Source organism: Panthera leo, chromosome D4 (genome assembly GCF_018350215.1).
Source record: "Panthera leo isolate Ple1 chromosome D4, P.leo_Ple1_pat1.1, whole genome shotgun sequence".
NCBI lineage: Eukaryota > Metazoa > Chordata > Mammalia > Carnivora > Felidae > Panthera > Panthera leo.
Window position 1 is genome coordinate 60,532,599 of NC_056691.1, and position 247,402 is coordinate 60,780,000.

General features: G+C 47.4%; 1 protein-coding gene and 1 pseudogene across 1 annotated transcript; one reads left to right on the forward strand and one right to left on the reverse strand.

Moving 5' to 3' along the window:
* Positions 1-6,398: 6,398 nt before the first annotated feature.
* Positions 6,399-242,313, reverse strand: GABBR2 (gamma-aminobutyric acid type B receptor subunit 2). Its single transcript, XM_042912093.1, has 19 exons — positions 242,284-242,313; positions 242,049-242,186; positions 211,663-211,833; positions 178,524-178,625; positions 165,710-165,775; positions 158,839-159,039; positions 143,238-143,474; positions 104,074-104,134; positions 89,785-89,865; positions 86,206-86,356; positions 82,961-83,093; positions 69,316-69,423; positions 60,693-60,815; positions 22,868-22,978; positions 18,245-18,469; positions 15,907-16,089; positions 13,224-13,353; positions 9,337-9,454; positions 6,399-6,723 (listed from the first exon to the last, which is right to left on the reverse strand). Exons 1-19 carry the CDS (start codon positions 242,311-242,313, stop codon positions 6,558-6,560), a joined length of 2,535 nt encoding a protein of 844 aa, XP_042768027.1. The 3' UTR covers positions 6,399-6,557.
* LOC122204947 lies at positions 127,290-127,678 on the forward strand (annotated as a pseudogene).
* Positions 242,314-247,402: the final 5,089 nt, after the last annotated feature.

Consider the following 247,402-nt stretch of genomic DNA (forward strand, 5'->3'; position numbering starts at 1 on the left):
GCGGCCTTCTGCATGGATGCTGGGAAGAGGCTGGCCCGAAGGTGCTCTCCTCCCTGACTCTTGCCCACACAGTGGAAACTGAGTTTTTAGGAGTGTGCATGAGACTTCTTTTCTCTAGTTTCCAGAAATGGTCTAGGTAGAATTGTCATATGGCTTTCTCCCTACTGGGTAGGCTATTGTAGCAAGAAATTAGGAGGGAAGGAGTTAAATGCATGGCCTTCTGACTCTACCTTGATCCCAGAATCTTCCCCCGCCCCCCGTGCCTTCCCTCTCTCCCTTCTCTCCTTTTCTTCTCAGCCCATTGCCTCACCAATTGATCTATAAATCTACTTTGTCTCACAGAAACCTGGTTTTACTGTTTTTTTTTTTTTCTTGAGACTACAGATTGAATGAGATTTGACGTTCACTTCTGCTTCTTACAGGAAATCTTTTCCCAAAGCACGTTCAGGCTTAGCGTATTGTGTGCTGTTTGTCTTTTTTTTTTTTTTTTTTTTTTTTTTGAGAGAGAGAGAGAGAGAGAGAGAGAGAGAGAAAGAGAGAGAGAATCTTAAGCAGATTCCACTCTCAGCGTGGAGCCCAACGTGGGGCTCGATCCCACGACTCTGGGATCATGACCTGAGCTGAAATCAAGAGTCGGATGCTCAACTGAGCCATGCAGGCGCACCTGTGTGCTGTTTGTCTGTGTTTATGCTGTAGAATCTTCATAGGTTCTACATTGATTTTTTTTTTCCTGCCCAGGAAGAGGCATATTTTATTGAGGTATATACTTATGATGTGTGATTATAGACATTTGTGTGTGTGATTATATGCATATGTGTATATATGTGTAATCACACATCGTAAGTGTACAGATCAAAGAATTTTCATGAAGTGAACACAGGCCTGTAACCAGTGCTCAGACCAAGAACTTGAACATTACCAGCACCCATAGGTCCTCCTCATATCATCTTTCCCACTATCTATCCCCACCGAGGGTAACCACTATTCTCATGTCTAATAGATGAGCTTTGCTTGTTTTTGAACTTGATATTAATGGGATCTTACAGTACGTCCTCTTTCTGTCTGACTTCTTTCAGTCTGCATGTTTTTCAGATTCTTTCATATTATCACAGTAGTGGTAGTTTTTCCCGTTATTACTATATAATATTCCACTCTGAATATATTATATCACATTTTATTTTTGTTCTGTTGATAGTGTTTGATTATTTTCCAGTTTTTACCAGCATGATCATTAAAAACATTTTTTTTTAATGTTTACTTTTGAGAGAGAGAGACAGAGAGAGACAGAGCATGAGCGGGGGAGGGGCAGACAGCAAGGGAGACACAGAATCCGAAGCAGGCTCCAGGCTCTGAGCTGTCAGCACAGAGCCCGATGTGGGGCTTGAACCCACAAACCATGAGATCATGACCTAAGCTGAAGTTGGTTACTCAACCGACTGAGCCACCCTGGCACTTCCAGCCTGATCATTTTAAGCAGTGAATATCATATCCAAGGCCGGCATTTCTCCCCAAAGGAGTGAGCATCTGCTATCTTGCTTCCTCTGCCCTGGGCTGGGCAGAGTCTTGCCAGATCTGGGAGAACTGAGCTCCTGATTCAGTGATCAGGGACGGGGGATGGGGGGTCTGGCCAACGGGCCACTCGGGCAGAGTTCTGTCTCTGCTGTAGCTTCTTCCATGTTATTGGCTTGCCTGGGCTTCCGCATGGTGAGGGTTTCCCCTGCTCACATTGTCCAGGCCAGAGGCGCTCAGACTGGTGTTTCAGAGCCTCAGGCGATGCCATGGGTGAATCTCAGAGGTATGCAAATCCATAAAATTTAAAAAGATTGAATTTTTATTTCAAGAGAATCTAAAAACAAATTAAATAGGCATCTTCCAGGCCATTGGAATCCAGTTCCTCCCGACGAGGCAGTTTCAGGAAGTGGTAAAGAGGGTATGTTCTGGCATTGTCCCTGTTCAAATTCCCTCTCTACATCTCGGCTGCGAGACTCGGGACAGCACTCATCCTCTGTGCCTGAGTGCCTTTAGCTACAAAAGGGCCGCACTAATCATTCCTACTCTGGGGTCCCTGTGAGATCTAAATGAGATTATGCCCGCAAAGCACTTCGCCTGGTGTTCAGTGAACATCAGCGCTCAATCACCATCTGATTTGTGAGTATTGCCTGGGTGGCCCCGTCGCTGGCAATGGCTCATGAGAAAAACACAAAGGTGGATTTAACAGAGAAGTGATGTGTGAGAGCTGAGTGAAGGCCAAACGATATCACGGAGTGCTGAATGAATGAAGTGTTCACGGTGGTTTAAATAAAGAAACGCAGTGTGATGATTGAGTCATCGCACCCGGGCAGGCTGAACTCAAAGGTATGTGCCTGGGAGCAGTCGGTGCTGTGCTCGTGTTGCGAGCTGCGAGTTATTTTTCTGCAAAACCTCATCTATCCCATTAAACCAATGTTGTCAATATGATCTTTATTGGGTTAGTCATTTTATTTGCATTGAACTTATAAATTTGTTTTGCTTTTATGTGAAAGATAGAAGCATGAGCTTGTATTTGGTTGGAAACACATTTAGAGAACTTTCTTTATAAAAACAATTTAAAGTCGACGCTGTGTCTTAAAAGGTGTCCCTATGGTTTTCAGTTTCAGAAACACTGCTCTGGGGTTTTTGCATTGGCATTCAGATGGAGGGAAATCAAAGGCATTTCCTTTGGTTTGGCACAGAGCCCTAACTCACCATGCGTGGAAACTCTCCAGTTACAGATGTGACAAACCAGAGCTGAGACAGCAGCCAAGACGTCGAGAGCAAAGAGTGCCAAGCCAATAGCTCTTCACTACCACCAGAGCCTGCAGGCTGGGAGCCTGTCCAGTTTCACCCCACTCCAACGCTCCGTGCGTGGACTTTATTTCGTGATCCTGGTTGACTGTTGTGTCACTGGTATTGCCTTCTAAGATTTCCGCTTTTGCATTCAGGATCTTTGAGATTTATGGCTCTATGGGGTAAAATGTTGTCTGTTACTTAGGTAACCTAGATGTCGTGGAGCAGAGTTCTCTCCTGGCCAGGATTCAAGAGGCCTGCTCCTTGGCAGGCTCACCACTGAAGATCCAACACCAGAAAGCTCCAGCCTGGGACCAGTCTTCCAATGAAATCTGTGGGTCCAGTCCTCCCTTTTCTGGGGCCCGCACCCAATCACAAGGCCTTGGGTCTCCCTAGCCTGCTTTGGCCACCTTGCCTCTGCTCTGTCTTCCAGACCCATTCACCATACCTCAGCCCAAATGTCTAATTCTGCAAAAGTCTCATGGAAGATTGTTCTGAGCCAATGGGAGGGCCTGACGCTGGGTGGGACATCGAGGAAGCCAATGTGACTCCCGTCCTCGGGGAGCTCATGGTCTGGGGTTGGGAGGAGGGGCCAACATGAGCACGTAACCAGTGCCGTGAGAAGGGGAGAGCGCCCTGAACACAGAAAATAGGGAGAGGATCTCACATCGAGGGATCTAAGAGGGTGTTTTGGATGGGATGTTGAAGGATGGTGGGATCTGAGGTGGGGCTGTAGGCTGAGGGCCCAGCATAGTGCAGGAAGTGCATTAAGTGGGGAGGCAGGTGATGAGGATGGAAGGAGAATGGGTTCCAAAGCACAGGCTGTCAGGCCTGGAGGGGCAGTTATGGCTAGGGCAGCAGCAAGGCTTCTAGGTTATATAGGGACTTTTTGGTTGCAACAGATGAGAACAGAACTTGAACTTCGGCAAAAGGGTGTTTTGTTTGGAGAACTGAGAATCCTTCCTAGCGTGCTGCCAGCTTTCGGGAACAGCGGACCAGCTACTCAGACGCCATTGAGACCCATCTCTTGATCCTGTTTCTTTCCATGCTGGCTTCGTGTTTCTCTTTCATGGCTAAATCTCTCTACATGGAGATATCCAGGGGACTGGGCATACTGGCCCCGCTCAGGTCAGGTTCCCACCCTCGGATCCAGCAGCTGGGGGGCACACGGCGGCAGGGCTGTTCCGTTACTCTCTGCAGAAGGTGGCTGAGGAGGCAACCTGGAACTGTCCCCTGAGTTTGCCAGCAGAGGAATATGACCAGATCTGACCCCAATTTGGGGATGAGTAGACATTAAAGATGACAGTGGGTTTTTTTTCCCTTTTATTCATAAAAACAAATTTGCAACAATTTATTAAAAATTGATACCATGCAATAGGGGTACGAGAAATTCCTCATTTACATTTGATTCTGGCAGTTCCAGTCTAATTTAAAGCGTTTGTGCACTAACGTCATTGGAAAATGCCTTCAGGCTGAAGCCTCTTCAGAAATGTACGGTGTATTTGCTGCATATAAAAGAACAGAACTGTTAAATAGCTAGGGTCACTTCTGTGGGTCTTGTTATTTGCAGGGAAATTAAAAAAAATGGGTGAACCTACAGTATCATTAAGACAGAAAATGTACTTTGTGGGTTAACCTAGAAGACTGTGCACGTTCAGGGGTCACAACGGGTTACGGACGCACACACTCACCTCCGACTGTCCAATACTTTTGTTTCTTTTTTTTCCTGCTATGCTGGAATAATATTTCTACAGGTATATTTGTGTGTGTGTGTGTGTGTGTGTGTGTGTGTGTGTGTGTGTGTATACATTATGTACAATGAATTGTCTCCTTCCCTTTGAAAAATTAATGTGGTCCTTTAAATTAAATCTGGTTTTGGTGAAATCAAGAAAGCAAGTAAATACTGGTAATACACAGTGAGTGACAACACCGATTTTTAGTGCCTAAACAGACAATGACTTCAAATTGACCTGTGATGTGTTGACATTTTTTTTTTTTTCCCTAAAAGCTACAGTACCTCCATAACCTCTCTCTGGGGAAGGGGAGGGGAAAGCTATTATGCTACGTGAAAGAGGGTGTTTTGAAATGTTGGCGATGGTAGGATTCCTGTGGGCCCTTTTGTCAAAGTCTGGTGGTGACAGCAGTATATTCCTGACTTCAGTGGTCTGGGAAGAGATTATTGCCTGCCTGTTGAAGCTGCCATTAGGTTTCTTTAGGGAGTGAGCGACCGCTCAGTTGTGCAGATATCCTGGACGCTGTCATTCAGGTCTTTCTTTAGCAAAGAATGAACCTGTCTAGGAATGTCACAAAAGTCGTCGGGAGCCTCGCTCCACCAGGTTATCCCGGTAGAGGGGCTGTGCTGGGAGCTCCTCTGGGCCAAACCCCTGGTGGTCGTGAGGGCCAAAGGTCGTGGTCATCCTGATACCTCATGGGTCAGGGCTGCTTCACCATTTGGTACGAAGCTTTCCTGGAGGAAAGTTTTGATCCTCAGAGTGACCCTGTGAGGTAGGCAGGATGGGTGTTGTTATTTCAACCCCAATTTGTTGGGGAGGGGAAACTGAGGCTCAGAGAGACACTAGTGACTTTCCCAAGGTCATGGAGGGAGTCAGCCATGGAGTGAGGACTTGAGCCCAGGTTTGTCTGACTCCCAGGCCGGTGCCCTCTGGGGTTCGACTGAAAGGGAAGAATGATCTTATGAAGAGGACTAGTGTGCTGACAGGTCACCCCCAGGACTCCCAAGGGCGGAGCTCCTGGCCTGTCCAAATGCAAGGCCACCTTCGGGAAGCCAAGGGGAGCCCTCAGCTAGCAACTCTCTCCCTACGACTACAGGGATGTCTTCTAGCAGAATGCCCAATTCACTTTGGTCAGAAACAAAGTCAGTGGAAAAAAACCAACCCCAGGCAGCCCTTGGGCCCTGATGAGAGGTTAAAGTGCACAGTCTTTCTTTAGCGTGTTTGCTGGGAACAGACATTCCATGATTAGCTCGGGTAGTCCCCCTGATTACTGGAACACCTGATACAAACACAAGGACATGGCCAACGTGGTGGGTGCATGACCGACTGTCGCTGAATGGTGCAGAGCAGGTCTGCAGTGACGTGCCCTAAATCCCCACGGTCCCGGAACGGGTGTTATTGTGTTAATGTGTGGCATTTACCAGAGAGTAAGGTCCCACTGGGAGGCATATGGGTCAGCCTGCTCCCGTACCCCAGCCTTCGGGCCACCTGCGGACTCCCTGTTCCAGGAAGGCTGGGATTGGCTGGACTGGCAGCTGGGGACCCGGCTGCCCTGCCCACCTCCTTCCCCAGAGGGGGGAAGGGCTGGCCTGGGGGGCCACAGCCAGGGATGTGTGTGCAGAGGCAGAGATGGTTTCTCTGGAAGCCCCTCCTCGCCTCTTCTCAAGGCTGCTCAGGGACACTCGGTGACTTCTAGCTGGAGTTCAAGTGATTCTCTCCTTGTCTAGGATTTTTTTTTTTTTTGCAAAGTTTCAAATATCCCAGCTCCTCCTTCTTTGCAGACATCAAGGAAGAAGTCATTTCCATTCCTCTTCTTTGTGAAAGAATAAAAACTTCACAAATAAGGCGCGAGGTCAGGTGCCAAGTGCCCCCATCCCGTCCACCTGAGTGCCATCGAGCAGTCCCACAAGGCCAGCCGTGGCGCCCAGCTTCTCCGCAGCCAGAGCTGACAGTGTTCCTGTAGCCTCTGCTCTGTGTGGTTCTGTCATGGGGGAGGCCCCGGCCCCAGGCCTCCCACCCTTACAGGCCCGAGACCATAACTCGGAAGGAGGGTGGCACATGTCTGTGGCGGGGGCTGGCGGTGGGGCTGACGCAGGGGCTGACGCAGCTGGCGTCCACGCCTCCAATGGACGGGAGGTAGGCGTGGTGGAGGATGGGGAGCTGGAGGGACAGCCGGCGCTGGATGCTGTGGCAGGGAGAGGGAGGGAGGAAGAGAGAGAGAGAGAGAGAGAGGAGAAAGGAGAGAGAGAGAAGAAGGGAGAGAGGAGTTTCAGTGAAGGCTATCTGGCTGCTCACCAGAATGTTCCGTGGACTCACTTTGGCTAAGAAGCTGATGGTAGGAGAACAGTTCTCCTGAATCCAAGATCTGCCTGTCCCATTAGCTAACCATTCACCCATCTAGCAGGTATGTGGTGCAGGCCTACACCTGCCAATGACTGCCCTGGGAATAACCAGGGAGATAGTGAGCAAAGGGAGATGCAGCCTTCCTGAGTGTGCGGTGATTCCTAAGAACAAGGTTTGCTCATCTCACGGGCTTTGCTGCTGACACAGTTCTCACTCTCGCAAGCCTCCAAATGGACTGAAAGGCTTCTTGCTTCTCTGTCCTTCCTCATTGGCTCCTCTGCCCCTGCCTTGTTCAGGACAGCAGCCCTTCTTGCTGGGCTGATTCCGATAGGTTCCTTCCTGCTCTTTCAGCTTCTTTGGCGACTAGTGTCATCCTTCCAACCCGGGGGAGGACATTCAGGGCTGCCTAAGATCTGTCTCTTGCCTAATACTCCAGGTGAAACTTCTACCCTCTCTCCACCCAAACCCAACCCTCTGGCGTCTGCTTTCCCCTAAAACACTGCTTATGGCCACCCTTCCTTGCCTCTGCACATGCTCTTTCCCCAGCCTGGAATACTTTCTCCACCTCCTGCTGTGATGAACTGTTTTCCCTTCAATATCCAGTTTAAAGTCTTCTGAGCGAGCTCCTTCTTCCTTTGAGCTCCCAGAATTCTGGGTAAATTTCCAGAAGCACAGCCAGAAGATCCCTGGGAGCCAGGGGCGGTGTGTGACTGCTGGCAGCAGGGGAAAGGCGACAGCCTTCTGACTCCCTTCTCACTGCCACTCTCTCCTGGCCCGCTTCTCATCAGAGTCTCCCTCGGGCAGTAAGTCACCTTAACCGCGTCTTGTGCGGTTCCCCCTGGTACCTGGGAAGCTGAATTCTTGGTATCCTTAGGCCTCCTTGTGTCCTCAGTGCCTGACTGCTCAGGGTGAGAGCCTCCCACCCCCCAGATCTTCACAGAAACCCAGTAGGTAGAAGTATTGCTATTCTCATTATAACGACGAGGGAAGTGGACAGGGTTTCTGTAACTTGCTCGTGGAAACAAAGCCAGAACTGGGGAAGATGGGTCTCCTGCTTCTGGGAAACCACAGTGCTTTGTGAGGGAGGCAAATCAACTCATGTGGGGCCACCTCATCCCAACAGGTGTGCCCCTAGTGTGCATGTGTGGCACCAATGGGCTCCTGAGACGGATGGGGACAGAGGCAGTGCTGTCCCCATACTCCCAAAGGACTTGTTCATTGGAGGGCTCTACCAAGGACCCTTCACAGGTGCTCATGAGGCCAGTGTGTTGGAGATCTCCTTTTGAAATTCAAGTTGAACCTCTGTAACCTGAGCTATGATCTATTCCTTAAGGCAAGAGGGTGCTGACAAAGAGACCAGGAAAAGGGGAGCTGAGGAATCAACTGTGACGTGGGAAAATGGTGTCCTCTCCGGGCACCTGGGAAGGGCTGTCTGCCTGGGCAAGGTGGGCATCTGTCTGTGCCTCTCAGAGCCATCGCATTTTGCTATCTGGTGGGATCCTGTTTACACTGGCATTCACTCAACAGACACGTGCTGAAAACCTACTCAGTGCCAGAACCTGCATTCAGTCCAAGGGACATGGGAGGGACTCATACCTTATCCCCAAGGTGCTTACACTCTAGTGGAGGGAACTGAGAAGTAAACCACTGATGACTGCCATATAATCATCAGTAATTATTCTGGAGTGTTAGCCAGTCAGGCCTTGGAGCTAACTGGGTTGAGAGGCTATTGTCTCTAGAACGAAACGTCCTCAAGTTACACTACACTTGGTGATTTGGCTGTCTTTGCTGGTTGTCACTTCCCAGGGACCACATTTCAGTGCTGACATTTCTAATCTCTGCTTCCAAGCTGCTGTAAGCAAGGAAGAACTAACAATGGCCAGTGGGAAAAAAACTGATGGAAATGTCCAGGTAGGTCTTTGCTTACATGTCAGCTCACTGAATCTTCCCTGATGGCTCTCTGTAAGATTATGACCCCCAACCTCTTTCCCTACTTTATTTTCCTCCAAAGCACCTATGACTTTGCTTTTTAAATGAAGTTATTTTGTCACCAGATAGAACATAAATTCCACAAAGGAAGGGATTTTTGTCCGTTTTCTTCATTTCTATGTCTGACACACAGTAGATCTCGGTAAACACTTGTGGAGTCAGTGCATTTAGCAAGGTTAAGTTTTATACATAACAAAGGCAGTGTGCTACAGCAGGTTTGATGGTGGACAGACCCGGGTTCAAATCCTATCTCCTGCACTTAGAAACTGGGTGAGCTTTCACAAGTCACCTCCCCTTTCTGAATATGTTTTCTCATCTGTAAAATGAGCATTGTAATTTGACCTGCATCATGGGATTGCTGTGGAGTTCAAATAAAATGATGCATGAGAAAACGTGGTGCAGACTGAGATTGCTGTGCAGGAGTAATGTACTCTTCCACAATAGTTCTCAGGGAGAAAGTACTTACTGTTCTGGGGAGTTTATATCTTCTATAGGATCTTTGCATGTTCGCGAGGGCTCTGTTGTGTTCCACTGTAGCTGGGGATTTTGATCGAGGTGATTTTTTAAAATGGCCTTTCCCCCATCTGAATGTAAAACAACAATATCACAACACATTCTGTTAACTTCATTTTTTAAAAAATGCAATCTTTTGGGCGCCTAGGCGGCTCAGTCGATTAAGCTTTTGACTTCGGCTCAAGTCATGATCTCACGGTTTGTATGTTTGAGCCCCATGTTGGGCTCTGTGTCTGGAGCCTGCTTCAGATTCTGTGTCTCCCCCTCTTTCTGCCTCTTCCCTGCTCATGCACGCTCTCTCTCTCTCTCTCTCTCTCAAAAATAAATAAATGTTAAACAAATTTAAAAAAATGCAAGCTTTTTAGGATGGTGCCCAAGGAGAGAGAATAGCAAAGAGCCCATTATCCTTCCAGAGCTGTGGTTTCTGCAGTAGCTCTTCCAGGACCAGGGCAGTGAGCCTAGAAGCTTCCATCCAGGGATAGAAATGGTGTCTTGGGGGATTTCCTTTCTCCAAGAAAAAAGGGGGGAAATCAAGTCAACCAATGTAGGCAACCTAACTTGGAAATGAGAGTTTTTAATGTAAAGTCCTTTTTTACTGGTGCTTAGGGATATAATAACAAAGGAAAAAGCCCTCCAAGGGAAAATATATATCCATAAGATTGCCAAAGATTGGGAAGAGTAAACTGCTGGTGGGAGTGTAAATTGGCATAATCTTTCTGGGGGGCACTAAGCATCGAACACTAAAAATCGTGCATATCTTTTACTCAGAATTTTTACTTCTGGGAGTTATCCGAAGGAAATGATGAAGGTTATGTGTGCAGTTATACACAGGATGTTCAAGTCAGCATTGTTTATAATATAAAAAAGTTGGAACTAATCTGAATTTTTCCAGTTAAAATGGATTAGTTATATACTCATGTATGTATGGGGTCTCCATTCAAAGAAATACTGTGAAGCCACAAAATGTGATGATATGGATGCTTTCAGCCTTCTGCTTCAGAACGACCCAGGGAGATTTAAAGAAATACAAAACATAAAAACCTGGGTCCCCAACTTGAGGGATCTGGAGGAGCACTGGTTTTTGTTTTGTTTGTCTACAGTGAGCAAACTTAGTGAATGTCATTTTGCCCCACGTGAGTGCAGTGGATCCTCCTTATTCATGGATTCTGTATTTGCGAACTCGCCTACTCACTGAAAGTAATTTGTAACCCCAAACCAATACCTGTAATGCTTTTGCAGTCATTTGCTGACACACACTGTGTTGGAACATGAACCCCGACCTTATGGTCGACAGCACTAGAATGCATGCCTACACACAAGAAGGCTGTGATGTGTCTGATGGAGAAAATCCGCGGGTTAGATGATCTTCATTCAGACATGCGTTCTAGTGCTGCTTACCAGGAGGTCAATGTTAATGAATCAACAATATATATTAAATAAGAGGTCTTCAAACAGAAACACATATATAACAAAATTATGTACTGATTGGTTGGCCAAAATGCCAACCTGAGAGAGCCTTGCAGGAACCTAACCCTGGGGACCTATTTCCCCAGGGAGCAATGGTTCAGTGTTCACCAATTAATTCATGGTTCACAGCAGCTTTATCAAACATAATCCCCATGAATAATGACAGTCGACTGCACATTCTTAGGGTAAATTCCAAAAGTGGAACCACTGGATCAGATCACTTTCTATTTCGACCAGCCATGTTTGAGAATGCCCATTTCCTCGACTGTTTCCTCAGACTCTCTGCAACTTTTTAATCTCTTGTCTTTGCCAGTCTTACTGGTGAAAACGGTATCTCACTAAGGATGTCATTTGCATTCTTTTAATAAGGAGTGAGATTGAGAATCTTTTCATAAGCATATGAATCTCTTGCACTTCCTTCTGTGAGAACTGTCTTTGCCCATTTTGTTTTGTGTTGTTGGTCTTTTTCTTATTAATTTGCATATAATTATATATACTTTATATAAAGTATATAAAATTTCTCTTTATATATAAGACAATAAGCTCATTACTTGAGTTACAATATTTTTTGGCTTAGTTTGTTTGAATTTTTGGTTACTTATGTTTTTTGTGTTGTTAAAAAAAATTTTTTTTGTAGTTAAATTTATCAACTTTTTCTTTTGTGGTTTCTGGGTTTTGCCTCAAACTGAGAAAGGCCTTCCCCTATCTGAGATTATTAAAAAAATTTTTCCTATGGTTTCTTTTAGTTCTTTCATGGTTTCACTTTTTACATTTAAATCTTTTATATGTAAGGTGTGAGGTAGGGATTTAACTTTACTCCTTTCCAGATGGCTATCCACTTGTCCCAATTAAATTTATTGAATAATTCATTTCCTTTCATTAATTTGAAATGCCCACATTTCCAGATACAAAAATTACTATGAGTAATTTTTATTCTTTTAAAAAAACTTTTTTAACATTTATTTATTTTTGAGAGACAGAGAGAGGCAGAGCATGAGCAGGAGAGGGGGAGAGAGAGAGAAAGATACAGAATCTGAAGCAGGCTCCAGGCTCTGAGCTGTTTGTTAGCACAGAGCCCAACGCGGGGCTCAAACTCACGAACTGTGAGACCATGACCTGAGCTGAAGTCAGATGTGCAACCAACTGAGCCACCCAGGTGCCCCAGTAATTTTTATTCTTTCAATTTACTTGTTACTAATCTCAATTTAAACTTTTTTTGTAATCAACATCTTATGTAGTAAAAATTTTATAATTTGATTTTATAATAAGAATGCTATTACTTATGTAACAATAAAGGAAACTATAACAAAAACAAAAAAGAAAGTAAAGATTTTTCATTGATTTAAAAAGTAATTTTATAGCAAATTAGTGAATAAATGCTAATGACAAGATGCAAACAATAGAGAAGTATATTAAATGAAATGTAAGAAGAATCCTTTCTCACTATGCACATACTGTTCCCTTCACACAGGTGGAGCCTGTTAATTCAGTGTTTGTTCTCCCAAACCTTTTTAAAAATGCATTTAACACACGTGCATGTGTGTGTGCATTTATGTGTACCATAATGCTGGCCTTCATCTTGCTATTTTCACTTGGGGATCTCTCCATATTTGCACAAATAGATTCGCCCCACTTTCTAATAGTTGTATTATGTGCCTTGTTTAGTTGTACCATCACTAACGAAACCACCCTAAATGATAAACATTTAAGTTAATTCCAGTGTTTCTCACCTACAAATAATGTTGGGATGAACATCATGTGTATACATCTTTGCCCACGTGGGAGTACTTCCCAGGGGCAAGATCTTGCCAGTGGTCTTGTTAATCAGGAGGTTTAGCATCTAACATTTGGATGTGCCAGACTGACTTCCAAAACACTGCAGGAGAATGCCTATTTCCACACACTCTTCACAGCACTGGTGATCTTTGGAAATGTTGCTGAAATGTAGGTAAAGACTGCATTGTGTTATTTTGGCTTGCATTTCCCAAGTGGTTGGGGAGATTGAGTGTCAGGTCAGATCTTACTGACCATTCCTTTCCTATACATTGAGACGGCACATCCGAAACTGAAACGTCGCTGGGAGAAGTAAGGCAAACTATTCATTAGGAACAACGTGCCGCCAGTCAGAACACTGTGAATGCTGGCCATGTCATGTACGTGTGCCACTGGAACCCAAGAGACTGAGAAACAGAAGCCCCCGCTCTAGGCTGGACACTGAGCTGTGGGTTCCAGATGCTGCCACTCTGCCCGTGTGGCTTCACATCAGCCTCACCCCTTCTCTGAGCCTCAGTTTCTTCATCTGTTAAGTGGAAGGTGGACAGCTGGTGTCTGATACCCAGGTCCCCACATTCCAGGGGCCCCGTCTCCTCCTACCTGTGCTCTCAGTGAAGTTCCCAAGGTTGAGGATGTCGTTGAGTTCTTGGTAGTGGTTCTGTTTGATGTAGGTGGTCTTTTCTGGGGTGTCTTGCAGCTGCATCGTGACCTCTTCCAAGTCTTTATCCAGCTAGAAGACAAAGGTTCTAGCTGAGTCAGAGCCCCTGGCCCAGTCCCTTCCCCGGCTCACAGGGTCGTGGGACTGGGCCTCAGGCTGCCCTCAGGAGGGCACTGAGAGCCAGAGACGCGCCGCATGCTGGGGAAGAGATGCGGAGGGCCCCTGAGGGCTGTTGCTGCAGGTGAAACTGTGATGGGGAGGGAGGGGGAATGGGCTTTGCAACCATGTGTTCAGTGTAGGCTTGTGCCCATCATGATGGAGCAGCTGGGCAAGCCCAGGGACGCAGGGCAGGAGAGTGTCAGAGCACAGGCTCTGAAGGTGGACAGGCCTGGGGGCAAACTCAGAGCTGCCCTTTACTGCCTGTGTACTGGTTTGTGAGAACTGAGTCTCAGCTCCTTCATCTGTAGAATGGGGTAATAACAGTAGCTACCTCTTGTGGTTATTGCGGAGATTAAATCAGATGATGCATTTAAAGTTTAGCCCAGTCCTTAACACATAATAAGGGTAACGTGCTACTACAATGATATTACTATAATTATTGTTATTGGTACCTAGCAAGACCCCTGTAGGGGAGGGCAGATCTACGGGTTGGTTAGCTGTGGGTCTCACACTGACACAGAAGGTCAGGCCAGTAGGGGTTCCTCCAGAGGATGGACTGCAGGGGCTTTCAGGTTATAGGAAAATCAGATGCAAGCCCTGGGGCAGTTCAGCCCTTGAGAAGCCTGGTGTGTGTGTGTGTGTGTGTGTGTGTGTGTGTGTGTGTGTGTGTTGTGGGGTGGTAGCTGGGGAAGGCAGCAGGCATCTTACTATAGTATAAGGGAGAGAAAGCTATAAGCAGTAAAGTGTTGTCCTGATGTCAAGAGCACGGCCATTAATTTTTAAATACATTTTCCTGTGGAGAAGGAGAGAGATACCTTCTTCTGTGTGACTCAAACAGCAGGGCTAGGATCAAAGGAAGCCAGATTGTGATTCGATTCCAGGAAAAACAACCCAACATTTTAGGGCTTTTGACGGTGGCTTTGGTTTCATGTTTCCTGAAGTGGGTGAACTCTATTGCTGGAGTGTGCCAGTAAAAGTCAAATGTCAAGATATGGTAGTTCCAGGCACAGGGAGATCTGATAGTAACACAGAACCAGCAATGGGCTTTGAGGGGCAGAATCCTTTCCTACTTTGCTCTGGTGGCAAATGGGCTATCCCTTCTAAAGCAGTCACCTTTCGATGCACAGACAACTGTGTAATGGATCTTTGTGACAGACTAAGGTGAACCCCCCAAAAGGCTACTAGATCTAGCAAAGGCAAATACAGAATGCCCAGCCACATTTGATTTCCAGGTAACAATGAATCATTTTTTTTACTGTAAGTATATCCCAACTATTGTATGGGCCATCCTTATACTAAAAATACCATTGGTTGTCTGAAATTCAAATTTAACTGGGCATCCCATATTTCCTCGGACAACCCTATGTTTCCCTTCTTCTTCACGAATGTCCTGCTAGAGACTACATTTCCCAGCGTCCCTGTGTCTAAGTGTGATCATGTAAGTTCTTGCCAAGGCAACTGGAGCAGAACCAACATTGTACAAATTTTTGTATCACTTGCTTATCCCTTGTGTGGACTTCCTCTTCCCTTCCTGCGACTGAGGACAGGACCTGCCTTCCACTCGGTTTTAACTGTGCTGGTGAGGAATATGCCTTGGGGAATGGCGGACAGGAAGAGTGAACAAACCTCATCCAGCCAAGGCCATGGAGGCAGAGCTTCCTGCCAACCTGGGCCAATCTCCTCACGACCATTATGTGACAGAGAAGTATTTTCTTTGGGTCGCTTCATTTTGGGGTCTCTGTTATAGCAACTTAGCAAGTATCCTGACCAACACACTCGCCCTTATTTCTTCCCTGTTCCACTCATTGAATGAGAAGTTCTCTATGAAACACACAGCCCGCAGACCATGGGCCAGTCATACACATGGACCCAAAGAGACGTGTGCAGAAGGGGAAGGTAATTTGGTCTCCCCTCCCAGGTATAGAAAATCCAGAATTTGAGGTCTGGCTTGGGCACAAAGGATTCTAGTTGTGGCCTCTCTGGAATACTGAAGGACCAGTTAAGGACCCTCAGGACAACAGTGAGGTCTGCTACAGCAAACTCTCCTGTCTGAAAAATTTCTCTTCACCCCTTCCTGTCTCGTTGTACCTCATATAAATGAAGGTGGTTACTGGGTTTGGAGAGTGACAAATTAAGGGGGGTGGTCCCCACACACTTAGGAAGCTCCTATAATCTGGGAGCTCACAAATCTCTAAGAACTCCTTTCTTTCTGAGGATGCCTTGAATCGGGGCACTGCTGGACTCCATGAACCTGGGCCAGGGGATTCTGACAAACTGCCTATGTCTAGTTTATGTCCCCCCTGGTTCTGGTGGCCGTAACTCCAGCAACTGGGACTGCACAGCCTGATGCAAGAGGGTGTCCAGAGGGGGCGAGGTCAGGAGCGGCAACCCCGAGAGGCCCTACTCTGGGGCAGAGGGACAAGACCAGGAGGCTAGGGCCCTGGCTGCCGGTGCTGAGGGAGGTACCTCTGTGATCTTCATTCGCAGGCGATGGTTTTCAGACTGCAAGCCCTCTAGGCGGGATGTGCTTGCTTGGTTCACGCTGGTGACTGAGGTGGACGTTTTTGAATCTTCCTTCTTCTGATTCTGAGTGAACTGGAATCGCCTGTTCTGGGTTGCTGCATCTGGGTTTGTTCTCAGAGTGATGAGCTGGAAGGACAAGGGATGACTGAAAGGAAAACCCCGGGGTCCTCCTCCCCGGTGTCCCATCCCCTCCGCCACAGCAGGTCCTGCATTGGAGGCAGCACAGACACAGGCTGGGAGCCCGGAGCCCTGGGTTCAGGCTCATCTCTGCCACTTGCTGGTGTGTGACCTTGGGCAGCCCCACCCCCCTCCCTCGCCGAGTCTGTTTCTTTCCTTGTCAGCAGAAGTCTGGTCTCCTGACCGAGGCCACCTGCATCCAGAACCCCCTGCAGAGCCCACCCCTAGGCCTGATTCCAGCTGAGCCGTACTCTGCCTTAGGCTTCGTTCCACATGGAAAATAACCCTGAGGATGACGTTGGAAGACAATGGATGGAGGCAAATGAAGGCTTCTGCTTTTTAGAACCATTGATGAGTGTTGAGGACAGACAGGTGACTAGTTCTGTCATGGACAAAAGTGTTGTTATATAAGAAAAAAGGCCACTGCTTGATCCCGGTCTTACTCATTTATTCAAGAAACATTTCTGGCTTGAGTCTGGCTCTGGGCCTGCACCGGACAGCCAGGACTAAGGGAGGCATGGCCCCTGTCTGTCAGGACCCCATGGTCCAGAGGCTGGAAGTATCCAGGGCAGGCTGGGCTGTGGGTGCTGTGGGCCTGGGCTGGGCTCTGTGGAGGGCCTGAGGGATGGTGAGGAAAGGGAGTTCCAGGGGGAAGAAGAGGCATATGCAAATGCAGGGGGGGCCTGGGACTCAGGGTGCTTATGGAGAAGGACAGTTTGGATGGTGGACAGGGTTCTTAGGAGAAACTGGAGGAGACCCAAAGTTCCTGAAAGGCAGCCCATACTGGGGACTTGATTCTGGAGCCAGAGGGGCAATGAGGAGTTGTTGAGGGTAACAGAGGAGAGTGACATGGTCAGGGCTGGGCTTGGAGCCATCTGGCATCTTTAACTGGCATGAGAGGATGTCAGAGTGTAGGCAGAGAGATCTTAGCATTGGGCTGGAGCCTTGACAACCAGAGAAAGAAGGCATATACGGCATCAGTGTTCCAGGGAAAACACTGCTTGGGGACTGACTGGATGGAGGTGCCATGGGCAGTCTGTCTGGGGGACAATGGACCCTGAGTGATCTCTTTTCACCCCATTCTCCTTCCCCTACTCGGGCCAATAATTCCTTCTACCCTCTCTATTTCCCCTTCTTTTCTGATGCTGAGACCAGCCAACTGCAGGGGCTCCCAAGACACCAAGGCCTCTGGTTCACCTGCCTGCTGATGGGAAGGATAAGGTTTGAGAAACATCTCTCAGGCTGGTCTTCAAGATCAGTGCTTCTGATGAATGGAAAATGTAAGTGGCTGTTCAAAGTGGTTATTCCTTTTTACCCACTAACACTACTTCTGCGACTCTATCTGAAGGGAGTAGCCAGAAATGGGGATCATGTGTTATGTAGAAAAAAGTTAATTTATAATATAAAAAAAATCTGGAAATGACTGTAATGCTCATCAATGAGGGAATCAAGCAGATAAGAAGACACGGGGTATCCCCCGTCAATGGTGGTTATGCTGTGAGAAAATGCACAGGAGACGTTAACAGTGAAAAAGGCAAACTACAAAATGATATGTGAGCTCTCATCGCAGCCCTAATGGGAAAAGCATCACTGCCTAACCATTTAAAAAAGACTGGAAGGGGGGCACCTGGGTGGCTCAGTTGGTTAAGTGTCCGACTTCAGCTCAGCTCACGATTTCGTGGTTCCTGAGTTAGAGCCCCACATCGGGCTCTGTGCTGACAGCTCAGAGCCTGGAGCCTGCTTCGGATTCTGTGTGTGTCTCTCTCTCTCTGCCCCTCCCCCCGTCTCAAAAATAAATGAAACATTAAAAAAAAAAAAAAGAAACACTTATTAAAAAATACTGGGAGGAAATGCATAAAAACTATGTAGTTTTTAGTTAAAAAAACTAAAACAAAACATTAAACAGTGATTATTCTTGGGTGATGCGACTCTGTGAGATTTCTGGAAAATCTGGTTTTTACTTGTTTGCATTTTCCAAACTTTCCGTGATCATAACAAGTACAGAAAGCATAAAACTGCCAGAAGGCGGAGGAGGGCAGGTGTCCCCTCTGTGCAGGGTCCAAGACCAGAGGCCAGAGGGCAGGGTGCAGAGGGCGGGCCGTACCTTGGGCACAAACACCAGGCAGAGGGTGATGGTGCTGCAGAAGATGATGACCAAGGCGACGATGCAGAACTGCACGTTGGGCTGGTCTCGGGTCAGGAAGGAGACGGCGGCCCCGATGATACACATGATCCCCACGTTGTAGACACTCATCCCAATGTACTTGCTGTCGTTGAGGGCAGGGATGCTGACGTTACGTGTCTCCCAAGCCAGGAAGCAACCGAACAACTGAAATGGTGAGCAGAAAGGGGAAGTCATCATTATCACATGGTGGCACACACCTGCCACTCTGAGAAGGGGGGTCAGGGCCAGGCCTTCTGGATGTCACCCTCAGTCTCCACTGGTGGCCCCAGGTGGAGTCCTGCTGAGGAAATGCAGACTGGAGGTGTCGGAGCATCTGGTTCTCCTTCACCCCACCACAGTTCACATACAGGAGGCCATGGTGGGAAGGGTTTCCAGATGGGATCTCGACCGCCTCCCCTCACTCTAGAGCGAACACTGAGGCCCAGAGAGGAGGAAGAGGCTTGTCCAAGGCCACACAGTAAAACAGTGGCAAAAGTGGCCTATGTTTCTAGAAGTTCAGTCCTGTCTTTTTTTTTTACCGCTAAACAAGCCAGAGCACCTGTGTCTGGGACTTCTATTTACCTCCCGATGCACAAAGTCACTCAGAATGGAGATTACATTTCCTAACTGTCCTTGGAGCCAGGTGTGGTGTAGGATAGGTTCAGGGCAGCACCACGTAGGTGGAAGTGGTGTGTACAAGTTCTGGGAAGTGTCTATTAAGGGAAACGGTGTTCCTTTTCCTCCTTCCTAGTAGGAGTGGAGTATGATGGGTGGAGCTTGAGAAGCCATCTTAGACCACAACAGTCATCTTAGACCAAGACGTGGGAGTTGTATGATAAAGATGGGGGAGCCACAAGATCCAAGGAGCTGAGATTTTGGGAGCCCCCCACCAACCCTAGATTGCTTATCTGAAGAGGGAAGTTAACTATCTCTTAAGAAACTATCTTTTCTGTCACTTGCAGCTCTACTCCTAACCAGTATATTTCCCAACAGAAATGGACAAGGTAGAGGTTCAGTGTGATCTAAGCCTTAGCCTTCCTGGGTGGTCTAAGGGGAGGGAAGGTTGTGGAGGAAGTGCAGCCGGAATGCCCAGCAGAATGGTGGTGTGGGCGGGGGTTGGGGGGAGAGCTGACCAAGACTGCTGACTGTTCAGGGCCTTCAGCTGTAGTCCAGGCCCTTCCAAGAGGACTTTCCTCAAAGGCCCCTCTTTCCTCTGACCTCATCATCGCAGCTCAGGGCATCCAAAACTGCATGGCCACTTAATATCACCCCGAGGGCTTCTGTTTTCAGGTTTGACTTAATACGGCAGCAGCAAAATGCCATGCGGTGGAGGGCAGCTGGGCACAAGGCCGGAGGATCTGGAATCTGCTACCCTCCATTGGCTCTGTGATTTGGGGCAAGTCACTTCATCTCTCAGGGCCTCAGTTTCACTATCTGTGAAATGGGAATAATAATAATACCACCTCACAGGGTTTGTATCCAGATGAAATGAGAAGATGACTGTAGTGCTGCACAAAGCATTTTGTAAACCAAAGTGTCCTGTACAAGGGTAAGTTAAAAGTCATTTTGTAATTGGTATTATTTAAACAACCATGGCTGCTTTCCTCTCCTTTTCTCTAAATGTGTTATCTCACAGACCAATTTATTTATTTACTTACCTATCTACCTATAATTTTATTTATTTATTTATTTATTTATTTATTTATTTATTTGTTTGTTTGTTTATTTATTTATTCATTTATTCATTTATTCATTTATTTTTGAGTGATCTCTACACACACACTTGGGGCCCAAACCTATAAGAGCTGCATGCTCCATCAGGTGAGCCATCCAGGCACCCCCAGACCTATTTGTTTTTTAAAGATTCCTTTTAAAATGGGGGAGCGAGAAGCCCAGGAAGCAGATGCTGAGTGAGGGAAAGAATCCAACGCTGTTGAAAGTCTGCTTTGTGCTAGTTCCTTCGTGTGTGGGCCCTTCAGTCCCACAGTGCCTATGCTGGCTGGGCTCTGCGGTCCACTTCTTCCAGGGAAGAATCACAGGCCGGATGAGCCTCACTGACCTGTCTGGGGGCCCACTACACCATCACAAGAGTCTCTACCAGTCGTAAAATGTGGGCGAGTCTGGGGACCTGGTGGTTGGCTGCAAATCTCTGAAGACTGTCGGGAGGAAACAGTAACTTGTTCTTAGGCCTTCAAGGAGTAGAATGAGGGTTCATGGGCACAAGTTACATCAAGGCAGATTTTAGCTGAAGATAGGGAAGAACCTTCTAGAAAAATAACCCATCTATAGTGGGTTGAACAGTGGCCCTAAAAGACATGTCTATATCCTAATCCACAGAGACTGAATATTTGGAGAAGGGGTCCTTGCAGATATAATTAAGGGTCCTGAGATGAGATCATCCTGGATTATCTAGGTAGGCCATAAATCAAATGATAAGTGTCATTGTAAGAGACACACAGAGGAAAGACCTGGAAAAGAGAGAGGGCCATGTGAAGATGGAGGTGGAGATGGAGTGATGGAGCCCCAAGCCAAGGATGGAGCCATCAGCTGCTGGGGAGAGGCAAGGAAGCATTTTCCCTGGAGCCTCTGGAGGGGGCACAACTCAACCTTGGTTTTAGACTCCTGGCTTCCAGAACTGTGAGAGAATAATATGTGTTGTTTTAAGCCAGTCTGTGTTTACCCATTTGTGGTAGTTTGTTACTGCAGCCACAGGGCACTAATACATCATCCCTGGGTGGCACAGGCCACTTTGAAGTGGGTGAGGTCCCCATCACTAGAGGTGTGGAAGCAGTGAGTGAACAAAACTTGTTGGGGATGCGCACTAGGGGCCAGGAGTCCTGAAACATCTGACAGGAGAGTGGGCCTGCAGGGCTGGGCACACTCTTTCCAGCCTTGAAATTGCTGTGGTTTCAGAGCAGGAGGACCTGGGGGGTGGGTAGAATTTTAGTCACAGACCCTAAGGGCCAGGAGGGCTGTGGGTTATTCCGTGCATACACTGGAAACAGTAAAGCACGTGTGCTGCCAAATACAGGTTTTATTGACACGATCTGACTGAAGGTAATAGCTTCACTGGAAGAGATATAGTCATCTCTAGCCACTTTTGCAAGTAGGTGGGGAAGATAATGGATGGTCAAAACGTTACAGATAAATCCAGTTTAAAGAGTCAATCGGATTCAGCATAATCTAATTTCACAGTGTCTCAGGATCAGGGAACGTGGAGCCGGAGGCGTCCTGGAGAGTCTGGTTTCACTCTCTTTATTCAGCAAGTGCTAGGGGTCTCAAGTCATAGGTACCACCATGCTTCCTGTGACAGGGAGCACTTCCTTCCTAGGGGGCGCCACCACATCTGCAGACACTGCTCTGTTGGACAAAATCCTTCTTTACTGTGGACTCGAAAGCTGCCTTCTGGCAACTTTGCCCACTAATGATGGATCTGCCTTCCGGTCCATGCCACTGTCTCTGACAGCTCTAGTGACCATGTCTCCTGAGTGCCCTTCTCCAAGTGCAGGGCTGCTGGCCAGCCTCCAAGTCCCAGTTCCACTCCGGGCACCTCCTGGGGACACCTTCAGGGTCATTACCTTGTGGGGCCCAGATTGCAGCCCAGTGATCTTCAAAGAATCCCTATGGAAACTGGTCTCAACCAGTATGAAGTTGGGGACAATCTTTGCCTAGGGTTGCCTAGTATATGCTCCTCTGGTGTGGCCCCTCAGTAACAGTTCTCTGAAGCAGCAGGATACGTTCGAGCAATACAAGAAAACCTGGTTTACCTGACCTTTGGAGAGGGCTTCATTCTTGGCCTCTAAGTGGAAGCTATACAGAGGCGACTTATATACAGATGGTGACTATATGGATGGTGACCTAACTTTCCTGTACAAAGACCCAAGGAGGGTATGGTACCTGGTTTCCTGTCACTGGAGGGATTTCAGTGGAGGCATGGTTTGCACAGGATGTGGAGAGAAGAGTCAGGTGTCAAGCTGGGATAAGGTGGGGGTGTGGCTGTCCTTTTCAAATCGTTCCAGATGTGTCTGGTGGGCTTGGTATGTGACCTTTGACGCCAACAGTTGGGTGGAGTGGAAAGAGTACTGGGTTCGGAGGTTGGAGGTTACCAGGTACCCTTTAACCTCTGTGAGCCTGACTTTCCTCATATCTACATAAGATGAGGATGACTCCACTCACCTCTCACAGACTTTGAGAGAATCCAGTAAAATGTGGGATGTGAACGTGCGGTAGATGTTGACCGACCGTTGTTCTGGGAGTGGTATGGTGGCCGCCGTGAGGCACACTCACAAGTTTTGGGGTTACTCTGTGGTTAAGCTCTTGAATCTGCTACTTACTAGCTGAGCGACCTCGGGCAAACCAAGCTTCAGCCTTCTCAGCACTGTCTGCACCTATCTCAGAGGGTTGTTGTGGGAACTGAGGTAACACGTGGCAGACGCTGGGCCTGGCACAGTTAAGTGCTTAGTCCTGGGGGCTCTGTTTATTTTTATGTTCACAGAGGCACCTGGGAGAGAGAGCTCTGACAGAGAAGCATCCCCCAACCTCTGCCTTCTGCTCTGCACCTACCATGAGAAGCCCCTTGTAGGCATAGACGATGCCAAGCCAGATGGTCATATGGGTGTTCTCACAGTGCTCCAGGAGAGGGCGGATGGAGATGTCCCGTCCTGCTGGGTCCGGCTGTGCAAAGAGAAAACAGAAACCCAGGGATGGCACTGGGCACCCTTCCAGCAGCCAGGGCCCCATCTGATGGCCATTTTCCCTCCCATGAGCCATCGCCAATCCCTTGCCCAGGAGGCCTTTTGGGCCCCTCTTCTGTGTTCCCATGAGGCTGCCTTCTGTTTGTTGGTCATGATTCAGCCCTGCACTCTAGTCATCTGTTCTTCATGCCTTTCAAACTTGACTCAGATCTCCTGAAGGTAGGGAGTGGGTCACTTCCTGTGCCTCTAGTACTTAGCATAGGACCAGGCCCAGAGCATACATCTGTAATGTTTGTTGAAAGAGTGAGGGTGAGAATGAGGCACACAGTTATGTCAAGAGGCCTTCAGATGTCTTTGGGATTAACCCTAGTAACTACTGGCTAGGCCAGAAGAAGGAGACCTTTTTGCCCATCACCCTGAGTGAGGGAGCAGTGGTAGCAGCCATGTTATATACCACATGACCTATCCTGGGCCAAAGCTGATAGGTCAAAGTGTGGGTACCTGACCTACAGCTGCCAATCCGGAGTCTGGTCAAAGACTTACGAGGTTTCCTAGTACAAAGTGCTCTGCTTGAAAAGGGATGGTGGAGAGGATCTTACCCAAATGTGTTCTCTCTCTTAACAATTTTAGCTGGCAATCTCTGGGAAATAATCAGCCACATGGTGGAAAAAGGAGAAAAACACACCCAGAGAACGAAAAAAATATATATATTCTACGTATTTTTTTCTGAACCGTTCAAGAGTAAGTTATAGACATCCTGACCTAAATATATAGCAAGTATTTCCTAAGGATGAGGAGACTCTCTTACATAACCACATATACTTACCAAATTGAGGAAATTTAACACTGATACAGTATATTATCTAATATACTATCAGTTTTCAAATTTTGCCAATTGGCTCAATAATAATATCCTTTAAGACAATTGTGGCTTTTCCAAAGCAGGATCCAATCTGGGACTGGGTCCTGCATTTACTTGTCATGTCTTTAGTCTCCTTTAATCTTCAACAATTCCTCATCCTACTTTGGTCTTTTATGTCATTGGTATTTCTGAAGAATCCAGTTTAGCTATTTTGTAGAATGTCCTTCAGTTTGGGTTTGTCCGAATGTGTTTTCATGATCGGATTCGGGTTATGCATTCATGGCAGGAATCCTATGTAAAGTGATGTTTTTCCCTCTTTGGAGCTTCACATCAGTGGCACTTGATGGCACTTTGTCCCATTATTGGTGATGTTACTGTGATCATTTGATTCAGGTGATGTCTGCCAGATCTCTCCACTTCAAAGGTACCATTTCCCTCTTGTAATTAATAAATAATCTGTGGGAGATACTTTGAGACTGTGTGAGTATCCCGTTTCCCCATCATCAACCCAGTGGTTTCAGCATCCAGTGATGGTTTCTACCTGAGTCACGTTCCTCTGGTGGCTGCAAAATGGTGACTTTCTAACTCTTATCGTTTTATTTAAATACTTGGCATGCCACTGTAAACAAGATCTTACTTTTCCTTCCATTTATTTATGTAGGTCAGTATGCATTTAGGGGTTAATTTTTCATTCAGTGCTTTATAATCCTTACTATCATTCATTTTGATGCTCAAATTTTCTGAGATCTGGCCAGTGGGAAACTGGCTCCTTCATGCAGCCTCGTATGTTTTTTCAATACATCCCCATAATTTTTTGGAGCACTTTACCACTTCTCAGAACACCAAGGACTTGCACTTTTTTGTGCTTTCCTTTCCCCAGCCTAGAATCAGTCATTTCTCTGAGGAGTCTTGGTTCTTTTTAGTGGAGAATGATATTTAGAAACCAAGATCTGGCCACCAGATGTGCTCACTGTTCCTAGGGTATCATTACTTCCTTCCTCTATCTATCTATCTATCTATCTATCTATCTATCTATCTATCTAATCTACTTATCCATCCATCCATCCACCCATCCATCCTTCCATCCACCCATCCATCCATCCATCATCATTCTATGTATCTATCCCTATATCTCTACCATCTGTTTATAGATAGATAGAGATAAAATCCTACACCACGGGGCTCTTCTTCCCATTCCGTATTTGCATCTTTCTTTTCTTGCAGTGAGATCTCTGGTTTTCCGCACTATCACAATAGTCACTCATTTGCTCAATGCTAAATAGATACAAAATAGTTTTAGGATCTCTACATCCAAACAACAAATTTACTAAGTAAAGTTGAAGATGTATTTGTGAATCTATTTGCCTTTCGAACAGATACACACTGAGGGTATCTCATCAAAGAACTGTGTCCAGGATGAAGTTGTCCTGTTGAGGCCCGGAGTAAAGCCACATGCCTGAGAAGAAGAGGTAAGCATCCCCAGGGTCACTCACCAGGAAAATGGAGCACTTTGGTGGGATCCAGGGATGTGGAAAGCAGGCCTTAGGTAACCGGGAATGGGAAACTTATTTCTCTTGGCCCTGCTCTCTAGGCCTGGCCTTTGAGGCAGGCAATGGCCTGGACTCCTGTGATTTGGGAAATGATGGCACCCTAAGGCCATTTTGTAACCAGATCATCCAGCCGCATGCTCTCTTAAGCTTGATTTTCCTTTTGTTTTCTCAAGCCACAGAAAGCCTTAGCTCAGACTCTTTGGTTCCATGGTCATTGAGTCCACACATAGGCTGGAATGGATCCCTGAGGCCTCTGCAGTAGCAGCCATGGGTACTAGTGAGAGCCAACCCAGGAGGTGATCTCCAGGAACCACAGTCAGAGTTGCCAGGCTAGAAATGTCCCCTCTACCGCTACCCGCCCAGGAGCTGGGCTGGATTCTAGTAAGGGTAATGGGGGTTTCCTAATTTACTTTCACTGTTTAATTGAGGAGACTGAGAAAGGAGCTGGTCCCAAGGTCAACAGTGACTTATAACAGTGAAACTTGGGTTTCTCTAATGTCTGACAACCAAGCAGACATCAGAATGCAGTAGCACAGGCCCATTACGGTCATGCATGAATAGCAAACCCATTAATGATGATAGTATCTGTTGTTCTCCAATGAAAGGCAATAATTTATGACAGACTCTTAGATTCTTTGTGTATAAAGGACTGATGCTGTCATACACCATTGTTCAATGTTATGAAAACTCTATTCGTGGGAGGCCGAGAATGGTTGTCTGGCTCTTATATCCCCAGTGACAGAGAGCCCCCTCCCACTCTTGGTGAGTGGTTACACAGCTCATTTACTGAACCAGAACCTTCTCCTCCAGTACCTCCACCCATTGGTCCTTGCCTTTCCTCTGGGGTCCTCAGAGTAATCCCAAGCTCTCTTCTTGAGTCCGCACACCCTTCCTCAGGAGGAAAGAGCTGCCGTGAAGGTACACATCACCTCCTGCCACAAGTCGACCTGGTCCTTCAAACTGCTCAAGTTCACCATTGATCTATAGGCCTGTAATCGAGCTCAGCACTCCAGGTGGTGGTCCTGAGCGAGTCTGCCTATGCCCTTGCTCCACATATCCTTGGCTTTCTAAACGACTACCTTCCACTGGTGATTCATATGTCCCTTACGGTTGACTAAGACTCCATTAGGTAGTTCTCATCAAACTGCTGCTAGCTCTGTCTTCCTCCTTCTGCAGCTGACATTCTAGTCAGGTTACCTTTTAACTTGCCGGTAGCCTGCTCACTCCCACCCCCTCCATGCTCCCCATTCTGAAATCCTAATCCTTACATTTGGTCTTTTAGTCCCTTACCCATCTCAATAAACTTAAGCACAGCCACCAATGCAGAGGTGGGAGTGCGGCAAAAAAATCAAGGGCCAGTCAAGAGTTCAGAGAAGTCAGTGGTCCTGAGGGTGGGCTAGTGCAAAGGTGTTGATCCAGAAGTAAGCCACAAAAATCTCCTGGTCATTAACATCATTCTCACACAACCCCATGTCTGTTCACACTGTACATGGATAAGAGTGGCAGGGGTTGGGTGGTTTTAGGAGTGATGAGGTTCATGTACTCCTGGGGCCAGGGGGTGGGGAGTTTGAATAGTCAGTACCCCTGTACTGAATCTCAAAGCCAACTGTAAAAGCCATGCCTTTTCTTATCTGATCCATTCTAATCGTGCCTGGGACTTGAGTTCAGAGTGGTCTGAACAGTCACACACATGGGGAGAGACGCATTTGATGATGCAAAGGGTGGGATGTTGGGGGAGGAAGGATGGTGGGGGTGTGGAAAGGCGCCACCACCTGAGCCCTTACTTGGAGTTGTCATACACCAAAGTGCCACTAGAGGGCATCCAAGACCAGCGTGGAGGGTCTGGACCGGCGCCGTGGATCACCCTCTGCTGAGGACACAGAGCTACTTTTGTGGCTCAGTGGGGCCGCAAAGCCGGAAGCAGCATCCTGGGTTACTTAAGAAAGCACCCAGTGGTCTTACAGGAGGTCAGATTTCCAGGCACCTTGGAGGACCCCCCCCCCCCTCCCCCCCACCACTTCCCCGCAGTGGGAGTGCTGTGGGAGGGTAGGGGATATTGGGAAAGGTGGGGCTGGAGGACCCAGGCCTATCTGGCCCTATACTCATCCACACTCCCAGCGTGGGCCTGTCATGCAGTCCAGGGCCAGCGATCACAGGGCATTACCCCCTGTGGATGCCATGCTGCGATCTCGTGTAAGGGTCTAAGCCAGGATAGCAATCTTGCTTCTCCATACTTTTGGGCACTACAGCATTTCTACTGGTCTAAATCAATTTCCATGGCTGAATAGCCTACAAGAGCTTTCAAATTGCTTTTTTTCCTCTATTTTTCTTCCTTACTTGCCGTCCACCTGGGCAATTACCTAAGTAATCATCCATTCATTCAACACACAACTATAAAGCACTGCCACCTGCTAGGTACTGTTCTGGGCAGGGGGGAATACAGTAGTAACCAGGGCTGACAAAAGCCCTGTCCTCAGGGCTCTTCCATTCTAGTAAGATCAGGACGATTCCACGAGAAGCAGCCTCAGAGGGGGAGTGAGTTGACCTCACCCAGTAACAGGCACCCTAAGAACACCCAGTTCTCTTGTCACGGGTGACAGCAGCGTGCTAGGTACTAAGCTGTGAGGTCTCCATATGTTGTCTTGTTGAAGCCTCCAACAAAGTGTGGTATCTATTTTGCAGATGAGAAAACCGAGGCACAGAAAGATGAAAGAACTTGCCCCAAATTTCTAGCTAGTACCTGTTGGAGCTGGGTTCTACCCCAGGTCTGTCTGCCTCCCGAACCATTTTTCTTTCCTCCCTCACCAGATGCTCTTCCCAGCCTGCCCTGCCTCTCACAAGCACCACGTCACATTCCAAGGAGACAGTGGGTATGTATAATCCTATAACCCTGCTGTATAAACTGTGAGGTGCTGTTTGTGGGAGGAATGACTTAACCGCTGAACATTCAATAGCGGCCTCCTCTGAAGCCCCCGGAGCTCTGTGAAGGCTGTGCTTTGGCGCTGGGAGTGGAATGCAAGCTGATAAAATGCTCTTCCTGCCTGACAGGGTGCGGTGCCTAGCAGAGAGGCCACGCCTGTCCGTGAGGGCCAGAGGCTGGAAGGGCTCACACCTGACTCCTGGTCCGACCGCTGCTCGGCGGGAGGCCTGCAGAAGCTGCCGGGGGAAAGCCTCCCCCATCTGTGCAGCAAAAGGAGAGCAGCTGGCCCGAGAGTCCCTCTGCATAATGCAATTACTCACAATGTAGGTCAGTGGCCCCTGCAAACATCATGCTTTGTCAGGCCGCACAAACGGACAGGCAGGGAGTCGGGCAGGGGTGGAGGTGGTGAGTCCTGAAAGGCCAAAGGCTTTGGTCTTGCTCTACCATAGACTTGCTGGGTGAGCGTCTGGCACGTCCCACCCTTCTGGAGACCTCAGTTTCCCAGGTGCAAAGCGAGTCCAAGGGTTAACTTAGGGTGCAGTTCATGTGAGCCTGCGCACATTGAGGGATGACTACATTTGTCCTATATTTCATGGCTGTATTTGTCCTACACTCACTCATTCAGAATCAACTCAGTCTCGTGTGCCTGCTGTGTGCCATGGACTATGCTCCACGCCGGGTCCAGGTATAGACGCCGGCAGGGCGCTTGCCTTCTTGGAGTGGTCACTCTAGCGAGCGCAAACCACACAGTGCAGCTGCGAACAGAACGGTGATCAGCGCAGCCAAAGAAAAGTGCCAAGGGGGGCACCGACTGCAGGTCAGGCAGTCCGGGAAGGCTTTTCTGAAGTGGTGACATTTAGTCTGAGGGCCTGAAGGGTGAGAAAGAGCAGCCATGTGAGCACCTAGGGGGAGAACATTCCTGAGAGGGGGAACAACAGGTAGGAAAGATCTGAAATGTCAAAGACTTTGGCATGTTTTAGGGAGCAAGAGGAGGCCAGCGTGGCTGGCGGGTAGTAAGTGAGGGGCTGACACTGCTTTTTACTCGATGCTGTGCACACAAACCACCCAGGGAGCTTGTTAAAGTGCAGATGGGGGCGGGAGGTCTGGCTTCGGCTCAGGATGCTGCATTTCCAAGCAGCTCCCAGGTGACCCTGATGCTGCTGGTCCAGAGACTGCCTTCTGGGCAGCGAGGCCTTAAAGGATCTTAGACAACAGAGTGACGTTTGGTCTTCGGCTTAGCAGATCTTTGGTCAAAAATGCAGATTCTCTTGTCACTCACACACCCCTGACACTGAGTGATAGCTTAGTACCAGCACAGACCTGACACAGCTTGTCTGTATGTTCTGACCCTGGAACAGATCTCAACCACACTGGGCTTCTGTGTGTCCTGCGTGGGGACGGCCAGGGTTTCAAGTCTGGGCAAGGAGGTTGGGGTGGGGGTTCTGGATGGTGGGAGTGAAGGGAGCCATATGCTTCACCTGTGACCACGGGGCTCTTGGTCCCTTGGACCTTTTATGCCTGCCACTGCTGTGAGTGGCTCAGGTTCCCAAGCCCTACTCAGCCTGTGCTTCTTTGAAGGAGGGGTGCCTTCTACCTTCTGACCAGCTCCCAGAAGCTGGCTTTCAGAACTTTGTCACTGGGCCATTCCTGCTGCTGCTGCTTCCTCTCTGCCTCCTCCTCCTCCTCCTTTCCCTCCCCCCCCTTCTTCTCCCCCTCCTCTTCCTCTCCACCTCCTTCTCCTCCTCCTCCTTCTTCTTCCTCTTCTCCTTTTTTAATTTCAAAGTTGATTTTTGAAATACATAGTAAAATTGGTGTTTTTTTCTACTAGAGGAGAGTATATGTATGTATATCAATGTGAATTTGAATGTGTGTGGTGAGGGGAGGGGAGGGGAGGGTGTCTGGCCTTCATGGGCTGCATTTCAGAATCCTGAGATGCTTTCCTTTTCCTGGGAAGGCAGGTGAATGCCTCTTCTGGGGGAAATGGTGAGGGAGTCTCATCAAGGAAGTCTGGGCAAGGACGGGAAAGGGCCCTGGGCTCAGACCCCAGGTCCATCACTTGCCAGCTATGTGACTTTAAACACATCCCTAAGCCTTTCTGAGCCATGATTTGCTCATCTGCAACCTCCCAGGGTTGGCAAGACCATCAAAGGAGGTAAATGGTGTGTTTAGCAGGCCTTAGAGGCTGGAAAGCCCGCTCCTTATATGTAAACCATCATCATTATCTCCCACTGCAGAGTCACAGAGCGCTAGAGCGGGGAGGAACCTTCTGGATCCCTCTGGGGCTGGGCTGCTTATCTCAACAGCAGCAGCCCCACATCTCTGAGGCAGCAAAGCTAGGGCTGTCATTTCAAGGTAAGAATTTCTTTTTTAGAATGTTTGGTTATGAGTTTGGGTGAATTTTTTTCAGGATCCCAGATCTGGAAGGGACCTGTGAGATCACACACCGGGGTTTCTCAACAGGGATGCTCCCACATGTTTTTCTTTGGAGAGGGTACAATTCTTTGCTGTGAGGGACTGTCTTGTTCAGTGCAGGGCACTCAGAGCTCCTAGGCTGTGGGCCCTAAAAGCCAGGCGTGGTTTCTGGTCACTGGAACAGTGCAAATCTCCCTCCCCTGGCTGCCCATTTCCAAACACTAAATGCACTAGTCCAATTCCTCTTTTTACAGATGGAGAAACTGAGGCCCGGCAGAGCACTCATAGCAAGTGGGTGACTGAGTAGACACCCAGATGCAGGTGTCCTGAGCCCGGTCCTGTGCCCTGGGCACTGGCTCATGCTGCAGGCTGGCACAGGAGGGGCCAGCCTTGTGGGCTGCTCACCACAACATTTATGAGGAGTTGCCATTCATGGGTGCTAGGCACTGCCGTATCAGCCCCCCGGAGCTGGCTTTTGGGTGTATCCGATCCGTTGGTGCTATGCGCCCTTGCTCACATAGGGCTGGAACAACTTCCAGAACAATAAACATGGGGCCCAGAGCCGCTCACCTGATGCCCTCTGGCCACATTCTCATGGAGCCCTGCTTTGTGGAGGGGAGATGAGGTGGAGGAGGTGGCCAGGACCTCACCGAGGAGGGCAAGGAGCCCTGGTCAGCCTGAGGACACCGTTTGGACAGCAAGACCCCACCTGGTCCTGTTCAGACGGGCATTCTGCATTTGGAATCTTGTGGGAAATCTCATGGTTGTGAAAGGCTCACCACTGGGGTGAGGACTGTCTTGGGGGAAGTTAAGGGCTGACGAGTGCCGTAATAGGTCCTAATCTTTCTAGCCCTTTGGAGCCCATATGTGTTCGTACGAGAGTCCCTCTTTGATCTTGACCTCAGGGCAGTCTGGTGAAGGAGCCGGGAATTTGATACCCATGTTATACAGGTGAGGAAACGGAGCTCAGATGGGACAAGAGACTTGCTTAAGGTTACACAGCAAGCCAGAGGTGGAGGCAAGCACCATCTCCTTCTTGCAAAGCAGGGTTGGGGGTGGGGGGCAGCTCCACTTCCTGCGGCCTCTGTTCCCTTCCCTGGGGAGGTGGGCCTTCGAAGGCGCCCCTATTTTCCTTGGGCCTGTGTCTGAGGCCTCCGGGGCAAGCCTGGAGCAGGAAGAGCTCACGGATGTTGCCACCGAACCCAAAGCCAAGAGGCGCTCGATCGTGAGGGTGCTTTCACCAGGCGCCCGGTGAACGGGCAGTGGCCCCCCTGCTTCTCGGGTGTCAGTGTCATGGTCTGCAGCGGCCCCTGTCAGCACAAGCCTGCCTGTGCTGGGGAATGAGACCAGTGCCCAAACACACACCTCCCCAGATGAGTCGATGACCCAGTGGCACATCCTCAAGAGAGACAGTCACCAGGGGACGGCTGGGTGCCAGCGTGTGGGTCTTCCCTCAGTTCTAGGGCAGGGAGAAGCTCACAGCCTCTGGGTGGAGTGAGGGCCATTGAAAACTCAGGTGATTCACAAGAACACCCAGATTTTTGGCTTCTCCTGAATGAGATGCTAGGAAGCACAGGGCCTGGCCGCGTGAGCTGGGTCTGTCTGCCACCCACCCACGTCCATGCTGCTTGTCCAGCGCATCCCTAGTCCCTGGCTTCTCCATCTGGGGGGTTTGAGGCAGTTCTTCCCAGATCTCAGGGCCCATGAGACCTCAGCTGACACTGGGGTACGTGGAAATATGGGTTAACTGTTCATATGGTCACCTGAGTTTTCTAGAAGCAGCAAGTCTGCTGGCCCCTTACCCTGTGAGGTCCCCTCAAGTGCCAACATTCCGTGATTCCGCGGTGGCAGCACCAGATGGGACGCAGGGTCGTCTGCCTAGAGTCTGGCTTGCACCCACCTCAGCAGGACCAGGATGCCTCAACCCACAGGCAGAAAGCCGCAGGCTGGCATTTCCCAGCGTGCCTGTGGGAGCCACGGCTGGGTGTCCTGGGCAGGCAGAGGCCAGAGGGCCCCCTGGTGGCACCCCAGTGAGGAGGGGGTAGGCAGGGGATGAGCAGATCAAGGAAAAGAGCAGCGGGAGACAAGAGGGGCTGCAGAGAAGGGAGGCCTGTGACCTGCAGAGCCCTCAGGAAAGGTGAGATTGTGAGCTGTAAGGTAAATCCTAAGCATAAACAAAACCCAGAGCTTCATGAGGCAACAGTCACTTCATGTGTACCCAGCACCACCCGGACAGTGACTGAGGGAAGGAAAGCCTCTGGCATGCGGTGCTCCTGTCTCCCTGGGGAGTTACCCTCTGCCTCCACCCCAGCCCCCAGCCTCGTTCAAAACTCCTCCTTGGGCGATTTCTGTTTCTCGAGCTAGTTGCCTCTTCCTCTTGCCCTGCAGCCGAGCTTTCTGAAAAAGGCATCTGGAATGCCAGCTACGTTCTGTACCTGTCACCACTCTCCCCAGGCCACTGCGATGCTCCCATGGTCTCCACGACCCACCCTAGTGGCCAGAGATGAGGGACCCTATTTAGTCTCCTACCCTCAAAGGCCACTGTGGATGGGCTCTCTCCTGTCACCTCCAGGTCTTGCCCTCTTCCAGATCTATGCCTTTCTCTGCTGGGGCCCTCTTGCTCTCCTTCTTCCCCCGGAGGGGCATCTCTCTGTGGGGCACCCCTTTCCTCGATGTTCCTGGGCCTCCAACCTAACATTTTCCATCTGAACTTGTCACTCTCTCCCTTAAACCTGCCCTTCCTCTCGCGTTGTCTAGCTTAGAGAACCGCTCCACCCAGGTGAGACCAGAACCCAGGGTGTCCCTTCTTTTCTGATTCCACCCAGGCCTCCAACTCAGAGACCTTCAATGCTTTTCAGACCGCACGCAGGAAAGACGCACTGACTCGTGACTGCAGCATCGTGACCCTCTATGATGGGCCCCACGTATCTCTCCAGCCTTGACGCCCATCATCAGCCTCATCCATCCATGGCCAGGCCCATAAAGTCCCCTCCTGGTCCTAGGATAACCCCTCTTCACCGCCGTGTGAATGTTCCTCCACATGCCAGACTCTGGGCTAAGCGTGTCATATATACACCCCGTTGCATTCCTACAATCACTGCATGAGTGAGCTCTAGTGAGCCCCTTTTCAGGGGTGCTAAATGAGTAGAGGAGAGACTGAGTGCCGTGTTCAAGGTCACACAGGCACTAAATGCTGGAGCCGCGACTTGCTCCCTGGTCTGCCCAACTTCCCAAACCTTTGCTGTAAACCACAAATCCCAAACTACACCAAAGTGTGCCCTGGTCACTAGAGTGCCAGCAATGAGTTTCAAGTGTCCCGAGACGGTGCTCTCCTCCACCCCAGGGCACACGGTTGGCCAGGCACCTCCAGCCACGAGCTGCCTCCACGGTCACTCTGGTGCCCTGCCCTACTCGAGATTTCGTCCTGGCCCCGAGTTGGCCAAAGGCAGCCCCTCCTCCTGTACTTTCCAGTCAGACCTGGGCATGCCTGCTCAAGTGCCCACTCACCCACATCCTGCCTCTAGGCCAGAATCCCTCCGGCCTCTTTGTGGGGGTAACTGCCCCTGGTCTGGGGAGAGGTCTGTGGCCCCAGAAGTGAGTAGAGCTCCCAGAGGGCCCCGTTCAAGTTGCCCAGCCCTGGTCCTTGGCAGGACTGGCCGTCTCTCCTGCTCAGCTGACGCCTCAAGGCCGCCAGGCTGGCCCTACTCAGCCTGGCCATGCAGGTGCGCTGTTTCTCATCGCCCTCTCACGGGAGCCTGCCGCATGGCCTGGCTGCTGGTTCACAGTGACTGCCTGCTGTCAAGTCCACGCCCAGCCTGGTGAGAACAGGGAGGGGACAGAACTAGGGTGCGAGGATGCTCTAAATCAGGAAGCCGGAGCATGCGGGATCCTGGACAGAGCTACCGTATTTCACCACTGCTGGGCACGTGCACTCAATTTTACGGTTTTCAACGCCATTAGATCTGCCTAACAACCCTAAAAATTTAGTAGGGTCATCAGTCTTGTTCCCATTTTGCCCAGAGAACACCTAGTCTAGGAATAGGTTGCAACTCTACCCAGGGGCACACGCTTGATCCCCGCGTCCTGACTCCTAGCCCAGGGCCCTTTCTGTTGTTTGTGTTGCTCACTGGAACCCTGGCTCATCTGGAGTTCTGGGAGTCCCAGCTCATCAAGGAGAAAGGAAGGTGGCTGCGTGGGCGGGCGTCAAGTGCCCCCTCTCCTGTTCTCCGCTGCATCTCAGATTTTACCGTCTGCCCTTGGCTAAGCGGCAGTAGGGCGACAGCACCGTGCCCTGGGATGACGGACAGCCACAGGCCCTGCCTCTGGATGAGGGTTCTGGCCCCAAGCTCTTGCTCCTGCTGAGCCCCAGGTTCTCCTGGAGAAATGCCAGAGTCACCTGCTTTAAAGGGCTGCTCTGAGCACTGAGCAAGAGCCGGGTAAGACAAAAGACTACAAAGCCCAGAGACACACGTGCCCCAGGGTAATGCAAGTGAGAACAAAGCATCCCTTTCATTTTCCTGTTGTCATTCAGGGAGGCAGGCGGACTGGGAGCCCCCAAAGTGCAATGTTGCAAAGATTGTCCCAAAACAGGATGCTGTGATTGGTGCTGCTGCCCCCCTGCTGGCCACGCTGGGGATCCTCCAGCCCCCCCGCCCCACCGGGTGGGTGGGCATGCCCCCTTCTTCACCCCACAGCCTGCTCGCTTTTCTAGGCCCTCTTCTCTTCCTCCCCGCCCCCGCCCTTGGCTCCTTATATACACACATATAAAGTCTTCTGAGATCACACCGTTCCAGTTTGTGGATTCACACACCTTTTGGGCTTGAAGAGACTCAAACATTTTCTTTCGCTTCCACTCCTTAGTGTGTACTCTCTGCCAAGGGTTCGTCTTTGCACACCTCTGATGATGAGACACTCACTACCTCCTAAGGAAGCTCAGTTCATTTTTAGGACGAGTCAGATTAAAATGGGAATGTTCTTCCTCATCCTAAGCTGAGACCTGAATCCCCAGAACTTTGCCCAACGGTCATGGGCTCTGCCGTCCGGGCCCCTGCAAGCCATGGCTCCTTCCTAAGCTCCGGCAGTTGTGCTCCTCGGACACCTCTCTTTGCTGGGTTGACATCGACCCTTTCTATGTGGCACAGTTTTTAGCCCTTTCCCTTCCTCCTGTCCTCCTGTCACTCTCTGCATGGGGTCTGGGTCCCATCCGAGACACAAGTTTCCCAGGGGGTCTGAGTAGGGCAAGAGTGCTGTCCCCTCCCCGCACCTACAGTCCCCTGAGTTTGCACTGGTTATTTGGCAGTTGAAGCACACCATGGAGCTTGGCGGTCCACATTGTCATTGTCCATGTTTGAGGGAATACTGGTCACACACACACACCCCTGTCTGCTGCTCCTTAGGGATCTAAGCAACCATAGATCCTGTGATGCAGAACCCCTGAGAGCTCTCTCTGCTGTCCAGGAGAAATGTGCTGGTGGCCCCTTTGTCATCCCTCGTGACACTTCAAGGTCTCCCTTTCCATGTAGGATGTGCTGCCCTCCTGTGCCACTCCAAGAACCGGCCACCAAAGGCTACTGTGACCTAATGATCTCACTAAAAAAGAATTAAAAAGGCCCAAATGAGAGGGGGAAGCGAGCAATCTAGGGACAGAATGCGTCAGGGCAATAAGCATAGGAACGTAGATTTAAGGAGGGTTGAAGTGGTACATTTTTCCTATGGACCAGAGAAAGTGACATAGCTTTGGCATAGCAAAAAGTAAGCATACAATCACCTCTCACGTTAACTTAGCATTTTTCGCCAACATAATCACACATACCCCTATGACAATCCCACGCAAGGTAGGGCAGGAAGTATGAGCCCTATTTTGCAGATGAGGACACTGAGGCTCAGAGAGGTTAAGTGGGCTGACCGAAGGGAATGAAGGAGCGGCAGAGGCAGGGGCTCCCCCCACACCCCAGCTGCTTGTCCACAGTTCTCAGCCCCTTTACCAGTGGGGGGGGGGGGTCACATGGCCAATTCTGGCCAGTGTGCTGTGTGTGAAGCGCCATTCGCCCCTAATGGGCTGAGGCCCAGAGCTGTTGTTGTAAGGCCGGCCGGCTGCCTGGTGGTGGGGCCCGGATCGCTGAGCGGCCTTGTGGAAGACAGTTACCCTGGAGACCATGCGGATTCACAGGTGGACTTTGAGTGAGAAATAGGCTTTTGATGCGTTTGGCTGCTGAGATTTAGGGGTTCCCAGATTTAGAGGGTTACTGCAGCCCGGCGCAGCCTATCCCCACTAATACAGAAGGGCAATGACATCTGTTTTATGTTATCACATGCCAGGCACCACACTAAGGACTTTGCACATGTCACCGCACGCAGTCCTTAAAGCTGCCTGCGAGAAAAGGATTGTTCTTCCTCTTCACTGTATGGGAAAATGGAGACACAGAGAAGTGAGGCCACCTGCTGCGGGTCATAGGACCACTAAGGTGTGGACCCGGGACGTGAATCTGGGTCTATCTGATTGGAAAGCCTCGATGAACTCCAGTGATTTGCAGAAACAGATGGCCATTGTGTTCCAACACCCTGTTGGGCTAAATGCTTCCTTTGAAGATGGAAGATTGCACAGATTGCTTTTCTCATTCAGATTTTATGCCTGAGTAAAATCCTTGTGCTATGATTTATTATAGCAACACTGATTTTCCAATTTTAAGACAACAATGCGGCTTGAAATAAAAGAGAAAGAAAACATTGAAACATTTGAAACCTTTGGTTTCAATCCTTATTACATCTTGCTTGAACTGCTCAGGGCCTCTCTTTTCCCCTCCTGCCTCCAGTCTCCCCCATTACGACTGGCTGCCACAGCTACCTACCTTCCTTCCTTCCTTCCTTCCTTCCTTCCTAAATTCTTTCTTTTTAAATTCTTTTTTATTTTTTATATTATTTATTTTTTTATTAGTTTTGTTTATTTTTGAGAGGCAGAGAGAGACAGAGCATGTATGGGGGAGGAGCAGAGAGAGAGGGAGACACAGAATCGGAAGCAGGCTCCAGGCTCTGAACTGTCAGCACAGAGCCATATGCGCAGCCTGAACTCACGAACCGTGAGATCATGACCTGAGCCAAAGTTGGATGCTCAACCGACTGAGCCACCCAGGTGCCCCGACTTTTTAAATTCTTTTTAAAAAAATGTTTATTTATTTTTGAGAGAGAGAGAAAGAGAGAGAGACAGAGCACAAGTGGGGGAGGGGAAGACAGAGACACCCACACACAGAATCCAAAGCAGGCTCCAGGCTCTGAGCTGTCAGCACAGAGCCCAACATGGCATGGGGCTCGAACCCACAAACCATGAGATCATGACCTGAGCCAAAGTCATATGCTTAATGGACTGAGCCACCCAGGCGCCCTCAGAGCCACCTTTCTAAAACAGTCTAAGCATGCTCCCTTCTTGCTCAAAACCCATAAAGACTCCTCGTCCCCTCCTGCAGCACTTTCTAAATTATGTTCTTCAGAATAGGTAAATGTAAATATGCTCCATGAGAAAAGGGTTCCGTGGCCAAAGAAGTTTTGAAAATGCTAATTACATTTTTTATTATTAAATATTAAAATGTTTAATTAAAAAATTTTAAACTGCAGGACTTTTCAGAGCCTTTAACATGCTAAATTCAAGTCCATTGTACATTTCCAAGAGGCATATGTATAGTTTCTGGCATTTCTTAAGCTGTTGGACCATGAAATCCCCCATTCCCTTTTATTTTGGGACACCTAATGGGATTAGCATTCTGTATCATCTACTTTGGGAGGATGTTGGCTTTTAGGATGAAGTCTGAAGTTCTCAGCTTAACACTCAAGTCCTCCCAGAATCTGGTCCTGGATCACCCTCCAGGCTCATCTCACAAAGCCCTGTCTCCGACTACCCCAGGGTTCAATCTCTGGACATCTTACTGTTTGTCATATCACTCAGTGCTAGGTTGTGGGGTTCTCTGAGCTGTAACCTGGAGAGAAAACAAGGGTTGAGGAACAATGTCAGAAACCTGACACAATACAGCCTGTATTGGGGAAATGTTAAGAACACTCTATTAGTGACGTGGCTGAGATGAAAATGGGAATGAGGATTGCACGACTAATTGAAAGCCATATGTTTACCGAGGCTCAAAGAATCCCTTTTAGAAACAGGAACTGGGCCCCCCGCGTATGCCAATGAACAAGGCAAAATGGGTGCACGTTGGAAACAAAAAGCACCAAGATATGCTGGGCCGAACCAAAGATATCAACGTTAATAATAAAGTAATTAACATGCACGGGAAACGCAAAAGCTGCCAGGAGGCTGATAAGAGAGCGTTATTAAAAAAGAATGAGCAGTGTAGCTAGCAGAGAAGTGAAATTAAGTTTTGCATTTCTTATTTTATCATGGACCCCCCAAATACTCTATGAGTAATAAATAGGTCTTGACTTACTGCAAAAATACCAATGAGGCTGGGGCCAAAATTTGCTGTGGACCCTCCCTCTGGCAAAATAAACAGATCAATCATCAGTCAGCCAGCCAGTCACTGAGAACAGGAGGAGAGCATAGCAGACCCATGCCAGGTGGTGTGGTCGATGGCATGGTGGTTAAACGTGCCAGCTCTGGGGCCAGACTGCCTGAGTGCTAGTCCCAACTCTGTCACTTACAAATGACGGGACCTTGTAGCAGCTATTTAACCTTGTTGTTGCCATCTGTAAAATAGGCGTAAACACAGTGCCTACCTCATAGGTTTGAGGATTAAATGGACTGATGTGGAAAACCGCCAGATAAGTGCCTGGCCCCAGGGGAGGGCTCAGTCGGGGCCAACTGTTACTATCACTACACCTCCATCACCCCCTGCTGCAGTCTACCCTCCCCCCCCCCCCCCCCCCCCCCCCCGCAAAAGCTCCCTGATGAGATATAAGTTCAAAAAGCATTTCAAAGGACTCATTAAGAAAAGCAGATCAGGGGTGCCTGGGTGGCTCAGTCGGTTAAGCGTCTGACTTTGGCCTGGGTCATGATCTCGCTGTTCCCGAGTTCGAGCCTTGGGGGCGGGGGGGGGGGGGGGGGGGGGGCGGCTGTGCTGAAAGCTCAGCGCCTGGAGCCTGTTCCAGATTCTGTGTGTTCCTCTGTCTCTCTCTGCCCCTCCCCCACTCACGCTCTGTCTCTCTCTCACAAAAATAAATAAACATTAAAAAATAAAAAAAAAATAAAAAAAAAGAAAGGCAGACCAAACTCTTGTACCCTCATATCATGGCTCCTGTGTCTGGTTCCCCGGGGCATTCAGAGGAAGAGCAGGAACCTGGAAACAGGCATCTGAGGACTGGTTCAACCTGGCACATTATCCTCAGTCACCTATAGGGCTCTGAGGCTTTAAGTAAGCCTGTGCCTTGGTTTCCCCATGAGGGACATGAGGGGTCTGTTTAGGTGGTTTCGTAGATCATTTCAAGCTCTGAAATTCTGAGTCCACAACAGTCACACAGACAAACATCAATTATAAAGAGTGTAAAATGAGCCCTCCTTGAAAGTTCCTCCTCGGCCCTCTGTTCCTGGTACTGGTCCTCCTGGGCCCTCGGGCTGGAAGCTGCCCAGTTTTTGGCCTCCTGTGCCTTCCTCACCAGCATGTCACCCGCCCTGAGCACTGTGGCTTGAGTCTCTCTGCCCATCTCACCCTGAGGACACCACGCCCCGTCCCTCGGGGCTCATGCTCTCTCGCCCTCACTGTGTCACCTTCCCAGACTGTCCCTTCCTCAGGGAGGTCTGTCCCCCATCCCCACTTTGCTCCTTTGCTCTCATTCCTATGAAAACTTTTTTTCCCAAACATCCATTAGCTGATGGTACAAAGAACTCTTGTGTGCACTGTCCTCTAGGAGTCGATAACTGCTAATGTTTTGCCATATCTGCTCCCCTTCTCTCTTTCTGTCTTGCTTTCTCTCTCTCTCTCTATCACACACACACACACACACACACACACACGTACATTTCCACCCTCCCCCCCCCCCCCCCCCCCCGCCTCCAGACCATTTGGAAGTAAATTTCAGACTCCATGACACTTCAGCACAAATAACTACGTTGTCCTTCACAAGCACGTTATTATCTCTTATCACACCTACGACAAGTAGAAGCTGGTAACTAGAGTGAACCTTGATAAAGACCTCATCACGTTGCTCCACTGCTACAACTCCTTTAGTGGCTCCCAACTGCCTCTGAGGTTAAAATCCAAGCTCCTTCCAGCCCTGTACCTGCTTTCTACCAAAAAAGCAGCCAGATGCAACCGATTCTTGAACTCTTTCTTACACATACCCTACACTTGCCTGCTCAAGGATTTTCATCTACCGGGAATGCCATTATTCCTTGAGGCTCTGCCCGTTGTTTAAAAATGAGCTAAAATCCTATTTTGTCCAAAAAAAATTTTTTTAATGTTTATTTACTTTTGAGAAAGAGACACACAGAGAGAGAGAGACAGAGGCATGAGTGGGGGAGGGGCAGAGAGAGGGAGACACAGAACCCAAAGCAGGCTCCAGGCTCTGAGCTCTCAGCACAGAGCCCAACGTGGGGCTCGAACTCAAGGACCGTGAGATCATGACCTGAGCGGGAGTCAGACACTTAGCTGACTGAGCCACCCAGGCGCCCCTTATTTTGCCCCAAATTTATAAGGTCTTTCTAGATGAAATGCATCTTTCTTTTCATATCTCCATAGCATGTGGGAAGCTAGTGTGATGACCTATTTCACACACGGAGGAAGGCAGGGACGAAAGAATCACAGAGAAACGGAAGGGATCCCTGATTAAACCGTGTACCTGAAGAGTCCACGTTACCTCTGCACCTTTCCAGGATGTCAATACGTGGCCTCCACTGTGCACTCCAACTTAGTTACTTGCAACTGAAAAGATCCTAATGGCTACGGTAGGGATTAGGGCTGACAATCAGTCTTCTAAGGCTGTGAAGCAGCCGTAGAAAAATACAACGCATTATGCTCTAGTTGGATTGGAAAGTTGCTTCCCAAAGAACTTCCACCTCTTCCTACCCTTGCTTTGGAGCGTCCTTTGCCTGGGGTGCCTGTGTCTACCTTTACTTGTCTGTTTTTAAAAATTTGAGATAAAATTCACATCACCAAAAATGCATCATCTTAACCATTTTCCAGTGTACAATCACCGGTTTTTATTGTATTTATAATGTGGTGCTACCATCATTACAACCCCCCCCCCCACCCACCCAGGGAGTAGAACCCTACCCCCCATCCCCCTCTGTCAGCCCCTAATCTACTCTCTGCCTCTGTGGGTTTGCCTACGGACATTTCACATGGACAGAAATGTACCATACGGGGCCAGGTAGCGCCTGGATTTTCTCACCAAACATGATGCTGTTAAGGTGCACTGTGTATTCAAGCTTCATTCCTCTTTATGGCCGGATCATATTCTATCGTCTGGATACACCCATTTTGTGTACCTATTCACCAGCTGCTGGAGGTCTGTGTGGGCTTGACCTGTTGTTGCCATTATTAGTGCGCACATTGTCATCTCTCTCGAGTGCGGATCCAGGGGTGGAATCACTGGGTCCGATGGTGACTCTGTCTAATTTTTTGAGGACATGCTAGACTGTTTCACACAGCTCCTGTGGTCTTAAAACCACCCAAGTCCTTCTTGTTCTTTCAAGATGTGGGGAGAAAAAAGTCCCCTCTCTCCTTTTTTTGGTGAACTATTTCTCAAGGCAGGATGATTAGCCTGTGTGATTAGCCTCTGTGATCCTCTAGGGTTGGGGGCGGAGTACTGACATTGTCAGTGAACGCTTCTGTCTCCCTGGGACTGGTGGAGTCCTGAGAGCAGGGGCTGTGCCTCCCCCAGGGCTGTGGCCCCAGCATCTGGCACGTAGCAGAGCCTAGTAAATGAAGTTTGGGCAAACGAATGAATGGTTCCTGCCTCTCTAGCAGCCTCATGGTGCAGCTGAGCATCATGAAGGCTTCTCCAGAACAGAGGGTGGGTTGTGCTGAGAGCCTCCTGGATGTGGGAGTGAGAGCGAGTGGGAGGGCCACGGGGCGTAGATGTAGGAGAAGCCACGGGGCAGGGGGGGAGTGTGCATGCGTGGATAGGTTATACCCACAGGTGCTTATGCTCATAGACGCCCACGGAATGGGCCTTATGATACTGATCCAACTGGTTTATGCCTAGAAGGGGGAAGCGAGGACAGTAAATGTGGGCAAGATGGCAGTTAGGATGCCTGGTGACAGACAAATGCTGGAGGCAGTAACAGTAAAGGCTTCACCCGGGGGTGGAGCTCTGCTACTTATGAAGCAATTCCCCCTCCGTGGTCTCATGTGAGAGTCAGCGTTGAGCACGGAGGGAGCATGGCTTTGGGAATAGCAGGCCTAGCTTCATGCCTCGGGGCCCCACCCGCCACCTGTATGGTCCAGAGCCGGTCAGTTGACTCTGCAGACCTTCAGGTGCTCACCTGCAAAATGGGAACAGGACTCTCTCTGCTCACGGTGACTGTGTAAGGATTAAGTGAAGGGTAGAATGGTTCTTTTGGTAGAAGTGCATCGGAATGGATAAATCTACCTCACACGCAGCCCTGCCCCTCAGGACTTCCCTGGGAGGCTGGCAGGGTAGTTGGGTTAATTTCCTCATGGAGTCAGAAGGTTTGTGGAGTCAGGGGTGAGAACGAAAGTCACAATGATAGAACGCCTTTTATGGGTCAGGCTCAGTGCTAGGCACTTGAACATGTTATTCCAGTTAATGCTCCTAGTAAACCTGTGAGGGAGGCAGGAATCTTTCCTAATAGGCAATGCTCAGAGAGGGTGAATCACTCACCCCAGGTCACACAGCTAGGAGATGGTGGAATATGGATCAGAACCTTGGACTGTATAGTATCTACCTCATCATTCTTCCAAAGCTGCAGGAGCCTGGGTTGTGAATGCATTCCATTCCCTTGGCATGTGAATGCATTTCCAGAAGGCTGCCATATATTTTTAATAATTGGTATGAACATGCAATCTCTCGTCAGCTGGCTTCCCGTCTGCTGTAAGACACAGATAAGAAAGAAAGAGCCGAGCGGACACAGGAAAATCCTCCACACCCGTTGGCAGAAATCACTCCAGCCCAGAGTTACCTTTCTTGATTTAATTCTCTGAGCCTTCTGTGTCTGACTCATGTAGGAAAATGACTTCTTGGGTGAAATATTAAAACGCCATGTGCGGATGTTCACTGTCTCGCTCTGGCAGCTCTGGTGACGATGGTTCAGGGAAACAGGCTGTGCAGTCTGGGTCTGGGCATCAGATTTGATTCCTCTGAGGTTCCCGAGCCAGGAACGTACCGGTCTGGGCTCAGGGGACCCAGTGACAAGGAGTCAGACACAGGGAAATGGCAAGTTGAGGGACTAGTTCTCAGGGGGCTGAGGGGCAGGGTGGCCAGGGGCCAGATAATAAATAAGGCTCCATGTATAGCTAACCTTCATCAAGAGCCCTCAATGTCCTCTCCAGGGACTGGCTCTTCTAATCCTCCCAAAGCCCTCTGCAGTAGGAACTATTAATATCGAGACCCGTATTCTGGATGAAGAAACTGTGGCCCTCAGAAGTTGTCACTCACTGTATGTATCAATTTCCTACGGTTGCTGTAACACATTTCCACAAACTGGGTGTCTTAAAACAATAGACGTTTATTCTTGCACAGTTCTGGAATCCAGAAGTCTTAAAGCAAGGTATTGGCAGGGCTTGCCTCCTCGAAGGCTCTGGGGGAGAATCCTGTGCATCTTCTGGCTCCCGGTGGCTGCAGTTCCCTGGACTGTGGCCACATATAACTCCAGTCTCTGCTTCCCCCTTCCCACGGCCTTCTCTTTTCTGTGTATGTCTTCTTCTGTTTCATATAAGGATACTTGTCACTAGATTTAGGTCCAATCTTGGTAACCCAAGACGATTGCATCTTAAGATCTTCAATTACATCTGTAAGGACGCTTTGCCTCAATAAGGTTCTGTTCATAGATTCTGGGGGTAGGGATGTTGATATATCGTTTGGGGCCACAAGTCAACCCACTGTACTAACCTAATTTCACACAGTAAGTGGCTACGCTGGGATCTGAAGCTAAATCTAATTCCAGAGTCTATTTGCATAACCGTTACGGACCATCTACTACCTACCTATCTGCTGTGTGACTATGTGCATGTTGCTTAACCCCCCTGTGCCTCAGTTTCCTCATCTGTAGATAATGGTAAGAACTGCAGGGGGCTGTTGTGAAGATGAAATGAGCTGGCAATGTAAAGCATCTGCAACAGGGCCTAGCACATAGTATATGCACTCAACACACACTGCTACTGAGGACGGGCTGGACTGGGAGACAATGCTCTCGGATCTAAATTTGCTGGGTTTGAACATCTGCTCACAAGTGCTCCATGCTTATGAAACATCAACCAGATAATCACAGATGTAAAAGAGATTTAAACATTTATAAGAGAACACTACGCACAATGGATGCTAATAATTTTGAAAGCACCAGTGAAGAAAATGTCTCTTTAAAACAAAACAAGTAAAACGCAGGATTGATGCGGGGGGGGGGGGGGGGGGGGGGGGGGAGCCGGAAGTATCAAGAGACCAGCAGGCCCATTCTGGCAGAAGGGATCCCACGTCATCTGACACCACATGGACTGGGCTGGGGACAGTTTCAATGCGTAGCAAGGTCATCTCAGGCTGGTCAGTTTACCTCTCTAGCCTCAGTTTCCTCCTCTCTAAAATGGGGATGTCCAGGTGTTTTGTGAACTAGGCCATGCTGTGGAAATATGAGGCACTGTTGTTTTTATAGTATGCGTTTGCCAACTGTTCAGTGCCTGTGTCCATGTGGGAGAGACCGAAAGTCAGAGCCCCAGTCCATAGAAGGGCAGGAAAGCAGGTAGGCTGGGCACCAAGAACTGTGCAGGACCTGAGATTATGTTGCTATCCCCTGAGCACTTAGGAGGGGTCCACACTGTGTCAGTGTTCTCTGAACTGAGCTGAGCATCTTTGGGTTATGTTAAGTGTTCCATCCTATGTCAAGGTCAAAATGACTCAGTATTTGAAACTTAATCCACTGTTGTTTTAGGGAGAAACTTCAAGCCAAACAATGGCCAAAAATAACAAATATTCACTGAATAACAAATATTCAGTGGCCGATGGTCCCATTTCAGAGCCACTGCGGGTGCCAAGGTGCCGGGCCACTGTGGTGGCCCTTGCTTTCTTGTCGATTTCTGTGGTTGGTGGCTTCCTGCAACTGAAGGGCACAGGTTTATTTTGTTTTTTGCTTTTTGTTTTTTTGTTTTTTAACCTGCCTAATGTTTTGGTCTGGAACTTGCTTACCTGCCTCTCAACTGCAATTGAAAAATATGGCACAAACAGAAATCTTGTAGCTTTTCCTTTTTCCTATTCCTTGCTCTCTCTCTTCCATGGGGTAAACAATTGTTTAAATGAAGATGAAGGATTTTCAGAAAATCATGAGCCTGGAGGAACTCATTCAGCTCTGTAGGGTTCACACACGTGAGCCTTCCCAGGTGGCCCTCTCTCTGAGTCTGCTTGTCCTCTGTCACTATCACATCCTCTGACTGGAGGTCAGGGTGGGGGGTAGTAGGGGACCATCTGGACTTGAGGTCTTCTGGATTCAAGTTTTTCTTCTCTTACCTTTTTCCCCTTTAATGTATTATCATGAGTCTCTATCTAACTTTGGCATCCACAGTGCAGTCCTGGGCCCTTCCTAGAGAGGTGAGAGGCTAGTCCGGAAGGTTTCAACCCTGGCTATACACTAGAACCCAGGGCAACCTAAAAAAAAAAAATCCCAATGCTCAGGACCCCTTCCAATTCTGATTTTCTGGGGAGCGTGACCCAAACACAGTATTTTACAAAAGGTATTTTCTGGGTGATGCAGCCAGGATTGAGAACCACAAATGTAGCCTATCTTTAAAATCATTTAAGGGTGCCTGGGTGGCTCAGTCGGTTAAACATCCAACTTCAGCTCAGGTCATGATCATGCAGTCCGTGAGTTTGAGCCCCACGTCGGGCTCTGTGCTGACAGCTCAGAGCCTGGAGCCTGCTTCGGATTCTGTGTCTCCCTCCCTCTCTCTTCCCTTACTCTGCTCACCCCTCTGTCTCTCTTTCAAAAGTAAATAAACATTAAAAAAGATTAAAAAATCATTTAAAAATCTTCCTCTTTAAATATTACTTTAAAATGTTACTTATTTTTCTTTTCAGTATCAACATATTTACCCAATAATTTAAGCCAGCTGCTGAGCAACCACATCACCTGGTCAGAGGTTGCCAAAGCTGAAAAGAGTCATGCCAGGGAATCATGCCCATTCATTCATTCACTCATTCACTCATTTATACATGCATTCCTTTGCTCATCATTCACTTGCCCATTTTACCAACGTAAATTAAGCACCTCCTATATGCTTCCCAGGTGCTATGTAGGCTTTGGGAGTAGAGCACTAAGCAAGACTGGCAAGAGCCCTGTATCATGGAGCTCACATTCCAGTGGAGGAAAACAGAAAACAGAGGAGAGAGTGAAGGATAAACGATGTGATGGAAAAACAGGATGAGGTAAGACAGAATGTTGGGGGTCATTTATGGTTTGTTAATTAGCTAACATGTCAGTACTCCCCAAAATGATCTACTACAAGTTCAATGCAACCCCAATGAAAGACCCTAGTGGTCTTTTCTGCAAACATGGAAAAACTGATCCTGTGAGTCTAATGGAATCAAGGGACCCTGAATGGCCAAAACGGTCTTGAAAAAGAACAAAGTTGCAGGACTTATGCTTCCCAATTTCAAAGCTAACCATAAGTGATAATAATCAAGACAGCGTGGTGTTGGCAGAAGGACAGACATGTAGATTTATGGAATAAGATTGAGTGTCCAGAAATAAATCATACATCAATGGTCAACTGATTTTGCATAGGGGTTAGAAGACTATTCAATGGGGGAAAGAATATTTTTTTCAGCAAATTGTCCTTGGACAACTATGGTATCCACATGTAAAAGAAGTAATTTGTATCATTACCTCATCAAATGCCTAAATGTAAGACTAATACTATAACACTCCTAGAAGAAAACAGAAGTGTAATAAGTCTACATGACCCTGGACCAGGAAATGGTTTCTGAGTTATGTTATCTGAAGCACAAGTAACCAAAGAAAAAATAAATTGGGTTTCATTAAAATAAAAAATGTTTTTGCACATCACAGGATGCTACTGAGAAAGTGAAATGATGGCCCACAGAATGGGAGAAAATAGTCACAAATCATATATCTGGTAAGGATCTAGTAGTATCCAGAATACGTAAAGAGCTCTCACAAATCAACACCAAAAAGACAAATAATCAAAAATGGGCAAAGGACTTGAATAGATACTTTTCCAGAGAAGATATACATATGGGCAACATGCACTGGAAAAGATGCCCACCATCATTAGTTATTTGATAATAATTCTCATCAAAACCACAATGAGATACCACTTCACACCCAAAAGGATGACTGCAACCAAAACGACAGATAAGTACATTTTTTGGTGACAACGTGGAGACATTGAAACCCTCATACACTCCTGGTGGGAATGTAAAATGGTGCAGCTGCTGTGTTCCTAAAAATGTTAGAGTTACCATATGACCTAGCAATTCTACGTGTGTGTGTGTGTGTGTGTGTGTGTGTGTGTGTACCCAAGAGAATTGAAAACATATATTCACACAAATATTTAGACATGAATGCTCACAGCAACATTATTCATAATAGCCAAAAGGTGAGAAGAACCCAAATATCGATTAACTGGTGAATGGGCAAGCAAAATGTGGTATATCCATATAAGGAATATTATTCAGCCAGAAAAGGAATGAAATACTGACACAGGCTACCTTAAAAACATTATGCTCAGTGAAAGAATACAGAAACAAAAGGCCACATGCTGTATGATCCCATTGACATGAAATGTCCAGAGTAGGCAAATTCATGAAATATAAAGTAGATCATTTGTTGCCAGGGGCTGGAGAGAAGGGGAAATCTGGGGTGATGGATAAAAAGAAAGACTGTTTATTTGGGGATGATGAAATACTTCTGGAATTAGATAGTAGGGATGTTTGCACAATCTTATGAATGTATTAAAAACCCACCACAGCATACATTTGAAAGCTGAATTTTATGGCATCTGAATTGTACCTCAAAAAACTACTCCATCAAAAATGAATCTCTCTGCTGTGTGGAGAATGGCTTGGAAATGGCAATGAGTAGGAGTACGACGCCTGCTTAGAAATTTGTGATAACAACAACTCAGTGGCTTCAGCAGTAACGGTGCTTTACTTAATCACACCTCTTGTTCACTGTGTCAACTGTAGCTTTGCCTCGTAGCGTCCTCTTCTGGGATGCCAGATAATGAGCGTGATGGTGCTTTGGACCTTAGTGGTAGCAGTGGAGTAGAGTGGTGGATTAGCAAAGGATTTGGCAGTACAGTCTGTAGGATTATTACAAAACGTCTCAGACAATATCCCACTGATCTCCTAATATGATCGCTCTAAGGGTTCAATTATTCAGTTAATATTATTTATTGAGTGTGTACTATGTGCGGTGTACTTTTCCGGGTGCTGGGGATATAGCAGTGAATAAAAGACAACCCTCCCTCCCCACCCACGTCCTCACAGAGCTCACATTCTAGTGGATGGGGCAGTATTTGTGACAGCGATAAGAATTTGGATGGAATGTGCCAAACTCATTCATACAGAATATACCATAGTATATAGTCAATGCACTATATACAGAGAACCCTGTATATCAAAACCTGGTTGTCTCTCTCCTTTTGGAGAGTCCACACATTAGGACTGCTTTTTCCTGCCCCACTGAACTCAGGTGGGGACTGTTAACATGTTCTGGCCAGTAGAATATCTGTGGAAGTGACATGTGACGCTTTGGAGTGGAAGCTTTAAAAATCAGTGCATGCTTCACCATGTACTCTTTCCCTTTGTGGCACAAAGTGTCCCAGAAGATGCCCCACCAGCTGTGTCCTGAAGTTAGGACACTATGGGGGAAGCTGCCGTTGACTCCTGATGGACAGGTACTCTGATGAATAAAGAACCTTTATTATCGTAGTCTTGGGTAATTTATTTATTTATTTATTTGCTACTACAGCAAAACCTAGCACACCCTGACTAATACATGTTCTCTTTTACTTCTTCACTCTCTGAAAGGCATTAAATCCAAACTCAATCCTGTCTCATACTTTAGAAAAGTAAGCCCACTATCTCAGCACTGTAACTTAAACTTAAAAAATTTTTTTTTGCCCAACGCGGGCTCGAACTCACAAACTGTGAGATCATGACCTGAGCCGAAGTTGGACGCTCAACCTTCTGAGCCACCCAGGCACCCCTGTAACTTAAGCTTTAAACCAAGAATCTGGAGGCATGTGTCATAGAGAGGATGTAGTTGGTGACAATCCATTCTGTGTGTATCTCTGTGTGTGTGTGTGTGTGTGTGTGTGTCTACCTAATCTTGCCTACCAGCCTGTGCAGTCCTTGAGGGAGCCTGAGTATGGCAGACACAGGGGCACCCCATAACCATTGAAGAAGCACCCCAATGACACACAATTTACAAAGAGTAGGTTATTTGGAATTTTCTCCACTAAAAAGAGGGAAGGTCTCTGTGGGTGCAATGGCTTATGTTTCTGCTGACATGGATGTGTGGGGTGGGGAAAGATCACCCAAATTTAAGGCTTATTTTTTCCAGAATGGTTTTACCAAGGTACACAGTGGTCAGAAGATGCCAGGATTACAGACAATTTTCCAGCCATTCTGTTCCAGGCACTTGAGAATTTCTAGTAAATAGATCATCCCCTGGAGAGCACCTGGACAGGTAGGGACCAGAGAATTTCTAACCTCAGGGCTGTGCCCTCGTGTTGTGGCTCTGAGTGTTTTGTTTTGTGTCCTGAGGGACCTTCGGAGCCGGAGTGCCTCCTGAAAGCACAAGGGAATCCAACAAGGAAGATGAAATAAACTGTAATCTCTCACATATCTAAGATGCCTTCTGATGATACAAGATGTTCCAGAAATGTGGCTGTGGCCAGCAGAGCCCGTCTGTCCACACATGGGGCCCACGATGCTGACTGCAGCTGGTGCTGAGCCCGGACCCACGCCAGAAGGCGAGTATCTGTGGACATCCCTAAATGTCTCTCTGGCATATTATTCCTATTAAATCTTGCCCTGCATTCTCATTTTAATAACTTAATCTGGAATTTACACCTTGCCTCCTCTCCTGGAGGGCCTGAGGCAGCACACAATAAAAGCCCAAACACAAGAGGACTGTTAAAAATAAAGACAAATGATCAGAAAGCAAGATAATCCTCCAGGAACTTGAGATAAGATGGTTACTGCAACGAGAGTGTTGAATTCGGTTCCTACTTTCTGGCAGCCAAGGTTAAAAAGAAAGAGTGGCTTATTCAGTTACGATTGCCTGATCGAAGGAAGGAAGTAGATACAAGTTCATGGGGAGAGCACAATCCATTTCCTGAAGCTAAATTCCAAGAGGATCTATCCTGTGGATCTTCATCTTAGGGGCACTAAGTCACAAACTGAACAACAGTCCTTTATAGAAGATGCTGAATCATTCTTCAATTGGCAGCTTTAGCCCCATAAGTGGGCCCTTGATAAAAGGCGAGGGTGTAATATTAAATTAAATTGCAACTCGGCGAAGACATTTCTTGGAGAAGCCGGCTTAATGGGCCCAGACAGATGGGTTGAATTTGGACATATGGAGGCATGGGGAGAGAGTTCCAGGTGGAGGAAACAATTTATTCAATAAATATTTACCGAGCACTTACTCTGAGCCAGGCCCTGCCAGTGAGTGGGTACTGGGGACACACAGATGGCCTTGCCCTCCAAGGAGGTCACGGACTAGGGGTCCAAGTGCACAGACAGTCAATTACCGGTGTTGTGACTGGAATGAGGGGCAAACAGGGTAAGGAGCTTAGGCAGATATGCGTGTTCCAAAGGCTCCTGGAGAAGATGCTTCAGAGCTGCTTCTTGAAGGACAAATAGGAACTTTTTGCATGAAGATAGCACCTTGAGGTGGTGGGGAGGCTGTACTGGGTAGAGGGGACAGCACGCACAAAGGCGTGGAGGAAGAGAGAAAGTGGTATTTTGGAAGAACACAACTCACTCCGGGTAGCTGAGCACAAGGAGTGAGGAGGGGCTCAGAGATGGGGAGGCAAATAAAGCCAGAATGTCGAGGTCCTCTGGGCCTGCTAAGGAGTGTGAGCTTCATCCTCTCGCCAATGGGGAGGATTTTAACCAGGAGAGTGAACTGGCCAGAAGCTCAGATGATGTAGCCACCCGCGGGGAGGAGCTGGTGCCCTAGCAGACTCCACCAGAGGTCCTTGTGGGGTCCTGCCACCCTGCCTGGGAGTTGGTCTGCACCTGCTGGGGCCCCAGCCCAGCCATCCACGACCCCATAGATGACTTGGGATGATAAAGACCTGTCCCACTGTCCAGGGCTGGCAGTGATGACCCATTGCTTGGAATGTGACCCTTTGCATCAAAGTTTTGGGCCACCTGTGAACAGCCCACAGAGAAGAGTGGACCCTGATCCTTAGCACTACCCTCACCCTGGCCATTCTGATACCTCTTTATTTCAAAATGAATAGTGCGAGATGGAGCTTGGACAAGCTTTATGAGGATACCAGATGTTTCCAGAAAGTATCTGCTTTGTGATTGGATTTTTCTGCAGAGCAACTGTAGAGGGAGGTAGAAGATAAGAGTGAAAATTATTTAAAACTCTATGTATTCGCCTCTTCCAATATCTGTTTCCATAGAAACATACAGGAATAAGCCACCAGTTTCAAAGCCAAGTGTAGTCTATGACTTTGAAAGCCCTGGTTTGCTTCCTCATAAAGGACGGTAAAAGCATGGAATGTGGAGGGAAGTTTGAAATACCCCTCTATTCCAGACTGCCCTTAACGTGATGACTGCTTGAATGGCCAGAAAGCCACAGAACCCGGAGTGCTGGGAATTCTTGATGCAGAATGCTTGCAGCCTATGGAGACAGCCTTTCACCATTTCCATAAATAAACGCCACACACATGGCTCCCATGGGTGCCTGTATTGCACATGATTCCATCTCTTATTGCCACCTGCCTGGGAGCAGATGGGGGAATGTCTTCAGGGAGGGCAGGTGGTCTAAAGATGTTGCCCTGTGGCTCTGAGGGGTGTTCAACATTCAGTGACTTTTCGTGCTGTCCATCATTTTCTCTTCATTCAAAACCATTTCAGAGTGGAGGTGGAGGTGGTGGTCTGGTGTAAAAGGAAGGCTTGGGAAAAAAACCCAAACAACCCTTCCACCTAGATTCACAGGCTATCTTCACACCATGAGTATACACTGCTTTTACTTCCAGGGGAAATTATGTCAAATTATTTTCCTTAAAAGAAAAAAAAAATGCCATATGGGTGTGTGTGTATGAACACACATACCCAGTGTCGATTCTTGGTTTTCATCTTACTTGATCTAAAAGCAGCATTTGACACACGTGGTCAAAACTTCCCCCTTGAAACACTTTCTTCATTTGGTTTCCTAGACACCAGACTCATCTGGGTTCCTTCCTATCTTGGTGGCTTCTCCTTCTAGGTCCTTTGTGTTTCTTTCCTACCTTCCTGATATGGGAGTATCACTAGATACTCAAACACTGGAGTGATTGAGGGTCTGTGCTTGTTTCCCTCCCCCTGCAGGGCTCTCATGCAAGGTTTTCAATGCCATCAGTGTGTTGACCACATCCAAGTTCCCATCTCCCTTACATGTCTTACATGTCTCCCCGAACTCCAGACCTGTGTATGTAACACCTATTCACCATCACCACTGGTAGAGTAGTATCAAAACACAAGTGCTTTCCCTTTTTTCTCAAGAATACAAATCACAGTTAAAAACCCCCGTTTAGCCTGCTTGGCAGATCTGCCCACACCTGCTATATCTGAAATGCAGAAACGGCCCATCTTCCCGTCAGACTCTGTAAAGCAGAGGAAGAGAGGGATGAGATGATATGGGGGAGATACAAGCCTGGGGCCAAGTCGGGGTGGACCTGTCAGCCCTCGCCTTGGTCTGTGGTGTTTGTCTCAGGGAGCTCTCCCACCTTCGAATGCCCCCTGTGCATGGGCAGCTCTCTCTCCCATGGCCCAGCTTGTGGACAGCTCTCTCTCTTGGCTACTCCCTTCCTTCCTGACCACTGCTTCAAAATTCCCTTCCCAGGCTTCTTCTGTCCTCATCACTGCTTTGTGGTTCCTCGGGCTCCAGTCAGGACATCTTCACTCGTCACTGCACCCACTCCCCGGGTGACAGCACTCATGCCCACAGCCCCCCTTCTCCAATCTCTATCTATAGGACAAACTACTCCCTCATGCTCTAGGACCCTGTATCCAATATGAGCCACTCTGCCCAGAAGTGAGCTCCTCACATTCCCTCCCAAACCTGCTCCTTATTCTGCACCCTGCCTCAGTGAAGAGGTCTGCCATCCACCACCCAGAGATCTGGGCATTGCCCTTGCTGTCTCCCTGCCCCATCCCTTAGAGTCAATCAATCACCAAGTCTCATCACATCTGCTTCCTTAATCTCTCTCAAAGCCACCTGCTTCTCCCTGTTCCCGCTGCAACTGTCCTGCTCTAGGTCACCATCAGTTCCTGCCTGGATTATAGCAAAACCCATCTCTGAGCCATCTCTGGGCCTCCAGCCTCGCCCCTCCATCTGTTCTCACTCTGCAGCCAGGGCAAATCTGATCATGTCACTCCCCTGATTAAATGTCTTTAATTTTGAAGTTTAACCTCCTCTGTTTAGCACGTAATGTCCCTAACGACCAGCTCTGCCCACGTCTTCATTTGTCTTTCCTGTCACCTCCCCAAAGGCACCCTTGACTTTAGCCAGCAGAACTCTCCCTCTCCCTCTCCCTCTCTCTCTCTCTCTCTCTCTCTCTCTCTCTCTCTCTCTCTCTCACACACACACACACACACACACACACTTTAAGAAAAAAATAATACACTAATAATTAATATGGTGAGAAACTAGATGTTTTCCCTCTAAGATCGGGAATAAAGTTGGAATCCTCCCTTCTCACCATTCCTAGTCAACATTGCAACTTGGAGCCCTAGCTAATACAAATAGTAGACAAAAAAGGAAATAAAAGGTATACAGATTGGGAAGAAAGAAATAAAATTGTCTGTTTGCAGTTGACATGATTATCTATGTTGAAAGTTCCAAAGAGTCAACAAAAAAACCTCCTGGAATAATAAGCAATTATATAGCAAGGCTGTAGGATATAGGTTAGTATACAAAAGCCAATTTCTTTCCTATATGCCAGAAATGAGCAACTGGAATTTGAAATTAAAAACATAATACCATTTGCATTTTCACCAAAAGCAAAATAAAATACTTAGGTATAAATCTAGCAAAATATGTATAAGATCTATGTGAGGAAATCTACAAAGCTCTGACAAATGAGAGAAGAGCTAAATAAATGGGAGAGACATTCCATGTTCATGGATAGGAAGACTCAATATTGTAAGATATCAGTTCTTCTCAACTTGATCTATAGATTCAACACAATCCCAAACAAAATCCCAGTAAGTTACTTTGTGGGTATTAGCAAACTGATTCTAAAGTTTACATGGAGAAGCAAAAGACCAAGAATAGCCAATACCATATTGAAGAAGAATAAAGTTGGAGAGCAGGCACTATTTGACTTCCAGACTTACTATAAAACTATAGTAATCAGAACAATGTGGTATTGGCAAAAGAAGAGACAAATAGATGAATGGAACAGAATAGAGAGTCCAGAAATAGACCCTTACAAATATAGTCAACTGATCTGTGACAAAGACACAAAGGCAATAGAGAAAGGATAGTATTTTTGATAAATGGTGCTGGAACGACAAGACATTCACATGCATAAAAATGAATCTAGAAAATGACCTTGTATTTTTTCCCAAAAATTAACTCAAAATGGACCGTAGACCTGAGTGAAAAATGCAAAGCTATAAAACTTCTGAAAGATAACAGGAGAAAATCTAGGTGACCTTGGGGTTGGCAACGAGTTTTTAAATATGGCACTAAAAACTTGATCAATGAAATAAAAAAAAAAAGGATAGGCTGGACTCTATTAAAGTAAAAAATTTCTGTTTTGCAAAAGACAATATTAAGAGAATGAAAAACAAGATAGAGACTGAGAGAAAAGATTCGCAAAACAAATCTGATAAAGGGCTTGCATCCAAAATATACAAAGAAATTTTAAAACTCAACAATAAAAAAAAAAAGAGGTTAGAGTGGAAGAGAGCCAAAGCATAAGAGACTCTTAAAAACTGAGAACAAACTGCGGGTTGATGGGGGGTGGGAGGGAGGGGAGGGTGGGGGATGGGTATTGAGGAGGGCACCTTTTGGGATGAGCACTGGGTGTTGTATGGAAACCAATTTGACAATAAACTTCATATATTGAAAAAAAAATAAAACTCAACAATAAGAAGACAATCTAATTAAAAAGTGAGTAAAAGATCTAAACAGACAACTCACTAAAGAAGATACAAAGATGGCAGATAAGTACGTGAAAAGATGCTCTACATCACAGGTCATTAAAAAATTGCAAATTAAAACAGCAATGCGATATCACTTCATACCTATTTGAACAGCTAAAATCCAAAACACCGACAACACCAAATGCTGGTCAGGATGTACAGCAACAGAAATTCTCATTCACTGCTGATGGGAATGGAAAATGGTACAGACACCTTGCAAGACAGTTTGGTAGTTTCTTACAAAGCTAAACATAGACTTAGCATATGACCCAGTGATCATGCTTCTAGGTATTTACCCAAATGGGTTGAAAACTTATGTCCACACAAAACCCTACACAAAAATGCTTACAGCAGCTTTATGCATAATTGCCAAAACTTGGAAGCAACCAAGGTGTCCTTTGATGGGCAAATAGATACACAAACCGTGGTATATCCATACAATGGCATATTATTCAGTGATAAAAGGAGATGTGCTACCAAGTTGTGAAAAGACATGGAGGAAACTTAAAGTCTGAAAAGGCCACCCATCATGATTCCAACTATATGACATTCTGGAAAAGGCAACACTATCATGACAATAAAGAGATCAGTGGTTACCAGCGGTTGGTAAAGTGTTGAGGATATTTAGGACAGTGACACTGTCCTGTATGACGCTGTAATGGTGGACACATGACTTTTACATTCGGCAAAACCTATAGAATGTGCAACACAAAGAGTGAACCATACCTAATGATAAATTATGGACTTTAGTAAATAATAATGAATCGATATTGATTCATCAGTTGTTAATAAATATATCACACAATGCAAGATGTTAATAGAAGAAACTGTGGGGTGTATGCGGGAACTCCCTATACTTCGTTCATTTCTTTTTTTGTAAACCAAAAACTGCTCTAAGCAACAAAGTCTATTAAGTATCCAAATTTTTAAAATGATAGATATATCATACATTCTATGCTTAGAATACGATCTGGCACGTAACAAGTGCCATATAAATATTTATTGCATGGAAATGAATAAGGGTGTGGAGCTGGGACGTCTCCAGTAGGACTCCAGAATCAGATTTTCATTCTCCGGACACTTGCACATGCTCTCACTGGGAGAATCTCCCCCGCGGGGTTCTTCCCATTATTTGCCAACTCTTCATCCTGCTAATTTACTTCTAACTGCTATCAGAATCTAAATATGCTATGTGATCTAAAGTGATCGTGCTTCTTTCCGTGTTTGCTGTCTGCCCATCAACTAGCCTGTGGGGAGGCCATGAGATCAAGGGCCACGGCTACCGTGCGTGCTTACCTCTGTGTGCAGAGGTACTGGTTGGGCAGTGTGTGTGTGTGTGTGTGTGTGTGTGTGTGTGTGTGTGTCTCTGACCTGGCTCTGTCCTGGAGAAGCTGGCGGTCCAGCAGCGGTAGGGGCAGGGATGCACTCAGCAGAGACAAACAGCACACTAAGTGTCCCGACAGGGGAAATGTCAGGAAGCTAGGAACAGGAGTGGGGGAGGAGCAGGAGCTTAAATCTGGTAGACCCAGGAATCTCAGGGACACATCTCTGGAGAGATAACACACGGGCCTGGAACTGAAGTTCATTTACTTATCAGAGAAGGTTCTGGAAGCAGGACAGCACGGGCAAAGGCTTGAAAGTGTAACACAGAGCAAGGCCTATGACTGAAATCCTGAGGTGTTCAGAGTGTTCAGAACAACCGAAGTCATCCAAGAGAGATGAGGGGAGGTGGGGACAGACGACAAAGATCTTTGATCACTTCTCCCCCAAGCAGACTTTCTCTCTCACTGGGGGGATCCTGGGAAAAACAGCCCCTTGAAGGAGAATTTAGAACACCTCATCCCCCAGGCACACTGTTCAACCACCACGTTGTGTCCGACAGAGGAGGGTCTGAGAGAAATCAACCGACTGCTTGGTGCTGAAAACCGACAATAAGCCTACAGGGCTGTGGGTCGACAAATCAAAGGGTTCTGCTACCATGGCAACAGAATGACAGGGCAACCCTAAAATAAGAGGAGAAAAAGAGGAGCAGGCCAGAAAAGGTTCAGAGAGAAATCTCAGCAGATACCTGGAGGGAAACACAGAGACGGAATTTCTGGGCAGAGAGCCAGGGAGCTGGCTCTCCTCCAGGCTCCACCTTGGAAACTCTGGATGCCCCTGGGCAGGAACATCCCGTCCCCAGACTCAGTCTCCTCATCTACGCAGTGAGGCTTTTCCATGGCACCCCACAGCTCCTGCTTTTGAGACCCAATGCCCTGAAAGGTCGCAAATGGACCGCAATTCTCCGCACGAGCCATTGAGAGCCTCAGTACTTGTTTCAGAAAGGAAGGAAGAAAGGTAAGGTCAGTGATAGCAAACTGTCACTTAACACGGATCGGACTGCACAAGGTTGATCTCCTTTAAAGGGTCCAGGGGGACAGGCTTCCCGGATCTATTTTTGGAGTCTACTGACTCAGGCTGACGCCAGCCCTGCGGCCTCTCCCTGCCACGGCCAGAGCCTGGGGGACCCCTAGTGCGTACCTGGCCTCCACTTTAACCTCCAGTGGAGGTAGCAATGCCCCGCCTCCCCAGCCACCCACGGCTAGGCTTCAAGCCAGCAGGGTCTGGCGTCTGTCCACCCGCCCAGATCCAGGTCTTCCGGCTGGCTCTGCCTGACTTGCTTTCTCCCTCCCTGACATCCTGCCCCAGCCCCCCTCCCCACCCCCCCACCCCCGCCACCCCTCACTTTTCTGGACTACGCTCTAATCTGAGCCCTCATCTGCACGACCTGAAAATGCTCCCTTGCCCTGCCCACTTCACAGACCTGTGCTGATGGCCAAAGGTCTACGAGAGCCCCTAAACCCCACAGAGTGCCATCTGTGTGTTGAAAGGCAGGGTAGGGTATGCATGAGAGGGTAGTTCGTGGTGTTGCCGCTAACCTGCTAGGTAACCTGCGTAAATGAAATCTCTCTGGGTTTCTGTTTCCTCATCATTAAAATGCGGTTGAGGATATCACCTGTTCTATAATTATTGGGAGGATCTAGTGAGTTAACACGCAGAACTAGCCATCACCATCATTGCTGTTGCCATTATTGGCATTAGGGCTTGTGTTTAGCACCCAACCCGGTTCTCCCCAGCCGCGAGGCCCGCTTAGCCATGATGGTTCTTCCTCCTGTTGACATCCCGTCTGGATTTCCAGGTCCTGTCCTGGCAGTGGATGAGGAAGTCCCCGGGGTGAACTTTGCCAACTGTGCACCATGAGTGATGACCAGGTGCCACCTCCCCTCTGGAAACAGTCTGTCTGCCTCTGACCTCCTGCCCTTTTGGCTGTGGGTACGGTCCGCGTCCAGGTTATCCTCCTTGGCAGTCCTGGCTGTGCCTCTCTGGAGTCCTGCTTCCTTCCAAAGTGAGGCTGGAAGGCCGGGAGATGCAGGCCCAGCCCTAAAGCTCTCTCCTGCAACCCCGCTGGCACAGAATAGCATCCTCTAACACGGCTCCAGCTTCGTGACTTCTCCCTGGGCTGAGTAAACCCTCTATATATTCCCCTACAAATGAAGCTGGGCGTCTTATGTGCTAGAAAACCTTCTTGTCCAGAAGGGTAAAAACCTCTGTCCCCAATGCATAAAACGACTATTGCCATGTTAGTTTAAGAATCCGCACTACATTCCGCAAAAAGATTTCTCTAACGATGCAAACTCCAGGTCTCTCAACAGAATTTGCTACATTGTATGCAGATCACCATGCACGGCACAGCGTTCAAGCCATTCGAGCCCAGCTCTCTCCCACCAAGGCAAGTTTAACTGCTCTAACAGCAAGACAACAAAACCACCACTTCCAAAGGGTCTTGAACTTCCCTAATTTGGAGCACCCTGGGAAGACCAGTGTGAGTAAAGGGCAAGGCCGAACGCAAGACAATTACACTACACACTTAACAGTACTTTTATGTAAGGTTCTTTACGTTAACAGCACTTACCACCTGGAAAATCATATGGTAACTAGAAGGAGCTATCAGGATGTTTACTCCCTAGTGGCACTCCTTAGGGAACTTCCTATAAGGGAGGTTGGAACGCAGTCTCATTTCTGGACCAACGGATCATGCAAATGGGGGCTTCTGCAATGTGCAGAGAATATACTCATTTAAAGGGCCCAACATTTCTTATTTCTGCATGTATTAATATCACTAGACAATTCTTTCACTGTTGTTTTTTTTTTTTTTTCCACGGGAGTGAAGACTTTCTATTTGGCCTTTCTGAAATAGGTCTCAGATGGAAGGAAACAGAACTAAATGAGGAGTTTCTGACAGGGAACGTGGGCCCTTGTGCAGCTGTGAAGATTCCCCCATAACTACCTTGAGTTCTTGTTAAGCAGTGCACTTTGGGCAGCCAGGGAGCTGTGCCGCCTCCCTGTCCCAGCGCTTGTGGGAGCTCGCGAGCCTTCCAGCCTCCTTCTGGCTGGGGCCGGCGCTTACCTCCATGCTGTACCTCTCCACAGTCCTCCTCAAGGGATCGACAGCCTGCCAGCAAATCAGGATGCACAGGTCGATCAGCAGCATGCCCCCGACAATCACCAGCAGTTTCTGGTCCTTGATGATCTGCAGGCAGGGCAGGGGCAGAAGGGAGCAGACGTGAGGGAGGTTCCCGAATAGCAGCTGAGGCGCTGCCTCAGGGGAGTGACAGCATCGTGTCACCCTCAGTTTTAGAATCTCTCAGGACTCTCCATCACCTGCAGGATAAATCTAGCCAAACTCCTTTGCTTGGCACTCACGGCCTTTCATGAGCTTGGTCCGACCACTCCCCAGAACACACATGTGCACTTAGTTTGATGACACCTAGTTTCTGGACATGCTGTGATTTTCACCGCTTCCCCTCCCCCCCCCCCCCCCAACTCCCACCCCCAGGCCTTTGTAGGTGCCAGTTCTATTATCTGAAACATCCTATTCTTTCTGTCTGGCAAATTCCTAATAATCCCTAAAGACCCAGGTCCATTGTCACCTCCTCTGTGAAGTCCCCTGTAACTCCCACAGCAGAATTAATCACTCCCATAGCACTTTGTTCACATACTTATCAGAAGTAACAATAGTAACACCAAGGAGAAGAATAGCTAATATTTAATGAATACTTACTCTGTGCCTGCCTCTAGGTTGATTAATGGGTTACATACATGATCTCTTACAAAGGCAGATACTATTATCATTCCCATTTTATGGATGAAGAAACCAAGGCTTGTGAGGGGCTAGGTAACTCGCTCAGTGTAATATAGTTAGTAAGAGGTGAAGTCCAGATTTAAACCAAGCTCCTCCTTTCTCTACAGTCCACACCCTCAAACACTTATAGCACAAACCAGATGCTATAGTGACCAGATGCTATATTGTGTTACATGTTTGTCCTCCTCAGTAAACTGGGGAGACCCTAACAGAAGGGAAGCCAATTTTATTTTTTGTGCATCCTTGGTACCGAGCAGGGCCTGGCAAGCAGTAGACACTTAAAAGTTTGATAGATTGAATTGCGATGAAGGAATATAAAAAGAAGAAATATAATTTCCATCCCTCTTTGCAGCCTGGGATATCTTTATTACACTGCGAAATTCCCACCCCACTTTATGTCTGTTTGACAGGGACTGGCCCTGGGGACAAATGCGGCCAGCACCAAAGACAACCTGTATTTCACTCATTGCACCTTTATGTGCTTCCTCCCCCCAAAGCTCATGTGATGAAATCATTCGGGAAGAGGCTATAGAAAAACAAACAAAACTGAGGCAGAAGCTTAAGAAATATCACCAGGTCTGGCTTTTAATGATTAAAGCCATTTTAAAAGGAGAAATAGAAACTCAAGAGGTCTCTCTGTTGCCGAATTGTAAAAGAACAGAAATGTATTGCTGAGTGTCTGCCAAAGAGATCAAATCCACCCAAACCGCTTTACCTGGGGACTGGGCACTGGTAAAGCCCCCCTCTTTAAGATTTTCTGGAAGCATTCAGTGAACCACTGATGGTTTATAGAAATCCAGCTTAACCCTTGCTCTCTGGGGAACTAGGCAACTCCCTGCTAGCCCTGAGAAATTGGGGCATAAGGAAGACATGCCCAGGGAGCTGAGGACGTGGGGGACAGGCTGGAAGGCGCCTCCCTACTTAACGCTCACCCAGGGCTGTTGGAGCCCGCAGGCAGGTGCCCACGCTGTGCTGGACCCTGGCAGGTCCTTCTCCCACCTTCCTGCCACACCCTTCTCAGCACCGAGCCCGAGGTGCTTCTCAGTGAACCCAGGCACGCCCTGCACAGGGTGTATACTGCAGATGTGTTCCGGTCCGAGTGGGGGCAGGGACCAGCTTGTCTCCCCTCTGTGCCCCGGTGTCTGATACAGACACTGGCTCTCAGACCTTCTTGGGGAAAGTTTGGGGAAAGATTGAATGAGCTCTCAGAAAGAGGCCAGGAGGAAGTGGCACTGTAAGTTCAAGGTCACTGTCTCCTGCCCAGGGCCCAGGTTCTACTCCCTCCGGGGCATCTCCTGCTGCAGGTTCCCACCCCCCCACCTGACAGCCTCCAAACCCTTCAGGGAACGCACCTTCTTCTCCCTGTCCTTGCTAGAAGGCTTGGGGACATTTCACTGGAGTTTATGGCCACATTCCTCGTCTTCAGAGCCCCTACGACAGTTGCAACTTCACCTATGTATATGGGATCATTTGATTTGTATCCCTACTCCCTTGTAGACTGTGAACACTGTATGACTTGGTTTTGCTCATCACTGTATTCTTAGTGCCTGTCTGAGGCCTGGCATAGGAAAAGTGCTCAATAGGCACTGGTTGATGGATGATGGCCCAAGAAAATATGCCCTGAGCACCCATGCAGGGCCAGGCCCTGTGCTGGGCACTGGAGATGCAGAGATGGACAGACCCTGGTGCTGCCCTCCAGGGTTAGGAGGACAGACAGACTTGCCAGGGATGATTACAAGAGGGTACCGGGAGGAGAGGAGGTGGCTTCACAGAGGAGTTGCTGGGGGCCACTGGGGAGAAAGGAATGTCAGACAGAAGAAGTAGCTGGGAGAGCTGAGGGGCTGGTTCAGGGGTGTGAGTGCATCACATCGCCCCTGCTTCAGGATTCTTCTATCACCCCCCCCCCCCTCACCAGGGTGGGAAGGATAAATCCAGCCAAACTCCTTTGCTTGGCATTCAAAGCCTTTCCCGAGAGTGGCCTAACTATTCCCCCCTCCCACACACGGACTTGTTAATGCTTAACCACACCCTAGTCTCTGGCAGAGTTGTGATTTTTGCCCTCCACACCTTTGTAGGTGCTGGTTCTTTTGTTTGAAACACCCTAATCTTTCTGTGAGAGATTTTGTGTGAGTGGGGTGGGTGGGGGTGGCTAGAGAGGGGGCTAGTGAGGTGGAAAGCCTGCATGACAGGGGGCTGCCGGAGGCTGAAGCATCATTAAGCAGTAGAGTCATGGGGAGCTCTCTGCAGCCCGGAGGGGTAGACCTGAGGCAGGGAGCCTGCAGTAGGAGGCCAGTTAGGAGCTGAGACAGTTGTCCCGGTAAGCAGGGAGGAGGCTTGATTCAGAGACACCGTGATGGTCAGGAGGACGCTGGTGCCATAAATAGCAGGTAGGCGGAGTGGCTGGCTTCAGTCTCGAGTCCGCTCTCCCTCCCCAAAACTCCCCCACCAGCAAGCGCTAGCATGTCTCACAGGGTCTGTGAGACAAAAGGTCTACAACTCTTCCCACAGTCTACCTTCGAGGAGGCAGTGACCTTGAACGTGCGCAACACTTTTATGTCGGTGCACACTGATGCCATCACACTGAGTTCTCTCTCTGAAGCTAGGAGGCTACCAGTGCTCCATTGTCCCTGAGTGCAAAGGCATACAGTAATAATGACTGAGCACAGGTTCTGAAATCAGATCTGAGTGTGACTCTTACTAATTAACTGTGTGGCCTTGGGTAAGTTTCTTAACCCCTCTGAGCCAGGTTCCTCATCTACCAAATGGAAGCAGTAACCACACAAACGGCACTAGATTACCAAAGTCTGTCTGACTATAACTGCTCAACAGCGGTTGGCTGTTTTTATTAAATGTCACTTTCCATTGTTGTCTAGAGCAGGGGTCAGCAAACCGTGGATCTGGCCCACTGCTTGTTTTTGTAAATAAAGTTTTATTGGAACACAGCCATTCCCTCGGGCTGCTTTCATTCTCCACCATCAGAGTTTAGTGGTTGCGACGGCAGCTCTGTGGCCTGCAAAGTCTAACGTATTTACTATCTGGCTTTTTACAGAAATAGTTGTCTGGCTCCTGGTTTACAGAAAAGAGCATTTCTTTATTTCTTCAAGAGACTTCAGATCTTTTGACTGATTCGAATTGGCCTTCTGCTAGGACCAACTCATTGCCTAGTTCCAGGGATGCCATTCCAGGGGGAATACAAAATGAAAGGTGCCTCCTGGAGTTGTACACAGCATATCACTCAGGTAACTGGTACTCCCTGGTGAAGCTGCCAAAAACCGTCTCTCGGCATTTTGCCGAAGCTAAGTCCACAGGAAGATCTGAGGTGATGTGCCCATGTCATTGTCTGCAACAGAACCAAGTTATATTGGTAACGAGCTTCCTTTTTTTTTTTTTTTTAATTAAAAAGAAAGGTTTTTTAAGTACTCTCTATACCCATCGTGGGGCTCGAACTTACAACCCCAAGATTAAGAGTCTCATGCTCCACTGACTGAGCCAGCCAGGCGCCTCTGTAGTGAACTTTCTTTGTCTTTTTTTTTTTTTTAAGTTTTTTTTTTTTTTTTTTTTAACGTTAATTTATTTTTGGGACAGAGAGAGACACAGCATGAATGGGGGAGGGGCAGAGAGACAAGGAGACACAGAATCGGAAGCAGGCTCCAGGCTCTGAGCCATCAGCCCAGTGCCTGACGCGGGGCTCGAACTCACGGACCACGAGATCGTGACCTGAGCTGAAGTCGGACGCTTAACCGACTGAGCCACCCAGGCGCCCATGAACTTTCTTTGTCTTAAAAAAAAAAAAAAAATCATCTGCCCCGGAACAAAACATCTCATCTCTGACCTACTGCTCTTGTCTCAATGTTTCAATTTGGTCCTAGTAAGAGGCAGAATAAAAACTGCACTAAGTCTCCCAATTCAAGATTGTATGATTGAGTTTTAGAAAAAACTAGAACATGCTATAAAAATATCAGATTTGGAAGCAATAAGTCACTGCATGCCAGTATATCCTCTAATAAGCTCCTTTTCCTTTAGCGTCTTTAAAAAATGTGGCCATATGGGGTGAAGTTTGTGCTTGTGTGTCTGGGAGGGCACGCCACTGTGGATGCAGGGAGAGGAGGCGGGAGCCAGGGAGGGAAGAAAAGGACAAAAAGACTATGCAGAAAAGGGTATATTGCATTTACAAACTTCTGTAAATCTAGTATACGTGTCAGTAAAAAAGTTAAAGGGTCCATCTTACAAATAAGTCTAAACTGAAAAAAAAAAAACCCTAATAAAACAACAACAATAAAAACCAACCTTGGCTATATAAAAGGTCGGAATCATGGAGAATCCAATCCTAGTTTTGACCTGTAATTGCCACAACCCTTTTAAGACCACCTGGTTGCCGAACTTGAGCTTTTGATCCATATAAGGCATAACTTTCTCTTCTACCTCCTCTTATTTGTTGATAAGGGGATGCTTGGGGGCAGCACTGCAAACCTGTTCTGGAAAATGCCTAGAAAGCAAAACTAGAGGAAAAAGTTTCTCACCCTGGAACGGCGTGCTCATCTGGCTTTAGTCATTTTTGTACTGGACAAAACAGGTGACCAAACCTTGTACACAAAGCCTTCGGCGGTCTGTTGGATAAGCCCCTTCCTGGGGTGCCTGGCCCCCCAGCAGCCTGCGTTCTGTTTGCCCAGCCGCCGAGCCAGCGAGTCTCCCGGCTCTGGCAGTGCGTGCAGCAAGGTGTGGCTACATCCCAGCTCCTCCCTCTGTGTAGCTTTCAGACAACTAAATAAACTCTGAAGTCTTCCCTGACGTGTTTTGTCAATTGTTGCCACACAATTGGAGTGTTCTTGCTCAGCGATCACATGAGTAATGGAAAATAAAGGCTGGTTCTTGATTACAGATGACAATATGGATGAATCATATATTGACACAAAGGAATCAACATTGTGACTCTTCAAAACCAGGATGGAGTTGTCGTAAATGGCAGAGCGTCTCTAACCACAGCCACAGCGCAGGAGGGGCCCCAGAAGTCACTTGGTCACTTGGAGCCTTTTCAAACTTTGATTGCATCAGCATGGCTGGGAGGGCTGGCCTCCACCCCAGGATCCTGATTCTTAGGGCTGGAGTGGGGCTTAAGAATCTACATTTCTTTCTTTCTTTCTTCCTTTCTTTCTTTCTTCTTCCTTCCTTCCATGTTTATTTATGAGAGAGAGAAGGGGGGGTGGGGAACAAGTGGGGGAGGGGCAGAGGCAGAGGGAGACAGAATCTGAAGCAGGCTCCAGGCTCTGAGCTGTCAGCACAGAGCCTGATGAGGGGCCTCAACCCTTGAACTGTGAGATCATGACCTGAGCCGAAGTCAGACACTTAACCAACTGAGCCACCCAGGCTCCCTAAGAATCTGCATTTCTAGCAAACTCCCAGGTGATGCCTCTGCTGCTGGTCCAGCCCACACTCTGAGTGGCCCTGGCAGATAGAGATCTTCTACCCTGGCTGTATATCAGTATCACCTGGGAGAGTCTAAAAACTCCTGATGCTGAGTTCCAGCCACAGTGAGGTGGTTTCATTGGCCTGGGCTGTGTCGCTTCTTGGAGTTTAAAGCTCCCATTTGATTGAAATGCGTAGTTAGGTCTGAGAAGGACTGGGTGGCCAGGCTTCTCATTTTACAGATGGAAAGGAGTTGTCACAAATACTGCAGAGGCCCATGAGGGAGGGCCCTTCCAGTGAACATTGGCAGTGGGTGGCAGGGACAGATTCTTTCTTCCCTCTAAATGTAGCCTGCAGTTTCCCTAGGTGGTCCAGGTATGGGGCAGGGGGTAGAGGAGAGAGGACAGTCCTCCCTCATCTGGACAGCAGCTCCTCAAGCAGCCCTGGCAGGTGGAGGGGCTGATGGATGAATGGGGCCACTGGGTACCAGGCAGAATCACAGCTCAGGAGACAGGACCATTTCGATATGGCCCCATTTTTCAGATAAGGAAACAGAGGCCCAGAAAGATGAAGACATTTGCTGAGAGACCCATAGCAGGTCGGTGGTGGGAACAGAAGAGAAGAGAGGCTGCTTTCCTGCTTTGTCTGTTGGCCCCAGTGCCTTGTTGCCTGCTGCAGGTGCCAGGGCTCATAACCAGGCAACCAGATGACAAATGCAAGTTTGGAATGAAGACTCAGAACAACAGCGCCCTTTGTCAAATGGGATACGGGCACAATGCAGGATCTGCAGAGGAGAGGTCTGTAAATAGGTTATACCCACGTCAGGGGTTTAAAAAGTGTGTGTGTGTGTGTGTGTGTGTGTGTGTGTGTGTGTGTGTGTGTGCTGGGGTGGGGTGGGGTGGGGTTGAATCAAGAAGAGGCTTTTTGGAAAGAGGTGTCATGATGCTATGAGATCTCTCCCCACAGTGAGAGGATGGTTATGTTTCCTCCTTGACCTCACATGAAGAGGGAGGCTTTAAGGCGAACACTCAGACGGCTTGACTGATGGGCTCCCTACAGCTCAGGGGAGCCTGAGACACCTGAGAAACCTGAGGTGACCAGTTGGCCAGGTGCTCAGGGGGTGGGACAAGGGGACAGCCGTGCAGTGCGGTCAGCCAGCACTCCTCGAGTTTGGATGAGCGAAGGACGAGTGTGTGCTTTCCTGGGCACCAGATGTGGGCCAGGGAGGAGGGAGAGTTGGCCCTGCCCAAGACCTGCTAGAGGGGTGAGGTGAGCCCCTGAGTGCAGAAGCCTCCACACGCCTAGGGAAGAAGCCTCACATGGCCACCTGGGGGAGTATTTCGCCCATGTCATGGGCACCATAGGAAGGAAAGTCCCAGTCCCGGGGTGGGGGTGGGGGGTGGGAGCTTTGAAAAGCCCACAGACACACCCTATGACAGTCTAAAGCACCTGCTTAACCTCTTCCAGGCCCAGTAAGCCCAAGGGCAGCTCTTGGCAATGAACCTTCCACCCTTCCCCCACTCCAAGCTCCAGCTCCGGAGGGTTCAGAACCCTTGGGGATAGGACGTCAGGGAAAAAGCTCAGGCTGGCAAAGGAGAGAAACTGCCCGTCACACCCCTTCTCCCAGGGCAGGTGGCTGGCCCGCTGCAGGCCTGAGCTGGTGGAGGCAGAGGCTGTGCCTCGAATGCAGTTTGAAGTTCTGAATATTACGATGGACTCCATATATTAGCTGCTGACCAGAGGGCTTTCAAAGTCATGAGACTTGCCCGAATTTTTATCTAGGAGCAAGGGAAGAACAGTACCACTGGTTAAGTTAAAACGACAGTGATGGAGAAAATTTCTCCATGAGTTCCACCTAAGAGCCAAGCTGAGTCAGCATGCTGGTTAGACTCAGCCACGTGGATGGCAAATACTTTCCACCCACACGAAGGCAGGGCTCCTGTCCTCTAAGGGCCTCTTTGAAAATAGAAACATTAAATTTGGTCTGTGTCCTGTTTCACTCCCCTCTTTCAAGGGCTTCTCATTGCCCGGAAGTTCAAGTTCAGATTCTTTAATGTGGCTCCTCTGGCAGCCTGTCCCTGTAAACACCATGCCCTGGCCATAATGAGCCTCTGCCAGTTCTGTGAACACACCCGCCTCCGTGATCCCCAACCCAGGCCTCCGCGCACACGGTTCCCTTGATGGGCCTCTGCCCAGCTAACCCCCACTCCCCCTCCAGGTCTCCACATCAGTGTCACTTCTTGCATGAAGCCTTGTCTGAGTGCTCATACCCCTGTTGCCCCTATACATTCCCAGCCAGCCCTTATCATCATGTGTTGTAAATGCTTTGTTGCCCTACAAGGCTGAAGGTGTCAGGGGTGGACATCGTGTTTAGCTTGAATCCCCAGCAAATAGCCCAGTGCTAGGTACACCGTAGGTGCCTAATAATATTTGCTAAATAAACGCTAAGTGAACACTGCAAATATCGTGAAACAGGAGTGATTACCTTCTTCTTCATTTTCACATTTTTGAAGATGGCGTGGACCCTCCATGTCTTTGCAAACATTGCCCCAAAGGCCGTTGTGTAACCCACGGTGAGAATCCAGGTCCTGACCTAGAGGCCATGAGAAAACAGAGACATTAACATCTCCTAGGTGGACCGACTTCACCGTCTATTAGAGCGTCCCAACAGAGGGATTCTAGGTAATAGACACTCAGACACTCTATTCTACATAATGTGGCCTTTCACTAACCATCAAGACTCCTTCAATCACATCTCAATTTGATAGATATTTAGTTCCATCAGCCACATGCCAGACCCAGCCCTGGGCACAGGGGACTGTGAGATTCAAATTCTGCCTTCCATGGGTCCATAGTCCAGAGTGGCAGACAGAGGCACAGAGGCTCCCAGGACCACCAAGGGTCCACTGAGGGGTGACAGATCAGCCTTCTTGTCTTCCCTCCCTCCTTTCCTTCCTGCGAGCCCTCTATGTGAGGAGACAGACCTGCAGAGGTGAACAAATGGCTGATTGCTTGACTCCTCACCTCAGTCTATAGGAGACCAGATGGCTCTGGGAGCCTCTTCTACAGGACTCCCAGCTCCCGGGTTGTAGGCAGAGGGTAGGGGAGGACACTGAGCCGCAGGGGCTGAGACTGGGCAGGAGAAGCATCCTGCTGTGGCCCTTCTCCAGCATTCAGCAAATCCACCACTCTGGTGGAGCAGGGGAGGACTCAGCCAGAGCTGGATCCAGGGTAGCCATACCCAGGCCAGCTCCAGGCCACAGCAGGAGCCGTTTAGTTACGGAGGAAGGATAGAGAAGGACCTGCTATGGGCCTGTCTCCTTGGGCCTTTGGAGAAAGAGAGGAGCAAATGCCGCCTGGGTCCTACCCACCAGCCCCGTCTGCCACGGTCAGACTATGTGGTTCCTACTTCACTGTGGACCCCAGTGTCTGGATACTCAGCATCAGGCCAGCCTGGCCCCAGTGGCCATACTTGGACCTTGGGACTAAGGCCCTATCTGGTTCTCACCTGTTCTGCAGGACTAAATGTCTCCTGATCCCCAGCCCCGGCTGGTGAGTGACAGGAACTGTCAGCCCTGACTGCTGCCTATAGCCTGGAGCCCTGCAGGCTGGAATGGCCAGCCACCATCTGTTAGGTTGTGGGGGCCTCCTGGGTGTCTGTTCCCTGCCTGCACTGCCGTCACGGCCAGACCCCAGTGTCTCCAGACTCCACGCTCACCGGCTGGTCTGGACACCCTCCAAAACCTAGGACACTGGCCCAGCTCCAGGCCACACGCCACCGAGTTCTAGGGCTTCCTGCTCATTGGGGCGAGAAAGCTGTGTGTTCTGTGAGCTCCAGTTCTAGGCTTTGGTCTTTCTTCTGCTTTCCCTCAGCACTGCTGAACTGAGTTCCCTCTAAAAGATCCCCACTGGCCTCAGCTGAACACAGCAGGAAGGTGAATGTTAGTAGGACTCGGAGGGAGACAGCCAGGCTGGAGCGGACAGGCCAGATCCTCGGTGTGCAGAGGAATCAGACACAGCAGGTGTGCCCGGCTGCTATAGGCCCTTCCAGCCCAGGAGTGCCATCAGCACAGGTAAGTTCCCAGAAACACTCCCAGATGAGTTCCTTCATGGAGTACCTCTACTCTGCCTTTCTAGCAACTTGGCTCTCCAGACTCCAGTTTTACAGAGAAAGAACATTTCCCCTTCCCATTTTATTTGTTTTTTTTTTAAGTTTATTTATTTATTGAGAGAGAGAGAGAGAGAATGAGAATATGAGTAGGGGAGGGGCAGAGAGAGAGAATCCCAAGTAGGCTCCATGCTGTCAGCACAGAGCCTGACATGGAGCTCGATCTCATGAACCGTGAGATCATGACCTGAGCCGAAATCAAGAATCAGATGCCTGACCGACTGAGTCACTCAGGGACCCTTCCATTTTACTTGTAAAAGTAGGACGTGACTGGTGGATGGCAGAGCCGGCCCCCTAAGGAAGGACAAGAGCATCGCAGCAACTGTTCTAAAACACGGTCGTGTGAGGTGTGGATGCCGACAGTAGGATAGGGAAGGACTTCACTTTTTTTTTTTTTTTTTAATTTCAAAAACAAGGACAAATCAGATAGGCAAGAATGAATAACAGTACTTTAGAGAAGGCACAGGAGGGTCACATTATTACGCATATTACAATACAACGATGCAAGAAAAGTAAACAGAATGGGTATGGGAGGAATAATTCTCAATTACTGGGAGTTTCACCCTGAGCTTAATCAATGGCCAGATCACAAATCCCTGGTCTGTCAGAGTCGCATAGGACCTTACAGATCATTCATTCATTCACTCATTCATTCACTCATTCATCCGTTCATTCAATAAGGATTAGGTCAGAGGCTAAGTATATACTGATAAAAACAACAAGTAAAACAACAACAACAAAACACAGTGTTTTTTTTGAGCCACCAGTTGAGTTGGGAAAACAACTTTGCAGATGAATAAACTCAGACACTCAGGGCATTTAAGGTATTTCTCTCAACTGGGATGCCTGGGTGGCTTGGTGGGTTGAGCATCCAACTTCAGCATAGGTCATGATCTCATGGTTCATGGGTTGGAGGCCCGCGTCAGGCTCTGTGCTGACAGCTCAGAGCCTGGAGCCTGTTTCGGATTCTGTGTCTCTCTCGCTTTCTGTCCCTCTCCCCCCTCAAAAATAAATATTAAAAAAATATTTCTTTCAACCACTCCATACAGTTGCAGAGCTGAGCCTGGAACCCGGTGCCTTGCCCCTGCCCAGCCCTCTTTCCCCCATGTCATGCTCCTCCTGCCTTTCCTGACTCAAAGCTGGCTCATCCAAACCCAGAAGTCAGCTGTCAAAGGGACAGGACACATCTAGGGGTAGCTGCCAGCCCGAGAACACTCTCCTGGGAGATCTTTACACACTTTTCATACTGATGGGTTCGCAGGACCATTAAAACCAATGGCCTCCAAGTGTTTCGACCATGTTATCCTATCAGAAAAACAATCTGCAACATGAACATAAATGCAGTGTGGAAATTTACCAAAGGATGGTAGGAGATGAAATCATATCATTTGATTTTTATGTGGCTGACAAAGATCTCTTATTTTGGGTAGAAGTGTCACTCCAACGTGCTTTGCATTATTATAGTTGCTTTGACTTATGGGTTCTCTGAAGTAATCATTTTGGGGTGATTTTTCTGTTTTGGAAGACTCAGCTCATTAAGACCCAATAATACAATTTAGTTAAAACCTGATAATAACAGTCTAACCTGGCATCTGAAAATGGCAACATGTTGCCATAAGTGGGAAGTGAAGAATGGCTGAGGGGGCCTGGGCAGGAAAGGGTTAACAGAACAGGCCTGAGACCATCTTTAGAAAGTCCTGGTGGCAAGGTCGGCTCTCCACTGGCCTGTCTGGGACCTTGGATGTGGGGACGGTTCCCACCATCCCCTCAATGATAAGAGGTGACTCTTTGCCTGAGCTGTTTGTGCACACACCGTGGTTTCCTGCACACCTGCTTTCCTTCCAGGAGCCTGGAATTTTGGTATGTGCTAAGCTGGTGCCCACTAAAAATTCCAGGAACAGTCTCTAGTCAGCCTCCCCGGGAGATGGCTTTTCACATGTGTTGCCACCATCCATTGCTTGGGAATTAAGCGTGTCCCGTGTGATCCACTGGGAGAGGATCCTGGAAGCTTACACCTGGTTTCCCTCAGACTTTGCCCCATGTGTCTTTACCTTTTGCTGATTCTGCTCTATATTCTTTCTCTGTAATAAATCACTGCTGTGAGTACAACCATATGCTGACTCCTTCTAGTGAATCACTGAACTGGGGGTTGTCCTGGGGACCCTTGGCACAATGGCCCATTGCTGTCTGGCATAATGGATTGATCAACCACGCTGTTCTCTGGAGAGTTCCTTCATCAGATTCTCGGACACACCTGCCGCACTGGGACTCCAGGGCCAGTCCAAGTGTTAAACCTTAGGAAGGCTGAATTTCTTTTGTATTTTTCTGTATAAAAAACAAAGATAAATAAAAGCTGTACTCTTCTGCAAGACAATCCCAGTGGGTCACCTTGCACCCTGTGGTGTTCATATCTGATTTAAAGACAGCTCTTCAGACCATGATGAAATAACGCTGGAAGAAAGAGTCTGAAAGCAAGACAGTGGGACCCCCACCATCAGAGCTGCCCTTCCCAGGCTGGGAGAGGCCTCTGCAAAAGGGATGTGATTTCTCTCTCCATTCCTCCACCATCTCTTTAAGAGGGAAATGGACCCTTGGGTTCAGACCTGGACCCTCCTTGCCTCTAAGGTTCTCCCTGGGTTAGTATCTCCACTCTCAGGCTTCAACCACTTTTTCTGTGCTGACACGTCTCTTGTGTCTTCCCCAGCTTCTGAGCTCCAGACCTGCATAGGCCACTGTCACCGGAGACTTAGGTGACACCTAGCTGTGCATAAAACTTCACACTGCACAACCAGAGCTGAGTCCATCGGTTCCATTTCCTTCCAACTCCGGGAGTGATGCCACTATCCACACTATCCACTGTCACCCAGTTAGGGACCCCGAAGTCCCCCTGGGGAATCCTCCCCACCTTCACTCTCCTATTCAGACGCTAAGCCCAGCTTCTGTCTCACTTTCCTCCCAGACTTTCTACCCTCCTTGCCTCTTGCCCATCCATCCAACCCTGCACCCTCCCCTGCCCCCGGCCCTCAGTACTGTTCTCCAATGCAAATCTAAGCAAGTCTCCTAGGTTTAAACCCTTGCCGCCCCACTGAAGGTCAGGTCTTAGCAGGGTGTGACCCCACCACCCCACACCTTTCCAGCCCCCCCCCCCCCCGGGGCACTCTGCATGCAGGTAATTCCTCACTACTTGAACATTCCTCCCCCCACCCCGAAACTGCTCTGGCTCCTGCACCAGCTATGTCCTCTATCCAGAATGCCATTCCTCTCTCTGATCTCCTTCACAAATTCTTATTTTCTGTCCTCCGAAATCCAAACTCATGAGCCACCTTCTCTGAGAAGTTCTTCCAGACCTTGCAGGGAGATCACAGCTGCCTCCTCTTTGAGACTGGCGCCCTCACACACGTTTCTGCTGTGCTGGTCACACTGAAATGCGGTCTATCTGATTATCTGTCTGCCTCTCCGAACAGGATAGTGCTACTGGGGGAGACGGCCTACAATGCTCACCTTTAAATCTCTGGAGCTAGCGCTGGGTGGGGTGCAGGTGATCAGGCTGGATGTGCCAGCTTAGGAGGTAATGAGCTCTCTGTCACCAGAAATGTGCCTGAGCCAAGCACACAAAAGGAAGACCAGAGAGGGAACTGGAGCATTTGAAGGCAAAAAAGGCTGAGTTCATGGCATCCGTGGTCCCTTCTACCCCAAATATTCTGTGAGGTAGTGAGATCCCCCATCATTCCACATATTCAAGTAGAAATTGGCAGACCCCCAGCCAGAACACTGTAGGGTCATCTCCTGCACTGAGGCATTTCCTGCACTTCCTTGATGATGCTTCCAAGTATCTCCCTTCTGTGTGTCTCTATGATGCCAAATAAACCAGAAGGTTCTGAGGGGCTCTAAGGGTTCTGTTTCCAATATGTCACTTCTAATACAAGTCTCTACTGATTCATCCACACAAGACAAATAGCTACTTCACTTTTTCTCCCAAAGCCTTAAACATATTTACTTTTGTGCCATTAAGGTCTTTCTTTTCTCCCCTCAGCCATAAAGTACCCCCCGCCCTCCACCCACTCCCCTGCACACTGCCTTGAACACAGACGTCCATGAGGCAGGGAAAACTTGAGGCAGGTGATACCCGTATCAGTCTCAACTATGAAAAAGGGAAAAAACAATCAGCCACATCTCCAAATGGAAAGAAAAATCTCTGCCCAGAACAATTCTGCTCAGCTGCTTGTTCAATTGATTTCGGGAAGGCCCACCCGGCAGAGGAAGGGCTTTTGTCGCTCTTTGGGGGAACCAGCGTGCAAATGGACACACAGCCTCTCTTGCAGGTCTGTTCTGACACAGCACTGGGGCTGCTGTGCTCTAGGCCTCCTGTCACTACAGAGGCATGTGGGCTCCGGGCCGGGAAGTCACATAGAGGAGGAGCTCTGGTGTGGCTGGTTGGACGCTGAGGGGCAAGCCGCCTTCCTGTTTTCCAGAAACATTCCAAAAAAGGGCCTTTTGTTTCATTCTGATCGTTAACCCAGGCAACCAATAGTGAGATGGCAGGAAGAGAAGACTCAGACTGTCCAAAAGCAAGACCCAAGCCTCCGTTATGGACATCTTCCTGGGGCAAGGGGTGGTGGAGAGATTTGGTGTGTGTCCTGAGGCAATAAGCCTCTGAGGAGCATGCTCCAAAAATTATTCCAGAAGCCCCTGTCTTGCCCAGGGTCCTGTGAGCAAGATCGGAATAGGAATTGCCCTCTGGGATTTGGAATACAGCAAAGCCTTTTGGAGGGGGGTATGATTCTGGGGGCCATGGGAGATGGTGGGCGCAAACGGGGTACTCTGGGACCAGCGGAGGCATCTTAGGAGCCCTGGGGCAAATCAGAGAAAGGACTCCCTTTTGGGAGGAGGAATTTCTGAGAGGCACCCGCTCGGGGCCCTGTTTGAAAGAACTCCCTCCTGAAGGCCCTCCCAGCTAGAGAAGTGAGCAGATCACAGGATGAAATCCAGCTCCCACTGCCCCTGATGCCAATATCCTTGTAGAGTGCACAGAATGTACAGCTGCATTTGGAGGCCCTGGCTCAGGCAACAGAGCACAGAGTGAGGGAAGAGGCCTTCCTTCCCCTTCCCTCCAGGACCCCAGCAGGTGCCTCGGCTGCCAGAAGTTAGTGTATTTTCTGGATGTGCGATGTTTTCGAGATGGGTGGTGGCAGCATGGGGTGTGGGTGTGTGCCGGGTGGGGCCCCTCCTGCATCTCTAGGGGCTGAGGATGCAAATGAGTAGATGCTGGGCCAAGACAGGAAGGGAGAATAGATGCACCATAGTGATTGCAGCTGCTATGAAATTTGTAGGCAAGTAAGAGGCATCCTTTAGGACTTCCAAAAATTCTGAGGGCTCCCCTATCTAAAGTCTTCCCTGATTTGTCCCTTCGCTTTTGGACCTCACTCCCTCCTGTAGGCCTGTCTCCATCAGGGCATACAACATCCTGAATGGTAGTTGTTTGTTTACCTACATCTTCCCGTCTATGCTGTCAGCTCCCTAAGGGCAGTGGTCTATGCAGCCAGCCCTGTGCCTGCAGGCCCTGGCACAAGTAGGTGCCTGGGAAATGTTGTCATGTAAATGAATGACTTATAGGACAAGGTGTGTGGGATAGGAGCACAGCATCTGCCCATCATTTGCTGGAGAGTCTGGGGAGCCTCTGGTGCCCTTCTTAGCCACCTTTGCAAAGCCAGAGGGAGCCCTTCATAACTGAAGGCCTTGGATGGCCCAGGACAGAGCAGCTGGGGTGGGGAGGTCACTGCCCTAAGAGGGGAGCTGCAGCCTCTCCAAGACTCTGGGTGGCTCCAAAAGGCATTGTCAGCTCAGCTCCAGTCCCTGTGGCTGCCTCTCTCTGCCGACCTGAACCTGCCAGGCAAGGCCGCCATCAGACACTCTGGGCATCCCCTGGCCCGGCCGTCCGGCCGCCTTCTGAAATCACAAAGCACGCTACCATGGCCAGACACAAAAGCACAGGATCACAGGCTGAAACAGCCCCCAACCACATTATTACACTGGGTTATCTCTCAAATGCTTCAAAAAGAAATCCTCAGGGCACCTGGGTGGCTGAGTTGGTTAAATGACTGACTCTTCATTTCAGCTCAGGTCATAACCTTACGAGTTCGTGAGATTGAGCCCTGCACTGGGAGCCAGCTTCAGATTCTCTCTCTCCCTCTCTCTGCCCCTGCCCCTGCTCATGCCCTCTCTCTTCTCAAAATAAATAAATAAATAAACAAAAAAAAATCCTCAAGCGAAAGCTATCACTGATGTTTATGGCATCTTCACTGAAAACATCACTCATTCTTCCTAGACTTGAATTTACTGGGAGGCCAGGTGGATGTTCCTAGGTAGCCTTTGTCTTTTGAGTCAGAGTCAGAAAATCCTAGTATCCCAGGAGGGCTAGAAGATGACCCCTGAATCCAGTGCCTGGGCCCCAACCACCTCAACCCTTCCCAGCTGCTGCCCATCCTGAGATCATTCATACACCTCTCATGAGCAGGGTGTGGATGGCTAAGAGCACGTTTCAGGACCCAGAATCCAACCCTGCCTCCCCGTGATGGGGCTGCTCTGCTTCCAGGGATTCCAGCAGTGGCGGGGGGAACCCCTTTTCTCCCCTAACTGATGCTCAAGGTACAAGGTTTCTGGTGTTTCCATTTCTCTTCACACCTAGAGACAAACAAAAAAAATAAAGCAGGGTTCTAAACTTAACCTTTGTACTCTAGGTGTGGCCTGGGAGTTTGTTAGAGATGGGGCATTTCAGGTGCACCCCAGACCTACTGAGCCAGAATCTGCATTCACCGAGATCCCCAGGTGATTCATGCACATTATCTGTGCAGGTAGAAGACAGGCTGGTGGTTACCCTTGAGGGAGGTATGGACTGGAAGAGGATGCTAGAGATGGTCTGTTTCTTGATCAGGATGCTGGATGCACAGCTGAGTGTGGTTTGTGAAAATTCATTGAGCTACACACTTGTGCGTGTGTGTGTGTATGTGTGTGTATACTTTAATAAAAAGTTGGGAAAAAAAGGAATCAGGATTGTCAGCAAGTGGAGGGAGATCTACAGCTAAGCCATGCTCCTCTGAGCTGCCACGAGAGTGGCCCTGGGCTGAACCAGCTTCCCCTAGCTCTCGTGTCACATTCCAATGTCTGGGGACTCAGGGACTCATGTCGGAGAGCCCTGAGTCCCCACCTGCGTCATTCTTACCTTCCTTACCCATTCTTTGTTCTTCCCAGCCGGCCCCGCCCGAGGCCCCTTCCAGCACTCAGGGCGTCAGAAGTGCAGCAGCTTGGTTTTGACTTAGGTGGCAAGCCTGTCCCCGCTCCAGTTTTAGCAAAGCGAGGTCACGTAAGGCCAGAAGTTGTCACGGACGTAACCTACATCCAACTGACCAGCACCAACACCAGTTTTCCAGCCTCTTCTTCAACCCAAGTTCACCCAGCTTTATCAGTGTCTCTCTTAGCCATGTCCGTGGGGGAACACAATTATCCGGACATACTCCCATCATTCACTTACTGACTCATTCTTTAAAAAAAAATTTTTTTTAATGTTTATTTATTTTTGAGAGAGAGCTTGAGCAAGGGAAGGAGGGCAGAGAGAGAGAGGGAGACATAGAATTTGAAACAGGTTCCAGGCTCTGAGCTGTCTGCACACAGCCCAATGCGGGGCTCGAACTCACAAACTGTGAGATCTGAAGTCAGGCACTTAACCGACTGAGCCACCCAGGTGTCCCCCACTCACTCACTCACTCATTCTTAATGAAAACGGCTAACATATATTGAATCCTATTGTGAGGCAGGCACTAAATGCTTTGTAGACACTATGCCATCTAATCCTCACAACCCTATTATTATGCCCATTATACGGAGGAGGAGTAAACTAAAGTTCAGAGATATTAAGTAACTTAAGGTCCCACAGCTGGGAAATGGTGTAGCTGGGATTTGAACACAAGCAGTCTGTAATTCTCCTATATGCTAGGTACTCTGAAATACTTGGGGATGTATCAAAAATGAATGAATAGATCTACAAAAAACACTGAATTGTACACCTCAACAGGGTAAATTTTATGGTATGTGAAGGATATCCCAAGGTTTAAAAATCTGAATGGACAAATTTTGGGTTGGGATAAATGTTGACCACATCCCTAAGAATTTGATGGACCTGCTTCTCTGGTATGAACCAGCTAGCAACAAATATATATATATTTCTCAAAAAGATATATATTTTTTCTTTTATATATGTATATATATAATATATAAGTATATAAATAAATATATATTTATATTAAATAAATATATAAATTTATATATAAATATATAATTAAAATATATTTATAAATAAATAAATAAATATAAATATAAAAAAATATATATATATATATTTCTTAAAAAGAACAAAATGCCTCAGACATCTCTGTAGTCCAACAAAGCTAGTTCCAAACTTCAGTCCTGCCACCTAGCCAGGTACAGCAGACTTTCAGTTTTCTGTCTGGTTAGGCAGAGACAATGAACCTCACCTCGTCAGGAGGTTGAGGGGATATGAAGGGATGTCTGCAGGTGGCCGCAAGCTGGGCCTGGTGAATCACAGAGGATAGTACTGAGTTTCGTGAGGGCTCAGGCCTGGGGGGGGCTAACATGGCATTGCTGGCAATGCTTGAAAGCCCCAGAAACTGTTGAGACCTTTGTTGCATCTAAGCCCGCCTGGGCCTCATCCTCACTGCAGAGCCCCTTCTCACCCCTCCACGCTCATGTGGAGTTTCTGCCTAGGATTCCACAAGGAAGAAAAATGCCGTTTCTCTTCCCCACCCACCTTGCTCCCTCTCTGGGTTGCCAGGGGCTGGGATTCCTGAGCCAGGTCAGCGAGTTAAGTTTGGAGTCGGCCCTCCCACCCCCCCTGGCACCAGGGCTCTGGCCCAGGCCCAGCACTGTCCTCGTAGGCAGCTCCCTGCCCACAGGGGCCACGTTGCTATGGTGATTCCACTACCCACACAGTGTCCAGGGAGACTGCACAGTGTAGCTGGAGCTGTTTGTAAGACTTGCTGAAACCAGGCTGGGAAGATTCCCGAAAGGGTCAGAGGGAGCGGGGGATGGGAACTAAGTGTAGCTGTTTCCCTAGCAGTAGTTGTGTGTGTGTGTGTGTGTGTCCGCACGCACATGCAAGGAGTACATGCTCACACATGTAGCCACCTCCCTCCCTCCCATAATGGCCTTTCTGAGCAGAGGCACAGCCCCCAGAGAGGCAGAATCTCATGACTGTCATAGGTTTCTTCCTGAGGTGGTGTTCATGGTTTATCATTGTGTTCAGTTTCCATCTTGAAAACGGAAAGAAAAAAGGGTGGCATTCATACAGCAGCAGGACTGACCGAACTGTGACTTCAACTACTCCCCACCTGAAGCGGCTTCATGTTCTACCTTGTCGCTTGTCCTATAAAAACTTCCTGCAGAACACAGAGCAGGATACCGGGAAATGGTAACGGTGACGGGGAGAAAGCTGCCTACCTCCTGTCCCCCTCGTTCCAGGCGCCTCACCGGAACCATCGCATTTAGCCCACACTACCATCCCGCAGGGGGATTTGTTACTCTCATTTTACATGAAACTGAGGCTCAGAGAGGCTAAGTCACTGGCCTCAGCCAGGGGCCAGTAAGAGTAGGCGGTGGGACTCACACCCGGGCTGTTCAAGATCTGTGCTCACTGCACCAGACGGCCCTGATTCTACCTCCTTCCTGCTCGCTGTGGGTTTACCGGTGGGCAGGCTGTCAGGCCCAGAGAGAACAGAATCCGAGGCACCAAGTGAAATAAAGAGCCACAACCCCTCTGGAATAGCAGGTGGGGCACAACCCGAATTGCACTCACTGGGGACTGGTATTTAGGCTCTAAATTCAAGCTTTCAGTTCCCCTTCCTGAGTGATACTGGGAATTATTAAATAGATGACCCCAGTCCTAACCCATGTACACATTTGTTCTGACCCAATTCAGTCCAGAGTAGTTAATCTATGCCTCTTCCCCACAGTCATGAATGTGGGCTCCCCTCTGCAGAGCCTCTGAAACAGCCCTGACTGCAAATAAATGAATCCTCAGGGATGGTGAGAATGGGGGCCTAACATCTCCCGAGCCCTCGTGTTCGGAGCTAATGCTGATTTGTAAAGCGCTTTATGATTTATTCATACCGCCTCGCCAGGCTTCCCAGGACAGCCTTCCCCTCACACAAATGAGCGCGACTCCCAGAACAGAATGTCAGGCTTCATTAAAAGAAAAAAAAACCCGGTGTGGGGGATGTCCCTTTTTCTTCTTTTTTTTTTTTTGCTCCCAAGCTTGCGTCACCTGGTGTTTGTAGGATTCAGGTCAAATTCCAGAGAGCACCTGTGCAGTAACAGCCTTTGGCCCCTGACCAGGGAGGGTATAAGATGTCAGGAGCGTCTTTCTGGGAAGAAGGGGCTCTCTCTGCACAGGATGCAGTCTTGACAGTCCAGGGTGTGGGTGCTGGCCTGCAGCATGTGGAAGAGATCCCGCACCTGCTGCCGGTTTGCAATCCAGAACTGTGCAGGAGTGGACGATGCCGAGACCTTAGAGCCACAAGTCCCATCCAAAAGAGACTGCTGTGCAAAAAAGGGCCTACATTGCTCTTAACACCTTAACAGAAAACTGAAGAGTTGCTTTTCGATTAATCTGGCCAACACTGATCGTTTGGCCATCGCTTCTAGCTCTGGTCCTCCAGGCTGGGAATTGGATGAATTATTGCATTTGGGACAATACAGAGACCCAAATGGCTAACCCAGTTTCGAGAGATCACAGTAGTCAAAGTCCAGAAATAAATCCCAACTGCTCATTCTCATTTTACAAAATGAGCCAATGACATTTTCAACTGAGAGTTACTTCTACACAGTTGTTAGCTGCTAACGGGTAAACTCTTTTAGAAAAAAAAAAAAGACCAACAACAACAAAGAGGCAGTGAATATTTAAAACACGGTAATTAATTTTCAAAATAAGATTTCTAAAATTGACTAAATAAATTACCCTGTCTTGGGCTTCCTTAAGTATATGCATTCTCAGTGAGGGTGATATAGTTCCCAAGGGGCAACCATTGGTTCTTAAATGTGAAAATACTACTCTTTCATGCATGAACTATAGATATACATACAGTACATAAACAAACATACAGTATATCTTTGGTATTAAATTTTCATGAGGAGATAATTAGAAAAAAAGTTTAAAAAGGCTTCATAGGGGAGCAATAAGGGGAAAAAGGGATTGAGAAACACTGCTTAAATAGAGAATAATGGCTCTGGGGCACCTGCGTGGCTCGGTCGGTTAAGCGTCCGACTTCGGCTCAGGCCATGATCTTGCGGTTCACAAGTTCGAGCCCCGCGTCTGACTCTGTGCAGACAGCTCAGAGCCTGGAGCCTGCTTCAGGTTCTGTCTCCCCCTCTCCCTGCCCCTCCCCAACTCGTACTCTGTCTCTCTCTCTCTCAAAAATAAATAAAACATTTTTAAAAAATTAAAAAAAGAAAATAATGGCTCTTTTTCTATATGACTCAAAGTCATGCACATAGACAGACATACAGACATCTCTTCATATCTGTAATGGTTGAGATAGATGGGGAGATCTGTTCCTTCATAAGTGGCTCTAACCCTGACCCCAGGTATCGATCCTTTTCTGGTTGGTAGTTTTCCTCCCTCCCTTTTACAGGCTACCCAGCCATTCCTCGAGGGCTGTTTTCTAGCAGTGGCCTGTTAAGTCCATGATCTTAATGTTGCAGGCAATACTGATGTCCCTTCCAGTCTGAAAGCAACGACATACTGCCCTGTTGAACTACAGAAATGGCTGAATGAGTTGTCTTTTGCCTGTTCACGTATTTCCATTCATTTCTGGGTTTGGATCTGTGTTTTTTGAGGATGGAAAACCAAGAAAACCTTATATCCTGTACCATCAGAACACGCAGAATGACTTACAGTGCAAAGTGTTTCGAAGGTCTTTTCAGACACAAAGGATCCATCAAGGCCAAAGAGAAATATCGATGCATAGGAGAGCATCCCTCCGAGGATAATGAGGTTGTTCATATATGGACTCGACATCTTTATCAGCCTGCCAAGAGAGACAATACAGTTAACAGAACTGTTAATGTGGTTATTCCTCCAGCAAACACTTCCTGGATGCCTACTACGTGTATATTGCTGCCAAGGCTAAAGGACAGAGAAACGTAAGCCCAGGCTTCCTCCACGCCCCCCGCCCCCCAAGCCTGTGCCAGCTACTAAGGGCCGCTTTGCCCTCACTAAAGGACCCCGGAAGCTATCCGATTCTAGTCATGGAGTTTTCCTCGGTCAAGTTCACCTATCACTTCTCTAGGGTCAGCTTGTAGGTTTTTTTTAGGCTGGGGCTAGGAAGATAGGGTGCATCTAGAGAATTCTACATTCTAGTTCAGCAGCCTTAAGGGAGGAGGGAGATGAGGGTGAGAAGGCCACACTCCCCTCCCCCTTGCGGAGGGGGCCAGGCCTGGGAGGTCTACAGGTGAGTGTTCGGGGCTGCTCAGGAAGTGTGGTCACCAGGTGGTATACGAGTATTCACTTTGGCTGCCTGGAGCTCGCACAGTCTTGTGCACAAAGAGGGTCACACACATGGATGGGAACACCTCCTCTAGTCATCAGGTGATAAAAATGGACAGTGCATGGGGCTCCTGGGTGGCTCAGTCGGTTGAGCATCCAACTTCGGCTCAGGTCATGATCTCCCGGTTCGTGAGTTCAACCCATGTGTCGGGCTCTGTGCTGACAGCTCGGAGCCTGGAGTCTGCCTGCTTCAGATTCTGTGTCTCCTTCTCTCTCTGCCACTCTCCTGCGCACACTCTGTCAATCTCTCTCTCTCTCAAAAATCAATAAACATTAAAAAAAATTTTTTTAAATGGACAGTGGCGTCCCCATTCCCACCCCCACCCCTATCTTCACCAGGCTGCGGTTGGGGGCATTCTTTATATTCCCAAACTCTACATGCTTGTCTCTCACCTCTTTCAGGAATCCTGCTTTGGCTCCCAGCTGTCCAGCAAGCCAGGCCCGGGTTAGACCATCAGTTGGCTGGAATCCACCCTGAGTAGTGCCTGGCTAACCCTGCACAATCCACTCAGTATGTCCTGTGTTTTCAGGTGCCCCCATGGTCCAGGCACTCTTTTGCAGATTGGAATCATAGTCAGTTCCCTCAACAGTTTCTTTTGTACTCTGCCATTCTGTTAATGCTTTCACATTTTAAAAATGTGTGTCAAAGTGGGAGAGAGATAAAAAGCCTGGTGTGAATTATGGATCACACACGACTTCTGAGCTGGGATCACTGGGTGGGGCCATCCTACACTCGGCCTGCGGAGTCACCTCATGGGTAAGACGAGACCACAGATCTCACTGCCCAAGGCATGTATGTGTGAAGCTGACACGAGACTGGATTCCTAGAGGTCCTTTTGCAAACCACAAACTGCTAAGACCCCTTCCTCCTTAGTACCACAGGAAGTGGGGGAAGGGAGAGGCCAGGAGTTGGGCAGGTTCCCTGGAGGAAAAGGACCTTAGCAAATAGGCAGCATTTAGGAAGATAAAAGTGAGGGGAGCTTGGAACTACTGTGACATTTATTTTTATCTCTTTCAGATTTTTTAATCTGCAAAGCCAGTCAAAAAATTCACATAGACGCCAGCCTCCTGGAAAGAGTAATAGTAATTTTCCACAGGAGGCCAAAAGAATTGGTAAAGAATTAAAGGAGTTTAGTCTTATGATAGGGGCAGCTTGCTGTTAAGATGGGTATTTTGGAAACTTGTAGAAAGGGAATCTAATATTAACTAATTAATATTAACTAATATTAACTTAAACCTGATTATGTGCCCAGGCCTTGTGCCAAATGCTAATTCGTATGGTCATCAGTTAGGCGGAACTTTCTTCAATTTTTTGTGGTGGTATATGGGTTATTGGTGATATAGAAAATAAAACAACGGGTGGGTAAAAATCTTTTCATTCTTTAGGAAATAGATTTGACCCAATCGAACCCCAAAACAACAAAATCTAGAGCTTTCAAGCTCCTCCTTTGCAAGCAAGGAGGGAAAAAACAAAACAAAACAAAAAACAAAACCCCCTGTTCTCTGCAGAATCAGGCTTGTTCCTGGCAGCCCAGAACGTCACACAGTGTGGCTTCTGGGCTCCAGAGCATTGAAGCTGCCCCCCGGGGGATCCCTGCTCTGAGCCCCCGCCCAGTGACTTCCCAACAACACGGAGAGCTGGGTACAGGGATTTGCTATGGAAACCACAGAAGCTGGCTGTGCTTGGTAAACCACTTGGGTGCTGGCCTGTTCTACCCACGACTGACCAGAATAACTCAGACAGTGAGCTGCTCTCCTTCAGAAAGTGAAGAGCACGCGTGGTGGAAAAGAAATCAAAGGGGCGCCTGGGGGGCTCAGTCGGTTAAGCATCTGACTTTGGCTCAGGTCATGATCCTGTGGGTCTGAGCCCCGTGGTGGGCTCTGTGCTGACAGCTCAGAGCCTGAAGCCTGCTTCAGATTCTGTCTTCCTCTCTCTCTGCCCTGCCCCTGCTCATGCTCTGTCTCTGTCTCCCAAAATGAATAAACATTGAAAAAAAAATTAAAAAAAAAAGTAAAAGAAATCAAAGCCAGAAACCCAGGGGACAGGTTCTGCCACACACAGCAATGTGGCCTCAGACAACAACCCTCCCTCTGTCACTGGGCTTCTGTCCTCTCACCTGTAATCTGGGGAGTTATCTCAGGCTCAGGTGAGGATGATGGGAGGGAGGAGCTTCTCAGACTGTAAAGTGCTGTACTAACGGGTGGTGTCCCTTACTGAACTCAGTGATTCCCTCGGGCAATGCTTCCCCAAGACGCGAGGGGGTGGAGCAAAGACTTCGGGGGATTCCCTCTTCTGTGGTTTTCCTTCTGGACAGGAGCATAGCCAGCCTTTGATTTTATTTACCCCAGCCTTCCTGTGCAACCAGCAGCCCTGACTCTGTGTATATGCATGTGCGCGCGCTCGTGCACACATACATGCCCATGCACATGGAACATCTAATCACATCCCAGTGACTGAATGACCACTTTAGAAAACTGCCCCGGAAACTTCTTCTGTGCCCCTGGTGAATCTGTCACAGGATGCCCCTACACGTTATCCATGAGGTTTGTCAATCCAGAAAGCATCATCCAAGAGGAGGGTGTGAGTGGCTTACTTCTGATTCCGGTTCTTGATGTTGAAGAAGAGAAAAGCGCTGGCCATGATCATCCCCAGGATGGTGAGGGCAGAGAGGATGCTGTAGAGAGGTAGGGAGATCTTTCGGAGCTGCTCCAGGATGATGGTCTTGTCTTTTGGTGGTTCGGATCCTAGAAGGCCACGAACAGATATCAGCTGAGCCCAGTGTACGACCGGTCAGTCCTTGAGAACCTCTCTGCCCGCACGCTCTTGCCATCTGGCACCTGTGCACAACCTCTGTGCAGGACACGTCTACCGGGGGCAGGGCTCCAGCGCTTGGTCAGTCTACTCGGCAGGGAGCCTTCACTAGGACTTATTTCTTTCTAAATAGAATCCATAAGGAATTTGTGATGCATTTAATAGCCATTAAAAGACTAGAATTTGATTTGGTCTAATTACCCTGTTGAAAAACCACCCTCATTTGTCCCCACAGGTAACAGTGGCCCGGAAGGCACGGGGCCAGATGCTGTGAGTGGGTACCACCGGGTGCCACTGGGGGTGACGAATCCGGCTTGGGGTCTCACAGACTCTGCTCTGACACATGATAATGACCACCTTCAACAGGGCAGACACCTTGCCTATCAGTTCCATGGAGACAGCTATGTCTCTGGCCGCAGGTTTCCTGCCTCAAGGTCATTAGGTTATAAAAGCTCTTTCTGGTTTTCCCTTTTCATAAGACTCACTAACTGTGGGAGGCAGAAGCTACTGGAATGCCTCCCCATCCCTGCCGCACCAGGACTGGGCCCAAACTGTGGGATTCCATTCCTCTGTGTCACTGCAGAGCCGTCTCTGCTCATTCTCTGAGGGCACCAGGAAACTATGGGAGCCCTGAGGGCCTCAGAGAAAACTCATCTTTGTGGTCACTGGCAAAATTGTCCAGAGGCAGGCTGGCGTGGGAGGAGGGGTGCAGGGATCCTCCTCACTCTGCCCCACTTCTTACAAATCCCTTTTTTCTCAGCTGCTATTTCAAGCTGGGTTGCTGCTATGGAATTGTGAAATGCTGGGCCTTTTCTCTCCAGTGGGGAAACTGGAGCCCAGGGAGACCCATCAGAGATCATGATGACCCCACCATGGCTGTGCCATGGGCGCCCGCCTTGGTTATACCCCCGCTCCCAGGAGATAAGCAGAGGATGTGGGCAGGTGTGGCAGAAGGGTTTGAGATTTCCCCCCCAAACATCTGTGTTTAAAAAACTCCGCTAGCAAGTTCAAAAGTGTTTGGAAACATTCAGTGGATAAAAAGAATTTGAACCATCTAAGCAGTCTAGGGAAGTTGCCAGGTTCGAAAACAGCTAGGTAACTGCTGGCATGGTTCACATAAAGCTTTAAAGCAATTCCACGTAAAGTAACATTTTCAAGGCCTGAAAGTCAGGGCAAGAGCAGACGCAAGGTGGATAAAGCAACACCATTTCTTGCTTCCCAAAGTCAAAGCTCTACACCTGAAAGCGTCTTCCCCCGTTCTCCACTTTCCTCCCCGTGCTCCCAAGTGAACCTCTGGCTGCATCAGGCTGGCTCGGGTGTCTCCTGGTTCCCAAACACAAGCGCCATCTTGGGGGTGCCCATGAGCTCTTGGCTGGGCACAAATCCCTCTCTGGTCCCTGAGAAAGGGGCTGAGGTTTGGAGCAGCAGTTATATGATGATTATGACCACCAATTGCTCACGTAGAAACAATGTCAATTCTCCTCCCCTGTACTCCACTTTCCTTTCACCCAAAACGGCACCTCCACATAACTATGCATAACTATGCACCATAACTAAGACATTATGGAAGCCACGTGGTAACTAGCAGCAGCCTTGAGTTTTCTTTCTTGCTCTTCACCCAATCCATTCACTCGTTATTCATCTAGTCTTTACTATTCCTTCATCCCCCATTATACCTTCATTCACCATCATTAATCATGATCAATCATCATGAATAATCACTTTCTACCTGTCAGGCCCTGTGCTGGGTGCCAGCGACTTAGAGATAACCAAGAAACAGTCCCTGTCCTCAAGAAACTTCTATACTAGCCATGTGACAAGAAAAAGGCAATAATAAGCAATCGTATTTACTGAATGCTTACCATGGGCTAAGCACTTTACAGAGATTTTCTCATTTGATCCACCCAACAGCCTAACAGGTAGAGATTATTCCCATTTTACACAGAGGCAACGGTTTTCTAGATGTTAAGTGATTTTATAGCTACTAAGTGGCAAAACCAGCAGGATTTGAACCCAGATCTGCCTGAGTCCTGTGCTCTAACCATGATGAAAAACTGCTTCTAAAGACAGGGTCCAGGTAGTTGATAACATCAGACACGGAGAAGCCTGAGCACGAAAGTGTAGAAGAGTGTAGTTCTCCCTGATGGAGTCTGGAAAGGCTACAGAAGGGGGAGCTGATCCTCAGAAGATGAACAGCTGGCTGCCCACAAGGAAGACAATTAGGAAAAGGCATTCTGGGCAGAGGGCTCAGCAGGGGCAAACGCGTGGTGGTATCTTGGCATATTCGAGGAGCTGTAAGCAGTTTGGCTGGGGAGATCTGAAAGAAGAGGAGAAGTGGGAAGGGATCTCTGCAGGGGGGCTTTGAGGTGACACCATGGAGTGAGGTCCCTTGCTGAGCAGTAGGGACCATGCAGGGCTCTGAGCAAAGGTGGAGAATCTTCAGCATAGTGGCTGATGGCAAGAGTGCTTTGGCTGTTGAGGACAGAATGGACTTGAGGGAATTAAGAATGATTAAGCCCATCCACAGTCCACCCATCCACCCATGTATCCATCCATCCACTCACTCATCCTTTTATCTGTCCATTCACTCACTCACCCACTACTTTATTCACTCATATGCTCACCTGTTCATTCATTTATTCACCCACCCAGTCACCCACTCACTTGATCAATCATGTATTTATTTTTTCATCAAATGTGAATCTTCAACATGTGTCAGACCCTGCCTGGCATTAGGGGTTAAAAGTCAAGTGGAATCCATTCAGGGAGCTCATGGTCCAATAACCTAGAAATTTCCATGCAAGAGACAGTGACTATGGGAAAGGCAGAGACAAACACTGTGAAAGCCAAGAGAAGGGACCCATTAGCTCAGCTAATGGGGGTGGGGGGCAATCAGGGAAGGCTGTACAGAGGAGGTGTCCTTTGATCTCGTTCTAGAAGCTGAGGAAGAGTTCTCCAGCAGAAGAAGAGGGAATGGTCTTCCAGGAAGACCAGCAGGTGGACAGGCTTTATTACTAACCCAACCAAATGCTTTCTCAAAGAAGGATACAGAGCTAAATTTAGCTGGGCCACATTTAAATAGAATTACACCTGGCCATGAACTGGTTTAAATGTAGATACCCCAGTGAAAGCCAGCTCTCCATGCAAATTCCAGTGACCCCTCTCAGGAGCTGGAAATCCAGCTCCCATGTGAGTGATGGGGACACTATGCTAAGTGAGCGAGCATGTGTGATAAGAGGAAAGGAGGTTCCCTCTTCCCTTGGAAGCCAAGGACTCCGAGCTTGTCCCCAACCCTCAGACAATATCTGGGCCTGGGAGCAATTGAGCAGGCCCCCTTCTATGAGAAGCCCACCTGCCTTACCTTGGAACCTGATAGTGTCGTTGATTATCTCCAGTGTGTCGGCCACAGCGTTGTACTCTCCCACCTTCACCTCCCTGCTGTCTGCGGGAGCAAGAGACAGTGGTTGGTTAGATTGAGCCCTGTGCCCATGGCTGGTGTCCCATGGTCTGCTCCTGTCCCAGTTCTTGCTCCCCTGTGGGCCCTGGCTATATTGTCACAGGCTTTCCTTTTCCCCAGGGCCTCTTCCAGGTAGAATCGCAAAACCTCCAATCTGATCTGGGGTGGAACAGAAGCCCTCTTACCCCATCTCACCCACTGGTTACCCGCCCTTTGCTGTATGTCTCATGGATGGGGGCTCACTGCCCTCGTAATTGGACTTAGTTACCAAGTCCTTCCTGGTCATTGAGCTGAAGGGTCTCTCTATAACCTTCCTCTGGCATCTGGTTCTGTCATCTAAGACCACACAAACCACTTCTGCTCCTTTTGCTCCAGGACAGCTCTATAGACTTGGAGACAAAGACAGATCATCTCCCAGGTGCCAGACCCCAACCTCACCTTACAGAATATCATTTCCAATTCTCCCCTCTCCAGGTCCCTCCTTAGGCTACACCATACAATGTCACTGTGTCTGATAGAGTGTAGACTCAAGGACCAACCAATGTACTTCTTCAGGCATGATCTGGTCAACACAAGTACAGGGGACTGTCCCCTCCTTTATTGTGCACATCATATTCTTATTAATGCATCCTCAGGTGGAATTAGTATCTTTCAGAGGCCACATTGCTCTGCTGGGTCATATCGAGCACAATCTCCTTCATATATACTTGCTCAGGTGTATTTTCAGACCCAAGTGATTCATTTGAATTTACCTTCATCCTTGATACTATTCTGTTGGTGGGTTTAGGTCATTGTTTTGGTCATCTCCAGGAATAGCGATGATGAAAACTGGCCCAGGGCGGTGGCAAGAAGAATGAAGAATGGGGGTATCAGATTTGACAGAGGTTTCTTTTTTCCAAGTAAAATCTGGACAACTGTGTGATCAAATGTGTGGGGGATATGGGGAACAGGGGAGTGAAGCAAGTGCCTGGGGGGATCAGGTACTATTCCCTGAGTGGGGAACTCAGGAGAGGGTCAGAGAAGTGGGGAAGTTGCTACATTCCGGTTTGGGCACGCTAAGCCTGATGTGCTTATGGATCATGAGAGTGGCGATGTCCTTGGGTCTGGAGACAGGGGAGAGTTCTGGGCTAGGGAGCGAGTCAGGGCCATCAGCATGTAGGCTGGGAGCTGGAGCATGGGGGCAGGTAGGAGATCCCTAGGGACAGTGCCAAGGGGAGGAGAGGACCAAGGGCAGAATCCTGGGGAGCGCCAACCTCCTAGGGGCTTGGTAGAGCAAGGATGCTGCAAGGAACTGGGAACTACTGGCCAGGATGCTGGGAGCAGGATGGCGGAGAGAGTGGGCATCCCGGGAGCCAACGAAAGGGACAATGTCATATGTCACTGAGAGACCAGAACTAGGGCAGGGGGTCAGTAGATTTGGTGTGTGGGGTGCTGGTGACCAGAGATGAAGCAGGTTCAGGGGAAGAAGGGCCAAAGGCAAGGAGTGTGGAAGTAGAGTGAAGCCCCCAGGGCAGAACTGGCTTTGACAGGGTTGGGGAGTGGGCAGGGCAGGGTGGCCACGGAAGAGTCACCGAGCCCTGACAACGTGCCTGGATCTGTGCCAGGAACTTTAGGTGCCTTTTTTTGTTCAGTTCTCATGGCTGGAGTTGGTGGCTTCAGTCCCACCAAATAGATGAGGAAACTGAGGCTCAGGAGGTTGTAGCTTTGCTGCCCCTCCCTCATTCTAAGAGTAGAGCCCAGCCTCAAACCCGGGACGTTTCCCACCGCCTATGTTCTCATGGGGCTGCCTTGACGGGATCCCTGAGCAGTGACAGTTCTGTGCCAAGCTGCCACAGGCCACGTGGGCCTCCTGAGTGTAATAACTGCGGAGAGCTGTGCCCACATGCCCACCGTAGGGCAAGCGGGTCCCCTGAGCTGCAGATGCTGGGCATAAGAATGCCATAAGGTGGCGCGGGTACAGGAATTCCGAACATGTAACCGCAGGAACTGCCGGCTGGCTGGGGCTCTGGCTCTGAGTGAATTTTGTTGAAGAGATGCAGATGTGCTACTGGTCCCTTATAAACATTCGGGAAGCAGAACAGGGAATCCCATAGGCCACCCTTCGCTTGTGTGCCTTTGACTGTGGGGTGGAAAACAGGCCTGTAAAAGTCACTCCCTTCTCCCCACAATGGTCTCCCTGCCATTTGGGGGCTGTCACACTGTGCAGGTGGCTGTCGCTTGCCTGGGTCACAGCTCCTAAATGTCACATTAGCAGACTCTGCTGGGAGCTCCGGTATCCCTGCTCTGGCCTTTTGAAGTCCTCAGCCCCAATCAGCTCCTGCCGCTCGGAGGAGGAGGTCCTGATTTATTTATCTGGCGTGGGGAGGCAGCTCATGAAATATGCAGACTGATTGGAACAGATCACCAGGAGCTGGGAAGTGGTGTGGCTGGCACCCCACTGCGCCCCAGCCACACAGCCCGCCCCTCTGGTTCACACACCCTACTGTACTGTCCCTTAGCACCAAAGTAACACTCGGCTTCCCAAGAAAGCCATAATCACAGTAATCTCTCCCTGGGGTACCGCTTGGGGGATCACCGGTGCTTCTCATGTTCTTGGATTTAAGGCTCATGGCAAAACATGAGCTGGGCTTGACTCGCCCCAGTAAGTGAAGTGAACACTCAGAGCTATGTGCTGGGCAGCGACCAAGTGGCCTGAACTTGGCTCCCCTACTTCTGGATTCAGACAGGGCAGAGCTCATACTGGTCACTGAGCCCACATTTCCGGAGCGCATGCCAGCCCCAGGTTATTTCATGATTAAGAATCCCTCAAAAGCTTCAGTGTGGGTGGTGGAAGATAAGGTTCTGTCCTTACCCATGATCAAGGTGGCCTTGGACCTCTGGGTATGTGGGAGGCTTATGCTAAATCTCTTAATCACTCATTCATTCATTCAACAAACATTGATGGGGGGCGGAGGGGGGGTACTATTATGTGTCAGGCTCCAGGCTGGAGGCTGGAGACATAAAGATTCAAAAAAAAAATTCATAGTCTCTGACATTGTAGTTTAGGGATGATAGCCTCACCCAGTCCTACCAGGGAGGTAAAATTGTTCTCATTTGCAGATAGTATTTCCCTCCAGCCTGCACTTTGTTAGCAGGTTGTTGTAGCTGTAAAATGGGAACTCTCAAAGTGGCCATGAGGACTAAAGAGAATACTGGCAGTTTCTAGCTTGCAACCTAACTCACAGTAAGTGTTCGATACATCGTCGTTTGCCTCATGATAAAAGTAACCGAGCTATTTGCTAGATCCCCTAACACTCCCTATGTTTTCTTACTGCCATGGTTCCCCACAATGGTCCCTCTGCTTGGAAGGTGGCTTTCCCCTCCCTCTACTAAACCAACACGGCCCAAACCTACACCCACCTCTTCCAGGAAGCCTTCCATGAGTCCTGCTCCTCCCCCCTGAGCACCTCAGTTTCTGTGGGCTGAGGGCATGGGGGACAGACTGCCTCTGGTGTGGGAGCTGTGCCCGAGGTGTGCCCAGGCCTTATGATTCCTGCCGGCTGGTTAGTTCCTGAGCGGAACCTGAAGTCTTGCTTCTGGCATCCCCAGGTAACACAGAGTATTGCCCCCACCCCCCACCCTGTACCCAGGGCCCCTCTGGGGTCTGCAGGTGGAAGGCTGGTGCCCCCCGTGCTCTTCCATTCACCGGTGGCCCTGCTGATGGAGACCATGAGAGGCACGCAGCACTCTCAATTGTTAACTCTTGGCTTCCTTGGTAACTCCACCGTGCAAACAACATTAGCCACTCATTTGGTTATAGGCCGGGCCTTGCAGACTGTGGACCAGGGGATATGTGGACAGACTAGAAGGGTCCATCAGGGGGTGGGGGGTAGGGATGAAGGAACTGAGCAGAGGGCTGCAGTGTTGAGAGTGTCACTGGCTGGCCTCCCTGCCCCCACAACTCTGCCATGCTTGCCACTGACTCACTGTGTGACCCTGGACACACTGTCCCTTTCTCTGGGTCTCAGTTTCTCCATCTGCTAACTGCACTGCAGGGCTTCCTTCCAATGATTCTCAGCCCTGGCTGGGCATTAGTATCACCCGGGGAACCGCTAGAAAAAACATATGCCCTAGTCCTAATATGGGTCCATTATATTAGAACTTCTGGGGGGTTGAGGGGTGGGTTTTGGGTGGCAGTACTTTGGGTTTTTTTTTTTTTTTTTTGAGAGAGAGGGTACAAGTGCGCAAGGGGCAGAGAGAGAGAGGGAGAGAGACAAGCAGGGCTCACCCTAAAGCGATGCTTGTGCTCACCCAAAGCAGGGCTCGAGCTCACCCGATGTGGGAGTCAAACTCATGAACTGTGAGATCATGACCTGAGCCGAAGTCAGATACTTAACCGACTGAGCCACCCAGGCGCCCCAGGGTGGCAGGATTTTTTAAAAGTCTCCTAAGCTGATCCTAACACACAGCCAGAGTTGAGAACCACTACATTTGACTGAAGGCCTTTCAATGCCGACACTTTCTGTTCTAAGAAGCTAAAAATAGTGTGGAACAGAAAGCCCCTCTCCTGCAGAACAATGCTGCTTCCTTGTTGTGGGGCAAAAAGAAGGGTTTTCTTTAAAAAGCTCCTTCTTTATTTCAAATTTTATATTTGGATGATACGTAAAGAAAATAGGTCCTATTGGTGAAAATTGGGCTGCCAAAAAAAGTCCAGTCTGAAAATATTCGCTGGCTGTGGGCCTGGGAGCACGCACGAGACGGCCGGGAAACAGCTTCAATCAGAGCGATTCTGCCTCCTCCCTGGGACCGCAACCCCCAGGCGGGAGGACGAGTGATAGGGTCGCCAACATCCTGCTACGTGGGCTCTCCTCCCCTCCCCCCTCACCGTCCATTTGTCCTCAACTGGCTCTAGATCTGAATGGAAGGAGGTGTACGTGTTCTTTAAAGTTTGTCACAAACATACAGACTCAGTGTATGACTCTGAGGCAAAAAACAAAGGATGGATTTGACTCAACAAAAATAAAACATGAAAGCCTAACACAATCACTCCATTCATTCTAGGACCCCCTACCAAAATCCTAAACTCGGGGTAGGAAAGAACTCTGGCTGGTAGATAGGACCCTTGGAGTTAGTCTTGGCTCTCCTGTCGCCTCAGTGAGGAGCCCCCAGGAAGTCGTGGCCCCTTCATGGGTTTTGCTAAAGCCAGTAGGCTGGACGGGGAGATGTTCACGGCCTCCAACTCTTGTTTGGTGATTCTGCAATTGCTTTCAAGGGTCTTCCTCATTCCAAGCTGAAATCTGCCTCCTGAGACTTCCCTTCACGGGTCCTGGCTCTGCCTGGGTGGGGGGGGGGGGGGGGGGGGGCACACATCACATGGACCCCTGTTCCTGGTGGTTCTTCAGAGGTCAGAGCACGGTGATCACAGGCTTTGATTCTACTCTTCTCCAGGTGGCCAGCCATTCCTCAGGAAGTAATCCCTGGTCTGGTCACTGCCTGAGCGCAGGCCCTAGAGGGTCACCCTCCTGTCACCCAGTGAGGAGCAGAGCTGAGCCGCACCTCTCGGTAGCACTGAGCAGACAGACTCTGTGCTTCCTTGGTCCGAATCCTGCAAACATTCTTCTCTGTATTCACAAACAATATGCTGCTGCCACGTTTTTAACAAATTAATGTCAGTGACCTTTGGTTGGAAATTTTTAACAGGCCAGGTGGACACTGGTCAAATGGCCTGGGAATATAATAACCCTGCTAAGGGCAGATTTGTCTATGGACTTAGGTAAACTGGGCAGGACAAAAGCTAAGTAGCAGGGGATGCACAGGACACATACAAACACAACAGGTTATTTGCACCTAGAATATCTTTTTTCTTCTCTTCTTGGCTAGCTCCCACTGGCCCTTCAGAATTCATCTCAGGGGGCGCCTGGGTGGCGCAGTCGGTTAAGCGTCCGACTTCAGCCAGGTCACGATCTCGCGGTCCGTGAGTTCGAGCCCCGCGTCAGGCTCTGGGCTGATGGCTCGGAGCCTGGAGCCTGTTTCCGATTCTGTGTCTCCCTCTCTCTCTGCCCCTCCCCCGTTCATGCTCTGTCTCTCTCTGTCCCAAAAATAAATAAAAAAAAAAAAAAAAAAAAAAAAAAAAAAAAAAAAAGAATTCATCTCAGGTGCCACATCTCCCAGGTAGCCTTCCTGGAATCTGTCAGGTGGAGCCAATTGCCCCTCTTCTGAATGTCCTCACCACATGTCGTATGCACTTGAGGTTCTGTGTCTGTGCCCACTGGATCAGGAGCTCTCTGAGGGCATGGATGCATCTTACCCAGCTCGGCACCCCCCTAAATCCAGTCAGGACCTGGCATGAAGGTGCCAGGACATGATTTTTTAGAAACCTCAAAAGCCCAAACCATATGGGAGAAAAAGGAATTCATCCAAATCAAAATTAAGAACTTCTGTTCAACAAATACTTTATAGACAAGTGATTGAATTAGAGAAGATATCTACAAAGCCTAAAGGTAAAAGGAAACTGAGATTTAGAATATATAAGGATCTCTAGCAAGTTAATAAGGAAAAGACAGTTTTCTCAAAATAAAAGTGGTCATAATCAACAAATGGCCCATAAACACGGGAAGAAATGCCCAAACCTCATTAGTTAACAGAGAAATGATATTTAAAACCACAATATGATATTACTTTTTCCTTTAGATGGACAGAAAATGAGAGAGCCAGGGATTGGCAAGTACTTGTGGGAGGAGGGACACAGGAATCTCCATGCTGGTGGCAGTGGAGACGGGTGTGGGTATTGAAAGAGCCATTTGGCAGATCTTAGGCATGTTTAGTGTTCACCCACCTCCCCATCCAACAGTTCTGCTCCTGGACATTTGTCCTAAATAAATGCCCAGTTGGGTTCATAAGGGGATACTTGTTATTTATATAGGTAGGGAGCTGAAGGTGGCCTGGGTGTCTATCACTGGGAGAATGGATGGGTAAAGCATGAATGCACCCCATGGAATGATCAGTGAAAGTCATGGCTCAGATGTTCACATAGAAACATGGAAGCATCTCCAAAAAGAAAGTGCTGAGTGGGAGGAAAAAAAAAGAAAGAGAAAGAAACAGGAGAAGATATATAATCCAGTTGCATTGATATAAATCAAAATATATGCATTCAAGACATCAATCCACATTTTGTGAGGACATATCAACACAATATATGCATTAAAACACTCAGAGTGTTTGCCCTTTCCTGGGGGAGGCGGGAGTGCAGGATAAGAACAAATGCTAGAGATAAGGGCATAGACAAACAGAGAGGGGCTTTCCTGGACCAATGATAACAATGTCCCATGAAATGAGGAACATGAAATGTGTCCTAAGCGAGGAAGATCTTACTTTTCTCAAGAAATTCTGGGGGGGGGGGCAAATCTGGGGTTACAGTTGCCACGGACCTTCTCTGTGCCAGTCACCGAACTGTTCATAGCTTCACACCATCGAATTGTCACCATCACTCAAGGCAAAGAAAGTGATCTCCTTTAGTTTTACTATTTTAAACTGAATGCTGAAAATGATGGCTTAGAGAGATTAAGCCACAGCACCTAGCTAGTGATGAAGAGGCATAGACTTCGAACACTCATAGACTTTCTCCATATGAGGAGATGAGTTCCCCATCACCGGAGGCATTTAAGTAGAGGTAATGCTGCAAAAGAGAGTCAGGGCTCCCTTCAACATGGAGAGTCTATAGCTCAATGAAACACAAGGTCTGTTAATAATTCTGTCTTCCAGGCTACCTTTCTTGGGCTCTCTGAAAGGTAAGCCTGCATCACAAAGGCTGGGCAGTGTCAGAGTCAGGCTTCCAGCGTCAAGGAGCCCACATACACGTGTGTCTTTCCATTCCTGCTGACCCACAGCTCCGCACCGTATCCTGCAGGTTAGTGGACTATGTCTCCATCTTAATTATACCAAGGCGAGCGGCAGTCCAACCAACTGGCCTTTCCAGACCCACGGCTGGGTGGAGGGAGCTACGACACACTCCTTGATACTAAAAACCAGCCTCGAGCATCTCAAACAAGGGCCAGACTAGCTCTGAAAGTTTTCTAGTAGGTTCTGGGAAATCATCTTCCCACTTTTATCGTCCTGGCTCTCTGCCAGAGAAATCACGAAGCCCCTGGGAGGCAGGGACCGTACCTTATTCAACTTGGCTTCCCTCAGAGGACTTGGTAAAGCGCCTGGCAGGTGCTCAGGAAATGCGCACTGCATAGAACCATATCTCTTACCCCAAAGACCTAAAGGTAATTAATGGCTGCCAGCGGGGAGGACGAGCCCACATTTCACTAGGTACCTTCCAAATGACATTTATGCCATTGGCGTGATGCAAGACCCCAGCCCTTCAAATCAGGTGCCGAAACATAAAAGTCCAAAGTCTGAGCCCTTTATGTTGCACAGAAGCCGTGTGAAACTCGAGCACATCGTCATTTGCTGTGACTCTGACAAACAGGCCTAATGAAGGCAGGGCCGGCGAGTGGAGCACACAGATGCTCAGAGCTGCCGAAGAGCACAAACAAGGCTCTAATCATGGCTTCACTCGACTTCCTCCCCTGCTGCAAACTCCCAACCGTGTTTAGACTTCGGCAGGAACATGGATTCTTTCTTCTCTTGAGAGAAAAAAGAAGCCAATTCCCTGGCATTCATCCTCCTCTCCACGTGGTTTCATGAAAGTCAGCGACAGCGTGGGGGAGGGTGAGTGAATGTGGAACTGAAAGGAGTCCGGGCCTTGGCCCCCCACTCCACCCAAGGTGTGCGGCCAACAGGACGCTAACTCCTGCTCTGACCACAAGTGGCTCACTCAGGACAGCGCCCGAGGCAAGAGTAAGAGGGCATGGAATTTACTGGAGAGTGATCCTAGGGCAGCTTGAAGGGGTGTGGGGGAGATGAGACAGGGAAGGGAAAGGAGCCAGTAAAGGGGCATTAATGAGCAGGTTTCTGGGTGGGCAGCTGAGGCAAAATCCCACTGGCGACCCCCAGAGACAGAGCAGAACATACCTTGCAGTTTCCCCACCCAAGAGGGAAGGCTACTGAGAGGTTTATCCTCTGCTTCTCTCTCCTCCTTGGTGCAAGGCTGTCCCTGGAAGGGCTAACTCCCTGGACGTCTGGCCTTCTCCTTGCACAGGGTGAGGGGTTCAGGTGCCTTTAATGAGCTATTTCTTTGGAAATAATGGATGCTCAGGGAGTATGGATGTGTCACTGATGGCATCCACCATCTACACTCTACGATTGTCCTGTTGACAGTTAAAAGCTCTGGGAACCCTTGAAAACGAAGAAAATGGAGAGATCATTCGTAGGGATCTGAAGCCTCTCCTGGATTAAAAATGCCTCCGTCTCAAGGGAGGCCATGAATCTAACCCTGGCACGTTATTTTAGAACAGTTCTGTTTACCCAGCATTCCTAACTTTACAAAAGAGGTAGTTTCTCCAGGCTGATGCAACAATGGCCACCATCTTGAATTAGCTTTGGTTCCCTCTGCTGTCAAGGCTAACTGCTGTTTGTGAGACAAGTCGCTGCAAACCACAAGTAAATGAAGATGTTCTTAAATTTCCACAAGTCCTATCACCAGCTAATCCAGTGAGCATTACCAAGAGCTGGCCAGAAGCCAGGCACTGCGTCAGGAATGTGACTAGCTTCCCAGCTCTTGAGAATTTATAGAGCAAGATCTCATGTGGCCCTTTCCCCACTCCAACTGGGCAAGGGCTGGCATTAGTGCCATCCCATTTTCCAGAGGATTAAGTTAAGGCCTAGGGAGACGAAGTGACTTGCCCAGGGTTACACTGCTGCTAAGTTTCAGAGCCAGGACTTGAATCCAGGTCTTTTGCTCCCAGATTAATTCAATAAACTTGTACTGGAGGCCTACCAAATTCCAGGCATTTGTCCTACCAACTTTACAGCTTTGGAATCAGAAAGTGCAGGAGGACGGTTTATTGACTCCCCTTTTAGTCTTCTCTCCAAAGCTGCCTCCCATTTCCAACTCACTCGTGTTTTAGTTTTGCAAACACAGAGCCTCCTACAAAATGCTTCCTTTATGGTAGGTACAAGAGTCTGGAAGGCACCAGGAGCTCTGCACAAACAAGGAGCTGAAAGAGCATCTTGTGAGGTCTTCAGAGGAAGGGTGGGATGGGCCATCTTACAAGATCAGGTTAGTGGGCTTTGAGACAGCCTGAGTGTGAGTCTTGAAGCAGCCCCTGCAAAGAGAGGCCCCACTGCTGGGGCTGGCTGTCTGAGCCAAGCTCTGAAGTAAGCCCTGTTGTTCACTGTCCCCTCTAAATACAAGGCAGGAGTAAGGGAGAGAGAAGCAGACAGGGAGAGAGTCAGCGTGAAGGACACGGCAGAAAAAACATGGTGGTCCCATTTAGAAGCCTTTTTGAAAGGCCAGTGGAGATGTAAGAGTGGGTAATCCAGGATAAGGGGCAGGCCCATCCTATGGGCAAATCCTGGAAAGTCCTAGAAAACATTGTGTGGACCAGCCCAGGGAAGCATGGGGCCAGAGACTAGAAGGAATGACCTCACCATGGGATGGGTCTGCCCCAGCCAAGTCACTTCCCCTGTCCGGGCCTCAGTTTCCCAGATGATAACCAGGCACCCTTCAGGTGGTCAGCCTATTCAATAATGCAATGCCCCTCCATCCAGGCAGACAGTGCACCTCTGAGACCCTTTACATTTGGAAAATGAACTCTTGTGCTGACACGAACATGCCCCCAGCATTCTAGTGGCTCATTTCAGCCCCCAAATAACAGAATCCCTCTATCAACAGGATCTATGTTTTAAAAACATATAACAGGGGTGTTTGGGTGGCTCAGTCGGTTGAGCATCTGACTTTGGCTCAGGTCATGGTCTCGTGGTTCATGAGCTCGAGCCCCACATCAGGCTTGCTGCTGTCAGCCTGTCAGCGCAGAGTCCACTTCGGATCCTCTGTCACCCTTCTCTCTGCCTCTCCCCTGCTTGTGCTCTCCCAAAAATAAGTAAATACTTTTAAAAAACCCATACAGAATGCAAACTGGTGCAGCTGCTCTGGAAAACAGTGTGGAGGTTCCTTGAAAAATTAAAAATAGATCTACCCTATGACCCAGCAATAGCACTGCTAGGAATTTACCCAAGGGATGCAGGAGTACTGATGCATAGGGGCACTTGTACCCCAATGTTTATAGCAGTGCTTTCAACAATAGCCAAATTATGGAAAAAGCCTAAATGTCCATCAACTGATAAATGGATAAAGAAGATGTGGTTTATATATTCAACAGAATACTACTTGGCAATGAGAAAGAATGAAATCTGGCCATTTGCAGCAACGTGGATGGAACTGGGAGGTATTATGCTAAGTGAAATAAGTCAGTCAGAGAAGGACAGATATCATATGTTTTCACTCATATGTGGATCTTGAGAAACTTACCAGAAGACCATGGAGGAGGGGAAGGAGGAAAAGAATAGTTACAAACAGAGAGGGAGGCAAACCATAAGAGACTCTTAAATATAGAGAACAAACAGGGCTGTTGGGGGTGGGGGAGAGGGGAAAATGGGAGATGGGCATTGAGGAGGGCACTTGTTGGGATGAGCACTGGGTGTTGTATGGAAGCCAATTTGACAATAAATTATATGAGAAAAAACCTGTATAAACAGGAGTCTCTGCAGGCCCAGCTCTGATGTTCAATAAAAACTGGACACAGGGGCACCTGGGTGGCTCAGTCGGTTAAGCATCCAACTTTGGCTCAGGTCATGATCTCACAGTTTGTGGGTTCGAGCCCCACGTCGGGTTCTGTGTTGACAGCTCAGAGCCTGGAACCTCCTTCATATTTTGTGTCTCCCTCTCTCTCTTCCCCTCCTCTGCTCATGTTCTCTGTCTCTCAAAAATAAATAAAACATTAAACAAATTAAAAAAAAAAAACCGGACACAAATGTGAAGGGAAAACAGGCAGAGGTGTGCATGTGAGCACAAGGAGGGGGAGCTGAGGTCCACTCTCAGCTCTGCCACTAACTGGCTTGTGTCCCTGGGCAGAACAGCTCCCTCCCCTGAGCCTCAGTTTCCCATTTACACCATGAGGTAGTGGAGTGGGATCATCTCTAAGACCTTTCCCTGTCTGACATCCTACATATGGCTAAGTGTGGGGAAAAGCTATAAAGGGCAGGCAGATGGAAAGGCACCTGGGGGGGTTTCAACACACCAAGAAAATCTGGATTTGCCCCAGAAAAGTGTCATAATTTTTGACATAGTGCTAATCATAATTGCTACTACTTGCTGAGCAAGAAATACGTGCACATATTTCTATGTGTTATCTCATTGAGTTCTTCCCATATTCCAAGAAGGTAAATAGGATTATATTCCTATTTTACAGATGAGAACTCCACACAGGTGAAGTCACTTGCCTGATGTGCTATATGGACTTGAGCTAAGGTGGGTCAGACCCACCTCTGAACTTCTGTTTGCTCCTCTGCTTTCCTTACAAATGCCTAAAACTAGTCACTGGGGTTGGTGCCTTATCCTAACATATGAAAAAAAAAAAAAAGGCAATAAAATTGGCACGCACTTGTAGCTGTGATCAGCCAATCAATATTTTATAAAATATTCTCCCAGAATGATATAATTTGAGAACTGGAAATGTGACAAGAGAATTTAGTTACAATCACTCAAAAAAAGAAAAAAAAAGGAAGCATCTTTGCCAAGATGCTTACTTGGTTCAACCAATGAAGAAGCAAGACTAACAAATGGGAAAATAATTACATTTGCCGAAAATTACATCTTTTGTGCATGCCAGGGAGCTGACATGCGTTTCAATTACCTGCCATCAGAAGACGAATGGGTGAGTCTAGAAGATTGAATTACGGAGCCATAGTACCAAACACCTCTCCTCATTGATCTCAATCCGGTGGGATTTGTCTGAATGAACCTGAATAACTCGATTTCACTTTTTGCTTTCCCTTGGATGACTTTGGGATCTGACGCAGAAGGCACTGCTCTTGTTTCTGGATTTTCCAGAAACATCCAGATGCTAAAAAAAAACTGCGGTAAAGAACAGTGCATCTAGTGGTTTTGGCTAACAAACCTGCTGATGACTGACGGAGGTGTCTACCTGGAGGAAAGCCCAGTCCCACTCCCACAGATGCCCTGTACTCTCTGACAAGCCCCAACCCCTCTCGGGGCCTCCACTTCCACCTTACATGAGGAACGTGGTCTGGAAGGTTTCTGAACCCCTTCGAACACGGACAACAGAAAAATCCAAAAAATGACCTAGTTTCTTAAAAAAAATGACCTATAACAAGCACGTGGGGGATGATTATGGGTTAAAAGAGATATCAACCAGATGCAACGAGTGGACCTTGTGTGGATTCTCCCACACACTGTAAAGGCCTTTTGGAGAAAATCAGAGAATCCACATAGACTAGAAGTGTCTAAGATTCAACTAAGAATCATTGTCAGGGGTGCCTGGGTGACTCAGTCGGTTAAGTGTCTGATTCTTGATTTCAGCTCAGGTCATGATCTCACGGTTAGTGAGATCAAGCCGAGTCTGGCTGACAGTGTGGAACCTGTTTGGGATTCTCTCTCTTCTCTCTCTGCTCCTCCCCCTGCTCCTGTGCTCCCTCTCTTTCTCTCTCAAAATGGATAAACTTAAAAAAAAACTTTGTTACATGTTTTAGGTGGGCTAATAGTATCGTGGTTATGTTCTGAAAGGTCCTTATCTACTGGGAATGCATACTGCAGTATTTATAGATTGAAATGAGATAATGTCTGGGAGCTGTTTTAAACATTACAGAAAAAAAAAAGGGTGAGGTGGGTGAGTACAGATAAAGCAAGATTAGCAAAACGCAGATGATGGTTGAAGTCAGGTGATGGGTACACAGGGTTTATTATGCAATTCTCTCAAATTTAGGGTCTGTTTGAAAATTTCTATAATCAAAAAAACAATGCAAGCTTTCTCAGAATACTGGAGCGGGCTTGACCCCCACTCTCTATACTTTCACGAGCCTCTCAGAGTCATGTGGGAAGACTGAATAGCCTGAGAAGTCATGCAGTTGAGAAAAATATTCTAAATAAGTTGAAACTAATGTTTTCACAGAGAAGTGTTTTCTACTGACTCTACTCTCTCTTATCTGGAACATCATACTTTCATTTCTTTTGATGTATTTTATTGCAGAAACACAACATCCCCATATAAGAACTCATCAACTAGAAAGAATAAGCATCAAAAAGCCTACCTTGAAATTGAGTAAATTTAATGGTCCCCATCCTCTCCCCATTCCGGAACACAACTTGACCCTAAAAACAAAACAAACGAAAATAAAAGAGAAATGCCATATTAGCTCAGACACTATGGATCTCAGCTGAAATTCATAAATCGTACAATGTGACTATTAATATTGAAAAAAATAGGTTCCCGCTAGACTGCAGAGGCAAAATTAAACTAATTGTTTTAAAACCGGTTGTGACTTTATCTGGTTCATCTGAAGAGCACAAAATCAATAATGAAAACAACACACGTGAATTAAAGCTGAGATATGCATCATTGTTATTATCATGATTATCCATTAAACACCCATGTGTCCTGTTATCCTGGGACAAGGTCTTCCGGGGTGCTGGAAAGATGGAGGCGGAGATGAGGCCCTTGGAGCCTGGCCCCGACTCTGCGCCTGTGCCCTACCCATTAAGGCGACTCTGCTCAGACTGTTTGACGTGAGGACCAGAAGGGGGCTGGAGGTTGGTTCGTATTTCTTATTAAGGATAGAGAATGTTTTTGTAAGTTCTTCCTGAGGGGTGACATCAGCCCCAATTATAAATGGGCTATGGGGCAGCACAAAATTAAGCTTCTTGAGCCAGTGAGACCTGCCTTGTGTCACAGGCAGCTGAGCATCCCTCATTAGGGACCCCGGGGGCTACACACAGCATCATCTGCTGTATTTGCCTTGCTGGCTGATACCGGGCTTCCATATGCTGGGCTAAATAAATCGGGGACATGAAGAGCGGGTGGGGTCTCCCCTTGGCCAAGACCCATGACCCATCAAAATTCAGTAACCGTGCAGGAAATCGACACATTCTATCAATGAATCTTTTTGACAAGCTTGAGTGGAAAGGGGGATGATCCTCATTTTACAGACCAAGAAACTGAGACCAAGAGAGGTTATGCACTCTATATTAGGTTCACTGTAAGTGAGGCTGCTAGGAGTCAGATCCAAGTTTGATTTTAATGCCCATGCCATTTCACTACAGCATGTTGCTCCTATTCCAGAAATAAATTCTTTCCTATCTTTCCATTAACATGCAATTAGAAAAAGAAATTGTTTGAAAAATTTTTTTAATGTGTATTTATTTTTGACAGAGAGAGAGAGAGAGAGAGAGACAGAGCATGAGTGGGGGAGGGGCAGAGAGAGAGCGAGACACAGAATCCAAAGCAGGCTCCAGGCTCCGAGCTGTCAGCATAGAGCCTGACGCAGGGCTCAAACTCACAGACCTCGACATCATGACCTGAGCCGAAGTTGGACGCTCAACCGACTGAGCCACCCAGGCACCCCAGAAAAAGAAATTGTTTTAAAGAGACACTGCTTTACTCTCACTATGCTCTTGCTTCATCAAGTAATAGCACAGACAATACTTTGGTTTCCACTCAATTCTCGGGAGAAAGCACCAAAAAGGATCTTCCTTTGGTGGAAACCCAAAGTCTGAGGCCCTGCGGCTTTTGCAACAAAGAGAATCACTCAACCTGTTCTCAGAACGAGAAACACCTTCTAAGGCCACTTTGACACCTTTTTGAAATCCTGTAGACAGCTAAAAGTAGTATCATTTTGAAACTAATGCCAACTGAATTCCATATTCAGGTGATGGCAAGTAATTCCCTGAAGTGTGAAAACATTTCAGCGTAAGGTGAGACAGGAGCTGTGATTTTATTTCTAGGGATGATTGAAAAGCACAGAACATCTTCTGAAAGGATCACTTTTATGCAAATAGACCACTTTGCACAGCTGGAAAGATGCAGACCGTGTGGACAAGAGGACATTTCGTGTTTTGATAAAGGTGGAGATCTAACTTACCCATCTCCTGCCAAGCTTTGAAGAACTCCAAACACTTGTAGGTATAAAATGTGGACAAATTTTGCAGAATCTTTTTAAAAAAATTGTAGTTAAATTCTAGTTAGTTAACATACAGTGCAATATTGGTTTCAGGAGTAGAATTCAGTGATTCATCACTTACATACAACACTCAGTGCTCATCCCAACAAATGCCCTCCTTAATATCCATCCTCCATCTAGCCCATCCCCCACCCACCTCCCTCTATCAACCCGCTATCATTAAAAGTCTCTCATGGTTTCTCTCTCTCTCTTTTTCTTTTTCCCCCCTTCCCATATATTCAACTGTTTTGTTTCTTAAATTTCGGGGCGCCTGGGTGGCTTAGTCGGTTGAGTGTCCAACTTCTGCTCAGATCATGATCTCACATTTTGTGAGTTTGAGCCTGCATCGGGCTCTCTGCTGTCAGCACAGAGCCCACTTCGAATCCTCTGTCTCCCTCTCTCTGCCCTTCTTCCATTCGTGTGCTTGCTCTCTCTCTCAAAAATAAATAAACATAGGGGTGACTAGGTGGCTCAGTTGGTTAAGTGTCTGACTTCGGCTCAGGTCATGCTCTCACAGCTCGTGGGTTCGAGCTCCACGTCAGGCTCTGTGCTGACAGCTCAGAGCCTGGAGCCTGCTTCAGATTCTGTGTCTCCTCTGACCCTCCCCTGCTGGCGCTCTGTCTCTCTCTCTCTCTCAAAAATAAACAAATATTAAAAAAAATTTTAAAAATAAACAAAAAAAATTATTTAAAAATCCACATATGAGGGAAACCATAATGGTATTTGTCTTTTTCTGACAAATACCATGTCATATACACATATACATTTGTATATATACATGTATGCATACATACATACATACATACATACATACATATATATCTTCTTTATTCCTTTATCAGTCAATGGACATTGGGCTCTCTCCATAGTTTGGCTATTGTTGATAATGTTGCTATAAACATCAGGGTGCTTGTACCATTCAAATCTGTATTTCTGTATCCTTTGGGTAAATACCTAGTAGTGCCATTGCTGGATTGTATGGTAGCTCTATTTTTAACTTTTTGAGGAACCTGCATACTGTTCTCCAGAGTGGCTGCACCAGTTTGCATTCCCACCACCAGTGCAGGAGGGTTCCCCTTTCTCCATTCTCGCCAACTTGTTTTTCTTGTGTTGCTAATTTCAGCCATTCTGACAGGTGTGAGGTAGTATCTCATCATGGTTTTGATTTGTATTTCCCTGATGATGAGTGATGTTGAGCATCTTTTCATGTGTCTGTTAGCCATCTGGCTGTCTCTTTGGAAAAGTGTCTATTCATGTCTTCTGCTCATTTCTTAATGGATTATTTGTTTTTTGGGTGTTGAGTTTGATAAGTTCTTTATAGATTTTGGATACTAACCCTTTATCAGCTATGTCATTTGCTAGTATCTTCTCCCATTCCATTGGTTGTTTTTTAGTTTTGTTGATTGTTTCCTTCGCTGTGCAGAAGCTTTTTATCTTGATGAAGTCCCAATAGTTCATGTTCACTTTTGTTCTCTTTGCCTTCAGCCATGTGTCTAGTAAGAAGATGCTGTGGCTGAGATCAAAGAGGTTGCTGCCTGCTTTTTCCTCTAGGATTTTGATGGCTTCCTGTCTCACATTTAGGTCTTTCATCCATTTTGAATTTATTTTTGTGTATGGTGTAAGAAAGTGGTCCAGGTTCATTTTTCTGCATGTAGCCATTCAATTTTTCCAACACCATTTGTTGAAGAGACTGTCTTTTTTTCCATTGGATATTCTTTCTTGCTTTGTTGAAGACTAGTGGACCATATAGGAGTTGTGGGTCCATTTCTGGGTTTTCTATTCTGTTCCATTGATCCATGTGTCTGTTTTTGTGCCCGTACTATACTGTCTTGATGACTTACAGCTTTTAATATAGCTGCAGAATCTCTATTAGTTAAATGAAAAAGTATATACTGAAATGGTCTTCAAAACTTGGACAGAATGACACTCAATTGGAGTATGAGGTAGGGATGAGAACCTCCCTTTACTTTGTAAACAAAACTACTCCATCTTTGAAGTAAGAGCTGTCATATTTTAGTTTTTTTCACAACTATTTTTACTAACAGTAGCTCCTCCTTCTGTCTCAGGTAATGCAATGGAAGGAGGCCAGTGTCCAAGTATCACAAACCTGGACAGTGCCCCCTCGGGCAAATTCCTGAGCACGGAGCTATGGACCTAGCACAGCTCCTGACCTACAGCAGGTGCTCAGTAAATAGCAGTAGTAATTCTTATTGAAAGATGTTTAATAGCAGAGAGATTTAATAAAAAAGATTTAAAGTACCAGGAAGCTTTCCACCCCATAGGCAAGGATTTTCCATAGCATATGATTCCATCTGTCAAAGGGATAAACTGTTGGATCTGGGTCCAAGGTGTCCTCACCTCTCAGAAACATCAGCCCCCAAGTGACTGAGTCCTCCAACCACATGAGCCAATGGGTGTTGTAGAACACACAGATACATAACGGGCTATTTAGAGGGTCTGTGCAGAGAAGAAGCCAGGAAGCTCCATGAAGCCCCCTTCTGAGGAAGATGTGCCATCTGATTCTTTCCTGAAGGAGTTACCATGGCACATGTTGGGTCTGACCACTAAAGCCAGTTGTGTTACCCTGCCCATGGCTGACGGGGGCGGGGGGCACTATCCCAGCCAAGTCAATGTCAATAAGACACAAGGACACATGGACACAAGGAAGCCCACATACCAATCAGGTAATTTTCACGAAATTCTGCCCAATAGGTGTCTTTCCGCAAAAGTTTGCCTATTCTGGGCCAGGTTCTTAGCTTCTAGGTGCTGATTCCTATCCTTGGAGAGATTTATATTTGATTAGGAGAGACAAATAAAACAAGTTTGCCACTAAATGAACAAGATGACTTTAGTTAGTGAAGAGCGCCATGAAGAAAATAAGAGGGAGTGGCTGGGTGAGGGCAGAGGTCTATTGCACAATCAGGAAAGACCTCACTGAAGAGCTTCTAGAAGAGTTGAAGGCTGCAAGACAAGAGGGAGATGCTCCAGGGGAAGGGCAGAATCAGGGCGGGAACAGAAAGGGCCAGGGTGGGGGAGCACAGCGAGGGAGCGGGTAGGTAGGCAGGACCAGGTCACATCCGACCTGGAGGCCATGGGAGGCTCTGGAGGGGATTTTAAGCACAGGGAAGAGCCCCGGGTGTGGGGAGGCTGAGCAAAGCTGTACTGTGATCTGATGTAAGGGTTGAGCAGATCGATCTGGCAGCTGGATAGAGAATGGATGGTAGTATGGAAACAAGGACACAGAGAAACTTGGGCTCTGGCAGCCGGTCATCGCGGTGTGTGGTGACAGTGGCTCAGGCTAGCATGAGGACCCGATTCTCTCTCTTGCCAGCTCAGAGTGCACCACCAGGGTGGCTGGACACTGTGGCCTGAACACTAGTGGACTCCCACCTGCCTTCTGTCCGGGTCGACACTGTGGAGTACTGTCCTAGTGCCCCCTTGGGAAGAAGGCACTCATTTCCCCAGCTGTCAGGCATCTTGGCTGCTGCTGAGTTGCCCAGCACCCCAATGGAGCTGTGCCAATGGCAGTCATGCCCCCTCCCTGGGGGGCAGCCGACATCCAATGGTCAATGTGAAGGGACACAGTTCTACCCCCTTCATCAATTCTGGGCAACTGTGAAGGAGCATGGGATCCAGAAGCCCCCATGGGATGGCTGAGGTCATGGTTACAGCTGATCAATTTCAACTTGTCCCTTTGCCCAATCCTGCTTCACTTCCTCCCTCCCAGGTTTGGTTCCTGATCAACTTCTGTATGCAGATCTTTGTCTCAGAATCTGTTTCCTGGGCAACCCGACCTAAGACACCTGCCACCAAAGGTCATGGGGACTATGTCTTTCTTGCATCCTGAAGGAGCCTGCATGAGAAGACGGTGGGAACAGAGGCGATGGGTTCTGAGTAAAGCCCTTGCTTCAGCCTCACTGTGGCCTGGCATTTCAGCCAGGAGGCTGGGCTGGCTTTGCCTTTCTTAAAGCCCAGCTTGAGCAGGGATTTGTCTTGCTCTTCTCCCCACACACATATTCTTTATGTCTATATAAACGCCGTGACTCTCTTTAAGCTTTCGTCGTGTGTGATCCCAAGGCTATAACTGAGGATCATCACGTGCGCTTGAGACCAGTTCCTGTGACGTGCTGCATTCCAAAGCAACAGAATTGGGTAGCTCTGGCTGGCATGGTGGCCGAGTTCTGTCTGGTGGCTCACAGTCTATATCCTCCTCTGTGCTGCAGGGACCCAAAGTCCGAAACCACATTCCCCACCATCTCCTGCCAGCTGGTTTCCATTTAGGTTCTGCTAATGAGAGGCATTCACGAGAGATTAGAAAGTATGCATAAGGGAAAAGCTATATTTTTCCTGCTTTGGCTGTAGCAGCAGGAGTTCTGAGTGACTGCAGGTGTCTGTGGACCCCAGCATCCCTGAACTGGCAGCAGGGGGCAGGGGGGCTCTGAGCTGACTGCTCAGTGGCCAGTGGTGGGGTCCCCACAGTAGCAGAAACAGCAGCAGCAAGAGCCTCAGAGGCCAGTGTCCTTGGGTCCCCATTATTTTATTTGCATTCCTAATCTGCTCTGGGGTCATTCTTAAAACTCCTCAGAAGTTAGAATCCATTATCAATCAGCATGCAGTCTAGAAAATAGAAATCACTTTGTGCATTTCAGAGGCAGTGCTAATACCATATCCCTTCTGTTCCTGCAGCCCAAGGGGCTTAGTAGTTTCTGTAAATACTTATCTCCAGGGACAGCACCTTCCTGTTTTGCTCCTCCATCCTTTTCAACAAAGTTGTAACCGGTTCCCTGTATTAAATCTCCCTCTGAAATGCCTGAAGTGGTTTCTGTTTTCTTGACGGCATGCTGATTGATAATGGAGTCTAACTTCTGAGGAGTTCATAAAGAATGACCATAGAGCAGATTTGGAATGCAAATAAAATAATGGAAGTAAAGCCACCAAGTGGATCATTTACAAGGAATTTTTTTTTTCTTCCTGAAAGAGATGTTGCTAATGTCAAAGAAAACAGTCTGTTTCATAAAAGTCGATCCAAACAAACAGTTCAGGTTGAATCAGGAGCAATAAAGCTGCATTTCTTTGTTGGAGAAATCTTCAGAATGCACAGGATAACACATGGAAAAAACTTCCCTTTCAGCATTCACCAGACAAGAGCCAACACTGCCCCCAGTGTGACCCCGAAGAGTCACTGAGTGTTTCTGAGCATCAATTCTCCTATTTGAAAAATAGGAAGTGCGATACCTACTCGTCAGGATTGTTTGTGAGAATTAAGGAAGGTATTTATGAAAAAGGCATAACACAGGGCTGCTGCACATAAAGGGTAACTCATAATTCTTCCAGGGAATTGGAGTTAGCAGAATTTCACCTGGTGTCAGTTCAGAACCCCCAGGAAAATCAGTGGTGAATGAAATGTACACTAAGGATTCCAGTAGCCAGCAGGATTCGGCAGCTTCCTCTTAGAAAAATTGTTTCCATTGTTCACCTTTAATGTGTCACTACTAAGTGAGGGAGATTTACTCCAGGAGCGCCTGGGTGGCTCAGTTGGTTGAGCCTAACTCTTGAGTCTGGGCTCAGGTCATGATGCAAGGGTCATGGGATCGAGCCCTGCGTCCAGCTCCACACTGAGTACTTGAGATTCTCTCTCTCTCTCTCTCTCTCTCTCTCTCTCCCTCTGCCCCTCTCCCCCAATTGCATTCTCGCTTGCTCTCTTCTGCCAAAAAAAAAAAAAAATTTTTTTTTGTTCCAACAGCAGTTTATGAATTGTATGGGTCAAGTCCTACATTGGAACTCTTTTTACTTTCTTTCTTTCTTTCTTTCTTTCTTTCTTTCTTTCTTTCTTTTCTTTCTTTCTTTCTTCTTTTCTTTCTTTTTGGTTGCTTTCAATTTCACAGCAGGGGCTAGGGATGCCCAGCCCCAGACATGATCTGATGTCGGGCTGGAGCTGGAGGCTGGACAGAATGAAGACTTGCTCATCTCAGCCTAACCCCCTGGAGCCCTGGGCTCACTAAGGGGCATAGTTTCTGCAGGTCATGTGCATTTAGGGAAGAATTTCCATCTTTAATATGACCCTAACTACACTCTTGTCCCTGGCAGTTGATTGGTCTCTGGGAGGTGTGAATAAGCATGCTCATCTGACTGCTTCATTTGTGCTTTGAGGGAACAAGATGTGCCCTGACGTGTCACACAGGCAGCAGAATCTCTAAGGAGTTGGAAACCGAAGGGGGACAGGAGATCCTGGTCAGCGCACTGCTGTCTGCGTAGATGATCCAAGCCCACCTTGGACTGTTCTGCTGCCAGCCCTCCAACCAGGACAACGCTGGTTTCAAATGAACCATGAGGACTTGGAGAAAATACTGGGGCTTGAATGCTGGTCAGATTTTCCATCAAGGGTAGAGGTGCTGGGGCACCGGGGTGGCTCAATTAGTTAAGCGTCTGACTTCGGCTCAGGTCATGATCTCTCAGTTTGTGGATTCGAGTCCCGTGTCAGACTCTGTGCTGACAGCTCAGAGCCTGGAGCCTGCTTCGGATTCTGTGTCTGTCTCTCTCTTCCCCTCCTCCACTTACACTCTGTCTGTCTGTCTGTCTCTCTCTCTCTCAAAAATAAATAAACATTAAAACAATTTTTAAAAAGGCATAGAGTTGCTTGAAGAAGGTGCCTTCTGTTTTCCAAAGGACAGCCGATTAAAAGAGAAATATCAAACAATTGTGCATGTCTACCCACGTGCTCTACAAAGGTGAAAAATACTTTTTTTCTGCCTGTGCCTTAGACTAATACAAGTCATATTTTGCATTCTATTTGAACTACTTTTCTTACATGAAAATGCTTTTTATAGGTCCAAGCCTGGAGAAAAGTTTGATGAATCTATTGAGTTTTGGCAGTGGGTGTGCAGGGAATTAAGAGGAGGGGCAGGATGGGAGGTGTGGCCTGTCCCACAGCCACCCTTCTGAGGGACCGTGATCTGATGGTCCAAAGGGTTCCAATGGTGATCAGTCACAAAGCTAGCGAGCCTAAGGCAGGGCTGGGCGCAGGGGAGAGGAGAGAGATGAAGAGAAGATGGTTGGGTGGATGGGCCAAGAAAAGCAGGACCAAATCCTTTCCTTCCAGTTACAATGCAAGAGTCAGGCTTGTTTAGAATAGCAAAATATCAGAAATGAACAGAATGCCCACATAACAGAACAAGCACCAAGTAAACTGTGATGGACACGTTATGAGATATTATGATAACATGCATTCAATCAACTACCACCTAACACCTGTTGGGCACGTGCTAGACAGGCACCCGAGGAAGGGTGAGCAATGTCAACACCGTTCTAGATCGCGTGGATTTTGTAGTGTGGTGGGAAATGTAGACATTGAACAGTGAATGCCCTGATAAATATGTATTCACAAACTACACTAAGTGAGATGAAGGAAAAGAACAGGGTGCTATGAGAGAGAACTACAGCAAGAACCTAACTTAGACTGAGGGTCAAGGAGGGCTTTTCTGGAGAGGCAGCATTTGTGCCAAGATCTGAAGGAGTTAGCTAAGAGTGAGGGAGAGAGGGTCCTGGGAAGAGGGATTGCAAGTGCGAAGTTCCCAAGGAAGGAGACAGGATGAGAAACAAGAGTTGCTGAAGATCCCGGTGGAGCCGAAAGAGGCACCTGAGGAGGAGATGAGCAGGGAATGTGATTGGCAAGGCAGAGAGGTGCAAGGTCATGTGGAACCTTACAGGCTGTATCAGGGATGCTGAGCTCAATTCTGAATGCCAGGGGCGCCGATCTGAATTACACACACTTGAGCATTCTGTTACAGACGTTGCAAAAAAGTTATTTGCAAAGTGGAAAAAGTGATTTGTGATTGTGCCAGACAATGGCCAGTTGTTCACCAAATCCATTTCCTTTTCCTCTTGGGCACATGGTTAAATTGCACTTTCTAACCCCCTTTATAGTTAGGTGTGTGACCATGTGATAGTTCCAGCCAAGGGGATGTGGGTAGAAGTGGCATACGGTGTGCCAGATTTGGCTCGTAAAAACCTCCCATAATGTCCTTCATGCTCCTTCACTGCCCCCATCTGCCAACTGGATTCACTGAAAAGTGAACTCTGAGGCTTAAGGAATGGAGGGGACCCGAGATGGAAGAGCCTGGGTTCATGAATTGTCATATAGAAAGGCTTTTCACCAACCAGAAACATCCATTTTGGACTTTGCATATTAGAGAAATCAATTTTTACTGTGTCAATACACTAAGATTCTGAGATATCTTTGTTATAGCAGCTGGTGTTATTTATCCTAACTAATAACACAGTGTGAGTAAAAAAAGGGTAAAAATCATATTTATAGCATACTCACAACTATGTAAAAATCACTCCTACCAAATAAAAATGTTAAACGCTCATTGGTTTTAGGTTGTGTGATTATGGCTTTTTCTTCCTTTTACGTTTCAATATTTTCCACTATCCTATGATGCGTATGTATTATTCTCATAACAGGAAAACTTTACTGAAAAGTTTTTTTGAAAAGATGTTATAAGAAGGCACATTTTTTTTTTTGCAGGCAAAAATAGCAACATCATCACCAACAAAATAATACTCCCTCTTGGAATAGATTAATTTTTACTGACAGCTTTGAGTTTTTGTGAATAAGAGCCAGAGATCTATGCAAGCATAGCACATTTCCCCCTCAACTTGGAATAATGGAAAGAGCAACCAACAAGGGGTCTGAAGACACAGAAGCAGGCTGTGCTCTGCCATTTTCTAGGAAATGTACCTGGGACAAGTCCTTTCTCAGCTCTGTTCTCAGGTTTCCCTCTGCAGAACACGCAGAGATAACATTCTTTAAGTTATTTTTAGCTCCACTGAAACATTTGTGTATAATATCTGAGTTTTTTTTTTTTCTGGGGTTATTCCTCATTAATCAATTCTCAACAACAACCCAGTCGGATGCACTGTGTGTTATTATTATCTCTATTTTACAGATGAGGAAATGGAGGTGCTGAGAGGGTAAGAAATCTGCCTGGGGTCACGCGACTTGTAGGCAGGACTGGGATTCACTCTAGATTGGTCTGACTTTAAGCTTATGCTTCTAACTACATTCTACCCTGCCCCCTTGTGCAAGAACTGGTCACTGATTTGAAAATGAGCTCTTTGCAAGGGATCAGAGTGAGTCCCAAGCAGCCTTGGTTGAGGGGAGGGAGCAGGGGTAGCATAGGTGGTAGGTAGGGGGAAGGAAGATAGCTAGTCAGAGATGTGTTGATAAATGTTTAACAATGGGCTTTTGGGGGGAGGGTCCTGGTTTGTAGTGTTTGGGAATTTCTATGGTGTAAATACTCCCACCAAGGCAGATTTCCAGCTCTCAACCATTTAACAACTGGTCCATCAATTCTTGATAATTTAACAAATGGCTCTTGGCTCTCTTGGGAGACTGTAGGATCCGGCTCCAGCCCATTGGTGGCCAGGCCAGTCCTCTCAGGCTTCCACAGTAAAAATGTGAGGAGGAATGCAAAATGCTTAGGTTTTTGTTTTTGTTTTTTAAGTTTATTAATTTTGGGAGAGAGAGAGAGAGAGAGAGAGAGAGAGCGAGAGCGCATGAGCAAGGGGAGGGGTAGAGAGGGAGAGAGAATCCCAAGCAGCTTCCACACTGTTAGCACAGAGCCCAACACAGGGCTCAATCTCCCGAACCACGAGATCATGACCTGAGTCGAAACCAAGTGTCAGACACTTAACTGACAGAGCCACCCAGGCGCCCCCCAAATGCTTAGTCTTTACCTGCACAAGGGGTGGGTGAGAATCTGTTCTCAGAAATGGGGCAGGGGGCTTCAGAACAGAGCGGGAAGAGCTGGAGAGAAGGGACCTGTACTGCTTATCTGTCGTTTCAGCTCCCACACTGCGCAGCTCCGCTCAGCTCTGGACAGAGAGAGATGAGCAGCCCAAGCAGAGGTTGGGAGATCCAACCTATCACAGGTTGGGAGATCCAGATACCCCTGCAATCTGTTGGGTTGGGGGTCTGTGTTCCCTGGGCCGAATGACATTTGCTGAGACTGTTTCTGAACAATTAAGCCAGAAGGGGCTCTGGGCTCAGAGGGGGAGGTTCAGGGTTCTAGTTCTAGGGTTGTCACCAGCCGCTGCTTGCCCATAATTATGCTCCCTCCTCTCAGCCTCAGTTTCGTCACAGAAAATGAGGGAGGAGTTGCTATATGTTGTATCTGTTGAGAGCTTACTCTGGGACAGGGCATGCTTATGCTAGACCCTGGGGAAATGCAATGATTAAGCCACAAAGTCCTAGTCTTCTAGAAGCTCCCAGTCTAATGAAGGTGACAGGCAAAAAAGAGAGAGAGAGAGAGATACTTACAAGGCAGGAGAGGGTGGGTACAGAGGTATGAGCACAAAAGGAAGGGCACTCTCTCAAGGAAGGGCATGGAGGGGACAGAAAAGGATGAGTGTGAGTTAGCTGGGCAAAGAGGATGAGAGAGGAATGTTCTAGGCAGAGGGAAAAGCATATGCCGAGGCCTGGAAGCAAGAGAGAGCTTGGCTCTATGAAGGACCAGAAGGAAGGGCAAGGTGGCTGGCGGGTAGTATGCAAGGGGCAGGGAGGTTGGTGGAGGCAAGGATGGCAAGAGCCCACATCAGGCAGGGCTTTGGACCTCATGTTGCAAATGGGGGCCACAGAAAGGTTATTATAAACCAGGAAGTAACAAGTCCAACACCCTCTTTAACAAGAAGGAAATCCTCTGATTTGTGACCACATGGATGGACCTGGAGGATATCATGCTAAATGAAATAAGCAAGATCCAGAAACACAAATACTGTCTCGTATCACTTCTGTGTAGAATCTACAATAGTCAAACTTACAGAAACAGAGAGTAGAATGGTGATTGCAAGGGGCTGGAAGGAAGGAGAAATGGGGAGATGTTGGTCGAAGAGTACAAACTTTCAGTTATGCACAATGAGTAAGTTCTGGGGATCTAATGCACAACATGGTGACTGCACATAACAATATCATATTGTATATTTGAAAAATGCTAAGCGGGTAGATCTTACGTGTTCTTGTTGCAAGAAAGGGAGGCAAGGAGGGAGGGAGGGAGGGAGGAAGGGAGGAAGGGAGGAAGGAAGGAAGGAAGGAAGGAAGGAAGGAAGGAAGGAAAGAGAAAGAAAGAAAGAAAGAAAGAAAGAAAGAAAAAGAAAAGAAAAGAAAAAAAGAAAAGAAAAAGAAAAGAGCAAGGTGATGGGTATGTTAATTAGCTTGATTGTTGTGATCACTTGGCAATGTATTTGTATATCAAATCATCAAGGAGTAGTCCTCAAGTATATAAAAATCCTATTTATCAATTATGGCTCAATAAAGCTGGAGGAAAAAAAGCTACTTTGGTGTTGTGTGGAAAATGGACGGGCATGAGGTAGGGGACTGGATGCAAGGAAGCCTGTCGGAAGCTGTGTGTAATCCAGGTGAGAGATGAGGGTGACAGAGCTGTAGAAGAGTCCATAATTCAAAAGATGGGAAGGAGGTGGAATCCACAGGGCTTAGAGATGCCGCATTTGAGGGCTGGGGAAGGCAACGTGAAGAATGGCTTTCTGGTTTGGCAGACAGATGGTGGTGCACTCCTTCCTTACCTGCACAGTTGGCAGAAGGGAGCTGCCCCAGCCAGTGAGTGGGGTCTTTGCCCAGCTTCCGGGATGGCTAGCTGAGCCCTGTAGCTCTAAAGTCACACACCATGAGACCCTCCTCCAGGCTTTTTGCCCCCAGCCCCAACCTCTCTTCTTTCCTGGTCATTTGCAGATGCAAGCATCCCCATGATTAGAAATACTTAATTTTGCTTTACTGTATGTTCTATTTTTGTTAAATAGATTAGTCTCCACCAGGAAAACCAAACTGCTGACCAGCCGACCTGAAAGTCTGAGACATGCAATTTGCAATCTGTCAGAATCTTCACTTTCGGCCAGGGTGGGCTGCAGACTGGCCTAGAGGGGGTAGGGCAGGGCTCAGACAAGGCAGCTGGTGCAGCAGTGGTCCAGATGCAAGGGCAGCGGGCTCGAGCTGCAGGGTGGCCGGGCAGAGCGAGGAGTGCGCTGCAGAGTAAGGTTACGGGAAAAATGGGCAGGACTGTGGAGCTCATGGACAGGTAACTCAAAAAGGGCACTCTGCTGGGAGGCGGCCACCTGGGTTCTATCCCCTAATTACTTCGGTCTCCTAGTCTCCTAGGAGTAGTTTCCTAGTGTGTAAGGAGATAAAGTTCATATTATCTGAAAGCTGGGCCCAGAATTCCTCCTAGGAGGAAATGATCTTGGTTAGGAAGGAACCTTGATTAGCCTCCTGGGTAGAAAGGAAAAATGTCAGCGAGGGGAACAGAAGGAGCTATTTTCTCGGCAGAGAAGGAGGCCCAAGAGGGGTGGGAGGCCCGGAGAGACCACCACGAAGGAAATGGCCCCTAAGACGGGGAGGGTGGCGAGCAGGAACAAGGTCAGGAGTAAGTAAGGTCCAACTCAAAGTCATTCAAATTATATTCTCTGGTACAAACCCTCTCTGCTTGATCCCCAAACCTTCACTGGAACCCCTCACAAGTCCTTGTAAAGGGGATGGCTTTCAGGTCCGTTTGTTCTTGTTTTGTGTGGCTGTCATAACGGAGGAGGGGTCTGAATTTCCTGCATGGGTCAATGGGGCCCAGAGCTGAGGAAAACCTCAGGGATCATGGGCTGGTCCAAATCCTGAATGAATTCAGCACAAGCAGAACCATGAGAGCACAAGCCTGCAGGAATGTGAAGAAATCCTGAGGTTGGTCATCCCTGAACTGAGAGATGGAGCTTCCTGAGAACCTTTCCAAGATCCCAGTGGCTGACATCAGGTTACACACAGAGGCTGGAGTTGGGCAGGAGGCTCTCCAAATCTTGAATGTGTCTTGGTTTCTCCATCTGTGCAACAGTCTGTGTGTGTTTGCATTGCCAATGCATGTATATGTGCATGCGTGTACACACGTGAGGGCGTATGTATGTGGCAGTCTCCTAGGCTCCTCCCAGCCCTGGTGGCCCTCAGCTCAGTCCCGATGAGTCACCAGTCCCACCTCCCACCTTGGAAAGAGCGGGCTGGGCTGGCAGGAAGGCGCCTGATTGAGAACCCATTCTCCCTCTTGGCTCAGCTCCCCCATTAGAAACCCAGATGGCTCCATATGGGGTTTGGGGACTATTCACTTGGCTTCATGGGCTAAGCCTAAAAATCCTCCATCATTTAAAAAAGTCTTCCACCAATTCTCCTGGGAAGGAAAGAGGAGTCAGCAGGGGCAAAATCAGAAAGGGAGGGAAGGGCAGCTGTTGGTGGCACCACCTACTGAGGTGGACTCAGGCTTAGGGGGGTCAGGAAGCTTCTTCTAGCAGCAGAAACAGAATGATGGCTGTGGAATGCCAGGCGTGGATGAGGTGGGTGTCTGAAGCTGTTTTCAGAGCTGGAGTGGGGCCAGCTGAAGCTCCGAAAGATAAATGGAGGAATGTTTTTGCTTAAGATGGGTTCTCTCTTCCCTTCCACTTCTGGCCTGGGCTTGAGGGGCTCTTCTAAGACCCCTGTTCAACTTATGGGTCCAGCTGGTGAATTTGAGACATAATTCCTTATTATCAAGAGGATTTGCACCTGGTTTATAGCTGTCGAACATTTTGTAGTGGACATTTTTCTTGATCACCAACTGATCCCCATTTGAATGATAATAGTACCCTGATTTCAATTTAGAGATGACGTTTTCAGGGGCTGTGATAGCCACACTCTAAGATGGCTCCAATGATTCTCCCCTACTGGTATTCACACCCTGTACAGTCTCCTCCCACATTGAACAGGGCTGGTCTGTGTAACCAGTAGGATATTACAGAAATGGCAGAGTGTGGTTTCAAAACTAGATCATATAAAGACACTGCAGCCTTAGCCTTGCTTTCTCTTGGATTACTCATGCTGGTGGAAGCTGGCCACCATGTGATGAGGACACCCAAGCAGCCATATGGAGAGGTCCATGTGGTGAGGAACTAAGTCCACCAATAGCCACCATTAGTAAGCCAGCCATGGCAGGGAGCTGTCTTGGAAGCAAATCTCCACCCTCAGGAAGCCTGAAGATGACTTTAGTCCCATCCTGCCTGCAATTACATATATTAAAGACCCCAAGCCAGAACCTTCCAGCTAAATCACTCCTGAATTCCTGACCCACAGACACTATGTGAGATAATAAATCTTTATTGTTGCTTTAAGTTACTATGCTTTGGGATAATTTGTTATGAAGCAATAGATAACAAATACAGGGTCACAGGAAGTAAGAGAATTCACCCTGGATGGTTCCAAGGAAGATACTTTATTAAGGACTACTATAGAGTGAGGGAACAGATTAAGGGAACAGACACAAGACAGCATTGTGCCCATAGACTAACAATGGCAGGAGCTGTTATATGTCTTGGAACAGAGGAGCAAGGGAAGAAATAGTGTCCTCAGAACTTCACAAGAGTGGGAGGCAGAGAAGCCATAGCCTTGGAAGGAGGGCACAGCTATTTCAAGAGATACGAAAGCAAGGCTGGGGGCTGCCCCCTGACCTCTCTCTCTCCTCGGTGGCTTTCAATCTCCTGTCTGCACTCGCCACTGGCTAAATCCAGCCAGAAACCCCGAGGACAAGGGATCCCGGGTAACGCCGACCATGGCAACAGCTTCCCAGGGCACAGAGAAGGGCAGAGAATGGATCTGTTGGAGGAGAGACAGAGAAGAGACAAAAGCCACCCAGAGATCCACCTGGCCCCACTCTGACTTGTTGAAGTTTCATGAAACTTAACTCTATGCAGGGCTGAATCACATGACTTAGACTAAGCCAATCAGTGCAGCCTTCTAGTTACAGTGATTGGTTCAGGTATGGGCGCATGACCCAAGTCAGCCAATCAACGCACAGAGGACTCACTTCCAGGGATTTTGTTGGCATTACTGGGGAAACAGGTTCCCTGTCTTGCTGGACTTGGTGCTGTGATGTGGGATTCAGAAGCAACTGTGTGTGCAGAGGCTGAGAATGGCACTGGCAGACGAGAAAGCAGCCCCAGAGAGGAGAGATGGAGAAGCCTCATCCTGGACTTCACTGGTATCTTTGGGGAGGGACGGTTTTCTATTACTTGTTCCAGAAGAGTCCTGAGTGACACATTCTCATCCATAGCCTTGATGATCCTCATGGCATCTCTCTGGGGTAGGCTTGGCAGAGCTCATTAGTCCCATTTTGCACATGAAGAAAATGAGGTTCCGTTCTCTTTATCACTTGGCAGCCAGTTCACTTAAATTCATCATTAAGTTCACTATACCAGCCTAGGTTTTTGGAATATATTTCGCCCTCACATTGTATGATTTAAAATTTTTGACTTCTGTTTCAATGGCCTTGCTGTGTATATGCCTGTAATCGAAAGGTGCTTCAAACTCTCTTTAGAAGTAGGTGGCACTCAATTATTAATTTTAATCAAACAAGCAAACAGGTGATGGTGGTCAGGAAGATTTTCCAAGGTCACACATCTTTGAGGGGCTGGATCTGAGACTGGAAGGCGGGACTGAAGCAGGTCCCCAGGCCCTTTATTGTCCCCAATGGGAAATGTCCTTCTTTCAGTACTTCCTTTGTTTGCGTACTCTCCTCTGCTTCCTGCTTCTGCGTTGAACCCATACTCTGGGGAGTACAGTGTGAGGGCTGGTAGTGGGCAGGTGAGCGCTCAAGGCTACCTTGCAAGGGATAGGCCAATGGCTCCATGGTGCCCAGGGAGTCTGGAACAAAGCAGGGGCACTTTTCCCTCTGGTAGGGGAGGCAAGAAAGAAAACATCTTCTCCTGACTACTCAGTTAGCCAAGAGCTTCCTAGGACCCATAAAATATGGCCTCTGATTTCTCTGATGGTGTCTGTGCTTCTCCCCTCACTGACACCATTCCAGCTACAGTGGCCTCCCTGCATTTCCCACACACTCCAGCTTCTTTGACTGCTTGATAATTTTTTTATTAGACATCAGACCCCTCGTTGGGTGCTAGATATTTTTAAAATTCCTTTAAATGTTCTAAAGCTTTGTCTGGGACATCATTAAGTTACTTGAAATGAGCTTGACCTTTCTGAGGCTTGCTTCTGAGCTTTGTCAGCTGGGACCAGAGCCACCGTTAGTCTAGGGTTGATTTTACCCCAACTGCTGAGACAGTAACCTTCTGAGGATCTCCCCGTGCGCTATGAAGGTTTCCCACCCTGGCTGGGGTGAACATGGATGGTTCCTGGCCCTGCAAGAGCTCCGAGGATCCTTCTGCCTGTTCCTTTCTGCTCGTGCTTTCTCTAGTCTCAGGCGGTTCCCTCACTACATCAGCAGGTGCTGACAGTCCACAGCTGAAGACTTGAAGCAGCCCCTTGAAGCTCTACTGCCCTCCCCTCTCATGTGGCTCTCTCCCTTCCGCTACTCTGCCTGCAAATTCTATCCTCCTTGGTTTCTCTTAATTCAAATTTTCAACTCTGTCTCCATTCACATTGTCAACCTGGTGGACTGCGGGGCTCTGTGTGGGCCGTCCTTCCTGTGCTGCCGTCTGGAAACCCTCCAGGCAGTAAGCTGGGCAATCCGAAGGCTCACATCCTCTGTGTCCCTTCTCTCAGGAGTCACTCTCCTCTGCTGTCTGTAATCCAGTGTCAGAAAACTGTTGTCACACATGATTTCACCGGTTTGTTAGCTGCTTAAGGCAAGAGGGTAAATCCAGTTCCTGTTACTCCTCCATCTTGGCCAGAAGCTCCCCCTACCCCAGTGCTCTAGACATTGTCAACCTAGACTTTCACCCTGGTGGTCCACCTGTCTGGATCACTTTTACCCCAGACATGGCATGGCTCACTCTTGTACCTCCTTCAAGTCTTTTCTCACACACTACCTTCCCAGTGAGGCCTCCTCTGGCCATCCTGTTTAAAACTTCCTGGGGAGCCCGGGTGGCCCAGTCAGTTCAGCGTCCAATTATTGGTTTTGGCTCAGGTCATGATCTCACAGTTTGTGAGTTCAAGTCCCTCACTGGGCTCTGTGCTGACAGTGCGGAGCCTGCTTGGGATCATTTCTCTCCCTCTCTCTCTCTGCCCTTCACCCACTTACGCTGCCTCTCTCTCTCTCAAAATAAATAAATAAACTTAAAAAAAAAAGCACATTTAAACTTCTCCTTGCTCCCCCTCCATTGGTGCCATTTCTAATTCTCCTTCCCTTCCTGCATATTTCTTTCTTCTTCCTTCTTAAATAGCAACTGCTGCCTTCTAACATACTATATAATTTACTTATTCAATATGTCGATCATTGACTCTCTCCTTGTACTAGGTTATAAATTCTTTGAAGGAAGGGCTTTCTGTTTGTTTGATTCACTGCTGTGTTCCTGGATTCCAATACAGTGCTTGGCCCATAATAAGTTCTCAAAAATTAGTAGTTAAGTGGATAAAAGGTTGAGATGATAGAAAGCCCACTCCTGCCAAAAGTGCAGCTATGAAGGTTGAGAATCCGATGTGTGTGTGGAAGACTAGCTAATATCCCTTCTGTATGAAGAGCAGCAGGAGGAGAAATACCTGGAAACACAGGTTATGGCTGGAGGTAAAGCTCCTAAAATGCCAGGCTCTATCCTATAGGCAGTGCGGAGCCATGGAAAGTTTTTAATGAGGAATAACACGGTCAACAATTATTTAGGAAGAATAATCTGGTAGGTGTAAAAAGTGAGAGCCAGAATAAATGAGAAGCAGAGGAGAGAGAGAAGAGAGGTGGTAGTTGGGAGTTCACAGAGTCGGCAGAGCTCAGCAGGTGGAGGGAAGAGTCGAAATGATACCTGTATAGATTTTTCTGTAGAAACATGCGGGTGTGAGAGTGCGAATTAGGTTCCAAAGGATTCCACTGAGGGAGGCGGGGAAAGTAGACAAAGGTGTAAAAAAAAAAAAAAAAAAAAAAAAAGGGCATTTGAAGTGGCTGCCATCAGGCCCAAAACCTGGACTCTACTTCCCACCTTGTGAATGTGGGCAGGCTACCCAGTCTCTTGAACTGGGTTTCCTCATCTATAAAATGGTACCAAGCATATCTCCTTCACAGGCAGGACCTGCCCCTGGGAAACTCGGTACTTCAGGTGCTTAGTAAAGGTTGGTTTCCATCTTGAAAACCTTTTCTCCTTCACTACTTCGGAGTCCCACGAGGCCTTAGAGATCAGAGAGCCCTTTCTCTGACCATGTCAGGCAACATCCCCATGATCTCACAGATGAACTGAGGCCCAGAGCTCAGCCCCAGCTGACATCCACTGACTGTCCAGTGGAGGTGGGGGGGAGGTCATCTGATAAGTCCCACTGCCTGTTACGGTCACTGCTCATAAAAGTTGGGGTGAGGAGTGTGAGCCCAAGGAGAAGACACCAAGCCGGGCATCTTCTCCACGTCCTACTGCTGGGGGGAAATAGGACACGTTTCCATTATACTGAAGTTTAGAACCTCAGGATACTCTGTTCACAAGAGACTTTAATTCCCAAGACAGCTGTCTGGTGGCTAAGGTCATTAAATGTGGATTACTGAGGCAGCTCTTCATAAGCTAGTTGATAGAATTACTAGATTTGAGGATGAACAGAGAATTTTTTTGGTGCGTTTCGGAAAGTACCATAGAGCCTGTATATACTGCAGGGACCCTGCCAGATTACTAAAGGGGAATGATAGTGGTTATGTGGATTGAGTATCACTACTTATGGCCTACTAAGATCCCGTGTGCCTGAGGGAGAATCTAGGTCACTGTTTTATCACATATGGTGGCCCTGTAAAAATATATATGTACGTGTTTATGTATGTATATGACACATACATATGCATATATAAAATTCTGCATTCTTGATGTTATTACACCAAAAGTCTACTAGAGCCACAATCTAGAGCTGATCTATCACAACAGGCATTCATTGTATGTGCCCTAAGTTTCCAGCCTCAAGAGTTTTTCAAGCTGGCTTCTGGTCTATATTAGGCAAGACCCTACGTATTTGTTTCTACATACTCAAGATTAAATTACATGATATGCCCTCAGTTAACTGGAATCCAACTAGTGGGGATCCAACTCACTAGAGTTTGCCATTGAGGAGAAAGAAGTTCCTCCAGCCTCAGAAATTCGAGGCTCACACGAGAGCAGGACATGTTCAAGGCCTCTCTGATGTCTACCTCCCCCTTTTCTCCGCTCCCTGCTCCATTTATTTCTAAGTGAGAATCAGGGTCCATCTAAGATATATGGGACAGAAAGCAGAAGAGCATTAATAATGGCTGAGAGCCTACAGGTGCCAGGAACTGAACCAGGTAGCAATGTGTCATCTAGTCCTCATGACAACCCTAGGAGCTGAGTGTTCATAGATCCTATTGTACAGATGGGAAAAGTGAGTCCAAGGGCTTACTAGCTAAAGTCCCTTGACTAGTAAGGGCCAAGACTGGATTAAAGTCTAGGTCTTTTAAAGTTAATATTATTTTAATACTATTTTTAAGTCTTCCTTTTTTTTTAAGCGAGACCTAAAGTACTATATAATCACTGCAAAAAATTTGAAAATGAGAAATAAGCAAAGAGAAAGAGTTCCATCCAGAGACACTCACTGGATAACATTTTAGAGTACATTCTTCTAGTCTTTATGTATTTAAAAGTTGGTTATCAAAAGTGAGGATTAAAAAACGTTTTTTTTTTTTTAATTAAAAATACTGCTACCCTATGACTCAGCAATAGCACTAGTAGGAATTTACCCAAAGGATGCAGGAGTGCTGATGCATAGGGGCACTTGTACCCCAATGTTTATAGCAGCGCTTTCAACAACAGTCAAATTATGGAAAGAGCCTAAATGTCCATCAATGGATGACTGGATAAAGAAGATGTGGTTTATATATCCAATGGAATACTACTTGGCAATGAGAAAGAGTGAAATCTGGCCATTTGCAGCAACGTGGATGGAACTGGAGGGTATTATGCTAAGTGAAATAAGCCAGGCAGAGAAAGACAGATACCATATGTTTTCACTCATATGTGGATCTTGAGAAACTTAACAGAAGACCATGAGTGAGGGGAAGTGGAAAAAAAAAGTTACAGAGAGGGAGGGAGGCAAACCTTAAGAGACTCTTAAGGACTGAGAACAAACTAAGGGTAGATGGGGGGTGGGCAAGAGGGGAAAGTGGGTGATGGGCATTGAGGAGAGCACCTGTTGGGATGAGTACTGGGTGTTTTATGGAAATCAATTTGACAATAAATTACATTTTTAAAAAAAAGTTTTTTTTAAGTGAGGATCTACCATAAAAACCTTTGTTTTATATATTATATATGTAAACATTTATATATATAAATGTTTATATATATATGCTTATATATATAAATATATAAGTGGTACTAAGCACATCTCCTTCACAGGCAGGGCTTGCTCCCAGGAAACTCAATACTTTGGGCACTTAGTAAATGTTAGTTTATATATATATATATATATATATATATATATATATATATGTGTGTGTGTGTGTGTGTGTGTGTGTGTGTGTGTGTTTATTTTTGAGAGAGAGAGAGACAGAGTGCAAGTGGGGGAGGGGCAGAGAGAGAGACACACACAGAATCTGAAGCAGGCTTTAAACTCTGAGATGTCAGCACAGAGCCCAACGTGGGGCTCGAACTCGCAAACCATGAGATCATGACCTGAGCCAAAACCAAGAGTAGGATGCTTAACTGATTGAGCCACCCAGGCACCCCTACCATAAAAAACCTTTGTAACCTTCCCCCTTTACACTGACGAATATATTGTGAACAATCTTCTATGTCATTAGTGCTCTATAACAACTTCTTTTAACGGCTGCCCTTCCAACCCTCTAGCTGGCTCCTATTCATTCTTGAACCTCAGCTCAAAGTCATCTCCTTAGGAAAGTCTTTTCTGATCCCCAGCCTCTGTCAGGCCTCCATGCTATAAGTTCTCAACACACCCCATGGCTTTCTTTCAAAGCATTTTCCACAATGTATATTCAAATAGTTATTCACATGAGTATCTGTTTAGTGTCCATCTCTTCCCTGGTACAAGAAACAAATCTGCCTTGCTCAGTGCTGTATCTGTAGCATCCCCCTCCCCACATCCTTCCGCTGTAGGTGGTAGTAAATATTTATAGAAGAAGTGAATGAGCAAAGGGAAACAGTCACTTCCCAGCAGTTGTGCCAGGTATTTATTCTCTGGTTTCATCACTGGTAATAATTCCATGGCCCAGAAGTGTGTTTTATTAGTTCTTGGACATACAGTTAATCTTTCCCCTATAAATATCTGATTTCTCCTGTTGTTCAAGCCAAAACATACATACATACATACATACATACATACATACATACATAAAGTGATATATGCTGCCGCCATGATGGCGCCCATGAAAAAGCTTGTGGTGGAGGGGGTCGAAAAAGAAAGGAGCAAGTTCTGAGGTTTACCTTCGACTGCACCCACCCTGTACAAGAGGGGGTCATGGATGCTGCCAATTTTGAGCAGTTTCTTCAAGAGAGACTCCAAGTGAGTGGCCAAGCTGAGAGTCTCGATGGAGGGGTTGTAACCATTGAAAGGAGTAAGAGCAAGATGACTGTAACTTCTGAGGTGCCCTCTTCCAAAAGGTGTTTGCAACATCTCACCAAAAAATATCTGAAGAAGAATAATCTACATGATTGGTTGTGCAGAGTTGCTAATAGCAAAGAGAGTTACGAATTGCATCACTTCCAGATTAACCATGATGAGGAAGAGGAGAAAGATGAGGATTAAAATTCATTTATCCGGACATTTTGTATGAGTTCCTGAATAAGACTTGGGAACCAAAGATGAATAAATAAAATGATATTGATGAGTTATGGCTTTCTTCCTTCTTCTACTGGGGATCCCTCAATCATACACGGCCCTTTACAGTTTGTAGTGCACCTTCCTTAATTCATCTGCAGAGCCACCCAGCAAGGGGCTCTTGATCACTGGTCTCATTTTGCAGAAGAGAATGAAAAGATTAGAGACCTCCCCAAGGTCACCACTGCTAAGATGTAGGGGACAGCATGCGAACCTAGGTCTGCAGACCCCATGTCCAGTGCTATTTCTGCCACACTGGGCTGCCTATCCCAGGAAGGTAAACAGCCACCCAAATGAGACAGTGTCACTTCAGTTTTGCCCCTCATTTTCAACCAAAGCTTTCAGAGTCATTTTTGCAACTGGAACATTTCTTAAAGGAAGAAAACTAGTTCATCACAGTAATCAAGTCTGTCATAGAGGATGTGTGATGATGTTTGGAAATATAATCCTATGAACATCAGAACTGACAACTCTGAAACATCTCTAGGCTAAATCTGCTAATAACGGTCTTTAGCATTCAGGTTGGCACTCACATCAGTTGGTGTGATATATTTCACAGCAGAAATGCCCTAACAAGGAACTTCCTCAAAGAGGAACTGTGTAGAGGACAGTTTTTAATGAGGCCCAACCCCTGAAAGGGTGAAATGTGAGTGGAGAATAATGGCATGAAATGAAACATGTATTTCCATGAGTCAGATGACAAGATGGGGTCTCACATCAGAAAATGCAGCAAACACTTTCTAGAGGTCAGGACTTGTACAGAAAAGGAGTCAAGACATCAGGGCCATCACCTCTGTAGATCCTCCCAGAGAAAATGTGCTTTGATTAGAATGAAGCAGACACATATGAATTGCAATTACCTCTTCTAGGCCTGCTGTTCACCCACTCATTCCTTCTCACCCACCTATCTTCCCACCGACTCACCCATTCATTCATCTTTGTTTAACCACTGACCTGCCCATCTATCCATCTACCCAGCCTTCCATCCACCTACTCACACACATCCATCCATCCACTCACTCATCCATTCAACCTTCCAACTATCTACCCACCTGCCCTTCCCCCCACCCATTCACTCACCCATCCAACCAGCTAACTAGTCTTTCCTGGATATCTACTATGTATAAAGCCCTTAGGAGATATTGAAGAGGTGGGGGACAGGTGGTGACAAAAATATCTGATGTATTTGTTCATTGACCATCAGCTGAGACTCTAATATAGGTCAGACCGTGAGAACATTCATAGAGGTGAATCTTAGAAAGACCCCCCCCCCCCAAGGAGTGGGTAGAAGAAGCCTCCATCATAAAACTAACCAAGTACTTGGAGTCAAGATGATGGCACAGTGGGGGTGAGTGCAAGATTCGACACACCATGCTGCCTGGGGTCCAGTGAGGGAGACAGGTTTCAACAGCCACCACCAGCAGCTTACCCAAAGCAGCCAGGCTCTTGTCTGTTTAATGGACACCCATCCCCTAGCCAAACACCATTTTGTTTTATTACTAAAAGCACACAGAATGTGGTGAAGGGGCCTTAAACAGAAAGAACATTAATCCTATCACAGAAATCTCATGTGCAAAAGTATAGTACCGTTGGCTGGCTTTGGTAACCAGGCAGACTGCCCAAGGAAACCACTGTTCTGTTGGTTTCTCTCTCTTTCTCTGCCTTTCCCTCTCTTTCTCTCTCTCTCTTTCTTTCCCACTCATTTATGATTAATTTCTTCACCTTGGAAGAGGACGACCAACGTGCCTTTTAAGAGACAGAGAAAGCAAGAAGAAACAACCATGATGTGTGGATCACCTCCGTGGTTTCTGCAGGATCCATGTACCATCTGTGCTCTTCTTGACAGAATATCTGCCTCTTCGAACTAAAAAAGAAACCTTATCTTGCTACCTCAAGTGCTAGTTATATTTTTATCGTGCACATTAAAATCAAACACAGCTATTAAAATAAAGAGTGTGGGTCTGGGTCCCAGCTAAGACTGTCCCTACCCCACCTCTGGGGCGCTGTCACGGGACCTGCCACCTTGGCTGCTATCCTTGGGCCCTGCCTGGGGGCCCTGACTGGGGTGAGCCGACCTAAGGCCCCAGGCCAGCTGCCCCGTTCAAGGCTTTGCTTCATTTTTGTTACTGCAGAAATGTGCTTGCTTATTTTTTCATCAACAAGGAGGGTTAATGGAGGAGTCTTCCGAGGAACAAGTTTAAAAGAAAAAAAAAGTAATGTTAAATGTAATTTTAACATTTATGTAAATGTTAACTGAGGGACAATGATATTGAGCTTATATGTAAGATCTCTTTTGAAAAACAAGTTTGAAAACCAGTGGAATAGCTTGATAAAGCTAAACACATGATGACGATGAACACCCGTAAATCACATATTTAGGTGTGTGTGTGTGTGTGTGTGTGTGTGTGTGTGTGTGTGTGTATGCTTAATTGACTGAGCCACTCAGGTGCTACCGCCTGTGTGTGTGTGTATGAACATGTGAGTCCACCTGAGTGCGTTTGCTTGGGTGCATATGAATGTGAGAATGTGAATTCCCAAAGATGGTAAGAGCTGCAAGAAGGCTGCTGGAGCAGTGCCATTGGGACCCACCAACCCCTGTACCTCCTGCAAAGTTAATCACAGGTCTTGGAGGCAGCTGGTGTCCAAATGTACCCTTCCATAGCATCCTCGTGATAATTTAGCGCACATCGTGTCCAGCACCCTACACGCATAAACCTCTGTCATCCCCACAAGCCCCTACAGTAGGCCCTATTATTTCCTGTAGGGTAATCTGAGGGGGCTCTGCTCAGCGCTCCTCTTTATGGTTGAAGCACCGTCCTCCAGCTCCCAGGAATACTGGCGACTGAGGGTCCCAGCTGGGTCTCAGAGCCTATTTACAGGAAGCCCTACGTAAGACACTGTCCCCATTTTACAGACAAACTGAGGTGCAAAGAGATTAAGTTCTTGCCCAGGTTTACCAGACTAGCAAGTGAAACCAAGATGTGAACTTAGGAAGTCTGTTTCCAGAGTCCGTGATCCTAAGCATTTTACACTATTGCCTCTTAAGAAGGCAAAGGTGGGCATGCCCCCGACCCCCACCAATCCTGTCCCTCCCACACCCCCTTCCACAATTTACAGTGCCCTGACCAGATTCCAGGCCTAGCAACTGAGTAATTTGCCAATTACTATTTAAACAAGAGTTCTAGAAGGCTTCTATTCCATTGAGAAAGAAAAGGGGTGGGGAGGGTGTTGCAATTCCACGAGAAAATGGATCTTCCCAGCTGCCTCCGCCCCCTGACACAGGGCTAGCCTCACTCGGTGTCACATCCGAGTGTGTGTGAGTCTCCTCTGCTTCACGAGTGCACACAAGGGGAGCCGGCATCCATCAGTGTTTAAAGCTGTGTGTCTTGTCAGCTGAAGTTTATGTCAGCTGCCCTCTCCTGACGGCAGAAGGCTTCCCTCCTCCTTAGCAAGTGCACAGGCTAACATACCTTGACACACACTGAGGGGGTATTCTGGCCTCATGCGGTGAGAAAAGCACGTGGTACGTTACAGGGCTCTTCACATATGGTTTTCGCACAGGATCTGGGTCTATCTTTACCAGAGTATTTTCTCAACAGTGGGGATCGCTAATATTCAACTGTATTGTTTACTTTAAAAATGTTGTTTGCTATATTCTCAACATTTTAAAATGCACATTCTTTTTTTTAAAGGTCTATTTATTTATTTTGAGAGAAAGGGAGAGAGTGTATGCCCATGAGTAAGGGAGGGGCAGAGAGAGAGAGAGAGACTGAGAGAGAGAGAGAGAGAGAGAGAGAGAGAGAGAGAGAATACCAAGCAGGCTCCTTGCTATCAGTGCAGAGTCCAGCCAGATTCGGGGCTCGATCTCATGAACCATGAGATTATGATCTGAGCCAAAACCAAGAGTCAGATGCCTAACTGGCTAGCCACCCAGGCGCCCCTAAGACGTACATTCTTTTTCTTTTAATGTTTACTTATTTTTGAGAGAGAATGAGAGAGGCAGAGAGAGAGGGAGGCACAGAATCTGAAGCAGGTTCCAGGCTCTGAGCGGTCAGCACAGAACCCGACTTGGGCTCGAACCCCACTCAAACCGTGGGATCATGACCTGAGCCGAAGTCGGATGCTTAACTGACTGATCCACAACAGGTGCCCCTAAAATTGTACATTTTCAAGTTTCTGTGTGAAACTTTTGCTCAGCTAATTGCTATTTGGTTAGCAGTAGCTTGCCAATACCATATAAATTTCTCTCTAAACGTAGTTACCAAACTACTTATACAGTTTTTACAAACAATTTTCAATATAAATAATAAACAAATAAAATCAGCTTTATCATAATAGATAATAGCTTTAAAATGATGGCACCTAATGGGGAGTTAGTGTTCGATAGGTACAGAGCTGCAGTCCGGGAAGATGAGGAGTTCTAGAGACGGAAGGCAGTGACAGTTTGCACAATACTGTGCATATGGTTCATATCACAGAACACTGCACTTACGAATGGTTAAAATGGTAAATTTACGTATATTTTATCACCATAAAAAAAGAAAGATGGGGCTAAAATGACAGAGAACCGCTGCTGCAGAAAAAGCTTTATAACGTGAGGGACCAAAGCAAATAGTTGTAAAAGAATAAAAAAAAAAAAAAAGATCACAGCTGAGGGTGAAGTGTGGTGCTTGAGCTGGGCCTGTCTGAATGAAGTTACGGGTGACTTTGATTTTCTTTTTGGTGCTTGTCTGTACCATTTACATTTTCCTTCTGATCACATATTATTTTTGTAATCTGAAAAGGACACGTGTATGTTATTTTTAAATATGTGAATGAGAAGAAGGAGCACGGGGTGGTAAATACCCCCACTCCTCCAGTCAGGAAAGAAGTGAGTTAAATGTAAGGAGCTGCTTCCAGGACTGGCTGGCCAAACCAAGAGGCGCAGAACTTTCTCCCTGGGGGCGTGGGGGGTGGGGAGGGGTAGAAGCTGGGTGGGAGGGGCGCTGCCCCCTAGAGATGAGGAGCCAGGGTCCTGGCTTCAGCCTTGCATTTTACTAGGGCCCCTCATTCCTCACCTGAAGGAGTGGGTCGTGAGAAATGCTGGTCTCCCTGCTTCCTTTCATCTCTGTCCTTCTCTGGCTGGGACCCTTTTGCCCCCTAATGGAAGATAGCTTGTATGGGTGTAGAATAATGGTTAACTGTGAGTGTTGGCCTGTGTCCTGTGTCCCACCCCTGGTAAATCATTTAACCTCTGAGTTTTCTCACCTGCCAAACGCTGGTGTAACAGCAGTCTCCATCCTGTGGGGCTGCATTAGTTTGCTAGGACTGCCGTAACAAAATATCACAGACAGGGCAGCTTAAACAATCAAAATTTAACGGCTCACGGTTCTGGAGGCTAAAAGGCCAAGATCAAGGTAGCGGCAGGGCTGGTTCCTTCTGGGGGCTGTGGGGGAGAGTCAGTTCCATAACCTCTCTCTCCCACTTGCTGGCGTTTTGCTGGTGATCACTGGTGTCCTCAGCCTGTAGAAGCATCACCCGCTGTCTGCCTCCTTCTGCGTGTGGTGGTCTCCCTGTGTGCATGTCGGTCCCCCATTTTCCCCTTTTCATGAGGACACTAGTTGTATGGGATCATGCCACTCCAGTAGGACCGCATCTTAACTAATTACATCTAAATGACCCTATTTCCAAATAAGGTTGCATGCTGAGGTGCTCTGGGTGAGGAGTTCAAATACGGAGTTTTAGAGAGACACAATTCAAATGAGATAATGCATTTAAGAGCTTAGCATAGCACCCAGCATATAGGGAGCATTCAAAACTACAGCCATTCCTATTATCATGACATTTATCATTATAGTAATTGTCCCTGTGATCACCTTGTCACTGGCTCCTTCTTTCGTCTGTTTCTCACGGAGACCTGGACAGCGTCTGTGCACAGGGCTTCCGTTGAAGCTCTCGTAAGACGGTACACTCCCCCACACTGCTTTTTCATAAGGAAATAGCTATTTTTTCCCTGACTTGAGGAAGTCAAACCTGCAAGCTTTGGAAGGCTAGGCATCAATTGAAACAAATTGCTAAACCACATTATTTTGATCTTTCAAATTTATCTGACAGCAGAAGGAGTAGGTTTCTTCCCTGTGCTGTACGTTATCTGCAGTCATTTGTAATTGTGTTTAAAGAAACAGGGGGAGGGCAGCCAAGCGGTGCTTAGGAACACAAGATTTGGAGGCACCTGCATTTAGAATCAGAGGACCTAGGATGTGGTTCTGAGCTAGGCTCGCTGTGAACACTGTGGGAGCCCTGCAGAGCCTCTCTGCCGCACTGAGCTACAATTTCCTCATGCATTCAATCAACAAACACGTTTTAAGGACTAAGAGCCTGTACTATACAAGGCACCAGAAGTACAGAGAGAATTTTGGGCCCCAGTCCCAGGCAAGGGGCTCACAGGCTCCCTGTCCACTGGGAAGGGGCAGATGGACACATGAATAACCCAATGCAGGAGGGGAGCCCGTGACGTCCTCCACTGTTAACATGGGGAGAGTGGTTCCTGCTCCCCTCCCACGCACCTCACAAGGTTGTTAGGACGGTGAATTCCTTGGGAACAAACCTTCCATATTACTCCTCCTGCCCGGCCCAGCTCTGGCTTATAGGAGGTGCTGGGAATGCTGGGTGAATTAACGGAACACCTAAATGGTGAAGAACATGGGCTTCTGAGCCAGCCGTATTCGGCAGCTTTGAATAAACTCTTGTCACTTGCTACCTGTGGGACGCCAGGTACAGCATTTATCTTTGCTCAACCTGTTTTTAAAAAAATCTATGACATGGTCATTAATGATCTAAATCCTTCATTCATTAAACAATTATTTATCAGGCACCTACTATGTCCCAGGCACCCAGCTCTAAGTCTTAAAGGTGGCACGATCTGTGGGGGTTACCGTTGAGAGGCAGAATGAGGGGGTGGGAGCTGCGATTTTAAATAGGGTGTCGAGGAGGCGTCACTGACAAGGTGACACGTGGGCAGAGATGCGACATAGGTGAGAGAGCTGGATGCAGCTCACTGGGAGGAGACTTTGGGACACTTGCAGTTACCCATCCCCCACCCGGTGGCTCTTTTGAGCATCACATTCAATAACGTGGGTCCGGTACTTAGGATGCTGCCTGCAAAGCAGTAGGAGCTCATTAATTAATAGCTATTATTAGCATTATGTTAATAAATGTAATTGCACGGAGAAGCGAAGGAGATAGAGACTATGAATGTACTCTGTGCACAGGGCAGTCACACACTGGTTATTATTATTATTATTATTGTAGTTGTTTATTACTGAGCCATGCTCCTGACCATCAGCGACCTGCCCTCCCGCCTCAGGCCCTAGGACTCGAGCTCCAGAGAGATGCCGATGGGAGAGGCTGGGGAGGGGGGTAGAGGGTGGGTTTCTCTCCTGCCTCAGGAAGGACGCCGTAGGGGCCCCCAGCCCAGCCCAACAATACATGCCGGGGAGATTTCTCTGACGTGTGTGCAACGGTGATGCCAGCCATCACAGCAAGAATTCAGGGCTCACTATTAGCAGATACAACAACTATAGATTCTGTTAATACTTCGCTTGTCAGTTCTGATTATTTATTGGGCCGAAAAAGCCTTTTTAGTTTGCAGAAGCCCGGAAGGCAGCAGAGTGGGAGAGTGTGACTCAATTTCTCAATCATGTGTGGATTCCACCCAACAAAGTGAACTCAAGTTTAGCATCTACCAGGTGTAAAGTGTTAGGTGCAGAGTGTGGCACCCGCGGCATGAAAAGCTGTGCTCCCTGCAAATATGGGAGCTGCTAATTCCTCCCAGGAGCCAAGTACGGCTCTTCCACAGGCTGCAACAGGCAGGGGCAGGAGCCAAAAAATAAGGGAGAAGAGTCCAGAACCCTCTACCGGGTGTGAGGGAGGCGACGGGGGAGGGTGGCTGCTAAACTTAATGCCGAGATGACAATTAGGTTACAGTAAAAATTCCATGTTGAAAATGCTTCAATTTCCCATAAGGATACATGGGTGTCTTCATCTGCTCCAGAAGCAGAGCCCGGGACAGGGAATCGTGTGCAAGTGGGTTTTTAAAGACATGTGCTCAGGAGGAACTTGTGAGGGAGACAGGAGGCAGAATAGGCCAAGCTGGGTGGTTTCAGGTGAGGGCCAGCCTCAGCCTAATCCTGCAGGGAATTATGGAGTGTGAATGGCACTAGTGTGGTTCCACCACACTGGCCAGTCGTGGCTGCAGGCCGCTGGGCTAGGGTGTAAGTCCCAGGCACCTCCAGGCTGGGAGGCTCCAATCGCCCGAGGCGTGAACCATCAGCAGGGACACCTGCACAGCTGGGGGCTGGGCAGACCTGGCCACAGCCCCAAAAGAGATCCCAGGAGATCTGGCTGGAACACCAACAGCATTTGCTGTAGTTTTCGTGTGTAATGCTGAGTGGTAGTTCCTGGGGTCATGGGAGTTTGAGCCAGACTAAAGGGAGGAACAGAAAGGCAGAGGGGTCTGTGAGCAAAAGCTTTCTGCCTTTAAGGTGTCAAATCCCCTGAGTGAATGGCAGCAGGTAGAAAGCTTGAAAGTGTTTTTGCTGACAGAGTTTACTCTACTCTGCTTTGATATTAAACCACTACAACCTTAATACAAGTTAATTGGTTTGTTTATTATTGAGATAATTAAGTGAGATAGTATAGGTGAAACAGACTGGCACTGAGTAGGTACAGAATGATTGTTTTGCTGGACTTGATTCTGAATATTGCTTGAATAGAGCCACATAAACTTTGTTCTTTGAAAAGTCACCATCGTGATATCAATAGTAATAATAACAGTAATAATGATGATGCAGTTTGGGGGAACTAAACACCATCATTACTTATCATATCAACTCTATGAAGTAGGTTCTATTTCCCTCCACAGATGAGGAAACTGAAGTATAGAGAGGTAACTAATTTCCCTGAGGTCACACAGTTCTAAGTTATGGACTGTGATCTTTGTCTGACTTTACAAGTTTGCATTTCCTGTTGTAGTTCATCACTGCCATGCCCCAGGCAATGATTCATTTTATCTGAGTTTAAGGGGTGGGTCTGTTAAGTTTATGTATAGTGTAATTCTCCCAGAACTCCCAGACTCTGGGGTGGGGTGGAGACAGGTGGGGTGCAGAGGAAGTTCTGGGAGGGTTGGCTGTTGCTCCTGGAAACAACCAAGAAAGGCTCATGAAAGGGAGGCCTTAAATAGGAAAGCCTGAGTGGCCTTGGGAGCAAGCATGCTGAGGTCACTGGGACAAGCCCCATTTTTTAGGACGCGCAGCAGACACGTCACAGTTGGACTGCTGCAGAGCTTCTGACAAGCTCCTACTGATAGCCTCGAGTACAAAATCGAGAAACAGGCAGAATCATGATAGTCCAGGGGATGGAGTCATGACTGGTGGAATGACCAGTCCCAGAAGAGGGCAAATCCTGGATTGGTAGAGTTTTCTCTACTTCTGGATGGGATTCCTAGTGCTCTGTTTCTTAACTCATTCAAATTCAACAACCTTAAATGATGATACCACATTTAAATCACAAATGGGTGGCTGGTGCAAAGCCTCTAGGTTAACTTGTCTTAGAGAGTAAAACCAGGAGTCCAAAAGATCAGACGGCAGGAGAGATGGGCCAATTCTAGCATGATGATGTTTAACTAATTTGTGTGTGTGTGTGTGTGTGTGTGTGTGTGTGTGTGTGTGGTATGAAGTTTCCTATCCCGGTGAAAAATTGACTGCACAACTTCAGCACCACAGTAGGGCGAGGCAGCAGTGTGTGTGACAGAAAGAGCCCACACTCCCCCAGGACGAGGATCTCACTGATTTCCCCTCACTACCTGTTCCAAGTACCTGCAGTCACTGAATTCCAACCAATCCGAGTGTACTCTATAATGCCCTCTTTTCAGGTAGTTGGCAGGGGGAGCACAGGGGCAGTATTTGAGTCTTAGTGGAGATAATTTTATTTCACAAGTCTTGCATAAAGACTTGAAGTTTAAGGGACACACCAGCAAAGGCTGGATTCCTGTTCACCAGCAACAAAAGCAAATCGATCAATAAACTCTGCAAATCGCCATCTGCTGCTCTTCAGCACCTCCTTGGTGAGATCAATTAGAGATAATAGCCATTAGAGGTGACATGCCCGAACCTGAGGCTGCCCATCTCTTCCCAACAGATGTTATGCCCAGACCTGCAGCTGGTTGAGAGAGGCTGAGCAGAGGATGAAGAATGGGGCCATTATTGGAGGAACTTTGGATTGTTTCTACATTAGGGCCTTCCACGGGGAGTGAGGAGGCAATCACAGGAAATTGTTTAGAAAGAATGGGCCCTCTTCTCAAAATCAAAGACATTTCCCCCCAGGAGCTTCTTTCAATTTCTCTATGTCCAAATGCTCTTGGAAGCCTCGTAGTCCCCATGCAAACCTGGGGTGTATACCCTCAGTAACTTTCCAGGAAAAGTTGTACATGTACTGTATTTTCATAATAGGGTATAATGAAGTTACATTAATTTAGCCTCCATCCTAGGCACTACAGAGTAAATACAGTGTCATTTTAAGAGACAAATCAGAAAAACATTTACTACAGGGGGTCTACTGCTCTCATTAGAGCCATCATATCTTACTGTGATGTGCCCAAAGGATTTGTCCATTTGAGATCTGGTATGTCATCCTTGTTTTAAAAGACTGGAAACTGTAAAGAATTCAAAAGTGATCACCCAAAGAAAATTAAGCCTTTGGTTATTACCTGAATACTTAGCACATGTTACCAAGCATGGTGTTTTCTTTTTTAAAGTTTATTTGTTTATTTTGAGAGAGAGAAAGTGCAAGTGGGGAAGGGAAGAGAGAGAGAGGGAGAGAGAGAGAATTCCAAACAGGCTCCACTCCACATTGCCAATGCAGAGCCCGATTCAGGGTTGAACCCACAAACCATGAGATCATGACCTAAGCTGAAGTCGGATGCTTAACTGACTGAGCCACCCAGGCCCTCCCCCAAGCATGTTTTGAAGGGTTATGGATATGAGCTGGTTAATGAATTTAGTGCATCTTTGGTAGAAAAACCTAATTAGAGGAGTTGTTAAGTCACAACATATCACCATCAGAGCTGGGTATAGAGGAGCCTGGCATTGTATCCTCACTACCCAACACATGGCACAGGGTGAGAGCGCATGGCATGGGTGCCTTGCAATTATCCGCACGTGGAATTTCACTTACTGAACTGCAGGAAGACCGAGGACAGCTTCCTGGTCTTTACTGCCGTAAGCAGAATGGAATCCTCCCTCCAAGGGCCTTGGGCAGACCTTGGATAGTGACCAGCAATTTATTCATTTACTTGTCTATATCCCCCACTGGGCAGGGAGTTTTTGAGGGACAGACCACACATTATTCCTTTCTATGCTTCCAGCTCCCAGCCCAGGGGCTACTAAAGGAATGAGTAAATGTAGGAACAAATACATCTCTGACAGATTTAAAATACCCTAGGCAATTCTCAGCGTTACTATTTGACAATCACTGGGACTTCTTGTTAATAATGTGAACTCCTTGGCCCTACCACAAAGCCATTGGATCAGAAGTTGTGGGTGGGGCTGGGAAATCTGAATTTTTAACGAAGCTCCATGGGGGACTGTCATACATACAGAAGTTTAGGAATGTTGCCCTGGACCAAACCTGCTGAGCTGGGATTCTCAGAATGCTCTGGGCTTTTGATACCTTGAACGGCCAAGGCTAGCCTGAATTTCTGTCCAGGCAGAAGAGGGGTTTCCATGTGGGGAAGCATTCTGAGATCTGCAGGCCATAGAAAGGTAAGAGGCAATAACAGGGCCAAAAATCGGATCAGTGCCCTCGGAATCAGAGGCAGGCAGGACCTCCACCAGGCTATCAGTGTGCAGGTGGGGACACGGAATCCTATTTTCCAGGGTTCCCCAAGAAGGGTGGTGGGGAGGAGAGCTCCTGAGAAGACGAAACAAAGCTGGACCCCAAGCTAAAGCCAGAGTCCTGATCTAGGATTCATGGAAGAAGTCTGTGCTTTAACACACCAACGGGGAACCACAGGCCTGGCTCCCAGACGAGAGTGTGCACACTGCATCAATTGAAATTGAGTCACGGATATAATTAATTTAATGTGTTTAAACGATTTTCCGTACAGTAAACATGCTGAATGAGGGTGACCCAGAATAAAGTGCTTGCCTGAGAGTGGAAAAATGGACACCATGTGTGCTCTATAATGAAAACTCTTGAGCAAATAGAAAATGCTTCAATTTATTTCCACCTCCCATTCCTTTCCTTTCTAACTCTTTGTTTATGGCTGAACTTGGCCTTCTGTGGTCTCCTTGGACCGCAGAGACACTTTTTCTTTTGTCAGAAGGTATCCTTTCTTCTCTGATCAGAAGACAATTTTAATGAAACCTGTCTACAGCCCAGTGAGAAGCACATACTAATATGTGACAAAAGGGATTGGGAGGAAGGGAGAAAAAAAAGGGCAGAACCATTTCACGACTCAATCCCTTTCTCTCAAGTAAAGGGGGACGTGCATGATGACAAGGGAGGTGCCACCAGGTGTGGCTGGGACAACGCCATCTGAGCAGCCATCCTGGCTCTGCCAAGCTATCCCTCCATGTGACTTTGAAAGCTCCCTCTCTGGAATTCAAATACTCATCTACAACATGAGGGGGTTGAATTTGAGGATTTTAAAGAGCGCTGTCAGTCCAAGGGGCACCTGAGTGGCTCAGTCCGTTGAGCACCCAACTCTCGATTTCGGCTCAGGTCATGATCTCACGGTTTGTGAGATTGAGCCCCGCATCAGGCTCCACGCTATGTGTGGAGCCTGCTTGGGATTCTCTCTTTCTCTCTTTGCCCCTGCCCTCTCTAAAATTAAGAGAGAAAAAAAAAAAGATAAAATAAGAATGCTTTCAGTCCTGATATCCACTGAGTTATGAATCACAAACCGGAGCAGGCATAAATATGTGTCGAGGAATTTCTCATTAAAAAGAACCTCATTTTCAAACCGTGTCAAGTGTTCAGATAGTCTTACCGAATTGCTCATTAAGCAGGGATTATGTATTATTTGGCTCCGATGAAAGGGAGCACTTGGAAATAGTTATAAATGATCTCCCACTAAGATACATCACGCATCTGGTCAAAACACCAAGTTCCAGGATGAGGAGGGACGCAGAATGCTTCCTAGATCCTGTAGCTCTCTCCAGCCGGTTCGGCTAGAGAGACTATGGATTCCCTCTATTACATAAGAAACAAACGGTGGCAGGATGATCTGAAGCAGTGGGCCCACATTTTGTGACAGCTCTGCCACCGTGGTGGGAACAGGTGAGTCCCACCCTCTCTAAGGCTCAGTCTGCGTTTCCACCAGCAGACGGAGGACCTCTGGGGTGGGGCCATTCTGTGGGGGTGGGGATGGCTCAGGGGCTTCGAGAAGGGAGGCTGAACAGGCAGGGCCCTGGGATCCTTCTCCTTTCAACTGAGGTGCTTCTCTTCAATCTGTATTACATACCAGCACCACGTAAGACTGATTGTACAAGAGGTTCTGAGGATAAAAACATTTTTTTTTGAAACCAAATCTTTGAAAGCTGTTCAAGCTTAACGTCTGAATCCAGGATGCACTATAAACACAGGCGCTGCCCATAGTTATTCAGAGCCCTTACTCTGAACTGTGGGAGCAGAGGCCAAGGGCTGTTAGGTCAAGGGTGGCTCTACTCCGGAATCCTCCTCTTCAGCAAGTCTCAGCAGCTGCCCACCGCCCAGAGCAGTGGCGCTCAAACTCCAGTGCCGTTAGCATCACTGTGGGGTCTGTTAAACCGAATCGGCTGGGCCCCTACCCGAGACTCTGGTTCAGCGGGTCCAGGGTTGGGCTCAAGAAGGTGCATTTCCAACCAGCTCCCAGGGGACACCAGTGCTACTGGTCAAGATGCACTTTGAGAATCACTGGCGTATAAGATAAAGGCCAGCGTCCTTAGTTTGTTCCTTCAGAAGTGCCCCAACTTACCTTCCCAGCCTCGTCCTCCTCCTTTCCAATTATCCCAACAAAGTGATTGTCCCTGCACACACTCACACATATCTCCCTCGCTCATACGCTCCATCTGGCCAGACTGTCAGACCCCTCTCTCTGCATGTCTAAGGCGTGGCACCAAAGCTACCTCCTCCAAAATGTTCCCTGAAGTTTTCATCGACGGTCACAGAAACCCCTCTGGGTTCATATAGTTTGTCCCGTGATGCTGAGCCCTTTTAATTCATATCATCATCTGTGTCCAGCTCTCACCCCTGCATTTGGACCGCGGGCTCCAGGACAGAGAGCCCATCTTATTTACCTCAGCATTCACACCATCGTCTACACCCTCAGCACCTGCACAGCCCCTGCCTACCAGACCAACAGGCAGCAAGCCCGAGAACACACACAAAGGAATATGAACATTTAAGAAATATACCAATCAACTCATCTTGTCCACTCTTCTTAATATCCCAAGATAGAGACAGATTCTCTAAATGGCTCTTTAAATTAGAACACAAGATAGGATTTTAGCCATTTCAATCTATTCTTTAGGCAAATTTTCCTTCTTTTCTGAAAGCAGAGTCAGTGACACATACATTATCATGAGGCATTAACTAAGTGCCGCTTACGGCCATTACCAGAAGGTAGCGTAATGCAGCAGTTAAGAGCTAGACCTAGGTTCAAATCCCAGCTCTACCTCTGATTAGCTGTAGAGCTTAAGTGCTCTGAGCTCCAGCCTCCTCACCTTTAATCGGGATAACAACAGCATCTACCTCCTCTGGATGGAATATAGATGCAACGGGCTCATTATTAACACTAACAATTCTAGCATTTACTGAGAGCCTACCATGTGCCTAGCATTAGGCATACATTTATTATTGCATCTAACCTACACGAAGTGCTTAGCAAAGTAGTACATAATAAGCATTAAAGAAATGTTAGCAATTATTATCATTGCTTATTTTCACAACTTCTATGCAAGACATAAATTATTATCCCCATCTTCCAGATGAGAAACTTGAGGCTCAGAGCAAGTAGCCTGCTTAACAAATACTAGCAGATTTTACTTTGTAATGGTTCATCTTTTTACCTACCTCTTGAGGTAAGTACTATTTCTATTTTGGAAATGAAAGCGCTATGGTTTGGAGCAGGTAACTTGAAAGACCCAGGATTTGAACCTGACTTTGGGTCTGGAGCTCTTGCGGTCCCCAGCCCCCACCTGGTGAATTGCAACTGCTCTGCTTGCAGTCAACTCACTATGCCCCTTGTAATCCACGAATTACAGAGAAGCATTTTCCCAGCATGTCAGAGAGCGTCACCAAACCTGTCCCTCATTTTAGCAGCCCTGCAATCCTACGACCCACAAGAAGTTGTTTATGTGATCAGAGAAAATGGACCTCCTATCCAAGGGCATGCGACGCAGCAGCCCCGCTCGCCTCGTACATCTCCAAGGGGCACCAAGGAAAGCAGAGTCTGGAGTGTGGGACTGACCGTGACCCCGAAGAAGTTGGTCTCATTCATGGCGTTGAGGATGATCCTGCCCAGTGTGTGGTCTGTGTAGTTGAAATCCTGGATCCGCTGGTGCCGGCTGCTGGCATGCAGCGTCTCCATGGCCCTCTGCAGCGTCTTGGCGATGACCCAGATGCCGTCGTAGGCGTACCCGTGGAACTTGCTGGGCCCCACGCCTGACCGCTTGTTGTTGTACTCTCTCTCATATTGCTGTGGAGTCTGTAAAAAACAGGGGGGCAGGGGGGATGCCAGGTTACAGCCGGCAGGGACATTAGACACGTGGTGTCGAGAACTGACACTCTCCAATGCTCACTGTGAGCCAGGCGCGGAGCCAGGCTCTTTATGTGCATTATCTCATGAAATCCCCACAATGACCTCATACAGCATGTGAGTTATGGGAAGTGGACTTGTCCAGGACCACACGGCTAGTGAGTGGCAAGGCTGAGACTTGAACCCTGGCTGTCTGGCAAGGCTAGGGTGAAGGAATAGCACACCCACACCAGACCTCCCTGTGATGTTTGTAGGGCCGAGCGTTAGTACCGGTGCAGGACCACATTCCATATGTCTAAATATTTAAGTTACAGATGAGCAAATAAACTGTCCAATAAAATAGTTTCTATCTCCCCATAATAAATATACCTTCCTAATGATATGGAGGGCCAAGTTTGAATTCAGAATTCTGGGGCTCCTCAGAGCTTCAGGCTGGATACAGAGGCAGGCAGAGGGGGAGCTGGCTTTGCTCTGGGGCCCATCCCTATAGCCAAGCCCAGCTTGGTCCATACCTTCTCCCCTTCAGGCATCAGAGCCTCCTGACCACCCTGGAGATGCAACCCAACCTCAAGAGGGCTGACCTGGGCCAGAGGCTTCCTGGCCCTGGAAGGGGCTCCAGCTGTTTGGGCAGGGAATTCAGAGCCGAGGAGGTGGTGTCAGAGGAAGGGGGTGTAGGTCTGTGGCAGGGAAGGTGTGTCCCAGTGGCCTTGTGGATTCTGAGCCCCATGGTACCCAAGTGAGTCCCCACCCTGAGCTGGTCCCAGGTGTTCTGATGTAAGGGCTGCTCTGACCCTATATTATGCTGCTCTTTCCTCTTCTGCAATACAGCAAGGCCTGTGAATAATTCAGCATTTTTTAAAAATTAAAAAAATTTTTTAAACTGAACTGAATTTCATAAAAGAATTTCATTGGTGATATTAACGTTCTGATTGTGGCCACAAAGTAATGAGAACCTTTTTACTTCAGTTCCTGAGGCTCACACGTCCAAATGGATGCCACCCCAGGGGAACACATCACCCTCAGCCTTTCCATGGGCTTCTCAAGTCACTTCTGAACTCCTCTGCCAGAAAGGTCAACGGAGCCAATGGCTTAGCCTTTGGAGAAACCCTCTTTGGGGACAAACCACACACAGAAACCACTGACTCGTTGTCAGTTTATACTGGGAAGGGCTCTTGGAGATGGTCACACATGCTCCCTCCACCTGTGGCCTGAGGCACAGAGAGGTCCAGAGGCTTGCCCAAGGTCACACAGCTTGTGTGTGTGTGTGTGTGTGTGTGTGTGTGTGTGTGTGTGAGGGGGTGGGTGCGTAGCTGGAATGATCCCATTCCATCTCTACTACTTCTTTCATTTTTAACTTTTGAGGACATTATTGCTTTTTGAAAACTACCGCAAGTTGTTTGGGGCCAGGTCCAGTGCCGAATGAGGGTGGTGACTGAGGGCTACATCTCATGGCTGGAGCCCGAGTGAGTCTCTTGCCCTTGGCTCAAGGCGTTAGCAGAACAGGGTCGCACACATTTGCCTGGGGACAGCCAAGTGTCTCCGATCATGGACCCCGTGGGCGAGGAATTCTGCCTGACCAAACGGGAATGCTGGTGTCCCGGCAATGACTCCCCCTCCTTCTTTTTCGCTTCCATTGGGTGATGCAGGTCTTATCCCTGTTTACAGTTCTCCTTGGAAATGCATCATGTCCAGCCATCACATTTGTTCACCACTCAAAACACAGGGCAGAAACTCCTCAAATCCGAGGGTTCTTCAAGGAGGCAGCACCGTCGCTGTCCAGCTTAGGGCCCTGAGCCCCTCCTCACTGCCCCTCACACCCTCCACCCTCACGCACTCCGTGGAGCTGGCTTTGGCATTTCACTCCTGCTGGGGGAGCATGCGGGGCTGTTACGAGGTGCACACTCTCCTAGACCTCCTGGGTCCTCGGATCACATCAAGTCTGTTCGCACCTCAGGCTTTTGCAGTAGCTGTTTCCTCTGCTAGAAAGTCTCCCTAGCTCTTTGCATGATATTCTCTGCATTCAAATGTCAACGCTCCTCACTTCTCAGGGATGGCTTCCCTGACCCACCCTTCTTAAAGCTTCCTCACTCCAGGCATTCTCTAGCCACTGGTTTTTCTTCTTTACTGCACTTTTCACGTCCTGCAATGTTCCTACTTCTGTGTTTATTTGCATGTTATCTGTTGTTCCAGCTCTCCCTCCTCCTCCTCCTCCCGCCCCCACAACTAGAATTAAGCTCCATGGGGTCAGGATGTTATCTGTCTTGATCACTGAGGTATCCCCAGAACCCAAAGCAATACCTACAGAGATCTTTTCCAAGCCTCAATTTTTCCATCTGAGAAATGAAGAGGTTGGATCAGATGATCTAGAAGTTTCCTCTTGGCAACATAGGTAAAAGCCTGGCACAGTGGTAATGACAGAGGATTTGGAAGTAGGCAGGCCTACCCTCCAGCCCTGGCTCTGTGGTTTGCTAACTGTGACTTGTGGTGTGGTCCTATCTCCTCCAGGTCTCTGTGTCCTCTCTTGCTGGTTGGCCATGAGGGTTCAGTGACATGAAGCACGCAAAGGGCCCAGCCCAGTGTTCAGGACATGGAAGGTGCCCCACAAATGCCACCCACTGTTACTAATAGTAAAGGAGTCTTGCCCAACCTGGCCTCCCAGTGTGCCTGGCGCAGCTGCTAACTCAGGATGCCCTAAGGAGCCAAGGATCTGCCCACATCTGTGCTGATAGGGGTCAACAGTCCTCCAGAATGTGCACGTGCTACCTTACTTCCTTTTTTAAAATTTAAATACAAGTTAGTTAACATAGAGTGTAATAATGATTTCAGGAGTAGCATTTAATGATCCATCACTTACATATAACACCCAGTGCTCATTCCAACAAGTGCTCCCATTTAATACCCATCACCCATCTAGCCCATTCCCCTCCCCCACCTCCCTCCATCATCCCTCAGTTTATTCTCTGTATTTCAGCATCTCTTATGGTTTGTCTCCCTCTGTTTTCATCTTATTTTTGTTTCCTTTCCCTTATGTTCATCTGTTTTGTTTCTTAAATTCCACATATGCGTGAAATCATATTATTTGTCTTTCTCTGACTGACTTATTTCACTTAGCATAATACACTCTAGTTCCATTCACTTTGTTGCAAATGGCAAGATTTCATTCTTTTTGATCACTGAGTAGTATTCCATTGTATGTATATACCACATCTTCTTTATCCATTCGTCAGTTCATGGACATCTGGGCTTCTTTCCATAATTTGCCTTTTGTCGATAGTGCTGCTATAAACATTGGGGTGCATGTGCCCCTTCGAATCAGCATTTTTGTATCCTTTGGATAAATACCTAGTAGTGCAATTGCTGGGTTATAGGGTAATTCTGTTTTTAACTTTTTGAGCAACTTTCATACTATTTTCCAGAGTGGCTGCACCAGTCTGCATTCCCACCAGCAGGGCAAAAGGGTTCCCCTTTCTCCGCATCCTTGCCAACATCTATTGTTTCCTGAGTTGTTAATTCTAGCCATTCTGACACTACCTTACTTCCTTAACCAATTTCCAATTATTGGGCATTTACGCTATTTTGAATTTGTCCCAATTACAGGACTGCAGAAAGCATCCTTGTGTCTAAATTTTCTGAACACATACTGGTAGTTATTGTTTCAGAATAAATCCCCAGAGGCATAATTGCTGAGGCAAAGTATATAACATACCTAAACATGATTCTCCCATATTTGGGCCAAATTATTCTCTCCAAATACGAGAAATTAAAATCCCACTGTGTATGAAAGTACCCACTTCTCTGCATCCTTGACAACAATAGGTATTTCGATTTTAAAAATCATCATCAGTTTGTTAGGTTCAGAAAAAAAAGTATGTCTCCTTTTAATTTTAATTTGGGTTTCTCTGATTAATAATTAGAGCGAGCTCCTTTCAAATACTGATAGGCAATTTTTTATTTCTTAGGTGCACTTCTTTATGCCATATTGCTATGGTGAGATAGTCACAGCTTTTAATGTTTTGTTTTAATGCATCCTTGCTATTTTTCCACTTTTTACTATTTAGCTATATTTTCTTTGATTTTTCAATATGATTTGGGTCTGTTTCTGGTTATTGACTTCGTTATCAGCTATGTTAAAAGTATCACACATTACTTGAATTTGCATTTCTCTAAATGCTTTAAGCATCAAAGGAATGACGCCCCTTGACTTCTGTCTTGGACTTTGCTCCTATGAGCTTTCTCCAATGCACACAAAAGCATCGAGGGCTGGTGGTGTCTGTATTTGAGTCCCCTTCATTCAATCTAATGATTATATTCAGATGATATTTCCAGACCTCTTCCCTACCCAGAACATGCTACTGGGTCATTCTTCCAGGTTTCTATGACCCTTTTGAAGTCAGGGGTCCAGATCTGAAGCAAACATTCTCAGTGTGGTCTCACCAGGGAATAAATGAGTATAATTTTTTAACCTCTTTGACATACTTTAGCAGGGTTATTTCTTTGTGGGGACAGTAGGAGGACCAAAATCACATCATTTATTTAAACTTTGGGGGCCCTATGTATACTTATTACATGCATACTTGTAAATCCACATCTTTTCTCTTGCATAGCACTGTTCTTCATCCAGGGGGTGAGGGGTAGGACGTGGGGGGAGAACATTGGAAATATGGCCGTTGACCTCATTTCTGTGGGAAGAGTCCTTGGAATGGAACAGGTGTAGCCAAGCCCGGAAAGGTGACCTCATTCTTACTGTCTTTGCAAGCACAGAGTTGAAGCCATTGCCACCACATTATGTCCCAGGCCATTCATCACTTTCCAGGTGAAGCCAGCACCAAACTCCCTTGGGCAAAACAATGACAGTAGGAAGAAACACTCTCACAATTGTCTGAGAAAAAGCTAGTAGTTGTTCTTCAAGCAGGCCTCTGATTATTCAGGGCAGAATTTCTCCCATTGTAGAGCTGACACTGAAGGCTGATTAATTACTCATTCTCTGAGGTCAGGTTTATCATGAGATGCTAAAAGTTTCTGAGAAAATAACTTTATATAGATAGTCCCAATTACTGACAGGTTGTGCTCCAGCATATTTTTGAAAGGCAGTTGTTGGAACTTGGAACATATTTCCCCACAGAAACCATGTTATAAATAGTGGTGAGGCTCCCAGGCTAGCCCACACAAGCTTGCTAACCCACAATGTGACTAAACCTTATGGGCCTGTCATTCCAACAGAACCAAGCAGAGTCCTGCTTTCTGGGAGAGGGGAGCCTCATGGACAGAAGACAGGAGAAGGCGAAGAAGCCATCCCTTTCCACATCTCGAGCCACCACCCCCGGAGTGACAAAGCTGGCAGAGTTTCTCTCTAGCATCTGGGATTTGGGGATCACAAAGTCTCATTTGGAAGGTCCACTGGGGGGTATTTAGTCTCCTTGCTCCTGTATTCCAGTTTGTAGATCATCTGAGGACCTTGTTAAATGCAGATGCCAGGGCCCTACATTTTGATTCAGTATGTCTATGAGATAATTTAAGAATCTGTATTTCTAAAAACCTTGCAAGATCTCAAGAATACACAAATCGGTTACCACTGATTAAGCCCCTCCTACAATCTGATTACTGGATCTTCTCAATAGCAACTTCCAGATGTTTGCTGAGCTCCATCTTTTAGACTCGTCTGGCACTGAGAAGCTGTCTCTCCAGGAAGAGCCTTCCACTTAAGGCATGCTTGCCCTCTATGAAACTAATGCAGCATCTGCAGCAAGCCCATAACCTGTATTCCACAAGCAACGTCCTCCTCGCGAAGCTGTTCCCTCTTATGCACAACAGCCTCTCAAAGGGCTGAAGACAGTGGCATGCTATCCTGTCCCCAGGGTGCTGTCCTCTACCTTTTAGGCAAAATAGTCTCTGTTCGGATTTCCACCCTGACTGTGATGAAATGGCTTATATCAGACCAGAGCTCCCATGAAGAAACATTCAGAGAAGTAGAATAAAATATAAAAATAGCTGTTCAAAGGCATAACAAAGCAACCAGGACATCTAGGACTTGAGGGGCAAGATGCTGGAGAGAAGAGAATGCTTTGAGCAGTGTCTGGCTTTCTTGGCTATTTCCTTGCTGATTTGTAAAGTAGGAAGGCTAGCTGCAGGGAAACCACGCTCTGGGTCAGAGTTTTCAGCAGTCCCACAGGGAGAGGAAGACAAAAAACAGTAGTTCCGGGTTATCAGGATTGCAAGGCTTGTAGGCCCAAGGTCTTGGAGGAAAGGAAGTACAGAAAAGTGAGCCCAGTTTTCAGACTAGCATTTGCACTTGAAATATTTCATGGTAATTAAGCTGCATAAAGCAAGAGGCTGAGAAACCAAGAAGTGGCTACTGAGGGGTTTAGAAATTAAGCAGAAGTATTTGGAGTCTCACAGGATCAGGAAGACAAAAGTTGAAGCCCAGGGCCAGTAAAGATTTCAGCTAAGAACACTAAAGAACAAATACCAGGAATAAGGGCAAACCAAAATAGACAAGGCCTTATAAAAACCAAAACCAAGCCTGGAATCCACTCAATTATTGATTGATTGGATTAAGGTGATCTTCCCCTAGTCTAACAGCCTTCTTAAAGAGAAATAAATCTCTGAAGAAAGATAACACATTCTGTAGCTGCTATATTTTTTTATCTCTAATTAAATTAATTAAATCTAAAAGATACACCAGGAAATAGGACCAAATAATGGAAAAAGAAAAGGAAGGAAGGAAGGAAGGAAGGAAGGGAGGAAGGAAGGAAGGAATGAAGGAAGGATGAACAGATGGGAGGAAAGGAGGCAAAAAGAGAGGAAGGGAATAAAGAAGAAAAGAATAAAGGAAATAAGAAAAATAGACAATAGTAACAGACACACAGGTGATCCAAATCTTGATGTTATTAGACATGACTTTAAAATAGTAACATTTATGTGTTCAGGAAAATAGATTAAAAGATACAGAACATTATCAGAGAACTGGAGGCTATGAAAGAAAAAAAGAATAAAACAAAAAGTCTAAAAATGAAAGATATGACAACTGAAATTAAGAACTCAATAGATGGCGGAAGCAGTATATTATCAGAGCAGAAAGTAGGTTAGTGAACTGGAAGAAATGTTAGTAGTAGTAAACAGTAATAAATATTCAGACTGAAACACAGAGAGGGAAAAGGGGTCGAGAATAAGAAAGGAACATAAGAGATACAGGGAATATTTTGAAAATGTCTAGCATGTGTATAATTGTCGTCTTGGAATATGAGGAAAGAGAGAATATTTAAAGGGATATTATGCTAGAATCTCTCCAAACACACATCAATTCACAGATTCATGAACTTGTATTAACTTTGTGAACTACAATCAAGATAAACCCAAAGCAAACCTCATTTCAGTACAGCATAGTAAAACTGAAGACCAAGGCACAAAATCTTAAAAGCAGCTAGGGAAAAAAGATGCATTACCTTCAAAAGAGCAACAACACAACAGATGAACACAGGGGAAGGGAAGGCAAAATAGGATAAAAATAGAGAGGGAGGCAACAGACTCAAATACAGAGAATAAACTGAGGGTTGCTGTAGGGGAGGTGGGTGGGTGGGGGGGATGAGTTAAATGGGTGATGGGCATTAGGGAGGGCATTTTGGGGGATGAGCACTGGGTGTCATATATAAGATATGAATCACTGGGTTCTACTCTTGAAGCCAAGATTACACTGTATGTAACTAACTTGAATTTAATAAAAAAGAAGAACTTCATAATGGAAAAAAAAAAGAAGAGCAACAAAAAGTCAAGCAGCTGAGTTAATAGAAACAATGGAAGCCTGAAAACAAAGAAATCATCTTATAGTGGTGAGAGAAATCATGGACAATCTAGAATTCTACACCTTAAAATTAAAGGTGCGAGAAAGAAAATTTCAGACACCCAGAAACAGAGAGAATTTGTCTATGGCCAACCCACAGTAAAAGAAAGACCAAGAGCTCTTCAGGTAGAAAGAAAATGATCATAAAAAGAACAGAACTGCAGGAAGGAATGAAAAGTAATAAAAAGTGCAAATATGTGAGTAGATTTAAACAAAAAATGACATCAGGGCCAAGAACATCCAGGAAAATCTTAAAGAAGAAGAAAAAAGATGAAAGATTACACTACTGGGTATCAGGTCTTATTATAAAGTTTCAGTTATTAAGACAGTGGTATTGGTTAAAGGATATGCAAATGGACCAATGGTGAGAATGGAAAATCCAGGAACAGATCCATGATGCACACTACATATATGACAGAGTTGACACTCTAGCATGGCGGTGCTGGTGGTGAGGATGATGGACTTTTCAATAAATGGTCCTGAATCAACGGGTTATTAATATCAACAAAAAATGAATCTTGATCTTACCTCAGACCATGCATAAAACCAATTTCATGTGGATTCTACATCTAAACGTGAAAGGGAAAACAAAATTTCTAAAAGATAAGATAGGAAAATGTTTTCATGAGTGTGGGTGGGCAAAGACACTTAAACAGAACACAGACATACTAATAGTAGAGAAGACTAATAAACTAGACTACATTAAAATTAAAATAATAGAGAAGACTAATAAACTAGACTACATTAAAATTAAGACTACAATAAACTAGACTACTACCAATATACATCATTAAGAGAGAAAAGGTAAGTTCAAGAATGGGAGAAGATATAAATAGTACATATAACCACCCAAGGATTCATGTGCAGAATATAAAAACAACTTCTATAAATCAGTAAGAAACAGATGGAGAATCCAAGTAGAAAAATGGGCAAAAGACTTGAACAGGAAATTTGTAAAAGAGGGTATCAAAATGACCAGTAAAGATATGGAAAGATACTCGACTTCATTAGTCATCAGAGAAATGTAAATTAAAACTCGAATGAGATACCTCTACACACCCACTAGATTGGCTAAAATTAAAAAGCCGACAATACCAAATGTTGGTGAGCATGTGAACCAACTGGAACTCTCAATCACTGCTGGTGGGTGTGTAAACTGGTACAACCACTTTAGAAATCTGTTTGGCACGGTCTACTAAAGCTGAACATATGCATACCCTGTGACTCAGAAATTCCACCCTACATATGCACCCAATAGTAATTTGCACATAGATTCAACAAAATACATCAAATACCTAGAAATAAATCAAACACAGTATGTGCAAGAATTCTATACAGAAAATTACAAAGCATTTCTGAGAGAAATTAAAGACATCCCAGGTAAAAACAAGAATATACAAAATTCATGGATTGGAAGACTATTATTAAGTCAATTTTTCCTAAATCAATCTACAAATTCAGTAAAATCCCAATCACAAGCCAGAGCAGATTTGTATGTAGGTGTGTGTAAACTGACTCACTACTCCTTTCTCTGGCCCTGAGGCTGCTGTGCTAAAGGAGGAAGAGAACCACAATTTTCTGAACACCTATTGTGTGTTTGGGACTCTGCAAGATACTTTTCTTTGCTTTACTTTATCTAATTCTTATATTTTATAAAGGAGATATTGTTATCCCAATGTTGTAGATGAGAAACAATTTCAGAAAGGTCAAATGACTGGCTCAATGTCACTGTATCACTAGTGATCACTATCACTATGTCATTTGATTCAGCTGTATATAAAAGAAAAAAAATTATCAGTGACTTGGGCATAGTTTTTTTTTTCCTCATGTAAAAAAAATGTCCATGGGTAGGCAGTGCATGGTTGCTAGGGCAGCTCCACAGTGTAATCAGGGAGCCAGCTCCTATCTGTAGGCAACACCACCCGTGCTCGCTTTGGCAGCACATATACTAAAATTGTAGGCAACACCACCCTAGAATGAAGTTTCCTTCTCACAGTCACTTCTTGACCCAATGTGGCTGCTAGGTCTCTAGCCATCCCATCCATATCCAGCCAACACGCAGGAGAAGGGAAGCACTCCCGTTAAAGGAGACTTTCAGAAGTCCCACGTAACACTTCTACTTATATTCCATTGGCCAGACTTAGAATCCTGGCCATATCTAGCTACACGGGAAGCTGGGGAATGTCCCTTTTCAGCTAGGTGGCAACATTCCTACTTAAAAACCAGAGTTGTGTTAGTGAGGTGGACGGGGGTTGTGGATGTTGGTATGGACAACTAACCATCTTTCAGAGTCTCCCAGTTGGGAAGTGGTGGCACCAAAATTCAAATCTAGCCAGTGCCCTATTCCTTAAGACCCTCCATAGGTTACTACACCCTTCCCCCCACAGCCTGTGTTCCTCTGCTACACTACCTGTCCCCCATCGAAGTGAATTCCTAGGGAAGTAAAAGGGAAGAGGAGTTTCTTGGGGAAGGTGGGAAGCAGAGGCAGCAGCACTGTGAAGGATCACCTCCCTAGGGAGCATGCCTACTTTTCCACGGCCCCTTTCCTTCCTCCTCTCTAGAACCTAGAGTTTGCCTAAAAGTTCCACGTTCTTTGTCAGGAGCTCACACGGCAGTGATAATGAGATGGGTGAAGCTTTTTCTGGGTCACCAGCTCCAGTTGAGCACCCACTTGATTTGTGTTTCCTCCAGTTCTGCCATGTTGCATCGACAGTCATGGGTGGTTGCAGAAGGTTCTTGCCAGAAAACATTACAAAACTCTTCCAAAGAATGAGCCTGTGCATTTGATGGGGGATTGGGGCCACCTCTGAGGTCCCCAGGGATTCCAGGGCTCTGGGAACATTTCCATCTGGTGCTTTGGTCCAGCTCTGTGTCTCAGCAGGAGGACGGGAAACATGTCCAGAGAGGTTGAGCCATCACCAGAGAAACCTAACTAGAGTTTTAAATGCTCACACTGGAAACAAACCTAACGGGACTTTGAAAAGTGAAAGCTGACAATGGAAATCATTGATGTCAAAGAGTCTTTAAGGGGGAGCAGAGTGGTAATGGGGAATCTCAGTGAGGAGAATAGGCCAGACAGTGGAGCCAAAGCAAGTGCCCAGAGACTGTCCTCACAAGGTTCTAGGAGACTGAGCTCTGGATGTGCTCAGGGAAGCACAAACGTCTGCACTTGTCCCATCATTGGAAATTCCAGTAGGAGGAGAGTGATGAACGTGCTCTGGAGGCCCATGACCTTGTTTTTCTTCCTTCCAGAACTCTCCTGGTTGCCAGTGAAAGAGCTGGGGATGTCCTGACACTGGCAACAGGTGTATGGAAGAGGGAACCTCAAAGAACATGTTCCAAGAGGGGCCACTGTTCTGCCTGATTCTGCAACTTTCTCTACTAGGAGTCACTTGGGGATTCCAAGATTTAACATTACAACCTGTCACACAGCTCACTGTAAGAACCCAGTACCATATTTACACAGAGCCAGAGAACTTAGCTGTGGAAGGACCCCTGCAGCTATTGGGTTCAAATCTCTCATTCTCAGTTGAGGAAACTGAGACTGGGGTGGGGGTGGGGTGACTAGCTATGGAGGCCGATTCATTGGTGAGAATGCCAGGATTGGTGCTAGATCTCCTGACCACCAGACCCACACTCTCCTGTTATGCCATCTATGAGAGGTGCCCCACTGAGACAGAGAGGGCTGATTTGGGTGCATTCTGTTCGAAGCCCGTTGCAAGTCTAGGCAGAGCATGGCAGAAGGGAAGGAGCCCTGGGTAGGGAATGAGCAGTCCTGGCTTCAGGTCCCGGGGCTGTCCCTGACCTGCTGGGTGACTGTACCAATTTCCTGGGGCTGCCATAACAAATTTCCACCAACAGGGTGGCTTGAAACAACAGAAGTTGTTTCTCTTCCAGTTCTGGAGGCCAGGAGTCTGAAACTAAGGGCTGGTTCCCTCCAGAGGCTCTGCAGGAGAAAACGTTCCATGCATCTCTCCCAGATCCTGGCGGCTCCCAGCAATCCTTGGCACTCCTTTTCTTAAAGATGTGTCATTCCAATCTCTGCCTGCACTGTCCCATGACCTTCTCCATGTGGCAAATCTCCCTCTGCCTTTCTCTTCTCAGGACATTCACCACTGGATTTAGGGTTTACCTGAATAGTCCAAGATGATCTCAAGATCCTTAAATCAATTACATCTGCAAAGACGTTTTTTCAAGTTAAGGTCACATTCACAGCTTCCAAGGGTTAGGACATGGACATACCTTTTTAGGGGCCACTATTCAACCGACTACGAGGATCTTGGGTATGTCTCCTTAGCCTTTTCTGCCCCTTAGCTTCCCTAGTGAGAATGTCAAGAGCTCATTCACTTGGTTCTGCAAGTGTCTGCTTGTCTTCATGGACACTGATGGACCCCAATATCGGCATCAGCTCAGCAGCCTGTGTCAGGCTGACCACAGTCCCCAGCACTCACGTATAACACAAATCCAAATTCAGGAACCATTTCCCACCTCTCTAGACTTTCCTTTGACCGTAGACTCTTGGAGGTTAGTTGGGGAACTTGGCGGTGGTCAGACCACAAATAAGAATGTTTTATTCAACCATGGGCCCCACACCCCAAGGAGAGACGGTTCGACAAGAGCAAGCCCGGAGGATGGGCTAAGCACGGAAGGGGCTGGATCAACACAACCTGTTCAGGGCCGGGACCGGGGGAAGCGAGCGAGGCGTAACACTGAAGAGGGAGCCAAACACCTCAATAATCAAGACCAATGACATTTGAAGGCAGTATTTTTAAAAATCAAAACAAACACACACACACACACACAAAAATCCACGAGGAACATCAGAATTTTAAATACAGACAAGATCCAGTGTTGCCATTGTGTGACCTAAATCACTTAGCTCACCCTAATCCCAGTCCTGGGAATCTTATCTTCATTTAAAATATTGATATTTTGTTCATCATGGATTTGTGTGTGTGTTAACTTTGAATTTTAAAAACTATTGCATTTTGATGAAAATACTTTTCATCTTGATTACTGAGGATTCAAGCATGGCTTTAAATTTTGCCCTTAGGTTCTGCGCTAGGCATATGAATTCCAACTGGAGGGATTGGGGCTGTTTAGTTTGGGCAAGGGACATCTCTGGGGATATGGTCACCACAAGCTGGACCTGTGGGGGTCCTAGGAGACCAGTGGAGGAAATTAAAGGAGAAGTAGCAATTCTTTGGCTACTGGAAGGATCTGAGAATCTGACAGGAGGCTGGTCTAGATGATCTATAGGGGAGGCCTCAACCTCTGCTTTCAAGAGGCAGATGCCCCAGGTTTTCCCGAATAATTTCAATCATCTTGTAACCTCAGGATAATGTAAGAAATGCTGTCTTAATTTTTTTTTTAATTTATTTAGTTTGAGAGAGAGAGAGAGAGAGAGAGAGCGCGCATGCCAGGGAAGGGCAGAGAGAGAGAGAGGCAGAGAGAGAATCCCAAGAAGGCTCCATGTTGTCAGCACAGAGCCTAACTCAGGGCTTGAACCCATGAACCATGAGATCATGACCTGAGCCAAAACCGAGAGTTGTACGCTTAACCGACTGAGCCACCCCAGCACCTCAGAAATGCTGTCTCTTGCTTCAAACCTTAGAGACAGGGACTGGGTGTCCTGGAATTTTGGAAGCTCCCCATGCCAGGAGGCTGGCTCTGTTTTAATGGCACTAACTCCCTTCTGGGAGGCCTGTCAGTGAGTAACCCATACCGAGGGGTAAAGTGAACAGCCCCAGGAATAACCACAAAGTATTCCATTCCCAGGCACAGAGTTATGGGGGTGAGGTCAGCCTCCTCACTAGCTCCAAATAAAAATATTAAAATGAAAAAAATTAAAGTCAGTGACCTGGAAGATGCTGTTTTACAGTCAGAGCATTCCCCCCAAGACACCACAAAAAATGATCTTCCCAAAATGCATTCCTGTGTACTGCTCACATTCGTGCATGGCTCACCCATCCTGCCACATCCATGCTGCTTAGAACGACATTCGAGGCCTTCTCATGGTGTCTTATGAACCTTAAGCGCCCCGGCTTCACAGCCCTCGTGTGTAACCATTTCTGTCTTTGGTCTCCTAAGTCCTCAGTTCAGTTATTGTGCTGCCTGCTTTCATGGAATCCTTTGCTTAGTCTTTGTATTTTCCTAATCTTATGTTATTTTGAGGTTGAGTCTAGAGTGTCCCTGGACTCAAGTCTCTGCTGATAAGCTACGAACTTTGACACCTTTAAAAATAACACTTGAAATAAAATGAGTTGTTTCTGTGCATTATTCAGCATCTTAAAGAACTTTCTATATGCTCATTGATTTTTGTATGAAAATATTTCTTCCAGCATTTTCTAGCTAGAGTGTTTTTCCAGCTTCCCTCAGGTGCCAGCATGATCTAAAGAGTTGTTTACAAAATGTGTCCTAATGATTTGCCATTTTTTTGAGAAATCAATAAATCATTCTTATAGAGTTGGCTCTGATTGAGATTAAATAATGGATAAAAAATTTATATATAAATGATTTTATATACATGTGTATATATATAACTTTGCCATGAAGTTTAATTCCTTCAGTGGAGCTGTGGTTGGGTGGAAAAATTAACAACCTGAGCTCAGAGAAGGCAGAAGAGAATTACACCCACTGTTGTTGTCAATTCTGGCTGGTGGTTAGAACTAAGAGACAGATGTTACTATAGTCATTCACCAGGGCCGCCATCACCTGATTCTTGATAACACCCTGATAGGTAATCACGGGGGAACTTCTGAAATACTCAGGAATGCCACATTACTGGCTCTCTCACAGCCCTCCAAGATAAACAGGGAGGGGTTAGTAATGCCTGTGGGAACATGTGGAGACCCTGTCCAAGGTCCTGCTCCCAGTTATGACAGCAATGAAGGGCCAGGCACTGTGTCGGCCACCGTACCATGTGCCATCAGAGGACAGTATTTTTACTGCTACTCTACAGATGAGGAAACAGTGGCTTGGAGAACCCAAGCTCAAGGTCACACAGCTAGTAAGTGGCAAAACTGGGGCTCAAGCCAGTCTGGCCGGTCTATGGCACATGTTTCCCAAAGTCTACTTGAGGGGGTCTGTCCTCCCCTCGAGGCTGACAGGAGCATCAGTGAGCCTGAGAAATGACATTGCAGGTCAGAGGTACATGGAGTGAAACTCTGGCAGAGGGTGAAAGGCAGACTGCCTGTAGTTGGTGCTATAAAAATCACAACTCTATCGCTTACATAAACACTGTGTTTTGTGCTTGCAAAGCACCCATACCTTATCTGATCCTCACAGTTCCTTAGAGGGGCATGCAGTGGATGGCTGGCTATCCCCATTTAACAGGCTCGGAGAGGCCAAGTGATTTGCTCAGAGTCCCACAGCAAAGGCTAGAATAAGAACTGGGTACTTTGTGCCACCATCATCAGACAAGATGATCAAAAGAGATGGGCCTGAGGACTGAAATGGGCAGACCGCGGCACTGACCTTTCCTGAGATGGTCTTGATCTGCTTGGAGCTCAGGGGCTCGAAGTCCACGCCGATGTAGCCCTCCATGGCGGCAAGCAGATTCTTCCGGAGACAACGGGATGAGTTGGCTTCTGTGTGCACCTGCTCCCACCAGGAAGGCTCATACCAGCCTGGGATGATCCATTGGTATTTGCTACCATACATGTTCTCCTCATATGCCTGCAACAGATGGGTTGACCATGAAGGTACCAAGAGTCAAACATTTGTTCAAGGCTTTGTGCCCTGTGAGACAGGTGGAGAGGGCTCAGGCCTCCTCTTACCAGAGAATTTATTAATTTTTCTCCTTGTTATCTCTCAAGAGATCCAAGGTAGTTTACTGGAAACATATATAATAAAATAATAAACACTGAATAAAAATTTAAATATGAGGGCCTGGCCAAAGCCAGATGAGGACACTATAAGAAAACTATAGACTGATATCCCTGATGAATATAGTTCCAAAAATTCTCAACAAAATATTAGTAAACTGAATTTGAGAACACATTAAAAAGATTATACACTATGACCAAGTGGCATTTATCCCTGGGATCCAAGGATTGTTCAGCATTCACAAATCAATAAATGTAATATGTCACTTTATTGGAACTAAAGATAAAAATTATATGATCATTGCAATAGATACTCTTTGTGCACTGTGATGAGCTGTGCACACTTTATTTACTTATTTATTTTTGTAAGAAAGAGAGAGAGAGAGGGAGGGAGCACAAGTTGGGGAGGGCCAGAGAGGGAGTGAATCCCACGCAGGCTCCATATTACCAGTGCAAAGCCCGACATGGGGCTTGAACTCATGGACTGTGAGACCATGACCTGAGCTGAAGTTGGAGGCTTAACCGACTGAGCCACCCAGGCACCCCTGACCTGTGCACACTTTAAAACATGAACCTTAAATAATCCTGCAGTTCATTCCTGGAGAGCCATGAACACGTTGGGAAACAATTGATGTCACACCCCTCTGTGTCTCTTGGCCTACAGCAGAGGCCAGGAGAATGTGACAAGAAGAGACTGATTGCTTTGGACTCCAGGAAGGTTCTGGTTGCCCTTCATTAGGGTCTCGATGCCAAGCCAGGGTCTGCCCACGGCAAGTGGGTCAGAGCCCCTAAGAGCATCTGTACATTGGAGAAAAGTTACTGTCAAGTCTGAGAGTTAGAGGAGTGCTCCTCCATTCCTCCATCTGGGGAGGCAACTCTTTTGAACTCTCTTAACGCCTAAGAAAGCCCGTCCTGCAGTTCGGAGCCTCTCATTGGGGTACACGTGAATTAGAATGTTTGTTCCTTAACTTAAACTCAGATCTCATCTCCACAGCCTCTGTTCATTGGTACAGTGAAGGCTCTGGAGAGTAAACCGAAATCACTTAATGAAAAAGCCTTTCAACTCCCTCAAAGCAGTGATCACATTGCCTTTTCTCTAGACTTCTCTGATGATATGGGACTTTCGCCTCCCCAATTCTAGATGATATACTTCTCATAATGAATCCTCAGATCATAGTCATTTCTCCAGCAGCTACATTATAAATGTTGCCCCCATCACAATTGTAGAAAACATAGGCAGCCCTCATATCTCAATTATGTAATAAAATCCTGGCTCAATAAAGGCAGGCAATCTCCTGGGTTTCCCTCTGATGAATGGGGTTTAGTCCCGAGAAACTTTCTTTTAAAGAAAAGATAATCCCAGATTCTGTCTGGAGGCTAGACTTTTGAACAAAAGGCTCCTCATATTGATCCCAGGTCACTGTATTAATGGCAGAGTCTGTGAGACTTTACAACTCTCATCTTTTACTGAAAGGGAGGAACTCGCATATCTTGAGCCCCTGTTACATGCTTGGCCAATTACACACATGATCTTATTTTATTTTCAAAACAACCTATGAGGTGGTATTATTATTTCTATCATACAGATGAAGAAATTCAGGCTCAGAGGTTGAAGAATTTGCCCAAACACATACAGCTAAGTCAAGGGGACAAGATTCAAAGTCCACTTTTGGAAATTCCCCTCTTTTCTTAGCAAAATAAAGAAAACTTTTTGGGAGCTTTCTCAACCTTAAAAGGTGGAGGCAAAAAGACAGCCGCTCTTATTAGGAAGGTTAAAGAGGTTAAAGAGGTTAAAGGTTAAAGAGGAGTCAACAGATGCAGAGCGAGGACGAGGGGAGCTCTACTCAGACACAGGCAGGTCTGCCTTCCTCTCTGAGGACAAAGACCTCGTGATAATTTAGAGGCAGCACAGAACAGGAAGTCAGAAGCCTCCCAGGGACCTGCTGTGACAGCTCTCTGACCTACCCTTGTCTCATTAGGAGCTGTTCCTTGCGAATGAATTTTCCAGAAAATAGAAGCTTAGTCCATCTGAAGGACGACACATCTTGTTTAGAACATGAGTCAGTCTGGATGAAGATAAACATTTTTCTACTGACCTTCTGTAACAAACAAAAAGGGAGACCACAGTCCAGCAACACTAGATTCTCTGCCACACACCAGCTGGGTAACTCTGGTGCACGACTCCTTGGGTCTCGGTTTTCCTATCTATAGCCTGTGGAAGGCAAAGCCTATCTCATTGGGTTGGTGTAAGAACTACATGAGATAATATGTGTACCGTGTCCGGCCAGCACTACATTCAGGAACATTTTAGGAACTCTTTCTTGTTCCCTTCTCCTTTCTGTAACGCATAGCTTTATTTTGTACACCAGTCACTGTTGTGGGCTGGGCACAGTAATGCTGCTGGGTCTAGGGTGTCACTCTTCATGGCCATCCAGTCCCTGTCCTCTCTGAACTTGCTGGTTTTAAACTGCTATGGCTTGGAACGAGGGGCACCTGGGCTGTTAAACATATGTGCAGAACAAAAGTAAATAGGCTTTGAGTGAGGGTCTAAGAGGGTTTCCTGCAAGGTAGGTGGACTGGTTTAAATACACCATCCACCATTGAAAGCAACTGAGGGGAAGGCTCCAGTCCTCCATTCTGACATTTCTGTCTTCAGAAGGGCTGCGGTTGTTATGCTCGTGAGCTGGGAGTAGCTGCTGGTGTGCTAGTCTGTCTCCTTTGTCAAAGGGACAGTTTTTGTAGGGTGGGGTCCGCTCTTCCCTGGGTTCCCCACTGCTCAGCACAGTGGCTGGTGTGCACAGGGCACCCGATAGGTGGTTGTGAGGTCACTAAAGGAACACCTTTCTGGTTTACACAGTCACCTCAGTTTTCACTTTCTCTGCCTTCGGTGGGAATGTGATCTCAAGACCTGTGGGCCACCAAAGAGCCCTGCCACGTGGCAACAAGCAGTCCTGAGCTCACCTTCTTCCGTCTCATGGACCGCTTTGGTTCTTACTGGCTGCAGACAGGTAACCACGATGTGAATTATTTTAAAAAATCCAATTTCCCCTTCTTATAATGTTTCCTTTTGCCTCCTCCCCTCCCCATGCAAGAAGGACATTTCCCTTTTCATATTACAGTTCACAACAATGACAGTAATAAACCCTCACATTGGGAAGGCAGTTAACAGTTGGGATGATGGTCTCCCTTCCATGGCCTTATTTAGGCCTCTTGACAATCCTGTGAGACAGATGGGGCAGGGACTGCTCCTTCCATTTTAGAGGGGAGGCAGCTGGGGACCAGAGGTGTAAAGTGACCTGCCTGAGGTCACACAGCTGGTGGGGCTAAAACCAGAACCCAGGCGTGAGTGTTAGAGAATTTAGAATAGACCCCCGAGGGGGGAGGGAGAAGACAAAAGTGACAAGACCTGCTCAAGCTGTGCTAAGCCCAAATGAACACTTTGCCACAGGGCTATAAATAGCTTTGCCGGAGTCTGCTCTTCCCCTGGTGGCAGTTCCAGGCTCAAGAACACAGCAACATGCTGCAAAGTTTGCAAAGCGGCATTTGGATGGCAGAGATACGGTTGTATCCATCTGATCTGCACTCTGACCCCGACACAGGCAGGAAGGCTTTTTTGGGGTGAGGAGTGGGGTGGGGAGTCTCTGCTCTGAGCAGCCCCTCCCTCTGTCACCCACCCATAAGAAGACACTGAGCAGACTCTCTTCGGGATCTTCCAGACCTGCCAGAAGAATTGCTTCCTAACCAGATAAGGCTCCAAGCCCTGGAGGGCGGGTTCCATCTGAGGGTCTGACACGGAATAAACAGCCAACAAAAAAGCTCTACAGAATTCCTCAACAAAGCCACCTGCAGACCCTAAGATAAAGCCCATCTCAAAATACCCACCGTCCAATAAGAGGAAAGAGGAAAGTGGGACAAGAAGGTGGATGGTGTCCCATGCCATGTGGAAGGCAGGCAGCCTGGGGCTTTGGGTCAAGAGGCAGACAGCCACTCGGTCTGTTCTGGAGCGGAAACAATGGCTGGAAATGCCACTCAGGAAAGAATCCCAGTGCATGGCACGGAGAGAAATCACAGCCACACCTCCACTTGGGTTTGGCTCAAAGCAGAACATGAGGTCTGTCTGCAGTTTTTGGAGAAGGGAGATGGCCAGCGACCACTGTGGTGTCTTCATGGATCATTTTTTATTAATTTATTTCTCCCGGAGTTATTACCCACCATGTGCCAGCTGTCTGAAAGGCCCTGGGGATACGGAGAAGGGTGGCGGGGATAAAATCCAGTTTCCTCCCCCAAAAGAGATTACATTCTCCAATACAGAGCATTATTTTCCTTTTCAAAATGGGCCATTTCTGGACCTCAGATGGTAATGCACAGGGTTTTATGAGTAAAGGTTTATGAGTAAAACTTGACAAGCAAGGTTTTGAAGTAAAAGGCATTAAATTAATTTGCTCCATTTTTTCACTTTTTCTCATTGTTCTTCCTTAGATTTTCATATGGAAAGACCCCTTGTTACCTTTACCTGGAACACAGAATGCTTAATACAATCTTGTAGAGACCATCTGAGAGTAAACTCACCAGCCCAACAATGGTCTATTCCATTCTCAGATGCCTGAGACTTTACATAGACAAACAAAAGAAGACTGCAGACATTTACTGAGGGCTCATCAGGCCCTGTGCCAAGTGTTTTTGCTCATCTAATCTTCACAATGATCCTATGAGACAGGTGCTTTATTATCCCCACTTTACAGATGAGAAAACTGAGGCTCCCAGAGTGTCAACACAAGTCCAAATTCAGCACCCAAGCAGAAGACCGACTCCTGAGCTCTAAACTCTGTCCAGGGTCTCCAGAAATGTCAGCCTCGTGGCCTTTCCCTCCTCCCTGGTAAATCGGGAGATGATCAGGCAGGTTCTCATTTTGTTCTTGAGCCTTCAGGGTAAAATAGCTGTGTGACCGTGGCTTCAGGTCACTGCTCTCTCCTCACTCCTGGTGTGTTTTCAGTTCCTGCCTCTCTCCTGAAAGGTGCACCAGGAGCTGAGTAGGATACCCCAGGCAGTGTCTCTCTAGCAGACAGCTGAGGGGCCACCTTCCCTGAGTGTGGACATAGCGCCTGAGGTCCCCTTGGCTCCTGGCAGCTATGCTTACACTGGGGACTCACAGCAGCCTTGAGGTCAACCAAGACCCCAAAGTCTCTTTTGTTCTAAATGCACAGTACTTACCTCAGCTATGCCTCTACACCACCATGGACATAGGCAGCTTGATTTGTGCTAATGTCACCTTCTAGTAGGACTATTAGATCTAATCTTCTTAGATTTAATCAAACATTCCATCCAGCCTGTTAGGGTTCTTTGCACCTTGGATCTGTCATCCAACATATTTCACAACTTCCAAAATTCCTACAAAGTCTGCTTTTTATAATCTCATTCAAGTTACTGACAAAAGATCAAAGAGAACAGAGGCCTAAGGCCCATCACAAGAGACTATACCTGGAATAGGCTCAGTCTAAGAGGAAGAGCTTATTGGGGAAATAACGACTCACAGGACTGGGCTCCCATTCTGTTGCTTCTTCTCTGACCTGGGGCAGGGGACGGGAGCCAGGGTATCAAAACCCAAAGATTTAGTTTCTGTGCTAGAATTCGTGCAAGTACTTAGGTTAAAACATCATACGGAAAAAAAGATGATTAGATTGGGAATCAGGTGGGGTGCCTGAGTGGCTCAGTTGGTTGAGCGTCCGACTTCATGATCTCATAGTCCATGAGTTCAAGCCCTGCATCGGGCTCTGTGCTGACAGCTCAGAGCCTGGAACCTGCTTCGGATTCTGTCTCTGTCTCTGTCTCTCTCTCTCTGCCCCTCCCCTGCTTGTGCACTCTCTCTCAAATATAAATAAACATTAAAAAAAAAAAGACTTTTAGATTGGGGATCAGGTGAAGGGGATGGAGCCTTGGCTCTGCCACAAACTGGGCCTCTATTCCCTCATCTGTAAAGTGGAATAATGATAGTTGTTTCACATGGTTATTGAGAAGATTAAATGAGGTAAGGCATTTAATAAAACTACTTTGTGTAGCCTATCACACACCAGACAATTGTAAAGAATTCAGGGGTAGGTACTGAACAGTTGAGAGATTATTCTAAACTTAGGCTCTGAGCCCTGTTCCAGGGCTGGGAGGGGGTCCGAGGCACCTCACCCTTGAGGTCTGGCCTCTCGGCGGGAGAGGCTGTGCCGTAGAGCAGGCCTCCATCAAATGTGGGTGAGTAGATGGGCAGAGAATTAGCCGACAGGGCTTAGACCAGGAATTAGCCAGTAGGTTTGTTCAACCGAGGTCCCTAGTTCCTCCCAGGACTGTACTGTTCTGAGCCCCGGAGGCTTAGCTCCCCGCAAAGAGGAAAGCGCAGTGAAAATAACACTTCTGCTTCCAACAACCGCTTCCAGTCCTATATTCCGCTCAGACCAGGCAGTCAGAACGAGTCTGAGAAAAAGCTTCGTGAAACCCCCCCAAAGACACAGTGCCGTGACCAAAGTTTTACTTACACAACAGAACACTTTTGCTGCCATATTCTGGTCAAACTGGCCGAGGATGATCCTCACGTCATTGCCCTGCGGACAGAAGGACATGTAAGTGAAGCAGAGTGGATGACAGGCACACCAGGGGGCTTGAGGCCTCGGGCATGGAACATTCTTGCACCCCCGGCTCTGCGGCCAAGAACTCTGCCCTCTCGTCCCACCCCAGCCTGGATACTCTGGTCCTCTCTGGGGCTAGCTTCCCCTTGGCTCTTGGTGCCGCCCTCCCTGGCCTCAGGGACATGCCCTGAGACAAGTCTGCACAGGCTGGTGGCTCTGAGGGGTCTTGGCAGCATCCCTGATCTCCTTCCCCAAGGGCAGGCAAACCCTGCAGGGCACAGAGACAGCGTCTATTCTCCTTCCTCATACACGGAATATGACATCCAGGAAAACTGAAGCCAGAGGAGAGAAAGGAGCTTCAAGGTCCCCGGGGGAGTTGATGGCAGAAATAGGGCTGCAGCACCCCCCACCCTCACTCCAGTATTTTAGACTTTTCTATACCTTCCTGGAACCCACGAAGCTTCCCAATTAAGAAGTGCCAGAGTCTCTTTGAGTTCTGAGCTTTGTTCAAATCTCAGCTCCACCAACAAGCTTCAGGGTATCTCAGGCCACTCCTTTTTCCATCTTAGTCTTAATTTCCTCACCTGTAAAATGGGGATAATGCCAGGGCCTAATTCCAGGGTTGCTGGGAGAATTAAATGAGATGATCCTCAAACTGCTTCACACAGTTCCTGGCACATAGTGAGTGCCCAGTAAGTGCTAGCTAGTGTTAGGATTTTATAACCTCCTCCCAACCCGTCTTTAACTCCAAGAAAAACTTATATTTGAAAACTCTGTAAATGGGATTGCACTTATTATCTCTGTGTGTATTGAACAGCAGCTCCTGTAACTCATTTATTCATTCAACAAACAGTTACTGGGCGTTTGCCTGAGGCTCCGTCCTGGGTTAGGGTTGCCGTGTGGGACAGGGATCCAGGCAGGGCCCTGCTCTGTAGAGAACAGGTTAAAGGTGGATGTGGCAGGCAGCATCCAGCCCAGCCCTGGCCCTCCGGCCTGCACCCCACCCCAGTCACTCCCTGCCCTCCACCCTGAGGCTCAGCCTTGCAGGTGGTGCTGCCTTCCCGCCTTGCATCCCATCCTCTCCAGCAGGCCTCAAGGCCCTTTGATGCATAAAGAAGAGAAACATGCCTTTAAAGATCAGTTTTTAGCATCTTTCAAAATTGGAAAGTGCTGACTGGGAGGCCATTTTACTCATCATGTACTTTAGCAAAATAAAAAAGGCTTGGATTCTAAAATCATCCTTCGTTTGCAAGCAAGAATGGAAAGAAGAGGGGGGAAAAAAAAAACCCTGCTCTGAAAGGACTTTAAAAGATCGTTAACAGAGCAGTTGAAGGAAGGCAAGCCTTTGTCATCACCATGTCTGCAAGGCTATAAAAAGTCCTAAGCTGCTTCCGTTCTATGGACATGCTCCCAGGCACACTGCAGGGTTTTTCTGCTTGTTTGTTGAAATCTTTTAGCCTTTTTTGCTGCTAATAGTATTCAGCCAGCCAGCCAGCAAACACTTATTGAGCATCTACTTTGTGCCAAGCTCTGTGTTGCTAAACATGGTATAGAAGAAATAGTTTATTGGATTTTAGAGGTAGAGAGACCTTAGTTCAAATCCCAGCTCCACCACTGACCAGCTGCGTGACCCTGAGTCTAAATCCCCTAGAGCCTCAATTCTCTCATTTTCAAAAGAGGGCTAATCCTACCTACGTTGCCGGGTGGCCGGAGGATGCATGCTAATGAAACCCACTCATTAGCTTCCATGATGCTTCCTCCTGGCTCATTCCTACCTCCTGGTCCTTCCTTCTCAGACTCTGAATCAGCTCATCATCTTTCTGCCAGTCCCTGACTGCTGGTGTTCCACACAGTTGTGCCCTTAGCTCCGTGCCCTCAGTACTCTCCTTGGGCAGCCTCATTCACGGCCCCAGCCGCAACTGCCCACTGTGTGCTGTGGAGGCCCGACCACTCTCCCCAGCCCTGACCTTTCTCCAGCTGCCCGCTGGAGCCCTCCACTCGGATTCTCCCAAGTACCTCAAGTTCAGCACATCCCAAGCTGAACGCATCATCTTTCCCAATGAGCCCTTTCCCCGTCCGGTGTTGTCCATCTTTGAGAACCGTGTCACCACCCTCTCACCCACCAGGTTCACTCGCCTCTATCTAACCAGGACCCGCTGGCTACCTGCTCACCAGTGCCACGTCAGCCCCGTCCCTGCAGCCCCACCCCGCTGGGTTGGCCACCGTCATTCTCAACTCATTGAACTACAACTGCCTCCTGGTTGGGTCCCCACCCTTAGTCCTGCTCCATCTACCCCGGTCTCCATAAAGCAAACAAAGGAATCATTCCAAAATTCAAATGTGATCACATAAAACCTTTCCATGGCTCCCTGAGCTTTACAGGTCAGCTCTGAGCTCCGTAATAGAACATTCGAGATGATTTACCAGCCGATTACTGCTCACGTCTTGTCTCAAATCACACTGTTCTCCCCACTCTTCCAGGGTATCAGAACGAGCTGCCTGCGGTTGTCTACAACAGCTCTGCCATTCATGCGTTCATTCATTCGTCCATTTCCCCACCCCAGCCCCTTTCTTTCTGCAAGCTCATCCGTCTCAAATGCCCTTCCCCCTCCCCCCACTCCTTTGCCTGGAAAGCTGCTGCTCACCCTTCATGCTTTAGCTCAGGCACCTCTACTCCAAGAAGCCATCTTTGTCCCATTAGGCTTGGTGGTCATTTGCTCCTCTGTGGGCCCAGAGCACTCTGTGCGGCCCTCTGTCATGGCACAAGTCCACTTGCTTGTCTGTCTTCCCCACTGGACTGAGGGTAACTTGATTCATCTCTGGGTCCCCAGCTGAGGGGGATGGGGCACGCCACATATATCAATAAAAATAGGTGTTGGATGCATGATTAAGTGGGTGAATGCTATCTGAGCTACCAAGCACACTGGCTGGCCTGCATTCCCTTATTCAGTGACTGCTATGGTCACCACCGAACTAATATCCTGCTAGCCTAGGGCCTCAGCATGATCGGGGTCACCACATCTTCATGGTTGACCACCTGACCACCTACCTGCCGATAGATAAATAACCAGCTCTACCACTTATGGACCATTTAGTGTCTCTGTTGCCATGACAACCAAGTTGCATGGACCAGTTGGTTCTGTGCTCCTGGACTGTTAGTACTGGATGGAACCAAGGGATCACTGATCTAGTGAGCCCCTTCCTAGAGAGACAAAAGGCTTCCCCCAAGACTGCACGGCACCCCGCACCCACTGCTCTCACCTTGGTCGCCCTCCGATGGTCAGAGAAAGATCCTAGACAGAACCAGGTGGTGCCTGCTGCAGGGAGCTATTCACACCCACTCTGATCCTAGCCAGTAAGAGGTGGCAAGATCCTGTAGTGCCTGGGAGGGATGAGCCAGCACCCAGTGCAGCTGAAGCCTGGAATCCCGGGGTGGGCAGTGGACAAAGGGAGATGCAAGTGGCCAGGGGTCCTTAGCAGGAGCCTTGAAAACAGTCGAAAGAGGTTGAAGGGCTTCTCAAAATGGGATATGTGTACTCCCGGAGCATGAGGACTTTTCTTGAGAATATGAAAAGCACGGGTATACCTGGTTTTCCTTTCCAGAGTAGCAATTAATTGGAAGATGCAGGGCTGAGGGGAAATGTTTCAGCGTTCAGGAGTCTTAAAAATTTTTAACACATGCCTGCTCTCACAAAAGTTCTAGAATCACGCTGTTCGGTGTTACATAACTTGTATCTCTTCCTGAGAATCCGGAAAGTAGAAAGACAAATTTTGCCTTGGCAGTGGTCCCTGCATCTGGCCACGCCTCCCACCTCCCTGCCAGGGGTGGAAGCACACTCTCCTTTGTGGTGGGAAGGACTTTGGGGCAGAATGAGGAGTACCAGGGGGGTACAGGAGGAGAGCTGTGAATGCCCCTGGTCATCAGAGGGACAGAACAGAGTTGTGACGGTGCAGAGAACCCAGAATGTGACAGAGGGCAGGGTCCAAAAATCCTGTGCCTTCCCACACACTCTTGATTCTGCAGGGGACCACCAGGGGTGAAAGGTGACATGAGGTGGGACAAAGGACAACTTGTGCTCAAACGGTTAGATCTAAGGTTGGAGACCATATGGAGGCCTATGTTCACACAAGAGGCCTCGCCTACGGGGAAGGGGCAAAAATGGAAGGAAACAGCGACAGGGTGGGAGGTCTGGGGAGGGGTACTCAGCCCAAACCTTGGATGGATTTCCTTTCCTCCTTCCTGGGTCCTTCTCATCTGTTGTCTAGAGTCTCTTTGTCTCTGGGACCCTTAAAGCAAGCTAAAATCACACACACACACACACACACACACACACACACACACCCCACATAAGAAGGAAATCCCAATTCAAAGACCTTGTGTATGACAATAAATTCTATATATATATAAAAAGAAGGCAAATAAAGGGGGAGTTTTAATAAAAGATTTTTTAAATGAGAAGAAAAAAAGAAACTAATATAACCTTGTATGTCAACTGTACTTCAATAAAAAAGGAAATTTATGTACAGAGAATAACAAAACAAAGAGCTTGTATATAACCTCCAGTTTGCAGGGGATTCTAGCAAAATAAAAATCAAGGACAATTCCTAAGTGCTTTTCTAACCATGGTACTAAGCAGTCATCAGCCCCACCCAAGGAGAGAGCCGTTATTATTATGTCCACTCCAGAAAGTTTCATGAGTGAGCCGAAACTTTTCTGAGGGTGGCAGACACTGCTGGCCCTCCTGGATACTCCCTCCCCACTTCCCCCCAGCCCCCCCCCACCCCCCCCACCCCCCCCACCCCCCCTGCAGCCAACCAGGACTGTTGCATCCATCCCGTGCAGGGTGGGCGGCTTACAGCTTACAGCTCACTTTCACTGGCTTCTCTGGAGAACTGCCCCCAGCTACAGAGAACTTCCTGGCCCTAAAGGCCACGCTGGGTGCCACATTCTGCAGCACCCAGTGACCCGACTGAGGTCTCGGAAAGGTGGGACCAGCTGTGTGGTCCAGACACCCCGGGGGGGGCCAGGCTAACATGGTCTCCAGCCAAGACAGCATTCTGGCCCAGCTCCCCTCTTGCCTTACCCTGCCTCCCTCCCTTCTCCTGAGCGTGCTCTCATAAAGCTCTTTCACCAGAACCTCGGGCTCTGTTTCTAGGGAGTTCAACCTAAGGCACCAGGTCACACAGGTAGGCAGTGGTGGTGCCGGCCTCCACCCCGGCTGGGCCCAGCCCCAGAGCCTGAGCACTTGACCACTGCCCCTATATATATTCTCCCAGGCTGAGCAAACATCCAGTCTGCAGCAACAACTCACAGAGGAAAGTCCCGCAGACTTCCGTGTGGAGGCACTGGAACAGCAGATGTGATCCTGAGGCGTTAAAATAGCTGGTGTACATTTAAAACAGCAGGAAAGCAGAAGGCCACCCCATCCTGCCTTCCCCGTGGCAGGGGTGTGGGGTCCCGCTGGAAAGGCAAGGTCAACCCGGACACTGGGTTGTCTGGCATCTCCTGCCGCCTGTGCACCTGTCTTGGCCCACATGTGATCACTTCCTGGTTTCTCAGGTGCCCAGCCCCACAGACCCACTGGGCTGCCGAAAAATCAGATGAAACTGTGTACAAAAGTTGTGGAAAGGGAGGAGGTATGACAAGCCCCAGGGCGGTCAAACTTTTAGAGGCTGGCCGTGGTGGGGCTGGGAGGTGGCTTGACTGGGGCCAGTGGGCACTGAGGAAGGGGCCAGGGACTCAGGCCACTCTCGCCCCTTGACTCTGGCTGTGAGACCTGGGATGAGTCCAGCAGGGTTAGCCTAGATGCTTCCCAAAGTCCCTCCTGGCCCTGACACACTGATTCCATACCTGGAATGAGTACTTTTATTTAGCTCAAGTTAAGTTTTTCTTAGACCCTTTTTTTCCCTCACCAGAGAAATGTCCTTAAAGGCAGAGAAGCAAGAGATATATATTCTTGTTGTTGTTACAACAATCTTTTTATTCTGATTAGCCCTCCTGTTTATTTTTCATTTTTATCTATCTATCTACCTAGGTGATTATGGTTGACACACAATGTTATATTAGTTTCAGGTGTACAACACAGTGATTCAACAAGGCTGTACCTTAGGGAGACATATACTCTTAAAGAAGAGAGCAAAGAGGGAATAGCCCATAGCAGCCCACTGGGAAAGCATGCCATTTCTGGAAAGTTTATTATTTTGAAAATTCACATACATTTAGCATTCCAATAACATACCTATGTTTATCTCAAGATAAAAATAATGCGTTTCTCCCCATGTTTCTGAGCAAAACTGGCCTGCTGGAATGTACCACGTTTATTCTGTAGCTCTGCATCCCCTCGGGGTGCCTATATGAACTCTACTTTCCGGGAGCCAAGCAGCATTCTGGCCTATAGGGTGTGGGGAGGGGGGACTTCCCACTAGGCCTCTCTCATGGAGCACGGGGGGCAGCAGTCCACCCGAAAGTCTGTTTTTGTGGTCCTCCTATGATAGGCAGACAAATGGTCCCCCCAAAGTGTCCATTTCCTAATCTCCAGAACCTACAGGTATGGTCTGTGACGTGCAAGGGGGAGTTAATGTTGCAGATGGCATTAAGGTTGCTAATCGGCTGGTTTATAAATTAGGGAGATTTTCCTGGAATCAGAACCCTGAATGATAGGCTAGAGGCTACTCCGGGGAAGGTAGAGAAAGCAAACAAAATGAACAGAGCAGGACAGTGGAAGCCTGGCGCTCTCCCCCTCACAGCCCGACGCTTCAGAGCCAGCACCATGGAAATACCCAGGGGCAGACTCCGGGCCCCCGCCCAGTCCTGCCTGGCAACAGTTAACTTTAAAGCCCCATGTTCGGAACAGGCCTGGAAGGAGCTTAAAGGCCTCGGGACTCCATCACACAGAGATGGTTTTTCTTGACTTTCTTTAGGCGAACTTTGGTACATATCTGCTAAATCAGCCTGATTAATTTCATTATTTGGTTCCTCTGTGTTCTTGCTTATTTTTGCCTGGGTGATCTGTCCAAGACTGAGAGAAATGTTATGGCTCCCAATGCTATTGTGTTTCTGTCAATTCTCCTTTGTATTTTAACAGGCTTTTCTTTATATATTTCAGTGAGATGTAATTTAGAGCAATAATGGTCCATGATTGTGTTATTCTCATGGTGAATTGTACCCCTATCTATAGAGAATGACTCTCCTTAATCCTGTTTAATGCCTGTACCTTGAATTCCCTTTGGGTCTCAAATGAACACTGGGGTTCTTGCTTCGGTTGGGTTTGCCTGACCTATCTTTGGCTGGTCTTTTACCTTTGACCTTTCTGTGTCACTTTCTCTGTTGTCAACAGCTATAGTTAGTCCTTCAAAAATACAGTTCTCTGTCTTTGCCTTTTGATAGGGAGTTTGACCTCTTTGAATTTACGGTCAGAAGGACTGTATTTGGTCTACAATTATATGTTATGCTTTCTGGTTTTCACATTTTCTTTCTGTTTTTCAGTATGTGGACTAGGTTTTCCCTGCTTCCCTTTTCTGTGCTTCAGAAGCTTTGGGTTCTATTTGCATTATAGTATATTTACCATCAAGTTATTCAAAGCCTTCTTTAGCTTGTATGTTTCTCCTTAGGAAACTCATGAACAAAATGGTCTCTATTGAGTCCCTCTGCTACTTAAGACCAGGAGGTTACCACCCATATTTTTTACTTGCCCACTTCTTTGGTTACGTTAATGGAATATGGATTTTAACATCTCAATTATTATTACCAGATGTATTTTTGCACTCTATGTATATGTACGTTTGCTTTCAAAATGAACTTTTGCATCTATATACCATTTAAAATTTTTTTTAATGTTTATTTATTCTTGAGAGAGAGGGAGAGACAGAGAGTGAATGGGGAGGGGCAGAGAGAGAGGGAGACACAGAATCCGAAGCAGGCTCCAGGCTCTGAGCCGTCAGCACAGCACCCAATGCAGGACTCGAACTCACAAACCGCGAGATCATGACCTGAGCCGAAGTCGGACACTCAGCCGACTGAGCCACCCAGGCGTCCCAGCATCTGTATACCATTTTAGAACAATTATTTAGACTCAGCTCTCTGTCTATGGGTTCTGGTGGCCCCTGATCAGCAGTTTCTGCCATGACCTCAGCTATGAAGTTTGCCATTGTTCTTGGCTGGCTGACGTAGGACTTCAAGGATTAACTTCGAGAAAGGCACCTGGCTGGTATGCCACATGAGCTACACACATGGGAGAATGTCTCCCAGCTGCTCCATTGTCTCTGGGATTGAACGCTGCAGAGGAGCTGAGGTGGCCTGGTTTTTGCACCTTTGTGGGAAATTCGTTTTCTTCTGGCCTAGATACTTGTAGATTTCCCCCTTTATATTTGTACTTCAAAGCTTTTGCTAAAATGTGTGTTGGTATGACTCTCTTTTCACCAATTCTGCTAGAATGTGGGAAGGCCAGCTAGACGCACATACAGTGTGCACATTGTACATTTCCTCATGAAATTGTCGATATGGTACTTCAAAAATGGTTGACTATTAGCAATTTTGTCAATCCAATCTAGTAGGACCCTCCTGAGCCCCCTTAAATTTGTCTTCTGTTTAGAAAACAAACTTCTTATTTGAGAATAGTTTTAGAAAGATAACAAAGAGAGAAGGTTCTCATATGTTCCTCACCCAGGTTCCCCTATTATTAATATTTTATGTTCGTGGGGCACATTGTTATAATTAATAAACCAATATTGATTATTATTAGCTAAAGCCCATACTTTAATCAGATTTCCTTAGTTGTTTTTTTTTTTGTTTTTTTTTTTTTTTTCTCTAATGTCCTTGCTCTATCCCTGGATTGCATCCAGGGTAACACATTATATTTAGTTGTCATGTCTCCATAGGCTCCTTTTGGCTCAGACATTCCTTATTTCTGAAGACCTAGACAGTTTTGAGGAGTGTTTTGGGAAATGGCTTCCACTAGAATTTGCCTGATGTTTTTCTCATGGTTAGGCTTAGGGCATGGGTTTGGGGAAGGAAGACCCACTGAGGTAAATTGCCCTTCTCATTTCCTCATATCAAGGGTGTAGCCTATCACCGTGACTTACTGCTATTGATGTTGACCTCGGTCACCCAGCTGAGGTCGTGTTTATTAGATTTTTCCATCATCAAGCCACTCTTCTCCCTGGTTTCTACAGTGGACTCTTTGGAAAGAAATCACTTAAGAAGCGGGTCATTCTGCTCTACCTCCATGGACCTGAAATATCTACGTAAATTATTTGGAATTCTTCTGTATAGGATATTTGCCTGATCTTTCCCATTTATTTATTCAATCATTCACAGCAGTATGGACACATGGATATTTATTTTATACTTTGGGTTTTAATCCAATACTGTTTTATTTTATTGCTGAAATTGTCCCAGCGTTGGCCACTGGGAGCCCTTGCACTCAGCCGCACTCCTTTACTTTCTGGCACTAGAAGATGTTCCAGGATCATCGTGCATATTTCCTGCCCCAGTCCTAGAATCAGCCATTTTCCCAAGGAGTCCTGGTTCCTTTTCCTATAGAACGGTATTAGAAACCAAGTCCGAGTGCTAGGTGCACTCACTGCTAGTGTGGAGCCTGTTTTGTTTTGATTTTTGTTCTGTTTCATCTGTCCTGGTTTTCCCTTAGGATCTCCCTTTCCAGTGTCCATAACTATTCTCCCTTCCCTCATTAGATTGATTGCTCTCACCATTTCCTCTGAATTCTGGGAAATATCTCAAGTTTGTCCTTCATACTATTGATCTTTATTTTTCTTGGCATGAACTCTGCTCTCTAATACCTCCAATGCAGATTTTAATTCTGCTATTTGGTATTTAGTTTTCTCCCTTGTCCTCTGAACATCCTTCTCTATCTTATCCCAGAGTAAACCAGAGATTTGCTTTTTCTCCGAGCTTTCCAGAAGTTACTTTACTCTATTCCTGAGTATTCCTTTACTCAGTACTCTATTCCTTTACTCTATTCTATCCTTGTGTTCTCTGTTGGCTTTGTCTGTCCAGACTTGGTATTTTATTTACACACACTCAAATTAATTTGATTCTGGGTGATGGGGAACAAAACAGTGAGCACAACAGACAGAAACTGTTGCCTCCTAGAGCTTATGTTCCAGCGGGAGGAGACAGATGATAAAACGACTAGGCAAAATGAATGGTAGGTCAGATGTTGTGATGGGTTGAATTGTGGCCCCCAAAGATATGTTGAATCCCCAATACCTTGGAACGTGACCTTCTCTGCAGATGTAATTAGTTAAGATGAGGTCATGTTGGAGTAGGGTAGACTAGTGTAATCCAACACGACTAACGTCCTAATAAGAAGACGATGTGAAAGGAAAGGGGAACATGCCATATGAAGCAGGGACTACAGTTAACGCAGCTGCAGGACAGGGGACACCAAGGCTTGCTGGCAATACCAGAAGCGAAGAGAAAGGCACGGGATGGCCCCACGACCTTCTAGACAGCATGGCCTTGCCGACACCTTGACCTTGAACTTCCAGCCTCCGGAATGTGGGAGAATACATTTCTGTTTGCTTTAAGCCACCTAGTTTGTGGTACTTTGTTACAGCAGCCCTTGGAAATGAATACAGGCGTCTGTCAGTGAAATGGAGAAAATCAGCAGAAAGTAGACAAGGATTTAACTTCTAAATGAAGCATGCAGGGAAGGCCTCTGGAAAAAGCGAACAACTGGGCAAAGACGAGAAGAAGGCTGGAGAAGGAGTCATGCAGGTCTGTGGGGGAAGAGCGCTTCCCCCAGAAGGACTCCTTTGCCAACAGACAGACTGGGCTCTGCACCCCTCCCTCCCCCAGCTTATGTGATGTTGTCATCCTTTCTGGCAGCAGCTGTGCGGGGCGGTGGAGAGACCTGGGCCGCCTAGTCGTCCAGACCCAGGCTTCAATCCAACCCACCGCTTTCCAGCTGGGCGACTCGGAGCGATCCTTAACCTCTTTGAGCCTCGTGTTCCTCATCTGAGATACCGGGATGCAAAAACTCTCTGTCCGAGGGCTCTGGGGAGGGCCGAATGAGCCAGCGGAGGTCAAGGGCTCTGCATTGGCACCTGGCTCTCCGCCAGGGCCCCGGACAGGTGGGCTGCTATTTCCATCATCGGTAATGTCACTCCTACCTCTGGCGGAGCTGGTTGGTCAACGAGCAGAGCACCCAGTTCCTTCCCTAATTTCTCTGCAGGCTTTCAACTAGTGCCTCTGCTCTACACACAAAGACTCTTTAAACTTTAAAGCCCAAAGAACTCTGCTGGGCCTCTGAGGCACAGGAAGCTATTTCAAGTGCCCACCCTGGGGAGACGCTGCCCTGTGTGGCAGAACATCATCACAGCATCAGGCCCACCCGGCTGTTCCCTGCCGAGCAGGCACTGTACCACTCTGGGTCCTTCAGACCCCACAACCCGACTGGACCCTCAGACCACACAGCCTGTGGGCGAACAGCGTGGGCAGATCCCGCCCCAGCCACCCGGCTGCCAACAGGCCCTCCCAAGCTACTGTTTCCTCATCTGAAGCAGCTTGAAGGGCTGCAATGTCACACACAGGCATAGTGTCTGCTTCCCTCGTTCCCTGTCTCTGGGCCTCAGTCTTCCCATCTGTGAACTGGGGGCTTTGGAAGACAAGAGCTTGAAACTTCCATCTGCTCTGACTGGTGTAACCTGGGACCTGCCCAAGATGGAAGGGGACATGTTAGCAGTTGGCATCTGCGGTCTCCAAGCCAGCAGCCCTAAATGTGGGCATGAGGGAGTGGAAGAGAGGGAAAGAGGAAGGTGACAGCTCTAACTCTGTGTGCACCTGCTTATAAACCCCCAGCACCCTCGTTGCCCCCTGGATAAAAGACCAAACTCCTCAGCTCAGCATTCAAGTCTTGCGGAACCTGGCTCCCACCGCCTTCCAGCCCCAATACTCCAGTCTCTGTGGAATCCCTGCTGATCCTTGCTGAGTGGTGAGCATGGTCGCTGTGCCCTCTGATCTTCACTCCTCCTTCCCTGCTGGGCTCCTGCAGGTCCCCATCCCATTCATCCATTTGCAAGGTGCAGACGCTGTCCCTTCTCTGGAGCCTTGTCTGAACCCTCTCCCCAGGCGGGATGAGTCACTTCCTCCCTCTGTTCCCAGGCCCCTCTGTTCCTGTTCCCCAGAGAGGTAACTGGCTTCCTCCCCAGCTGTGAGCAACCTGAGGCCTGATGGTGTCTGTGAGACCCGGAGGGGGTCTGGCACAAACCAGGTATTTGAGAGAGCTTGCGGGATGAGGAGACAAATGGCAGACAGAGACCCCTGACAGCCGGGCAAACTTCTAGTCGGCCCTCTCTGTTCCTGGAGTGAGTGTCGCGAGAGGGGTCAAAAACCTAGGCGTTCAGTCTGAACAAACTGTACTTCCTTGCTGTGGCTTCGGGCAAGACACTCCCTCTCTCTCAGCCTCTCTGCAATGAAGAAGGTAATAACTCACGCCCTGCTTACCTCTTAGGCTCGATTGAGAGACACAAAATCACCCAGTAAGCTCTCCAGGACTATGTACCTAGCAATCAGACCTTTGGCCACTGCTAGACAAGCATGGGGGCAGCCAAGGGGAGCCAGCTCCTGGGGCCTCTCCCCATGTGTGAAATGCCAGGATGAAATGAAACAGCCAGAACTCAAGACACTTTCATAGTCAGGGATGTGGGGAAGCCTGGAGCAAGGCATCGGTCTGTCCCCCCGGCCGTGGCCAGCTGCACTCACCTTAAGCTTTTTGACACTGGTGCAGGGATCATTGGAGAAGCTCTCGGTGTCCGAAATCTCAATGTCCTCACCATACAGAACCCCAGTTAGGTCATTCCTCACCTGTTAGCAAAGAGAAAGCAGAGGGTGGGTGTGCTGGCAGCCACAGGAAGAGTCTGTTCGGAGGCGTCGTCCTGGGGAAGCAGCTTAACTGGGCTGGTTTTCTCCACCAACAATGCAAAAGGAGTTATTTTTTTCCCTTCATTATAAACTAGAGGGCCCTGTGAGACCTTGGGGATCCAGCCTGCAAGGGACACACTGGCACAAGGATGCTAGACTGGGAAGGGGCTAGCTAAGGTGGTGCAGAGATTTCCTGGGAGAGAGTCAAGACGAGCGTCCGAATCTCTGGGCTTTCCTGCTGGTGTTTCTCTGTCTCATCACACTGTCACCAAATCAGACTATTCACATATATCTCTATTTATATTCTGCATTATTTACTTGCAATATCATTTCACTTCTAGGGTGAAGAAACAGCAAGACACTCAGTGCAGAATAAAGAGCAAGGGGGTATGGAACCAGCCTGTGCTGTTACATATAACTACCTATCTGTTGACACAGGATGGTCAACATGGATATGCTTAGAAAGCAGAGATCTGCAAACTCCAGGATTCACTGGGTCCAGCCAGTGTGTGAAGCAGTATGTATGGAAGGATATTAGGGAGTGGTGGGGACAGTGGCAAACTGGAGACCGGGATGTCCCATCTAAGATGGCAGTTGCTCCCATCATGCTGTGCCCCAGAATGCCAGACCGAGTCACTAGACTTTCTGCTTTCAGAGGGAGAATTCAGAAATCTAGACTTTTTAAAATATAAGATCCTTCCATATTTTAAAACGTTGATACAATTTTGAAATATTAAAAAACAAAAACAAAGTGAGGACTGAACCACAGAAATCTGAAGTTTGTATCTGGCCCGTGGCCACGGCTGAGCACCCTCTGACATAAAGAGTGGAAACAGGACTGTGTGTTTCAGTAAAAACTACCAAGTGCGGGTTGGGGGATCCAGGTTCTAGGTCTGTCACTGATGTGCTTGTGACCGCCGCATCTCTGTGTGACCCTCCCTGTCTCAGGGCTTCAGTTTCCTCTTCCTTAAGAGAAGATGATCCTTACAAGCACTTCTTGTTCACACCCATTAGGATGGCTATTAGCAAAACACAGGAGACAGCGAGCATTGGCGAAAATGAAGAGACACGGAGTGCCTAAAATGGTACAGCCACTGTGGAAAACGGTATGGCAGTCCCTCAAAAAGCAAACACAGATGACTACACGATCCAGCATTCGACTTCTGGGTACATTCTCAAAAGAACTGAAAACAGAGTCTTAAAGATACATCTGTACATCAGCATTCTTCACAAAAGCCAAGCGATGAAAGAAACCCAAGTGTCCATCAATGGATGAAGGGATAAACAAAGGGATAAAGATGTGGTGTATACATGTAGTGGAACATCACCCAGCCTTAGAAAGGAATGAAGAGCTGGGGGGCTCCTGGGGGGCTCAGCTGGTTAAGGGTCTGACTTCGGCTCAGGTCATGACCTCGCGGTTTATGAGTTTGAGTCCCACGTCGGGCTCTGTGCTGGCAGCTCAGAGCCTGGAGCCTGCTTGGGATTCTGTGTCTCCCCCTCTCTCTGCCCCTCCCCTGCTCGCATTCTCTCTCTCTCTCTCTCTCTCTCAAAAATAAGCAAACATTAAAAAAAAAAAAAAAAAGATGAATGATCATGTCCAGGCTTTTAAGGCAAGGCATCGAGGCAGCCAGTGGCTTGGGGTATCTATCTGTGAATAAGAATGTGCATGAAAGCTGTATTTAATTATGGCCAATCAACTATGTTTTAGGCAGTCAGAACTCAAAACAAACAAAACGAAAACACCCTAGAGGTCATCTCATTCTGCCCCTAATTTCACAAATGAGGAAACTGAAGTGTCGCTCCCAGCCCTGTGCTCTCCACATGCTCCCAGGCTGGCTCTTCTGGAGCCTGCCAGCTGTGGACAGTTCTGGAAGCCTGATGAGCCAGAACAGGTCAGAACAGATGGTGGTGCGATCAGCCACCATAATTTTAGCACCAAGAAGTCTGAGCTCAGCTCAAGTATTTATTCTAATGGACCCTTTTAGAGAAAGCAAATGGAGGAAATCAGTAATAAATGGTATTTTTTAAGTAACCAAAGCATGGAAACGAAATAATATCATTGATGTAACTCATAAGGAAAAAAGATCCACACCCTCATGTGTGGGTAGGAGGACCATTCAGTTCACTGGTCAAAGATGTACTACATAAATTTGTAAACGCTTATTTTTCCTTCTGGAACTGCAGGTATCTCTTGTTTAATGGGGCCAATGTCTTTTTGCAGCTTGCTATAAACTGCATTTCTACACAGTGGGTCCTATTTTTCATTCACCTCCATTATAAAAGCAGAAAATACGTTCTTCTGGGAAAAGAATAGCTCTTAATTTCCAAGAAAATAACACACACACACACACACACACACACACACACACACACAGTCCAGTATAGTTGGGGTCCCACTGGGGGCCTCATTTGCATGGATGGGTATGGATAGGACAGAGAGGAAGGCTGTCCCATTACCTGGAAGGAAGGGCCAGGACTGCCAGGGGCATGAGCAGGGCCATGAGAAGAACAATCAGGAGGGGTCGAGTCTAAGCTGGAGCCTTGGGGCCAGCCCACAGGGCAGAGGTCACCTAAAGGGAGAACTCTCTCTGCTTCTGGAGCAGTGGATATGAGCTCAGGCTACCAAAGGAGTTCCAAGGACACACAGGAAAACCAGTGGGTCAGAGCCCCAGGACTAAAAAGTCTAAGCTAGGCGTGGAGGCAACAGCTGCTGATTTCCCTCCCCAGCCTCAAGAACTGGTACAGACTGTGAATATGAAGTTGTGCCAGAAAGCATATCCCTAAAGCAGTGGTTCTCAAAATGTGGCCCCTGGACAGTAACACCAGCATCACCTGGGAATGTGTTAGAAATGCAAATTCTCAGGCCCCACCCCAGACCTACTGGATCAGAAGCTGTGTCCAGCAATCTGTGTTTACCCAGCCCTCCAGGCAATTCTGATGAATGCTCAAATTTGAAAACCACTGTCCTAAAGGAAGCAGGGTAAGTTTTACAATACTCATTGATCATAGTGAGAGAAACGTTTCCAATGGCTTAGATATTTCCCTCTTGATTAGAAGACCAGAATGTGTTAACTGAGGAAGGCAACTGCCAAGAGAGTGAGCGGGACTGGGAGCCACATTTAGAAGGCCGTCATGTCTAGAATGAAGGACGTGGCAGTTGCCCTCTGTTCTGTCCCTCTGTCCATGTCAGTCCACACCTCAAATGCTGGGCTCAGTTCTGGTCGCCTTTATGAGGGATAAGGACAAAGTGGTTCAGGCTCAATGGAGAGGGGCATGGCTAGGAACCTTCAGGGAGGCCATAGACCCAGGGGGCTGGGGAAGGTACAGGTTACAAGGTATGACAACAATGTCTCCTAAGGGATCCCATGCAGCTTCGGGAATCCAAGATCCAAATCCAAGAATTTTAACATTTAAACTCAGACTTTAAGCTCTAGGATAGTCCATCTTGAAAGAAGTCAAGAGGTAGGCAGAATCAGTGGCTCTGGGGAAAAGCCCAGAGCCGTGGGGACAGTCCCGCTCAGGGTGTGTATGGAGAAAACCCCGTCAGGTCAGATCAGCCGTCTGAACAGCAGGCCCAGTAGGTATACACGCAGTCCCCCTCCCAGCTGGGTCATGGGGCCGTGGGGGAAGGGGTGATAGGGACTCGTCCCTCCAATAAAGCCATCGCAGTGGCCTCGCTCCTCCAACTGACTTGAGGTCTTGAGCCTAAGCACAGTGAGAAGCCGTTACAAGGTTTCGAGGATGGGTGACATGACCAGAACCGTGATTTAGGCTGCCGTGGGGCCAGTGAGGGGCAGAGGCAGTTGGGGAAGAGGAAGGTCAGTGAGACAGCTCCAGTAACCATCCAGGTGAGAGATTCTGGAAGGCTGGAGGTAGAGACACCGGTGGAGGTGAAGTGACCCACTTAGGGGTACACCCGGGGCAACTAATCATCTGTATCAGTCATCTATTGCTGTGTAACAAATTATCCCAAAGCTCAGTGGTTTCAAACAAGACACATTTATTATCTCACACAGTTGCCATGGGCCAGGAATGCAGGAGCACCTTAGCTGGGTGGTTCTGGCTCAGGGTCTTCCATGAGGCTGTAGTCAAGGTATTGGGGCTGCAGTCACCTGAAGACTCTGGACTGCGTATTAGAACTACCTGGGGAGTCTTTAAAAATACTGGTACCCTGGCTACATCCTAAACCAGTTAGAATCTCTGGACTAGCACCCAGGCATCAGCATTTTTAGATGCCTCCAGGCGGTTCCAACATGCAGCTAAAGATGGAAACTGCACACTTTAGGGGGAAAAGCAACAGAACTGTCAGGCTCACAGCTGAGTTGCCCGCCTGCCTGAAAGCCCCCCATGTCACTGTCCCCACTTTCTCCAGGTCCAGGGCACCATCTTCCTTTACAGTTTCCCACACCCCTCTCCTGCCCTCCCCTGCCCCGTCCCATAGTTATGTCTCATTTTACACCCCCAGATCCTTCTATTCCTGGTCCCCAGCGCCACGAGCAGGTCCTGACCATGTCAGAAGCAAGAACGGAAAGAAGGAAAGGGGGGACAAGGCATAAGAGAGAAACAGTAAGTAAAGGCAGAAGAGGAAAGCATCGTATTGTTATAACTGTAAGTTACCACATTCTGACCACATGTCCCAGGCAGTGAAGACTTTGATGGAGGATGTGAAATGCAAAGTGGACGCCATGGAGAGCATCAGAGACTCTAGGACACTTGGCTTCTGTGGCCAGTAGTACCCTGGCTGCCTTCCCTAACGAGGCTGCTGCACCAGCTGAGGAATCATCTAGAAAGGCAGAGATCCAGGTAAAGATGGGGAGAACCAGATCTGCGCCACAGGCACTTTACAACTCTTTGAATATTCTAATTAGGTTACAAAATGAACTTGAGAGCAAAGCGAGTTCCCAGCTCTCCTATGGAACTGGAGGTAACCTACTTTGTCATTCAAATGCACTCGCTATATATAGCCCTGGATTGTGCCAAAATGTCACTCCTCTTACCTGACTAAAGCGTATAATTATAGATTTACTTCTATTCATTCATGAAATGTGTCTTCATTTGATTAAACAGTTCATTCAAGTAAAATCCATTAAAATATGGAACATGTTAAAATGTGGCTCGTTAGAGGCAGAGGGCACCGCTGTAGTTAAGATGCTAATTAGGATAAACAGGCATTTGAAACACTCAAATCTTTGAATAATTCAGGTCACTTTTACTGGGCCTGGAGCTCCCCAGAAACCGCCATTAATTTAAGCTAATTAAAAAATTAGCCCAGAGACTAGAAGACGAAGGCAGGAAGTGATGGCTGGGTTCAAACTCTGAAGGGCTGTCGTGTGGAAGAGAGGGAGCCTGGTTCTGGGCACCCCCACGGCAGAGGAGGGGACCAACAGGTAAGTGGTTCAAGAAAGCAAACTTTAGCCCAAGGCCAAAAAAACTTCCTAATAATGGAGAAGGCTGCTTTGGTAGATAGTGAGCTCCCCATCATCAGAGGTGTGCAAGGAGAAACTGGTTGGGAAACCAGAGAAGGGAGTTTTCTCTCACCACCAATGCATGTGGTTCTAAGAAAACAAGTGTTTCAAAACTCCACCTGCCCCTACCCTGACTTTTTAAATTTTACAGTTGCCGAAGTAGCCCTCTGCAGCTCTGAAGTTTCTCAAAGACTTGGGGCATACACTTAAGTTCCCATAGAAATTCATACATGTGGTTGTATTTCCACTTTTCCAAACTTGTGAACATTCATTGAGGAAAGTGTTCCTTTTAAATTATTTTTTTAAGTTTATTTATTTGTTTTTGACAGAGAGAGAGAGAGAGAGAGAGAGAGAGAGAGAGAGAATCCCAAGCAGACTCTGTGCTATCAGCAACTTGGGGCTCAATCTCATGAACCATGATATTATGACCTGAGGCAAAATCAAGAGTTGGATGCCTAACCAACTGAGCCACCCAGGCACCCCGAAAGAGTTCCTTTTAAAAATTTTTAAAAAATTTTTAAAATGTTTTTATTTATTTTTGAGACAGAGAGACAGAGCAGGAGCAGGGGAGGGGCAGAGAGAGAGGGAGTCACAGAATCTGAAGCAGGCTCCAGGCTCTGAGCTGTCAGCACAGAGTCCGAGGCAGGGCTCGAACCCACGGACTGTGAGATCATGACCTGAGCTGAAGTCAGATGCTTAACCGACTGAACCACCCAGGCGCCCCCCGAAAGAGTTCCTTTTAAAAAAACACAGCCATCTAGCTTTCAGATTTCTAGAAATATAAACTCTTAATAAGCTATAACCAGAGTTGAATACAAGTGAAATTTTTTTCACAAGGGCAAGTACACAAGTAAACATGTATTAGCTCTACTGCACACATGTGGCACTTGCACAGGGTAATACCTGGGGGTATATGCACAGCTGTGTCCATGTGAAAACCACATGTGTGTGGGACACCTGCATGTTCACACTGCAGAGCCAGTGTGACCCCCAAATAGGTATGCCCAAGTCCTAAACAGCAGAATCTGTGAATGTGACCTTATTTGGAAAAAGCATCTTTGCAGATGTAATTAACTTAAGCATCTTGAGATGAGATCATCCTGGACTACCTGGGCGGGCCCTGAATCCCGTGGTAAGTGTCCTTCTAACAGAAAGGCGGAGGAAGATTCGGGACACACAGATATGAGGGAGAAGGCATCTGAAGGCAGAGGCAGATGCTGGAATGATTTGGCCACAGGCTGAGGAACACCTGGAGCCGCCAGAGGCTGGAAAAGGCCAGGAAGGACCCTCCCAGGGAGCATTTAGCGGGAGCAGGGCCCTGGTGACACCTTGATTTTAGACCCTTGGCTCCAGAACTATAAGAGAAGGAATTTCTGTTGCTTTAAGCCACCCTGTTTCTGATGATTTGTTGTGGCAGCCACAGAAACAAATACACCTGGGGCCTCTTAGGACCCGGCCTTTGCGGTCCAAACCATGATCCCACGCAGCCGCTGGGCTCCCTGTCCTGCCTACACCTCACATCACAGGTAAGGTTTCCCTCTACTCAACAGCCACTTGTCTGTCCCCAGGAAATAAGTCTTTCTCACTTTCTCAGAGTTACCAAGAGCAGGAAAACAAGAGAAGGACCAGAAGCTGCCGTGTCATGAGATGCGGAGGCCCAGGTGAGGCCATCCGCCCCATGGGCCCCAGTGGAAGGCTCAGCAGTCCAGGCTGCTGACTTTGAGCTGGCTCGCAGAGAGCTGACCATGAGAACTGGGGCTGTCACGTCCGCCTCCTCAACTAACAGGGCAGCCCCATGAGGGAAGGGCTTTGTTTTCTTTTCCAGGGTCCAGTGTGGTGCCCGCATGCAGAAACCGAGGCAGACGAGAGGATGAAGGGGTGCACACAGGAGGCACTGTGTCTGTCCAGCCTTAGAGGCAGAGGGTCAGCACTCTGAGCTCCTTTGAACTTTTATTGTAGAGTTCATTCTGAGAACATTTGAGACGGTCTTACAGGGATGAGCCAAATGCCCAGTGGTTGGCCTGGATGCCTCAGCCTGAAAACAGGAACTGGCCCCAGGACAGTGCTGTGATGCCCTCAGGCCACACTTTGGTGGCCTGAGGGCAGGTAGAGTTCCCTGGGGGCAAGTTCTCTGCTTTCCTCACTATGGCTCAGGGTGTGGGGACCTGTGACCTGAACCTGCCTAACCACTCACATCCAAACCTGCTGGGTGACGTCTGGTCAGCCCACATGGCGGCTGGGAACAGGGACTCCAGCTGGCACGGCTGACCAGTGACAGGCTCCCGGGCCCAAGATGCGCCCAGGACATCTCCTTCCTGCCTTGGAGACACCACCACCATCACTCTGTCACAGCAGTCCTTCAGAGGGAGGGGGAAGAGCCTGCAGGCCATTGTCCTCTGCCCGGTGCCCCACGAGCTCCCCAGGGGCCCACCTTCCAGAACCACACCTTGTAGGGCAGGGGGCACACCCTAGACCAACCTGCACAGGGGTAGGACAGCTGATGCAAGGGAACTAGGATCCTCCGGCTCTCAAGTCCCCATCCAGCCTTCCACAGTTTTAGAAATTCCAAAGAAGCTTAAGTGATACACAGAATAAGAGCCCCTCCCAAAAGATGCACACATCCTCATTCCTGGAATCCTTTACTTTACATGGCAAAGGGCACTTTGCAGATGGGATTAAGTGACGGGTCTTGAAATGGGGAGATCACTTAAGATTATCTAGGTGGGTCCAGGGTAATCACAGGGGTCTTTATAAGGGAAAGTAGGCAGTTACAGAAGGAGACATGGCAACAGAAGCAGGGGTCTGAGAGATGGTCTGATGAAACCGCACTGCTGGCTTTGAAGGTGGAGGATGGGGCCACAAGCCAAGGAGTGAAAGTGGCCTCTAGCAGCTGGAAAAGGCAAGGGAGCGGACCCTCCCCCAGAGCCTCCAGAAGCAACCAGTCCGGCTCACACCTTGATTTTGAACTTCTGAGATTTTTTTTTTTTTTTTTTTTTTTAGTTTATTTATTTTTGAGAGAGAGACAGGGAGAGTGAGCAGGGGAGGTGAAGAGAGAGAGAGGGGAAAGAGAGAGAATCCCAAGCAGGCTCTGCACTGTCAGCACAGAGCCTGATGCGGCGCTCAAACTCACAAACCATGAGATGGTGACATGAGACGAAACCAATAGTCGGATGCTTAACCGACTGAGCCACCCAGGCGCCCCTGAACTTCTGAGCTTTGTTACCATAACATAACAAATTGTGGTGATTTGTTACAGTAGAACAGGAAACTCATACGATCAGCTCTGAATTTAAAATTCCACACATCCTCAAACACCTCCTCCTACGGGATGCCTTCCCTCATTCCCAAGCTAGTGGTGACCCCTCCTCTAAACTGCATGGTGCTGTGCAGACCACTCTCTCTAGCTAACCAGAAACTGCCCCGAGAGTCCACACACCCTCCATCTGGGTCCCTCGGGGCCCAGCTCCAGGCTGCCTGAGGATGTGGGACCAGGCCCAAGTCCCCCTCTTGGATCTGCACAAACCCCAGGGCCAGCTGTCTTCCCTTGGACTGCTGCTTCTGCTGCAATGCTAGCCCCGAGAAGTCAGGCTACGCTGAGCTATGGGGGGAATGAAATCAGCCGTCAGAGCCTGGCAGCCTTCCTGTGACAAAGCACCCACTGCTTTAACTGCAGCAGGCTTGTGGGACCAGGCCACTAGTTAGAGAATTACTTGGATATTACTAAAACAGGGATATCCCAGTTAAGACGGGGGATATTAGAGAAACCGTACCTGAGAGCACTGGGGGAAGCAGAAGGCAGAGTCGCTCCCTGGCGTTCAGAGCCCCTCCCCTGCTCCTTGGCACCCCAGGAACCGAAGAGGGGACAGGAGGGGGTTTGCAGGGACAGAAAGTCCCGCCTGCACATCCTGAGAAGCTGTCACTGAGACTAGGGGGCCAGCGTGGCACCTGGGCCCCAGGGGAATGGCCAGGGCCAGTGCAGGAAGCCACCAGGAAGTGGCTTTCGGCTCCCTCAGAGGAGAACTTTCTAACAAGGATAGAAGGAACTTCCGCAGCGGGAGAGTGAGCTCCCCCTTGCTGCTGGTATGCAAGCAGAGGTGGGGTTGCTATAGGAGATAGTCAGGCCTCAGATGGAGGGGTGGGAGGGAGGGCTAGAACCCTGAGGAATGTCTCAGATTCTTGAGCCTCTACTCCAGTTACAAGGACCGTGTTGGGGCCTCTCCAGGTATCCATGAGGGACACAAAGCAAGCAATCAAGACGTTTGGGAGAGAGGAGAAGTCAGAGCTGGGCACATCCAAGGGGTGGGACATCGAGATCAGAAGGTGACAACAAGGAGGACGTGGCACACGTCTGAGATGTACTTCACCTTCTGGCCCCAAGGTCACTGCAAAGGGAGCCTCTGTCCAGCAGGCAGAGCTGGCCCGTCACCCTCAAGCCCACTCCCCACAACTCTCACACATTAACCCAGCAGTCCTCACTGGACAGCAGGGAAAACTAAGGTCTGGAGAGGGGTAGGGGCTTGCCTATCACACGGCCATCTAGGGACAGAGTTGGATTCAGACCCAATTTCCTGCCTTCCAGATAGATGCTGCCCAAAGCCGTGTCTTTAACAGCAGCAACAGAACAGTAACCCCACAGAGAGCCACCAGCTGCCGCCCTTCCAGGTCCCTTTCCCCTGCGAGACGACAGCTGCTTGAGGGCAGTGCCCAGCCGAGTTCCTTGAGTTCCAGCCCGTAGCATGGGGCTCAGCCCAGAGCAGCTGCCAGAACTAGAAATCTCCCTGACCTGACATCAACCACAGTCGGGTCTGGAGTTTTTAAAAGCAGTGGCTCCAAGCCTGCTTGTGCACGGCACCTCTCTTCGGCAGCTTTGTAGAAATACAGATTCCCGGGCCCTGCCCAAGAGATTCTAACTCTGGTGTGAGAGGAGGGGAGGGAGACAGGAATGTGCTTGTATAAAGCACCCTGGGGTCTTCATTACACATTTGGGGACTACTGGCCAAGGGATGCCCTTTCAGCTGTCCTCGTCTTACCGGCCTGCTAGTCTAGACTCCTTCGTTCCCAAGGGTCCTATAACTATGTGCTGCCAGAACCTTCCATTCTCTCGGCTGCTGGGAGGGTTGGCTACTGACAGCTCACAGCTATGTGTCTCTCGGGGATCGGCCTGTGACTAAAAGGGGCAGCCTTGTCCAAGATCACACCCCTGCCCAGGGCAGCCCACACCAGTGACCGGCCCGCCTTCATGCCTGATTGGGGACATCTCTGAAGGGCCATCTTAGCTGCAGAGCTCTCCCTGGGCTCCACCCAGGCCTCTGTTACAATGGCATTTTGTGTCAACTTCACTGTCCACCGCTCTCCTTCCTGTGGGTGCTCCCCGGGAAACCTCCTGAAGGTCTTGAGTCCCTTTCCTGGGGAACCTGACCCTGGCTGGGCTCACCCAAACCAGCGCTTTGTCCCCAGTCCTTGGACGACCAGCCTGTGCCGAGAGCTCACGGCAGCTGGAGAAATGCAGTTCTCCATTTCTTTGGGGTTCTCCTGCGGTAGGACCCTCGTGCTGGCTCCGACCGCTTATGACCTTTGGATTCACATGGCAAAGTGACTTCTACACTCCACTGGAAGTCTGACAAAAGGAGGGGAGTGACACAACTACGCATATTCCCAACACACTGATCCCACTAGTGTAGCTGCTCGAGTTGGCTGCCTGCACCCACCCCCTCAAGCCGGTCTCTGCTACTCTGTTTCTGGAATCTGACTTCTGTGGATATGTCACTTAAGCCCCCATGTCCTCTGACTTCCAGATGGGCTCAGCCAATGGGAGGCCCCAGCGGAAGTGGGAGGGGGGATGAGAGAACTCGAGGTATCTCTCCCCACCGGCCCCCGGGAAGCGGCCCCTTCTCCTGCCCCCTCTCCTTTGTCCTCCGGGGCACATGGGGGTCATGAGGCTCTGGTGCTGTGTTAGCACTGGTTACTTCCTCTAAAGGAAACTTTCTTCACCTCAACCCTCTGATTATGCCATCTGTTTCCTGCTAGGCCCTTCACCGATACAACAGGTCTTTTACGTAGAAGTCTAGAAGTCGTTGGTATCGACAATTTTGTATCCTGATTTTTTTCACCTCACATTTTATCATATACCCTTATAATTCATTTTTACCACCAAGCACATGCACTAATCACTTTAAGTTCTTGCCCTCTGCCGTCTTCTGTCAAAGGCCTGCTTGCAGTTTAAGCCGCACTGCAAATGGCCCTTCCTCCACGAAGTCCTTCTGGGTTTTCCAACGAGCTGCTCCAGAATGTTCCTCCCTCCCAGGTCCATGCGTTCCTGCGCTACTCTGGAAGAACTGGAAATTCTTTGGGTCATCCACACCCCCACAACAGCACACAGCACGAGGTCTCCTTTGACCTAGTGGAGGTGGCCAGGGGAGAAGGTCAGCCTCACGGGCCGATGGAAAGGAGCTAGGATCAACAGCTCCTCCAAGGTCAGGAAAGACAGTCTGCCCTTGCCCTGGCCCGGAGCCCGGGGAGCCAGCCCCAGCCTGTAGAGGTGCTGAGTGTGTGTCCTGGGAGGGAGCTGGCGGGTCAGGTGAGCCGACTGTGTCCTGGGATGGACGCTGCATTAAAGTGCTGAGCAGGCCAACAGCCTGGGAGTGGGGCCTGAAGCTGTGCTAAGCTAAGCGGTTTTATAATGTGTCTTCCTAGAAGCAGTATCCAGAGATTCCGGGGAAAGGTATTCACTCTGCACTGTGCAAGGGGAATTTTCCAAAGGGGACCAGAATCCGGAGGCACTGTGGTTATAGCTATTGTCATGGCCTATTATCCTGTCCATCTGCCCCTGGGCTGAGAGCTCCGAGAGAGCCTGAGGCCCTGAGTGCCTGTCAGGTCCCAGCACAATGGCCTGGCTCAGTCAACACTGGCTGAATGAGACCAACAGTGTCCTGTCCCCATTTATCTACCAGAGGTGAGCGTCACTTTCGCCTGCTTCCTGGCGTTCCGAGGAGGGGAAACATCTGTGTTTCATATGTATCAGAAGGTATCAGAAAAGATGAAGCGTTCTTAGACAAAAATGCCAGAATGTTCCAGAAAGGAAGCCACAGAGAAAAAGTGGAGACTGCTGAACATCTGGGTTAGTGAGAAAGGTAACAGTGATAGCTCACGTTTACTGAGCGTCCCAACTATGCAGGGCTCCCAACACATGTCACCTTACTCCTCTTGACCACTGGGTATAAGCTCAGAAGGTATAATTCTGACCAGTTTATGGGTAAGTAAAATGAGATTCAGAGATGTTGAGTCACTTGCCCAAGGTCACACACCTAGGAAGTAGCGAACCAGGTATTTAACTTTTCAGGTCTCTTTCCACAGCCCATGTTGTAAACCGGGGCTGGGGAAACTTGATCTGTAAAAGGCCAGACAATAAGTACTGTAGGTTCTGCGGGCCACAAAGTCTCTGTCACAACTGCCCGACTCTGTTTTTACATTGCAAAAGCGACCCCGGACAATGTGCAAACGAATGGCTATGGCTGTGTTCCAATAAAACTTTATTTAGAAAAACAGAGAGCTGGATTTGTGGCCCATGGGCCCACAGGTGCAGACCCGCTGCTCTAAACCTACAAGAAGCCCGTGGTTCTATTTTCCCCTTTAGGGAGGAGGTTGGGAGAGAGGCAGGAGCACATGCGGTGTCAGGTGGCTCCAGACTGGAACGCGGGCTACGCCCCCACTGGGAGCAAGGAGACTCTCGGCGAGCTTCTCTTATCTGTGAGAGGGGCATAACCACAACTATCTGGACACCGTTAGGAAGGTCAAGAGAAGCTAATGAGTGCTCAGGTCCACCACGGCTGAGGTTCAGTGAATGGCTGTCCTTATTATTAGAGGCAACAGAGTCAAGAAAGGGAGGCTGGAGCAAACATGAGGGGAGGCTGGAGAAGGGCAGAAAGGGCCGCTGGTGCCGCTGAGACTAACCTCCATGGGTGTGTATCCTCGTGAAGGCTGGCTTCGGGCTTTCTGCAGGAGATGTTATTCTGTGCCCCATGGAACCCCAAAGGGAATTCACAGGCACCGCGGTAGGAGGAATCTTCTTGCCATCCCCGGAAGGAGCAGATGTGTGGTGCTTGGTGACTTCCCATGAAGGGTAGGGAGGCAGCTGTTCACAGACTTGATATGGCAAATTGTGTGATGTGCTGTCTTCCTGGGGCGGGCAGCCAAGCAGTGATGGGTGGGGGGGCTCTGCAACCCCTTCCCTCCCCGCCACCGGCTTCCCACGGCTGCTGATTCACGCGGGAGGGCCTGGGCGTGCCAGAAGGAGTCTGAAATGGCTCTCTAGTGAAACGCAAGGCTTTGGAAGGAGCCGGTGGACTTGGGGGCAGAGGGACGGTTTCTTCTCTGTTTCCACTTGAAGGTCATAACTTTGGCAGAGAAAGGAGGATGTGGGGAAATTCCATCAATACTGCTGAAAGCCAGGATGTGGCTTATGATGCCAGATGCCGAGCCCCTGGCAAGGAGCGGCGCTCACAGCCCCGAGACTGGCAGTACCACGTTTGACAGAATCCCTCATCTGATTGAAAGGATGCTCCCAACACCTGAGAGGCAGAGGAACAGTGCCCAGGAGAAACGACGGAGCCAGATGTGATGGGGCCCGGTATGTTTGAGATGCTTAGAGGGGACCACAGAAAATGAAATGCTCAGGAGTTGCCAGATATCTCTACGCCCAAGGACAAAGTATGGGTAACAATGTTAACTATGAAACTTTTGGGGAAGATGGTAGGGCTGAGCACAGATGTCCAACTCCCACCTAAGCTACCTCCTTCTGAAAGTGACAGAAAGGACCAAGGGAGTCTAAAAATAGGGGGGAATCTGCTTCAGCATTGGAGAATAGGAAAGAGTGCCATCAATATGCCACCAGCTTTGAGGAATTTCTGCTAGGTACAGTGCCAGTGGAACCAGATTGAAGGTTGACTCATAGCTTTCCTTCCTGAGAAAGGGAGGGTGGCCGCGCTCACAGGACCATCCTCATAGCCTCTGAGGATGAGTGAATGAGAGCGGAGGAGAGGCTGGGTCACAGGAGGGGTGCAGAGCCCACGCCGGGGAGCCCATCTCTCATGGCAGCCCTAGGGCCTTCTGGAGTGGCTGGGCCATTAGCTCCAAGAACCAACAAGCGAAGCCCATTCAAGCCCAGCTTCCCAATGATAGATAGGCCTGGGTATCTCCCACACATGGCAGGCAGGGGAACAAGGGACAGGCCAGGAGGAACAGCACACATCTGGAGCGGCAGTGCCAACAAACTAAAAAAGCAACGCCCACAGCACAGAATGTACCCCCCCCCCGCCGCCCCCCACCGCCTCATCTCCAACCTCCACCCTCGGGCTGCTGGTCCCTGGCTGGTAATGTGAAATTTCATCCAGTCTTCCAGATTAATACCCGAGATAAGGAATCTGATAGCATCTACGTCAGACGATTAGGGGGCCCCAGGATAACTAACCCAGCTATAAGAAAATACCAGGTCCAGGGAAGACCTAAAATACATGTGGAGCCTATGAACACTTCCTGAAACAGAAAGGGAGCAAACAAAGAATGCTCACACAGGAAGAACATTGCCTCTAAAAGGATTTGCTCTGGGAACTAGAAGTAAATTGTGGCTGTCTTGTACTTCAAGGAGATCATTAAAACCTGGTCTCTCAGATGTAAGAAGTGGAATATGCAATAAAAAACAGATTAAAACTAAAAGAAAGCTGGCAGAGTTAAGAGAATAATGATGGGAAGTGAATAAGGTTATGAGAATTTTAAGAAACATTGGAAGCAGGAAAGAGCAGAACCTCACTGCAGAAAACCGATGGGTGCTGTTGGGGGGACAAAGGTGAGGTGTCCTCTCAGAACACAGAGAATAGGGACTGAGATAAAAATGACCAGAGAGAACAGAATAATATGGTAAACAAATGACAGAGACTCACTTGGGAATTACTAGTTTCTCTAAAAGTGATATCAGAACAAAACAGCAATAATTAAAGATATAATAGAAGAAAACTGCCATCTGAACACTCAATTCTTCAAATAAAAATGGTAATCGCATTTTAGACAAGACAAATCGCATTTTAGACAAGACAACACTCGACATGTGCTGTATTTTCTTTTTTGATTCCAAGGATTGGGAAAGAATCCTACAAGCATCCAGCATGTTTGGGGGGGGGGGGTTGGAAGAAAAATTAAGACTTGTCTACAAAAGAATCAAATCAGATTGCATTCAGACTTCATCACAACATTGATGTAATGCCTAGAGAGGTTTGAGGAAGAAGATTATGATCATAAAAATCTACATCTCATAGAAGAAGCAACAGAGAGAAACTGATCTGTGGAAAAGCATGGTGGGTACAAAGCCCACACAGTCTTCCAGAAGAAGATGACTCATGCCATGGAAGACACACCAGAATACCCAACTTGTGAAAGATCCATCAACAGAGACTGAAGCCTTATAAATATGGATCTGAATCTTAAAATCATAGCTACTATAATATAGTTTTAAAATTAAATTGGTATCTTGGGGCGCCTGGGTGGCTCAGTGGGTTAAGCATCCGACTTCGACTCAGGTCATGATCTCATGGTTTGTGAGTTCGGGCCCCACGTTGAGCTCTGTGTGTTGACAGCTCAGAGCCTGGAGCCTGCTTCAGATTCTGTGTCTCCCTCTCTCTCTGCCCCTCCCCCAACTCATGCTCTGTCACTCTTCTCTCTCTCTCTCAAAAGTGAATAAATATTAAAAATTTTTTAAAAATAAAATAAAATTTATATCTCAAATAACAACTGAAAAAGAATATCTGCAATGTAAAGAATAAAGTCAAGTAAAAACTCAGATTATAATAATACAAAATTAGAGGTGATGAAGGATGGGCCACAAACAAAAGTGCTAATATTTCTGTAGCATCTTTATGTTATATTGCATCTTTATGTTTTAGATTATCTTTTATGTACTTAGATAAATAGAAACCTAATATTTTAAACTGAAAATGCAATTATAGAGCAGTCTCCTTAGAACGAGGATGGCATACTATTTAGCTAAATGTATAGGATTTGGTCAAAGCTGTAACCAAAGACAAATACATTAGCTTAAATACATTTGACAGCAACTAAAAAAGAATAAAAAATAAATGTGCAAATCAGAAAGTTAAAAAGGACGGCAGAGGCGCCTGGGTGGCTCAGTCGGTTAAGCATCTGACTTTGGCTCAGGTCATGATCTCACCATTCATGAGTTCTGCCAGCTCGGAGCCTGGAGCCTGGAGCCTGCTTCAGATTCTGTGTCTCCCTCTCTCTCTCTGCCCCTCCCCTGCTCACGCTCTGTCTCTCTCCCTGTCTCTCCCTCAAAAATAAATAAACGTTAAAATAATAAAAGGATGGCAAAATAAGTGAACTTAAAGTAGGAAGGTATTCATAAAGATAAAAGCAGAAACAAATAAATTAGTAGTTAAATAAAAGTGGAGCCAATGAAAATCCAGGTGATGGTTCTTTGGATTAAAAACAAGACAATGGGATCTTTCACTAAAGATTTAACTTGTGAGGTTTTTGTTTGTTTGTTTGTTTGTTTGTTTGTTTTGTTTTCTTTTGCTGTATGTTCTTTAGTGAGAGAACTATCTGGAGAATTTGTTTATCTCTGGTAGGAGGAATAATCTTTAAAGGAGGAGGGGCAAATGGATCCCCCAGAAGCAACCAAGGTGTCTGCTTCAAGGAGGTCTCTACTCTGCTGCAAAAGAGAACAGGACCATTTAGGGGCAAGTTGCTAAAAGAAACCCTCTCTGACTCTTGGTGATGTAGCTATCTGAGAAGAAAAAGCCAAGAGAGGTTCTGGATCGATGGGAGGAAAATGAGCAAATCACTCCTGACGAAGTGTTCTTGCATCCTGGGAGGGGCTCCACATGGAAGTGAAAAAGCCGTTGGTGGAAAGTTGCAACCTGGGAACCTAGTGAGGAGCGAAAGGATGCCCAGAAGTTTGTCCAGGGACCTGGACCAATGGCGGTAACCAGTCTGACCAGTGTCAACAGCAAATGGCAGCAGGAAGCAAGGGCTGCAGAATGCAGGATTTCCCGGCTTGGTGATGGAAAGACCACCGGGGTTATTGGCCACACCGGAAGAGGACGAAGCTTTAAACGTGAGACGCTAACCCAGGCAAATCTGGTGACAGATGGTATACTTGATCCAGGTTTAGTATAATTTGGAAAAATAAGAAACATGACCATTTTTTGCATGCTGAATTTAAGATGTTAATATCAGTTAAATCAATAAAAAAGCAAAGTAGCTAGTTCAATCAGCGGAAAAGTGGGGAAACATCTGTAATGAGAAAGAGCATATGAAAAAAGACACAAATTAAAAATAATGGTACTCAAATATATGCTCATAAATTTGAAAATCTCAAAAAAAATGGACTGTTTTCTGTAAAATGCGAGTTACTAAAATTCACACAAGAAGTATAAACCTGATCAAGAAGGACGGCAGAAGCCACAAAGACAACTTGTAGGAAGGATGAGGTGGGGGGCATAGAATCCTGGATGGTTTCGTAGATTCATCTTTTGATTTTCAAGGAGCAGCTAATTTGTATATTTTATAAACTATTCCAGGGCATCTAAAAAGACTAAAATCTTTCTACTACTTACTGTAAAACTAGAATAACTCTGTCAACTAAACTTGGTTAAAGATGACACCATCAGAGTAAAAGATAAACTATTCCACACGTACTTACAGAAAAAAAAAACCTAAGAAATTAAATTGGTTAAAAGAATAATGCAGCATAACAAAGGCAGGTTTATTTCAGGAATGCTAACATGGTTTAATGTAACTGTGAATTCTAGATCCATTTATCCAGCTACCTAGTCAACCTCTCCATCTGGATATCCAACAGGCATTAAATTTAACTGTTGAGTTTCTCTCTAAAACTTGCTCCTTTGCATTCTTCCTCAAGTTAATAAATAACTCATTCCTTCCAGTTGCTTGTATTGAATACTTGGAACCATCCTCGATGCCTCACTCTTTTCACACCACACATACATTCCATCAAGAAATCTACTTTATCAGCTCTACCGCCAAAAACGATGCAGAATTTGATTGGTTTTCATTATCTAGTCCAAGTCACCACCTTCTGCTCAGCAGCCCTGGTGATACTTTTAAAGTGAAAGAGATCAAATCTTTCTTTTTAACAACTCTCCAGTAGTCCAGAAATAAATCCCATACTACTACGACCAACTGATTTGCAGGAAGGGTGGCAAGACCACTTAATGGAGAAACATTAGTCTTTTCAACAAAGAGTGCAAAGACAACTGGATAGCTTCATTATAAACGATGAAGTCGGACCCTTACCTCACACCACATACAAAAATTAACTCAAAATGTCCAAAAGACCTGAATGTAAAAGCTAAAACTATAACACTCATAGAAGGAAACATAGGTTTGGGGCACCTGGGTGGCTCAGTCGATTAAGCGTCTGACTTCAACTCAGGTCATAATCTCACGGTTCGTGAGTTTGAGCTCCACATCGGGCTCTGTGCTGACAGCTCAGGGCCTGGAGCCTGCTTCAGATTCTGTGTCTCCCTCTCTCTCTGCCCCTCCCCTACTCGCACTCTGTCTCTCTCTCTCAAAAATAAATAATAAACATCAAAAAAAATTTAAGAAGCAAACAGAGGTTTAAATCTTCATGATGTTGGAGTAGACAATGGTTTCTTGAATACAGCACCAAAACACAAGAAACAAAAGAAAAAAACTCCCCAATAAATTGGACTTCACCAAAATTGAAAACTTGTGCAAAGAACCCATTAAGAAAGTGCAAAGACAACCCACAAAATAAGAGAAAACGTTTGCAAATCATATCTGACAGGGGTTTAGTATCCAGAATATATAAAGAACTCCTAACTCAACAGCAAAAAGACAAACAACACAATTGAAAACTGGACAAAAGATTTAATAGGCATCCCTCCAAAGATGACGTGCAAATAAGTCAGACACAAAATGCCACATATTTTATAATTTATTTTTTCTAGTTTTATTGATATACAATTGGCTTATTGACTTATACAAATGACAATGTATAAGTTTAACGTGTACAACATATGATCGGACATATGCATATTGCAAAATGATCACCACCACAAGTTTGCCTCACATAGTAGTCATTTTTTCCTTGTGATGAGAACTTCAAAGACTTACTCTCTTTAGCAACTTTCAACTACACAGTACAGTGTTATTAACTATAGTCACCATGTTGTACATTAGATCCCAAGAATACATTTACCTTAAAACTGTAAGTGTGTACCTTTCACCCACTTCCCCTATCTCCCACCCCTGTGATCCCATTTATATGAAATGTCTATCATAGGCCAATCCAAAGATACAAAAAGTAGATTTGTGGTTGTCAGGCTGCGCCGGGGTGGGGAAGTGAGTGACTGTTAATGGACATGAGATTTGTTTTGGGGGTGATAAAAATGCCCTGGAATTAGAGAGTAGTTATGGCTCACATCATTGTGTACATATCAAAAGCCATTGAATTGTAGACATTAAAATGGTGAAAATGGTAGATTTCATGTTACATGAAATTTTTCTCAATAATAATAAAAAACGCTCAGTCAGTTGAGTGTTGGATTCTGGGTTTGGGCTCAGGTCATGATCTCACAGTTGGTGGGATCGAGCCCCACGTTGGGCTCCATGCTGACAGTGTGGAGCCTGCTTGGGATTCTCTCCCTCCCTCTCTCTCTCTGCCCCTTCCCCACTTGTACTCTTTTTCTCTCTCTCTAAATAGATAAATAAACATTTAGAAAAACAAAAAAAATACCCAGTAGATTCTCAACTGACTCAAACTATAAGCCAAAATCCTCACAAACATCTTGTAGGGGCTGGAAGTCCCCTCGGCCCCAAAGAGCTCTACTCCCCTCTCACCCACTCTGTTCTAGCCATAATGGTCTCTGTGATGTGGCTCCAGTACCACCAGCATCAGGACCTTTGTACATGCTATTCTCTATATCTGGAACCCTCTTCTCACAGATATCCTATGACTTGCCTCTCACTGCCTTCAGGTGTTTGCTCAAAAAGTCACCATATGGTTGAAGCTCTCCTTGACCTCACCCCACCCCACGTGGCATATCCTATTCCCCTTACCCTACTTCACTTTTCTCACTAGCACTTATTATTACCTGACATATTATACATTTATTTTCTCATTGTTTTCATCATCTGTTTCCCCATACTAGAATACAAGTTCCTAGAGGGCAGGGACTTTGTTTCGTTTACCAATGTGTCACAGTGCCTAGAACAGTGCCCAACATATGCCAGGCATTCCACAAATATATGTTGAATGAATGCATTATAGAATGAACAAAGGAAATCGATGACTATAATTTGTCACACTAATAAAACAAAGAAAAACAGGCATAGCTATTGATATAGATTCTAAAAAGATATCTGATTTCTTAAGCATGCATACCGGGTTCAAACACTGAATAAATAAAACTAAAAGGTCCCTTAACATGATGAGGAATATCTGTTCTTCTAACAGACCTCATACCTTACAAATAGCATTCTCATTAAAGCCAAGAATAAGACAAGAATATCCACTATTATCACTATTTTTAAATATAACTCTAGGATGTTATGTGAATAAGGCAATAATAATAACAATAATAATAGCTAATATATATCGGGTGCCTTTTTGGTCGCTGCTCTAAGTCCTAAGTACCTTATATGTATTCATTATTTTAACAGTCACAAAAGCCGAGGTACTATGTCTCCATTATGGCAGACAAGGAAAAGTTAAATAATTTGCCCAAGGTCACAGGGGTGGAAAGTAGCTGAGCTAGAATCAGAACCCAGGCAGTCATTCTGTTCTAACCACCATCTAGTGCCACCTCAATGAAAAACCATGAAGATAAAGATGCTGTAACACTGGAAAACAGAAAGCAAATTGATTCTTCCTCAAGATGGTATTGTTGCCCATCCAGAAGACCCAAGGGAATGAAGTGAGAAAAAACTACCAGAAGTAATAAGAATTCAGTATGGCCAGTCACAATATGTACATACACTGATCGACAGCTTTCCTCTATTCCAGTGATAAATAACAACTTAACATCAAGGAAAATAGATCCCATTTCCGTAAAGCAGTAATAAATGTGGAATACTTGAAAATAAGCCTAGCATGAAATGAAAGGGACGTACAGGAAGAAAATGACAAAAGTTCATTGAAGACCTAATTAGAAACTTTGAATGGAGTGATGTTCTATGTTCCTGAATGGATAGATTCAGCATTATAAAGATGTCAAATGTCTCCCAATTTAATTTTGGAATTACTAAAATTAAAATAAAAACACCTATTGCATTTTTAGAACCTTCTAAAAATTAAATCGGTGAATATAAAGACATTGTGAAAAAGGAAGGAAGGATTGCCCATGAAGTTGTATTATACATGAATAATATTTAAAACACAGAGATGCCAATTCCAGAGTAGATAGATTAATGGAACAGAATGAAATGAAAACCCAAGAACAGTCTTAAGCTACAGCATCCAATATGGTGGCCACTAGCCACGTGTGATTACTGAGAATTCGACATGGCTAGTGTCACATGTTGAAATGATAATGTTTTGGATACACTGCATTCAATAAAATATATTATTAAAATTAATTTTACCTGTATCTTTTTACTTTTTAAAATATGGCTACGTAGAAAATTTAAAATCGGCTTGCATTGTGTTTTTATAGAACTGATCTAAAGTATAAAAAACATGTAGTACATTATTTTCTAAAGATACAACTTAGCACAGGCATTTTAAATGAGTTGGGGAAAATATATTAATGAAATGCTGGAAGAATTATTGACTGACTATGGGGGCAGGAGAAATAAAGGTTTGATATTCCAGGCTATATGCTAAAATTTCAGATACATTGAAAAATAAAGTAATAAAAGTACTAGAAGAAAAAGAAAATGTAGGTGAATATTTACAGAAATTGGGGGATAAGAAGGACATGCCAAATACAAAATGAAAAATGAAAAAAAAATGGTCTTGATAAATTTGACTATATAAAATAGTAAAATTTTTAATAGCATCAAATAACATAAAAAACAAAATTGAATGTCACATGAAACACAGGGAGGTATCTGCGACCAATGTGATGAAGGGCGGACACGCCTCACTTATGAAAAGCTCTTACAAATCCGTAAGAATAAGAACACTCCAATAGGAAAATGTGCCAATAACATGAACAGCCAATTTACAAAAGGAGAAACAGAAATGAGACAGATTCCTAGTAAAAAAGAAATTCAACCTTAGAAGTAATCAAAGAAATGCAAATTAAAACAGCAATTGCCAAGGATCAAAAAAGAATAATATATAATGTTGGCAATGAGTGCTGTCATATACTGCTATGCAACTCTAAATTGGTATGATCTTTCTGGAGGACAATTTGGCAACATGTACAAAAGGTTCCAAAATGTGCTTACACTATTTCTAGGAATTTATCCTCAGAAACTAATCAGAGATGTTCACACAAAAATACAAGTATGAGTTTCCTGCATTGTTGTTCGTAATCAGGAAAGATTGGCAACCATCTCCATGTTCAATAGTGGGAGCTTGTCTTGAGTGATTACAGCATAGCCATAGAGTAGAATTTTTTTCAATAGCTATTTGCAAAAAACAGCAACAGAGAATATACATCTACTTCCTGTCCCATCTCAAATTCCTCAAAACGGCAAAGATTTTTTAAAAATTTTTTAAATGTTTATTTATTTTTGAGAGAGCGAGCGAGAGAGAGAGAGAGAAAGCAGGGGAGGGGCAGAGACAGAGGGAGACACAGCATCCAAAGCAGGCTCCAGGCTCTGAGATGCCAGCACAGAGCCTGACGTGGGGCTCAAACTCGGGAACGGCAAGATCGTGACCTGAACCAAAGTCCGACGCTTAACCGAATGAGCCACCCAGGAGCCCCAAATGACAAAGATTTTTTTAAGAAAAATATCTGTAACAGCTCTGGAAAGCAGTGAAGAAGCCCGTCAATGGACAGAATATTTGCAGAACTCTTGGAATATAGGAAGAAAGGGAACAGGCCACGGGATGAATAGGACTGGAGGGAAACTGCCCAAAACACACCAGAGAGGGTTGTGGCAAAGGTGGGGTAGCTTCATGGTGTCACCAGGCTCAGTGGACAGGCTATTATGAGTCACAGTGGGAACAGTACCCGCTGGCCTGGAATTGCTAAATTCCCCTGGATTGCTGCCCCTAGATTGCTAAATTAAAGAAGCTGTTTCTATAGTAAAAACATGTATTTGTTTATACATACTCACTCATACACATTGAAAAAACTATGAAGACATATGCTATTGATGTTAACGATGACCTTTCAGTGGCTAGCTTATGGCTGATTTTTAATTTTCCTTTTTGCTCTTCTATGTTTTCCAAGTTTTCGGCATTGAGTACATATTAATATTAGGGTTAGAAAGTAATGTATTAGTATGTTTAAATAAAGAAGCAAAAAAAATGAAAGCAAAGAGAACTTGACATTTTTATGTGAGAAAATAACTACAATCTTATTAGTTTTCTTTTGAGTCACTGCAGTAACCTCCTGGCTGGTTTCCCAGATTGCTACCGTCTCTCACTCCCCGCTTAAAAGCCTTCCATGGCTCCCTACTGCTGCTGTTCAAGCCCAAACATAGAGTCATGCAGGGCAGGGCCTTCGCCATTCTTCCTTCCTCCCAGCCCATTCTTCGCTTCTCACGTTACACACTGACTATTTGCCTTTTCCTGAAGGTTCCACACACCTTCCAACTCCAGTCCTTTGCTCCTACTGTCCTGGCACTATCCAACCCTGGCAGCTGGGTCTTGGGGGAAAAAAAACCTCAGCCAGAATATACCAGAATAGCTTTAGAGACCTGCACACTATGAGATGCACTGCCCTGTCAACCAAGAGACCCAGCTGAAACAAAGCATCAAGGGATACTTCAGTAGGAGCCAGCGTAGAAAGATAGAGCTGGGCTCTGAGATTCAGAATCTGGGAAAATAATGAAAATTAAACGTGGAATCTTATGATGAAAATTGCAGGGGACCTCAAGGAGCTCTCCTTGTATCATGAATTGATTGGTCTATATATCCAGCTCTTTGCTTCTGTGGTAGGGTTTTGGGGTGGGGATACTGGCCCTGGCTGGTGGTCTCCTCTCCACAAGGGTGGGCACGAACCTGGGTTTACACCTACACCTGCCACCTCGTGGCTGTGAGACCTTGGCAAAGGGACTTAATCCTTCTTGAGTCTATTCTACAAAACAGAGGTAGCCTCGTGCTGGGTGACTGAATGTCATCACCTGCACACAGTACCCTCACACCCCCTAAAAGGCAATAGATGATGTTATACTTACATTTTCCCACACCAAAGGTTCTGCTTCATGGGGCTAGAGTCATGCTCTGGGAACCAGAGCCCAGGGGCTGTGGGGGATGCCCTAGAAGTGTTGTTGGTGAGGGCTCTGAGGCTGGCGTGGATGGCAGGAACCCTCCCCCCAGACATCTCCAGGATCTCCTTCTGGATCCTCACCCCTGTGCTCTGGGATCCACGTGGCCTGGGCGGAAGGTGTATTTATCTGATATCACAGCCCTGGTGAGCTGAAAGGCTGGCACTCACCCAGGCTCTGGATGAGCCCTGGTGGTTGGCACCACATTCCCACAGCCAAGCTTCCTGCCCTCCTGAAGCAGGGTCCGGGGCAACTCCTTTCCTTTCAGAGTAGGGCTGTGTGTGTTGGAAGGATGCTCAGCTCTGGGCACCTGGCGTGGAATGCTAGGGAGGAAGCATCCTGCAGGCCCCGGGGTCTTCCTTTCACACCACGGATGGGGCAGCCATCTCCTTCCTGTTCTGAAGTGGAGCGGGGAAAGTTTCTCCCGAGGGCAGAGCCTCTGAGCCAGACCAAGGGCATGCAGGTTGGAGGTCTGCCTTTTCTTCAGAAGTCGTAGTCACCACATCCACCACTGGGCAAGACCCCTGAATGGCCTCCCAGGTGTGTGCACACCACCACAGAACACTGCCACCAGCATGGCGGGAGCACTGGAAACCACACACGTGACTGTGGATGGTTCTCACCCACATAGGGGTCTTCCCACTGTGGGGGGATGGGCACGGCAGATCACCTGCTAGTGGGTTGCACTTTCCTCTGGGGCCACGCGCATGAAGGAACAAGTGTCGTTTGAACCCTAGAGTCTGCCCCATGGAGCTTCAGCCTCAGAAGGCTGAAGGTTTTCAGGTCCAGTCCTTGACCTTGACTTTGAATTTCTGCCACTGAATATCTGCACGGCCCAGGGCTTCAAAGAAAAGCCTATTACTTCCAGTACTACCCTCCACTCCTCACCCACTGCCATGTGTTAAATGAACAGGCAGCCGAATGGGCTTCATCCATCCCAGTGTTTCCCAAACCTCAGTCCCTCCTGTACCCCTTTAGAGGCAATTTCACCACCTAAGTGCACCACCTCTGTGCTTACTGGCTTCGTTTTTTTCCTTTGAACAGCCTCACTTTTTAAATGAGGTTTCCATTCCCAACAATAACCTCACTGAAGTGCGGTTTTGATGAGCTAGCTATCTTTTCCTCCCTGGTATATAATAGCAAAAACACACAGCTGTTAAAACTGTACAAAAATCCTATCACATATACATACACCCTGGGAAATAATGGACCCCCCCGTCCCCTCAAATGCCAAAGAGGCTGCTACGAACAGCTGTTTTGGTGTGGGCAGGACAGATAGGGAGCAGTCCCTGCTGGCTGGTCCGCAGGCCAGGTCTCTCCTAGGGCTGAAGGTAAGAGCCCAGAGAAGGAGAGGACATTTCTTGCCTAGGGGCAGACAGTCATCGCCTAAAAGCATTGGCAAGTTTTCAGATGAAAGTTGGGCACAGGCTGGGGCACTAGGACCACTCGGATAAGAATCTGGTCTGTCAGCAGTCCCCTCCTGCCTCCTAAAGATGGAAGATCTGAGGATGTGTGGGCTGCCCAGGTGATCCTGCAGCCTGGAGGGAAGCCAAGGACAGAGAGGAGAGGTGCCTTGGTTCTTGCAGCAGGCCTGTCCCTTTTCTCAGATAAAGTAGACCTCGGAGCACAGTGACCTCAGCTGAAGGCTGCCCTTTCCTCCAGCATAGGGGTTCGAAAACCCCAGCATACTGGGCCCCACCCCAAAGGGTCTGTTTCAGGGTGACCGGGTGGAGCCCTCAAATTTGTTTTTCTAACAAGTTCCCAGGTGACAATGACGCTAATGCCTCTGGTCCAGGACTGTACTTTGAGAACCATTGGGATTACCTGAAGTGTTGCCCACTCAGAATGAACATCCCAGGATGACACAGCCGACAAAAAGAAGTCAGACACGAACTACAACGTATACATTTCCAGTGCCTGACATCGTTGTCACCCAGAAGCATGATGCAGATCCTGGCCACTGCTGTTTCCAGCGGCTGGCCCAGAACTTCCCAGTGAGATCTCTAGAAGAATCTCCACCAAGAAACAACGTCCCATCCAAAAACAAGACCCAGGTGAGAAACGACAGAACGGCCTGCCTGAGGTCTGTGGGACTGTAACTTGCTGCCTGTGCAGCCCCTCCCTTCTTCTCTCTGGCCCCGGTGACTCAGGCTAGGAGCAGGGATCTCTCTGCACCCCTCCCTCCCCACCTCACCATCCTAGGTGCAGGCAGACTGAGGGCAACAGAGGGGAAATTACTGCATTTGTCCCCAAGAATCTGGCCCGATGGATAGAGAGACATTTACTGAAATCCTTGCTGAAGACATGTGTCAGGCGGCATGCAGGGTGAAGGGACAGAAAGGTCGGGGTGGCTCTTGTCCACAGAGGCTCCCCCGCCAGTGGCGGTGGGTGATGGGTGAAGAAGCAGATGGCGTACCACACTGCATTGTGCAAGGAGCTGGGGCAGAGAGAAGCCTGGGGTGGGGGGAGGTGCGGGGAGCACAGAGGCAGCACACGCACGTCATCCAGCCTGGGGAGGAAGGATGGCCAGGTGTGGGGGAGGACGTTCCTGCAGAGAGAACGTGGAACGTGGAGGTACGGCTGCACCAAAGGGGGAACAGACTGGAGTTGAGAGGAGGCCTCGGGGGACCATGAAGGGTCTCTCCAGCATGTCAAGTTCATTCCTGCTTAGGGCAGCCGAGAAGGGCTGATGACTCTAACAAGGCTGGCTCCCGGATTAGATGCAAGCAGGAGGCCCCTGTCATCCACTGCTCTGTTATAAAAAGCAGTAACTTTAGAGGAAGTGACCAGAGACCCCTCTAGTGGGGCAGATGGTAACTCGGCAAGCCGGAAAGGCCTCAAGGGGCCAGGCGGGGCTGTGGAGGGCTGAAAGGGCTGTTGCTTTCAGGAGGAACTCTACAGATGGTGCCCTTTCGGAGCTGGACAGATCAAGGGCCTCAAGGATCCCACCACTTGGGGGAGGTCTCTGGGATGGAAAGGTCAGCCCCAGAAATCCTGAGATCACTTGACGACCAGCAACTGAGCTGGGAGCCTCAGAGCCTGCTTGGAGGGCAGGGAGGAAGGGGAGCCATGCAGCCACACAGCTGGGCTCCTGCGTGGGGGCAGTCACAGGCTAAGGAGCCAGATTCGAGATGATAATAAAAATAACAGCCACCTCTTGCATGGTGCTTCTTATGAGCCAGGCACTTCAATTAGCACCTTAAGTTTCTAAACACAGTTAATCCTCACCATCCCTAAGACTTAGGTACTGTTGTTACCATCGTCATTTTCAAGGCAAAGAAATTGAGGCACAAAGCGGTGAAGTAATTCTCACGGCCACACCCCCAGTGTGGCAGGATCAGGGTCAAAGACCAGATCTCCCTAGGCCCTCATCACAAATTCTTTGAGTTAGGAGAGATCGTAGAAGTCAACTGGCCCCACTGCTTTATCTTACAGAAGGGGAAACTGAGGCTGCTCAGCTGGCTAGTTGGGTCACAGAATTGGGAACCTAAATTGGTAGACCACAGGACCTGGAACTTGGAAGGGGGCGAGGCCCAGATATACCTGCGGCTGTCTGCTGGTTCCCCAGGCAGCCCTGCTCACTGCCTCTGACTCCACCCTAAGCCCTGCCTCCATCCTGTTCCTGCCATGCCCACGTGGATGTCACTCAGCACTCTGGTCTCCCCCCTCCTTGCCCCCAATTCCAGTGACATCCACCTCCACTCCACTTCAGCTGTTCACACAGAGCCAGGGCCTGGCCCCTCCGTCCTTCTTCCAGTTCTGACCGCCCCTCCCATCCTTCTGGCTCCCTCACCCCACACTGCCAAGCTTCCCAGAGACTTCCAGAGCTCCACTTCCTCCAAGCCCACGGGCCATCTGTCTGCTCATCCCTCTCCATCCCCAGCCCCGTGGAGCACCCACTCAGCAGCACCCTCAATCTTCATCACCCGCCCCCACCTTTGTCTTCCACCTGGCAGAGCCCCACCCTCCACCTTCTCCACCCTGCTTCGCAGTCACCCAGTCACCGGCCCAGTGGAGGCCTGACATGCTGCTGGAAGACCAAGGCCACTCTGAGAGCAATGGCCCCCACCACAAGAGGGCGCCGTTTCCCACCCTGGCTTCCTGAGGGATCCAACTGGGAAACGTATATTAACATGGACAGCACATTGAAATCACCGGGAGATTGAACAGATTCTAACACGAGGGTTATCTGGATTTTAAAAGCTCCCCAGAGGATTCTGAAATGTGCCCTAGCCACACAGGGGAATACTACTCAGCTGTATGAAGAAACAAACCACTGATAACATGCTACGTGGATGAACCTTAAAAACATTATGCTAGATACAAGAAGCGAGACACAAAAAAAGTGCATGTTATATAATTCTACTTATAGGAAATTTCCAGAACAGGCAAAACTATCGAGCAAGCAAATAACCCTGGGACTGGGGGTGGGCCCGACTACAAACGGGTACAAAGGAAACTTGTGAGGTGATCGGTGTGTTCTAACACTGAATTGTGGTAAGGGCTGCATAACCACAGAAATTTGCTACAAATGATTGGACTATACACTAACAATGGATAAAGTTTACGGTATGTAAATTATATCCTAGTAAAGCCGTTAAAAGTTGTGGTGATGGCGGCGGGTAGGGGAACCCGACTTAAAAAAAAAAACCAATTCCCGGGTGATTCCAATAAGCAGCCAGAGTCGAGAACCCAGTGAAGGAGGCCTGACCCCTACTGACCCTGAGGCCGTGTCCATTACTCCCTGGCCCTCCACAGCACAGGGTCTGTGCACATCACAGACCCTGGCACACAGTAGGCCATTTATTATTTTTTTGAGTGAATGGATACGCATTCCTAGAGTTTGTCCCAGGAATTAGTAGAGTAGAGGATGTCCATTTAATGAGCATTTACTACGCAGAGATCTTTGATATTCTTGTCCTGACTCTGTCATCTCTGAGTCCCTGTGGGATTGGGATAAATATCCCCATTTTACACAAAGGAAACTGGATCTTGCTGAGATGAAGTGAACAGCCTGTGGCCCCACAGCCCTTGCCTGGCAAAGCGGGGTCTGGAGACCTGCCCATCTGATCCCAGTCCCGGGCCACCTCTGGGCACCACGTACTAGCAGGGGCCCACAGGAGCAGCTGGTCCCTAGGTGGGATGGCCCGCAGCCCTGCACCCCTTTCAGCCCTTCTGGGATTAAGCTTCCCCCTCCTCTGCTCCTCCTCCAACTTCACGACTGCTTTCGTCTGACCATCCGTCCAGTGCACCGCTTGGGAACAGAACCGCTTGACGCTGCTGATCGACCAATTTCATAAAAGGAATCCAGCTTCCCTCGCACTCACGAAAAGCTGTTAGCCCCTGGCGAGCCTCCATGCCTGCACTCCGGCGATGCAGCCCAGACATCGGGAGAGGGATGCCAAAACCCTTGGGCACACAGAGGAGTCAGCTGGCCTGAGAGATTTAAATCGAGAGGGGTCCTTGCCAGCAATACCACGAAGCAACATCTTGTCCTCAGAAAAGAGGTTTCCCACTGAGATGTCCTGAAACCTCAGCTGAGCGCCCTAACTCAGCTGTGTAGGGATGGAGATGTGGTCCCAAACTGTCAATACTCGACCCCAGCGAGGACAGGGACAGTGTAATAAGGAAAGCAATGGCTGACAGTTGGAGGGGCAGGGCGGCAGCATTCTCTTTATTAGCGTGTGCCCTGGAGGAAGAAGCTAAATGCCCTCTGTAAGCCTCAGTTTCCTCGTTTGGAAAATGGGAACATAACCCCTGTCCCCCCATCATCCACCCCCATCTCTCACCGGGCTGCTGCTGTGAGAGTGTTTGGGAATCTATAAAGCACTCAACCGAGTGGAGACTAAGAATTTCTTTTCTTTAAACCAAGGCTTTGGGGTATTTCCAACCTCCAGAGTTACAAGCAGTTCTCACGTGACAACAGGAAGCTATGGATGGAAAGGAGCAATGGGAAGTGTGACTCTGGGAGTCAGGATCCCAGGATTCAGTCCTGCCTTTTCTGTGAACAATCTTCTGTGACTTCTGAGGTGCTCTGAAAACCTGAATGTTGTCCCTTCCCCTTTCTGGGTCTCGGTTTTCATTTCTATATGATGAGGAGTTGGGGGAGGTGTCCCTAAAGGTCCCTCACGCCGTGACAGCCAGACCTGCGACAGCCGAAGACTCCAATGGGAACAAGCAGATGTCTCCAAATCGCTGCAGAGTCTGGTGTCAATGGGGTCACAGGACTGGGCATCTCCACCCTTGCCATCAACCTGTTTGACACTCATTTTAGAGCACTGGTCACTGCCTTATAAAAGGCATAAAAGGCGTTCTTGCAGCCAAAGCTTTTGCAGCCTTTGGCAATGAGTCACTCCCGCAGGGGGTCAAGTTTCCTTTATGCCTCTCCCTAGGAACTGAGAAACAGCGAGGTGGGAAGATGAGGACTAGCTTTGCCTGGGAAAAGTCTGCCTTGTTTGGATAACCACAGACCGTGGGGCCAAACACTTCTGCTTTTCAAGCACCTCTGAAAACACCCCTCTCAGTGTGGGAACTTTACAGTTTCCAAAGCTCTTTTGAATCTATGACTGATGTCGGCAAGAACCTGAAGGGAAGGCTACGGTCCCCATGTTTATAGGGGAGGAAACCCCAGCTCAGAGAAGTGAGGGGACTTCTCCAAGGTCACACAGCCAATGCATGGAGGGAGCTCTCCTTCCCCCCCACCCCCCCACCCCACCCCCCCCCCACCCCCACCCCCCCGGAGAGGTAGGGCAGAGCCTCAGAAAGTACAAAGCTGCAGTGGAAACAGGTCTGGTGATTCCCACTGCTCTGCACCCACCTTCCCGGACACACACCCAGGGGTGAGTCCTCCCTGACTCCTGCCGTGGAGGTCCACCAACCCACACCCTTCCTCCCTAGGCAGTTCAGTTTTTTTTCTCTCAGGCCGCTAAGCACATATAGAATAGCTTGTTTTGCTGGGACGCTCCGGGTGTCCAGAGCACATGCAGGAGAGAAGAGGAAAGGAGGAGCTACAGGGAGAATGGGAAAGAAGGCAAGAGATCCTTTTGCACACATCTGAGTAGGGAAAACTTTTTAAACACTTGCTAATATCCGCCGTTAGTTAAGAAGCGTGGAAATGGGCATTTTCACACGCTGCTGGTGGGACTAGAAATCAGAACAGCCTCCCTGGAGGTCAGTTTGTCACAATATTTTAAATGATCCAATAATTCCACTGCTATAAATCTGTTATGGAGATGCCCACCCGGGCGGGAAGGTGCTGGCTGTGGTATCAGAAAGCTGCACACATTCAGTAAATTACCGTCTATCCATCTGACAGAACAGCATGGCCCATTAATAGGAATGAGGTCAATCAAGCTCTCTAAGATCCGTAGTGAAGTGAAAAAAGCAAAATATATAGTATGGAGTCATTTGGGTTTAAACAGTATATTGAAAAAGTTCTGGGCAGATGAGCAGTAAACTCAAAGCAGGAGTTCCCTTGGGAGAGAAAGTAGGATTTACAGGGATTGGGCAAAGCAATGCTTTTACTTTTTTTTTTTTTTACTATATATATTCAACTTTTTTTTTCTTTTGCAACAAAACAAAACAAAACCCTAAAACACCACATATGATGTGTGTGTGTAAGCCATTAACATAAACAACCAAATAAAACCCCAAACAAACCCACCAATCCACAGTGGCACTGGAGCCTTCCTTCCAAGCCAGCCCCTCCCCAAACTCCCCTTACAGTAGAAACGCTCTTGGGGGCACAGCATGATTTTAGATGGTCACCCGGCATCAGTAACAAGGACAGCAAACCTACAAGAGCAGTAAGGGAATGCATCACACGATTTAGCCCAAAGGCACGACAAAAGGGAAGGTTGGGCTCCTGAGCTGTCTCGATGTAGGTTTTCACCTCTGCCGTGCACCAATTGCTCAGCCACCAGCTCTATTTTGTCGGTGGTAAAACAGCTCTGATCCTGCTAATGCAAGCGTGCTTACAAGCCCTGTGATATCACCCATCCCTGATTGAGCCATATTGCACCTTGGCGGGAGAAGACAACAGCTAACAGGTAGGTGAGAACGCGCCCTCTCCGCAAACCTACCTCGGAGAACCTCTGCACGTCTTGGGTCAGCGTGCCCACTCGCTTCCACTGGTAATGCTTTAGCAGCTTCAGGATGGCTGGATTCACCGCGTTATCCGATGGGACAGTCCGAAAGAAATAAGGGTATTTTTTCTTATCAGCTAGAACAGGCGTGGTCGCAGCAAAGGAAAGCTGGAAAACACAAAAGAGGCAACACCTTTACTGGTGGGTTTCACGGCTGTGAGCCAGCCCAGGATCTTTCCGAATGGCATAGAGCCCAGACCCTAAGCCTGATGTGGGGCACAAACACATGGGGCAAGACATTTTTTAAGCCCTTTTGTTGTGAAAGTAACACATTATAATTGAAGAGAAGGTTTCAAAAATGCAAAATAAGAAGAAAAAAAAATGCACCAATAATTTATCCCTCATCAGCGAACCACCATTACCGTCATTTTTATCTCCTTCCGGTCCTTTTTCCATGCACAGTGATTTTTTAAAAAAGAGATTCTTGAGATCATTCTACATACACAATTGAACTCCTCCCCACTCCTTAACATTATCCTACAAGCATCGAAACCATCCTGTTTAAAAAACAAAACAAAACCTCCTTGCAAACATTTTAATGGCTGCATAATATTCCAGCATATGAACACATTATGATTTACTGAATACTCTCTAATTTTGGGGGCATTTAGACCATTCGTAATTTGTCATTATTGTCATATTAGTCTACAAGCATCTTTGTGCAGAGCATCTTTTCTCCACATTTTAGGCTATTTCTATTGCATAGAGTCTGTGATATAAAATTTCCCAGATAAAAGATATGAGCTTTTAAAGATTTAATACTTATCCCCCTCCCCCCGCCCCATTGTATCAATTTACACACCCACTAGCCAGGTATAATTAGAGGGCCTAGTTCACCACAGTCATCGCAACAGAGAGAAATAAAACATTCCTCTATATAATCTTATAATGATCTATCACTAAAAAAAAATGAATCATATTGCATTCATGGGTTATGCATAATGTTGAGACCATTTCCATGGGATCGTTAACCAGTAGTATGATCTATTTTAGGAGTGACTTTGTCATATCCTTTGCTTATTTTTGAGTGGTATTCTAATGCTTTTCTTACTGAATTTAATGAAGACTTTTTTTATATGTACAGCATCCAAACTCAGACTATTGCAGTGGCTACAAATATCCCGGTTTGTTTGCTTTTCATTGTGTGTGTGTGTGTGTGTGTGTGTGTGTGTGTGTGTGTGTTTTAACTTACACTCAGTAGTCAAATCTATCTTCCCCTTTATTATTCCTTCTCTTTCTTTTAAGTGCCAGTAAGTTGCTAAATTGGATTTTAATTATCTGTCCTCCAAGGCCCAGCTTAAATGTCACCTCCTCCATAGCATTTCCTCTGATCTCTGTTCTCCCTTTCCTCCTGGCTTCACCCACAGAAGGCACTTATCACACTTTTTGATCTTTGCTGTGTGAAGGTGGAAACATGGTTTCTTCTTGCTCGTCTAATTTGCATTTACCTTATTAGAGGCGAGGTTGAGTACCTTTTCCTATGCTCAAGAGCAATCTGCAGTTTGTTTCTGGAAACCATTCACATCCTTTACCTGTTTTCCAATTTGATTTCTAGTCTTTTTCTTATCAGTTGGCATAAGTGACCTTTTACATTAATGAAACTAGCCCTTTGCAACAGAAGTTGCTAATGTCCCCCTAGTTTGAACTTTTTCTTTTTATGTTTCTTACAGTGTCTTCTGACATAGAGACTTTTTTTAAAAAATGTGGTTGAATTTATCAATTTTTTCTCTTTAATGTCCTCAGGTTTTGTGTCATATTTAGAAAGGCCTTTCCCTCACCGAGATTATTAAATAATTCTTCCATGGTTTCTTTTAGTCTGTCGTTCACCACACCACACCACACCCCCATTCCCTCTGTTCCTCTCTTCCTTCCTACCAGCCTCCTTCCCTTCCTTCTTCTTCCTTCTTTCGTCTCATGTAAATCCTTTGCCCAGAGAAGGCATAACCAAGGCAAGCTCACCTGCCACCACCTGCTTTCTCCCTGAGCCCTTGCCATCCTCGCAGCAGCTCTAGACCTAATCCATCCCAGAGTCAATTTCAGCATCCAGAGAAATAACATCCGGTACCCTCAGGCCCCAGCTGAAGGTGCTTTTATTGTCTCTCCTGTTACCTGAGGAAGCACTCCTTCTCCCCTCCCTGCCAGACTTTTGCAGAGTGGTGCAGGGGAGACTTTGTCCTTTCCTGGTCTGGCTCAGAGGGTAGACAGCCACTACCTAGGACTCCTGCATCTCTTGCGTCCAGCCAGCAACCTCAACACATCCCATCTGTTGGAGATGAACATAAAATATCCCATCATCTGTCCCCTAGAGCTAGAGGGTACGTGTAGGAATGAAATATCCCATCATCTGTCCCCTAGAGCTAGAGGGTACGTGTAGGGACATCATCCCAAGACTGGTAAAAGTCAAGTGTAGAATGACAGTTTAAAAAAGTTCTGGGTAGAATAAGAACAAATAAGGAGAACATACAGAGGGGAAGATCTCCACTGGACACACTGAGGAAGGCTTCCATTCAGAGTTGCCCAGCAATGGAAGAAATGAGATCCCTGTGTCCGGAGGTATGCACACGGGGGCTGGACTATGACCTAATGAGAATACAGAGGGGTTCCAAGGCGTCTGTGAGCTCCCCAAAAACTCTATGAAAAGGCTCGTGTGGTCATTTGTGCATTACTGACATGCACGTTTTTCCTCACGGAAAAGAGGATCCATGGCTGCTATCAGATTCACAGAGAGGATCCCACAACCCAAACAAGGGCAGCACCCCTGCCTGCTGGTGACATTTGGGTCCCGGGGTGAGCACCAGAAATAGATGTTCTCTATCGTCTCCTCAAACACAGGGTCTGTGATTTTTCTCTCAACATTAAAACAACACTTCAAGCCTCCTACAGTCACCAGTGTAAGAAGGAGCTATCAGAAAAATCCGGGAGTAACTCTTTCAGGACCTGGGGTGGTATATGTGCCATCACCTCCCCCAAAATGCTTATCTAACACAATTTGGGAAATATTGGTTTTCTGATGTGATTTCTGAATCACACTCTGGTTGATACTTTATCACTATTGTCCCATCAATTCCAGGTCCACAATTAATTGTTGCTTGAACAACCTCGTATGTTTGCCCTGTAGGTAATTACAGTGGTTACTGTTCAGTGAATAAATGGCCCATTGTGTTTACAATGGGCTTGGAATACAATAGATGCCCCCGGACTAAATCATGTTGGGTGCAAAATATTAACTGGCACTGGCATTTTCTGCCCCATTTGAGATAATGCACACTTTGATTGGATTGCTCTGCATCACCGTTCCTCTGGCTTTAGCCCCCTAAAACTTTCTTCTATGGGCAAAGTCTGCACATGCCTAGTAGCGCTGCTGAATTTCAGAATTGCAGGAACCTGAGAAGTCATCTAGCTCTGGGGTTCTCAATATATTTTTATTGTGTTATTGGAATTGTGTTATGGGCTGTACATTGGAATCGCTTAGGGGGATTAAAAAAAAATATGATGCCTTGGTCCCATGGCAAACCAGATGCATCAGAATCTCTGGACCTAGAGCCTAGGCATCAATATTATTAAAATTCTTCACAGGTGATTATGATGCCCAGGGAGGGTTGAGAACCATGAACATAGCTCAACATCCCTAGTGTTGAATAAGTAGGCTAAAACCTAAAAAAATGGGGAGATGTTGACATACTCACCATAGCCAGGAAGAGGTAGGAGCAGGACTCCAATCCAGATCTACAGGACTCCAATACCAGCCCTCTTTCTCCCCTTGCATCCTATGTACTTGCTAGGCTAGGCCTTCCTTCCAGGCATAGTCACTCTTATGGTCCTAACTGGAATGCCAAACCTTTCTGGGCTCTCCTGCCTTATTTCTCACAGCCAAGTTCATTTCATTTCATTTCTTTCTTTTTTTTTTTTTTTTTAGTTTATTTATTTATTTTGAGGGGGGGAAGGGCAGAGAGAGAGGAAGAGAGAGAGAGAATCCCAAACAGGCTCTGTGCCACCCAACTCGGGGCTCCATCTCATGAACCATGAGATCATGACTTGAGCTGAAACCGAGAGTCAGAGGCTTAACTGACTGAGCCACCCAGGCACCCCACAACCAAGTTCATTTCTAAACAGACTGTGATGATTGAGGCTCTGAGCTAATCCCTAACCAAGGATTTATTTTGGAGAGTACTTTCAAATTGATTTTATAGTTTTGTTCTCATTTATAGTTTTGTTGCATTGTTTTGAGAATCCGGCATATTTAGTGTCTGCTTTTGGAATTTATTGAGATTTTCTTTGTGGCCTATTCTACAATCAATTTTTCTAAAAGTTCCATGGTGGCTGGAAAAGAGAATGCAGTCTCAATTTGTAAGCTATAAAAGTCTTTGTCAGACTTCTTATGCATAACAGATATAATCAACAAAAGTATCTTATTATCACATGCTTTGTATTTCTGTTTACTCGATCTGTCAAAGATTAGAAGACTTACTACATTTTTCTCTATCGTCTCTGACAATTTCCCTATGTATTTCAACAGTTTTTGCTTTATATACTTTGATTTTATGTTGTTCTCAGCATAAAAGTTTATTACAATTATATCTTTATTTTTCAGCAATGTATATCCTTGTCTAGTCCAAACACAGGCACTTAATCATCATTACATGAACTAAGAATTAAAATATTTGTCTAGGTAAAACAAACCTTTCTGTCACTTTATTACTTTTTGACTTATATCATATCATGCATAATATTAATATTGAAACCCTTACTTAATTTCTGCTTGCATTTGCCTGCCACAGATCTGATCCTCCTTTTATTTGCATTCTGTTAAGATTATTTGAAAGTATATTTCTCAAAAAGAGCACATGGATTTAAAAACATATATGCTTATTGCTGTAATAAGTTCTTGACCTTGCACTTACCATCCTGTTGGCAGTCTTACTCTTTTTTTGTATGCTTCCTATTTGTTTCCTCATGTTCTCTTTGGTATTTAGACTACATGTCTACTCTTCTCCATTCTGGATATGTTAATCTTGCTTCTTGTCTCAACCTGTTGGAGTATCTTTTAATATTATGAAGAAGGGCAAGTAGTTGAAAACTTGCTGAGGATGACCCTCAGTTGCCTTGACACACACATGGTAGAATTTAGCTGGGTATAAAATTCTTGGGCTACACTTCTCCCCCTTGAAACTACAAAGTGATACAGATGAGAAATCTGGGGCTAGTTTGACTCTTGTTCCTTTGTAGCCATCTGGTATCCTCTGCCTGGATCCCTGAAGAATGTTTGTTCTTTATTCCTAGAATTCAAAATATTTGCCAAGATTGATCTTGGTGTGGGCACTCTTGATTTTATCTGAAACACAGGGAATCCTTCAATCTATACACTCAGGTCTTTCAACTCAGAAAAAAAAATCTACATATACTCTAAATGTAGTTTATACAATAAGTATATAATCTCCTGGTCCTTGTCTTCTGTATCTCACAAGAGCATCTTATTGCTTTCCTACAATCTTTCCTTGCTAATCTTTCTGGGATATGGTGGCACATCATTATTATTTGACTCTGCAGACCTTTGACTACAATGTGGTACATAAACAATTCAGCCATTCAGCTTCTTTGTTCTCCAAGTTTGTTGATATGCTTTTCAACAGCCTCACTTTTAAGCTTTACTGTCTCTAATATATTTTTATTTTGTTACTGAGAGCTTCCATTTTCCAAGAATTTTGTATGATCACACCCCGACATCTTATCTCAGGCTAATTCATGGAGACCATGTTTTTTCTGCATATGATTGAGGATGCCAAGTATGTTTTGGAAGTTTTCTTCTTTATCCTACAATAGAACATTTTCAGAGATGGACTCTTCCTCTGCTTTTTCTGGGTATTATGCAACTTTGATTATTTTTGCAATATTTTTTCAAAGGCTGGATGTTAGGTGTTTCTAGTGTCTCATTGTCAAAAGCAAGGCAGGTCTTTTCAGACATGGCTTATCAAATAACATAATATGTGGATTGCCCTTGGCCCTGTTTTCTGTCTTTTTACATTATAATTGAATATTTTACCCAGAAAACTGAAAAAGGAGTATTCGAGCACAGTCTTAGGTGTCCAAGAGGCTCTCACTTTTTGCTGTTCTACATTAATGAGGTGACAGCTTTGCCCTCAGTGCCTAATTTTCAGATACTCTGGATCAACACAGTACATTAAATTTCCATCATGCACAGTTGCCAGGGTTTTTCTGTCTTGCCCATAAAACTGTACTTGGGAGGTTTCTGCTTCCCAGTATGCAGTGCATTCCTAATGCCCTCCTGTCTTCTCCTTATCCAGCTTTTCCTAGCAATTTATAGCTTTGTTTGAATTTACAAAGATAGATAAAAATGAAGAGAAGAAAGCATCTTGGCTGCTTCAAAGATCAGCAACTGTGAGTAGAGGTGTAGCTGTCCAATTTTCTGACTGGCAAAGCCCTGGGTCTCTAACACAGATTGTGGGAGAGAGAGGGAAAAGTCCATTATTTTTCAGAACAATTGTTATTTTACGAGGTAGTGTCCGGAGTGCTGGGAGGCAAAGCTTAGTGGGATTTTATTAATCTAGCTCCATCTATTTTAGAATCATCGAGGCTGCCAAACATCTAGGATGTCAGTTAGTCTTACAGCCCCTTGGTTCTTTGAGGTAGGAATCACCATCCATCTTACAGCCGGAGAAACCAAGGAAAGAGAAAGGTGATACAGTTGTGCAAGGTCAATACAGGAACTGTGAAGCTGGTCTTTTAAGTTCACGTCTGGTTCTCTTTCTTCAACCGGCTCTGAACTTCCAGTTCCAGGTGAGATGAGGCAATGGTCCAAACCTGAAGGCTTGCTCCTTCTTCTGAGACCCAGTAGCAGAGGGGGCAAGGTTTCCAGTCTCTCACACATAGAAAGTTGCTGTTCTGGGGGCACACCTTACCCAGCAGAGTAGGAAGGGGAGAGAGTCCTCAGCATCTCTCTCCTGGCACGCAGTATTTTGCGAGTTTAGGGTGTGCACATTGAACCACAAGTCACTTCAACATTAAGCTGAGGCCACTACAAGGCCACTTTAGGGACCTGGGAAAACCAGGCTCAACCCTGTCTCTAGGACTGTGAGAACAAGGGCATCATTTCTTCTAGGTGTCTGTTTTCCTCACCTCTGAAAATGATGGACAAAGGATTTCAAAGGTTCCTTGCGACCACACAATTCTGCTTTTCTCCCCAAGAATTCCCTCCAATTGAGGAAAATGATGAAAAAGTTTGTTCACTTCATGCGGGTATGCATTTCATTTGATCTGATTTATTCAGATAATTGCCTTTGCGTCTCACTTCTCTGCAGATGTAAGCCCAGATGAAAAATGTAAACATACCTCCCAACTTCAGGATCTTTATTAAATTCCGAGCCACTGATGGATTCTTGCCTAAATGCAATTCATTCTTTCCCTGGTTTGGGGTCTCTGACTTTAACTTTCCTGCAGAGATTCGGCACTTTTCAGGTGGAGAGTACATCTAAGAGCGGCCCTCCTTGCTAAATCCTAGGTGAGAAACTGGGGCCAGAAGCAAGGGGGGCAGAATAGGATGGAGGCTTGCTCTTTTCTCTGCTTGGTTTAATCTCTTTCCATGGGTTTGCTGACTGTTTCTGTAATTAAATGAGGGAAGTATTTGTCATCTCGGGTCCCTTTCAGCAGAGATGAATGGAATGCAACTTTCTCAGGAAGCTTCTGACAAAACCCTGTTTGTGGCCAGTGCCAGGATGTATACAAAGGCACTGGGCTGGGTGCGTTGGGAACTCCGGCCTGCTTTAGGTCTGCGCCAGGTCGCCGCTGCACCCCAAGCCCTGGCGAAAGACTGGACACAAAGTGCCTCTCCACAGATGCCCGTGAGATTAATGTGATGCGGAGTGGTTGCAAAGCATTTCCCAAGTTAACGAGGGGAAAGGAATGCCTGGCATCGGGGTGGGTTTGTGAAGCCCCAGTCCCCCAGAAGGCTTGCTGGGGTGTCGTGCGGAGACCTGCCCTAAGGTTGGAGGCCTCTTTAGGCAGACATCCCGGGCCGGAACCACTTGGGGAACGATCATCTCTCCTTTTGTTGATGAGTGCTAGTTTCTAATCACTCAGAGGTGCACAGCAGCCTGGCTCTCACCACTCACTTCCATGCCATATTCTTGGCGGGGAGGGGCTCAAAACAATTCGTGAGGGAGGTAGAGGAGGCATCATTGTCTTCATTCTTCATGGAGCAACTGAGGCTCAGGGAGGTACAGTGACATGCCTGAGACCACATAAGGGGCAAAGCTGGGATTCCAGCTCAGGTATTTTGACTCCTTGAAGTTGTATGTTGAGCACCTGCTATGGGGCAAACATCACACTCAGGGCTCAGCATTCACTGTCTCATTTAATGGGCAAAATAATACTATGAGGGAGACACTATTGTGATCTGCATTTTTCAGATGAGGAGACTGAGGCTCAGAGAGGTTAAGTCACTGGCACTTGGTCACCCAGCAAGCAACAGGCAGAGCAGGGAGACTGACGAGTCTTTGCTCATTCCGCAGACTGCTATGCTTCTATAATTAACAATTTCCAAAACACATTTACTTCTTTAGTTTAATTTTCATCTTCACAAAACCCCACCACATTGGTAGAGTAGACAGTATTACTCTCGTTTTATAAATAAGGAAACCGGACCTCAGAGAGGTTGAGTGAGTGGCTTGAATTCACACGTTAGCAAGTGGCAAGGCTAAGGCTTGAACTTGGGACTTTCCTTTTTGGCAGCTCTCTCTTCCAATATTCAAGGCTGCTTCCTAGGGAGGCACCCGGTACAAGGGGAGAAAACAACTAGGGCAATTTAAAAGAAAGGAGAAGAAACAATAAGATTTGCTTAAAAAAAACAACAATAATACCGAATCACTGGCTTATAATGCTTTTGATTTCCCTAAGGTGGCCCAATTCAATTATGTGAAACAGAACTCATACATATATTTGGCTTTTTATTTAACAGAAAATTCTTCATATTTTTCTTTTTAAACGTTTATCATGAAATATAAACTACATATAACTGTATAAGTGTATGAAATATACATGTTCGGCTTAAGGAGTAATAACAAAACCAATATCCAACTGCCCATCACCCAGTTTAAGAAATAGCTTTTATTTATTTGTAAATATTAAATTACAAAGTAATTTACTTTTTCGCTTTTGTTATGCGGTCCAGTAATTTTTACTCCTTCATTCCCCACCTCAGCATTTCTAGCATTATTTGATGCAAAGAAGATAGGAAAACAAATATTACTTCCTCAAATCCTTCTTTCTTTCTTTTTTAAGTCAGACGTGGGAGTAAAACAGAGAAAAGGCAAAACCAAGCCAGTGCGGAGAAAGTAGTATGGTCCGTAAAGGTAGGAATTCAGGGTTTCAGTTTCGATGGGTTGGGTCCAAGCTCCAGGTCTGCTACTCACTGTTCAATTTTGGGAGCACTCCTTCACCTTGTGGGATCTGTCTCCTTCTCTGTAATCCAGGGTGACATACCCCATCCCACTCCCGTCTCAGGATCAGAGTAGTATAGGCACCCAGTGAATGATGGCTAATGTCAGGTCACAACTTCCAGACTTAGACATTACGAGGGTTATATGCTGTGTCTTATCCTTATGAAAGGCCTTTTAACTTACAAAGCTTCTCCCTCAGTGATACCTCAACCCCGAGGAAGGCAGCAGGGAGAGGGGTATACCCATTTGACAGATGAGATGCCTCGGTGAATGAATGGGTTCACTCGCCATGATGTGGCTGCTACCAGACAGAGACATAATTCTAAATCAGGCCTTCTAAATCCTAATCTAGTGAATGTAAAATGGCTTGTTAATTTAAAAAAATAATAATGATTATATTGCTTGTCTAATTGTGTACAATTAGGATGTATGTCTTTAATTTTCTCTTAAACTTCTGGTAAAATGTTCCATTTTCCCTTTGCAGCTGTACAGGTGACAAATGTAGGAAATTAGCAAATTACATTAGAATCCTCTTCGGCTTCCTCAGCTCCTTTGCACTTTGCTTTCAGTTGATGTCTTTATGGGTAAGAAGTGCTCTCGTGTGATCACAGCTGTGAAGCCAACTGCCTTTTAATTACCACACTGCAAAAATCATGTCTCCTCATGTCAATTTAGCACCTCTAATTAGTCGATAGGTTGACATCATATCTATAGGGGGAGAAAGGTGTGCTGGGGCCCACCTCAATGCTTGCAGTGAAAGAGCATGCAGTATTTCTGTCTGCTGGATCCTCCCATCTCTTCAGGGACAGCTCCTAATCATCTGTCCAGGCCTACTCATAGCCACCTCCTCCAGGGAGCCTTCCCTGTTATCCCTCAGTTCTCCCAGCACTGGTTTTTCCTCTTGCTGTGGGAAGGCTGGATCTCAGGGACATCAGGCCTCCAAAAGAAGGGGTCATCTTTGGTTCAGTTCGCCCTTGTAAGCCAATGCCTCCTCCCATAACCAAGGAAGGGAGTGGCAGAATTCTGGACTCCAGACCTCTGAGATTCGCTTCATGGTCAGTCCGGGGAAAATTAATTAAATCGAATCAAGATAAAATATTCAAAGGTGCTTTCCAAGAATGTGGAGTCTTCCTCGAAAGGGTAGAGGAAGTCATTCTGGACCAGCGGGGCTGGAGCTGGGACACAGGAAATGAGCACAGACACACGGCCATGGGACATAAAGACCCAGCTTCTCCATATACCAGCTGCAAGTCTACCAGCAACGTTAGGTCTCAGTTTTCTTACCTGTGAAATGGAGAGACTAAGTCCTGTCCTGACTAACTCTCCAAAGGCTCGTAAAAAATAAATGAGAACTTGGACGTGAAAATGTTTTATAGGAAATAAATCCCTGTGCTGATGGAAGGCAAGGGTTACAAAACCTACCTGGTCTGGTCACCCTTCACCTTTTCTACTGTTTCAGCCTCCTTTCTCTCCCTCTCACACCAGCCCTCTACTTCCCAAATCATATCAGGCCTCTCTCACTCCCCTATGAAAAAGCTTTCCCACATACACACACAGATGCTTCCAGGCTAGGCCAGCTGGACCTCCTCCACCCTACCCCCATCAGACCTTATCACACTATATTGTAAGTACATCCTTACTTCCCCAATGCTACTGTAAGATAATAGCCACTCAAGTTGTTGGATAAGAAGCATTCAAATATTTGCTGAATAAATGAATGTATGAATGAAAGCAAAGGGAGCAAGCTTCGTGTGTGGCGTCCCAGAGAGAAAATGAGGATCAATAGATGACTGTTTCAGGGAGGCTGATATGGATCAATATTTAAGAAGAAACATTTAATAATGAGATATTCAAGAATGAATCGAAATCTTGCAAAGTACTGAGTTCTCCATCGCTGGAGGTATTCAAGGAGATGCTCAAGAATCACATATCTATCAAGGTCATGGAGGTGATTCCCAAACCAGCAGGGGGATTGCACGGGTCAGTGTTGTGGCCTATGTATACTGCTGGTGGGAGACCCAACAATTTTGGTTGAGCCCCAGATTAATATTTTATATCTCACTAAGTATGTTTTCTCTTTTTTACTTTTACACCAACTTCTTAGAAAGTGATACTTATTTTCCCATTCATGGTCTGTAAATAAAAAGACGAGTGTATTTAAGGGAAAATACGAAATAAGTTAACAATCCAAGTGGTATACCCAAGGGTCTATGAGATCGGGGAAACACTGGATTGTAGGTTCATTAAGGAGTCCTACAAAAATATATAGTCCTCAGAAATTAAAATCTCCTCCTCAAATCTCCACACCACTTTCCATTACATTAAGTCATAATATGAATTTAAACAATACAGAATGAGTTAGACTCTTATTTGGGCACTGGAGAATATGCACTACCAGAAGTACCACAGGGAGGGTAGATAGATGTCTCGACTGAAAGAAATTAATTACATTTAAAAGAGAGAATTAACTGTACAAGTAGAAATGGCCTAAGTAAGAGGGCTGCCATATTTAGCAATACTGGGGACACACTTGTACTAAAGCTTATTCTTTTTTTGTCTGAAATTTAAATTTAACTGGGCACCTGTATTCTTTCTGGTAATCCTACGTAACCATCCAAGCCAGAGACGGTAAATAGGCGGGACCCTATGTGACATCATGAGCTGGCTGACAGTGGCTGCAAAAGAAGTGGGTCAAGTCAGTGAAGAGTGTGCAGTGATCAATTAGTCATGCCTGCAGTTAGCACAGGACCGGGAAGTAATGGCACCAACGATATTCATTTATCTGCCATCCTGAACTTGTCTAACTCCTCATTTTACACACCGAGGACCAGAGAAGACAAGGGACTTGCCCCGCTCACAGCCCGAGCCCATGGCTGGGCTGGGCTAAACTCATTTGCCGCTCCATGCTGCCTGCTCAGAATCAAAACAGAATGCCACCAACGCCATGATTATGTAATTTCAGACTATCCTCAGCAAACATGACCACCCACATCATCGGCCAGAACGCACACAGCCAGTCAAAGCCTCCACCTGATCCGATTTATCATCATGACTGCATTTGAATGCTCTAGAAGAACACAAAAGATGTGAAACAAAATCCATTTACACCGAGACAGCTCTGTTGAAGGTGATGTCACTATGACAGAAAGCGCTCAGGGGTCTGAACCGCTGTGCTCTTTATGGACTATCTCTTGGTAGTAGAATTTTACATTTGGCTCCTGGTAGAATATGCAAACAAGTGTGCTTTATAACAAAGCAGATATTTCACGTGCTGTTTACTGAAGTAGGTGGAACTGAACTAAATTTGGGCTTTCTTCTCCACCTTTCCGTTGGTCCCCTCCTCTTTCTGGGCCTGGGGTTCCTCGCTGTTAAAATAAGGAGATGACGCTGGCTGGCTTTTTATTTCAGCTCCACCATTTCACGAGCTTGCAGTTCTGTGTTTAATTGACAAACCAAGGGGGGATTCTTTCTTTAGGCGACAGAATGAAAACTGCAGCACTCCAAGACTTCGTCAGAGGGGTTTCAAACCAGCCTCTCTCAAGGCAGTTATTCAGTCTAATCGTCTTAAGTCTCCATTTGGATATTAGCCTTTTACTTTCTGCTCCTTCTTAATCAAGTTCATTCATTCGTTTTCTCATTCATTCAGCAAATACTTATTTTCTAGAAAAATTACAGATGCATTCTCTTGGCCCACAAATCCCACTTCTAGAAATTCATTCCCCAATTGTAGCTGTAAAAAATCAGAAATGTCTTTATGTACTGATAAAACAGTGAGCTCTGGGAAAATTAAGGGGAAAAAAGTAAGGTGCAGAATAGCATATCTAGTATGCTCCCTTTGGCGTAAGAAAGAGGAAGAGGAGGGTCGCCTGGGTGGCTCAGTTGGTTGAGCATCTGACTTTGGCTCAGGTCACGATTTCCCAGTTCGTGAGTTCAAGCCCCGTGTCGGGCTCTGTGTCGACAGCTCAGAGCCCGGAGCCTGCTTTGGATTCTGTGTCCCACTCTCTCTCTGCCCTTCCCCTGCTTGACTCTGTCTCTGTCTTTGTCCCTCTCTCTCTCTCTCTCTCTCAAAAATAAATAATAAACATTAAAAAAATTTTTTAAAGAGGAAGAGGAATGAAAACACACACTTACGTATATTTGGAATGAGAAACACTAAATAAAAAACTAATAAAAATGGCTATCTACAGGAATGGCAGGGACCAGAACAGAGGGAAGCTGTATTGGGTCCAGAAATTCTCTATTTGTTGCATATTATTTTTAATTTATTTAATGTTTATTTATTTTTGAGAGAGAGAGAGAGGCAGATTGTGAGTAGGGAAGGGGCAGAGACAGACGGAGACATAGAACTTGAAGTGGTCTCCAGGCTCTGAGCTGTCGGCACAGAGCCCAACATGGGGCTCAAACTCATGGATCTCGAGATCATGACCTGAGCCGAAGTCGGATGCTTAACTGACTGAGCCACCCAGGCGCCCCTTGCATATTTTTGACTATACAATCATCTAAAAGTTATATATGTTTTAAAAAGAAATCAACAGAAAGAAAAAAAATAAATCCCTAAGGCCTGAAAACAAAGGTACTTAAGAGTATAAGAGTTGCTAATACAATCACACAAGGAAAAATCTGTAAAGAAACTTCTAGATGCATCTTCACTGTCCAACTAGGAGAAATATAATCTCCCCCCCCAAAGTACCCCCACACACATTCCCAACTTTTCATTATTAAAATATTCAGACCTACAAAAAGGTTGAAAGAACATACAGTGAACCCCATATACCCTTCACCATTTGGCATTTTCCACATCTGCTTTCCTCTCTATATACACATACACATGCATATGTACATACACACACACACACATATACACACGTATACACACACACACACACACACACACAGACACACACACACACACGTTTTTGGTTTTGATGCATCTGAAATCAACTTATAAGCACTTTGACACTTGACTCCTATCAGTCCAGAATGCACCACCTGAGAACATTCCCCAGTAGCATTACTGGGTCATTATCACACTTCCGAGAATAAAGGGCAATTCAGTACCATCCCATGGTCAGTCCACACTGATTCTTCAATTTCCCCCAAATGCCCTTTACGTTGCTAAAAATCAGGATCCAATCAGCATTCGTGCCTCTCATTTGGCTGCGATATTTGTATCATCTCTCTTCATCTGAGAACACTCCCCTGCCTTTCTGTTGTTGTTCTTATTGTTTTCCACAACATTAAATTTTCTGAAGAATCCAGGCCAGGTGACTTGCAAAATGTCCTATATTTGTGTGATTATCTCCTTTTAGCCATATTAAGGTTTAAACACTTTTTTTTAACGTTTATTTATTTATCTTGAGAGAGAAAGTGTGTGAAAGCAAGTGGTGGAGGGGCAGAGAGAGATGGAGAGAGAGAGAATCCCAAGCAGGCCCCATGCTGTCAGTGCAGAGCCTGATGCGGGGCTGTAACCCATGAACTGTGAGATCATGACCTGAACTGAAATCAAGAGTCAGATGCTTCCGATTTCTGCTCAGGTCATGATCTCGTGGTTCATGAGTTCGAGCCCTGCGTCGAGCTCTGTGCTGACAGCTCAGAGTGTGGAGCCTGCTTCAGATTCTGTGTCTCCCCCCTCTCTGTTCCTCCCCTGCTCGTGCTCTGTCTCTTTCTCTGTCTCTCTCTCAAAAATAAACATTAAAAAAAATAAAAATAAAAAAGGCAGACACTTAGCCGACTGAGCCACCCAGATGCCCCTTAAATGCTTTTGATTAAAACATCTTAAGAATTATATTTTCTAGTTCAGTCCACTGGAAAAAACCTAGAAGCAGTGAAGCCCAGTAGCAATGAGCAGAGCTAGCATCCAGATCATGGTTCCTAAATATGATTCCCCAGCAGGAAGAATCAGGAATGCTTAGAGAAAGGGCTGATTCCAAATCTAAAGCAGGTAAATATTAAGTGTCCAAACTAATGGAGGAGGAGGCAGGAAGGGAGAGAAGGAGGAGGGGGGGCAGAGGGGAGGGAGGGGAAGAAAGCCTCAAAAAAGGGAATACTCTTCTGCAGAGGAGAATGCCAGCATTAGTGTAGAAGGGGGGGGGGGTGGGAGTTGAATCAGGAAAGGACCATTCTGCAGCCCCAATATAACAGTGGCTCCCCAAGGACCATCATCAGGTAAGATTGTGGGCCTCCAAGACTTGCCCCACATCTTACCTAATAATTACTAAGGGGAGAAGATATCTTTACAATAAATCTAGCAGATGCTATCTTAACCAAGTGATCAAATTTAGTGTCATCAAGAATAGTCCAGAGGTGGACCTCTTGACTCAAAGCACTGGGAAGAACATGTTTGGATTCTTGCCAAAATTGTTTAACCTGAATCAAGCTGCGAAGAAACGATCAAACAAATCCAGATTTGGGATTTGGGGAACATTTTATAAAACAACTAGCTTGGGCCTTTTAGGAAGGTCAACGTCCTGAAAGCAACAACAACAACAATAAAAATAAGTAGGAGATTAGAAGTAGCAAATTCAAGGGGGCTAAGTACATGACAGGGTTTACACAGCATGCTATCCCCAAATAAATGGCAATAAGGACATTCTGGGGATAATTGGGGAAATTTGAACATGGGCCACATATAGGTAATATCATATTGCTATTAATTTTTAGGTGTGATAATTATACTATGATGATGTAAGAGAATACAATTGTTCTTAGGAGAAGAAGAGCCTCGTACTGACATATTTAGTGGTGAAGTGTCATTATGTCTGCAAACTATTGTCAAGGCCTTCAACAAAAAAATGGGTGTAGGGGTGAGATGGACAGGGGAAGGAGGGGGAGAGGAAGACCAACATGGCAACACACAAACAACTCGTGTACCTACGCAAAGGATATATGACGTTCATTGCGCTTTCTCTTAATTTTTGCAGGCTTTGAAAATTTTCCAAAAAAACTGGACGAAAATGTGGAGGAAAGGTAGAAACACAAGTAGAGCCGCCAAAACACTGACTGCATTAAAAAATAATGTCTGCAACTGATTGGAATACAGTCCATTTAATATATATTTTAAAGATCCATGAATTCATAATGCTACTTGCACAAAAAGGAGAGACTGAGAAAGAGAGAACCCCCAAACCAAACAAAAACAAAAGATTCCTGGAGGTTCTCCTAGCTTCCAGGCCATATGCTGGGTTCTGGGGTTCCAACTAGTGACAAGGGAGGTACGGCCCCACCCCTCCCCACCCGCACTGCCCCCCGATGACTGAGGGGACTGACAACCACCAGGCAAGCTCCACACTGAACAGGAAACTGAACCTTGCACGACAGTGCAGTGTGGGGAGAGGCAGTTGTTACGGATGTGTGTCTACTGGAGGCAGGGATCTGGGTGGAAAGCCTCCTCAGAGAAGAGAAGAGAAGAAGTCTCAACCTGAGAACTGAGGAAAGATCCCTTCTTGCTCGTGGGGGCTGCTGGGGTGGGCCAGAGCTGCTTTGCTGCGCCGAGGGTCCACGTCCCCACTATTCCAGCAACAGGCCTGGAGTCTCAGAAGACACCCAGGATGAGAGGGGGGGTCATTCCCACAAAGCCACCATGCCATCTCACAAGTAACGAGGACAGTGCTAGATCACAGCTTGTGTGGGAATCTGGGGCCAATCTGAGAAAACCATGCTTCTGTCTGCATCTGGGCATAACATCTAAATAATTGTCTAACCCAGGATCCTTTGTCTCAGGTTGAGTGCTTCCCACTTTATAAGGCTTCAGCTCTGTATCATGGAAATAATAAATTATTTAATTTCCTTGGTACACAGAACCAAAGCAAAAGTCTTCTGTATAATTCAACGCTAATGTAGGCTAGGCTCTATTAAAAAACAAAACAAAACAAAACAAAACAAAACAAAACAAAACAAAACAAAACAAAACAAAACCAACGCATTCATTATAAAACCACCCAGAATAGAGCTCGTAAGTACTATCTGCTTGAAATACTTAGGATAGTTACTGATTTTCACCAACAACCAGTCATCTCCTTTTTGAGTTCAAAGGAACCATTTATTTTTTTACACAACAAGTGAGGAACAGGTTTAAAAGTGGTGTGTGTGTGTAGGGGCACCTGAGTGGCTCAGTCAGTTAAGAGTCGGACTTCGGCTCAGGTCACGATCTCACAGTTCGTGGGTTCAAGCCCTGAGTCGGGCTCTGTGCTGACAGCTCAGAGCCTGGAGCCTGCTTCGGATTCTGTGTCTCCCTCTCTCTCTCTCGTCTCTCACTCTCTCAAGAATAAACAAACATTAAAAAAAAAACAAAAACAGTCATGTGTGTGTATGTTTGTGTGTGTGCACAAGCACACGTGCTGAGCGATTTACAGGGAGAACACAGGCCAGCACTGAGGGGCTCAAGCCAGCCTGGGTGGTCATCTGCAGACAGGCAGGAAGCTCATCACCGGGGAAGGCTGGGAGGGATCCCAGGGGCCTGGAGGGAGCCTCTGGACACCCCACTCCCACACCCTGAGGCCTCAGCAGGAAGAGGGGAAAGTCTCTTTGACCTTAGCATCTTGTTTTCGTCATTCTGAAAACAGCCTAACTAGGAAGCTTCCTCCCCTGCTCTTCCTTCCCCACAGTGTTGCCCGAGGGTTAAATGCGATTCGCTGACAGGCATTATATCTCGTGGTTGCCAGCATAGATGCTGGAGCCACTTAGTCTGGGCAATTTCTTGGCAAGACACTCAACCTTTCTGTGCCTCAGTTTCCTCACCTGTGAAATGAGGAGAATAATCGCATCGTAGGGTTGGTGGGTTGGTGTGTGGAGTAAATGCACTAATCTATGCGCAGGGTTAGAACCGTGCCTGGCCCATAGCAAAGGCCAGAGAATGTAGGCCAGGAGTATTATAAATTGGTTTGTAATAGGTCATCTGGGTGTGCCCATTCTTGATTGAGGACTACCTACTCCGTGCCAGGTCTTGTGTGAGGCCCTTGAGGTGCAGCCATGACTCAGACAGGCAAGGACTGTCTTGGGGGAGTTCACAGTGGGTAACACTGAGACCTCATCAGGGAACTGTAAGCTACTGAAGAAAGGGCAAAGATGAAATGAATGAAGAAAACACAAAGCTGGGGAGCAGGGTTGGGGGAGACTAGGGAGGCTTCCTGGAGGGGGTAACGCTTAAACTAAATCTCAGGAAATACACAGGGCTCAGCCAGGGGAGGAGAGAACCAGAAAGGCACCTAACAGTGGGAACAGCATGGGCAAAGGCCTCAGAGCTGCAGAGAGCTGGCTCTATCCCCAAGCAGGAGGGGAATGGGTGACAGGGGGACCTACCAGCAACTCTGGCCCTGCACCTTGGCCTCTGCTCATGGTGTGGCCTGACACAGGCTGCTTGACCTCTCTGGGCCTACCTCCTTCACCTGTAGAATGGGTTCTCTACCTGGAACACTCTGGTGGAGAATGCATGTCTGAGTGGCTTAGGAATGGAGGGAGAACCAGGCCCAACCCAGGAACCACTACAAGAGGGAGTCACATGCAGGAAACAAGAGGGAAGACAACAGATTTAAGGCACACGGTGATAGCTTTGAGCTACAGGATTACAGGGAATAATGACATGACTTAATCATCTGGCCCCACCCTTTCTCTTTGCAGCAGGAGGCCCAGAGAACACAGTGGATGCATAGAGGCCACACAGCTAGTCCCAGAGAGCTGACCCCATGTCCCAGGGCCCTACCTCTTCCTGGAAGGTAGACCAGAAGGCCACCTTAGTCTTGGGAAGGAAGAAGAATAGAAGGCACAGTGCCTGGAACTCTGAGGGTCTTATCTAATCTCACAACCAGCCCAGGGCCTGCCACCCCACTGCATGTCAGAGATGAGGCACTGAGACTGGGAGAGGCTAAGTGACCTGCCCAGAGTCACAACTAGTAAGTGCCAGGGCCTGGATGTGAGCCCCAGCCCATGTGACTCCAAGCCCAAGAAATGTACCAGGTATTGTCATTATTACAAGTTGACTGAGCACATTAGCCCCTCTGGGCCTCTGTTTCCTCATCTGTACAAATGGGCACAAGACTACCTTATCAAACAGGATAAACACAGAGCAGTCAGGGCCGGGCCTGACACCAACCCCGTGCTCTTGTCCTAGAGCACCTGCCCAGCAGCCGCACAGCGTCCCAGGGCCCACGCAAGTGTCACTACAGTCCTTGGAGGAAAGCAGAACGGTTATGGATGAGCGTGTTCAGGCTCCACTGAGGGCAAGTGGTTTGTGTAAGGCCGCCCAGCTGGGAGACGGCAGGGCCAGGATGGGAAGCCAGGTATCATGCGAACCCGGTGTCCTTCCCACTGCTTCTTACTGGGAGCCACAGGTCCCCCGTGTGTGCTCCTGGCCACTAGGGGGTCAAGGGCCTTGTGAGCTGAAAGGACTCCCAGGCTGGCGTGTCAGACCAAGGCTCAAGCAAGACATGCTCCCTCTGCACCATAGTTTGACAAGAGTCCTTGTGGTCCATGATGCTGAGATGCAGGGAAGTCCAAAGATGGTGACACCTGACATTCTGCAGGTAGGTTCGGGGGCTGAATACGTATTTCCCTTAAGTCCCTTCCAGGGTCTGAACACCTACCCTTGAAACCCTTCCCCCTCAGCTGACACATCTGCCTTCAGAGACTCCAGGCATCTTAAATCAGCAAGAATCGTCTAGGATCTTGTTAAAATTCAGACTCAAGGTCAGTAGGTGTGGGGTGGGGCCTGGGGCTCTGCATTTCTAACAGGTGCTGCTGCTGCTCTGTGGCTTTAGAGAATCTCTAGACCAGTGTTTCCCCAGGTTCCCTGATGATATGAACTATCCAAGGTGATTGTTAAAAATCAGCTTCCCAGGCTTCCTCCCTAGGATGTGATCAGTGGACCTGGGGATCTAATTCTTAATTAGTACACCAGTACCCTGCCCCCACCCCACCCCGCCTGACGAGTTCTACCGGTGGGTACATGTGGGAAACTGCACAATCTAGCCCCTCATCTGGTGGCTGAATCCCCTCTGAGCACACCCAATAGGAGCCTCTACCTGAGGGTGGCTCATCACCTCATCTCACTCACTGCTATGCATCAGAATCACCGGAAGCGCTAATCAAGCGCCCAGAGGCCCAGGCTTCTAGAAGTAGGACGGAGCCTGGGCAGGGTGACCAACACGTCCCCGTTTGCCTGAGACTCTCCTGTTTCCCATTTCCTGTCCACGTTTATCGTGTTTACCCTCACGACAACCATCTTAGGTTGCTATTATACCATTTCACACATTTGTCCTCCTGGAGGGAACTACTTCTCTCATTCCCTCTCCGGGCCTTTCCGGTCTCAACTTGTAATTCCAGACTCAACTCACTGTAATCTGCTGTTGTGCTGTGACCAGCAGCATCAGCTGTACCGTAAGGAGTGTGAGTGATTTATTTATTTAGAATGAATTATTTACACCCCGAGTATTTCCAGAAAGGGGTTGAGGCAGTGAAAGACGCATAAACAATGAGGCCATTGGGCTTACACACTGGGAGCTGATATTACTTTCGATACCATGGTCTTGCATTAAAAATGGGGGTTAGAACCTTGAATTGAATCTCGTACCAGATGGACAGGAAGGATATGGGTTGGGTCCTTGGCAGGAATAGACTGGGAACCTCCAGGCACTTGCTCGACAGGACCGTGCCCTTCTTTGCCTCTGCTTCTGTGAAAACTCCACCTAAAAAGAGCATGTGCACCTCTTACAGCTGCTTTGGGTTTATTTCGCCTTCCCTGCAAGTTCTCTGTTTTCACTTCACTGTTCTGAATCACCTTCATGGTCTGTGATAGCTCATTTCATCCACGCGACTTTGAATCTGGACACAGATGGAGACATAAATCTTCAAGGAATTCCCAGCCCAGGGCCTGGCCAGCGTCTCAGATGGCAGAAGCACCAGGAACGGTAATATCAACCTTAGTCTGTAGAGGGCCTACAATCTGCAGAGTGCATCCACCCTGCTCCATTAACCCTGTCCTGTCTGATGCTCTCAACAGCCCCAGAAGAAGGGCAGACTTAGCCCATTCTGCAGATGAGTCCAGTGAGGCTCCAAGAGGTTGCTGATTTGCCCACACCAGTTCCGTCAAAGAGAGACACGGGGGGATGACTACCCAGAGCGTCTGGGTTCTAGACCTCTAGAACCTCGCCAAACTGCCTCTCTGCCATGTCTGCCCATCCTGGGGTGGCAGTGCTGGGCAGTGGGATATGTGCTGGTCTGGGAGCGCCTGGGAGAGCACAGAGCAGGCACTGCACTGGTTGAGTTTAGGGCATGAATAAATACATAGAAGCATGAGTCAGTGAAGGAATAAATGCATGAGAACAGACCCCCTCTTTCCCTCCAGAGGATCGATGGGGTCCTGCCCAGATCCCTTTCGAGGGCTCGTTTTTCCTCCTACCCACTTGTATCCAAATTGAAAGCTACCAACGTTTCCTCACCACATGGAGGACATTCGGCCGGCTCTCAGAACCGGAATTTCCTGCACCGGGCATCCCGTGACACGGCCAGGAAGGCCCACCCATAGTGCGTGCCCTTAATATTGCTTCTCCCTCTCTCCCACCGCCTTTTTTTTTTTTTTTTTTTTTTTTTATGGATCCAGAAGGTGGAAGCATCTCATAGATTATTAATGTGCTAAATGGCCCCTCTGGAGACCAGTGCCAAGAAATGGCTCCAGCCTGGCCTGGATTCTTGGCCTCCGTCGTCTTTCTTAGACAGCAGCCACAGCAGCGGCTTCCAGCTGTGCTCAGTCACACCGCACCTCCCGAATGGTCCTCATCGGGTCCACAGTCTGGCCACCCAGCCACGCGTGGATATGGCCGCCGTGACGTGGGCTGAGAGGGGGACAGACTTGCAGCTGGGTGGATTTTGACTCACAGCGGCTGAGAAGTGGGCATTGTGTGCAACGTGTCTCGCTGAAGAACCCCCATCCTGCCCCTGACACTTTGGTTTCAGGGTGTTTGGTGCCAGAGTAAACCACCTTTGTTGTTGATATAAAACGGGGTGATTTTTAAACTCTGCTAGCTATAATTAGAGATCTGCTTCTGGTGGAGGAGTCCTCATCACTGCAATGATGGCTACTGTTTGTAGTCTATAGAAGTGCTTTCACTTAAAAGGGAAAGCTTTCCGTGATTGTCACAAATGGCATACAAGGCTAGTTTGCTATTCCCATTTTACGTAAAAGCAAGGCTGAGAGAGAGAAATGAGACCATATTTTAGTGTATTCTGCAGAGCACTGGAGGGTGAGCCATGGGACTCACGGCTTTGCTGTTACTGTGAGAACTTGGCCAGGTCCTCCCCACTTTGGGCCTCTGTTTCCCCATCTGCAGAATGGGGAGACTGGACCCGATGCTTGCCAGACCCTCCCCGCTCTCGCTTTCTATGAATCTACCTCAAATTCCACAACCCACAGCTAAGTCAAAAACAAACAAACCAACCCTTTGACTTCTCAGGCAACCCACCCCTTTAATAAGAATCGCTTGAGAAAATCAAGTCCGATGACAAAATTTCTGTTCCTGGGATGCAAATGGCATTGACCGACAGTTTAGAGCCATGCTGGAATTCAGTAAATAGCAAAGGGCTCGACTGGGGTGGGGCTCACTGATTTGGTTTTTTAAATGTCAAAACCAAGCATGATTTAGATTTTGCAGAAAAGTCCTAAGCGTTCCGGGCCGTCGTTGCCAATCCTGCAACAATCGCAGACTCAACATTGCCCGTCTGCATGACCTGCCCCCTCCGCTCCCTGGCAGGACCTTCTCTGTGGATTCAGCCCCATCACACGAGCTGAGAACTTCCTGCCCGGGGAGGTCCTGAGGGGAGTCCCGCGGCGCAGGATGGCTGCGAGGGGAGGCTGGGAAGGTGCCAGGAGAAACGCATCTACAATTTAATATCTGCTGCACTGCCTTTTAAAGGACAGGCTCTGCGGGATACGGTTCTTGACGAAACCGTGTTTGCGTTTTCCTGCGAGCAGCCCTTTATCCCTTCAGGAATCTGGCTTTATTTTCATCAGCGAGACTATTTCTGTCTGCATGCTGAGGCAGAGCTATCACCTAGCTCCCAAGAAGGAAGGAGTTTTGTCCCGCTCTCTGAGGATGTCAGCCCCCTCTGGCTGCGTCTCTTGTACCTTACCTTTCCGGGGCCCTGCCTCCATCTCTGGTTTCAGCGACCCTGCCCCCATCCTCCGCTCCTCTCCAAATTCTTCCGCCTTATCCCCAAGCCCCATGCTTTCAGAAGGACTGCCTCGGTTGGGGGCAGGTCAGCAGAACTCCTCAAGAAAAGTGCAAGGCAGGGTCAAAAGCAAGCCCCCTTCAGACGGCTGAGGACAGGATTCTGAGGGGGTGTGAAAACCATGTCAAAGGAATATACGAGTTAAAAAAAAAAAACAAACCTGGGTCCAGGACAGGAGATGTGGGCTGAGGCCAAGCTGGAGGCCATTTTTTGGCCTCCCTTTGCTTTTCTTTCCCAAGGGGTTGCAGGTTGAGAAGCACTCTGGGTCCCTTCGGGTCTGGCAGGCTCTGATGATCTGCCCCCTTCCTTAGGGACAAGATTGAGGCCTAGAAGGCAGCCATCCAGCCTTCTGTTGGCAAATACTCCCCCGGTCCCACTCAGCACGTGAGCCAGGTCAGCACCAAGCCCAGGGTGCAAGACTGAATGAGACTAGACCCTGACCTCAGGCAGCTCCAGGCCAGGCCAGACACAGGCACAGGGCAGGACGCACAATGGCCGGGGTGTGTGGGTAAGACGGCACAGGACAAGGAACGGGGGTCTTCACAGGGAAAGGGCAGCACACTGTACCAGAAAGAATGAGTACAGTCCTGCCGGGTGGAGAGACCCCTGTCTGAGGCAGGGGGGGGGGCATGAAGGAGCAGGAGGTGGGCAGGGGACTCCGTCCTGGGGGCCCTGCTGTCTCCTCCGCGCCTTCTCCCCAACAAGGGCAGCATAAACTGAGCTCTGCACACTGGGAGCACTCCACAGAGTCCTTGGCGTCCCAGTCCTAGAGCCCCAGCGTCTGGGAGATGAGCCTGAGAGATGTCCTGGCCTAGCAGGACCCCAGGAACTTACTGCATCTAAGTCACCTGAGCTGTGGGTACCGAAATGGCAGCGAGGGTGAGGAGTGGGTCTCTAGCCCTTGAGGCATTTGATGAATACCTTAACCTGCACCTGCTGAGTGCAGCCTGGGGAATTTGTATTAACACAAGCACATCCCCAGCCTCCATAAGTGACTCTTGTAATAGAGTTTGAGAGTCTTCAACCTGGTCTATTCTTCCTCTATATATTAGATCTCCCCAGAAGCAGGACTGGATGACACTGGAACATCCGGGGAACCTTGGGCAACAGGGAACCCCCTACTTCACAGCCAGGCAGCCTGCCCCGTGTTGGACGCCTCCAGCGCCAAGGGCTTGCTTGCAGAGAGCGGGGGCTCTGCTCCCCGCTAACTTCAGCCATCTCTCCTGCGTCTCCCCACCTACGTCACAGACAGCCAGCAACATCTCTCAAAGAGCCATGTGGCTCTGGAGGCGAAGACTCCTGCGTGTCCTCCGGTCCGAACATGCCGTCTCCAACGGCCAGTCCCCGACCCTTCCCAGATGTCTCCCAGGCTATGCCCTGGTAGGTCCCTGGCGGTGTGAGGCCCCAGCTCTGAGCTCCCCAAGGGTGGGGTCTGACCAGGCCAGAGAGGGACAAAGCCTACATGTCACAGCCTGGACTATAAGATCCTCGCATCTAGCTGGAGGAGCTGACGCTCCCGGTGGCTGAGTGACTCACATCATGACTTAAACAATATTAGTCTCTCGATGCAGCAACCATGAATCAAGAAGCCCGGCAAAAAAGCAGAAGTTAAATTTAACCGATTTTGGCACCAGGCTGAATTTTCACCCCTCTGTCGTGCGAATCCCTATTTTTGTAGCACCAGGAAACAGAAACAACTGATTACACATTCCAGGCTGTCTCTGTCCAGCGAGCATTGTTCCCCCAAAGGGCAGTCAGTGCTCCTTTTCAATTACACAAATTACATGCATTTTCCCATTTGTGAAAGTCTGTTTCGGAGCCCAGTTTTGAATAAGTTAAGGGATTCGCTGAACCCCTTGAGTGAATGTAGGCCCACTCCTCCAGCCCCTCCACCTCTCTGCAAGCAAGCTCAGCCTCTCAGAGGTGACGAGGGGGTTGGGAGGCTCCCAGAGTGTGGGTTCCCTGAAAATGGGGCAGAGGGGAGGTGGAAACCCCAACGCTACTCTTTATCAAGAGCCTCGTCTTTGTTGCTTCAGTCCCCTTGGCTGGCTCCACAGGCTGGGAGAAGTCTCCTCTCCTGGGCTCATCCTGTGATTCTGCCTCCGAGGTCCCCAGAGCTCTCTAGACTGCCAGGCACCGTCCAGTCCCCAGCCCCCGGGCTAGCCCCCATCAGGGTGCAGCTGGAGCCCCTGACCTGGCGCAGTATCTGACGGCAGAAACCCAGGGCAATGGTGGACCGTTCGTGTCTGCAACGATGCACAGTGATCCTGTTTAGGCGGAGACTGAGGACCTGCATTCCCTCCCACATCCTCCACCTCCCCCACAGTCAAGTCCACAGGGCGAGAAAACTGCTGCCGTGGGAGGCTTCAGACTCTGCAGCCTGTGCCCCGCATTTAGTTCAGGTCAGCACTCAGCGATGACCCAGCTGGTGCCCGGCCCTGCAGCAGGCCCTGGGAACCGGGAGATGAAGGAAACAGGGGCCCCTGACCCCCCCCCCCCCAAGAAGCTCCTATTCTAGTAGGGAACACCTGGATATAGAATAAACCATTTCCCACAAGATGTAATTCATTTAATGACAAAATACCGTGTGCAATAGAAGTGACGAAGAACCTTGTTTCCCAATATTCTTGTCACTACGACTCTGCGAGGAAGCCTCGTACATGTTTTCCTAATCCTGCACCACTCATGAAATGTTAATACCACAATATACTATACACCTATTTATGTCTATATATATATCTGTGCTTTATACATAAAATGAGTAAGATACTTTGTCCCCTCTGCATAAGAACCACTTTGCACCAGCCTGGGGGAGACAGCCTTCATAGAGAAGCCTTTATTTAGGAAGGAGCAATTCATTTACTTTTGGGGCTAGGGATGGGAGCCACAGAAGGCAAGGAACCAAGGAGGGCATCATAGAGGAAGAGGTACTTATCCAGGGTTTTGAAGGATGAGCAGGAGCTCTTCAAAACACAGAAGGGACTCAGCATTAAGCCTCCTTTTCTGGGCAACTTGAGCTCCCGCCTTCTTCAGAGAATTACTCCTTCCTGCAGCAGTCAGCTTCCAAGATGGACCCCGGTGACCTTTGCCTCCCGCTACAGCTTGCCTAGTCCTCTCCCTCACTAAATAAGAGCTAATTTGTGTGAGCAGTGGAATAGGCATAAATGACAGTGTGTACCTTCCGAAGCGAGGTCCTGAAAGACTTTGCCAACCTCTGCCTTGGTCTCTAGATGAGTCGCTTTGGCGGAAGCCAGCTGTCATGCCATGGAGGCACTCTAGATCTCTATGGAGAGACCTGCATGGAGAGACACCAACTTGCCAGCCATGTGAGGGAGCCAGTTTGGGAGCTGATCCTCCAGCCCCAGTCAAGCCTTCAGATGATGCTAGACCCCAGTCTCCAAATCTTCCAGGCAGACCCCAAACATCATGACGCAGACACAAGCCATTCTCTGGGTCTGAATTACTGACCCAACAGAAATAATGAAATAATAATTATTGTTGTTTTAAGCCACTGAATTTGGAGGCGATTCGTTATGCAGCAATAACTAGTACAATCTCCATTTCATAACCCAGTCTCCTGTCCTGTCAACTTCTCTAAGCTGGAGGCCTGTCGTGCTCATGCGGGGGCCAGGGAGCTCTGGCTGGCAAGCTAGAAGTTCCCAATGTCCTGCTTGCTTCTACAGCTCCTCAGAGAATTCTGAGGGCAAATGGATCCAAGTGAGGTGGTGAAAAGGCCCGGAAGCTCCCTGGATTCCTCTCTGGATGGGGCTTCTCCAGAGAGCTTGGCCTGCCATGTTTGAACAAAGTGTCTGTCTGCAGGTTCTTCCATCCCTCCATCTCTGCCTTCCTCCCTCCATGCTTCTGTTCATTCAACAGACATATAATGAGGTCTGTGAAGTGTTAAGCACCAGGAAAAACAGGAGTAACTCAGGCCCAGGTTCTCTCCTTAAGGAGCTCAAAGTCCAGCTAAACATGCCCCCACTTCTGCCAAGCCCTCAGAGAGGGACAGGCAGAGGTGCAGGAGGGGGTGGGCCATGTATGTGCTCAGCTAGAAGTAAACACAGGGAAGTGAGAAAAAGAATTTCTAGAGGGGAGACTTTAGAGAGTGCAGTAAGGAAAGGCTTCTTGGAAGAGGCAGCATTCAAGCCGGATGTCTAAGAACGGGCCGTTTCAGGGGGTGGGAACAGTGTTGCAAGAAAGACCCAGGATGCTGAGAAGCTGGGGTAGTCAACTCGGGGAGCGGCAGGAGGCAGGGCAGGGATAAGGATAAAACAAGAAACACTTAGTGCTAAGGATGTGCCAGCCACAGTTCTGATCACAATGTGATCATTTACCCCACACAGCAGTCCTATGAGACCGGCCTTCTCCCTCCCCTGCTTTTCCATATGAGGAGCTGAGGCTCAGAGAGGCAGTGCCTGGCCCTGCCGAGTAGGGAGTACAGCGTGCTCCTCAGTCTGCAGGAAAGGAAGCTGAAGCAAGAGAAGGTGACCCGCCCAAGGTCTCACTGTTTGCAGGCACCACAGGGCCTGAAGCCAGGTGAGTGGTGCTGGGTCCCAGGCACGTGGTTGGGTTTGCACCATAGCATGCCAAGCTGCTTCTCTGACCTCATCTCCTGCTGCATCCACCCACATTCAACGTGGCCGGCTCAGGCCACAGCGAATGACTCAGTGCTCCCCAGGCCCACACACTCCCCCACCTCTTGCTTCTGAGCGCCCCGTTTCCTCTGCCGGCAATGCTCTCCTTCACGGCTCCAGCTGTCCAGCATCCTCTCTTCCTTCATGGCCAGCTCCACATCCCTCTTCTGGGAAGCCTTTCTTGCCCCTGGGCTGAGTGGGTAGCCTTCCTTGGGACCTCGCTCCTTCCTCATCATACCTCAGCCTCAGACAGCTCCTGCCTCCCTTTGGGCCGTGAGGTCAGGGCTCTACCCCCAGCATCCCATGCAAGCAGGGCCAGACTCACTGAGCTCCTCAGTCAGCAGGAGTGCGGTGAAACCAGATCCTGCTGTGGTCAGGCTCCACTGGCTTCCTCATTCCCATCCTGGCTCCCCACTCACCATGCTCCTGCCCCACTGCCCCTGCTCTGTTCCCTGAACATGACAAGTTCTTTCTCAGCACAGGCCACCTGCATTTCCTATTCCATCCACCCAACCAGCTCCTTCTCACCCTTCAGGTCTCAGCCCAAAGGTCACCTCCGTCAAGAGGCCCTCCCTAACTGCCTTGGGGCCGTCACCGCTAGTCCCATCACCCTGCTTATTTCTATCCTGGCTGTTTCCTACTGCAGTCTTTGCTTAAGGGCCAGACTGCCTGAGTGTAAATCCTGACTCTGTTAGCTATGAGCTGACAGTCCCTGAGCAAGTTACTAGACCTCTGTGTGCCCAGGTTTTCTTCTTTATAAAATGAGGATAATAGTGACTACGGCACAGAGAACTTTTAAGGATTGAATTAACGCAAACAAGTGCTCAGAAGAGTGTCTGGTATGTTGTAAGCCTGGTATACATATTACACAAGTGTTAGCTCTTAGTATTATTACTTGTTTACCTGCTTACTGCCTACCTGCCTCCCTCCTAGAATGTAAGCTCTGAAAGGGAAGGTGCCCTACCTGTCCTGTTAGCACTATATCCCCCAGTGTCTACCAAAATTCCAGGCACATAGTAAGTTGCCTGTTATATTTGTTGGATGGATGGTAGGGTGGATGATGGAAGAATGGATGGATGGATGGATGAATGGAAGGAAGGGTGGATGGAAGGAAGGAAGGAAGGAAGGAAGGGTGAATGGATGGAAAGAAGGAAGGAAGGAAGGAAGGAAGGAAGGAAGGAAGGAAGGAAGGATGATGGATGGAAAGAAGGATGGATGGATGGATGATGGATGGAAGGGTGGATGGAAGGAAGGATGATGGATGGACGGATGGATGGATGGATGATGGATGGATGGGTGAATGGATGGATGGATGGATGAAACAAAGAAGTAAACCACATGCGTGGGCCACCACTCGTTCTCATTGGTCACATCTTTCCATGCTCTTCTCTTTCCTAGTCCAAAGAACAGCTGGCACTGGTGAGTTTGTCTATATCAGACCTTACACTCACTGGCTGGATGGTGTATAACATTTGCCAGTGTAAAGAGTGAATACTGGTCAGGAGCCCCAGGAAAGGCTTATGTGAGGGAAAGGGCAGTCTTGGTGGACAAGAGAATTTCAGTGGGGGAGGGAGGCTTGGCAGCAAGGAGATAAAAGTCCATCTGATCAGGGAACAGTGAGAGCAGGGCTCAGAGGTCTGAAGGTGCAAGATGTCTCTGGGGAAAGGTGGGTTGTCGGGAGGGGCTGAGGCATGGGGTGAGCGGCAGGGACAAGAGATGACGCTAGGCGGGCAATTGGCTGGATGTCGATGGCACTGACAGTCAGGCTAGGGAGTCACTAAAAGATTCCAAACACATAGTGGAGTTGGGGCCACCCCACAGAGACCCACTGCATCGGCCGTGCCAGAAAGGCCAGAGGGTTGGGCCAGGAGTGGGGGTAGCAGGAAGCTGTGTGATCATCCAGGAAAGAGTTGGGGAGGCATGAACGGGGCAACTTAGAAACCATGTTGCACAAGGAACCATTCCTGCAAAAGACTGATGCCGAAGACAGTCCCCTAACCAAAAGTGACCCAAACCTTACCTGCACCAGATTCCAGCCTTGGAGAGATTCTGCAATGATGGATGTAACGGACGGACAGACTCCTCCAAACACCATCAAGTGATTCGGCCCGTATTTTATTGCATCGTAGAAGGCTTTCAACCCTTTCGCATTATCACACTGGGGAGCAACAGACAGAAAGAGAAGCCTGAATTAGAAACAGCTTTCCCCAGGGACAGGGGCCCGACAGCAGATTCACACAAACAAATTTCCTCACGGGAAACCTTCTAGGTTTCAGCTCCCCCATCGGGCGGCCTCTCCTTCAGCCAGCCCCGAACCCACGCTGTAAGCTCGGTGGGTGTGATGATGGCCCCCCCACATCCAGGCTCTCCTCCGCCCAAGCACCCCCCGATCCAACTCCAGGACCTCTGGCTCCTCCATTATCTCCATGCAGAACGCACGGAGGAAAGAGCCCCCAGATGCCTCACTCTGGAGTCTCCCTCTTCCTGGGTCATTTATATTTTAAAAGAAGACAAATCCACACCCATTATCAAAAAAGCACAAAACAGTAAGTGTCGGTGAGGATGTGGAGAAGTTGCAACCATGGCTCATTGCTTGTGGGAACGCACAATGGTGTATCTGCGAGAGAAAACAGTACTGCAGTTCCCCCAAAAGTGAAGCGGGATTACTATATGATCCAGCATTCCACTTCTGGGGAGACAGCCAAATGAACTGACAGCCAGGACTCGAAGAGATATTTGCCCATCCATGTTCACAGCAGTATTATTCACAATAGCCAAAAAAGGTGAAAACAACCCACCTATCCATCAAGAGACGAAGGGATAAACAAAACGCGATCTATACACACACAACAGAATGTTTTTCAGCCTTAAGAAGAAAGGAAATTCTGACACATGCCACAGCACGGATGAACCTTGATGACATCATGCTAAATGAAAAAACTCCAGATGCAAAAAGACAGATATCGTGGGACTGCACTTAGATGAGGTCTCTAGAGGAGTCAAATTCGTGGAGACAGAAAGCAGAATGGTGGCTTCCAGGGGCTGGGGGAGAAGGGAAGAGGGGGGGCGCTCATGTTTAAGAGGACAGAGTCTCAGTTTGGGATGATGGAAACATTCTGGAGACGGACGGTGGTGACGGTTTCACGACAATTGAAAGTACTTAATCACTGAACTGTACACTTAAAAATGGTTAAAATGGTAAATTTTATGCTATGCATATTTTATCACAATAAAAAAAGAAGGAAGAAGGGGAGGAGGAAGAAGGGGAAAAAGAAAGGGAAGAGGAGGAGGAGGAGGAGGATCTGAAGAGGAGAATTTGCTCGGCAAACCCTTGCCAAGCACTGCTATGTCCAGTCCAGGGCTGGATGCTTAGGTCACACAAAAGTTGGACACAGCTCCTGCCAAGGAGCTCCCACACCTGAGACGAAAACTGGCCACTAAAACAGATCCCAGGGATCCAGCGTGGAAACGAACAAGGACAAATGTCCTCAAATGTCAGGAGTAGGTGAGGACTCACTTCCACCTCTACCTCTGTCATTTGTCTCTTCCCTGCACAGAGGCACTGGCCCCTAGCCGCGCTCCTTGCTTCCCCCGGGGCCCGGCTAAGCCTGCTCACCACCCAGCCGTCTGAGGCTTCTTTGTAAAACATAAACCAGTCCTTCTGACTGTCCTGCTTTCCGTGCACTTAAAACCCAACCTCTTAGCAGAATGTAATTCTCAAAAGGTTAAAAACATCATTCTTACGAAAATTGATAGTGGGTATATGTCAACCTTTTATTTAACTCATTAATAAGGGGATCTGCAGCGTGGCAAAGTGGACTCAAGAGAAAATTTGAGAGACAGGGATTTTTATGGCGAATGGAAAAATAAGAAATAAGGTAAGATTGCCAAATTAGATACAAAACCAGTTAATGTCCTACAGGACAATAAAACGATAACCGTTGTGGACAGAAAAGAAAATCACCGAAGACTAGCACATCTTGTCGGTTTCAAAGAATTGTAAGGGCCTGGGTCTTAAGTTCCACCAGTCAGATGGCTCTTAGACAGGGCTGCTAGAAAACGCTCTAAGTGTTAGGCTAACTGGTTATATAACAGCTACTTTGTCTTATTTACAAGTTTGGGGCCAGGGTGTGAACCCCCCCATCATAATGGACACAAGAAGCCACTAGGTTCAGCCTTGCCTCCCACTCTGACCTGATTTTCCTCCATCTCTCTCCCTTGCTCATCAAGTACAGCTCATCAGCCTCCTTTCTGTTCCCTGAAACGGAGAGCAATTTCCTTCCTGCCTCTGGGCCTTTGCACTTGCTGTTTTCTCTGCCAGGAACAATATTCACTCGTTTCTCGGCATGGTTCACTCCTTCTCATCATCTAGGACTTGGTATAGCTGTTACCTCCTCATCACTGTCGCCCATCCAAAATGTCCCCCACCTCCAGTCACTCCCTAACATGCCACCTTATTTATTGCCCTAAGGCAGTTCCTAACATTATCTGAAATCATCCTGTTTTTTGATGCCTGTATATTGACTGACCTCCCAACTAGAAGGTAAGCCTCCGAAAGCAAGGATTTTTGTCACTGTTTTCACAGCTATCTCCCCAGAGCTCAGTAAAGGACAGCAAGAATCTGTTGCATGCCTGAAGGAGCCCTCTGACATCCTCCCTGTATCTGCTCTCTCTCCTCTCCTTCTATGCCCACGTCCCTCCTCTTACTTTTGTCTTCCTCTCCATTCTGGGTCCTCCTCTTCCTTTCTGCTCCCTCTCCCTTCCCCTAAAGTGATCATAATGTGGGACCAGAGTAGCTCAGTATTTACTGCTCTCTTTTCATTTGAGAGACTCTGACCCACAGCGGGTGCTGACAGGGCTGGAAACCCGAGTGTGAGCGGTGGCTGGCCTCAGAGAGCCCACTGTCCAGCAGAGGCGGTGAGACAGCAGGGGGAGGCCATGTCACATGGGGCACAGTGGCTGTGCAGGGGAGGGGTAGGGCCCAGCAGGCCCTAAGCACCCGGGGGAGGGCAGGGTGTGGGGACGGGTGGTGGGGGAAAGGCAAAAGGCCCTGGGCAAGGCTGAGAATTGCAGCTTGCAGAGATCTGGGAAATAATTCCATTTTTTAATTTAAATTTAATTTAAAAATGGACTGCATTAAAATTTTTTTTTTTTTTTTGCTAAGAAAGAAAGAGAGAAGGAGAAAATGAAAGATGGGAAGGAAGGAGAGAGGGAAAGAAGAAAGATTAAGTTCTTATTGCTTCTTGGGGCCCTCTATTAATTGTCCTTGTTCCTTGATTGAAAGCAACACTTCCCACCCTGCACGGAACACAGCCGATATAACAGAGCAGTTCATGTTTTAATTGTTTCTACCATGATTTACTGAATCATTTCCCATTTTAATACATTCTTGTAATGATTTTAGCTTGTTTCCTAATCTGTAGCTGGTGACAATGATAATACAGTGCCACAAGATTTATAATCAAAGTTGCATTAAAACAATATGAGCAACAATGAACTTATTAATACTTGTTCGCTCTGCAAACATTTCCCTGGTACCCTGTCTGTGCAAGACTCTGTAATAATGATGATGTCCTGACTTCTCACAAATACACACCCTGAATGTCGACTCAAGAGCAGGAGAATATTTGACAACCAGTATTTTAACTGGAAGAATCTTCTAATGTTTACAAATGTTTATCCTACTCCATTCCACCAGGCTGGGTGTGAAAGGTGGAATTTTGGCCCCCGCGATCCGTGCCCCTTGATCTTACGCTCACGAATATGTGATGTTACATGAAAAAGGACTTTGCAGATATAACTAAGGTTTCTTATCAGCTGACTTTGAAGAATTATCCAGGTGGTCAATGTAATCACACGAGTCCCAAAAAGCAGAGGTCTCATTTGCTGGTAGCAGGAGTGAAATCAGAGACTCCAAGCATGGGATAAATTCAGTGTGCCTGTTGGCTTGGAGGTGAACGGGGCCACATGTTAAGAAAATGGGGGCCTCAGTCCTGCAATCCAAAGGAACTGGATCTTCCCCAGTCGAGCCTCCAGTTAAGAACCCTGCCCAGGAGACACCTTGATTTTGACCTTGTGAAGCCTTGAGCAGAGGACCCAACTGAATCATGCAGTACCTGGACTTCTGGCCCGTGGACTGTGTGAGCCAATGCATGGCTGTGGAGTAAACCACTAAATCTGTGGTCATCTGTTATAGCAGCAATGGAAAACTAACACGGTGAAGTAGAATGAGAAAAGCAAGAATAATATAGTGAGGTTTTCTTTAAAGTTAAATGTATTTCATTTCAAAAGCTATCCTTAATTTGTAGACAAGATGCTTCAGACTCTGTATGGTGTTGAAATGTTTTTCTGTTGTAAAATTATAGATAGTAGAATGGTTTTTTTAAAATGAATTTCTGTTTTCTTTAATGTCTATTTATTTTTGAGAGAGAGAGGGAGAGGACATGAGTGGAGGAGGGTCAGAGAGAGAGAGAGAGAGGGACAGAGGATCTGAAGCAGGTTCTGTGCTGACAGCACAGAGTCCGATGAGGGGTTCAAACTCATGTAGGACGAGATCATGACCTGAGCCGATGTCGGGTGTTTAACCAAATGAGCCACCCAGGTGTCCCGAATGGTTTTGTTTTTAATATCCTAACATGACAAAATAAAGGGTTTATTATTTTTTTTATTGTTTATTTATTTTTGAGAGAGAGACAGAGTGCGAGCAGGAAAGGGGCAGAGAAGGGGGGGTGACACAGAATCCGAAGCAGGTTCCAGGCTCTTAGCTGTCAGCAAAGAGCCTGACACGGGGCTTGAACTCATGAACCGTGAAATCATGACCCAAGCCAAAGTCAGACGCTTAACTGACTGAGCCACCCAGGTGCCCCAAAGTGTTTTTTTTTTTTAATAGAAGTTTCTCTTCCACGTCCCCCTCCCCACTCTGCTTCTTTAGCTTTTACTGGTGTGTGAAATCCAAACACCATGGGCATCGCTAATCTAGCTAGCCCTGTACCTTCATTTTCAGATGCAGACCCCAAGGACTAGAGGAGGGAAGGGGTTTGTCACTGCCCTGTCAGGATTAGGGGAAGCATTTCAGGATTCCTGGTTCAGAGCTTCCTCAACAATCTGGAGAACTCAGCTCAACAGGCAACGGTGATGTTAAAGCTAGCAGTATTCTAGAAAGGACCATTTCCCTCAGAATAACGCTCCAAACCCAGGTCTCCTCCTGATTAGTGCTCTGGACCTGAGGCAGAATAAACCACCTACGGGGCACGAAGCACACTTCCCCAGCTCCCCTAAAGAGAGCACTTTTAAAGTGACTACCAAATAAAAATCACATGGCATACCTGTCCCATTTTAGATGTTACTCTCCCTCATCCTCATTTCTTTTCTTTC

Excerpts from the sequence above, each read along its gene's own strand:
- GABBR2 (XM_042912093.1), bottom strand. The coding sequence starts at position 242,313 with ATGGGGGAGCTGAAACCTAGAAGGTTTCCC. Across the intron at positions 143,475-158,838 it reads TCAAGACCATCTCAGGAAAG|ACTCCACAGCAATATGAGAG; the intron begins GTCAGTGCCGCG and ends TGTTTTTTACAG. Across the intron at positions 6,724-9,336 it reads GATATAAACTCCCCAGAACA|CATCCAGCGCCGGCTGTCCC; the intron begins GTAAGTACTTTC and ends TCCCTGCCACAG.